The sequence below is a fragment of the Corylus avellana genome, chromosome 9, assembly GCF_965113065.1.
Source record: "Corylus avellana chromosome 9, dhCorAvel1.hap1.2, whole genome shotgun sequence".
Classification (NCBI taxonomy): domain Eukaryota; kingdom Viridiplantae; phylum Streptophyta; class Magnoliopsida; order Fagales; family Betulaceae; genus Corylus; species Corylus avellana.
The window spans coordinates 20,419,551-20,681,818 of record NC_142498.1 but is presented as its reverse complement, the minus strand read 5'-3'; the positions used below and the strand labels follow the sequence as shown (position 1 = coordinate 20,681,818).

The following is a 262,268-nucleotide window of genomic DNA, read 5'->3' as shown; positions in this document are numbered from 1 at the left end:
ACATGAAAATTACACCTATAGAAACTCTCTCTCATAACATGCCTTAGTATTTAATTGCACGTTGCCACCCCTCACCGGCCATACTGACTGAATATATTATTAATCACACACTTGCTGTAATGAACTCTTGTGAGCAGCAACAACAACCCAATTCACCCTCTTGCAGATTGGCAGAAAATAAATAAAAAATATAAAAATAATTCACCCTCTTGCAACTTAGTATCATTTGCACGACCTTTACGTACAAAATTAAGCCATTTTAAACTATTGACTTCCCACTAAACTCGATCAAGAGACTAGGATTAAGAAAAAGACACCATTCTCTTAATTGCATGCCTTTTCATTAATGGCTGCCCTCACGCTTTCATCATCTCCTCATTTCATTATTATTCTTTTTCCTAAAACTTTTTCTATCGTGCAACCAAAATCCATACATAGAAAGGCATCGTGACGAAAAATTTCATCATTCTCTGCCTGCTTTCCCTTTTTAGGTATTACATCCACTAGAAAATATATATATATATATATATATATATATATATATATATGATCTACCTAAATTCACCCACTTCATTGCCTTCTTTTCTTAGGGTTTGGATATTGGTTGGTGATTATTTTTAATTTCCATGCCCTTCCTGCATTGATCGAGTTTAATGGTTTCTTTTTATTTTTTCTTTTTTCTTTTTTCTTTTTTACTTAAGTACATTTATGGATTATATATATATATATATATATATATATATATATAGAAGATATGATATGTTATTGCATGAGTACAAATATGATAAGATAGTATTAATATTGTTAAACCATTAATTAAAAGATTAAGTTTATTATTTTTTATTAACTTAAGTTTTTTAGAAAATTGATAATTTAACATATTATTATAAAAAATGTCATGAGTTTGAATCTTAACTCTATAATTCAATCTCAATTTCAGTTAAATTCTGTGTGTTTTTTTGCCCTACACATGAAGGGGGTAGTTAAAAATATAATTAAATGATCAAATTTACTATTTTTTATTAGCTTAAACTTTTGGCACAATTAATAATTTAATAAATAGTATGTTTACATAAAAAAGAAATTAATGAAGATCATATAGAATGGGTTATTTCTTAGTAATTCATTCTTATCCCTCCAACCCCACCAAAATTTGTTTTAAAAAAAGTTAGGGATTTTTTATTTTAGGGGTAACTTCACTAAAGACCCTTGAACTTCCACCCGATTTGACAAACCCCCCCAAACTTCAAAATTTCTCAATTTGGTCCTCTAAACTTTCAATTGCAATCAATTTAGACCCCTCCGTCTGATTTTAGTTAGACAATGACATTTATACCCTTGATTTTTTTATAAAATTTCAAATTTACCCTTAATTTCAAATTAAAAATTTTAAAATATATATTATATAAAACATAAATAAAAAATACAAGGTGACCAACAGTTGGGCTAGCTTTTGACCCTTTTTTTTCAATTTTTTTTTTTTTTCATTTATTTCAATCTTTTCTTTTTTAATAAAAAGAAAATTGAAGGGTAATTTTGTCTTTTTTTTTTTTAAGTTTTTAACGATTCAAATTAACGGAGGGGTCCAAATTGATTGCAATTGAAAGTTCAGGGGACTAAATTGAGAAATTTTGAAGTTTGGGAAGGTTTGTCAAATTATATGAAAATTCAAGGGTCTTTAGTAAAGTTATCCCTTCATTTTATTTTATTAATTACGATCTCCCACAAAAATTATTATAATTCGGTATATTTTAAATTAAATTCTTAATTCTCTCCCTGTTGTAGCTAAAAAAATTCAAGCCCATGTCTTTCTAGATAACATAAATAAATAAATAAAATTGTGCAAATAAACTCATAAATGGAGCATGCTCCACCAGCCGGCCCATTCTCTTGGAGTAAGCAAGTACATAATTATTAATTCATATTAAAATATGAATTATGTAGAAACTCATATGATTAAGTACCAAATCAAAGTAAATAATGCATAATAAGTACGGATTGGTTGATCGTGCAAGACTTTTGTTTTCAAGCAACGAACCAAAAGCTTCCCTTTTTCGACTACTTTTGGTACATAAAGTTAATTAATTAGTGTGGGAATTATCTTTTACCTCTTTTACTAGTAATTTATAGTTATTTTAATTACCTTTATTTTTAATTTAGAGTATATAATCTGAACAAATATTACTTAAGCTTATCCTAATTGCGTGAACATGAGCCGCCAATACTTAAAAATAAGAAAAATACTTTGACTACTACAACTTTTACAACTCTTTGCATACTAACATAGGTGTTCGTGTAATACTGTCATGTCAACTACAAATCAAGTTTAATTGTTTAGTTGTCAACGTCACAGGATCCAACTGGTGTAAGTGTGGACAGATTGTGAATGATATTCGAATTGTCTTACAAGGATTTTAGACGTGGTCTGTGGAACATGTTAAAAGGGGAGCGAATGCCGCGGCCCATGGGTTGACAAAGACTGCTGTAAATGATATAATAGGTAAAATTTAGATGGAGGAGATCCCTAGTTATATTTTTTATATTGTACTATCAGAGCTTTTTGCTCTTTCTGTTTAGAGCTTATGCTCTAAATTATTTATCTGAAATGGAAAAAATTATTTCTCTAAAAATAAAAATAAAAAGTTTAATTGTCTAGTAGTTGACATGTTAAGTATCTTGAAAGCATACAAAATACCACTAGATTGACACAACATTGTAAAGGATTTGTAATAAAAGGTATAATACTCCTAGTAGCACTCTAAAAAAAAATAGTTTAAGTGTTTGTTTCTTTCTTTTCCGAAACTACATTTACTCACCTCAATTTACCGATGTGTCCTAATCTTTAAATTTGGTTAATATACCCATTAATTAATCAAATTAAAATATTAGGAAACATTGGCATAAGGGTTGCAGATTGTGAGAATAATTTTAGTATTTTTTTTAATCGATGGCAGTTGTCATTAACATGTGCCAATGAACTACTCTAGGGACTAGGGAAGAGCTGGGTTTCGATTGTTTCATATATGCACAAACCAGAGACATTGTCTATATATATATATATATTAACAATTTGAATATAACCCACAAAAAAAAAAGAAAAAAAGAAGAACATACCATTCGATGGTGCAATATTGGTCTATATTATTGGTGCATTAATTAGAGCACTGAGAACTTGGCACAACAACCAAACAATGGGAGTGCGGATGGGATTAATTATCTATATTTTCTCTACTGAAATGTGTCTTTCTTCGATGATACTATTATTTAACTTATCATGATCTCATCCGTATCTTTACTTAGCTGCACTCAATTTGATGGATGGGCTTAATTGTTAGCCATTGGAACCCATAAATGTGAGATAATTCTATCGGATTTACCTTCTCATTAGGTTAGCAAACTTTCTAATTTTTTTTTTTTTTTTTTTTTTATGTGTCCGCACAAGGTGAGTATAAGGAAGATAGAGATTTAAATTAGTGAGCTCGGCTTTATAAGGCGTGATTCCAGTCGAGTAAACCACCCCTGAGGAGTACTTATTTTTTTCCATTTGGACAAGGCTCTTCTATAATTTCTTATTATTAGATTATATAAATTTAGAGCGTTTTTTGCATAGAATAATGTGAAAAGTGATACATATTAAAAATGTGATATTTTATCAACAAAAAAAAAAATTGAGTATATTTTTATTATATTTTTGCACTTTATATTGCAAAAAAACTTTGAACCAAAAATTATTATTTAGTTTTTAACTCCAAATAATAATACAATAAAGGTTATTATACCAAAAGGAAGTTTCTCACTTTACGTGTATATATTTTTCATAATCATTGATCCGGGTTTGTCTTTTTTTTTTCTTTTTTTTTTCCCTATTTTGGGTAGACTTCAAATTAGATGGTAAGTGGTGTATTGGCATTAATTATCCTTTAAAAAAGCTGTTAACAATCAATTTGATAATTATTAGGTTGAAGCTTTGACGTCCAAATTTCTTTCACCATAATCCAATAAGAAAAGAAAGCTGATCCACCCGAAATTAATTGCCCTCAGACGTAAAGAAAAAAAGAAAGGACAACTAAAATTAGTTCTCAACCGGTGAAGCAATAGCTCCTGATATATAGATATACAGGCCATTTGTCTCTTGTACCCTTCACTGAAAGCCAACCCCAACCATTTATAACTATAACCACGACAACATTTTCTAGAAGATTTTAACAAAATTTAGGCCAAATATCCTCCATGTTTGCTTACTTTGACCATACATACTGTGAGGCATGCATGATGCATAGATGCTATATAAAAAGATCTTAGTTGAGAGCCAAAGTATAAAGCTTACGAACTTAGGATACCTCTTGGCTCCTATCCTCTTACATGTATCAAGGACACCTGTTTTTCAAGTTGAAAGATTTTTCTAAGCAAATTCAAGGGAAAAATACAATTGGTCTTTCTCAAATTACCACCCTTTTTTGCACTTAAACACATCGGTATAAGTTTCACCTTCCGTTAGTATTTGGCATAAAAATGAATAGAAAAATACCACACACATGACAAGCACTTGAATTTATTTTATTTAAATTATCCAAATGATTTAAAAGCTCTCAAAATGGTTATAGAGTGGCCAAACCACCACAAAATCAACCCCACAACCATCAAGGAGGTGGACAGACCACCCCTATAGGTTGTGGGGGTGGTTTGACCCTCCCCCAATTGATCAAGGGTGAACAACTCTCTTCGTATCCACCCTTTAATGTAATTCTTTTCAGTTGTTTCTATTTCTTAATAATTAATAAAGGTAACTTGGATAATTAAAGTACAACCATTTATGAGCCGATGGTTAGAGTCAAATGTTACTTTTTAAAGTTTAGTAAATTAAGGATTTATTTGGCTTTGCGGTTTTCAGAACGTGGGATTTAAAAAATAGGATTTTCAAAACATGTTATTTGAAAACACAATTTAAAATGCAATTAAGAGTTTGGTAAAATCTTCTCTTTCTATTCTAATCTTAAATCTTAAATATTGGCTCATATAAAATCTAACACGAGAAATGTGAGATTCTATAAACAACAAAACAGAGAAAATAAGAAGTAAAGACCAAGGCATAGTGAGTGCATCTTAGTAACTCTTAAGAAGCAGTAAAACACTTGATGACAATTGACAATAATGTTAATATATGGACAAACATATATGAACAAGGATGATCTAAATCACTATGCCAAGCAAATTACTATATAAAGAAAGGGCAAAAAAATTTTTGAAAAAAAAACATATAATAAATTTGGTGTAAAGAAGAAGAAGAAGAAAATTGCTGCCCAAGTGATGAAGATTAATAGAAATATTAATATAACCAGAGTGACATCATTCATTAAAAGCCCTTTACACCATAGCAATAATGACCCATTTTACAAACCAAGAACCTCATTCATTGGGTCCCTTCCGTTTGAGGACCATCACCATTCTCTCGCAATCACTACTTCCTCCTAGGTGCTAGCATAAAGCAAGATATTTGCTTTTTGTTTTTGTTTTTGTTTTGTTTTTTTTTTTTTACTTTTTATAGCAACAAAAAAACACCCTCTGCACTCATTGAGACCATGAACAAACACCACTGAAGAATATTACAAGACAACCATAAATTGACCATTTCAAGCTTTTTGAGTCGCTTGGTGATGATGATGATGGTGATTAATACCGAAACATATCTGCAGAAGCCATGATGGGTTGGTTAAGATAGAGCAAGTTCAAGGGGTTCATCATGCAGCTGTCAGCACTTGTCAGAAGAGTCTGCTGCTCGGTCTCGTAAACCCCACTGCTTGTGTTGATGTAATTGAGGATCTCATTGAGAGAGTCTAGCCTTTGGCTCAGTTCCATCGCTTGAGCCCTCAGGATGGAATTCTCGGCCTCAACATTTATGTAGTGCTGGGTGGTGAGGTTTATGCTTGTCATGATTTGGTTGTTGTTCTTCCTGAGATCTGCCACTAGGGCCATCAGATCGTCCAACTGCTTCTGTTTTCGCATTCGGGATCTCCTCGCCGATTCCCGATTCGATTGCATTCTTTTCCTTTTTCTCTGATCCATCAACAGCTGCAACTCCTCCTCCGACCCAGAGTTCTGAGTTGGTGTGGAGCCTGAGGAATTTCCACTAGAGGAAGCCATAATTTTTTTTTTTCCGTTCTTTTCGGGCGAAAGAGATTGGTTACCCAGAAAAAAGAAAAAAGAAAAACAAGATATTAAGATTCAAGAAACCTTAGGGAATTAAAAACCCTGGACCCAAATAACAGTAGTATTATTATTATGCTAATTCAGATACTTATATATATGTAATAACTATTTTATTATATATAACTCAAGCAGGGGTGAAAGATTATTTATGAAAACACATAGAACCAGTAGAGGAACACAACGGAGAAAGATTGAACTAAGTGGGTCCTGCGTCTGAGTGAGGAATTGATCATAAACCCGGAACGGAGGATTTCACTGAGAACAGGAGACATCAATCTCAAACATCATATATTCGGCATCGAGATTAGATTCAAAAAGGAGGACAGAGAGGTTTCTATGACAGATCTCAGCCAAAAAAAGAACCTTTTGCTGTCAAAATGGGAGATGTCAAGAGATTGATTATATGGGTTTTTGGTGTTGAACCCAAAACCCAAGATTTGGCAGCACAAGCCCAGAAATCAAAACCTTAAAAAGAGCGAAACCCACAAAATGGTGTCAAGAAAAACAGAGGAAAACAGAGAAAAAGGGACAGAATTTCCTTGACCCAACCAAACAGAACCTCAGATCTTACTAGAGAAAACTAGAAAGCCTGTAAACTAAAGGGAGGGAGAGAAGAGAGGAGGAAGAGGTTGTTAAGGACATTGAAGGGCCATTTTATAGAATAAAAAAAGAAGAAAATGGATCCGAAAAATAATTAAAAAGAAAGGGGGGAAAAAGAAAGGGGAAAAAAATGAGTGCATTGGAATCTCCTCCAGGGGTTTGTTGGGGAGAGGTGATTGGGCATGTGGGGCGGAGACGAAAATTTCCACAACCGTCCAATTCCAGCTGGTGAGCAGGACACCAGAAATTACTAGTGACAATTTTTATATATAAATAAAACGCTTTTTTGCCAATTATGTCCTTTTTTTTAACCTCTCTTTCACCGCCAGTACCAGATTTAACCGTTACTCCTCTGACAAATGGCACCTGAATATTAAAAACAAATCTAGGGATGGAGGTGGTATAAGGAACTACAGAAAGGGCTATATGGTCATTTAGAAAAAGTCCTTTCTTTGATTTTAAAGGGCAACCTCTTTTCTTTTCTTTTTTAATTTTTTTTTGTAAAAGATAGTTTCACTGGGCAAACACTTTTATCTTTGGATCTGGATCTCTTGAAATTCTTAGGGAATTCTAGATTCTGAAATTAGGGGATCTTGATCATCTATTTTAATTCAAAGGCCAAGATCCCGCCATGTGTCTCATTAAATTAAAAAACCTTTAAAATAATAAAATAATATTTAAAATTTAAAAAGTAATTATAAAATAAAATAATAAAATTTAAAAACAAAAAATAATAAAAAAACTTGGGGTGGTCGACCACCCCAATTTTGCCATATGGGGTGGCCGGCCACCCCATTTTTGGCATTGGCCACCCCATTTTTGGCATTGGCCACCCCCAACCGGCGGTTGGGGGTGGCCGAAGCCACCACCATGGCCCTTTGGGGGTGGCCCTTGGGGGTAGATCGGCCACCCCCCAAGGACCATGGGGGTGGTATCTGCCACCCCTAACCGCCAATTGGGGGTGGCCGAAGCCACCCCGAAGGGCCATGGGGGTGGCATCTGCTACCCCTAACCGCCATTTGGGGGTGGCCGAAGCCACCCCCATGGGCCTTGAGGGTGGATTGGCCAAACCCAAATTTTTTTCCGCCCCCAAGGGCCATGGTGGTGGCTTCGGCCACCTTCAACCGGCAGTTGGGGGTGGTCGAAGCCACCCCAATGCCAAAATTGGGGTGGCCGGCCACCCCAAGTTTTTTATTATTTTTTGTTTTTAAATTTTAAATATTATTTTATTATTTTAAAGGTTTTTTAATTTAATGGGACACGTGGCGGGATCCTGGCCTTTGAATTAAAATGGACGGTCAGGATCCCCTAATTCCAAAATTTGGAATCCCCTGAGGATTTCCGGGGATCCGGATCCTTTATCTTTGTTACTATAGTTGACGTGGATTAATATGATATAAAGTTTTGAATTTTTCGTATTGAAAAGTAAAAGGGTTTTGTTTTAGAGTGGTTTTTTTATTTAAATAGTAACAAAAAAAAAAAAGATTATATGATATAAAAAGTGGAAAAGAAAAAAAAAAAATTGAAAGAGTTTGCCAAACATAGCCAAAAGTGGTTTAAGATGTGGCTTGTAGTGCAGGTTATTTAGGATTAGGATAAATTTTCAAATTACGGAATTTATGCATATTTTTGTATTTAATGGCTTGAAAAAAGCCATCTGTTAAAATATAACATGTTATCCATAAGAATTGAATATATTTTTATCAAATTCTTGTTTTTTTTATGTTATATAAAAATTTTGAGCTAAAAGTGGTCTTTTGATTTTTTGAATAAAATTAAAAGGTTATTCAAGTTGTGGTGGTTGCTTCATTTAGTTTATTGTTTGCTCCTAGCAGCCCAAATATAAAGAGCACTAATACCAGATTAGCTAAAAGTTTAGATAAATTTCATATAAAAAAATCTAGGCTATGTTTGGCAATGAAATAAACTTAGGAAGTGGACCGGTACTATAGCAGATTTGATTAATATGAGAGAAAAAAATAAGAATGTTTTGTATAAAAAAAATGAAAAAATTTATTTTGTAGCGATTTTTTTATTTGAATAATAATAAAAAATGATTGATTTGATGTAAAAAGTAAGAATGTCGTGATTAATTTTGAGAGGACAAGTGTAAAAAAAAAAATTTCGGTTTTGGGTCATGTGTCCTCTTTCCGGTCCGGCCTCTTGCCAAACATAGTTTTTTTCTATTTTAGTTATTTATTTTTCAAAAATATATTACATCCGACTCTCCAAATCTTTTTCTATTATATTAAAATAATTTTATATTCACTTTTTATTTTAACTAAGCTTTTTGTCTCCCTTCGTGATTTCTCTCCCATCATTGTCCCTCTTTGAAGTTCCGCCATTGTGTTTCCGCCGCTATTCTCATGTTGCGAAGGAGAGAGACGAAAAAAAGATAGAGCTTAAAGAGTAAATACAAAATTGGGCAAAATTATTTAACTTTGCTATAGTTGTTAGCTACATTTATCTAGCAACTCCAAAAAAAAAAAAAAAAAAAACACCAGTATTAAGTCAAATTTGGGATGAATTTTATGAGTTTTGACCAAAAATTGACTAAAAAAGTATTTGGCTAATCAAATGCTAATGTTTTAAATTATATCTGTTAATATGTTTTGAAGAGTTTTTTTTTTTTTTTTTTGGAAAAAAAGATTTTGATGTGACAATATAAAAATGAAAACAGTTTTAAATATTTTGTGTTTTTTATTATTTGTTAATATTTTTATTTAAAAAACATAAAAATAAAAAGTGAAAGGAATGAAACTTTGGCAACAAAGGCAAACTATAATTTACCAATATGCCTACAAGTAATATGAGTCATAAGCAAGCCAAACTATAATTTACCAAAGAAAAAATAGTAGAGTTTTATTCTGAACTGGGTTAGAGGAACTTCCTTAAATTCAGTCTATAAAAATAATATATGTCATTTGAACATATGAGATGTACATTTTTTTTAATAGCAGAGACAAAGTTAGAATAACTAATATTAAAAATTCATGTGCATCTCGCATATTATTAAAAAAATAAATACATTATTTTTATAGATTAAATTGAAGAAAGTTTTTTTTTACCTAGTTTAAAAAAAAAACTCTGCCGACAAATACTAACCGGTCTTTTGATTTTGTTTTTTTATATATATATATATATATATTTTCTGAGCCAGCAAATTCTAGCCGTTGAAAATTGAAACCTTGAACTTCGTAACCGTGTCCCAATCACAAGCAATGAACCCCCGGCAAAAGTTCAAATATTATGACAAATTTGCAAGCCAACTTGCATCAAATAGGTGCTATCTGGGCTCTAGGCCCGGGGCCCAGCCATAATTGCAAGTCAGCCGTGCTCGTAGCAGGCGCAGGGGTACGAAATTACTCATGTGTCCTCTTCCTTATAATACACGTACTTCCCACTTTTTTACACATTTTTATTTAACTTTTAAACTTATTGATAGATTAAAATCAAATAAAAATTATTTTAAATTTAATAATAATTTAAAAAAATATATAAAAGTATGATAATGGACGTAAAGAACTGATCGAAAATGTGTGTAGCATTACCCATAATACAAACAACATATTACCGGAGGGAGGCAGAAGTCTTGTCACTTCTAAATTACTAATTATTTAAAAATTTAACTTAGTTTCCGTTTGTTACGGCGTAAAATAATTTTAAAAAAATATTTTTTTGTATTTTTAGATATTTGGTGCGACGAAAAATAATAATCAACGAAAAATATTTTCGATTTGAACAAAAAAAATTCTTTAATTTTCGTAAAATGGTTTCAACTTTTGAAAAAAGTAAACCATTTTTTAGGTTTAACCATCTCATTCTCAAATCTACGAACCCAACCAGAATGCCGTCGGGCCACTCTTAAAAACTAGCTTATCAAAAGAGGGTACTCAAGAACTTATATACACATAATAAAAATTATTCTTAAACCATGTGAGACACTTATCATCGTAATACTATCTCCCTATAACTTTATTTATTTATTTATTTTTTTCCTTTTCCTTTTTAATAAGTTGGATCATCGTCAAAACAAATCAAGCATTGGTGAACTTCATGTGCATGAGCTTTAACTTTCTGAAAATACTTTGAAAGTATTCAGATGAGCCACAGCATTGGCAGCATGTAAAGTCATGACAGTGAGGCTTGATGGTGTAGCAAATGAAAAAAAGAACAAATAATTGTGCACTAGAGAGTAGAGAGAGTGAGATCAAATCAGGAAAATGGAAAAATAATAGTTTGGAGTACAATGAATTGCAACCTCACGGATTCTCAAAAGAAAGCTAAAATATTTTGGCTCTTAGAGGGAAAGAGAGGACAAAATAATCTTACTGGCTTATGTTAACATCTTATATGGTTTTTGATATGGAGGGAGGACCTAACATTTTAACTTATTGCAAATTTCATTGTTCACTTTCAGCTCAAGTAAAGTGGGAGGTAATAGATACCCCTCCATCATCATAAAGTGAAAGAAAAGGGAGAAAAGACACAAATGATGGCAATCTCTTGTGAATCTTACAATGATTCTTCTTTCTTAATTACATTGGGCACTAAACTACTTTTAACCCAACACAACTTGCATTAATGGTCACCTTAATCTAGGTTAAAAATAGAGAATCTATTTTACGGTCAAGATTTTGTTTTGTTGCACCTAACGATGTACATGATATCACGTTATTTTAAATTGATTAGATTTGTAAAATCTAATCTAAGACCACTTGAGCGGTCTGAATTTATAAAAAAAAATTCGAGAAATTCATAACTGTCAAGTAGACCGTATTAATTAATTGAAGACGAAAAAAAGAAAAGTGAGATGAGATTATTGAAAACATTGAAATTGTAAACAAGAAAACAATTTATCAGAAATTTTCCTAACTTGGGTTTCATGTACCAGACCCAATTCTTCCGCTACCTACAGTCAGTCACTGTGTTGCTACCAGACGACGGCACGCCATACATGCGCCGGCGAGCGTCTCTTACTCGTCGGCTCATGCATCCCACGCGCCCAGCAGTGTTTCATCTCGCTTCAACCAGTACTACTATAGTTTGGGTTTTTTGTTGCTTTCTTGTTGTTTCTGCAGTTTGGTTGTTTGTCTTTCCTTTGTATTTGCGTAGTTATGTTTGTATTTTGTTGCTTTTGTGTGGCTTGCTATCTCACAGTTTAGACTACTATAATCAATTTAGTGTTGGTTCCTCTCTTTTTCACAGTCCCTTATTTGGATTCTAACAATGCTTTTATCGCTTCAGCCTCTCTTAGGTAATTGTTGTCCTCAAGTGAGGGTTCAGATAGGTTTGCCTTAATCTGTTCTCCTTTTGCTTTTGTTACCGCTATATGCGGCCCTATTGAGAGGACCGGAACACTTGTTTGTCCCATTTTCTATCGTTTGTTTGTATCTTCGCACTGTTGTTTTCGTTTTAGGTATATTTTTGGGGAGTCCACTCTTTTTTCTGTTTTTTGTTGTTTAGGATCTCCCGTTCTCTTTTCCTTTCGGATCAAGAGTGGTAAAGATCATCTCTTGTAGCCCTTTTCCCAATTTTATTTTATTTTATTTTTTAAAAAAAATGCCGTATCTTGTCAACCACAAATATAAGGTTACCAAAAACACAAAAACTTCGCCTCAATTATGGTTGGTGGATCATAAAGTTTTGTTATTGTTTACGAAGTTTTGTTCTTTTTGGGGATTTGAAATGACTAATGCTGTCTCTTAAAGATAGGAACCTTACAAAAGAAGTGCATGCAAGAATTACGCCTTAAAAGTCCCCATTGTAAGCAATTTGATAAAAAGTTGGTTTAGCGGTATAGGTCCCCTTATATTTCACATGTCTAAGTGATATAGTAATATCACGGTAACTCCAAGTAGAAAGTATTAGGATTGAGATCGGTGCACCATCTTTTACCAAACATCAAAGACCCAAATCGGAATAATAATAATAATAAAAAGGACGGGTGGCTATTTGATGATCACCTAACCATCCAAAATAGGTTCTTTGGCTATCGAGTAATTGTTTGAAGGTAGCCGAATTACACCATAGTCGTCGAGTAGTTCAGTCAACCTCTAACCGGCTAGAAAGGATAACCGGAACTACCTCAAGGCTATGAGAATAATTTGGCAACTTTCAAATCACTGTCTTTAAGTTGTCAAATTACTCAATTTGAACGGGATAATATTGAGCCGATCGCAATTGGAAGCGTCAACTTCCAACTGTGAAAAAAGAGAAAAGAAAAAAGAAAAAAGAAAAGCTGGGGTAGAGTGAAAAAGAGCACACATGGATTGAGCTTCATTGATAGGTTAGTTTACATTAAAGGCAATAAAAGTCGCCATCACAAGTGACCACGCTAAGACAGAGTACCACTTGCTTTGTGCTTTCCCGTGTAGGGACCAAGCGTAGTGGGTACACCTCATTTTGCCTATATTTTTCAACAACCCCCCTACTCTTTTGTTTTTGCATTTTAGGGAACAATCTTTGTCCACAACGCATAAAAGCAAATAGGACTTCATTTTTATATTATAATAATTAAGCCCCCCCAAAAAAAAAAATTGTAATTCACTTGCCTTAGTAAAATAACCGAGTGGAAACTGAAGTAAATTACTTCGTCGAATTCAAATTATTAAGAGCAATTCACAGGCTCAGCATTTTACCAATAATTTTAGGAAAATGCCAAAAAAAAAAAAAAAAAAATTGTAATAAATATAAAGATATACTACACTATAGCAGAACTCATAAATTTAGGGAGGTGTTGCCTGAAAGCTATTTAAATATTAGCTTTTCACATCCACTTTAATAAGCCAAAGAGAACTCTTCCATCCAGGGGCATAAAAGTCGCGTCGTATTTGGATTATCTGGCCGATGATGACTGCTTTAATCTTTTTATGTAGCCAACTTGTGAATTAAATCCTCTTGTAGATTCAATTTCCATGAATTTAAACAACTTTTAAGATATTCACACGCAAAGGGGAAGATATATATATATATATATTCATGATCCTTTTTGCCGACGGGCACTTCTTCTTCTTCTCCCAAATTGGCCATTGGAAATTTTATTTTATAAAGTGTTTTCAGTGGTATTTACTATTTAGCTATTTGGCTCCTAGCTACTTAAAATTTTGGCCCTGCAGCACTGTCAAATAGCAAATAAAAAAGAGAAATTAAAGTTGAAAGAAATTATTCTAATTGCCACGTCTTTTCTTTCCTTAATTTTCTTGACTTTGCTCTTTCAATTTAATAATTAATAGTGTGAAACAAACAAACAACAATTAAAGTGAGACGTTTCTCTTGTGTTGCATGCCTAGGAGAGAGGCTAGGACCGTAGGACTTCATTGTTGTGTACGTGATCATACACAACACAATTATGAATATTGTGAAAATTAGTCTTCTCGGCAAAATTGTATATGAGTTTTTAACTTATTCTTTGATGTTGTATAATGAAAGGGAAATTCATTTTCTTTCATAGATGATTTTCAAGATCTAAAAGAATGATGAGTTTCATTTTGATAGGTGTTTGAGCTGAAATTTGAAATATATTATGAAACAATTATTTTGTGCTTTTTCTTTTTCTTTTTCCTTTTTTTTTTTGTTAACACGGAATTGATGTTTTTTTTTTTTTTTTTTTTTTTTTTTTCATTCATGGACCTTGTCATAGGGTAAGTAATGTGAGCCCCCATTCATCCTGCAATTGGCTCTGATGCTATGAAAGAAATTCGTAGGCCTAACTCATTTCATAAAACCGGTTCAATAAGTGAAGGTTGTCAATTTCTTATAAATATGCCTAAGATCTTGTCCACATGCAATGTGAGACTATTTTTCAACAGCTCCTACCCATAAGACTTTTTGGCTCCGTTCGTAAACTTGCTTAATGTTTTTCTTTTGTATTAGCATGGTACCACATCTAGTTAATTGGCCTTGCATAGAGGGTTCTTAAACGAATTGTATGCACATTAGAGTTAATTGGTACACAAATTCCATTTTCTTTTTCTTCAAAATAGGGGTAGAAAAATTAATCTTAAAAAAACAAGGGGTAAAAGTATAATATTGATGATATGCCGGATGGGTAGTTGATAAATTGAGCAAACACACTAACAATTTTCATGTTCATCAAGCTACTCCTTGTCGCTCCTTCCTATCGGATAATTAATTAAGCACCTTTAGGATTAGAAAAAAAAATTAAGCACCTTTAGACTTGGAAGGAAACGAAAAACAAAAAAAAAAAACATGTTTCCAAAACAAGAGAAGTGTTTGGCTATGAACCCCTGGCCCCTCGACAACAACAATGAGTGAGACCTCAAGGCATGTGGCTAGGGATCTTGTGGTGCGTTAAGAATATTCTCGATCCCGATCCTTCAAGTTTCTGCATGGTGACATTCGACGTCACCATAATCTTAATTAAACTATTATATTTAATTAACTTAATAAATTTTTTATACAGGACCGGAATCTGATCAGCCCCCACCAATATTGGCTGATGATGATTCAATTCTAGTTTTGTTCCTTACTAGCTTCCTTTCCTTCATTTTCTTTATGTTTTATTCTTCCAGCAAGAAATCTTGTTCTTTGCTTTCATACACTCCTTTTGATCAATATTAATTTCTAGAGTATTTTAATTTTCAAAATAGCACAATCAAAAGGTAAAGGTTGTTTCCACGCCTGTTTCGGTTGCTCAGAAAACCTTTAAGAAAATTAAAAAAAAAATAAATATGCTCAAATTCAATGATTCCCCTGAAATGCTTCATACAAAGAAAACTAGTCGGAATATTGCATAGACTGTGTACCTACCCAAATCTATAGCCTATATATAATTATTGTAAAGAAAGAAAGAAAGAATTGTAAAGCTAAGGGGCTTGCTTTTGTTAAATCTAAAGCTACCATTGCTATAACTGCCATGATTTTTTTTTTTTCTCTCTTTTTCTGCATGTGTGTCACACAGAAGCGGGAAAAAGGTGGCACGTACGTACGATTGTAATCTCAGAAGATCCACTCGGAATACGACTGCTCTGCTATGCATTAGTCTTCTATCTTTATTACTACTGTAAATTCTACCACCTTCTCGATCAATCATGTGAGAGAGAGAGAGAGAGAGAGAGAGAGAGCGATAGGCCGTGGAAGATGAAGATGGTCGGTTTGTGGGGTCGGTCGGTCGACAGGGGTCCATTTCAGCTTTTTTTGAGATTGGGGTCCAAAAACATGTCAAATTTTGCCTCTCAAAGCAATGACTTTCAGATGATCGATGTCCCTGTATTTACCTTTGGTGGCTAATTGTGTGTGGGTGTGCGTGTGTGCATGGTGTTCAGAAAATTTCTTTTGTTATTTATTCTCATTTGGCAGAATTAGAGAACCTCTCTAGAAGGCATATATTGTCTTAAAGCATTAACAATTGGTTTCTAAAATAAAAGTTCAATTTGAGAAAAGAATTTCACTCTTTCAAGTTTAAAGAGCCATTTAAAATAAACCAAATAATAATTTTTTTTATATTTTTCTCTACTTTAATTAAATATTATTTTGTATTAGTCTTAGAATATATTATAGCAAGATATAGAGTTAGAAGAAAGAAGTGTGTTGCATTAAAGTGGAGAGAGATAGAGAGGAAATAACATTTAAAAAAAGAAAAAGAGTAAGGAGTGGGTTTTGGCGCTTCAAATGTAGAGAGGTTTATGACAAAACTAAATATAGGGAGGGGAGTAGGGAGTTTGTTGTACCATGTTTTTCTTGTAAATTAGTCAAAATTGAACTGAAAGTGATATTTAGAGAGTCCATTGTGAATCCGTTTGATGGGAAAAATAATGAATGCCCGACTTGTTTAATTAACCATAAACAATATATAACGAGATCTATAAGATATAGTACTAGTAATCAAATCCAAGTCGTATTTGGGTTGTTAAATCATTATTTATTTAAAAAATTTATGTTAATAGAAAATAAAAACAATAAATTTAATCATTAAATTAATATTATAGCTTAACATTCTCTCTCATTTGTTCTTTAACATATAAAGTTATTTAATCAAAATAGAAAGTGACTTACATAAACATGGTTCCAACTTATAACTAATATTGCTCTAATACTGTGTTAAATTTTATCAATTAACTCAAAAAATTAAAATGATAAAAAAAAAAATTAATCATTCAATTAATATTTATGAGTATAATAATATGAATACATGTACGCCCATTAAACAAGGGGAGATGAATCGATCGGATTTGTTTGTTAACGTGGTTAATTAGGAGATGTTAATTTCTTGTCTTTTGCTTGAAAACAAAGTATTCTAATGCGACATAAAAATTAAAATAGTTTATGTGTTTGAGTTATTTTTATTTTGAAAAAAAAAATTTAACAAACTTTTCTTCTGATGAACACAATTTCTCTTGACCAGACTTAGAGGCTGCTATGGAAATTGAGGATTAGTAGCTTTCGCAAGACTTAAGATATAAACCACGTGCTGCTTTATTTTAAGAAAGCAAAATAAAGTACCCACCAAGTCTGACCTTTATCATCTTTACGGCTCCAGTCTCTCCTTGAATACGACTGTGCAAGCCATGGAAGACTGAGGTCTTTAAAGTGGTCTAACACATTGACGGTAACAAAACAATCGCAAAAGAAAAGTTAAATTAATATTTAGTGCTGTCGTTTCTTGCCCCAATATTCACGCCTACCTTGAAAGTTTATGCCTTAGTTCCGAAGGGAGCCATCGTTTGATTTGATCCTTGAAAGTAACTCTATGCACTATACTTCTCACGTGCGTAAATTCATGTATGTCCTTATACATGAAACAATGCATGTGTATCACTTCTGTATCGTCGGTCACTCGGAATTGATTTACAATTAAGTCCATATGATATCAAAATGAACTCAAAGGTTTATGAGGTATGCCAAAAAAATAATTTAGTCCTTATAGTTAAATTTCGTCAACTAATTTAACAAATTCTTAGTGTGACATTGACTTAAATAGAACAAGTATCACAATTTTATCGGCTCTAACGTTTTATGCTATCAAAATTTGTTAAGTTAGTGAACGAAATTTGACTGTAGGGACTAAATTTTTTTTTTTGACATACATCAGTGACCTTTGAGTTCATTTTGATACTATATAGAGTTAATTGCAAATTAGGTAAACCACAAAGACTGAATTTGCATTTTTTCCATAAAATAATGAAAAAATCAAAAGAAGCTAACGGGTAGTTAGACCGCTCATTAATTAGCTAATGGACATTTTATAAAATTGCAGTTTGATTTTTAAGACTACATTTAAAAAAAAAAAAAAAAAAAAAATGTACCCTTCATGTATGCGATTTAAAAACGTTAATTTTTTCACATTTTTAAAACCGTCATTTTTTAAATGCACTCTAGAACATGATACTATCTTACCTACAAAATAGTGAGGCCAAATGCATTATAAATCAATAAACCATGATCGATTATTCTAGATTTTTGGTTGTCTGTCTCGTCCCATCAAACAGCAATGTTGAAATTAATTAGGTTATAAGTTAATCAAGTGATGTTGATGTGTCCATAGGAATGTGTAATTTCAGGACAAAAGAACCTCTAAAGCAACTAAAAGAATCATATCCCATTCCCAGGTATCATGCATGACCTGTTGAATTACCTGACCAACAAATGGTTTTATGAAGAAACTGCTCCAACCTGCAGGAACTGGTCATGGTGTGGAAGGAACCAGAATGAATACAATTTTTTTTTTTCTTTGAAAAGATGCCAACCTTTCAAGTTTTGTCTCTTTGGAGAGTACCAAGATTTGCTTGTGGATATATATTATATATATAGATAGATAGATAAATGAGAACATAATTTATGCTAAACTAAATGTTCTGCAGGTTCGCCACTAAGGAAGTACAGCAAGGATCTTATCGTTCCTTTCTTCTGCATTATATTAAAAAAAAAAAAAAAAAAAAGCATTTTCTACATTGCTTATTACATGCAAATTGTTAATAAAAGTAGTCGAAGACCCTGAAAAGCTGAATCAAAGTAGTCCAACCTTGGGTTTGCTCAAAAGAAAAAGCAGTCCAAATTTGGCTGCTGTGTTTTTTTCTTTGGGATTAGCTCAAACATATTCAAATCATGTGAAAATATAGGCATGCGGGATAATAAATGAAAGGAGAAAAAGAGAGAGGGATGCTTCAGAATCTATAGAAGAATCCAACTTACTTTCCCTCTACGCGATAGGACAAAATTCTTAACTGTTGTGCATCTAATATTCATCCACAAGTGACAAGAAGCTTCCATTGGGTTATATATATATATATATCTTGAGACATTAGCACCTAACCTATTGATCATCAAAATATCTACCACCTGCGAGGCAAAATCCTGATTGCCCGATCGAGTTCTTTTATCATGCATATATAACGAACACACCAAAAAGGAAAGCCATATGGAGATGAAACCAATATATGGCTATTGATGGCCAATAAGAAATTATAAAATTTAATTATTTAATTATGTTATACCACTTACTTGCCCATATGTGCCGTCACCACTTACTTACCTATATAATTCACTCTACAATTGTTGTATTATCATTTGTCTTCACTTATTCTAAAAATTCTAGTTACTGAAAAATAATGAGTTTAATTATTTAATTATATAACACTTCATCTCAATAAAAGTTTAATATTTAAAGATTTAATTGAATTTGAATTTGTTTCAAAAAGGTAACTTAGGTTGATGATAAGAATGAATGTAATTATTTAAGTAATATTTTAAGAATGACCATGCCTTTCACTTACTTCAATCGACCATTCACCACTAACATCTCTTGACAATGGCTTACACATGCTTCGGCCATCATTGGTGTATAGGATACTCGGTGGAAGGTAGGATCTCTCCTTTCCCTTAAACCCTCCCCCAGTATTTAGAATAAACGAAACTGAACCCATATTCCTTGGTAAATCAGTGGCGGAGATTCACAGGGAGCAAGTTTAAAAGACTTTTTTATGTTCTTTTTAAGTTTTTTCTAAAATTGCTGTTCGTTTTGGATGTATAATTTAATTATCATCTTGTTTTTGTTATTTATTTGATAATTTTGAGCCATTTAACACCCACCGTATTGTTTTTTTTTTTTTTTAATCCCACCGTATTGTTTGAAGGACTATGGACTGCGTATCTTGTAGTACTCCTGATTAGGTAGAAGCCCATTGCCCATTACCCACAAACTTTTTGGTTACCCAAACATGCCCCAAGACATTCAATATATCTCACCTGAGATGTATTAGCTAGAAGCCTGATTGCACTAAGCACCGTTTGGGCTTGTAATTTCAGAGCATCTATCGACCAAGTGCAGCAGCCCACTAGCCCAGGTTAATCAGACTCGGGCTGTTGTCCGCCCCAGCAGTGCAGCACCAGCCTTAAGATTTTCACCCTCTCCCCCATTTTACTTGGAAATGGTTTATTTCACAGTTTTTTAACCTCCCTAATACAATCCCAGACAGGTTCTAAGTCTGAAAATGGGGGCACCGTTTCGGAAAGCATAACAGGACGGCCTGTGGAGCGAGAATAGATGATGAAAATTTTGCAGAACACACCTACCCAACAAAAAATAGCACACCAGATTTTGCATGAATGGGTACAAATCACATGCAATTGAACGTTTTTAACATTACAAAGGGTAAAAGTTTCTTCATACAAGCTTTTGTGATCATAATGGTACAACAACAGCACGCCTATATACAACTAAAGAGAGGACCTCCCATCCCGAGCTCAAGCTCATTAACAAGCTCAAGAAGGAAGGTCATATCATGCATTAACAGGACGAACTTGAGCATGATTCTCAATATTATTATTTAATTAAACAAAACAAAACAAGGACTACAAAAAAACTGATCTTTACCCAAGAAAAGCTTTCATCATGCAAAGCAAGACAAACCTTCCCCGGCCACTCTGCAATACCAAGCAAGAAAAGGCTAGGAAGAGACCTCCAAACTAGCTATAGCAGCTTCCGGATGGTGATGGAGTATTTCCTTCCACATCAACTCCCTTATCATATCTTCCCCTAAATCTTCATCCATGTCCAGATCAATGGGGACCTGGGCGGGAGGGTTGGAGCTGGGATCATACAGTGGGGACATGTAGGGATGTTGGAGTGCTTCTGTGACACTAATCCTCTTTGACGGATCAAATACAAGCATTTTCTGCAGCAGATCGATTGCCAAGGGGTGGGTGTTGGGATAAAGACGGGAAAACGGCGTCCCGAGGGAGAATGGAAGTGACTTAATGTATTTCTTTGCTTTGGGATTGTCTATAAATTCGAGATCCTCATCTCTCTGGCTGCCAAGGATGTTAATGATCAGTTTAAGTTGGTTGAGACACTCTGTACCAGGAAAGATTGGTTTCCGGCCAAGAAGCTCAGCAAAAATGCAACCAACAGACCACACATCAATGGATGTCCCATAGTTGTCACAGCAGAGGAGGAGCTCTGGGGCCCGGTACCAGCGAGTTACGACGTATTCAGTCATGAACTGGCCCTTAACATTGCTAGTACGTGCTAGCCCAAAATCACATATTTTTAGGTCACAGTTTGCGTTGATGAGAAGATTCCCTGGCTTCAAGTCACGATGAAGGATGTTTGCTGAGTGGAGATACTTCAGGCCACGAAGCAACTGAACCCAGAAATATAGGATTAATACAAGCAATAAAGGCTTAAGCATCTTGAAGGTTTAATACATCTGTCCAGATTTATCTAACACAAAATGTGCCAGCATTGAATAGTAATGCCCAGACAACAAACAACAACCGGTTCCACTCCACTTCTGATTGACAAGTTTGACAAATGAGCAGCAGCATATTTTGCTTGCTTCTGATTGTCAAGTTTGGTGAACTACCATTTATCTTTTTAAATGTCTTTTTCTTAGAAGGCCTCCGGTCATGGTGTAGCATGGGAGTTACATCCTGTATGAAACTTTTTTTTCTTTTTCTTTTTGATAAGTCCAGTATGAAACCTAATAATTTCCACAGATTCACGAGAATCTTAAAAACTAATGTCAAATTTTACATTTTTTTTTTACACTAATCTATTATAAACATGAAAATATGTTTTCAATACAAGAAAACCACAACAGAAAGTAAAATGACCAAGAAAACTTGTAGTCGACAAATAGACACCATTACTATTTACAACCCAGTTGTACATTACCACTATCACAATGATCTTACCTAAGAATATGAATGACATGCAACAAGTTCACAACAAGGAAGTGGTAATCAATATAATTAGAAAGCACAAATCAAGTTACCAAACTAGGAACCAATTCTAATATATCTAAGCAAGCCTTACCAAAAATGGTTAAGTTGACTACTAAAGAGAACCATTCATCATTAATTTTAGAATACTGAATAAATCTACTTAATTTGGAGACGGTCTCAAATCACGAAATCTACTATTTTTAGATAAAATGTCAAAATTAATAAATTACCACCTATTCCAAAAACTTAATCAGATAGAAAATTGTGAAATTTAATCAATATTTTAACTAAATATATAACATAATAAATAACTAGTTGTCTCAAAAACTTAGACGATTTTAATCATATTACAACACTCATTCAATAAGTTTAATGTTTATACGGGGAGACAGAGTTCAAACTTATGAATTAGAATCATCTACTCTGACACTACCATAAATTTCTGGTTTTCCAGAAGCATAAGCCGATAAAAAGTGAAAATTTAATGAATATTCTAACATAAACTACACAAAACAAGTCTAAGTCTCCTACTGGACCAACAAATGGGTGTACCTGAAAGAGGAAATACTGGCAGTGGTCGTTAGTGAGAGTCTGAGAAGACTTAATAATTTGATGCAGATCCGTATCCATGAGCTCGTAAACCAAATACACGTCCTTGAAGCTTCTCCTATGGATCGGCATCATCACATCCTTCAACGCAATAACATTCTCGTGCCGTAGATGCCGAAGAAGCTTCAGCTCCCGCAAGGTTCTCAGCGCATCGACGCGGTTCTCGAACGCGTTGTGTATCTTCTTTATCGCGACCTTCTCGTTGGTCTCTCTGTTCACGGACGAGCAAACGACGCCGTATGCCCCGCGACCGATGGGCTTGATGGGCACGTACTTGGTGTCGATCTCGAACAAGCTCTGCCACATGGAGTAGTAGTGCTTCCCTTCCGATCTAATCCCATTCGGAGGCTCAACCGGCGTTGCCATTCCCTAATAATAGATCTGTCTTTCACCGAATAAACCCTTGAGCTCACTCCTAATTCATTCCCAAACTTTCCAAAAACAAAAGTAATCCAATTCCCAAGTTAACCCTCGAGATTTCAATAATCGCCACTCGTTCACTCGAATTCCTCGAAGAAATCGACGAATTCTTCAACAAAGCCCACATTTTCACTCGCTCAGACTCCTACACGAACCCTACCTAGTCCACCGCCATCATTTCGCGCGGGAATTGCCCCGCGTGGAGCTTTCTCGAACCGATTTTCGCATTCGATGTTAAACGTCGGCGAGGAACTCGTGGCTTTCTCGTCGCGATTGAACCAGAAAATCAATGACAAAGATGTCGCGCCAGGGTTTCACTCATACTTTTGCAACGATGGGCACGGATATTTTTCCCATTTGGGCACGGGGATCTATGGTATTGGTATAGATTTTGAGTCAACAAACGACGACGTTTATTTATATTTTTGGGATAGGCACAGAATATTCTCGGCTTCCCTACTGTACTATCCACTTTGCACCGGAATTAGGTGGTCCTCACCAATCATGTCAATGCCTGTCTGGCCAATGACATCACTTGTGAGTCAAATTTGGAAACAAAAACAATAAGCCCAAACACAAGTATAGGCCTGAAAATAAATACAACTTTTTTTTGTTTAAAGAGTCAAATGTTTTATTTCTTTTTTTTACTTTTCATATATTGTAATACATATTCACCACGTTGTCGAGAAAAACCTTTAAAACATTGGAACCAGAAATTGCTTTTCATTTTATTTATGTGAGAAAATTGATAAAGTTGTCCGGCCTTATTATAATAGATATGTATGCCTTCAAGTTTGTCAATGTCCCAACATCTCTTGTAAATTATATGGGCCACAAAAAAAATAAAAATAGTCTTATTCTCTGTATTTTAGGCTAAAGGTAAGAATTAAAAAATAAATAAAAAGGAAAAATATAATTTAGCTCTTCAAAAAAAAAATGATCAATTTGAAAAATGTCCCCCAAAACGACATCGTTTTGAGGAAGAAAAAAAAGGGTGGTTTAGGGGTGGCTCGCGGGCCAACCCTAAACCACCTTTTTTTTTTTCTTCAAAACGACGTCTTTTTTGGGGGGCATTTTTTAAATTGATTTTTTTTTTCTTTTCAAAATGGCATTTTAGTAACTTAATCTCAAAAAACGACGTCGTTTTGCATTTTTCGTCCTATTTGACGGTGTTGACTAATGGAGTGGCTAAATTGCAACTTTTTAGTAATTTTGAGGGTTACTTTATCACTTGTTGAACATTATGGGGCTAAAATAAAAATGACTGGTAGTTTAGGGGGTTAAATTATATTTTTCCCAAAAAAAAAATGATTAATTACATGCCAATGGCGGTGGGACAGGGAGGATGGTTGATTTTTATTATAATTTTCTCACAAATTTACATAATAATCTACATTTTATGATAATAAGTATCACCATGACTACCATGTGTCGGTCCATATTTTAGTAGTTAATATAATAAATATCACGTAAATTGTCAAAATATTTATAGTAAATCAATACTCATCTAATGATAAATATATTCTTCTATTCTTTTATTCTTTTCATATTTTATATAATTAAAAACAAGAGAAAAATGCATTTTACCCCTTGAAATTTTTATTTATTTTTTTTTTTTTTTTCAATTTGAAACACAATGTTTAAAAATTTGCAATGTACTCTCTTAAAGTTTCAAAAACTTTCAATTCGAACCATCCGTTAGTCATTACCGTCTAAGAAGACGGAAAGTCCACACGTGATATTTTTAGTCCTATTCTCCCCAAATTGCCTCTAAAATAATAAAAAAATATATATTTCAAAATAAAATAATTAATAATTAATTAATTAAAAAAAAAAACTAGGGGTGGCTGCAAAGGAACCAAAGGGGGTGGTTAAAACCAGCTCCAAAGGTTTGGGGTGGTGGGGGTGGCTCGCCACCCCTGATCCGGCCAAATGGGGGGTGGCCTGGCCACCCCCATGGCTAAAGGGGGTGGCTACGGCCACCATAGCCACCCCTAGTTTTTTTTTTTTTTTTTTTTTGGAAAAATATAAAAAAGCCCACCAAACTAATAGTCGTTTACGATAGAGTCCCACAATATTCAAAAGGTACTAAAGTAGCTCATCAAAATACCAAAGTGTGGAAAAAATGCCACATTTTTTTTATATTCCTATAATACCCCTATTTTTTAAAAAATTAAATAAAAAAATAAACTACATTATTTTTTAAAAAAATAAAAAATAAAAACCCCAAGTGATGAATAAATACAAATTTTTTTTAATAAATAAAATATTAGTCACTGTGGTTGTCTTAAATTATAAATCGTTCATATAAAAAAAAAATATATAGATAAATGCAAAATCAAACCATATGGTTGGCTCAACTGGCAACCACCCATTTCCTTTTTCCTTTTTCCTTTTATATATATATGCATTTAAAAAAATTAATTTTGTAGTTTTTATTTTATTACTTTATTAATTTTTTATTTTAGTTTTTAAAAGAATAAGGATATTATAGGTATATAAAAAAAGATGTTGCCTTTTTGACACACTTTGGTAGTTTAATGGGTTACTTTAGCACATTTTGAACATCATGAGGCTCTTTTAAAAACGACTATTAGTTTGAGGAGTTTTTATATATATATATAAAAAAAAAAAAAAATTAGGGGCAATTTGGGGAGAATAGGAGTAAAAAATATCACGTGAGATGCATGTGTTGGACTTTCTGTCTTCTTCGATGGCAATAACTAACAGATGGTTCGAATTGAAAAATTTTGAAACTTAAAAGGGTATTGCAAATTTTTAAACATTTGGAGTTACAATTGAAAACGATGTAAAACTTCAGGAGGTAAAGTGCATTTTTTCTTAAAAACAACAAGAAAAAGTGCATAATAAATGTTGGTTGGTTGTGACTAATGATTTTAATGTGGACATTTTGTATAGGTCGTTATATAATTGAGATAATATGACATTGAAAATCAACAATAACTTATAAAAAGACAAAAATTAATTATTAATTTTTACTGTTAAGTCATTTCAATCATACGAGTATGCTAAATAACATTTATTTTTTTGTATGATTTTGAAAACTCATATTACCTAATTTAATATTAATTGCGCGAGTTTCTTTTTTGGTTAATTAATATAGTTGTTTCGAAATATCCACTATATATTTTGACTATGAACCGAGTTTCGTCAAAACGACGACCATTCATAGTAATAAAACAAAAACAATAAATAAATATCACGCGGTTGCTCAAGAACCACGTGCTTGTCTCGTGACACTCTAACGTGGCGCAGACTGCAGAGCTTTGCATTTTGTTTGGTTGGTGCTGGGAGGAAGGTCTAATCGTCCTCCACACGGAACAGAGACCCTGACTCGAGCGATTGAACCGAAAGAAGCGAAGAAGAAAGAAGAAACGAAAGCAATCGGAGTGATCAAACACTGATCGCAGAGAAACAGAGGAAGAAGGTCTCCGGCCATGATCTCGCAGTTCTTCGTGCTGTCGCAGAGAGGCGACAACATCGTCTTCCGTGACTGTGAGCGTCTCTCTCTTCCTCTATTTGCCTTAAATCTCCTCCTTCCACTTTTCTCAAATTACATATTATTATTGTTGGCTAAAATTTCATTGTTTATATTGCGCATTGTGTTTTTTTTTTCATTCAACGACGTGTTTGTTTATTGTCTGAGATTTTTACATGTAATTTAGACGGTGATTTTTCTGAACTCATTTTTTTGGAGAAGGGGTTGATTTGGGAATAGCCGAGAAATTAAATCACGTTTCTATACGTAACCAAAATTGGAGTATATATGACGTGTAAACTAAAGAAAGTTTGTGGTTAGTAAGTTTTGTTTAATGTATTACAAAATTTACCGATGATTTTCTTTGGAGTTTCTGAGCTTGATAATTTCTACATGGATATTGTTTGTGAGAATGAAATGGCAGCTATTTGATGCTAACGCTGTTTGTTTCAACATAAAATGTTTGCGGTTGAAAACATTTTCCGGGGAAGACGATTGATTTTCCGGAGTTTGACGGTCACCTAAAAATGTTTTCAACAAACTGAGCTAAATTGAAATTTTGGCCCTGAATTGGTTTTTTTTTTTTTGGGGGGGGGTGGGGGGTGGGGTTGGGGGTTGTGGTTTTATATTCCTTAAGGGATGAAGTGCAAACATGTATAACATTTGCGAATGATTGTTGTTTCTGAATCTATTATAGGTAACTGAGTTTTATGATACAAATCCAACATTTGCTAAATAAAATGCAGATCGTGGAGAAGTGCAAAAGGGAACTGCCGAGATATTTTTCCGCAAAGTGATGTTTTGGAAGGAGGATGGAGAGGGGGATGCGCCACCTGTATTTGTAGGTATTCTCTTGAAGAAATCTCACAGGCAGTGTACTTTCATTTTTCTGCTGCATAGGGGCCAAACACTCATTGCAGTTTCTGACATATATGATTTTGCTTGTTTAAAGTACAGTTGACCCTCAGCTTGGTTTTATATCTGTTATTCCTGAATTTTATTGTTAGTAATTCCTCTTCTCTTATACTCATACTTAGGACATTTATATAAATGGTCTGCTTCCCCTGCCACAAACATGTTTAAAGCAAAAGTCTATCATATTCTATTATATGGTAGACTATTTTGTTCATGTATTCTAGGGTGTGTTGTCTAGTACTATATGTGGATAAATGTAATTAATTTGTGTGATTGTTTCATATTCTACCATGTATTCTCTAATGTATCTTGATATTTTTCTTGTTTATCTGTCTTGTCGACAGAATGTGGACGGCGTTAACTACTTTCATGTCAAGGTTGCGGGATTGTTATTTGTTGCTACAACTAGAGTTAATGTGTCACCCTCTCTTGTTTTGGAACTTTTACAAAGGATTGCACGTGTCATCAAAGATTACCTTGGAGTACTCAATGAAGATTCTTTGCGGAAAAATTTTGTGCTTGTGTATGAGTTGCTGGATGAAGTCATTGTAAGTATGCTCTCATATCTCATTAGTTATCAAAAAAAAAAAAAAAAAAAAAGTATGCTCTCATATCCTTCATTTGTTGGAATGACTTTAAAAAAATCCTTCAGATGCGGTCGGGCCTTATTATTTTCACAGAATAGTGTTGCTAGTTAATTTAAAAGCATATTGGACGTATGGAAAGAAATCATGTTGATGCCAACTTTATGTTTTGTCACATTGGACGTTTTGGTAATTTAGCTCTCTCTCCCTCTCCCTCTCCCTCTCCCTCTCCCTCTCTCTCTCTCTCTCTCTCTCTCTCTCTCTCTCTCTCTCTAACTCAATAAGGCCTTAATGCCCATTTTTGTTGAAGATTTTTCTCAAATTTTTTTGCCATTTATCATAGTTTGTAGATATCATTATTTATCAAATGAGCCACAGATATCATCCTTGCTGGATTTAAAAACAGCTATTATTTATATTAGTGTCTTTACCGATCTCTCTTTATGGCAGGATTTTGGTTATGTGCAAACAACGTCCACTGAGCTTTTGAAGTCATATGTTTTTAACGAGCCAATTATGGTTGATGCAGCACGTTTGCCGTCTCTTGGGCCTGGTGGCATATTTATGGTATGAATTTACATGATCAAGCATATTGTAGTGGCATGTATAGTCCTTGTTCCAACTTAAATATATGGTTTTATTCACATGTCTGCAGCAAAGGAGCAAAAGAATGCCAGGGACAGCTGTTACGAAGTCTGTTGTAGCAAATGAGCCTGGCGGTAGAAAGAGGGAGGAAATTTTTGTCGACATAATTGAGAAAATAAGTGTGACATTCAGCTCCAGTGTGAGTATTGCCGTTTCATTGCTTTGTGCTTCTGTTACTATAAGTTATGGGATTAACCAAAAAACCTAGCGGACTGCATTAACTTATTTTTCGGGGATAGATTGTTTGCTTATTCAATCTAGAGATGGACTTTTTTTGCTTGTCTTCGGTTCAACTTGTTTATGATTCCTTTTTTTTTCTTGATGAATTCAATTTGTTTATGATTCTACATTGTATTGGCTTTGTCTTTTATCTTTCTGTACTTGCATGTGTTGGAACTTCAAGCATTTTTACTCATTTAATGTGGGTTATACAGGGATATATACTAACTTCTGAGATTGATGGCACCATTCAAATGAAGAGTTATCTTACAGGGAATCCTGAAATTCGACTTGCTCTTAATGATGACCTGAGCATAGGAAGCGGTGGAAGGTCAATCTATGGTATTGCTCAACACAATAGAGATCTTTTTCAAATACCTTTGGCCTTTGTTCATGTGATTCTTTCAGATTATTCCTGACTTGTGGATTATATGATGGATTTATATGATAGTTTTAAGCTGCAAAGGGTTTGCATCTATCTAGTTTGAAGGTTTTGATATATTGATATCTAATTTTTTTTTTTTTGCATTTACATATGTAAGTTTGCACATATGTGTGTGTGTATGTATATATATTGTGTGTTGTGAATGCAAGCATAATGTCTTTTAATTTGCTTAAAGGGCTAAAATTTTCTGTCACTGATGGAGAGCTCTTCAAGAGGTGTTACATGTTATGTAATGAATAATGGTTAACTGTCTTTGACTATATATTGGCTGAACCTATCGGTCAGAAGCAGTTACATGCTCTGTGTGTGTGTTTAAAATAATATGGTTTTTGAGTTGATCTGCAGGGTTGGTCCTGGCTGTTTCTCAAGAAGAATGATATTACTGAATTTTGCCCATGTATTTAGACTTCCTTGCATGATATTATTGTGCTGCCTTGTGTGACAGATTATGGTAGTTCATCTGGTTCAGGGGCTGTGATTCTGGATGATTGTAATTTCCATGAATCTGTGCACCTTGACAATTTCGACATTGACAGAACTCTGAGCTTGGTGAGTGTGACTGAGATAATGATGTATTTTCAGAGACTTATTTTTCAGTTTGTGCTTAAGAATAATATATCACACTACTATAAAATAGGTACCACCAGATGGTGAATTTCCTGTCATGAATTACCGCATGACTCAGGAATTCAGGCCTCCTTTTCGTATTAATGCACTGATTGAAGAAGCAGGACCCCTTAAGGTGAGTAAAACTTGCCTCTGATGAAAAAATTTGATACATACTCCATATTAAAAGCTCATAATGTTTTTCCCTTAGGCTGAAGTAATTTTGAAAGTGCGGGCTGAGTTCCCCTCAAGCACCACTGCAAACGCAATTATAGTTCAAATGCCGCTGCCAACATATACAACAAGGTATTTCTGTTTTCACTTTGTTACACCAATTGTAAAAGAGAAAGATTTGGGGCATGCTTTAACGCCCTTACTACAAAGTTAGGTTTCATCTATACGGTTTGAATGTGCTCTTTACTTTTAATTATTTGCACTTGGGTGAATAGGTAACAATTTATCTGTAGTCTTCCTGTTTTGGTTTTCTAAACTATCCTATAACCATGGTTCTAAAAACCAGACCATTGAGACAACCAGGGTTTAAACTATCCTATAAACTTCCATCTTTACGTCATTTAAAAGCATGAGGGTTAAGGTTCAAAGATGTCAGGATCTGCCATGACGTCATAAATTTATTTAACTGCTAATTAATTAAGGTTACTATCCTATAAACTTCCATCTTACGTTATTTAAAAGCATGAGGGTTAAGGTTCAAAGATGTCAGGATCTGCCATGACGTCATAAATTTATTTAACTGCTAATTAATTAAGGTTACTATCATATAAAATAGATTTGTAAAAATTATCTGATTTTCTAAAAAAATCCAAAAAGAAGATTAAATGATTCTCGAATAATTTTTCACAACTTTATATAAATAAACGACATGATAATGGTGCATCAAATTATAGATATAATCCCAAAGTAAGCATCAAATTATATTCTGAACATACATAATAAAGTCAAACTACTTTATTATACTTCTTCATAAACAAGTATTTTCTAATTTCCCTTTTTGGACAATCATTTCCTTGTCTGAGGTACAGGTTTTTGTTTGATTATTTTCCCTCAGAACTGCTTCATACCTATAGTCAATTATTGCCATAAGCATGGGCTTGAAAGACTGTTGACGTGTCAAAATCGTAGGCTGCATGCAGGATATCTAACTACCCCAATAAGAACCCAACACATTGACACCAAAATTCCCTTGATTAGCATAATGTCAGCCACTTAAAAAAAAACCAAACTCAAAAACTATTACTCTAGATAGTGTAAAACAACCTGAAAATCCATCCCATCATCCACATCCAATCCCAAGTGTCCGTTACCTATATTGAAGGGCACACACCTCCTTATATCCCTAACCATTTCCATAAAAAATATGCATTAAAATCCATTTTCCTTATAGCCACCGACAAGCAACACCATAGAAAATCGTCCATAGATAAGTGATGCAATTTGCAATCTGAGACCAATCTGAAGCCACCTCAACAACCTGCGTCTATTTGCCAAAGAATATAACGGGTCCATTTTGGGTTTTCCAAGAATGTCGTGACCAAAATGCAGAATGGTATATATGTGGGTTTTGAGGGATTTATTTTATAGTCATATGGTTTCTCCGTTTTCAGATCTTTGGCCTTGATCTGATCTGTAACTAACTTCAACTGAAAGCCACATACCACTGCAATCGACAAGGGGAGGGTGGGTTTACTGGCTGCTGGATGTGGTGTTTAAGCCTAAAAGATAGACAAACCATTGTAGAGATTTTGGGTAGCCTGCGGAAAGGCTTAAATGGCTGTATTTAAGCAAATTTTGAAATCTACCAAGACCGATCAAACCACCCATGGTTCCACAGATTCAAAGGTCAAACCAGTTTTCCCCAGTTTTTTACTATTACAGTTTTGGGGAGTTAATCAGAACATTTTATTTTCTGGTTCACAGCTTTTTTTAGCAAGGCAATTCTTTGCCATGCCGCAATTCCAGCTTATTTTTTTATTTTCCAATGGATTTACCTCTTTCATTAATGGAAATTTTTTGTTGTAGTGAGTAATAGCTCTGGTTGTTTGCTGTTCAAGCTAATGATCTCCTAGCACAAAAGCCATTGGTCGATTATTATACAAGGCGAACAGAGATCCCTTTGTGGCTGGACATTGGAGCTCTAAAACATTGCCTATAACCACATGCCTATGTAGTTTTGATATCATTAGACACTCAAATCCCTGCATGTATTTGATCCACCTCATAATCAAATGTTTGGGCATTGAAATCATAAAACATCATAAAACCTTAGAGATCTCATTTTGTACATATTGTAAAATTACTAGAAATCAGGGCTTCTCTTAAACTATGCAATAAAAAAGGGTCAGCAGCAAGAAACAATTCCAAATGGCCTGCAAGGGACTTTAATTGTTTTCTGTAAACTGGTAGCCACTTCTTGTGCTTTATTTCATACTCCCAAAAAGCTTTTCCAAGATTCATCTAAGAGCTCAAACTCAGGCGTACATAACTTTTTAAAGATTGTGAAGTAGTTTTGTATTAAGGCAAGGGACACTGCCTTCGCAGCATTGCATATATATCTCAATAATTCTTGTGATAGCACATGATTTTCATGATAGGGACTTGTATGGCCTGAATGAAAAAGGTGAAGAAATAATTAAAGACAGGAGACGCACACAAAGATAAATCCTTTTTCATCTACAGGTTCAACATTACTAATTATAGTTTCTCCATTGGAAAATATTGCAGAGCTAGTTTTGAGTTGGAGCCAGGAGCAGTTGGAAACACAACCGATTTTAAGGAAGCAAATAAAAGACTTGAATGGGGTTTGAAGAAGGCAAGAATGCTTCTCTCGCTCTATCTCTCTCTCACGTGCGCATGCACACACACACACACGCATATACATTATCCCTTACTCTATTAAACTGTCTAATTCGTAGCAATTTTTCTGCCCAGTTGCATTTTAACATATATTATGAGTTTTTCTGTTGGTAGAAATGAATAATTAGTGCATTAAATTGTAGGTTGTTGGTGGATCTGAACATACTCTACGTGCAAAGCTGACATTTTCACAGGAATCACACGGTAAAGGGCTGTGCTTTATCATTGTACTTCGTTATATGAATATGCTTTCAACATCATAAAAGGTTTATCGTTCTGTGTTTATTTATAATGCAGGAAACATTATGAAGGAATCTGGACCTGTTAGCATGACCTTCACAATACCTATGTACAATTGTTCAAGGCTTCAGGTAAAAAGCTAGCTTGATTGGTTAGGGTCCTGAGTGTTCACTGTTATGACAACAAACTCATCAGAGCTTCAGTACACTGTTTCTTTTGTTGAATCCTTGTGCAAGATCTCGTGGGTAACATAGTGGATTAAAAGTATTGCCATGTGATGCTAGTGTAGAATTTCAACGGTGACTCTACCTTGCCTTCTTATGGGTCCCTTAGCCTTGGCCCTTGAGGCTTTCTCACCACTGTAGTGGTGTGCTCTCGCATGGCAGCAATTAGGTGTGAGTTTGTATCTCTTTTGTTACCTCTTGTGATGGAAAGAGAATCCAAACTGTATACTACAGGTTTCAGACCTCGGGTATGTTGACCTTGGCTTGGTAATCAAACAAATTTACAGTGTGAACAAATTCCAACTGTATTATTATACACATGTAAAGTATAAAAATACCGATGAACGTTACTATGGTTACTGGCATACTGCTAGTAACATGTTTACTCTTCAATATTCAAAACCTTTTTTTTTTTTTTTTTCATGTATTCATTTTTATCTTCTTTTTAATGGTTTAAGGTATCCATTTCTCCATTTTTTTTTTTTCTGGTGCAGGTCAAGTACTTGCAGATAGCAAAGAAATCAAAGACTGACAATCCGTATCGATGGGTGAGATATGTCACACAGTCGAATTCGTATGTTGCCCGGTTATGATCATAATCTATTCTGCCCCGCATTTTTCTTGTTCCTGTTTTCCTTTTCCATTCTCCTGTTATTAGATCACTTAATAAAATTGCAGTTAAACACAAGAGTTTGTTGGCTCATGCTCAATGTGATGCTTTTTTGCTATTGTAATTAGGCGTTCCCATCAATAAAAAGTAGCACTTTTACTGCAGTTTGGTGAAGAGTCCATTTGACTCTGCAATTTTGCGGAAAATGTCTGTTTGGGAGTGTCTAAAGAAACAAAAAAATGACAGTTTGAAAATTTGAAAAAGATTCACGTTTTTTAATTGCAGGTTAGAACGATTTTAAAAGTCGAATCATAATTTTACCAAACGTTTAACGACGTTTTTAAAAATCGTGTTTTTGTTTAGAAATCACTATTTTTTTGACGTCACATTTTAAAACTGTTAAACAAATGGAAGATCTAATAGATTTAACAGCTTTAGTTTGCATCTATGCTTCCCCTTTGCGTGTTTTTTTATTTTAAAAACAGGTCTACATCTACAGTTGAAGTTGAGCTTATGGGAGGGAGCATCTCTCCTGGAGGGAAGTGGGGTTTGGTAAATGGCTTGTTGCTTTTTTGTGTGGTAATATCCAATAGTTTCCTTATAGGTGACGATGAGTTTTTGATCGAAGGGGAAATGGGGTGGGAATCTCACATAAACTAAGCATGCTGAGACTACATTATAGATGATGTAGATACACATTACACAGACCCATTTCAGAACCATGATACTACATAATAATAAAAAGAAATACTAACTGAAATATCTTTGATACGCCTATCCACTGGGATTAGGGCATATATTCCTCTAAATCTGAGATAGATTTGACAGGATTTAGATTCCTTTTTATAATGGTGGACTAATTTTTTGGTTATCCTTGGAATAGTAGAAAACAAAAATCACTCTGTAATGAAAGTAGATTCCAAAAGGCTAAGAAAATTTAGCCAGATGTATATATAGGAATATTCATCACTCTTTTATGTAAAAGGTAATCATGAAAAAGCTCCCTACTTTCATGCCCCAGATTTTCTTTGACATGAAAATTTTGCTACTAATTCTAATTTGGGAATATGTCCTATTTCGTTTTTGTTTTTCTCTTCTAGAAAAAGCCTTTTTCCTTCCCGAAAATTTTCGGGGTATTACAATTGTAGCTAGCAGTCCACACTCTTTTTCCTTTTCTCTAGCAATGAATATATTCATTCATGGATCTTTTACATTGACTAATTATAGTGGCGACAGCAGGAATTTTTTCAATCTCATAACTATAAAACCGTCTAGATGCATGTGATGAATCAACTACAATCTAGACAAAGTTAATGGAGCAATCTGGTGAACACACTTAAAAGGTGCTCAAGTCGTTTCATGTACTGCATATAGGAATCAATTACTGTGTTATATATCCTCTTTGTGAGGTGGCTAAAGCTCTAACTGTTCGCTCACGTTGGGAATCATGGGGGTGTCAAGTAGTTGGAATTTTATTACCAAAACCCAAAAGAAAAGGTGATTAAAAATATCATTACCCATGTATCTCCTATGTGGTAAAATATCTTTTTAAGAACACTGGCTTAGAATTTGACATTCGGCAATTATCCGATCCCGATCCCGTGTAATAGAGTTTCTATTATATTGCTTGTTTGGACATGTATATGGGTAGTCTGGACTTGGGTTGCCTAAACACATATCCGAACAAGTGAGACTCAAATAAGCTCTCATATGAGATTGTCTTATTGCAATGCAATAAGGCTATTCTATTATATAAAGTCTCTATCTAGTTGGCCAACTAATTTGTTAGGACAATTTCTATTGGAGGTTTGTTCATATAGTTGTTCAAGCTATCCAAGCACATGTTCAAACAAATGAGACTCAAGCAAACTCTCACATGAGACTTGTCTTATTGCTATTATACAAAATCTCCACCATCAACCAATTTGTTAGAAAACTTCTATTGGGAGTTTATTTATATAATTGTTGGCCATGTCTTGTTAACCTACCTCTTTGGTTTCTTGCCTGTAAAGATCCAAAAAGCTGAAATAAAAAAAATAAAAAATAAACAAAATAAATAAATAAACAAAATTAAAAATAGAAATTCCTCTTCTGCTCTGTTAACCTCTCTCTCTCTCTCTCTCTCTCTCATATGGGAAAGACTTGTAGATTCTCTGCTTGAGCTGTCAATTATCTTTATAATAATTAAAAATTTTAGAGAAAATAGAGTACTCTGAATTTTAAAGAAGATGCTCAAACCGTTGCATATATGGTTGACTTTCTTGAATCCATTCGGTTTAATTCGTTTTCCTATTGTTTGCTTAGCAATAGAAGCTGTGCTAAAATAAAACATCTACCAGATTTGTTTCCTTGGTAGTAATGTCCTCCAATCACATACTCCATTATTACATGTCCTTGAGTCTTGTCAATACACTTCTGACCTTTCCCAGCCTTATCAATCATCACACGGATGATGGATGGATAAGGAATCGCATACCCTCTATCCTAAAGAGTCCTAAAGTGTTGTGTCGCATCAAATTATTAGTAATTTGAACATATTATTTTAAATTTATTTGAGTTTTATATAAAGTCTTTCATAAAAATTATAAATTTTTATCCACCAGTAAAAAAGAAAAAAAAAAAAAAAAAAAGGAGGTATTGGGAGAACTCTGTAGATGACACGTGTCCAGAGGTCATTGGCGTCACCTCATTTTCTGGGAAATATTTTGAATAATAGTGCGACAGAGCAATTGGAAAGGGGTACCTAAAGTTGTCAGAGCAGATACGAGTAAATATTTTGTATGGCTTGTTCAATCCTGAGGATTGGCGTTTGCTATAAAGATTTGTGATGGAAAGGACATATGAGCACTACCCAAAGGTGTTGGTAGGTACATGTCTACATGAAGCCTCATATTCCCCTGCCAGCCTGCCCCCTTGTCAGAGGGGCTTATGCTGCACCCTGCACCTAATAAACAACGGATTCACATTCATGCAATATGTTTTATTTGGGTCAAAATCATTTTATAATTTATTTTTCATACACTTTTTGTACATCTGTCGTTCATTTTTGTGCAATTTGTTTTGTAAATGAATTATTGGAGTTTTGGAATTACAAATAGACCAAGTATGTATAAGAGATGTACATGTAACAAGTTTTTCTACTTTAAATAAATGGTTCACATTGAAATTGAAAAGAAAAGAAAAAAAAAAAGTTTGTAGTTGTTAGGAAGGCCGAATCACCTTGATCACTTTTAATGGTTGATTCGGGATTGATTGAGCTACTCTTTTTATCAAGAGGGTGGTTTAGGTTTAGTTATCGCTATCAGCCAATTGGAAAGCGACCAAACCAAACTCTATGGCCAAGCCATCCTACCCCTTGGCACTCAGAGCCAATTTTCTTCTTGTCATAATCTATAAACAATTCAAATGAAATGCATTGCATCCGGCTAGGTAATGTGCACGGAACATAGCACGTACAACTAGACACAAATAATTTAAAAAGAACAAAAAGAAAAAGAAACAATTTAGCATGTACCTAGGAAAAAAAAACAACTTAGCATGTTACCAACTTGACGTGACACCAAAATGGGGAAATTTTTGGTTGATTTGGTAGAAAAAGAAGAACGAGGAAAAGAAAAATAGAAACCGATTGCAAAAGCAACATATAGAAAAGACTTTCAAACATTGAAGCTCATGACGGATTAAAAAAAAACTTTTTAGTGATTGAGCCTATATATCTTCAACTGGAGTTTAAGTTGTTTGTGTGTTTATTTTATTTTATTTTTTAAAACGTCGTTTATATACGACTTTTTTTTTAAAAAAAAAAAAAAAAAACGACCCCCATAAGGTCGTTTTCATGGGTGGAATTATAAATTTTCATGGGATTTGAATTTTTTATGTAAATAAATAAATAAATAAGTAATATATATGTATATATAGTTACTTTATATGTATGTATGTGCATTTATGTAAAATAAAACTAGATAAGAATTGAACTTAATTTCATATTAAGTCAAAAGTCGTATATGCATGTAAAAGTTACGTCTATAAAATAATCTCTAACAAAATGTCCAATATAAAAAATTTTCTAGTTTGCTATAGTTATAGACATGTACCCATAAAAATCCAAAAAAAAAAAAAAAATTGGCATTTTCTTCTAATTATGCTCAACAACCGTCTTTCATGCAATAAAATCCATCTATATCTTCTCTATAATGAAATTTTTAGTAATTTATTTCTCAATCTTTAGCAATTTCTCATTAAATGATGCTCCGCATGCATAAAGGCGAAACGTGACCTTTAAAAACAAAGGAGGTGAAAAGTCGTTGAGTGATAAGGGAGGAGCTTCTCTTGAAGTGGTGACTCTTCAAGAGAAAGTATATGTCGAAGGTTTTATTTTGTTATTTTTAATCAATGCGGGAGAAGGGGAAAAAGAGAAATGTCGAAGTTTTAAATTTTCATACAGTAAATTTTATTGCCCCTGTAATGCTATTTGAAATATTTTACTCTGATCAATCAATGATCATGAACGCCTGAGTTTTTCCGTTCTTTTAATTTAATCATACTAAAGTAATAGCGCAAATATATATATATATATTTTTCTTTCTGAAGGAGTGTAACATGAAAAGAATGCCACCCCAATGCATAATTATTTCTTATGTCAAAAGAAAACGATCAAACATAATAACACGTGGATGTGAGATGGACACGGCCTACAAAAGAAGGGACAAAAGGTAAGAAGATGGATGTAAAATGTAGGAAATTTGGTCCATAATTTGGTGATAGTATTATCAATCAGATGGGTACATGTAACATGTGATCTTCTGCTAGGTTCATCATGTGAAGAGTGGATTGGCTAGGTGGTTTCTCACGGCAATCATGCAACTTGATGGGGACACCCTGTCCCTCAAATCTAAACGATATAACCAGATGCAATCCTTGGGTCCAATCACCTAATGCTGGCAACTCTGTGTGCGTTGAGGGTCTAGTTTTCTGTCCATAAAATAACCTATAAATATTTTCTAGTCAAACTAGGTTTTATGAATTTTTTTTCAATGTGTTTATTTATTTATTAGCATGTGAAAAACACACACACACACACACACACATATATATATATATATATATATATCATTTCATTCAAATCTATTAGTGCTATTTAAAAAAAACTTATGCTCCTTATAATTAACATACAAAAAACAAATGACAATTTTAAAGAATGAGATAGAAGATCAGATAAAACGCCAATCACTTTATAAATATAAAATTGAAATATATTATGTTATTTAATGACAATTTCAACGGATCCTCCTCCGGTCAATAACTATTTGGATGAATTACTTTTGTAGGTCTCGCTTATGGCCTATTATTTCTTATTAAGCTCTATAAAAGTGACATGTGTCTTTTGAACATGTAAGATGCATATATTTTTTTAATAATAGGGATAAAGTTAAAATAAATTTTATTAAAAACTTATATGCATTTTATATATTATTAAAAAAAGAACACATATTTATAAATTATATTGAAAAAAAAAAATTTCAACTTTGTCGTTTCTATCTATGGGATAGAGTAGTAAGTGTCATGTGGCATGTAAATTGTTAAGGGACAATCTCTATTTCATGGCTGACATAATAATTATCACCAAAGTAAAGTCCCACTCCAATTTACAAGGAATTGGTAATTAATAAAAATTTGTAATTACCGTAGCAACAAAAATAAGTGTTAAAAGAGAGGGAGGGAACATTTTAAGCATAGTGCTGCCGCCCTCTTCTTAGCCTCACTCTATAAAGGAATCTGACCGTACTATCACCATGTCCAACCGTAGATCTCCGATTGTCCCATTGCTCTCTTCTCTACAAAGCTCCCCCATCTCCCACCTTGTCTTTCTATCACTCTCTCTCGGCTTCAAAAAAAAAGAAAAAAAAAAAAAACATCATCGGCAAAGAGCAAAAAATATAGCAAATATGTTAAAATCTCCAGAACTCCCAGATTGTTGCTATCCAAACCAACCCATATTAATCTGCCCGAGTTGTCCGACCCCCAAGCATTCCCTCTATCTCTCCAATCTCGATGACCAAAAGTTCCTTAGGTTCTCCATTAAATATCTCTACCTTTTCAAGAAATCAGTGAGCTTAGATTGCTTGAAATATTCTCTTTCCAAAGTTTTAGTGGACTATTACCCATTAGCTGGGAGGTTGAGGCCTAGTGCCGAGGATGATCAGAAGCTCAAGGTTGATTGTAATGGAGACGGTGCCGTTTTCGCTGAGGCTTTCATGGACATCACTGCCGAAGAATTTCTCGACCTTTCCAAGAAGCCAAACAGGTCTTGGAGAAAGCTCTTGTATAGGGTGGAAGCTCTCAGTTTCTTGGATGTTCCTCCTCTCGTAGTTCAGGTCTGATTATTTTCCATTTTTCCATTTTTCTTCTTTTCTTCCCTTTATTTTTATTTAATATTGCGCCATTGTTTCTCTTTTATTCCTTGCTTTTTCTTGCAGCGTGTTTGTTCCTTTTTTTTTTTTTTTTTTTTTTTTTTTGGGTGCGTGGGGCTTTTCAGTTCTCACTCATCCCCCCTGTGGATCTCTTATTATAAAAGAATATTCATTTTGAAATTATTTTTTTAACCCCGATCGATGGAGCTCCTGTTTCTTCTTCTGCAACAATTTTAGTTATACTGATGTGTTGATTGACTAAAATTCCCTTCAAACTATGAATTAGTTCCTTCGTTAATCTATGCAATCCAAGAAAATTTAGCAGATACCCACTAATTTGCTTAGTGCTCTAATCATAATCCCAGTTCTTCCACTTGAGCATCCTCTTCCAATCATAAATCCCGGGAATTGAAATGATGCTGCCAAGTGCCAACCCTACAGCACCACGCTAGTGCATAGAACCACGTCGCTCTGCTTGCCTTGCACCATGTCTAGCCGAGACAGACAGGGCTAGTTCTGTCTACTTTCTTTAACATTGATTCACTTTTTTTAGGAGATTTAGTCGTAGTCGTTGATAGGGTAGATCGTAGACCACTATGATGTGATCCTTCGGTTGAAATTACTCTAGCCTTGCCTAGTCTAGTTACCTTGGCTTGAAGAACACGTACACACACGCATACAGAAGGGAAAAAAAAAAAAAAGAAAAAAAGAAAAAACACATACACACACAGAGGCATCAAAAAAAGGGAAAAAGTCGACAATGGCTAAAAATACCAATAATGGTAAATTAGTAAAAGGGTTCGGTTTGAGTGAAATAAGCCAATATTTGCACCACATACGTTCCTTTCAGTTCCATGACCAAAAAGTAAGCGACCCTACTCAACGGAAATCGCTCCTTCAGTTTCTGTTCCTTTTCGGAGCTCGGTTGGAGAGCTTCGGATTTCGCTCTGTATTTTTCTTTTGTTCCAATTTTAAATACTACCCCTTATTCTTATAAATTAATGAAATAATTTTCAAGCCAATCATTTGTCATGTATTAATTCACATAATATTTAACACGTTTATAAATTAATGTGGTAGTCTATATTGTATTTGTTACATCGATATCCATGTTGCATTTGTCATATCAACGTCCGCTATCAATCAAATGCGGCAATAGTACACATAGTACTTTTTTTATTTTTTTTGTAAACTCTTATTTCTATAAAATGTGGTCCTAGTTTGTAAAGAATTTTAGCATTACCAAAACTATTTTGTTTTGATCATTTTGGTGAGATAACTTAGTAAAAGCGGTTAAAAACTCTTATTTTTCAACCTCACCATTTTATTGAGAAAGAAATGGTAATTAAGCGACATTTATTTATTAAATAAAAAAGTAATTTCTTTCTCTCTCTTTCTATTTTTTGTTTTCCTCTTATCTTTTAATAGTTAGAGAAAAAATAAACAAATATTAGATAAATAATATTTAAATATAATAATAAAAATTAATAGTTAAAATAATGATGTTGCATAGGTGGTCTAAGAACATAAGTAATTAAAATATAAAAAAAAGTATTTTTAATTATTTTGGCCAATAAAATTTGGTGAAACCCTTTTAGTAGTAAATTACTTTTATTTTAGGAAAAAAAATAATAATTAATTGTTGAACTTTTGCAGGTAACGAATCTCCGTTGTGGAGGAATGATTTTGTGCACCGCAATCAACCACTGTCTATGCGACGGCATTGGGACATCGCAGTTTCTACATGCGTGGGCCCAGAAAACCAGTAGGCCAAATCTTGATCTAGCAATCTCTCCCTTCCACAACCGCCACGTGTTAAAACCCCGGAATCCCCCTCAGACAAACTTCAGCCATCCCGGATATACCAGAACAAACCCCAAGGATAACACTCACATGGACGTCGTAAAGTTGCTGCAATCTCAGCCGCTGGTGCCCACATCCCTGATCTTCACCGCCTCTCACATTCTTCACCTAAAGAGGCAGTGCGTACCATCGCTCAAGTGCACCACCTTCGAAGCCCTGGCATCGCACACGTGGCGCTCCTGGGTTAGGTCACTCGACCTGTCCCCGTCACTCAATGTCAAGCTCCTTTTCTCCGTTAATATCCGGAAAAAGTTGAACCCGGAGATACCACTAGGGTTTTATGGGAATGGGTTCGTGCTAGGATGCGCCCAGACCAATGCAAAGGACCTGGTCAATGCTAACCTGCACCATGCCGTGAGGCTGGTGCAGCAAGCGAAATCTGCTCTCAACGATGACTACATACGGTCAATGGTCGATTTGCTGGAGGACAAAACGGTAAAAACGGATCTCTCGACGAGTCTGGTAATATCGCAGTGGTCTAAGCTGGGATTAGAGGATTTGGATTTCGGAGAAGGGCAGCCGCTGCACATGGGGCCTGTGACAAGTGATATTTACTGCTTGTTTTTACCGGTTGTTGGTGACTCCGATGCCGTCAGAGTGCTCGTGTCCATGCCGGAGGGCGTTGTGGAGAAATTCGAGTATTACATGAAAGAGTTTTTGGATGAAGAAGATAACGCAGAAGCTAATGGGTATCATGAAGAAGATAACGGATTGATCTAAAGGAGCTCGTGCGTGCTTTTTTCTTTCTTTCTTTCTTTTTTTTTTTCGCCAGCTCCCACATAATAAGCATGCTATTGGAAGCAACTCACTGTAATTTGATCAGTATCGAAAAGTATAATTAATTGATAGACTAGTTTTAGAATGTTTGCTAATATTGCATGCATTATTAATTTCCGAATCTCTTATCAAGTTGATCAAAGTAATTTAATTAATATTTTAATACTTTATTTTATATGTGAGACTAAACTTAATTCTCATTTCATTCCTATTTTATTATGCTGATATGACAGTGCTTATTATTACATTGGATTTACTTAAATTAAAAAATGAAAAATAAAAATAAAAATGCAGAGGTTGCCACAAGTTTGAACTCGAGATTTCGATTTTAAAATGATTTAATATGGTAGGCTTTGAATTCAAATCCTAACTCCACAATTTATCTCAAATTTTTAAATATTTTGTTTTATTGTGTGAAATTTTGAGTCCACAAATAAGAAATAGTACTAAAATATTAATTAATAATTAAATCTACCCCTTTTTATCTATTAAAGTTTTTCGCATTAGTGTATATATATTATTGAGATAAAAAATAATAATAAGTGCATATTAATTTAACAGATTATGAGATATTAATATTTTTTTTAAGATCAAGCTTGAAAGTAATAACAAGATAGCAAATTAATTAAACACATGTATAGAAACCTATTTAGCTTTGAGAGAGCACGTACAATTACTTGCACTTTCAATGACTTTGATTGTCTTTTTCAGTTTTGTTTTATGTTTTCAAAATAAAAACATCAATATTTAATTTCTTTGTTTTCAAACAAAGAAACTAAAAAACATTAACAAATAAAGCCAAAATACACCCAAAAAAAAAAAAAAAAAAAAAAAAACAATTACATTTTTTTACCATAATTTATGTGGGATGGGAAGGTTGTGAACATACACAATACGAACTTTGCAGTTTCACTGTATAATTCGATCGCCTTCCAGATTCATCTGAAACGCCTTTTGTGGCGTGGCATGTCTGATGTCTGGGCCTAAAAGTCACAAACCCCAATCTGAAACCAAAGGTCCTTTTCTAGCATTTGCCTGAGGGGGAACCTACGAGATTATATATATATATATATATATATATATGGTGAAAGTGTAAAAGTAAGGGACAACATACGAATAATTTTGAAAAAGATCCATGTTGTCACTATCAGCTAGAAAATTCAAAGATATAGGGGGAAGGAAAAAAAAGAAAAAGAAAAGAAGATCCTCCGATGGCCGCCCTAACCATATTTTAGCTCTAGCTAGCTAGGGTTTCATTGTGGTCGGAAAAGTGTACGTAAAATCTTATCAGAATAATAATAAATCGATCCTTATTCAAAAGCATGTTCTTGGGACAAGAATATAATAATATTATATCTGCTGAGGATGCTGAAATATGACCATCATTATCTTTTATTGGGTTGAATGAGTATCCGAATCATCCTTTATTCATTGACAAAATCCTACCTTATAAATTAAATTATATATATATATATATATATATATATATATATATATATGTGTGTGTGTGTGTGTGTCCAAGAGATTTCCCCTATTTCTCACAGGTTCATTCGTATGTGGTCCATGACAATAAGCCCTTCACCATCAAGCTGGGTTTTCAGTGCCAAAAACCATATTATCGAGCCCGATATTGTGGAGGCGGTGGCCGAATGTATTAAGGGCTGTTTAATTTTTTTGTGAGTTAGGCTTTTATAGGATGATGTTGGACGGCAACGCTCTCCTAGTGGTGCCATCATTGCAAAATGAAGGTAGAAGCTGGAGTCGCTATAGACATATTATTGAGGAGGTTCATGGGGTTTCAAAGAGTTTGCAAAAATTGAAGATCAATCATATCAAATGACATTTAAATGGTGTAGCACATGATCTAGAGAAGGAAGCTTTATCCTTAAGCTTGGAGAATAGCCTTATTGATGAAATTCCTCTCTGTATCTCTTATATCATCCCTATAGAGCGTTATGCTTAAGTTGTTCTTTTTATAAGATTCGCTCGATTTCTTTCCAAAAAAAAAAAAAAAACCAAGGGTTTTCAATTTATTGGTTTCGTAATTAGCCTTCTTTTCTTTTTGCATGCATATAGCCATTTAAATGCAACAAAATGAAATTTGAACAATAAATAAATCCTTTTTATTTCACTTGGATAGGTTAATAAATCCTTAAATAAAAATAAAAATAATTAACCAAGAAAGGTACATGCTTCTTATCTCTTACTAACATTGATGTGAATTAATTTCTTTAAAAAAAAAACAAAAAACAAAAACAATATGTGACACAATGCTGATAGTTACAATATGTTGTCGACTTTTTTTGGGGGATAAGGAAGGAAGTAAGGTGTCCTTACATAATATTAATTGGTCAGGGAAATGATTGTAGTGCGGTCGTGATCTTTCTTTCTGGGGATTGAGGAATGCCAGCTCTACCCATGTGTGATTATGCAGAGATTGGTGTCACATACACATGGCCTTGTATGGCCTTTTCCCAACTTAAACCCATGTATATATAGTTAATTATTTGCACGTTTGCAAAAGCACTTTATTTTTTATTTTTAAAATTATTTCATGTTTGAAGTTGGTTAGGTTGTAGTTGGATGGTGAAATTTAGGTTAATGATGATTTGCAATGAATTTGTATGGACTTAATTTGTTCGCCCAACATTATTATATTTGATTATATATTTATGTTGACATCTATAATTTGAATTTCAGATTTATTATTTTAAACCATTATATAAACTGAAAAAATAAAATAAAAAATCATGTATTAGAAATATCCAACCTTTTGTGTTGGGTAAGCCAAAATCTGGAGATCCCTTATTTGGGAGAGTAATGCTATAAATCATATTTTTATTTCACAATTATCTTATAATATTGATGCAGCAGTCTCAAATAACCCTTAAGTCAATTCATTCTAAAAATCAAATCAATTTAAACGATTGATTAGGACCTTTAGCAAAGGACATGCCTTATTGAAAGAGAGAAAGAGAGGAGGGGGGAATTACAAAGGATCACAATTCATATATGTTAGGTTTTATACTTTGACTAATTAGTGTCAAAATAAGTTGAGTTGTAATGTTTAAGTCTAAGTTTGTCGGTAAATTTGAAAATTCGATGTTGGCATTAAGAGATTGAATATCTTGTTTGGAAAAAATGATTCTAGTTTGAACGAGAAGGCCTCAATTGTAGCCTATCTGGTTCGAATGCAATTATAAAAGGCACTTCCAAAATGCCTAGATTATAGTAGTCTTATTTGAATGGCTTTCGAACAAGAGAGTCTCAAAATGTTGTGATTGAAGTATCGTTTGAACCTTGTTCGATCATCGCTCAAAAAAGTTGTGAACCCTTAGATCTCCATCGGAAAAGATTCTGATAAATTGTTTTAAACCTCAGCCGACTTAACCTAACATCTTCTTTTTTTTTTTTTTTGTTTTTATCCCCAAAAAAATCTATTAAGTCACGACTTTGGTAACCTTTGCCGTCCCCATTAATACTAATGGATATATTCTATTTGTAATAAACATAAAAAGTCCACTAGACTCCCAACCAATAATAACAACAATAATAATAATAAAAAGGAGCCAACCAACAATAATAATAAAAAATAATAATGAGACCGAGAAGAAGAGGGCACTAGGCCACTATCAGCCTACTTTATAGATCCACATGAAAGATTTTGTCATCTGAAGAAATCTTAGGATCCGAACGTGACACTTGCTGGTCGACACTTGCAAGCATATCTTCTAATAATTGTCATTTAATTTATACCATGCGTTCTCCTTTTTGTATCTTCAAATAATTAATATTAAAAGCCTTATCTAGCTATTAAAGTAATTGAATTTAAAAAAATAAAAAACTCTGAAATATATTCATCATCATTGACTTCTGATCAAATATATTCTTAAGTGGAGTCAAACAGGAATATTTGGAGACCCACATGTAAAAACCTTTTATTTGGTCTAAATACAGAAGTGGCCTCCTTAAGGTCCACATGTCAGTTGGCCAGGGTGACTTCAAGGCCAAACAAATAGTAAAGTAATTCAAGTGACAGGCTGACAGACCAAGGTGGAATATATATTTTTAATATATATAATTGTTCTTTAATTTATTCATATATAATTGTTTGTCTGGGCATGTCACTCTCAAAACCTGATAAGATTTTTTTACAAATTGATTTGTAAATTTTTTATTTTTCAAAGAATAACATGTATTATTTAGAAATGTGAGAATCATATATGCTTCTTATTAATGATTTACTGCTATTAAAAAAACATGTGACTTTTCGGACCAAATAAATAGTAAAGTAATTCAAAAAATGGGTCAAATAGTTAAACTTTCGGGTGACCTCCACTTTCACTTTTTATGGAGGTGCTAGTGGTCTGTCTGGAATTGGTTAAACTATCTAAGCTTGTTTTAGCTTTATGTTTGTCCTGTAATTTCTTTTTTATTTAATGAATGCCAGTTTGTTAAAAAAAAAAATAATAAATAAAGTAAAGTAATTCAAGAAATTTGAAGTCCAAGGCCAAGAGTCCCATATATTTTCCTTCTTTATTCATAATTGTTTGTTTGGGCATGCCACTCTCAAAATCTAACAGAAATTTCTTGTAGAATATATATTTTTAATTATATTAAAAAAGCATGTAAGAAGCACATGCTTCTTCTTTCTTTTCTTTTTTTGTGTGTATTTGAGATGCTTGAAAGTTAACTTGCTATCTTAAAACTATCTGAAAATGCTAACATGGCAACCCAATTAACCTTTGAATCAGACAGATCAGTTATTGTTAAAATAAAATAAAATCAATAGTTAATTAAGACAATCAAGTTGTGTGATAAAAAAAATCCTATATAAAAAGAAAAATTCCCCGAAACAACTATAACAACCACATCTTAACCTAAATTATATAATATAATCATAGAGTGATGTTGAAATAATGACCGAAATTATATGTATTTTGATATTAAGTAGATTTTGGGCATATTTGAGGGACAATAATGTGGAGGAGACGAAACCAGAGAGACAGGAAGAAAGAAAGAAGACAAGAAAGAGAGATGGTAGTGTGCAAACAATGTGAATTGGAGGAGTGTGGGGGTGAAATTGTTAATTTGTTAATACTTGAACATCATCGTCAATTTCAATCAATGAGTAGTCATCGACTCATCGCATCGGCAGAATCGAACCTTTTGACAATCCCAGAGACAAATTTGACGACTCTCGCCGGTTGACCTCGACATGTCCCCGCAATTCGTGATTTAAAGTGATTTTTCCTCCTATTTTTCCTAATCCATTGCGTCACTTGCCTTTGTCTCCCGACAATTTTGCAACTATTATGCCCAAGCAACCTTTTCTCAACATTTTACTAACTATCCTCGGCTAATCACTCCATCATTACACCAACTCCCTAAATTCTCAGTGTGAAGTGTCTCAAATACACGTTAATTTAATAGGGTGAATTTTAAAAAAATTATTTAATTTAAATATAAAAAAACTTTGATCATTTTTTAAAACAATGAGGGGGAAGGTGTGCAGTTTTTAATATTTAGGCATGTTTTCCTCCATCAATTAAAAATGTTTTTGCTATGGTCAAAATTTGTGGGAAAAATATTTGTCCAAAAAAAAAAAAAATTACACCGACTAAGAGACTGTTTGGAATTACGTTTGAGAAATAGAGCTTTTATGTCAAAAATAGCTTTTGGGCAAAGCTTCATTTTTAAGCTTTTGCCAAAAGTACTTTTTGACAATTTTTAGGTTTTTAGGACTTTTAAAAGCGCTTTTAATTTTTTTATCAAACGAGTATTTTTTTCTTCAAACGAACTTTTTGATTATAAAAGACCTTTTAAAACCTCTGAAACGCATTCTCAAACGGGCCTTAAGGAGGTCTGGTGGGATACGCTTATTTGGTTGCTCAATCTTTAACAACAAATTGCATATGTTTTCTAATCCTCTGCCCATTCCTTTTGAAAGTATGATGGGCCTCCATTTTGGCTGGCCCATCTTATATCTTTTATATTTTGGCCATCAAGTTCATGTCCGTGACCCATAGAACAAAGAAAGGGAAAAGCTCTATTTCATCCATTTTCTTGGCGGTATAATAAAATTAAAGCAGTTACATTAGGCGTAGGACCAGAACTATCTCAGAGCCTAGACTTTGGGCTGGCTGGTGATTCATGTTGAATGTGGGGTCTTTTTTGCTACAGGATGAGAGGATCCTCCCTCGGGCAAGGCACCGACCCGAAAGGACCGATTAGAAATCTAAATGGGCTAGCCAAGGAACCGCCCCGAATCAAGTGGACGGAGTGCGCGGCCCACGAGGCCACACGCTCGTGGCGAATTACAACACATCCCAGCACCACGCACCCAAAAAGCCCCCACGCGTCTAGCGCCCACGTCATCACCCGAATTGGCCTGTACCGTGGGTGGCGACACACCCGAAAGTCCACGTAATCCCTCGTGCCCAATTTTGAAAACAAACCTCCCTCTGCCTACAACAACTACCCTGCTTCGTGATTCCCATTTCCTACTATAAATAAATAGAGAGAGAAAAGTCGGCAAAACCACACCGACGCAAGGAAGTAAAGGAACGCTAGATAATCGTACAACCGAATAGTCGTTCCTAGGGTTTCTAAAGGTTCGTTAGCTCCTTCTTCTGCTCCTCCAAGATCTGATCTACATGGTGAGTTGTATTTCTCCTCTTCTGATTTGTTTTTATCCTACTTTCAGATTGAAACGCATTTCTCTGATCGTATTTTTACTTTTTTTTTTAGATTTAGAAAATTCCTCTTTTTTCCTTTACGCGCTGTTTGGTTGCCTAGGAACCTAAACAAGAAAGTGAAGAGAAAATGAAATTTCTTGGGTTGTGTTCTTTGTAGAAAGAAATTAAATCATTTCTCATCTAATTTAATATGGTCGCATTAGAATCGATTTTTTTACCAATTGTTCTTCTTAATATTTATATATGCTTGCTCTGTTTCAGATTTTCTATTGTATGTGTTCATGATTATGGTATATATGAGATTATAAAACTGCTAGTTTTCCGGGTTTAATTTCCGGACTTATGAGTACTTTTGTCTCAAAACTCGTTGGCAATTATACTTCTTTCACGGTTGATGGTCAATGGAATCCACGTATTGGAATTGCATGTAATCTCTTTGGTTGATTTTGAAATGAGGTGCAATAATTTTTAAGAAGCTCTTTTTATAATTAATATCTGAGTCCATGTTGAACTTGGTCATGAACTTTTGTTTTAGCAAAGGATTCTTATCCTTTAAATTTTTGCCAAAACAATTAGCTTTATTTATTTTTTATTTTTTGTTTGGAATCTATAGTAGGTTGGCTATTTAAAGCTTGAGGTGGGGGTGTTAAGTAGGTTGAAATGAATCTCTGTTGAAATGAATTGTGTCAAATTTGTATATCCATGGCTTTTAATTGTGTTTTATTTCCATTTTGCTCCGAGACTTCTAGGTTTAAAGAAACACATTCAAACATAAGAAATGTTTATGTGAGGCAACAAATACTCTTCACAAGGAACCTTTTGTGTGCTTTGGGTTGTATGGTGTTCACATTTTGATGAGTTGGATTGTAGTATGAGCCTACATTGTTATTTCTGTGCTAAATTACTTTTATATGAACTATGTAACCAGATCTATGTGATAGGGATTATGCTTGGTTTTTTGTTTTTGTATTGATCATGAGTTCTGTAGGCTTCTGGTTTTCTTTTCTTCTTATTTGTTTTATTATTCTTCTTTTTCTTGTCTTAATCATTAGTATTGGGTCCAAAAAGTGTGAGGCATTCAGGCTGTTCTCTCAAACTGTTATGGATGAAGTGTATACAGTCTCGTTTGACTTGTTAAGAAATATTGAAATTTCATCGGGCAGCTGTTCACATCTTTATATTTGATATGGTCTTTTGTAGGATAACACCAAGATGCAGGGTAGTGTGCTGGCATTTTCAGATGATATAGTTCTGCCAGTTAGTGCTATTTCTACTGCAGTTAGTGAACTTGGTATTAGAGGGGTTGAACAATGTGATCCTCAAATTGTCACTCAAGCATCTTCTTTGAGTATGTTTCTCTCTCCTTTCCTGAATTTGTGACATTCATGTTTTCTATGCATGTAAATTTTGGGTATTTGACTCCATGGGTTGTGTGTATATTTCTCCAAATTGAGGTTGCTACTGGGTGCAGCTTACTTCTTATTAACTTGGTAGCAGGCAACAAAGATGTAATTATGTCCTTGAAAAGCTAAACACACTTGTCTCTCTGCATGTGTCTGTTCTTAAAATTTCTTTTTTCTTCTCCCTTTGACTGTTTATACCTTTTTACAATGTTCAATCCCTTCCTTTTGTACGCTCTCTCTCTCATAGAATTGGTGGGTTGCTTCCTCATATATTTCTGTGAAATTACAAGTAGGATTGTATTATGTTGTGTGAAAGAAACGGACAAAACATTTTTTTTACTTATCAATTTTTATTTTGTCAATTTCTTTGCCCCTCTATTTATCCAACGAAATTGCCCTTTTGCTTATTAATTTAATGTATGTCACTGTTGGTGAAGGTTGACATTGATAGTATGATTGATTTTTTTTTTAATAGTTTCTATGTAGTTGTGAATTCTTTTTGTATATGCTTAAAAGCTGTGTCAGGCATTATCTCTCAGTAATATAGGACTGGGAAGCATAGGGAATTGTTTTTCCTATAATTTTTTTGAAATTCTAGGGCATGCTTGGATTTAACTTAAACACTTTTGTTTTCACAAGCTTTACCGTTAATTAATTAATTTGACTTTTCTCTTTTAATTCAAATATAAAAATTGTTGGATACTAGTGATTATTTATAGCCCTTTTTTTATGCTTCTTGTTACAGGAAAATCTTAGTGCTCGTGTTGAATAATTTCAGTTCATATTTGGTTTGACTAGCTCTTATGTGAAGCAGATTCATGTTTTTATAACTTTATTATCTTTTTCACATGGAAATCCATTTTTTTAATCATTACATTATATGGTATCTGACATTCTAATATTACATATATGTTTTTTGAATTACAATCTTATTTTTATTTTAGGTTTCTATTGTGGCTGTAATTCAAAATATTCTGTACTCATCAGTCTTCTGATTTTGGTCTTGACTTATAATAGATCAGCTTCCTGCGGAGTCTTCCTCTATAGACATTGTTGTTGGTATCTGTCAATCAGCCGAGTTTCCCAGTGGTCGGTTGTTTGAGGAAATCTCAAGAGTGTTAAAGCCTGGTGGGACAATCTTAATTCACAGGACTTCTCAGTCTGTTACGGAAGAAACAGATAAGGTAATATCTTTGCAGTTTTGTGAGTGTATGAAATTAGTTTGCAGCGAGAGATCTCAATGGGGGTTTTTTTTACAGACAATCTCTGCTCTTGAGCGCAAGTTACTGTTGGCAGGGTTTTTAGAAGCGGAAGTTCTTGGACTCAAATCAATGGTATTTTCTCATACCATCACCTTGATTGTAGTTGTTATTATTATTAATAATTTTTTGAGTTTGGAAGAGTGACCTTCATTGGAAGGTTTATATTTGTTGTGTCTACCTTGCCAGTTAGTTGAATTTCAGCGTCTTCTTCTTCCTTCACAGGTTAAGGCTAAGAAGCCTGTGTGGAAGATTGGTTCTTCATTTACTATCAAGAAGGTCACAAAAAGTGCACCTAAAGTCCAGATCAATGACGACTCTGATTTGATTGATGAAGATAGCCTACTAAGCGAAGAGGACTTAAAGAAACCACAATTACCAATTGGTAAGATATAAACAGGATTCTAAAACAATTGTCTTGTTAACTCTTCTCAATTTGGTAACTTTTGGGAGTTCTGCTGCCTCCCATCCCCTCCCTCTCCCCTGCTTTGCATTTCCATATATGAAACAATATGCTTGTGCAGTTGATGATTGTGAAGTCGGAAGCACGAGGAAAGCTTGCAAAAACTGCACATGTGGGAGGGCTGAAGAAGAGCTGAAAGTAGAGCAGAAAGTAGAGATAGGACTTAATGCGGAGCAGATCGATAATCCTCAATCAGCATGTGGCAGTGTATGTCTTGTATTGGTTGATGTGGATATTTATTTCTGCGTAGACTGACATTTTTTGCTGCATATGTTGATTACCATTATCTTTAAGAGGGAGTGAAGTGGCTCTGTTAATAGTGGTTTTTTACTTGTCAACAAAAAAAATAAAAAAAAAAAGAAAAAGAAATAGGCTATAGCGGTTTGTTTTCAGACGTGTTATCCTGTAAAAGCATGGGATGATCAAAGGCCAAATTTTACCCCGGTAGTTCGCAGGAGTTCGACAAAATGTTAAAGCTGCCTTTTATTAATGTCATGCATACAGTTGCTCGTTGCTAAACTGTGCTAAACATATCTCAATCAACTTTTTTAGTAAACGTTACAATGCTCTGAAAGTTCTTATATAATCTACAGTGTGGACTAGGGGATGCTTTTCGGTGCAGTACTTGCCCTTACAAGGGTCTTCCACCATTCAAACTGGGTGAGAAGGTACTCGTAAATTGAGAATCCCTCCCCTCCAACTTCTCCCTCTCTTTCTATCTATTTTAATTTTAGAGATGTATTTAATTAAGAAACAAGTAAATATTCAGCTCATGTCTTTTGCAGGTCTCTCTCTCCGGGAACTTCCTTGCAGCAGACATATAGAGATAGCGAGGTCGCTAGAGGTTTTGTTGTTATGCCAGATGAAGTTTCAGATACATTCAAAAGGGCTTAGCTGGCACTTGCTTCTGCATTTTAAGTTGCTGATTGTAGTTCAATCATTCTTTTACTGCCCCAACTGTAGTCTAGTTTTGAATTGTGGGATGGCTCATGTTCAGAGCAGACAATTACATGCAATGGTGTGGTTTATGAATGTGAACAATGTCCTATTGAGGAAATTTTCTGGTGTTTCCTTTGCTTCACAGACATATCTATTTTACTGAGTCTCTTTTTAGACTCTGCCCAGATTGTTATACAAGGAATTTCGCTATTTTAGAACCATTATAGTTATGATCGCTGTTCACTGGTGCTTCGCTCGCTAGCTCTCCCATCATAAGGTCAAGCTTTTGAGGTTTGTTTTTCTGATTTGTCCCAACTAATCTGACTGAAAATGGTTGGTTTCTGGCATTAACTGCGTTGGTGAGATTAAATTTTCAAGATGACTCAGGTTGTGTAATGAGTTTTGGAAAACCGACTTTTGTTTGTTCATATTCACTTGGGCTCGTAAAAATATTAAATTTTCTTTGATATTTTCGCTTCCTTTGCAAGTGTCGGCTCACTTTCAAAAATGTTATCTTAGTCTCTCGGTCTATTTTCCTCGTTCTTTCTTCTACCGTTATCTCTCTCACCGGTCTATTCTCAGTCAATCAACATCCCTCTTTATGCCTACATTGTACTCCCCATCTCTGGTTCCAAGCGACTTGAGAGGTTTTCTAATCAGATCGGCAAGAATGGGAAAAATGCTCAAATTAGATTTGATATTTGCACAACAAAGAAGAAAAGCTTCGAACTGCCCTCGAGCATTTGGAGAACAAAGATGGAATTGGGAAAACTTAGATCAAGTTGAGAAGGTTTTCTTTTTTCTTGAATCTTTATTCTTTCATTGATTTTTGCTTAGTTTGTTTGGTTTATCGTTTGATCTTTGTTGGTTTCTGATATGATAATGTAACTGCAAAATTATAATACGACCGGTATTGACGATAAATATGATATAAATGAATAATGAGATTTTTAAAGAAAAGTAAACGTTAAGCTTCATCCAAATTACACAAAATCAAAGGCTTCACTCATTGAATAAGTTAAATGTCTTCCTACCTTTAATTATTAGAAAATAAATAAAAAACAATATAATAATAAAATAAAAAAGTCATATTTGACGAAAGATTTTTGGAGTTAACAGTGGTTTATGTACGTTAGGTTATTAAAAAAAATGTGAGAAGCACATGTTTGAGGACACATGTCAATTTTAAAGATTAGGTTAGAAAAAATTCCTCAAACCTAATTTGGAGGAAAACTTTGTCCTTAATTTTAGACCTTTGTTTTGGTAATGAGCAATTATATTTTCTCTCGTCTATTATTTATTTATTATTATTATTATTATTCTAAAAAGAGACGCGTTGTAAAGGGACTCAAGTGAGAGGAAAAAACCAAAACGCGTCAAAAAGCACGCGCTAAAGAGTAGTTTGCAAGGAAGAGACTTCACATACAAGTCCGCAAGTCAATACATTATACACACAGAAAACCTTGAAAAGCTCAGGGTTTTCGGCTCAGGAGCATACTCAAACTTTCGCAAGCCGCAGGTACTACTTTTTCCTCTACAGCTTTCTTATTCTTTTGATTCTTTCTCTTTGATCGTATTTGGTTTCTGAGAAACTCTCGTCACTTAGTACTTGCTGTAATTCAATTGGTATTACCGGGTTCTAGGGTTTTTTTCCCCTTAAATTAACTTTTCCTATGATTTATCGGCTACAAGAACAATGAATATATCCAATGGCTGTTGTATGCTTCGATTTGGTAAACCTTTTGTTTGAATGTGGCATAACCCCAAGAAATTCTGGAGTTCTAGCAACTAGGTAGTCTTTGTATCGAAAAATCGAAACTATTTTTTTCGTTTTTTGGGATTAACACTTTTGAAACTTATGGACAAAAGGATTCATAATTGTTATATCGTGATCATATTTGCTGCATTTATGCATAATTTTTAAGAATATGGTGACAATGGGAAGGTACTTCGAAAAACCTCCTCCGCTGGTCTTCCTAAAAGGAAAATCAGCTTTTCCTGCTAATATTCTTTTTTTTTTTTTTTGGTTTCTCCAGATAGAATCAGACTATCAGTCACAAGTCGTGTCGGTGTTGACAATATTTGGTATCCTGTGATTAATATGAACATCTTTTGTCATTTGATACCATGTGAAATAGCCATCTGGGCTTGTGAATCTCCAAAAGTGAACTGTAAAATTCTGGGATTTTACTTAAATTTTTTAGAGGTAAAAAATCATGAAATATTTATTATTTTTCCTTTGGATATTGTGCATGTAGGTGGCAGAGTATGTTTGATCTTTTATATTAGTAAAAACAGGATTTTTTTTCAGAAGTTCCTCAAAAACTTATTCCCTAGCTGATTGCTCTTTGTTAAATTGTTTACTCATTTTTCCTTGGGTCTTTTCTCTGCAGGTGATTAATTTCTTGGGAAAGCTGCTATACAAGCACCACAAATTTAGTTCTCTGATTGAGTTTTTTTTGGATCTTCTTTCGTTGAGATTACTATCAGTGTGAGATTTCTAGAGGTGCAATAACCATGTGCATGCCAGAAGAGCCTCCTTGCTATACACGTAGGTGGTATTTCAGTGGAAAAGAAATTGAAGACCATTCCCCATCCAGGAAGGATGGAATTGATTTCGAGTATGAGTCACATTTGCGGATGTCATATTGCAAATTTATTCAAGAGCTTGGCGAGAAGCTTAAACTGTAAGCTTAAGTTTTGATTTATAATAGCAATAACTTTGAGATCTAGTAGTGCCTGAAATGTGAGCTTAAATGGTGTTTGATGAATGGTGATATGTTGACTACCTTTCAGGCCTCAGGTGAAAATAGCAAGTGGAATGATGTTATGCCACCGGTTTTATATGCATCAATCTCATGCTAGGAATGATTGGCAGGTAGACATTTTATAATGCTCTCCTATTTCTTATCACTTAAATATGTCCAGGAAGTTGTAATTGATGTTTTTGATATGAGAACTGTTAGACTATGGCATGAATTTTCACAATATGAATAGTTTATAACCAGGAGACAAGCTATAAACCATGGTGAGAGAAAAAAGACCCAAAGACCCACAGGGCGCCCCGCCCAAAGTTTATATAAGAGCCTTAGGATCAATCTGAGCGTTTTGTGGGGCAGCACAAAGCAAGTTCTAATGATGCATCTGTGCTGTTCTGTTATCTTTTGAATGGTATCATATATGTGTACCCTTAAAAGAATCAAAGACTATCAAATGATCTTGTAAATAGATATGGTTCCAATATTCAAGAACTTTTTTTTTTTTTTTTTTTCCTTAGTGAAGTCCTGCTTTTCTCAACATGCCAAAGGTGGAAGCTTGAAAGGATATGCTTAATTTTTAGTTATGTGTATTTATTTGGTTATGCTTCTCTACATTGTAACATGGTGGTGCCATTTTATAGACAATTGCCACTGCAAGCTTGTTTCTTGCTTGCAAAATAGAGGATACACCACGCAACCTGAAGGATGTTGTTCTTCTGGCCTACGAGTTGATGTATGCATGGGATCCTTTAGCCTCGCAAAGAATAAGAAAAGAACGTGTAAGCAGAGATGCCCATGCTTGCTTATGACTTTCTCTATTTTTCAAGATCTTGGTTTCTTATTTACCACTTTATGCTTGTAGAAAGTTTATGATAAGCAGAAGCAGTTAATCTTGGTTGGGGAGAGACTTCTGATGTCAACAATTGCTTTTGATTTCGATATTCAACTTCCATACAAGCCTCTTGCTGCAGCTCTGAAGAAATTGGAGCTTTCTGACCTTGCAAAAGTAGCATGGAATTTTGTGAATGATTCGTAAGATTCTTAGTTCTCATCATAGTTTTTTGTATATGGCATTCGTAAGATTCGTAACTTTGGATTTTTTATATCTTTTGGATAATTAAAGTATCCTGTGAATGGGACATGTAGGCTTCGGACAACGTTGTGCTTGCAGTACAAACCTGATTATATTGCAGCTAGTTCCATCTTCCTTGCTGCCACTGCTTTAGAAAAGATGGAACTGCTTGCAAAGAAGAAGAAGTTTTGGTGGCTGGAGTTTGAAGTTTCCCCAAAACAGTTAAAAGGTTTGTTGTGATTTACCCCCACACAATGTTCTTTGTCCTTCTGTTATTATGAATTATGGCCTTTGAGGATTGAAGTCAGCTTCATGTTAGTCTTTCTACTATGTAATCTGGACATAGAAGATAGCTTTAATAAAAACCTGAAGATTGTACATAAGAAGCTTGGTTGTTGTGTGTGTGCCTACCTGTGTTTTTCCACTTTTATTTCTGTTTTGTTTGTTTATTTCTTTCTTCATGCTGTTTTTATGAAGCCTTTTTTTTTGGTGGGGGTGGTCTTTTTTAACTTTATGATTTCTTTCAGAGGTCGTACAGCAGATGACATTCAAGTTGGTAAAGCAAGATAGAAAACAAGCGCCACCAACTGCAAATGGGAGGATCACTCAATCTAAAGCTGTAGTTGAGAAGGCTGTGGATAATAGCCCTCAAACATGCGTGTCCAGTGGATCGATGGCTGATTACACCTCTAGCCATAAGATCCTGGTGGACGCTGGAAGCTTGAAGTCTAATAGCAATGCCAATCAGGATCTGGAAAGAGGTCACAACTGTCTTACTGTGAAAGGTGGTTTACCATGTCAGATGGGTGATTGTGGCAGTGCTAATAGTGTTGTTGTAGATGGTGATGGTCAGATTGGGCCAAAATCAGTGGAACCTGATCGGAAGTCGAGCTACAAGAGTAAGATTGACGCTAACCGGATCAGACAGGCATTGAAAAGGAGGAGATCCGACGCAGCTGGAAATATGAAGTTATCGGAAGCCATAAATGCTGAGATAGATTGCGAGGCTTGGATAGAGAGAGAGCTGGAAAATGGAATAGAGATGGGATATTCCCCTTTAGTGAAGAAACAAAGGGAAGATGTGAGTTTTGAACTTAGAATTGGGGTTTCGTGATGCTACTTACATCTTGCTCAGTGTATTTTGCATGAGTGACTGTCCTGTTAAGAAAGGGATGTCACCACGATTTGTAAATCATATCAAATAAAGTTTATATTGTTCTTGCTAATTCTTTATGTTGATAGTATTGTTTAGTTATACTTGTGTATTAAAAACACTGATATTCAAAGTTTACCATTGCTAAATAAATCACAGGTCAGTCATTTATAAAGGATGGTAACTGTACTAGAAGGGGCTTTTTTTTTTTGCTTTTTGCTTTTTTTTTTTTTTTTTTTTTTGCCTTGAGCAAACGAGGAAAGGGATACATGGGATAAAAAAAATGGAAAAATGGATGAGTTCTCCAACAATAAACCAAAATCTAAAAAACATTGCAGAAAATATAACAAAGTAATGGAAAATGGGCTATAAAAAATGACTTGGTTTTCTGTATTTTGGTTGAAAACTAAAATTAGGGCCGCACAAAGTGGTAATAAAATAAGTAACATTGCTGAAAATACAACAAAGTAATGGGAAATGGGCTAAAAAATGACTCGGTCTTTTGTATCTTGGTTGAAAACCAAAATTTGGGCTACACAAAGTGTAACAAAATAAGCACGGAGGGGCATGAACCTCGAAATCTCTTTATTTCTAGTGATTGATTTGATTTGGTAAAATATGCAATGGTTTCGTTCATGATCCTAGAAGAACCATAAACAAGTCCAGCTTTTTTAAAGACCGCACAAGGCGGTGACAAATGGCAAAAGAACTCGGTGAAGAGCCCCATGTGGTAAATGCAACAACAACCGTTAAGTGTTAGTTGCAGAGAAGGTATTGCATATAACTGAGTTGGAGTTGTTGAAGGAAGACCACTGGCAACAAAAATCTCTTCCACAATATCAAATCACTTCATGGTACGGAGATAATAACCCACATAAAATAAGAAATACGGTAAAATACAACGAAAAATACATAGAAGCTCAAAGAAACTACAACAAAATAAAAAAAACAACACAAAACACCACTCGCTAGGGCGTGGATGGCGGAACAGGAAGCGGTTGGCGGCGTCGAGAAGCTAGGGTACTAGAAAAGACAATAAGCGGGCATGTAAGATGCTAGGAGTGATAGAAAAAATATATCTAACTTTAAAAAAACCAGATCCGAGAACCAAGCCCATCCCAACGAGCGATGCGGTGGAGGCGTTGAATAGCGATGTGGAGAAGGCGGCTGGCCACGAGAATGAAGGAGTTGGAGATGCCGTGTGTGGGGGAAAACGAAAAAGAAGGAGAAAGGCCACAAAAGATTAGAATAAAATGGAAAAACAAGAGAGAAAGAGGAGGGAACCTTTCCTCCTTCCTTGGAAAAACCGCACAAGGCGGTGGCTAGACCTCACTGAGGAGGTGGAAAAACAACATTTGGTTGAGAGCTTCTCTCTCTTATTTTGAGAGAGAGAAGTGGCTTTAACAATTCATGTTTATGTGTTGGATTTGGGCCATTTGATTTACCACAAGTACCTTTAAGACATTCATCCCCAAAAATTATTTTCAAGCTCTTTTTTTTTTCTTTTTTTTTTTAAAAATCAAATCAATCATTCCATCTAATTTTGTATAGAGTTCGTCAATTATTCTGATGGAGATTTTACAAAGTTATCATTCTACACTTTAATAAAAAAAAATTATAAAAAATAAATGGAATAAATAAATAACAAAATTAGAAAATGAAAAAAAAAAAAAAAAAAGAAGAAGAAGAAGGTGGTTGGTAACCTTCGTAGGGTGGTAGTGGTTGCCACTTATATCTAGAGGGGTGACCCCTTCTCATTTACAAGGAGCGACCGTCCTTAAAATCAGTGAGGAGTTTCTATCATCTCTTTACTGCTAGAAGTAGTTGTCTTAGATCAAGGTGTGGGATGATTACATACCATTTTTTTTGTTTTTTTAACAACATTTTTAATGCTTTTTTTTTTTTTAGGGTGTAATGGTAATTTTGTAAGAGTGTCATCAGAAAAATGCGCAAATTTTTCACGGCATTAGACAATAGACAGAATGATAGATTTGATGCAAGAGAATATTTATAAGGAGCTTTAAAGTAATTTTTGTACCACATGGATTGTCTATAGAAGAGAAGTTGGGTGGGTGGTTGGTCTATAATACGGTCATTTTTCTCCTCAAAATGGCCTAAGTTTTCTTCTTTAAATAGATAGATATAACCCATTTTCGTATTAAAAAAAAAAAAAAAAAAAAAACAATTTTTGTGGTGGTATGTCAGATTAATCTAGCGGCTACGAATAGACCCAGGCACAGCTCCATCTCGAAGCATATCCTATCCTAGGCTTCACCCGCGACTTCGCATTGCAGGAAAAAAAAGTAAAAACACGCTTTAAACTCCGAACTGATCTTACTTTATTTTTTGAATTGCTTTACACATTTTTATTCTCAAAACTTTCAAGTGCATTTAAAAAAATAAAAATAAAAAAAATAACTATTTGACTCCAAATTTAATAGTGATTTATCTAAAATTCAATAATGATTTTAACTGATACATCAAAGAGTGTGCATTTAAGAGTACGTAAATAAAAGTGTATGTAGCATTTCAATAATGTTTTTTACTCGTTTTGTACTTCTAAGATGTTTAGTGGTTGATGTAACAGCTCACATAACTTGGACTGGAACGCAACCCCTCTTAGTGTTATCTTTGATGTCCAACTCTCTTTGTTCTCCATCCTTGTTAATTAGGAAAGCTTTGAAGATTTCTAGATGTGCTAACTCTGATGCACACTTTGTTGTTAAATGGGCCGCTTCCCCCCTTGTGTTTGGAAGCATTCCTACTTCATCTTTCTTTTTGTCTTCTATTAGATTAAGGAGTGGCAAAAACCCTCATTTGTAATTTTCACTTTTCCCTTTCGCCCTTATTTGAATGAAAAGAAAAGAAAAGAAAAGAAAAAAAAAAAAAACAGCTCACATAAATGCCACGTGGAATGTCACGTCAATTTGTAAGAAACTTGTTATAAAAGTTATAGTACTACTAGCATTACTCTTAAAGTAACTGTAGAACAATAAGTACTGCATGTATTAAGTAGATGATTGAATTTACCCTTTTTTGTCTGTTTAAGCTTTTGAGATAATTTGTGAATTAACATAGTATACTGGAGCTGGGGTTTTGGGTTCGAATCCTTACTCCACAATTTTAGTTAAATATTTCATGATTGAATTCCATGTTTCCAATTAACTTAAGCTTATAGGATAATCGGTTATTTAACATAATATTAAATTAGAAACCTAGAGTTCAAAGCTTGATATCAAGGGTTCTAATTATTGAGAGAAAGCGTTAAAGTATTAATTAAATAATTAAATTCACAAATTTTTTATCATCGTCATCATCAACCTTAAGTCGCCTATCATGGGGTATCTTTTTTCCCTCAACAATGGCCCTAAACCTTCTCTAAAGACCATGTTTGATGTTTCCCTCATTTATAAAACACACAAGATCCCTCAGCTTGGTCCTTTGTTGAAGGGATTTCAGAAAACACCGGCATAACTTTGAAGCAATCAATCTCATATATATTCTGTTTTAGAGAAGCTTGTGAATGAGATGGATTGATCTGGTGTGTTCCGAGAAGGCAATGGAAATGCATGGGGTGCAAAAAACATGTTTCCACCATATTCATAAACTAAGATAGTGGGATTGGGAAAAGCTGATGATGTATGTGCATGATAGATTCATGGGGGGGTGTATATACATAATACATGCATGAACATACATAGACAGCAAAAGCTACGTTGGAGGATATCTTGCATTGCTGCCACAGCTATGCAGAGCCAATAGATTATAGGAAGATGAGGGAATCGCAAAGAATAAGGAAATATTTATGGTTTAGTGGGAATGGAAAGCAGAGAGAGAGGGAGGTAGCATGGCCCCCTAGCTTTGGATTTCATGCCCCTAAGCTTGAGAAAGCATATATTCTCCTGTTCCAATGTTTTGTCTTCTTCTTAAGACACCTTTAAATCCTGCTGCTTTAGACCTCCTTTTGAGGGCTTTGCCAAATATTTGACTCTAAAGGTAAATTATATATTCATGTTAAAAGGCATTACGAAATAATGAGATTAATAATTGGAAAGAAGAAAGGAAACTTTGTGTGTTGTGAGTAATAAATTGTCAAAAAAAAAAAAAAAACACAAAAAACACAAAAAAAAAAAGAAAAAAGAAAAAAGAAAAAAGAAAAGAAAAGAAAAGCAAACACTTTATTAAGATTAAGATTGTTTTTTTTTTTTTTTAAATAAATCTTTTAGTCCTTTTAAATAAGGGGAGAGAATAGTGTGACATTTAAAACTATCATCATGTACGTGGATTTTTTTGTAATTATAATCTTTTGTCCTTCCAAAGGATTCTCTCTATTTTTCAGTTGAAAGAAAAATGATTTATTTTGTTTTGTTATCTCTAATGGTGTATATGATACCAATTTTATGAATTGGTGACAAATACATTATTAAACATGCAAAATCTAATATAGACTATAAAATATGGTATACCATAGAATAAGCCTCCTAGAAGCGGGCATATCCCATCCCATTTGGTTAGTCCAAACAAGCCTACTTTTAGTAAGCTTTATAGGTTGACTGAACCTAACGAGGCCAAGAGGGACGAGTGCACGAATGATAAAGAGATGTCGTATCTGGCTATAGTACTAACTACGCCCCTTTATTTTTTAGAGTTATAAAATGTGTGCATGACCAAGTGAGAGTCACATAATCAAATCAGTTAACTTATAGACATGCACCTCCTCTAACCGAGAAAGTACAAGAAAACGTTTCATAAAAGGAGAAGGAAATCATTAAGAAGGTAGGTATGTATAATTCTAGCCAAACACGTTTCTACTTCAATTTTTCTTCAACTTATTTCAATGAATATTAATTAGAGTGTCCTTTTGCTAGATCCCAACAGGACACTTTGTACATGACATTCATTTTCTTTGCGGATTCTCTCTATTCTCCTAATCAGATCTCAAAGAAAAATTAGATGGGAAGGTAGACCAAAACTAAATTTTGCAAGATAGTGTATGGTTGCTTGGAATTGAAAATGGTACTATATAGCATATTAATGGAATAGAAATGAAGGGTTCTGATTTTGGTACTGACCTATTGGGTATAGTCATTAAACCCTATACTTTTCCCTTGGAATCTCTGCAAGATAGACCACAAATTATTGGGGAAAAAAGGAAAAAGCTTTTGGCAATAATAGTGTTTCCTTTGGGCTTTTTTGAGGATACAGCGAAGTTACGTTTCAAATGTAAATTGTGATTTGATTCGGTATGGGTTGAGAACCTTCTACATCACTCCATAAACAAGACAAAACCTAATTTACATTAAAAATAAATAAATGTATTGGGTTATTTTATTATCTACTTGCTAATTTAAAGTAAATTATTTTGATGTTATTTTAGAGAATGGGTATAACTTTATGATAAAGCTGATTTAAAAGGAAGTGACACAAATATCGCGGGCGTTTGACCCAACGTTGACAGGCTAGGACTTTAAAAAGGGATGTGCTTTCTATTTAATGATATTGATAGACCCCTTAAAGTCATCAATCATAGCAAATTGCTTTTAGGGGGTCTCTAACGAAAATTAGAATTGGTCATTCAAGCTAAGGATTCATTCAAACACACGGTTGAAAGTGCATGTTGGGGTCCTCGATCTGAATTTGAAAGATAATCCTATTAATTTGGGTTTAAAATGTTCCTAATTACGCGACCAAACTAATTAATCACCTGTTTAGTTTATCGGTTTTTAAAATGTATAGTTAATTTGTTTTTTTTTTTTTTATATTTATATATTATTATTTTTATGTTTTTGAGCTTCACTTCACTTCTTTATTTGCTGTACGAAAAATAATGTGAATTTTTTAAATGCGCTCTTAAATTAAGACATTTTGGCGGTTTTAGCTCATTTTTCTACTACTGGACAATGCAAATAAGAAGCTGTTCTAGACAAAGTTCAAAAACCCTATTGACATGTGAATGAATGGACAAAATTAAAGCGAATAAATCCAGCAATTCTTTGTTCATGCTCATCAAATATCACGCCATTTACCCATGCAATTTGTTCATTTATCACTATCATATCATTGTTTGCTCCAAACTAAATTTGACAATTTATTATTATTATTTTTTTTAAAAAAATTCAATCTATTAAACTGTTATCTGTTTAAAATATATGCGATTTAGAATCACAATTTAAAAATACATATGAAAATTAAAATGGTATGTGCATGAGAATCATAAGCAATTTAGATAAATGCCGACATCAATTTAATAGACTACGTTTGACTGGTACAATCGTAGCGGCTACTTACTCTTTAGACTTGCTTCCCCCCACCCCCGCCCCCCCCTCCCCTCAAAATTTAGAAAAATGCCAACATCAATTTAATAAACTACGTTTGACTGGTACAATCGTAGCGGCTGCGGCTACTTACTGTTTAGATTTGCTTATTGTTCACCATGTGACTCTGCTAAAATTGGTTCTACGTACGTGTGCCTTAAACTGCCTTGGCAATAAATGAAACCCTTTTATTACGGCTAAATTAAATTGCTTGTACGTGTGGCTTAAAATTGGCTTGGCAATAAATAAAAGAAACCCTTGGGCCTTAGATATATGTTGTTATTAATAATTTTAATTAGGTGGAAAATGGGGTTACGATTCATGAAAGTGAGAGTAATAATTGAAAAATGTAATGTTGTAAACTGATGGAGATCGAAGCTGCAGGCTGCAGCTTTAGTGAAATGCATCTTGGAAGATAGCGAGACTGGGAAATATGGAAAAGGTGAGAAAGCAAGGGGAAAGGGAGAAAAAGGGTTTGGATAAAGAAGACCAACTTTGAAAACTTTGAAGTTTGAAGAAGAAGAGAAAAAAATAGTTGAATAGAATAAAATGGGTGTAGGATGAGTGGGCGCGCTCTCTCTCTCTCTCTGTCTCAAGGGGTAAAAGGAGAAACATGATCTAAAAGCAAATGTTTTAGGCTAGCTTGCCCATGCTCTCATCGATCTCACATTCTCCCATCAACTTTTCTTCTGATGGGAATTTTGGTGGGCCTTATCATATTATAATTAATACACATTCTTTCGTGGAGAAACACACCTTAATCACACACTTAATCTCTCTCTCTCTCTCTGTGGCTCTGACAAACAAACAAAAATATAAGAGAATCAAGATTTGTTCCTGAGCATTGTTATGGTCAGCTAGGGTTTTCTAAATTTAAACAGGGACTCACTGACTCTTCTAAAATAGTTTTTTATAATTATATACTTCTTCCTATATTCCGTACAAACACCATATAGCAACACATCCAGGCATTTGATTTATATGCATTATAAATAGATGCATATATATATATATATATATATATATATGTGTGTGTAGGTATATATAATATCGGGTTGCATATTTTAAGCAAGTGTTATTAAGAGTATTACAACTTTTATTTTAAGTTCATTTCAAATTGACTTGTGAAATGTTAGATTACTGTGTAAATTTGTAAGAGATATTGTAGTAAAAGCTGGTTCAGATAAATGAAAAAGAGAGAGCTGCGACAAAAGAAAAAAAAAATGATTTGAAAATATTGAAGGAAAGATGTATATATTGGTGAATGTCACAATGTAATTTGGTGCAAAGATGAGTACTAGTTCTAGGTTTAGATTCTTATCTTTAAAACTAGAGGATATCATTGAAAAAAAAATTATCTTTCAAGAACCATAATGAGTGTTTTGAAACAAGAACTAAAAAATATCACAGAAATCTTTTCCACCTTTGTATAAAGGCAAGCAGCAAGCCCCTCAGGCCCCCCCACCCCCTCTTTTTTCCCCTTCAAAGAAGAACCAAAAAAGAGTAAAAATATAAAAGAGAAAATTAATTCTAATTGGTATCTATGCTCAAATATAGGGAATATGGTAGTCTTTTATTTTGATCAGTAACCTATATACCAGGAATGCAGAGATTTATTGTACTTTTTGTTTTTTGTTTTTTTTTGGAGCACTAATGCTCATCCTATCTACCGCTTATTTGTTAATACTTTTGGGCCTCCATCACCGCACAAAAAATAAAAAATAAAAAGATCTTCTAGTTATGATGTGATATAAAAGTAAAATTAAGGAGTAACTTTATTGGAGATTTTTGAACTTCTACCCGATAAATTCTCATAAACTTCAAAATCTCTCAATTTAGTTTCCTGAACTTTCAATTGCTTTTAATTTGGATCCTTAAACGTTACATGACGTTTATACCCCTGACTTTTGTATAAAATTTTATCTTTCAAAACGTTTTTTTTTTATTAAAAAAAAAAAAAGAAAATCAAGGATATTTTGGTCTTTTTTTTTTGTATTTTTAATGGCTAAAATTGACAGAGGGGTCCACATTTAGAGCGATTGAAAGTTCAGGAGACTAAATTGAGAGATTTTAAAGTTTAGGAGGAGTTTGTCAAATCGAGTAAAAATTCAAGGCTCTTCAGTGAAGTTATCCATAAAATTAATTTGTAAATCGTTTATATTTTGAGTTGTTTGATAATTTTTTTTTAATTTTTTTCCTAAAAAAAAAAAAATTTACCAAACCGCACTTGGTTTTTGTCAATTCTATTTTTTTTTTTAAAAAAAAGAAGTCAATGGCACCCATTCTTTTTTCGTACTTCACATGTTGGCTTGTGTCTTCCCGGTGGTCCTGTTTTTGTTTTTTTTTTAATCAATAGTACTTGCAGCATATATAAGTGGCCACGTCTAATTAACTTTTACCATATATTGTCATTAAATTAAGGGAAAAAGTTGATTAAAAGTATGTGAATCATATTGAATAGTAGAATGCTGATGCAAGTGGATTGTCCATACTGACCTGCTTCTATTAGCTTGTTTATTGTTTAGTGTTCTTGACTCTTGACAATTAAAACAACTCACTCCGTTTGTTAATAAATTTTAAAGGGCATCTTTGGTTTTTTATTTGAGAAAAAAAAAAAAAGTGTTTTGATATGATATAAATGTGAATACAATTTTGTTTTTGATTATTTGTTAATACTTTTATTTTGAAAACAAAAATAAAAGAGGGAAAAAGTTTCTCACTTATGGTACCTAGTACCTACTAAAAATCGGTTGCACAAAACATTTTAGAATAGCATGATTTATTGCAATGACCATATCTGACCCTAAATGATATGATATTTATCTGTTTTGAGTTAAGTCCAAACGGTTTTACTATTGGGTTTACCTTAAAATGCCTCATACCACTTAAAAAGAGCATACTCTATATAAAAACATGACATTTCTCACACTCAGACAATGTAGCATGCTACAAATGTCATCTCTATGCAAATAGTGGTTGGCTTCAAATGGTTGTAACTTATATATATATATATATATATGGATGAAAAAATATTTTCTATGTGGTACCATCTTTTAAAGGTTAAAGGTTTAATCAAATTAGTTTTCAATGGTTTAAGGACTTTGGATTTATGGTTAGGCTCTTAATAGTCTAAGAACTTTCAATAGTCTAAGAGCAAAGACATCATGCCATGAGAAAAAGAAAAGAATGGTTACTATCGGGTCTGTGTCGGTAGAATGGGCAGCCATGGACGTCGAATTCATATGCGTTGTTGAATGTTATAATCTTAAGGGTTAAGTGTTCAATCAAATTAGTATCCAACAGTCCTATGCCTTTAGAATAAATGATTGGGTCTTAAGACTTTGATATCCAAGGGTTCATAAAACCTAGACTATACTTGATTTGAACTTGTGCGACGTACACTTAAAAAAAATAAAAAAAAAAGGTGCTTTAATGTCGTTTTGAACAGTAAAACAATGCCACTTTATAAGTGGTGTCGTTTAAACATATAAACGACATCACCTATTGTTTAATGTTCAAACAACAGTAAATGATGCCACATGGGCGACGTGGTTTCAGTTTAAATGATGCATCCTTACTGTGTGACATTGTTTACATGACGTCATTTGGGACCCCCAAACGACGTCATTTTTCTCTTCCTCAGTCTCTCTCTCCGGCCTCCTCCCCCAACAGTGCTGCTGCCGCCACACTGGTGCTGCTCACTGCAGCCCTTCTCCACGGCCAGGTCTCTCTCTCTGTTCTATATATATATCCTTTAATGCCGATTGCTTCGGGCTTTCAACTCTCTTTTAATGCAGCAGCTTCAAATAATTAGGTAAATAATGTTGCTTTCCTTTTTCATCACGGAATAGGATCCTCTCCAGTCCATAATGGAGAATATTTAGTTCATGGTTTTGATTTATTCTCAGAAATTCTATGACTATAAATGAGACACATATTTTACTAATAAAAATAATAATAAAATATTATTTTAAATTAAAAAACAAATTAATAAAAAATAAAAAAGAAAAAAAGGAAGGCCAGGGTGTCCAGCCACCCCCATTTTGGGTAGGGTGGCTTGAGCCACCCCCAATGGCCAGCCAAGGGTGGCCGAACCACCCCTATAGACCCCTTTTTTTATTAATTTGTTTTTTAATTTTTTTAATTTAAAATAATATTTTATTATTATTTTTATTAGTGGGATATGTCACATTTATAGTCATAAGATTTCTGAAAAAAAATCTTAACCATAATGAACTGAAGAAGATACTGTTCCCTTGACCACTGCCTCGTGTTGCACGACTCTTTGAGGTGTTAATTAGCAATTCCTATGTTACGTGTTGCAGTGGATGAGTACTAGAACGTGAACAGTTGCAGCTTTATTCAATGGGGCACAAATGTACTATGTATATTGTGATTAATATGGGTGACCACATAAATTAAGTGAAGCAAATAATTTTAATTCCTATATATATATGTCTCTATTTATGTTATATATTTATTATTGTTCAGCCTGTGTTTGTTAATTTTTTTATGGCGGGATTAAAATTTTAGGTGGGAGAAAACTAAAAAAAAAAAGACATTGAAAAGAGTAGGAAATTAATTTTTAATGGTTTCTCTCATAACAACATATAATTTAAGAAAAATTTTAAAGTTTTAGGAAGCTACTACGTACCCCAACCTTTTGTTTAGCTAGTTCCGCCCTGGCTCTTATTATATGGACTTAATCATTTGTTTTTGTCATAAATAAGCGGTTAGAATTTTCTTTAACGATATCTCTTTATTGATATAACAACCAAATGTGACAAATTGCCTCCTCAATACAATGCCAAATATATAATTTGGAATCTCCACAACTCAAACGCTATCTATGACATACACAATAGCATATCAGGCTATTACAAGACAAAATATCATCGTCTCAATTAGTTTCAGATTTGTAGCAAATTTCGGCAAATCACGTCTCTACCCGTTGGCCGGTCATTGATTTATGGGCTTTTTTATCTCCACTACAAGTGCATTTCTAAACACAATCCCTTTTACTGTCTTTACCATAGTAAGAATTTTTCAATATGCCTGAAAAACTCCTTTGCATCGGTCAATGATTAACTTTCAGAAAAGAACCCGAAGAAAACAAAAGATAGACCGAAAACCCAATATTGTTACTCTTAAGGATTCGTATAAACAAAATATTAGAAAATGATTAAACTTTCACCCTACAGATTGATATTGAAATCAAATCTAGAGACAAACAAACGAAAAAATGAAACACAAAGAAACAGAAAAATACATGAGAAAATAAAACATAAACGAAACCGACATAACATATTGGTGTTGACTGTGGTGAAGGGTTTGATCTATAAGATAGGGCTTCAAAAGAGGTGAATAACACTTCCGATTAAGCAAAGTAGGGTTTCAAAAGAGGCGGATAAAAAGACCTCAAAAGAGGCAAGAAGGGGAGGGGGAGAGAGGTCGAAGGGAGTAGAAGGGAGGAAAGCTCCCTCCCCCAGGGCGTCTCAAATCTCATGCCCCTCTCTTTGCATATGGCTAGGGTTTTTCTTAATAATAAGCGGCTAGAGTTGGCAGCAGAGATAGGCCTAGAGTGGGACTAATGGGAGCCTCCACCCATTTTTTTTAGCAATAATTTTGTTAAAAACAAACATTTTAGGTCTCTTGTTCTTACTTTGGCCTAAGAAAAAATTATAATACAGTCTAGTCCCTTTAAAGATAAATTTCTAGTTTCGTTACTAGTTGGCAGCCAAGAGTGACGGTTGAATGTTACTAGTTCCGTTTCATTTGAGAGAGTCAAACAAGAGTAAATTAAATTAATATATATATTAGGACACTACTTCTGGCCCAAAAGCCTAAGTTAATGGGCTTATGTTCACTTAAGTATATTAACCACTTTTTTCTTTATATTTTCTCAATGTGTAACACAAACCTTACAAGTATATACAAAACAAAGAAATATATAAAATAGTGGTCACTAGTGAGATTATCAAATTAATTAAAGGAAATTTTGTAAAAAATTTTAATTAATTAATTAATTAAAAACATGTATAATGATCTCTTGGGGGAATTCTTTAAGTGCCTCACGCACCTCTTCCAATACTGGGATGACAAAGTAGGATTTAATTAGTTGTCTTGTTCTATACTAATGTTCTAGTGGGTAACATAAAAATTGGCATATTCAATCTATAATGCCCCGAATCAATGAAAAATAATGTACTTGTAAAGTTTGACAGGGCTCGCTTGTGGCTTGCAAGCTGCAACGACTGCGTTTAATGGACGCTTATCTTGGAAATGGGCATCCTGGCCTATATGTTTCCATGTGTTCAAAATGCACGTGTCAATTATGCATTTTTTTTTTATATATATATATATATATCAATTTTCTCTATTCTAATTTTGAAAGAAAACTTTACCTGAGAATGGGTCATGGCCTCAAACAAAAAGAAAAAGGTGCTAGCTAGCTACTTGCAGTACAATTAAAATATCTATATTTGTGAAATCATTGTAGCATTTATTAAAATTGGAGATGAATGATACAAACAATATTTGAAATTATAATTATTACTTCTTTTTATTTTACATGTCGGTACAAGATGAGGGAAGAAAATTCAAACTAGTAACCTTCAGTTCATTAGATGTGATCTCAGTCAATTGAATTACCTCTTGAAAACTACAATCATTCCTTTGATATCATATTCAAATTTAGTGCAATTCTCAGATTACCTTTGTTACAATTTTTTTAAATGCTTTTTAGCGATTAAATTTGAAATTTGATGATTTAAATTATTATAAGTAAAAGTCCATAGTAGATTTAATTTATTTGTACAAATTTTTTGTACACATGGTATCTGCACATGATAGTGTCACATATACCCATCGTGTTATTCATAGGACAGGCTTATTAAAAAAAAAAAAAAAAAAAAAGCATTCACTTCAGTGGACAGAATTGGAGATAGTGCACTACAGAGAATTGTTGGTTGCTGATTCATTTTAATTGGATACCGACCAAATGCAATATATATAAGAGGCTTGGACAGGTGGGGATGAAAGAAGGAAGAGTATGGTTGCTATCATTTCTCTTCTCAGACCTTTGTCGAAAGCCTTGGGATCGAAGGGAGGGATATTAATCATGGCGTAGGCGAAGCATAATCATCTTCCAGTAATTGCAGAGTGCAAAAAAATAAACACATAGCTCAGAGAGAAAGAGAAGAAGAAGAAAAAAAAAATGATTAAAGTCAGAGAGAGAGATAGAGAGAGAGAGGGGGGGTATGGAGATGAATAACTCACGCTCTCTCTTTCTTTCTTTTCAAGGCTACTTTAATATATAAGCTGTAAACTCGAAAGAGTAAAGAGGAAACTGAGAAAAGTTGCTAAAAGCAAGCAGGTATGTGGGTGTCACCTGAACTGTCTTTCTTTGAATAGAGTGTGAGAGAGATTCCTATAGCAAAGCTACCCAGTTAATTCAATTTACTAATCATCTTGGGATTTTCAAGCCTTTTATAATACGATTACCATCATCATCATGGAGTCTGCAAATCTCCATCACCAACATCATCAGCTCCAAGACCAGCTTCTTGGCTCCTCTTCTTTGCCCACCACCACTACTTGCTATGGAGTTGGAGGCCACCATGCTTGGTAAGCTTTTCTCCAACTTTCTCTCTCTCTCTCTCTCTGCATTCTTTTTTGGCTATTCAAAGTACTATCATAAATGAACTTTCGAGTTTGGCATCTTTTTTCCTTTTTCTTTTTTGATTTGATGTATTATTCATCAAGCAGAAAGTGGGCAGAAGTTGAAATTTCTTCTTAGGTTGTTCAATTATCAGATATTTCTCGAAAGGTTCAGGAATTTTTTCTCTCTTCGATTGCTTTGATCAGAAATAAAAAGAACCCCCTGCCACGAGCTCTTATATACTATGAGATATATATATTATATATTTACTCGCACAACTGCAAAGCTTCAACTTTATTCTTCAATAGGACTTGTTAATCGATCTCCTTTGAATTAGAAAATTAACAAAATTTTCAACTGGGTATATATATATATGCAGGAATAGTAGTGGTAATTTTAATCCAAACCCAGATGGAGTTTTCTCAAACCAAGGGGATTCAAGGCAAAATAGTGAAATTCTAGTCCCTTCTCTCAACACTTGCATGCTCCAAGATCACTCGAGCTTTCAGTGGAGTAGCAATGCAGGCAGCTTCATCAAGGAAGAGCTCTCAGAATCTTTCCTCCCCAAATTCTCTGAAATGTTAAACAGTAGTTCCTCAAGTATTGAAGATTTCCATTTTCCTGCTCCAACCCACATAAAGAATGAGCAAAAGAATATAAATATTGATCTTAGTGAGAAGCTGTTGCTCAAGACCATCTCCGCCTCCAAAGGGTTTTACTCCAACGCCCACAACTGTGCTAGTTTTGGAAGCGAGGCAGTGGGAATTAGTAGAGGGAACTTCAGCCAGATTTATCCAAGCATAAATATTTCAAACTTGAATCAACCGCCATCGGCATTTTTAAGCTCCTTGGACATGAACTTTCAGGCCTTGGATCTATTAACCTCCGAAAGATCATACAGTACTGATAGTTTTGGCGTTTTTAAAGAGGGCCCTTCTTTCGGCCTTGATCATATGCAGCAATTGCACAGGCCCTCATGTAGCCCTAGTAATGTGAGTAATCTTCTCTTCTATCTTCTTCTGCCCTTCTTTGTCAGCAGTTACCATTGAAAAAATTGTTTTTTTTTTTTTTAAGGTTTTGTTACCTAATGATCATTCAGAACATCATAAATCTATTAATCTAAGCTCATGCATGTTACATGACAATAACTTCAAAATTGTCAAACAATTCAAACCTTCACTATTACACTACATCAGAATATATTTCAAGCAAAAAACACCCCCAAAACACATTAACAAACATATCGGTTATTTCTGGGGAATTATAGGTGACATGCATATATATATATATATATATATATATATATATATATATATATATATATGCAACTAATTAATATGTAAATACAATTCGAATGATATATTTGCAGTAAACCTTAAGATGATTATTGATAAACATGCATGATTATGTTAATGGACATTGTGACCTTTAACTGGGAAAAAGAAATTAGAAAAGCGAAAACCCTTTATTATATAATTTTTTTTCAGAAAAAAAAAAAAAAAAAACTTATGTCAAAAGAATAGCCTTCTCTTTTTGCTAAAATAGGCGCACCTTCAGCTTTATACATTGTGTGCGTCTTTTTATATTTTCTAGAATTTATTTTATTTCTCTTAATGGATCTTTACTCTTTGCATTTTAAAGATATCACAGTTCGCAAACAGAGTAACAGAAGCAAAGAGACCCAGCTTGATGGAGGCAAAGGCATCTCAAGCTGCACCCAAGAAATCGCGATTGGAGCCACGCGCTTCCTGTCCACCATTTAAGGTGCATGCCAAAGAATAAATTTGACATAATCAAATATTTTGTTTAATTAATTGCAGTCTTAATTATGTGGCTTGGTACTGAACCAGGTTAGGAAAGAAAAACTAGGAGATAGAATTGCAGCTCTTCAGCAGTTGGTGGCTCCCTTTGGCAAGGTAGTGTTTCCATCCCTCATCACCTTCATTATAACACTCATTGCTGTCCTGAGTGGCTCGGGAGATGAACTATTTTACAAATCTATTAGAATATAGGGAAATGTTAAAGGTATTTTTCTAGTGTTTTTTTTGTGTCCTCTTGGTCCTAAGTGAGAGAAATATATAAGAACAACTTTTTTTTTTTTTTTTTTTATAAAATAATATCTACATAGGCCTAAGAAAACACAAGCAACTTTCTATATATTTGTTAATTAACACATAATGAATTCGTTGTCACTTTGTTATGTATACCATTATATGCAATAAAACAAAATCAAGATCGTGAAATGATTTATCATCCTAGGGCAAGATATAAGTTCTTAATACTCTCTAATCACAGTTTGACACGTGTAAAATATTATAAAAAAGTTGGATATCTAGTATTTTTAATGTTACTGTATGATGAATATATTATTACGTCATTTAAAATTTTTAAATCATATAGGTGTTATAAGGTCCATGAATAAATTTAAATACAATAAAATAAAATAATAATTTGTTGACTTGAAACGGAGAGGATATTATTCTTTCTATTAAATAAAAGCCTAGACCCAAATGGGCTGCTTACGTCTATGAGAAAGAAGCATATATATATATATATATTACAAATATTGTTAGAGTTGAATTAATATATTGTTTAATAATTAAGAAAGAATTTAAAGAGTAGATTAATGTGTTCTTTTTGCTAATGCGAAATGACGTCAATTTTGCATGTGGGGGTGGAGAATCTGGCAGACAGATACAGCATCGGTACTAATGGAGGCTATCGGGTACATCAAATTCCTTCAAAGCCAGGTCGAGGTATTTTCACTTCCCGACATTCACCTTGAATCTCGATTTTCTGATGTTACCCTCCATCTGACGGCTCTGAACCACATCCTTAAAAAAAATAAAAAAAAAGAATTATATCAAACTTGTCAAATTTTCAAACATCAGATCAGACCACCCCTCAAATTAGGGTAAGCTACCAAAACATGCTTCTAGAAAGAAAAGCATGAGAAATACGTTATTTTAATTAAACAAGTGCTAGGGTTCTTAATTATGCCTCTTTTCATTTCTAAATAATTTAATATAAAAATTTGAACCGCCCATTATTTGGATCGAGATGCACATAAGTTTCACATGGAACATATAGGAGATTAATTTACATACACTTTTATATGGTAAACCATAGCAGAGAATGATCTCTTCTTTTTATCGCCTCGCCTCTATTAATGTTGTTGCATATGATATATATATATATTCAACAAAATAATTGGGCAAGTTCAATTTATTCCCTCGATTTTAAATCCAACTTTTAACTCTTTAAGATTTCTGTGTTTTTCACCCTACTCCTTCCATCAACAACTGTCAAAAACTGCTTACGTATTAATAGTTTTGCTCTGTCACACCCAATAGTGGAAGAGTGTGCGAGTCACCCCCAATAAAGGAGTTGCTCGTGCAACCATCACCAACAAAGAGGGTGGCTTACATGACCATGTTTGTGGATTTATACCCAGCAAATGGAGGTGGTTGTCTGAGTCACCCCCTCTATTTGGGTTGGACACCCCCACCCTGTTGGAGATCTGCCACCCCTCCCAATTTGTCTTTTTTCTATTTTATTTTTATTTTTTTAATAAAGTAAACAAACAATTTTTTAATTGATGATGAGGCAAAATTGCTTTCCTAACATTAACAAAGTTAAAAAACAAAAAGAAAATATTCAAGGAGTTAAAGTCATATTTAAAGACTGAAAGAGTAAATTAAAATTGAGCAATTACTTAGGGAGTAAATTTACATTTTTCCTTATTATTTATTATTTTTGTTATTATTGTATTTGTTTTTATTACTACTATTATTGTTATTGATTTTGTAAATATTATTAGTTGTGGAATTTACAACATATGACATATATATATGTACCTCCTCCCAAAGTACTCCTGTGAAAGAAAGATTAATATTCCAATAATTCTAGGTAAATTTAGAAAACGCGAACAGAAAATCTTCAAGTTTTAAAAGAATTGTGTTGATATAATTATGTATTGTCAACTTGTTATGAATTAGAAAACGGAAGAATTTTTAATCTTTCCAACTTAATTATATTGCTACTCCTTTTACTAATTAAAATTAGATAATTAACCCCTCAACCTATGTTTAAGTTTAGAAGAATAATACACTTATTAGAGTGCTGCTAAGGATATTATTACCTTTGTTATAAACTCTTTACAAAGTTATTGGTGAGGTGATCAAGCATATTCAATCTCCACATCTGTTTTTAATCATTTCACAATTATCAACTGTTATCTTAAGTTTGTAAGAAATTTGTAGTAACTCAAACCATATCCCATTTTGTTAACCCTAATAATCTATTGGAAACTTGATGTCTTTTTATGGCGGTTCTAGTGAAAATACAAGAGACGACACCAGGACAAGGGAACTAGACAAAATTATCGAATAACACCCTGCTCCTGGCCGGCTCCTATCAAACTTACCAATTATGCTGCTTTGAAAACAAATTCACCATAGCAACCCACCTAGGAGGTGAAGGCTAAGCTCTTGAGTGCATTCCTAGCTAATCAATAGGTATAGTAGAGCAATCTATCAAAAACGAAAAAAAAAAAAAAAAAAAAAAAAGGAAGAACTTGCATCAGATTTTTCTAGGCCGGCCAAAAATCAGAAAAAAGTAGTTAATAGGTTTGTCAATTGTCACTTTCTACTTCCAAGCTATAATATTTATAGCAACTCTCATGCAGATTCTACCCGGGCCCTCCCTCCAAAAAGAAAGAAACACAAATAGAAGAAAAAAATAGATTCTTCCTAGCTACTAGCTAGGTCACTAGAGCTGGGTCAATGAAAATGATTATTCATCAACAAATGAAGTACTAAAGTTAATGAAATGTGATATTTTCAAAAAAAAAAAAAAAAAAAAAAAATTATCTTTGTGAAAACAAGTTTTATCTAAATTAATAACCATATAAATTTCTCAATAGAAAGAATAGAAAAATAATGCTTTTGAGAACAGCTGTTGGGGATGGTTGCCTTTTGAAGTTAATTTATTGAAGAAAAAAAATAGAGTCAGAGAGAAAGATGTTCATGAAGAAGGTGCTTCTGAATTTCCACAAGTTATACAATAGGAAATTATATAACAAGTATATTAATTTTTATTGCATATACTAAGTTTTCAGTTCTTTTTCTGCAGACACTGAGCGTCCCATACATGAAGTCATCGCGAAACAAGACTTGCAGAACAATGCAAGGGGTAAGAAATACAACCCTAAAACAAAATTCATAATATTGAGTGATCATACGTAGTTGGAGGAGCAAATTAAAAAAGACTGTTTTTTCGCTTGAAGAATATTATCTCTGTGTTCTCATTTTGCTACAAATTAAACACCGTTGTAATATCTCAGGGTTCAGTGGATGATGGAAATGAAGAAGCAAGGCGGGACCTCAGAAGCCGAGGGCTGTGTCTCGTGCCATTGTCGTGCATGTCTTATGTCACCGGTGATGGCAGTGGCGGAGGGGTTTGGCCACCAACTAGCTACAGTGGAGGAACTTAATAAATTAGCATGTTTCTTATTATATAGACGTGGGCAAGACCAAAAAAAAACAAATACTGCTTATTTTGATCAAAGCCCATATTATTTAGGTTTCTCTGTAGCATCATTTTAGTGGAGCAAATTTGGTCATCCTGTAAAAAATGGATCCCAGGATGGACCAAGTTTGATCCATTAAAAAATCATGTATCATTTATATGTATTTTGAAGACCTGCTAGCTCCTTTTCACAATATTGTTTATCATGTGTACGCCAATTAATTTTTCTCTACTTAATTCTTCTTCACGTGCAAAGTGAACCCTCCGGCCAAGCTGCTTTTTCATTACCCCTTTTTCCCTTTTTCTTTTTATTTTTAATTTTTAATTTGATGATGATGAAAAACATGAAAGAGTTGTCTTTTTTCCTTTGATATCGTTTTAAGTATTCCTTCCCCGACTATATATTCTCATACGATAAAGCTTTTTTCTAAATTATATGAAAACAAATTTCTTCAATCCAGTATGTTGGGAATTGAGTCGACAGGGTAGCTCAGCCTACCAAAACCTTAGGCTGTGTTTGGGAAAGGGCCGGACCAGACCAAACCGGACCCAAAAATTCAAAAAATTCTTTTCAAAATCAACCCTAACATTCTTATTTTTTACATTACATCAACAACTTTTTATTATTATTCAAATAAAAAAATCGCTACAAAACAAATTTTTTCACTTTTTTATACAAAACATTCTTATTTTTTTTTCTCATATCAATCAAATCTGTTACACTACCGTTCAACACCCTTTTTCCATTCCATTGCCAAACACAGCCATAAGATTGGCTCACAAACTCAAAGTCCATCACTAGGACAGGCTCGATTTCTTTAAGTTTGTGCATAGCAGGAATCCACTCCATTAACAATGGAATCTAGTCCAATCTCACGATATCATACACGTTCCTGATTCAGAGGAAATAAGATCTCGATATTTAGGCTATCATGGGAACAATCCCACGATACGATTGGCCCAAGATATAAGCTGAAAACAGTTATATGAGACATACTATAAAAGGAAGCTCTGAGTAAGTAAAATAGAACTTTTAATTTGGCCCTTAGCTCAAACTCGTTGCTTATTGTTTGTTTTCAACTTTCATTTTTAGACAAAAATATTCACCCAATTAAGCATCGTAAGTATTCCCTACTGGCACCCACCGATAGGTATACATTTCCTTTTTCTTGCATGTGCAATTTGATTTGCACGTGCAATTTGTTTTGGTAATTTGATTTGTAATAAGAATAGAAGTGAGGAAATAAGCTTAACACCAGGTGTATCGGCCGGACGTACAACTATAATTAATTAATGCTTAATTCATATGATATTTTTGTCGAATAATACATATATAGCATAATACAGTTAATACTTAAAAAAGGCAGAAATGGCAATCAAGAGAGCATACCCGCGGTAGTTTGTTTCTTCATTTTTATATTAATTGTCATGGATCCCTTCTTTGGTTGGGCATGCTCTTACCTGCGTCATATAGTGCGGTCTCTCAATGCATGTTGCCTGGTAATGGGATATGCTCATGGCTGGTACAACATAAATTCCCCCTTTAGAATTACAGCGGTAGTTACCTTTGTCCTTTAGTGGACGGTAATGATGAGGTGGCGAGAGTATAAATTTTAGACTAGTGCTACACGTGTGACACCAGTGCTAGTAAACAGTACTTATATCGGTAGTGTGTCGCCAAGGATTTTTTTTTTTTAATAAACATCAGAACTTTCATTAATCCAACCATCAACATGGCAGAAAATTCTGCTAAAACAATGTCTAATACATGGAGGGATATCCTCCTGGCCTGGCTAACCCATGGATTTCAAAAGAAAAAAAAAAAATTAAAAACAATAATTTTTTTTAAACCCTAAGTTTCACGCCATCCGGTATATATACTGACTGTACTGTTCACTCACACAAGTGTGGTGTTACTACTCGAAATTTTATGTAGCGCATGCTTCATTAACCACCAAATGTTCAATAGGTTAGGACATGACGTCTCTTGGGTTATTGTGCCTTGCTTTTATGGTCCAATGGGTGTTTTCTAACTCGGAGGCCCATGGGCCTTCGGTAATTTGAGTACACCATATAATATATATATTTTCATCTATATTACATAATAAATTAACAATTGTAAATTAAAGAGAGGACCAAGACCATTGTAATAATTAAAATTCGGTGCCCATATGTAAAAAATGACATAAAAAAGCATTTTCAATATAAATATCCAATCTCCAGCTCCCAGCCAACACTACCGTAATTTCACTTTCATAACCATGTCATTGCCATGCTGTCACCAGTTAGCGGCAGGGCCGGTTCAAATAAGTAGGCGAATGACGTAATTAATCGCCTAATGCTCCAATTTTATATGACTTAATACACACCACCCTTTGATTTTTATTTTTATCTTATTTTTTAAAGAAATATTTTTTAAAAATGCTAAATATTACAAGAAGAATATTACGTGTTCTCTGAGTCTTAGGTGAATATTATTTTATAAAAAAAAAAACAAAAAACAAAGTGACCCTATTTTTCTCACTTGATTTTTATAAAATAATCTTCATTTATGCCTAGAATGATACTAAGAGAACACCATGAGAGCATCTATTGTAGTATACGTACATAGCATTAGTCATTTTATAAAGACATATTGAAATAAATAGTAAGCTATATAAATAAATTTGATTATTTTCCAAATACTTGTATTGTTTATAAAATATTATTGACGATACCGGTAACAATTGCTTTTACATTAATAAGAAGTTTTTCAAAACTAAAGTTAATAAAATCCTATTTACAATTAATTGTGTCATATATAATAGATATAAAATAAATTAGCCATATTATCTATTTAACAAAATTTGATTCAAGAATAACTTTTAAATTATTGTTTTAATATTTCATATTTAATATAAAATTTTATTTATAAAAAAAAAAATGGTCAAACCACCCTTTTGACCAAATGAAATGTGGCTCCCTCCATATATATCTCATCTAATTGTAATTCACCTCCTTTCCACCCATGAAGAAAAAACCTGAAGGCAAATATCAACTCTCTCTCTCTCTCTCTCTCTCTAATTCGTTTCACTCAAAAAGCATGCATGTTTCGTCTTCGTTTCAATGACATCTTCACCCATTTAATTTTCTACTTCTTCCCGAAACGTGCAATATTGAACATCGCAATAAACTATGTCAATTGTCATGCTAAAAGCCCACGATTTTGTTTGTGATTGTAACTTCCATGAATTAAAACTATTAATATATTCTAAAAACTGTGTTTTTTTTTTTTTTTTTTTCCTGAGTTAAAGACTGTTGTGTTGTGTGTCTTTGATCAGTTGATGTTGCTTTTATTAAAAAAAAAAAAAAAAAAAATGTCGCCAAATACAAAAAAGTGTGAGCTTGATCCGTATATATGCACGCATCAAGTAGTGTGAACAGTAAAGTATCTTTATCTTTATCTGGCAGTTCTCGCATAATTCAAAGGCTAATAAACAACGAACCAGCTGTTATCCTTGACTAGTTGTGAAATTTCATGATGAACTCTACTCTGGTTTTTAGCTATATATATATATATATATATCTTTGGATAGAAATGAGGATATAATTAGGACCATCATTGCGTGTTGAGACAATATATAAGACTATGTAAGTTAATTATAATTTGTCTCATTAATTAAATTAGTAAGATTTTTTTAACTTTAACTCGTTAAATTTGTGTTGGATTCACGAGTCATATAAAAAATTGTCAATTCTAAATATTGTTTTTCAAGTTTGGGTTAAACTGACTAATTTAATTACACACGTCAGACTCTTCAAGTATAATATATATTATATTAATTTTGTATTAAATATATGAATAAGATTAAAAATTGCCAGCATAAACATAAACATGAGGGTTTGTATGGACAGTGCATTTTTTATTTTTAACAAAAAGGACAAATTATAATTCATGGTGGCATGGGGAAACTTACAACTGGGGGATTTTATGAAAGGAAGAGTCTGTTTGGTATTGTGTTTGAAGGTCTTAAAAGTGCTTTTAACACTCAAAAAGCTTGTTTGAAAAAAAAGTACTCGTTTGGTATTAAAACGCTTTTAAAGATCTAAAAAGTCTAAAAATAATCAAATTGCACTCTTGACAAAAGCTTTAAAATGAAGCTTTTGTTAAAAAAAACTCTTTTTAACTTAAAAAATTTATTTCTTAAACGCAATTCTAAACAAAGGTGGAGATTTGACGGATTTGCTAGCTTTCATGCTTATTTCACCTTATACTGATATTTTAAGGAAAAAAAACAAACAGAAATTTTGATATTTTTAGACGAAGAGCCTTATCCAGATCCTCCCAGTGAGCAACTGCACACGTGGCGCTCGTAAGAGAATCTTGATATCGTCGGCGGCCGGCGATGAATTATGTGGGATTGAGATGGATAGCGGCTGGTGATGTCATCATAAGCGTGGGAGGTTTTGGGGGTGAGACTTGTGTTATCCATTTAAATCAAAAAGTCATAAGTACCCTTATAGCTAGAACCATATTACGGAAAGGTTGTCCTCGTGGCTAGTGTCATAGCATTACCATCACATGATTCACATTCCGTCGTAATAATCATGTTCCAGTTATCACAGTTAAAATTGATGGTTTTGAGTTTTGAGGGGCGAAAAAGAAAAAAAGAGAAAAATATGTGATCTATTTCTTTGTTGCTGGGCCACAAACAAGAAATAAACCAAAACTCCAACATTTTCGAACTCTTCAAGTTTTTTTTTTTTTTTTTTTTTTTTTTTTTTTTTTTTTTCACTATTCTACCTCCTACGTACATTAAACAAACACCTTAAAATACACCTACAGTTTTACACTTTTTTTTATAAAACTTTTCACATGTTCCTATAATACATTTACAGTTTTACACTTCTTTTCCTTATATGGTCATTTAAAAAAAAATAAAAATAAAAATTCTGAAGCAATAACATCTTATATGGTCCTTTTTTTTTTTTTTTTTTTTTTTTAAATTTTAAATAGTCTTTTTTCTTCATTATAATGACCGTTCTTTTTTTCTTTTTTCTTTTTCTTTTTTTTTTTTTTAAAAAAAAGACCATTTTATGAATAAAAATACCATTTTTTTTTTAAATACCAAATAATTTTTTTTATTTTGTAAAAAAAAAAAAAAAAGGAGAAAAGTTGGGCAAAGTTGTAACTTTATCATGCCTCTAATTTTTTATGCAATCAGGCAACTATCTATTGATTACGGCAAATGCTTTTTTGCATTCTCTCACCCATCTCCTCACTCTTGTATTTATTTATTTTTTTGAAAAAATCAAAATGTTGAAAGAAGAAAAATAGTAAGAAGATGAGTGGAAGAATGCATTGTAGCAAATCTCATTGATTACAGTGATTAATTTTGGTCTGCTGTCTTTATATATATATATATATATATATATATATATATGTTCATGTACACCATTGTATCTCTCATTTTCTTTTATCAATTTGATTTTTTAACGATAACTACTTTACCCTCTTGTATTAAATTATCATTTCGATTAATTCAATGAATTATTATGTTGGGTCATACAATCGTAAAAAAAGATGTTAATAAATAAGCATGTAATGGGAATAGGATATAACAAAGTAATCGCTTACTTAATGAATAACCAATCATTTTAACAGTAATTAATGTGTAAAATATCAGAATAAAAACGTGTCATAATTTATCTGTAAGTGTTAATTTTTTTTTTCTTTTATTTTTATGTAACTAATAATATATTGATTCCTCAATTTGAAAGGAATAACTATTCCTCAATTTAAGGAATAATAATTCTCTCATGTGCTATACCAATAGCCATTCAAAGACTATTCTATTTGAGGTTCTCCCATCCTCAGTAAAAGGCTAAAAGCTTCTTTTCTTTTCTTTTTTAGCATTACTCTTTTTTTTTTTAAAAAAAAAAAAGAGAGAGAAAATCAATGACTATTATTAGACCCTATTACGTCAACCTAATGAAATAAAAGTATGATATATATGGATTGTGATTCCCTCCAAAATTTTTAAATATAATATTTTCATATTGTAAAAGTTCAGTCATCCATTACATGATCCTATTTGATCTGAACAATATTTAGTTAGTTATACTTAAATGGTATTTTTGGCTTTTTATTTTTCGAGGATACAAAAATATCACTTTATTATAAATAACCGGATATTCTCCAATTCATTTGAACTAGAGAGGATCCTAATTCCATTACATCTAACTGTTCAAATAAATGCAAAAAGCTTGTGAGTTACGGAGGTAAGTAATTTTAGTTTTCAACATCTTAAACCCACTTGCCTTGGTAACACACAAACCTTGACATTTGTTTGGACCGTTAAATGTAATGAGAGCTCAAATTTTAAAATATGAAAATCTCATATTTTAAAAAATTTAAGAGGATCCAATTCCGTGGTATATAATATTAAAAAGAAAAAAAAAGAGTAATGTTATATATTACACTTTTATTTCACTTTGCTATGTGCTACTATTAATCTGTCATTAATTTTTTTTTTTTTTTTTTTTTTTTTAAATCAATGAATAATTAGAAGTACCATTTAGCAAATTGAAATAAAAATGAAAAACTCTTTTTTCTATGAGTTATTTTTCATCTCATCTCTCAACCCTTTTGCAAAATTACTATATGATTTATGGGACTCACATGGTGAATTCACCCTTTCACTACACAATAAAAATTAGCAGGAATTTCGCCAAATATGCAATTTTAAATTTTATCTTCTTATATTTAATATATCTATTATAAAAAATAAGTTACAAAAATATGTATTTTCTTTGAACCTCATTTTTAAGTATTTTGTGTTTTTCTAATTATAATAAATAGTTGTAAATCTATGTAATAATTGAGACAAAATCTATTATCTTATCTAGGTAGGTGAAAAATGGCGGATTGATTTTTATAATTTCTCATTTTATATTCCCACATGGGCTTAAACTATCATTGATTTTTAGAAGTCTATGTACCATAAAATGAAGCAATAGGGCCATAACCGTAATTGGACAGAAACATCATTGAAAATAAATGGGATATGTTGCCTCTTCAGTGTCTAAACAAGAATCTCTTATCTTCTCTCCCCGTCTATCATTCCTTTATCCAGTTCTCGTCGTCGGTCACTTCCAACCCCTTCGGTTGCTTCATCCACAAGCTATCTCTTCTTCGGCTTAAAATTCCACAATATTCCGTCTGATTTTTTCCGATTCCAATCGGATCTTTAAGACTTGTGTATAATTTAATATACCGATCGTCCTGCGATTTTATCCGCTCGGAATTGAATTCTGGAATTCGTGAATCCTGGCAATTCCGTGGGAGAGGTCGAGGAACTGAAGGGAATTTTCATGCCTGTGGCCGTGATCGGTGATTAAGAGCTATTGATCGCTGATCTTTGGTTAAGGTCTAGAGCTTTTGGAGGCTTTCAGGTGTGGTTATAGACTTATAGCTTTAGGTTTTGATTAATTTATTCTGCGTGGTTGATTCTTTTAACACTTGTAACTGACTGATACTGATCGAGAACTCAGAAAATTCCACTGACATAGACAGATAGAGAGAAGTACGTTGTCTCTCCGAAAGTCTTATTTGTGTTTGGTTTCCGAGAAAGATGAAAAGAGAAAAATAACGAGAAAATTTGGAAATTTATGTTATTAGCGGTTATATAATATTTCTAAATAAGGAAAACCTGACACGCGAAGGGACAGATCGTTTATTTTTGGCGGGTTCCGCTTGAGTAAAGTTCTTTTTTTTTTTGTTTGCCCAGAATCTTAAGAAATAAAAAATTCATGAAAGATCTTTTCTTTTTCGCGCACTTTCGTTGTAGCCAAATTGAGTGCTAATTCTAATGAATTCATAATTAAAAAACAAAAGAAAAAAAATCACGTCGCATATCTCTTGTGATCATCAAAATCGTTTTTTTTAAATTTCTTTTAGGCTTCAGATCTGATCTGTGCAGTAAAAATATGCTGGGCCTTTTTTTCTTGTTGACAAAACCATCATCATCATCATCACCATCACCAGCTGTTTTTTTTTTGGTTTTTTTGGTTTTTTTTTTTTTTTTCTCAGTTGGTATTGAAGGAGGTAATATGGGGTCTCTGCAAGGACCAGTTATGTGCCCCACAGTTCGAGCAAAGCAAGTGGGATTTTACAGTCTGCCAAATATTGGTCCTTTCATGAAGACCAGGCTGCTAAGAAGTGAATTCTTGGGATTCAAAGGGACCAGTTGTAGGAAGACTCAAGTGGGGATTGTTTCGCACCAATTACACACTCAAAGGTGCAAAACGGTGCATTGTAGTTACAGTCCATCCTCCAATGGGAATGGAAGCCCTGCGGAGAACTTCAATGAAAATGATGAGGATTATGTTAACTCTAGCGTGATTGAAGCAGGTAAGCTAAGGTAGTGGGCCAGTCGCTAGCTCATGTCTTTGGGTTTTTATATTCCACAGAATTCTCATAATTTGCTTGTAAATTTTCATGCTTTTGTTGATCATAGATTGTTCTGAACCCATTTTGTTTCCTACTGCTGATATATGGTGGCTAGTTTTTTAGAAGATATAAATTTGATTGTTGAAAAGACACAATATGGGTCTCTGGCCTGTTAGTAATAACAGTACTACTGATTTTCCAACTTATCATGTGATGGTCAATGTTCCATTAATTGATATATGTATCCTTCCCTGTTCGGTATAGTTGAGGTGAAGAGTGGAGCAGATGGCTTCATGATCAAAATGAGGGATGGTAGGCATCTAAGATGTATCCACAACAACCCTCAGGGAGGGCATCTGCCAGATTATGCTCCACATCCTGCAATTGTATTGAAAATGGAAGATGGGACGGGTCTCCTTCTTCCCATAATTGTTTGTATGTTCATCTTGCTTCTGATTCTTTCAGAATAACTTTTTTTTCCTATAATTATATCAGATACTGCTAATTTCTCGATCATTTTGAAAGTTGTGATTTTCCTTTAATCACAGTGGAGATGCCGAGTGTGTTACTAATGGCAGCAGTGCGCAATGTTCCAATTGTATGTGTGTCAATACAGGCTCTCTCTCTCTCTCTCTCTCTCTCTCTCTTCCTTGTGTACATTTTTATTCACTCTCTCTTCCTTCTGTGGTACTTTATTCTCATATGTACTTGAGCAAAAATCTGGTTTTGTGTCTATAGCTCTGCTGAATATTTATAATGTGGTTATTTTGTCAGGCTAGACCCACTCTTTATCAAGTGGTTAAGGAGATGATCGATAAAATGGGCTATGAAGTATGTGTGTGTTTGTTTATTCTGCTCTTAGAATCAGATTATACCACCTTGAACATGCTTTCTTCATTAGTTAGAATATGATGCTGGTTTTCTATTTCTGCAGGTCAGACTTGTTAGAGTAACTAAGAGAGTGCATGAAGCATATTTTGCTCAGTTGTACCTTACCAAGGCATATATTGACTACGCCCTTCTACTTCAGTTTTTCTTTTTCTTTTTTTCTTCCCTTTTTTTGTTAGGGGGAAGATGTGCTAAATTATACAACCAATAGATTTTTAAGAAGATAAGTGTTTGGTTACACTGTTTGATGTTGTAACAGGTGGGTAATGGGACAGAGTGTGTCAGTTTTGACCTTCGACCTTCAGATGCCATCAACATTGCAGTAAGATGCAAGGTACTCTTTTTTCTCCATATAATTTTGTTAGTATTGGAACTTACCATTATTTTGAAAGTGATTTACAATTGTGTGAAAGTGGTTATTGAAACACTATAGTGGATATATCAATAAAAAGTAGAATATGAATAAATTAAGGTTTGCTATGCCAGGGAAAGTTCAAGTTACCTCCATGACAGATTTGACATTTTCCCAAATTGAAAGAGGGATGATAAGCCTGATCAGTTTAATTAGTCCTAGAAAGATAAGAATGTTGAGTTCCAACCAAGCATGTCCGTGATTGTCTTTGCTTTTGCATTCATTTCTAGTTAATTTGATAGAATGATTGTGTGCGTGGCTTTTTGAACCCAATAGTTTGTGGAGGTCTTTGGGCTTGGAATCTTTTTGAAATTCACGTAGTCCGAAATCCTTATACTTGACAAGATTTAATGGTTCCTTAGATTGGATATTTATGTATTGACCTATGTATGTGGCACCTTGTGCTTAGCATCGTAACTCATTTTGATGCCACAATGGTCAATAAATAAATACTATCGAAGCATAGACTGAATTGTGATAGTAGGCCTATTGCTGATGCAAGTTATTGTAACATGTTGGTTCTCTGAGGTTGACCCTGCATTTAAATGCTATGGATTGATGATTGACTGTGTATTTGTTTTTCATGTGCAGGTTCCAATTCAAGTAAACAAGTACTTGGCATATAGTGATGGAATGAGAGTCATTGAATCTGGCAGGCTGTCAATGCAAACCCCAGCTTCAGATGGCTTATTATTTACTGAAATGGATCGGTAATTCTTATAGTTACTAGGGCCTTTTTTTTTTTTCTTGACTCACTCTGTTCTTGATAAATTCTGAAAGTTGATTAATAAGAAATTGGAAAGCTAGGTTGAAAATTATGGCTGTTGCCTTTGGTTACTATGACAAGTAGCTGCTATGGTTAGTGTTCGTCTAATAAATAGGATGGTGTTCATCTAATAAATAGGGTGATTAGAAAATATCTGTCTATATTGTGCCTTTGAATTTGGTGAAGGAGGTGTTTAATTGAATACAATATGGTTTCAGGCCAAGTGGTCAACCATGCGTTGAAACAAAGGAGTTTAATCTTGTGCGCAACATGCTGATTGCTGTCGTTGAAGAACGCTATAGAGATGCTGGTATATCTTTTTTGTTGTCTGCTTCGGATTAGGTCCTTTTTAGAGGCTGATCCATTTCTCATGGCCCCATCACTCTCACAACCCCCCCCCCCCCCCCCAAAAAAAAAAAAAAAAAATGGTTGATTTTACTTGTTAATGTTAGAGGTTTGGAATTCTCACTATTCTGGTGCTCTAATTACAGCTCAGTGGAGAGACAAACTCAGTCAACTTCGGGCTAGAAGGAACATAAATAACAGGTATGGAGCTTATAATTCAATAATTTTCTGTGGTTGCGGGGCCATTACTGTCTATCTCTTTTATGACCTCCCCTTTCTTTCTTCCTAACAAATAAAAGGGGGGAAAACTTGTTTTAATCACATGTAATTTCTTTTTCTTCTTTTTTTATCTTCATGTCTTATGCAGCTAAATTATTAGGGTGACCAGTTCATTTTTGTTTCAGCTCTTGGACGGTATAAACTGTACATAAAAACATTCTTCAGAGTTGAGGAGGCAGCAACATAACAGTGATTTCTCTCCTCCCTTCTACCCATATCTATGTAGCAAGCTTGTGAATATATGTAAATACGAACTTTTTAATGTAAATGTACTTTTTGAGCTCTGCATATTATTCTGCTGCTGCTCCCAATGCAAATGGGCTGTTACCAAGAATGCCTGGTTCTTATCATAGGCGTATTGCTAGGGTGTGCTTCACTGTTTGGCAAGCAGCTGTTAGTTGCAAATTGTGTGTTGATTTGATAATATCGTTTACAGTAGTTCCTTTTTATCCTCTGTATTGTTTCGGCTGGGTTCTTGTACAATTTGTAACTTGCTGTCCTCTTTCCTAGCAGAAACTAGATCTTGTGGAATCATATTGAATATTTGAAGATACATACATCTATCTGGTGAATGTTACTGACTAGTTGACTGCCGTCAAAATTTAAAGGTTTAAGCCCGTCAACTTCTCTTGCTTGCATTATCTGTGACTTTGCCGTACTTGTTCTTGCTACAAATCTTGACCATGAAATGGATCATTTTCATTTCATTTCACTTGAAATTAAGGATATCCTATGCCCGGTTAACTGTGATCAATGATGTTTCAAAAGATATAATTACCCCTAAAAATGCATTAAAATAATAAACAGTGTGATAGTTGTAATGGTTGGTATATTACATGACCGTTGGGCCATATCTTTCAAATAACCATGTCAATTTGAGACGCGCTCGGGATAGGCAAGTTTTGCAGCCTTGAGCCATTGACTGATTCTGGTAGAATGTAGCATGTCAGTGTGGGGCTCATCGGATGTTGATATTTGACTGCATCGCAGAAGGCAAGCCATACTGGTCCCCGTTGCCCCTACGAGCTGGTTGAGATTCCTTTTTCCATTGTGTTGAATTGATTGGTAATTGTCTGTTAACGGAACTTCCCTTTGGCTGTGACGGTTACGGAACTTCCCTTTCCTCCTTTCCTCCGCACGAAGTCTTTTGTTTATTTCTCTCTTAAGGGTTCATTTGGAAGTGCAATTTCAATAAGTGCGATTTTAAAAATTGTGTTTTTAAAAATTGCGTTTTTAAAATCTCACAGGCGTTTGGTAAAACATGTTAAAAAATATTTTTGTTATTAATTGAGTGTTTGGATAACATTAGCATATAATTATGGTTTTATGGCCAAATTACCAATAAGGATCTGTTACAGTTCATAGCGCAGTGCACAATAATCGAAAATCAACTTTGAAAAAAAAAAATAAAAGGCAATTTTTGTTCATAAAACGCATCATAAAATGCATCAAACGATTCAAACTACAAAAGCGCATATACAACAAATAAAGAAAATACAAAACCACAAAAAAATATACAACAGGCAATGAAAACACAAAACCATAAAAATAAAAATAAAAAACATCCTCATAAATATCAAACGGTGGAGAGGTTTACAAAAGCAAAAGAGTTCTATAGGATGAGATGCTTACTTGATGGAGGGGCAGAGAACAGCTACACAAGAAACAACAAAGGGGCAGAAAGAGGATGAAGGGGCAGAGAGAGAATGAAGAAAAAGAAGATAAACGAATGATTCTAATATATTTTAGGTGGGTATTCTTGTAATTTTTTTCATTCCCGCTCAAAAATTGGTAAATATTGCGCCAAATTTTTGTTTAAGCGAAATCATGATTTTTGTTTAAATTCGCACTTTTTCAAATAAGCATCATCTAGTTAGCTTATCCAAATTGCGGATTTTTTAATGTTTTAAAATTTGCGTTTTTAAAATCGCAATCCTAAACACTTAAACATTGTGATTTAGTTTAAAAATGCATATTATTTCTCTGAAATGGCACTCCTAAACGGACTGTAAATCGTGTAGAATTTCTCTTATTTTATTGAATTTGACTAGCACTCATCTTTCAATTCCGTGATTATCATTTATGCGTAATCTTGTTGATAGACTGTGTGTTACGTAATAGATTATTTGCAATTTGTGTAGATAAATTTGAAAAAAGAATGGTAAAAGCTTAACTAATTATCTCAAACAAAGTTTTCTTGTAATTATCTATAATCAATTTGTCAACTTTGATCAAATGAATGGATATATGTAATTCTATAAATTACACTTTTATTATGCAAATATTCTATCCTATTGAATCAGTCCTTTAAAAAAGTTAAACATTTGATTGGATTGCCAAGTCAACAAATTGGGATATGGTTGGATAAAAATGTGGAATTTTGAAATTTCTCTTGTTTAATAGTTATATTCCTAGTTTGATTTCTAACAATACAGTGATATTATTTTTCACTCACTTTACACTCGTGGCATGCTTTTACGTAATTTTTTCATGTCGGCATTTTTAAAAGGCCATTTAAAATATGGTACATCAACTTATGTGAAATAAGTGTGATAAATAAATGAATGTGAAGACTGGTAAATAAAAAAAAGTGGTCACACCAGTAACTCTATTATTTAAAAATCTCACTTAAATTTTATCCCATTAACTGAAATATCATAAAAAATCTCACTTAGATTTCATCCCATTAACTGAAATATCAAGAACGTCCAACATGCTCAAGTTGATAACAAATAAAACAAAACAAAACAAATTATTGTCCTGCAGTGTTTTATCAAAATGGATTTGGGAGACAAGAGGACAATTTTAATAGCTGTCAGCATCGCAAAAAAAAAAAAAAAAAAAAACCAATAATGCAACTGGGCAAGACGCAATTATACAAGTCAAGAGAGCATCTAAAGTCTTCCAAATAATTAAAAAAAAAAAAAAATTAGAAAGTGTCCACTCTCACAATCCTTGAGGGAGTTGAAATAGCAAGACGAATATATCAAAGCACTTCGTATTGTGTTAGATAAAGAGTTCGAAATCTCATCTATGTAATGATGAAGAAGATAAAGTTTTCAATTGAGAATTCCAACTCAATATATTAAATTGACTTATATCTTTTAATGACGTAATTTTTATATGCATTTTTAAAATATATGCTCTATTAAATTTATTAAAAATGCATATAAAAATTATATGTTCTAACTTTTAAAGACTAATAAACTGAATTGAATGAAGTTATTCCAAATCCATTTTAGAGGAAAATCTTGTTGGAAGAGTAATTGGCACAAAGTGCATATTTGGAAAATGGTTTTAAAACGCGTAGTTTAAAAAAATAACAATTCTAAAATGCATAATAAAAAACACGGTTTTTAAAAATATAATTAAACATTTTATAAAATTACAGTTTAATAGTGCTACTGAAAAGAAAAATAACCGCCGCAGCGGACAAATTCCCGCCAAGCTTACTCCAGCAATTGAGCGGCACACAATGCTGCCACGTGGGCAACCTTCCCAACAAATCTTAAGGGCCCCAAATGAGAACCAGCTAGAGGAAGCCGCACATCTCTCTGTAGTAGTAGTATATACTACTCCAACGTCTGTTGGCGTCTCAGTTTCTTCTCTATTAGCTATCATTTGCTTCGGCGAATTTGTTACTTTTTTATTTGTGCCCTTCTCTTCTCTCCCTCTTTCGTCTTCGTTTCCTTTTGCTGATAATTTCGTGTAGATTGAAGACCTAAATTTTTTACTACGACATCCTCAGAGATCGGCATCGTATTTGATATTTTTCTCTCTGCACAACGACGATTCGGTTTGCTCTTGTGCCATAGAATTCTTGTTATTCATGCTCTGTTTTTAGCTTCGACTTCGATTCCTTGACCCGATAAGATCAACATGTCGGGCCCACTCGATCGCTTCGCAAGGCCTTGTGAGTACATTTTTCCTTTCATTAATTCATGTTTTGATTTCAGCTAAATCTATTTGAATTGTTCATGTGCTTCTTCAAATCTTGTAGAGTTTTGTGTATATTTGTTCTGAATTTATTGTTATTTTTAGTCAGCTAGTTTTTTTGTGGCTCAGAAATTCAGAATAGTCAATGTTTGTGTATTGAGTTGGAAAGCCCTAACAATTAGGGTTTTACTTTCGAAATTGGACTTTATTGTCTGCCATAAATGAATTTACATAAGAGATTCAAAGACTAATATAAGAGGACCTGGTTAGAGAGTTAAGAGCCTTTCTTTTGATTTCCTTTAGGCTTTGAGGGGTTCTCTGCCCATGACGAGAGAAAAGAACGAAAATCGGATTTCGAAAACTCGGAGGATGACAAGCGGACGAGAATTGCGAGTCTAAAGAAGAAAGCAATCAATGCGTCTAGCAAATTCAGGCATTCTCTTAAGAAGAAGAGCCGGAAGAAGAGTTCCAGCCGGACTAACTCTGTCTCAATTGAAGATGTTCGGAATGTCGAGGAGCTGCAGGCCGTGGATGAATTTCGACAGTCACTTATCTTGGACAACTTGCTTCCTACGAGACATGATGATTACCACATGTTGTTGAGGTGATCTCCCTTTTTTTTTCCGTATGAATTCTGCAATTTATCATTTAGATAGATGTAGGCTTTCATAGTATTTGTATTAGCTTCAAATTTTTGTAAGAACTGCACTATTTGAAAATCTTACTTGATCCTGTGGAAATGTAAGTGGCATCGTGTGTGGGATTTCTTGGGGTCAATAATAGACTATGCCCTTGTTTAAGCTTGTCAGATAGGTGATCTATGAAGTCTTGCCACTTGATTTGTTACCAAAACGTAATAATAATAAGATCTTTATTTGTAACATTTCTCAGTTAGGCTGTATTCCCTGGGTGTGACATTATCTAGCTGTGGCTTTCATCACTTCTGCTTCTCGTTGAAGCTCCTTAGTGCAAACTTCAACTACTATAAATTGGTGTTTAATCATGTCATGTCTCTCTCTCTGTGAATGACCACATATATTTATGTTAAAGACTCAATGGATGAGTCTTTTTTTGAAAGATGCTATGATGTTCATGTCGTAAACAATTACGTGTAACTGCATACGTGACTTCAACTAGTATGTATTGGTGTTATCTATCCAAAAAAAGAAAATAAAAAAGACTGCTATGCATTAGTTTTTTAATCAGTGACTGTCTTTTTCCTTTTGAATTCCATATGTTTTTATATATCAGATCAAGTTCAGTATTTTTCTTGATGATGTTCATGTGCTACACTGATATTAGTTTATATATTTTTTCGTCACATGAAAGATAAGATATAGCAGGTTCAGATTATACTCTACATGTGTACAGTATTGATTGTCGAGCTTTGTTGTTTCAGATTCTTGAAAGCAAGGAAGTTTGACGTTGAGAAAGCAAAACATATGTGGGCCAACATGATTCAATGGAGGAAAGAATTTGGTACAGACACAATTTTGGAGGTAAATGCTTTTCATGCATTTCGAGGCAATTATCCTGTTCCTCTCTGTGGGTTTTGTGGTAAATACTGAAATATTGCTGCTTTTATAATCTGACATGACATGATGCTTTCTTTCTTTATTTTCAGGATTTTGAGTTTACTGAGTTGAATGAAGTTCTACAATACTACCCTCAGGGTTATCATGGTGTAGATAAAGAGGGAAGACCTGTATACATTGAGAGACTGGGAAAAATTGATCCGAACAAACTTATGCAAGTGACTACTTTGGAGCGATATGTTCGATATCACGTTAAGGGGTTTGAACAGTGTTTTGCAATTAAGTTTCCAGCTTGCTCTATTGCTGCAAAGAGACACATAGATTCAAGTACAACAATTTTAGATGTTCAAGGCGTGGTATGTTTGTTACTTTATTTTGATATCTAAAGTTTCCCTGGCACCATTTTTAGTTTTGCATTGTATGATTATATTGACCGTCCTGTGTTTCTTGTTTGAACTTAATTTCACTTCAGGGTTTTAAAAATCTAACCAAGAATGCACGAGAACTCATCACGCGGCTACAGAAGATTGATAATGATAACTACCCTGAAGTATGTGGTTTCCTTTTTAATACCCTTAAATTAGTTTCCGATATTTATGGGATCTGAATTATATTACATTCACACCTTTTCTTCGAACATGTAAACCACATCTCTGCAGACACTTTGTCGAATGTTTATAATTAATGCTGGCCCTGGATTTAAGATGCTCTGGAACACGGTGAAAACTTTTCTTGATCCCAGAACAACTTCAAAGATTCATGTACGTTCAAGGATTAATAAAGTTGTGAATTTTTATATCCGTTAAAGCATTTACTTTTACAGTTAAGCAGAAATTATCTACAGGATTACCTGAGATTGGAATTTTGTCTCAGGTTCTTGGGAACAAGTATCACAGCAAATTACTTGAAATAATTGATGCAAGGTAATTTTGGCTTTCTGGTACTGGATATCCTGGTCTTTTTTTTTTTTTTTTTTTTTTTTTTTTTTTTTTCAGGACAATTTTATTGACCATAATAAATGTTTTTATCTTGGGGAAATGTATAGTGAGTTGGCAGAATTTCTGGGCGGTAGCTGTACATGTGCTGATCAGGGAGGTTGCATGAGGTCAGATAAAGGACCGTGGAAAGATCTAAACATATTAAAGGTTTTGTCCTCACCTTCTTATTGTTGGACTGTTCTCTTATGAGCTTTTGTTTCATCATTTTTGCTAATTATCTCCTCGGCCAACTGTATTTCATATATGGCTGTTCTGTTATTAGCTTTTGTTTCACTAATTTTTCTAAGGAGAACTTCACAAAACTCTCATGATCTTCCACGAGTTTTGAAATTACTCTCATAAAGTTCAAAAACTCTCAATTTAGGGTATCAAACTTTCAATTTTTTGCTATGTCTCGTATCCGTTAGGATTTTACGTTAAATATTGTCAAAATTCCTAAAATACTTTTATTTTTTATTTTTTATATAAAAAAAAAAATGCAAAGACCTAGGCGTAAGTATTTTTTCAAATTCCGTTCAATCCTCACCAATGCCTAAATCTTTGCAATTTTTTATTTTATTTTTTATAATAAAAAAAATAGAGGTATTTTGGCAATTTTGATAGGATTTAACGGAAATTTTTGACATAGCAAAAAAAAAATAGAAGTTTGATACACTAAATTGAGAGTTTTTGAACTTTGGGGGGTAATTGCAAAAGTGATGGAAGTTTAAGGGGGTTAAGTAAAGTATCTATTTATCTAATTATTTTCTTGGCAACTGTACTTCATATATAGTTATAAAAAGTTCAGGGAGGTTAAGTGGAGTTTCTCCTTATCTAATAATCTCCTTGGCAACTGTACTTCATATATGGCTAAAAAAAATGAAATTGTGTAGATGGTTCTTAGTGGTGAAGCACAATGTTCTAGACAAATAGTAACAGTTTCAAACAATGAGGGGAGCGTAATTGCATGTGAGAAGCCGCAATATCCAATGGTATGGTCTGTGCCATGGAAGCTGAGTTTTGTATTTACAATAAGATCCATCTCACTGTCTTTCTAATGCTTTTTTTTTTTTTTTTAATTGTGTCAGATAAAAAGTAGTGACACATCTGCTGCTGAGTCAGGATCTGAAGTGGAAGAAATAACTTCTCCAAAAGCAAATAGGATCTATTCACAACCTAGCTTGACTCCCGTCCATGAAGAAGTAAGCTTTTGTTTGATAATCCTGTGTTATTTGGGAATGATTGGTAGGATACACATCCTGATCGATTTGGTATGGGATAAAAGCCTGACTTCTTTTTTTTGTTTTTTGTTTTTCTAGATGAATTAGTTTGATTGATTTATAACCGAGTCATCTATCAAACTTATCTTGCTTTACTTGCCACTGCATTTATGCCCTGTCTATTCAACTTTTCTCAATTATGTTAGATGGCGCTCAAATTAATAAAAAAAAAAAAATTAAAAAATTAAAAAATTAAAAAAAATTAAAAATTAAAAAAAGCTTCTAGCAATTATGGCTCAGATGGTGAACTTGGTTATCTTTTGCTTTAGGTGAGAAGAGCCTAATCATCAATATAACAAGGAATTCCTATTTTCAGATATTATCATGGTCATAGTTAGAGCACTACAAAGATTTTTAGAGGTATTCGTATTTTGCCATGCTGTGGATGATTTTTGGACGACTGGATCTAAAAATTTCTTCTGACTTTATCTGGAGATCTTTGCCTCTTTAGGCAATCCTGTTGTAAAATCATATGTATCATCAAAGTCAGATACTTAGGTAGTAAGTTACTCATTTTTTATTGGGTCCTGATCTTTGATTGTATCTGCTTAAAATAATAGTGTTTTCAATATATTCTTTAAATTAGAGTTACGTATGTACATATGGTTATATATTTGTGGATAACATTAAGGAATCTCTCAAAATAAATTGGAGAAATGTGCATAGTCAAAGTCATTCAATGTATGACTGCTGATTTTTTTTGTTCTTTCAATTTACCTGCTTTATGGTGTGTCCATGATAGCTAACACTTAAGACTCGATGATTATAAGATTGATGTGCATAAGTCTGTAAAGATATCATTGAATTGAATTAAGAGGCTGATACATCTCAGATTTTCAGAAACTGATGACAGGATGGCATGCAAGTATAGTTATGGGTGCTTTAGTTTTTTCAATCGAAAACTTCATTGCTAAAGTAAAATTACAAAATCCACACTTTAATGTCACATGACATCTTTTATGAGGGAAATTCCTTTAATTGTTAGTCTTAGGTCATCAAACTTCAGCTCATAGTTGATATGCTTTGATGTTTATTTAGGCTAGGGTCGCTGGCAAAGGGAGCAGTGCTGGTGGCGTCTTGGAGTATGATGAATACGTCCCCATGATTGACAAGGCTGTGGATGTGGGATGGAAGCAACCAGTATTGCCTCAAAAGCCACATGCTTCCAGAGGTTCGATAGTTTAATCGCTCGCTTATTGAACTTTTTATTGTATAGCATGGTCTTCACATGCTATCATTGCTAATTCCACATCTGTTGCAACAGTACTCTTTTGCATTAATCATGCTACTATAAAATCTTATAGACAGACAAGGAACTCTTTTCTTTGCCTATTGATGCCTCCAAATGCGAAGGATGTCAGATGTCTAGATGATTTAGATACGTAGTTTCATACATGCTTAAGGGTTTGATTTCCTTGGTTTTTATTTTCTTATACATAAAGAACATTATTGATTCAAGCAGGTGTGGACGTTGCATACATTGCAGTGAAAAATGTTTGTAATCAAGTTCAAAAAAGAGAAGTTTCTGATACCTATTGAAACCAATTTCAGGGACACCGCCTCTACCAAGCATGGAAAAAACTCCAGAAGGAATTTTTACTCAAATCTGGGCTGCGCTGATGGCCTTCTTCATTACCCTCATTACTCTAGTACGTTCAGTGGCGTTCCAGGTGACTAAGAAACTTCGTGACACCCTGCCTGATTCTAACTGCAACATTTCCAACCTGACTGTTGAATCACCTGAGGAGGAATTCCGTCCTCCTTCTCCTGCTCCGAGGTTTACAGATGCAGACCTCCTCTCATCTGCTTTGAAAAGGCTGGGTGAGCTTGAGGAGAAAGTAGACACGCTACTGGCAAAGCCATTTGAGATGCCTTACGAGAAAGAGGAGTTGCTGAATGCTGCTGTTTGTCGTGTGGATGCATTGGAAGCAGAGCTAATTGCGACAAAAAAGGTAACTATATCATCTCTTGTTTGGTACTCTCAAGGCAACCTAGCGAGGTCTATGATTTGGCGTTTTCATGTCTTTACCGTAAAAAACAACTAGCAATGTACCAAAATCTTCATAAGTTGACTTGATGTGGAGCTACAACTTGCATCACTTAAGAGTAATTAAGTTGGCTAGTATATGGATGACTAGTGTAATATGCTTGTTACATCATTTACTTTGAAAATGCTGCACTGTGATCTCATGCAGGTGCTCCATAAGTTAAAGTACGATATCAGTTGCCATTACCCCGAGTTTGTATATCAGTCCCCACTGATCCCCAGGCCTATGTATCTCTGAATATGGGTCTGAGTAAATTAGTTTGGATTGAAATTTTCTTTTCCTGTAACGATTGCTTATGCCGATATGTACTTTCACATGGCAGACTGCCAGTTGGGTTATCCAGTTAGAACCTTTTTTAGAGCTTTCTATGTATTGACAGTTGCACAACATTCTTGGATCTTCCAGCCAATTTTTAGCACGTTCTTGCAAATGGCTTATAAAGTTGAAAATATTTTGCATTAGCCTACGTTATCAGCGAGTACATTTCAATCTTTTGATCTGTCTATGTTGGTGACTAGCTGGCAAAATACTCCTCGCATGCATGATTCATTTTTGCTCTCATTACGTGCATTTTTCAGTTGCTGATTTTTTATTTTTTTGTTTGTTTGTGATCTTGTATGGTTCTTCCTGAGCAGGCTTTGCATGAGGCTTTAATGAGGCAGGAAGAACTTTTGGCGTACATAGACAGACAGGAAGAAGCCAAGTTAAGGGTAAGTTGAAGATTTTGTTTCTCCATCTACTATACAAAATTTTGTCCCGCACCTCTTCTACTAACTGAAGATTGTGTTTATATGTGTGTCCCTCAGAGAAGGTTTTGCTGGTGAAAAAGAGACTCCTGTACAGGAGGAATTGTGTGGTGGTATGTTTGCACTACAGTCATATATGCTTGTATATTTTTGCGAGAGTTGGTCTTGCTGATATATTTTTACGTGAATAAACATATAATGTAATTAAAACAAGCTATTCTGTATTCTTTTTGAGTTTTATTATGCTTATGATCAAGTTACGTTCTCCTCTCTCTCATTCGCTCTGTGCGTGCGTGTATGTGTTAAGCAGTCATTTTTTACGTGAGGTGCACCCACCTTATGTTGGATGGGGACAATTGTCCCCTTTGGGGGGGGGGGGGGGGGGGGGTGGGGGGGAGGGGGACGAGAGTGGGTTTTGGCTTTAAATTGAAGTGATTACGTGGTAACAGAGCGCACATAGAAGTGGTTTGAATGAAGCCGTTACAATTACCTTTCATTCAGTGAAATCTTCCATCTATAATGACGCATGAAGATTCAAGATTCAAATGAACCCTTGAGCAGAGGAATGATATGCATAAGCCCAGAACCACCAAAAGTGAGTGCGAGCAAAATTTTACGCATAGTCTAAACTCTAAAGGGTTGGTTTAATTTTTCCTGAGATGCAACTCTGTAAGGTTGTGCGTGCATAAGAATTGGCTGCAATTCCAACTTTTACAAAGACGGGAAGTGCGAGCCCATTTGCCTTAACAACTTAAAGTATAGGGCTTTAGGGCAAATGAACTCTGCACCTATCTTCTTTTTGGGAGCTGTTCAAATTGAATTCGATTAGTATGTTGAGGATAATGCCCAAGATTTTTCACGTGTTTAAATAGCACTAAAAACCTGGTTAATATATATTTTTTTAACAAAAAACAGTGAATTCGGTCAGCAAGTCGTAGCTAATTCTCATCCGTAATAAGGCTTTCCTGAAGATAATGCCCAAGGGAATTCTTTTTTTTTTTTTTTTTTTTTTTTTGGAAGTACGCGAAGGCTAGTACCTGTATACCTGATCTTAAAACATTTCGACCTACGTGAAAACGGGTCGGGCGCAGAAAGCATCATGGGCTTATTTCATTCGACCTGTCCTTTTTTTATTTGGGCTGGGCTGGCCCGAAAGGCGGCCCGTCAGGCTTCTCATGGGGCATGGGCACATGGATATTCACGTAAAAAAAAAAAAAAAAAAAAATTCCGTGCGCGCTGCACATTAGTCATTACCCTCGGCTCCCTCTGCATTTTGAAAATAACCGAAGCAAGTTCCCTCTCCACATTATCGTGATATTGAAATCAATCAATCATCGCACACCAGGTAAGAAAATTTCCCATCTTTCGTCAATTTTCGCTTTTGTGTTTGAGGTCTGTAGCTTAACCTGCCTTTATCTTAATCTAGGCATTGCTTGACCTTCTGATGAGAAGCAATAAGCATGCCAATATGGTTATTATAGATGTTTAATTTTTACAAATCTAAGCAAAAGTGGCCGAACGAGTCTTTTCTTTTTCTGTATTATGGATATTCTGTCGTAAACAAGCTACAATGGCGCTATATCTGTTAGAATTTCTGCTCATTGTATTTCTTGGCCAATTTTGCTTCGAATATGGTGATGAGCTCATAGCTGTACACGATATTAGGTTTTCATATTATGTTTAAGTTCTGGTGGTTGTTTCTTTCCGAATGCTGTTGGAATATAGAGTTACAGGAATAGGCTTTTCTCTTTCCAGGCACAGATGAGTTAATCCGGTTAACTTCGGCAGATGTCTAGATGCTGATGCAATATTATGCTGTGAGGAACATATCTTTTTCCAAGGTGCCGTTCTGTGCACTTATGTTTTCTGGGACTATCTAAGACGAGAGCTGTTATTTCAATTTGCAACAAAGGATAAACCGTGGATTTCAATTTTTATTGGAAATAACATTTCTTAATTTAACTTTCTCCCTAGCTTGCCGGTTGCCCCAAAATTCTTTTTCCCTTGTTCCATACCTAATACTAAGTTACTAACAGGCTCTTGTTCTTTTATCTCCCTTTCTGATTTCAGCTTGTGATGTATTTGAGCTTCATTATAAACTTACGATTGTTTTATTTAAGTTATGTGGTTACCATTTTTATACTCATTGCTAACAGGTTCTACTGAGTTCCTTAAATAGTTGCTCCCTTAATCTCGCTTCTGTGTCTGCATCCTCACTCTTATCTGGAGTCTTGAGTGTGACTGAGAAGTACAGATATTACCCAAGATTTTCTGTCATGGCTAGTGGGATTCCAACGAGTTTTTCTAACAGTGATGTGGATGTGGATGCTGGTCCTCGGAGGACTTTCCAAGTTGTGGTGGCTGCTACTCATGAAATGGGTATTGGGAAGGATGGAAAGTTACCATGGAAGTTGCCTTCTGACCTCAAATTTTTCAAGGAGCTCACGATGACTACTTCAGATCCTGGGAAAAAGAATGCAGTAGTAATGGGTAGGAAGACATGGGAAAGTATCCCCCTTGAGTATCGTCCTTTACCCGTTCGCCTGAATGTTGTGCTGACTCGTTCTGGGAGTTTTGATATTGCAACTGCTGAAAATGTTGTAATATGTGGAAGCATTCCTTCAGCTTTAAAATTATTGGCAGAATCTCCTTATTCTTCGTCAATAGAGAAAGTATTTGTTATTGGAGGTGGCCAGATACTTAGGTAACTTGTTGCTCTATGTATAAATCACAAAACTGTAACTTACTGATAAGATAGATATTGATGGTTTTTGGTGCAGGGAAGCACTCAACGCTCCACAGTGTGCTGCCATCCACATTACTGAAATTGAGACAAGCATTGAATGCGACACTTTCATTCCCACAATCAATTTCTCCGTCTTTCAGCCATGGTACTCATCCCCACCTTTTGTGGAAAATAATATTCGATATTCTTTTGTGAGTTATGTTCGTGTAAGAAGTTCCACAGTTGAAGCCCATGCTTCAAGAAATGAATGTTCAAATAAGTTTGAGGTGGAAAGATTTACCTTCCTGCCAAAGATGATCTTTGAGAGACATGATGAGTATATGTATCTTAAACTGGTTCAAGAAATTATCTCAAGTGGCACTCAGAAAGATGACAGGACAGGGACCGGAACTTTATCAAAATTTGGTTGCCAGGTAGTATGAAACTTAGATTACCTACATATCTTTGTGTTTTCATTCTGATTGTACTCATTTTATTCATACTTCAACATTGGCTTACGAATAAGCATTTCCACTATCTAATACGTGTACCCTTCACAGATGCGGTTCAATCTCCGCAGATCTTTTCCACTTCTTACAACTAAGGTACGAATTCTCTTCTGAATTGCTTCTCAATTTTAGATGTGTTCTATTTTTGTTTGGTAATGAGTTGTCTTTTCTGCAACTTCTGATCATGTTTTGGCATTTTGGAGAAGCATACCTGTCATCAAATCCCTTTAGGTCGTTAAAAATTTCTAGCCCTTTCTAAAAAATTTGTCATCTATGTTTTTTAGTGCTGGTACTTATGGTTTTTTGTTTTCTGAGTTGCTAGAGAGTATTTTGGCGAGGTGTTGTTGAAGAACTGTTGTGGTTTATCAGTGGTTCAACAAATGCAAAGGTAATTGTTCAATCATAGTAGAAACTTTGGTCTGCTTCTTCTTCCTGTTTTTTTTTCGATCACACACCTGAAACAATGCAAATGAGCTAACATCTGCTTCGTGTAAAAGGAAAATGGAAAAGGCTAATATTTTTTACTGTTGGAATATTCTTACAACTGCTTATCTTTTCTAGTACTATTTGTTTAATGTTGATTCTAAATCTATATCTAGATTTTCTCAGATCTAGTTATTTGTAGCATCTGATTTATGGTATTCTTCAATCTTTCAGAACATGCATTTTTTTTCTAAAGGAATTTTTTTTTTTGGTCAAAATGGTTAAATAATGTAATTCTATTGTCTTTCAAACCTTTTATATCTATCTGACGTGTAATCTTAGGTATTGGGTTTATACATTGATTTGTGTCTGTCTCAATAAAGACATATGCTTAAAGTAGTAATGGCAGTCCTTTTGTGGAAGTTTATATACATTCAAAAGTTCCCTATGTAACTGAGTTTGGGTCATGATGCTGGTTTTATGCATTATGTGGATGTTGGTCTACTGACAGTGCATATTTCATTCTCTTTTTAATTTGTTGTACTATTTTTGTTTGTAGAAAGACTTAAGTGCTGAAGATGCTAAATCTTTTGTGAATTTATAATATATTGAAGGTCGAAATGGGTTTTAAGAAAGATGTTATTGCCAATAGGTTCTACAGGAGAAAGACATACATATATGGGATGGAAATGCATCCAGAGACTACCTTGACAGGCAATTACTGGCTATAAGAATCTGGTTTTCCATAGAATTACTCTGCATATGCAAATCTAACTAGTATATATCTATTTCTTTAGTATTGGTTTGTCAGATAGGAAAGAGGGTGATTTGGGACCCATATATGGCTTCCAGTGGAGACACTTTGGCGCTAGGTCAGTGGCTAGCATTTACCTAAAGAAATTGTAACTTTTGTTTCAACCTTTAGTCATCCTTTCATAATGTACCATTTTGCAGATATACCAACATGCATGCTGACTACACGGGCCAAGGATTTGATCAGTTGTCTGATGTTATTAACAAGATTAAGAATAGACCAGATGACAGGCGGATTATCCTCTCAGCATGGAATCCATCAGATCTTAAGTTGATGGCACTTCCCCCTTGTCACATGTTCGCCCAGGTGACCTGTTATTTTTCTTTAATTTTCATTTTTTTGTTGTTTTATTATGATAATCTTCAATTTTAATGTTTGTCTTTCTTGCAGTTTTACGTAGCCAATGGGGAGCTATCCTGCCAAATGTATCAGCGGTCTGCTGATATGGGTCTTGGGGTTCCATTTAACATTGCATCTTATGCTTTATTGACATGTATGATCGCTCATGTTTGTGGTAGGCATTCATTTCAGTATCAGAAATGTGAAAGTTTTGATAGAACTAACAATTTTATTGTCATAATTTTCTTAGTTGTATGTCTCATTTTCTCATTGCCATTGATCACCTTATTTGTGGAACCTTGTTTAGATTTTTTTTCTTTACAATGTTAATTTGCCATTACAGGCCTCACTCCTGGTGATTTCATCCACGTAATTGGGGATGCTCATGTTTATAACACTCATATCAAGCCTCTGCAGGAGCAGCTTCAAAAACTTCCCAAACCTTTTCCTGTGAGTAGAACAACATATAGAAAATTGCCGGTTGCATATGATGGATGTTTATGATGTTAGATTACCTAAGTACTCTTTTGGCATAAATATAGAATTATACTCTGTAATGTAGACAACCTTTAACAGAGCTTATCCAGTCCTTGGCTTGCCCTTTTTGTGATGCTCTCTTTTTCTGGTTATAAGCTCTTTTTGAATGCCATAGAAAGGAATACCTATCTTATCTTATTTTGTACATATGAAAAGATAGTTTAAACTTTTTTCTGGTTATAAAGTGGCCTTTCCTTTGTTGATCTCTCGAACTCTTTAAGGCTGGTCTGTGAGGTAGTGTTTTGCAGAAGGAGGGAGATTGTGCTAAGAACTCCCCGAATGTCTAGTGCCACATACTTTGAGGATTCTTTTCCCCTCCTTTTTGGCAAAGTATGCAAAATTTGAATGACATTTGGTGTGCGTCTAGACCAAAAACATGTGACACATGAAAAATATGCCACTGCGGGAGGATTTTTATCAATCTTCTCTTCTATACCTTTTTATCAACTTTTCTTGTTGCCTGTCTTTGACAAATGTGTTCTCTTACCCATGCTATGCAGATTTTGAAGATCAATCCAGACAAGAAGGATATAGATTCATTTGTGGCAGCTGACTTTAAACTTATAGGTTATGATCCACACCAGAAGATAGAAATGAAAATGGCAGTATAGAGCTTTCAAATGGAAGCACAATGGCATTTGGCTAGTTTTTTTTTCCCCTCTACGCCTATGCTAACTTGAGAGGTTCCTAGTTCCTACTATTGTATCAGTTAAATTGGCTGAATTAAATCCGTAACATGTGTCCATTTCATAACCTTCCTTTTTTTTTTTTTTTTTTTTGGAAAACAAGTTTTATGCCTTTTTGGTGACAATTTGGTATAGTTTTGAGCTGGATATCTCGTAGACAAGGCATTGTCAATAGCAGTTACTTGTTTGCTTTTATAGGTATGCTCTCTATAACGAGAGTTGTTCATTTACAAACCGACATGTTGCAAGTAACAATTAAATTTAATTATAGTTGACGTAGATTGTCACATCAATTTATACCACTATAATATGAATATGACGCAAGCAAATGTAGCATGTGTATATAATGTCAAAACTTAGATAATAGAAATTCTTGATAATATGAATTCAACTCAAGTCATTAGTCCACGACGCCACCAGATTTTCTTCCTTGCTTTGTAGGAACTTGATAAGCCCCTGTAGAGCAACTTCCACATTGTCGCTCTTCATCAACTCTCGTGCAATTTCAGCAGGCGTTGCCTCGGCCTTCTCCAAGGATTCTTCAATGTCTTCAAACGATGGGTGCTGCTGAATTTGCAAGTAATTAGATGCTAATGTCTTGAAGCCGCTGAACGAGCAATATGACATGTGGAGGTGCACGTCCATACGCCCAGGCCTCAGTAGAGCTGGATCGAGACGATCTTTGTGGTTCGTCGTAAACACAATGATTCGCTCATCTCCACAGCTCGACCACAACCCATCAATGAAATTCAACAGACCTGAGAGCGTAACCTTGTCATCCTCTACAGATTTGGCTTCATTAGCCAATTCCCGATTCTGCAACTCGGCCGAACAATCAATGTCCTCTATTACCAATATTGATCGACTCCCCGTGCCGATCAATAGCCGCCGTAGATCGGAATTGCACTGAATCTCCCTCAAATCCATGTCGTAGATGTCAAACTTGAGATAATTAGCCATGGCTGCAACTAAGCTTGACTTTCCGGTACCGGGCGGTCCATACAACAAATACCCACGTTTCCATGCTTTCCCTACTCTCCTATAGTACTCCTTTCTTCCTGTAAACCTGTCAAGATCCTCGATCAGGGCCTTCTTTATTTCTGGGTCCATAGCCATTGTACCAAAAGTTGCCGGATGGTCAAGGTTGATGGCGCTCCAATAGTCGGTTCCATTGTAGTCAATGGTATGAAGCTTCACTGTCTTTCTTTCTTCTCTTATCGCTTTTGCTTGCTGTAGAATGTAGGGTAAGTAAGAGCTGAGCACTCTGTTTCTATGCTTCTTGTGAAAACTTAGCTCAAACCGTCTTGCCTCAGATCTTGAAAATGCGTCTGATCGGTTGCTCTTTCTATCTGAAACCGGCTTGTCAATGGGTGAAGACACCAAAACCCACCTGAGTTTCATACCCTTATAGACATCCTCCATTTCTTGGCCCCTTAATATAAATTAAATAATCAAATTAACCATTTTCCATTGGGACAAGTAATAATTTAAGCAGTGATTAATTAATACCTGTCAATTGTTACAGCTAGCTCCTTCTCTTTCTCTGGCTTATGGACCTTGATTCTTTGCGTCAATGGCGAAAGCTTTGCACCCAAATAAAGGTTGGCGGCCTCGAACATCTGGTTTGGGGTGAGCCCATCGGATTCGTCAATGACGACAGTGAGCTGGGAAGACAAACAGGTGGTGAGTTTGTGAAGGCGCGAGTGGAAGTAGCCTTGGAGAGTTTCGGGGACGAGATCGTATGCGATGTTTCGGAAGAGAACGGCTGAGGCGGTGAGCGTGGCGGCTACTGAGAGAATGGTTTTGGAGGAGGCTATGGTCTCCGGCGAGCACAACATTGAGATTTGGAAAGCCTTGAAGTTGTGGAGGATTTGATCGACCGGCGCCGGTTTGGAGGAGGCCATGGTCTCTAGTGAGCACAAACATTGGCTCCCTTGCCCTTGGCTAGTTGCGAGCGCTGTGACGGTTTTAGAGGGTTTTGGCTTTGCTTTGCTTGGGCAGAACGAAACTGAGGGAATTCGAGGATGAGACTGACGAACATTATAGAAGTCTCTTTCTCGGTAAATTCTAAGTACTCTCTCAAATTAATATTTTCAAAACTATCAAAATATTGTCAATATTTTTCTTAAGACTAACAAAAATATAAAAATACCTCTATATATTTTTCAATAAGACATAAATACTCGTATAAATTCAAAAAATAATAATAATTTTTTTATTTTTTCAGAAACAAATTTTTTTTTTTTTTAAAAAAAAAAACGAATTTTTTTTAAAAGAATTTTTGTTAAAAAAAAAAAGGGAAATTTTTATTTAAAAAGACAAAAAAAAAGCATTTTTTTAGTTTTATTTTAGAAAACGAAAATTGTTAATTTTTTTAAAACGGAAAATTTTATTTAAAAAAATTTATATAACAAAACAAAATTTTTTTAATTTTAATAACCAAAAAATCAAAATTTTTATTTTATTTTTTTCTTATAAAAAGGATTTTTTTTTTTAAAAAAAAAAATATTAAATTTACTACCCTTTGGATTTATTTATTTATTTTAGTTTTAGGTTTTTTTCTAAAAGTTTTAGTATTTTTTGTTTTTATTTTACTAAGGGTAATTTTGTCATTGGGGAGAGCATTGATAATTTTTGATAGTTTGGGAGGGGACATGGTCTCGATTGAAAGTTTAGATAAACATTGTCAATTGAGTGATAGTTTGAAAGGAGTATGTGAACCATTTTTTTTTCTTTTTTTTAGAAGTTCAAAGAATTAGGAACTAGAATCCTTCTCTCTTCAGAAGCCCAAAATGCCCACCCATAACCCGGGCCAGGTGTCTCACTCTTTACTAAAATGGGCTTTCCTTTCCATTCAGAAGCCTATTTACTTCTTTACTAATATGTGGCAATCCAATAGCTGTTTTTACCTTTTGGGCCAAACCTTTAGAAAATTGAGTCAGATCTGTGATAGTTAATACTGAAAACTAATATTGTCCATAAAATAAATATTATTTATTTTAACATGTCCGCACAAAGGAAGAAAAATAAAGATTTGAATTAGTAACCTTCGGCTTCATGAGACATAGTTCCTAGCTGATTAAGCTACCCCTCAAAAGGAAATAAAAAAAATCTTGATCCATGATAACTTAACCCTTTTTATTGAATTTTCAAACATGCTTGATACTTTCTTTAATAATACTTAAAATTAATTTTACCTTTTTAAATAAAAAAAATAAAACAAAATTATCCTTCATAAAGTTGCGGAATTGTCAAGGATTTTACAAAAAATGAAAAGTGAATCATTAAATTCGTTGACGTGATCAAACGAAAAGCAGGTATGTATAGATGTATAGCTGTTTAAAAGCGATGATGATAATCGAATGCGTGACCATCATTTTTGAGTCTCTTTGATTCACTGATAAGACGGACAACTCAAGTATTATATTATCCTTTTTATTAATATCTCAAATAAACAAATAGTGATTGGTCGGCGATCCGGAAATCTGTACACAACATAACCTCTAAGTTTTATTTTATTTCCAACCAAAAGAGAGACGAAAAGATCATGCACCACCCCACAACAGTTGTTGTTGGTTAAGATTGAGATAATGTCCCGTTTGTATTTGTGTATTATGGCATGTCATGTCCATGCAAACCCTAATGATAGGATGATGTCAAATAGGAGTGGAATAAAAAACTTTCATTCAGGAGGGGTCAAAGTATGAATGAAATGTCAAGTCTAATTTTAATAGAGGTCAAACCTAATTTTTAAGCCTATATATATAACTTTTAAAAAAAAAATTAAGAGAAAATTTAAAAACCTAGGGAGACTATGGCCTTAAGGGTGGCAATTCGTATTCGGGTTATATCGAGGCATCATGCTTGGGTATAAGATCATATAGGTCAACCTTAATCTGACCCATTTAATTAAACGGGTAAAACTTATTTACCTTAACCCACTACTTTCGTGTTAGATTTGCGAATCATATCAAAAATTGTCAGTTCTTCATGGCCCCAACCTTTATGTAGTTCCTTCCCTGATGTTAGATGTCTCAACTATTTAATTATAATAGTTGTTATGATTATTGCTATATTTTTTATTATTAGTGTGTTATTCATCAAGGATTTTTACGACGAGTATTAATTGGGGTATTATAATTTTTCACACATTGACTTAATATTTTTTGTAACATTTATTATGTCAATCACTAAATAATTAAATTTGTACGTCAAATTTTGTTGCTTAATTGTTTTTACCCATGTTATACCACTTGGAATTCATCTAAATTGTTGTGTGAGTTTGTACTAATCCACAATTTTCTCTTCAATTATCTTAATTGTACTTATTACTTTCTTATCATCGTTTAATTCCAGGAGAATAGTAGCCGTGAAGGATTTGGATTAACAAAACACTTAAAATTTTTCTCGTGTGATTTGTTTTTTTTTTTTTTTTTTTTTCCTTCCCCTTCCCCTGATTAGAATGGGCAGTTGTTGGGGACATCACATCGGTCAGAAAAATTTCAGACGGGCTTGCAACGTAAGAAACTACACTTACTCCTTCCAACTGGGAGTAAACCCCTGGTCACCAAACTCAACCCCTCCAGTGAAGGCCAAAAGAAAAAGATAACCACCGTACCATAACAGTTGGCTTTCAAAATAAATTTAATTAAAAAAAGACACACATTTTCCTTAAGTTCCATCATATATTAATTTGTGGCCGCGAAGTTTTTTTTTTTTTTTTTTTTTTTTTATTTCCCCCGTTTCTACGACACTTAAAAGTCATGGCACCTCATCAATGACTCCCTTTCTTTTTCAATATATATATATATATATATATATATATATATATATGAAGGGCCGGCTCAATATATTTGGGGTCTTAAGCGAAATTTTGAAGTTGGGCCTTATTTTTTTTAATATTTAAATATTAATTAAATAATATTTATTTTAATAATATTATTATTATTTTCATTCTTTTTTAAGTTTAACTTTTAATTAGTTGCTCAAAAAAATTGATGTGGCATATTTATTTTTTTGAGTTAATTAGTCTTATTTTATAATGGGCTTATTATATTGGGGCCTTATTTTTAAATTTTTATAAGAAAAAATTTTGAGCCTGATTTAAAAAAAAAAATTAGGCCTTAAGTTAAAATAAAATTAAAAAATTTTTTGGGTCTTACTAACTGGAGGCCTAGGCGACTGCCTCAATGGCCTAGCCATTGAGCCGGCCCTGTATATATATATATTTTTTATTTTTCTGTTGCAATGTGCCTGTAAAGAGTGGCATTGGCGATAGAGCAGATAATTCACAGCTTCAGATCAATACGTTATACCTTTTAAATGATCCAAACAGTGCAGATAATTTTTTATTTAAAAAAACATTAATAGTAAGTAGTTCGTCCCCAACTGCCAATTTAAGCTAAAGAAGTGATTCGGCGGCTCCGTTAACCCTTCATTTTTTTAAATAGTTTTTTGGTAAATAAAATGTATTGTATCCGGTCCGAATCTCAATCCATAATTCACACCAAATCATGCCTGCCTACTCACAACATTATTTAGAATTAGCAGCTTCTAGACAAGGTGAAACTTAACATTTGTACAGAAACATTACAGTGAAAGCGACCTTCCACTAATCATGTAGGACAAAAATGTTGAAAAGTCTGTTGTTTCATTTAAAATCTTAGGAGACATCATTAAATTCTCCTCATGCTTCTGGACCCCGTAGCAACAACAAAGAGTCTGCTAAACTACTAGCAGGAGGCAGGAGGCGTAATGCGGCCAAGTACACAGAAAATTTACATAAAAAATACCCAACTAAACGGAGAAGAAGAAAAAATGATGTCTTAGCAAACATACCATCGTTTAATTCTTTTAAAGTTAAGTGTGAAATTCTTATATGACATTACTCTTTGAAGAGTGAGGGTGAGAATGAGAATATAAGTTCAAGCTAAGAGAAGGGTTTTTCATTATCAATGAAAGGAGACATTATTTTTGCCAAATTATAATACGTATGAAAATACATAAAACAGGACGTACAATCAATACTAAGTTACATAATGGAACAATAACTGTAATAATCTTCAGCAATCACATACCATACATCGCATCTTTGACATGCCTTTGGAACATACATCATATCCTTGACATCTTTCTTCTCATCCTTCTTCTCTTCTTTGGGAGGACCGACACTGACCACTGATGCAGATTTTCTGAATTTTCTGACCTTCTTGATGATTGTCACAGGATCAGCTTCCCCAATTACTGTCACCGTATTTTTTGAAGGGTCAAGGACAATGGAAGTTATCCCTTCTATTGTTGCAATTAACTTCATCACCTTCTGCCTGCACTTTGAACAGAGGAGTTCCACTGACACTACAGTTTTCTGCAACACACAAGAGTCAGACTGGTTAGTACGTACTTCAGAGCTCAGAGTCAGAGATGATAAATTCTATGCCGAGCCAAATGTGCTGAAAAAGGTACGGCAGTGTCAGTGAAAAGATAGAAGCCTCAGAAGAATGAGGTCAGGAAGTAATCACGCAGGCCAAAAGAACATCACATGCAGAAAATATATATAGATGGAACCTTTGACATAATTGGAAGACTAAGAGTAAAGGAGGACTGAAACAACCGACTGCAGAGAATATAGATGGATCAGAAGTTGCTATATAAATTACTCTCCTCTCTGTCTCATTTGACTATATGTTAATGGAGAGTGCTGGGTATACTTGTGTTCTTGGATATATGTGAGGTTAAACATTAAGTGTGGCAAAATTAGTTGGTGAATAGAAGTAAATGCCAGTCAGAAGTACTGTCGATTGGATCACCTACGCCATCCCATATGCATTTAATGAAAAAAGTCCTTTCAATTATAGAACACCAAATATACCCATAGCTCAACTCCTAGCTCAACTATATTATACTAGAAGCATAAAAATCACTAACAATTTCAGTTTGTGTATTAATTTCACACCCCTATAAGGCTATAAGTAAAAGCTATCTTTGGGCTGCTGAAGGAAAGAAATCCACTTATAACACAAAGAGTTCATAGATTATGTAGACAATAATCTGAGTTTATGTAGATAATATTATGGTTCTCTAGCCTAGGATGTTTTGCAAAAAAGTAATAATGTTGAAATGACACATAGTTTCAAACAATGGGGCACAAGAGGCATTTAATGCCCTTTAGTTTCTCTATTCAGCTGAATGGGCACAACCTGGCCCACTTCTAAGACCTATTTATGACATTTTTTGCTCGGATTCAGAGCTTAACTCTATGTATTAAATATATCATGTTGTGTGTGTGTGTAAGAGAGAGAGAGAGAGAGAAAGACCTTTACACAGCTCAGAAAGTCGTTATTAAGAAAATGGATCAGCCATGCGCAGGCAACAAATTGAATCGGAAGATAATTCCTCTAAAACTGATTAAAATTCCAAAATGCTCAACCACAGCGTACTAATTCCTCATTATAATGTGTACTCTGTGAAAGGGGGCAGTTGAAAATGCAGTTGGAAACATGAGCTTTCCAAATCATACGAGACTTAGGATATTCTCTTGGTGATCTTACCGCTCGCATTATTTAACTCAAGCCGAACTGTTTATAAACACTGAAAATCCTTAAAGCTTAGTTTTTTTAAGAAACAATACCTCATCTTGCCTATAAAATTATTAGTAAGCCCAAGCCAGATTACATTCTTATGGGCAAGTGGGCAAGTGAGATTACATTCAAAAGCAACAAAATATATATAGTGGCAAGAACCTTCTAAAATTGAACCAACTTTAATAAATTTGAAACAAGTGACTAAACAAGCTGTTACAGGCTCATTAATATGTTATTATTATTAGAGATCTTCCACAGAAATCAAAGAAATGCCCTTAATATAAACAAATGTAACGAGATCATTTGACAGATATCAAAAACCACAAATAGCACACTTGCATAGTTGCATCAAAATACTTGACTTCAAGGGCATCTAAAACTTATAACCTAAAGCATCAACTAGTTTCGACAATTACAGCAACCTGCCGCTACACTGCCACCATAAGTGGCCAAAAGATCCAATAGAACTTGCATGTATGCCATCTCAGGCACATTCAGTGCTGAAACTAGGCCGAAAAAGGAGGTTGAGCACTTATACCAAGGGGATAGATTTCCAAATATATTACACTTGCATGGGCTATGGCAGATGAGACCAGACCATGATTACCGTCCACAAAATTAAGGTTTAATTAAAACCAAGAAGACAAGAAAGCGTGTGTACGTGGTGCTTAGTAAAATACTAGCAGTTGTAGGATCTGAGAACTTTTATATCAATATTATTATATTAAGATACCATTTGAATAAGCTAGCAGTTGCTCCTCCAAACCCATCTTAAACCTATCCATTTAGAAGGTAATCAATTTCGGTGTTTGCAGAGTTGTTCTTTATTGTTAAAATATTTCACTTCAAAAGGGAGGTCTACTTAAAACAAACAGTAAGTCAATCCCTCTAAGTTTCTACACACCATGGTTTATTCGAAATCCAGCTGTTTGCATTTATAGGACATGTGGGCATGGACGAAATGGCATTGAAGTAGTTGATATATCGCTTTCACCACCAAGTAGAACAACCAGTACTGCTCTGTCACTTTCTCCTCTTCTCTCATTGAACTCTAATCAAATATGACGAGAACGAAATTTAAAAAGTCCGATGAATAGGTCTCCATGTGAAACCATATAGCACAAGTATGTAAAAATTACAAAATGTAGGCATGCATGTATATACAATATGCAGAATCAATCTTTTGACTGCATTTGTCTCCTGATTAATAATCAGTGGCAGGCTTTGTTCTCAGATCCACAGCATGCATGAATTCCAGAACTCAATGCCTTTGATTGTAGGGGATGGTTCTACTTCATTGGTATGATAAGCCCCTTTAATGGCTATACAAAACCTTTTATAATTATTATTATTATTATTATTGAATTGGATAAATTCACATTCTTAACCAAATAAACTCATTCCTGAACCAAAGCCCAAGATGCAAAAGGGAAGGGGGAAGAGAAAGGACAAAAATTGCCACACGTAATCAGCTTAAATTACCAAGAAAACAATACAAACATAAAATATTTTATTTTATTAAGGCAATTCTAATTGCCTCAACAACAGCATGAAACCTTGATTTTTTTTTTTTTTAGCGTTAAATTCTGTTTTGCCCTTTAAGATTTTAACAGTTTATTTTTTTTCTTTTATTCATTTTTATCACACAAAGTACACGTAGTTTTCATCTTAATGATGACAAAATCACCTCTAAAGAGCCAAGTGGTGGCGAAACCGCCCCCAGTGAGAGTGGACTACTGGAGTCAGATTATAACTCAGAAGCCTGGCTCTGTACTACTGGTCAGATATGATGTTAAACCACTTATTATTCAAATAGCTTAACATGGATTTCATTGAATAGAAGAGAGAGAGAGTCAAGAGTCTACCCCCAGCAGCGGGGTCATGACGCGCTGCGCATAGAGTTGGGCGGCAGCAATCTCTTTGTTATGGGACGAAGCGATGTCGTCTATGTCTATCCGGATCAGGATCCCCTCCACTATCCTGTCTATCCATAGAAGCCGTTCGTGCGTGCTCAATGCCGTCGGGCTCATCAAGAAGGTCAGAAAATTCAGAAAATCTGCAACACTTACCCCAGATGCAGATTTTCTGAATTTTTCTGACCTTCTTGATGATGATTGTCACAGGATCAGCTTCCCCCAATTACTGTCACCGTACTTTTTGAAGGGTCCTCTGCCTGCACTTTGAACAGATCAGTACTTCCACTCCACTGACACTACAAGAGTCAGACTAGTTAGTACGTACTTGAGAGCTCAAAGTCAGAGATGATAAATTCTATGCCGCGCCAAATGTGCTGAAAAAGGTACGACAGTGTCAGTGAAAAGATAGAAGCCTCAAAAGAATGAGGTCAGAAAGTAATTACGCAGGCAAAAAGAACATCACATGCAGAAAAAATATATATATAAATGGAACCTTTGACATAATTGGAAGGAGGGCTGACTGAAACAACCGACTGCAGAGAATATATAGATGGATCAGAAGTTGCTATATCAATTACTCTCCTCTCTGTCTCATTTGATTATACGTGAGATTAAATATTGAGTCAGTTTGGCAAAATTAGTTGGTGAATGGAAGTAAAAGCCAGCCAGAAGTGTCGATTGGATCACCTACGCCATCCCATATGCATTTAATGCAAAAAGTCCTTTCAATTATACAACACCAAATATACCCATACCCAACTAATAAATTATACTTGAAGCATAAAAATCACTAATAACAATTTCAGTTTGTGTTTTAATTTCACACCCCCTATAAGAGCATTTACAATGGAATAGTCAAATGGTATTTTTATCTAAAACGGCGAATCAGATTTGTAAAAAACTCTCCACATTAAATTAGCCCCAAAAAAATGCAAAATGGATATTTGATTGGATTAGCAAAAAAAAGAAAAAAAAGAATGCTACATGTAAAAACACTTTTTAAGGGAACCATTTTATTTTTTATTGTTTCTCTCACCCGTTTTCTCATTTTTCTAAAACTTTTCCCACTTTTCAAAGGTTCATTATGAGAATATTTTTTCACAATTTTTAATAAAAAGATATTTCATAAATATGATTGACATTACTACGAGAATATGGTTTTCATACTTAACGTTGGCCAATACGACATTTGAAAAATATAATTATAATAAAATACAACCGTTTCAAAAATATTATAGTTACAAAAATGATTATTTGAAAAATAATAATCGTTGAAAAATTATTTTGCTAAACAAATTACTATTAAAAAAATAAAGAGTGAAATAATAATTTTAGAAAAGAAATAAAGATAGAATCAATAAAGAATAAAAAAATAATATTTAAATGATATAGAAAAAAAAAATATAGCTAATTGGATGTAGGAGACTTTTAAAAATTCATTAGCTAAAGTGAGTTTTGATGAGCCACTTTGCATAAAAATTTAGCTCCTCTATTGTGAATGCTATAATGCTATATGTAAAAGCTATCTTTGGGATGCTGAAGGAAAGAAATCCACTTATAACACAAAAAGTTCATAGGTAGGGTTGCTACATATGAGTTTATGTGACAGAATTATGGTTCTTTAGCCTAGGATGTTTTCAAACAGGAACATGAATGAACTGAAGAATATCCAACTAGTTATAGTGCAGATGTATTTTTGTCTTTTTACTTTTTGAGGGGACAAAAAAATACTTACACTAAAACTATCTAGATATTCTCTAGTTTATTAATCCTAATTCTTTCAAACAATTAGAGCAACCTGTGGCAACACGGCCACCATAAGTAGCCAAATTAAAGATTCAATAGAACTTGCATGTATGCCATCTCAGGCACTGAAATTTGGTGCTGAAAGTAGGCCGAAAAAGGAGGTTGAGCACTTATACCAAGGGGATAGATTTCCAAATATATTACACTTGCATGGGCTATGGCAGATGAGACCAGACCATGATTACCTTCCACAAAAGGTTTAATTAAAACCAAGAAGAAGACAAGAAAGCCTTTGATTGTAGGGGATGGATCTACTTCATAATCAAAGGCATTGAGTTCTTGAATTCATGTATGCTGTGGATCTGAGAACAAAGCTCGCCACTGATTATTAATCAGGAGACAAATGCAGTCAAAAGATTGATTATGCATATTGCATCTACATGCATGCCTACATTTTGTAATTTTTACATACTTGTGCTATGTGGTTTCACATGGAGACCTATTCATCGGACTTTTTAAATTTGGTTCTCGTCATATTTGATTAGAGTTCAATGAGAGAAGAGGAGAAAGTGACAGAGCAGTACTGGTTGTTCTACTTGGTGGTGAAAGCGATATATCAACTACTTCAATGCCATTTCGTCCATGCCCACATGTCCTATAAATGCAAACAGCTGGATTTCGAATAAACCATGGTGTGTAGAAACTTAGAGGAGATTGACTTACTGTTTGTTTTATGTGGACCTCCCTTTTGAAGTGAAATAATTTAACAAGAGAGAACAACTCTGCAAACACCGAAATTGATTACCTTCTAAATGGATAGGTTTAGGATGGGTTTGGAGGAGCAACTGCTAGCTTATTCAAATGGTATCTTAATATAATAATATTGATATAAAAGTTCTCAGATCCTAGAACTGCTAGTATTTTACTAAGCACCACGTACACAGGCTTTCTTGTCTTCTTGGTTTTAATTAAACCTTAATTTTGTGGAAGGTAATCTTGGTCTGGTCTCATCTGCCATAGCCCATGCAAGTGTAATATATTCGGAAATCTATCCCCTTGGTATAAGTGCTCAACCTCCTTTTTCGGCCTACTTTCAGCACTGAATTTCAGTGCCTGAGATGGCATACACGCAAGTTCTATTGAATCTTTAATTTGGCTACTTATGGTGGCCGTGTAGCCGCAGGTTGCCGTAAATATATATGTATTTTTAGGCATAAAATTAAAATTAGACTTGACTTTTCTTTCATACTTCAAACCTATTGAGTGAAATTTTTTGATTCCGCTCATGTTTTGACATCATTCTATCATTAGGGTTTGCATGGACATGACATGCCATTATACACAAATACAAACTAAATGTTATCTCAATCTTAATCAACAACAACTGTAGTGGACCAGCGGTGTATGATATTTTTGATTTCTCTTCTAGTTGGAAGTAAAATAAAACTTGAGATATTAATAAAAAATATAATATAATACTCGAGTTGTCCGTCTTTTCGGTGAATCAATTTAGCATCAACATGAAAACTCTTTCTTATAACCTTTTTTCAAGGAAAAAGACTTCAAAGGGATTCCGAGGAAGAGAGACTCAAAAACGATGCTCACGCATTCGATTATCATCACCGCTTTAATTAGACAGCAATACATACATGCTTTTTCATTCATCACTTCAATGAATTTAATGATTTAATTTACATTTTTTGTAAAATCCTTAACAATCCAGCATCTTTATGAAGGAGAAATATTGTGTTTTGTTTTCTTATTTAAGAAATTATCAAACATGTTCGAAAATTCAATAAAAAGGGTTCAGTTATTATGGACAAAGATTTTCTTTATTTCTTTTCCGAAGAGTAACTCAATCGGTTAAAAATTATGTTTTATAAAACAGAAGTTACTAATTTGAAACCTCATTTTCTTCTCCTTGTGGGGTGCGCAAACCCCTTGGGATTACACTTGCATATTTCAAAATGATATCATGATTTTACAAATTGTGTTTTTCATCCTGGTATTGATAAGATCATTTTTATATTTGCTAAATTTATCTCAACACAACATCATTTAGAATTTGACTAGAGCTCAATGAAATCATTGTTGTTCTCCATAATTTGAGCTAACTACAATTATATATTTCATATAATTAAAATATGTGACAAAAACAATATATATTTATAAACAATAAATTTAATTGAGCAATCTAAATATAAGAGGTTACATAGACTTTCATTATTTAAAAATAAATCACTGTACAATTTGATTACATATCTCAAACTTTTGGAAAAAGAGATCTTTTTATTTTTTATTTTTTATTTTTAAAAAGTATAAAATATTATTTAAAAATAAATTAGTGTACAATTTGATTACATATCTCAAACTTTTCGAAAAGAGACCTTTTTAATTTTAATTTTTTTTTTAAAAAAAGAGTATACAATATTTTAATAAAAATAATGTTTTATATCACACTTTTATCTTACAACTATCTCGTAACACTGACGAAGAGTTAATATAAAAAAGAGTAGCTTCTAGCATTTCTTTAATTTAAAATTATTAAAGTATTATTTATGTCTAAATCGTTTAATATTCATGTTTTTTTCTTTTCTTTTGTAAGTGTCCAAATAAGAAACAAATTTTTTATATTAGTTCTTAGTTATTTCTTATTAAAATTTGATTCCATTTTAAATCGGTTTAGTTGATTTCCCTCTTCTTCTTTTTTTTCTTAAAAGGTTGGTCGAGTAAGTTGAGCATTTGGAATTTTGGTGGGACTTGTAGTTCTCTTTATGAGAACTAGTGAACTACCAGTGTTTTTTGTCTTTTATTGAGGCATGAATTAAAACGCAACGTTTCTACTTAAGTGAGATGCAGCGTTTTGGTAGGAGACTTGAGGTGTCTTCTACTTTCGTCCTTTAGCCCTAAACCTCTGAAAATCTGAAATACAAGCACAATTACACAAACAATGATGAATCGAGAAAGTAAAATTTTGAAATATCACGTACTGAATCCCAGTGCTGTGAAAATTTTGTCCCCCGTTAAGTGATTGAGGGTGGGAAACAAGGGGCGGAGGGAAACTTCTATAGGGGGTAAAGAAAATTTTGGGGACTGAGGGGAGCATTTGACCCCCACAACCCCCCTCCCTCCACTCCTATATATATATTCTTTTCCTTGTGAACTTGTGTTCAACGAATGCACTTTCTGTGAAGAGCTATTATCCTTGTTCTTGTTCCTCTCTTTCTTCCTCTGTTTCATTTCTCCAAAAACCCACCTCAGATTTCTTCACTTTCGACCTCATTTCCTTGGTACTTTCATCCCCATCATTTAAGCACACAACCAAGAAATAAAGATTCTGCTGATGTGATAACGTTGGAACCTCCCAAAGAGACACCGATGTTCTAATCCGGTGCTGTTGGGCTCGAGTTGAATCAAACTCCAGCAAATAATAAGCAAATATAATTCCCAGTAATGTTGTTTCATCAAGTCTTGGAGAATTCCTATGCTTTGGGTAAGCTTCTGGAGAGAGGTTAGGATGCTTTGTTAAAAACATGTTTGCCCCACATCGAGAAAAGCAACGAAGACTCCTCCTTCAAACACCTATAAATTGAATGCCCCTTTGTTTATGGGAAAGACGTGGGCCAACCAACGAGCAGTGAATGAGAATCACAAAAATGCCCTTGATTCTCAGTAATTGACATAGCTAAGCCAAGCAGCTGAAAAAAAAAATAATAATAATAATAAAAACTAAAAACAAAACAAAACAAAAAATTGAGTCGAGCAAGCCTGTAGCTCGATAACGCACTCGGCTCGATTTTTAGCCGAGTTCGAGCTCGAGCCCAGTTGTTAATACCCGTCTTGGGCTCGGCTAGAGCTTGAGAAAAAATTAAGCAAGCCGAGCTTGAGCAGGGGTGGCTCGCTCAAGCTCAGCTCGTTTATAGCACTACTTGCACCCCTATAAACATTACAACAGTTCTGCAAAAGAATGCATTATCATAGTACTTGCACTTACCAATACAACCTTCAGAAAGAGAATAATCCTCCAGGGCATTATATTGAATCTTTGATAGTAGTATAAGCCTCCATGCTTGTGGCTTCATCTACTTCTTGGTCTGTTTCCAGCATCTGAGTGTAGCAGTTCACTATCTTCTTGTCCAACTCATAATATTTTTCCATCTTCTTCAAAGGTTTCAAATCCAGGTCAATGAAGGATACCTAAGAAATTGCAACTCAAGTAAGATACCAATGTAATAAGAAATGATATATTGTAGTACAGAAATATTCAGCTTGAAAATGTACTCATTGAATAAAATAGGAACAAATTAACTTTATTTATGATTTTTAAGAATTGAAGTCATTCCAAACTTTTCACATTGATGCCAATTTTGTAAGCCATTCCTCTTTTCATGCGAAATAAATAAGTGCTTTCAAAATGTTGCGATAATAAGGCATGCTACTTTTGGTATACCAAACCCCCATATGCAGTGAATCGATATTAATCATGCATACTTGAATTCAGATAAAAGATGTAAACAGTACCTTGTATTCAAAATTTTGGTTGGTTGACTCTAGGTATACTTTATTATATGAAGATCCTGAACCCTTGTCTTCCCTTGGTCTAAAACTAACCATCAGACTACAGTCCTTTGCAGTTGCAGCTGTCAAGAAGTCCTTTACAATCTTCAGTCTTTCATCCAAAGAAATGGAGTGCAAAGAGGTATATATGTGTGACACTTCGTCTCCACCCAGTTCCCTACATACTGGGCAAGACTCAGAAATAATGTCATAATATGCATGAACTGCTCCTTCTATGTCAAGATTATCAAGCTTCTGGACCTCAAGAAGCCGATCCAGTACTCCAGATTTATAAACTGTCTCTGAAACAAGCTGTAGAAAATTCCTTGTGCGCAGGCCATTGTCTGCCCTAATGACAGACTTGAGTGCATCTTCAAATGCTTCACTAATCACAAAATTAGTACTGTCCGCACCACCACCCAAGCCCCCAAATATGAGAGAACCATTCAAGAATACCCGGAAATTATTCTGAGGAGTGGTAAAGAGATCACTGATAGCTTTATGTATTCTGTCCTTGGACTTAGAGAATAGGTCGAGGGGATTGTATTTACTCAATTTTGATACCTGTAAAACAGATTGGAATGAGTAAGAGTCAGAAACAAACGTCAAAAATTTATGGGAGGACTTATAAGAAAAGAAAGGTGCTCAAAATTCATAAAGCTTGACCACACAATATTCCTATGTAAAGTGGCATCTAATCCATTGGATCAAACCAAACATGAACATAGATGTAGTGAGAAAATTCTTACAAACTACCTTGGCCTGAAGAACAACATTATGAAGGGAAGGGAAAAAATTAAAAGAAAGAAAGTACCTCTCCTTGACGCAACTTCAGGGTTTGGTGCATTCTGAATCTACTTATGCTCCGTTTAATGGCATTTCCTTCAGATATGAATTTTGAAAAAGGAAGAAATCCACATTTTGGCTACTTTTTGGGAAAATGGAAGTGTAACAAAAAAAATTAGAAAAAGCTACTTAGTGTTTAATTTGGAAGTATCACTCAGAGACCTAATTAAACCACAAAGAAAGGAAATAAAACACGAGGGCATGGTAAGGGAGTGGCACCTTTATCTCAACAGATATGCAGGGTTCACCTTTGAGACCACCTGGCATTGGAAAAGGCGGAATTAACTACCATCTTTTTCTTTAATGGTATACTAAATCACATCCACACCGCAAATCATCATGGAGATTTACGTGCTCGATTTGAAGATCAAACCAACTGTTCATAATTTACGGCAAGTTTCTATCTTGCAAGGTTCAATACCAATTTTCTTTAGATAAGTAATGTAAGTGTGAATGCTAACATCTGTACAGTTTTCGAGAGAATATCCATCCCTTCTTCCACAGTCATCCTTTGCAATACATGAATACCTTGACCTAATGGGTGTGCATATCTTTTATCATATTACTTATAATTGAAAATAAAGTGGGATTGGGAAACTTTAAGTAAAAGCAACTAAAACAACAATGCAAAAACAAAAAACTGGTAAATGTTTAAGTGTGAGATAGAGAAATTGAAGCCAACAGTAGGATAACCACTCAAAGGCTTCATAAGAAATACAAATCATTACCAAAGAGCGAATGATCCGTTATGAGAAGTGTGGAATCACACTGCATATCGACCTTCGCAGCATCAACTCGCCAAGCAGGGCGCTGATAAATAACATTCTTCTCAGCCGACTCAAGAAATTCCCTGGACACATGGACACGCATCTGCCCACATCCGATCAAAATCCAAGATCAGAGAACTTCAACTCCACCCTTATTCCCAAAATGAAATCCAGCAGAAAGCAAAATGTCAACTATTTCCCCCCAGCAAATCCGCGCATTTAACAAATTGGTGGACCAAAATTAGGGTTTTCACAATGCTAACACGGAACCACGTGCTAATTTCCAGGTGGACAAAGTTAAGCAAATTAATAAGTAAGCTATAGCATAATTAAATCATTATTCAAATTAAGCATATTGTAATAGAAATGGTGAGTTTCAGTCACTGGATCGTTAAACACCAGTTACCTCAAAAATTTAACCCTTAAGTGTGAATATTTAACTAAAATGGGAGGCAAATTATGGAGTCAGATTATAACTCAGAAGCTTGGCTCCGGCCTACCGCTCAGATATCATGATAAACCACTGATTATTCCAAAAGCTTAACATGGATTTCATTGAATAGGAGAGAGAGAGAGAGAGAGAGAGAGAGAGAGAATCAATAGTCTACCCCAGCATCAACATGTTTGGGACCCAGGAGCGGGCTCATGACGCGCTGCACATAGAGTTGGGCAGCAATCTCTTTGTTATGGGACGAAACGATGTCGTCTATGTCTCTCCATAGAAGCCGTTCATGCGTGCTCAATGCCGTCGGACTCCTCACGCGCGCCGTCTTGTTTCTCGCCGCTTTCCGTATCCGCATTACTTTCCCTACCTATACAGACAACGCCAATATATATATACAAATCATTCAAATTAATAGAAAATGTTTCTAAGAATGGAAAAGAATCTGAAAAATTCGAATCAAGAAAGAGCATACAAAGGAGGGAGAGGATCCGGTGTAAGCGAGAACAAGATTAGCAGCTCCTTCGCCTCTGTACACCCAATCAGCAGCGTCCTTATGCTCTAAAAATACCTCCTCCTCCATCCAACGGACTCCTGTGCTCTCTGAGAGATTCAACTAGGTTTCAGAAACTCGAACGCATTAGTCGGAAAATCAAGAACTGAAAAATAAAGACAATTAATACCGAATCGAGCTTGATTTGTCGTCTCAAAATGTAAACCCTCCATTTACCTGAGAATTGTGAGAAGCAATCGAACGGTTGCCGTCTTTTAAAACCCTAGCCCAGCAAATCTACAAATGGGGCCAAAGAGAGATGCTCTTAAAGAAAGCAGCCGACAGAGTGAGAGTTGGTGGGGAATCTCTTTCCGTTTGGACTGAGGCTCTCAGAGGAAGAGTAAAGCTAAACGTTTCTTTTTCTCTACTTCGATCAGTGGCTGGCTAGTGGCTATATATATATATATATACTTGTTGAGTAAAAGAGGAAGAGTCATTTTGGGAAAACACACTTCGATGGTTGTACGTTGGGGACATGAGCGTCTTTTCGGTAAAAGTTCAAGAAAATTTGGCACGGATGTACAACAAACAGAAAGCATGGCGCAGATGATACCCTGTGGCAGCGTCCGGCTTATCGTGCCGTAAACCCAAAACCCATTATAGAGACTAGAGAGAGGCAAAATATAGTGAAGATGAGGGCCCACTCGCTTTCTAAACGATACTGGGTTTTAGGCCCAGAATAAACTAAATCCGAATCCAACGTGGATTGAATCCAATAATCTTTTGGACTTGCACTTTCAAGCATATACCCGAAAAGCAATTTATTGACTAACATTGACACTAGTGATGAATATGATTGCACCGGTTTTTTTTTTCACTTTGTAATTTGTGATTGCACTAGTTTATTTGAAGAGAGTTGCTACGCATATGACAAGAAGTTCCTTGTAAATATATAGTTGCTACGAACCAGTTTATATGACACTTATTATTTTTAGTTGAGCGGGGGTTAAATGCTCAACAACATTATTATGTAATTGCATCTTTTTATGTAAATGTATGCATCTATTTTATGCTCGGTTAAACTGTTATTTATTATTATCATTTGATATCAACTAAATTTAATTGTTATTAGGTATTTTTGAGACATTTTTAACTCAATTAGGCAAAAAATCAATTATTCTAATCGGAAGATTTAACAATAAGACACCAATTAAAAATAAAATAGATGGATTTAATTGAAAAATTGATTTCAATAACATGTTAAGTGAGATTAAGCATTCACTATGAATTTAAATCATAACAAATCAAACAAAAAGTAAGCATTTGATATAAATCAAATATATATATATATATATATATATATATATATATATATATATATATATATATATATGGTTAAAAAAAAAAAAAAAAAAAAACTTGTTCTCAAATTAAAATCACCGGGCCTTTTAAAGGGAAAACTCACTCCGATCCTTTCTTTGGGTTTCGCCAGCTAGCCTTGCTTTCACTTTTGTTCTGCATTTTAGAAGAGATGAGAAGGGAGAAGCTGCAGAATTCGCACGACACGGATCCCTTCACATTTTGAGTGCTCACGTGATCTGCTGTACGTACGTCCATCTGATTTTCTGCACAAAAGGATTGAATGGTCTTTTCCTTCTTTGTTTGTTTCTTCAGCTCCTCTCTGACCGAAGAAGCACCCTCTCACGTCTACAGAAGCTATGTGCGATAAGTCATAAAGTTGGTGCATGTTGTCTTGTCTTTCTCTTCCGGCCAAGAGAAAGTTCACCCTTTCTTTACAAAGCTGACAAAAGCTTTTAGAAGATCCATTTTAAAGAGCAAAAGAAACCTTCACGTGGCAATGCAAATCTTTTGTTTTCTTTCTTATCTTTTGGTGTATGGTACTGTTCAAGCTTAATTAAATAAAATGCACATAATTAAGCCATTATCATAGCGCTATTTGGAATATGCGATTATTTTGCTTATCAACTTACTACTTAAGTTGGGGCACCGGTAGCGGTGACATCCAAAAATTCTTTCGTCTTCTCGTTCAGTTGGAAAGGCCCTTCACCTCCGTCACTTGCTTTACTATCTTGCTTTGGGTGCGTCGACATCTCTTGGAATAAAGCAGTTGTTAGCTTCGTCCTAAGGAAAACTCATCCCCTTCTTATGCTGACCATAACCTATTTGTTTTGATACCACACTGTAATGCTACATCATGAAAATACTTTATTAGGCATTAACTATGAGATGCTATAATATTACGTTATAATATTACAGCGACATAAATAATAATTCACCGTAGCACTAAGTTATCGGAAAAAGAAATTTATTATAAAAAAATATAGTACAAAGAATAATAAAAAAAAATTGATGAAAATTTCAAGTCCTAATTAATAAAAGAAAAAGAAATTATTTTTCTTTTCTTAGTTTTCTCTTTTGTTTGGTAAGATTGAGATCCGGTCAACAAAAGAGAAAACTAAGAAAAGAAAAAGAATTTCTTCTATTCTCTCCCACTAAAGTCTCTTTCTCTCCTTTCACATTGTCCTTTCATTTTGACTATTGTGTGGCTTCAATTTTATAGGGCCTTGGTCGGCAAATGAGAGTAGAAACCAAAACAAAATAGGAGAAACAACATGTGAGCAGTGTGCTAAGCCTAAGAGATCAAACTTCAAGATTAAGAGTGTGAACTCGGTCTGATTTTTTCCCTTTTTGTCAAAAATGGGGACTAGAATCGGGGTACCCCGGTTCTTAGTTTTGGGCAACCCAAATCGGGAACCAGGTCTTTTCCGGTTTGTACTCGGTCCGATAATCAATTTTTTTAAAAAAGTGTTTTTTTTTAGCTTATTTTAGGTATGAGGCCTAAAATAAGCCCCTTTTTTTCATACAATTGGCCCATTTTTTTTAAAAAAAAATCTATTAGCCTTTTTTTGTCCAAATTAATTGGGCTTTGTTGTGATTGTGTTCTAAATAAAAATAATAATAATAATAAAAATAAAATAAAATAAAAACTTAAAAAATCAAAGTTTTTGCCTATATGGGCCTTAGAAATAAAAATTCCATTTTTTAAAATGTCCTAAAAATCATTTTAAATTAGTTACCCAAAGAAAACATTAAAATAATAAAAACAAGTATTTAAACAAACCAACATGCACAAGAAATACCCCCTTACTACAACAATTCAAAACCCAAAAATAAAAAATAAAACAAGTATTTAAATAATCTACCAACCAAAAGAAATATCCCTTATAATAAAAATAGTTCATAAATATAAATATATAAATAGTTCCTAAAATTTTGTAATATATATATATAAAAGAGGTACCCCGGTTCCCGGTAACCCAATAATAATCGGGTACTGGAACTGGAGTACCCGGTTTTTGGTTTTTTCCAACTAGAATCGGATCCCCAATTTCCTGGTTTTCCGGTAATTTTTGACACCCTTATTCAAAACCAATTATATTCGGCCCTACGTATGTTGACATGAGGAATTCAAATCATTGATCACCACAATATAAATATTATCCGGGTGGGTATATCGGTGTCAGTAGGAGCATTTTCGCTTACCGAACCTTGAAAGTTAGTAAAGTTGACTTCATACCAACAAGAAATATAATTTTTAACTTTTTTCGATTAATATCGATTAACTGTCGGTTTCAAAATTTTAAATTAAAATTTATCAACTTCCAGCTTTTGTCAACGAGCATCCTCATACATTGTATGATCAATAATAAGCGCATCATTTTCTTTTTTTAATTAAAAAATAAAAATCAACTTTTTATACATCTATTAAAGAATAAACTCCAAATTCATCGTGCAATATTTTATTATAAGCGTATGTAACGGGTGATCAGGTGAGCCTTCATAAATATATTATTATTATTATTATTATTATTATATGATCAAAATTTGTTGTATATATATACATGTTCCATAAACAATACGTACCGACAGGCCGCAAGCTATTCAATAGTAGGAGGCTTGAAAACTCCTTAATTGACCTGCCAATGTGAAAACAAAATTAATGAGATTATAATTGTAATTATTTAAAACATCTATGACTTGAGCAAAACGCAATGCCTATCGATGGAGGATATCTTTCATAAAATAGTTTCACATCACGAGAAGAATAACACGTGTTAAATGAATGAAATGGAGCCAATAATATATAAAACAGCATATGCTATATATAGTAGATATTTTCCATACACGTGGTTCGATTCCCACCATGAAGAGCTTGACATTCTCTGGATGCTGTTGAAAACGTTGATGATAAGTATATGATCCCATACTTTATCTGTGTACCGATGGATTTGGCTAATTAACGTTCTCCACACACATAATATATAATTACACCTTTGTTGGCAGATATTATGATAATTATCACAAAGATTATCCTTAATTATGGGAATTATGCCGATCACAAGTGGACTTGCTTTTTTTAATTATATACCTTTAAGTGGTATATATAAAAGGGCAATATATTCATTTCGAAAATAGTCGATATAGAGACAGCCAATTTAAAAAAAGTGATGTCTGGAATATTTTTTTTTGTGTCTGTTTTATGGGTTGATTAGTTATGAAATTAAAATGTAAGGTATAAATGATAATTAAGGATAATTAATTAGGTTCGCTATAATCAATTAGGCCATCATGAATCCACGTATCTAGTATTCCCCTTGCCTGGCATGCATGCAAGTATACATGCAACTGCACATGCCAAAATAATGAAGGGCAGTTGCGTTGGTGAGTGTGCATGATTATAATCCCATTTCGTTGATACTGAATTTAGAGTTGATTAAATTATGGTAATTAAATTATATATAATTTTTTTATTATATATATATATATATATATATATATATATATATATATATATATATATTATTTTATTTTAAGTGATTCATAGTAATTTAGCGGCGGGTAGGTTGGGATCCCTAGCTTCGCAAGCATCCTGCAACACGTGATAAGTCGACTTTTTAGCAACGACGTGTTTAGGGTCCCAGCAGTGACTTTTGAAAAAAGATAAAAAAAAGTTGTTCTTTTAGCACCTACATGCTTGAAGGCTGGAGCTATATATATTTATACATTAATAAACTCGTCACTAAGGTTTTTCGTAAGTCGACAACCTTAAAGAGTTTAGGCTTCCACCTGTCTTAGGTTTGAGTGATTGTCATACAGCGAGCCTAGCTAGCTCTACTATTTGCAAAACCACATTTGTTTCTGAATTGAAGGAGAGACAGAGAGAGAGAGATATGGAAGTTGCGCAAGTGTTTCACATGAACAAGGGAGCTGGTGAAACTAGCTACGCTAAGAACTCCAGCGTGCAGGTTCGGCTTCCTGCTTGAATCCTTATGTATTCTGCATGAATCAAATCTACATGTTTTTGTGATTTCTTCGAAAACATGAAGAAGAAAAAAAAACACATTTTTATTGAATTAAATGGTGCATGCTGGAAATATCAAGCGCACTGCGCACAACATGTTTCACTTCGGATTTGTTCGTTTCTGTCTTTTTGTTTTTCTCTACAAAAATATGAAAGCCTTCATATTTCAGCATATTTCTTCATATATATATATATATGGAAACATAGATTTTGATTGGTAATGTGGTGTTGATTATTATGTACACTTAATTTTGTAGAGCAAGATAATATCCATCGCAGCGCCAGTTACCGAGGAAGCCATAATTCAAGTGTTGATCACAAATTGGCCGGAGAGCATGGGCATTGCCGACTTGGGTTGCTCGTCCGGACCCAACGCCTTATCAGTGATCTCAGAGATAATAGATGTCATATATTCCAAATGCTGCCACCTGGGTCGCCCTCCGCCGGAGCTCAGAATCTCCTTGAATGATCTTTATAGCAATGATTTCAATGACATCTTTGTCTCCTTGCCAGCTTTCTACAACAAAAAGAAGGAAAATATGGGTACCGGCGGTCTTGGGGCCTGTTTCATTTCCGGTGTGCCGGGTTCTTTCTACGGTAGATTGTTTCCGAGCAAGAGCCTGCACTTTGTGCACTCTTCCTCCAGCCTTCATTGGCTCTCCCAGGTTATACATATAGCATGTAATTAATTCCATTAATTATCTATGCATGCCATGCATGATGCATCCTCCACCATAAAGCAAATTAAAGAAAGGGCAGTTAATTAACGTCAACGGTTGTTATAATCTAATTTAAAGGCGTTGACCTGAAACAATTACCCCTGCGTAATTTGCAAGCGGATTTTGCGCCATAAATTAAGGCTTTTTACCAGTTGAGACGTTATAATCAAGCTTTCTGTTTAGGTTATGATTTTTGACTGTGTCACCGTATTTTTTTATTCTCACATACATTTTAAACACACGGTAAATTAATAGACAAAGTTAGATAAAAACTTTGCCTATTTGTTATATATGTACTCTTGAATAATATTACATATAATATTGATGGTTAATTACGTACGTACAGGTACCTCCTGGGCTGGACAGCAAGGCTAGCGTGGCTATAAACAAGGGGAAGGTTTACATCTCTAAGAGCAGCCCACAAAGCGTCTTAGACTCATACTCTCAGCAATTCCACAAGGATTTTTCTGTGTTTCTGAAATCACGTTCGGAAGAAGTAGTTCTGGGAGGACGTATTGTGTTGTCGTTGATGGGAAGGAGTTCTATGGATCCTACAACTGAAGAAAGTTGCCATCACTGGGAACTTCTTGCACATGCACTCATGAGCATGGTCTCAGAGGTATATATATATACACTACAAAAAATTCAATATTTAATAACTACTCCTTAGTGACATTTTTAGGACAAAAACATCATTAATAGGTTGGTGACATGGGAGCAACGTCGTTTTTGAAATGGCAAAAAATTATGAGACTGCAAATGGGGTTAATGATGATGTGTGAACAGTAGCACGGTACCTTCGGATATGTTTGGATTTGCTATTTTAATAGACAATTTTCAAAAACTAAGTTAAATGTTTGATAAAATCATAATTTTATGACCTTTAAAATCGTGTGTTTGGAAAATTGCCCCCTCTTAATTACCTGTTATTTGAAATTTTTTCAAATTGCAAAATTTTAATACCGTAATAGTACTCTCAAACAATGCAATTTTAGACTCGGTGCTTCATGATCCACCCAGACTCAATAACTTAATTAATTACTAGGCCTATCAATCCGATCCGGTTTCCTGGTTTTTGGCCAAAACTAAAGACCGGAACCGGAGTACCCCAATTTCGGGTTTTAGGCAACTAGAACCGGGAACCGGGTCCCGGTTATCGGCCCATTCCGGTTTTACCCGGTTCGGTAACCAGTTTTTTAAGAACAATGTTTGTCGTGACCCACGGTCATCTTCTCTGGCAACTTTCTTGTCGGACCTAGCCACAAAAACTTCTCTCCCTCAGCAAAACCCAGCAAAACCTTGAAAACCCACAACCTAAAACTCCTTTCCCTCAGCAAAACTCAGCAAAACCCAAAAAACCTACAACCCAAAGCTCCTCTCCCTCAATAAAACCCAGCAAAACCCAAAAAACCCACAACCCAAAACTCCTCTCACTCCAAATCGTCCATGTCCTTTCGATCTTGCGCTGATATCTCCTCGTCCAGCTTCTCTTCAACCGCCTTAGCCACTGTCAACACCTGCTTCGCCAGAATCTGCCCACCAAAAATTCAATGCCAATACATATATGTATTATGTATGGGCAAAAAGACACAAAAAGAGAGAGATTGTGTGTATGTGTGTGTGTTAGAGAGCGGCAGCTGGGTAAGGAAGAAGAGAGGCGTGAACTGTGAAGTGAACCCCTAAGTGGCTAAAAACAAATATATATATATATATATATATATATATATATATATATATATGCACCCGGTTCCGGTTTCCCGGTTTTTAACGGGTGCCAAAAACTAGGACCGGAACCGGGGTCTCGGTTTTTTTTTTTGCAACCAGAACCGGAACCGGTTTTCCGATAATTTTTGACAGCCCTATTAATTACCACTTGGGGGAACCGGTTGGGGTTAACAAAAGTATAAAATTAGTTGAAGGGTTTCTAATAAATAAACTAATTAACTTATTCGCTTAATTGCAGGGTCTAATCCCAGAGGAAAAGGTTGATACTTTCAACGCCCCCTACTACGCTCCATGTGCTGAAGAAGTAATGTTAGAGATACAGAAAGAGGGATCATTCATCATGGACCGCCAGGAAGCATTTGAGATTGATTGGGACGGAGGCGTAGACGTGTGCAACTCAATTGAAACAATATCAAGTGGGCAGCGCGTGGCGAAGACGATACGAGCGGTGGTTGAGTCAATGCTGGAATCTCATTTTGGAAGAGAAATAATGGACGATTTGTTTCGAAGGTATGCAAAGATGGTTGACAATCACCTGTCGAAGACAAGAACCAAGTACATAAACTTGGTCGTTTCGTTTATTAGGGTTGATAAAATAGAGGGATAGATAAAGATCTTATCGTGTACGTACATTTTCATTATGGCCCGCCCTAGGGCTATATATATATATATATATATATATATATATATATATGGTGGTGGTGCTTGTGATTAATAAAGTAAAAGTAAAATGATGCTTCTTTTGCTTCACGAATATCCCTGCATGCCTTTGTTCTTACGCAGTACCTATTCTCGATCGGTGGCTTGTGATTTTTATGTACGTACAGTGTGTTTTTTTTTTTAATTAGTAATTAAGTACGGTACGTTTACGTACACCACATGTTGTCCGATATGCAGAAAAGTATCACACCCATTTAGGTTGGTGTATACTTTCATTTATATGAATTTATATGATTACGTACAGTTGTTTACATAGAGTAAATTAAACACAATCTACAAACATTGTCGGGGACAAAATATCTCCGGTGCACTGCCCCACTCATTTTTCACTTATTTACAATTAGTATCACCAACTCATTTGTTGACACGTCACGTCTCGACCTCTCTCTCCGGAGACCCTCACGTCTCCCTTTCCATCCCTTGGAGATTCATAAGCCTCTCTCACGTCTCTCTCTCTCTCCTACACGTCTCTCTCTCTCCCACAGATTCTTCCTAGAAAAATTTCTTATCTCTCTCTCTCTCCCGCTCATGTCTCCCGTATCTCCCCCCCACATACATTGGTTTATTACAACGATTAATTCTAGAAGTCTCTCTTGTGTCACTAAAAAAATGAGATGACTTTTAAAATTATCATTTGATCAAAATCTTGGAGGAACACAATAATGACTTGTAGCATTACTCCATTAGAACCTAGAGGCGAATTTTTCAATATTTTTCTTGTGTCACTCAAAAAATGAGATGGCTTTTAAAGTTATCATTTGATCAAAATCTTGGAATAACACAATAATAACTTCTAGCATTACTCCATTAGAACCTAGAGGCGAATTTTTCAATGTTTTTCTTAATTCAAAAACAAATATGCTAACTGAAGTATCGAAAAGTTTTCCGTAGGCCTGTGCCCATCTCTTTGTTTTGCAATAACTCCATTGTCGTACGGCTCCCCTCGCAAGTTTTCCATGATGAAGAAAATAGTTGAGGAAATAAATCTTTGGGCCTACAAACGCTCCAACAAACATCATCTGCACTTTTGAATATAACCTTGTATTATGGAATTTGTATTAATGCTGTCAGAGACTCAGAGTGTTGATCATCTTATTCGTCTCTATGCGAAGATTAATTTAGTAATTAGCTGATTTTTGAATTTGAACTTTGAACCGGTAGCCTTTGTTTTGGATGAAAGGTGCTATGTTTTGAATAACGGTCGTTTCTGATGTGGTGTTTGGTTAACAATAGGTGCACCGTGCATGCATGTGACCTAAAGGTGTACGTTATGACTTTAAGCATGCATATTCCCATGTTAATCAAAATGACAACTTATGTTCTCTAATATGTCCCCTCAAAAAAAAGTTTAAAATCAACAAAGAGGATTATACAAAACAACTTTGGGATAAATATGTGGTTAGAAACATGGAGATAGAAGGAAGATATAGTAGAATTTTATTGTCATCTTTCTCTTGTAAAGCTATAGATATGTTTAATTTGGATCAATTAATAATCAGAAGTCAGCTACATTATATATTCTTTGTTTCATTTTATTTTTTGTCTTAGTTTGGAATAATTCGAAAAGAGGAGTAATTCCGCATTCGTAAAGAATTATATATGCTTTAAAGTTTATATATATATATATATATATATGTGTGTGTGTGTGTGTGTGGATTTTTAATTATATTTGTCAATAAATCTACGTTACCATCTTTTTATTCTATTTTTATCTTCCTAATTAATGTTGATGTGCCTTTAAAATCACCATTAAATTTTAGATGAATCATACTTGATTCGTTAAATTTTAGGTAATTTTAAAACATTACCTAATCTCTAGCTACTTTTTTTTTTTAATCACCTAATCACTAGCTACTTATTATGTCAAAATATAGTATGGTCCATACGTATGTGTGTGGTTTTAGGCATGCATATACATAAATTCTAAATAAATGTTTAGATCAAAATATGATAATAGTTTTATAAAACTTTAAAGAATTTCAAAATAAGTTTTTGGGTTAAATACAAAAATGGTGAATGTGGTTTTCATGTTTAACAAAACATTTTTTGGGTTTTAGAAAGTGATAAAATTGATCATTAAACTTTTTGAGTTTATAATATTATTAGTGTTTCCCTCCACCCGTCACAAAAAAAAAAAAAAAAAAAAAGGTGTGCCGATGAAAAACAAATTTAGGTGAGAGACAGAAAATGTCAAAGTCAAATGTATGCATCATGACAAACTCGACACCTCATTGATGAGTAATTTTAGGTGGCTTACTTGTGTCCTACTAAGAATAATGTGTCTATTAAAATCATCATTTAATCAAAATTCAATAATGATCAATCAAAAACTCAATGGTAATTTTAATAGCCGCATTATTCTTAATAAGACACAAATAGGCCACCTAAAATTACTCTTCATTCACCGCCAATGGTAGTAATCAAGAAAAGGACCACCAACATTGAATTGCTCGATTTCAAGGAGCCTCTAGTTTTTAATAAAATTCAATGTTGGTGGTCCTCATCATCGGGCCAAAGTCACTTTGTCCTCATCGGCCTATGATCGTGGTCCATTGATCCTCATAGGCCTAGTCTAGTTGATTTGTACACTTTTAGAAGATAACCCCGCTATCACGTAGGGATTTTTCCCACTACCATCCTTCCTTCTCTTCTATCGGTATATCCCTTAAAAAAACAAAATATTATTCTTAATAAGACACAAATAGGCCACCTAAAATTACTCCTCATTCACCGCCAATGGTAGTAATCAAGAAAAGGACCACCAACATTGAATTGCTCGATTTCAAGGAGCCTCTAGTTTTTAATAAAATTCAATGTTGGTGGTCCTCATCATCGGGCCAAAGTCACTTTGTCCTCATCGGCCTATGATCGTGGTCCATTGATCCTCATAGGCCTAGTTCAGTTGATTTGTACACTTTTAGAGGATAACCCCGCTACCACGTAGGGATTTTTCCCACTACCATCCTTCCTTCTCTTCTCTCTAGTTTTGTTTTTTGTTTTTTGTTTTTGTTTTTTTAAGGGATATACCGATAGAAATAATAGACTTCATTCTTGTTTTGTTTTTCCATCTTTTAACAATTTTCATAATGAACGGATGAATCCACCGTTGAATTTGTGTAGAATTTACATAAATTCTCAAATCTAATAAGTGATCTATTAAATTTGTAAAAAAAAAAAAAAATGGTTGCATAACATACCTCATACTAGTACGACAAAGATATACACGTGACAACATTTTATTGGTCTTCTAGGGATTTTTTATATTTTTCTATTTTTGTTGCACAGGTGGATAGAAGTCATAATGTTATAAATTCAGAAAGCCCAATGACTAATTTTATTACTTCCTAAAATTCAAGAAGTGTGTTTTTTAATTTATTTTTTATTTTATGACTGTAAGGGTAGGAATAGAGGAAAATGAAATATTTGAACTAGCGACTTTCGCTTCATAAAACTTAGGCCTCGTTTGGTTCGCGGAATGTCTAGTCCATTGGAAAAGGATTAGCTACTACTGGGAATAGAAGAGTGTGGAATAGATTAGCTATTCATATTCCTTTGTTTTGTTGTAACGCTGGAATAGACTAACTAATCATATTCCTTCGTTTGGTATAATGCAATATGTTGGTGAATGGAATCATATTGTGATCAAATTTCCTAAAATATCCTTATAATACAAATACAATTTATATTATTAAGGACTTTCATTCTTTTTTTAAAAAAAAAAAAACATAAACAACTTTACTATAATTTCTTTTTCTTTTTTGTTTTTAATTATATCAGGTATGTGGCCTTTTTTTTTTTTTTTTTTTTTTGCAATTACGTTATAGAATTATTTATATATATATAAAAAAAATAGTTGGAGAAAATACAATCAAACTCAATCTTGAAATCAAAAAAATATAGTTGGAGAATGTACAGAAAATCAAAAAAATAAAAAAAAATAAAAAATAAAAAATTGAGAAACGGTACAGAGAAGGGAGATGGCATAGAGAAAAAAAAAATTTTATTTGCACTTGCAGAAAAACTGTACCAGAAGAATCAGAGAGAAAATAGAAAGAGAGATAAAAAAAGAGATAACGAAATATAGAGATAGAGAAAAGAGAAACAAAGATATATATATATATAGAGAGAGAGAGAGAGAGAGAGAGAGAGAGAAATATAGAAGAATCAGAGAGAGAACGAAATTTTATCTCACAAGTGGGGTTATTTTTGGCAATTTATACAATTAATTTAATCTCACAGGAAAGAATTAGCTAAGCTACTCATTTTTTAGTGGCTTAGCTAACCCTGTGTGTATGAGATTAGTAGTCCCATGGGAATAAACTATTCCCAGGAATAGAGTGTTATCAAACAAATGACTAGCTATACATAGTGTTAGCTAGTCCAATCCAAGGGTCTATTCAGCAAACCAAACGGAGTCTTAGTATTTAGCTGGTTGTACTACCTCTTGGAGGCATGTTACGCTTCATTCTTTCGATTAATCATCCTTTTTTTTGTAAACTTAATGGATCAACAATTAAATCTGTGTACTCACGTAGGTCATACACAAATTTAATACTGAATCCATTCATTCACTGCATGGAGATAGTTTTTCGTATTATGCAATAATATATGTTTCTCTCTCTATGTCTTCGTGTAGACAACGTCGATTTTTATGGTACCACTCAACCGGGTTGTTAATTGGAGTGATTCTTGATCGTTGGTTGCGAGATGCAATTAGTGTAATGGAGCTTGTGTTTGTCGAGGATGACGGAGATATATACAGGAGTGTTAGGCGTGGAGAAGATGACTGAAAAATACGTTTCTTTTTTTTCACCTTTTAGAATCTGGTGAAGAATAAAAGGGGGGCCACCAAAACCACGTGGATATTAGGTGACGTGTCCGCTAGATCTCCAAGCATGCAAATATCTTTTTATGTCCTTAGAAATCCAATTGTGTCAAATTGTCAATAAATCCATTAATAATATTATGTACCATATTTTTATTCTAATTTTATCTTCTTAATGTTGATTTCGCTTTTAAAATCACAATTAAATTTTAGATGAATCATTATTGATTTATTAAATTTTAGGTAATTTTAAAACATTACCTAATCTCTAGCTACTTTTTTTTTTTTTAATCACATAATCTCTAGCTACTTATTATGTCAAAATATATATAGTATGGTCCATACGTGTGTGTGTGTGTGGTTTTAGACATGCATATACATAAATTCTAAATAAATGTTTAGATCAAAATATGATAATAGTTTTATAAAACTTTAAAGAAGATCAAATTAAGTTTTTGGGTTAAATACAAAAATGGTGAATGTGGTTTTCATGTTTATCAAAACATTTTTTGGGTTTTAGAAAGTGATAAAATTGATCATTAAACTTTTTGAGTTTATAATATTATTAGTGTTTCCCTCCACCCGTCAAAAGAAAAAACAAAGGTGTGCCGATGAAAAACAAATTTAGGTGAGAGACACAAAATGTCAAAGTCAAATGTATCCATCATGACAAACTCGACACCTCATTGATGAGTAATTCTAGGTGGCTTACTTGTATCCTACTTAAAATAATATACTTATTAAAATCACTATTTGATCAAAATTCAGTAATAATCAATTAAAAGCTCAATAGTAATTTTAATAGTCACATCATTCTTAATATGACACAAATAAGCCACTTAAAATTACTCCTCATTCACGGCCCATGGTGGACCACCAACATTGTATTGCTCGATTTCAAGGAGCCTCTAGTTTTTAATAAATTAAAATTCAATGTTGGTGGTCCTCATCATCGGGCCAAAGTCACTTTGTCCTCATCTGCCCATAGAGGATAACACAGCTACCACTTAGGGATTTTTCCCACCTTCCTTCTCTTCTCTCTAGTTTTGTTTTTTGTTTTTGTTTTGTTTTTGTTTTTTAAGGGATATACCGATAGAAATAATAGACTTCATATTCTTATTTTGTTTTTCCATCTTTTAACCATTTTTATAGTAAATGGATGAATCCACCATTAAATTTGTGTGGGATCTACATGAATTAACAAATTTAATAATTAATCTATTAAATTTGTAAAAAAAAAATGGTTGCGTAACATGCCTCATACTAATACGACAAAGATATACATTTGACAACATTTCTTCCAGGGATTTTTTTTTTGTTGCACAGGTGGATAGAAGTCATAATCTTATAAATTCAGAAAGAGCCCAATCACTAATTTTATTACTTCCTAAAATTCAAGAAGTGTGTTTTTTAATTTATTTTTTATTTTATGACCGTAAGGGTAGAAAGAGAGAAAAACGAAATATTTGAACTAGCGACTTTCGCTCATAAATCTTAATATTTAGCCAATTGTAATACTCTTTGGAGGTATGTTACGCTTCATTCTTTCGATTAATCATCCTTTTTTGTAAATTTAATAAATCAACGATTAAATCTGTGAACTCATGTGGATCATATATAAATTCAATATTGTATTCATTCATTCACTATACGGAGATAGTTTTTTGTATTATGCAATAATATATGTTTCTCTCTCTATGTCTTCGTGTAAACAATGCCGATTTTTATGGTACCACTCAACCTAGCTGATCATTTTTCATTAGTCTTCTTGTTTTGAGTAATGATGCAAAGCACGCGGCGTGCGTGGCACGCCCACGCACGCCAGTGCAAAAAATTTTTTTTTTTTTTTTATACACTACACATTACCGTTTTATTATTCCTGAAATGTGGCAAATTGTTTAGATTTATTAAATGATGAATCCTTTTTGGCGGCATCTTTCGATTTGAGTCATAGTGCAAAGATCCAAAATTAGCATCAAATGTCCGATATAAATTAAAAGATAATTTAATAAATACTCTAATCGTAGTGTCTGTTTTTAGTAATGGGCTCGTTTGGGTGTGGGATTTTTTTTCTTTCTATTTTACTCAGCTGAACTCAAAATTGTAAATATTAATTAAAAAAAAAATGTTGAGATTATGTTTGGCATGGATTGTTTAAAGAATATAAAATATGGTAATAATAATAAATCAAATTAAAAATTAAAAATATATATAATTAAAAATTAAAAATAAAATTGGGGTGGTTGAAGTGGCTGGGGTGCCCACCCCTGAGACTCTGAGGGATGGTTCAGCCGCCACCCTTAAATATATATTTTTTAATTTTTAATTTTTAAATAAATTGATAGAAGTTGAGATTGGGAAGGAAATCCTTCCCAAACAAGCCCAGGAAGGTTTGGCCCAAAAAAAAAAAAAAAAAAAGCTGCACAGGGGCTACTCATCCAGGGAGAGCTTACGTCCGTCCATTGACACTCCACTTTGGTTTCGAAGTGGAAGCCGAAATTTCAAAAACAACATAAGTGGCGGCTGTCGGCCAAAATTTGAACAACATTGTCTCCACCGCACGCGTGGCCCTTCCCTGCTTGTGGATTTACTGTGTATATGTGCCTATATATATATATATGCAGCAAAATAATGCACCCATGGTAGCAGGTGAAGGAAAATGCTTCCCCTATTGCCCCGTGATCAACCTTTCATTTGCTGCTACACTCTCCTCGCTTTAGGTGCCGTGTTGTTTTTAACATGTCAAATAGTGAAGACGATGAAGTACCAAAGAAGAGAATCAACCGCTGGTATTCCTCCGGGGAGTCTAGGATTGCCGTTGATTGGAGAGACCCTGCAGTTCATGGCTTCAATCAACAGTGGCAGAGGCTTCTATGACTTCGTCCGAGTCCGCCGTCTCCGGTAAACCGTAAACCCAGGCCTTCCGTTTAATTTGTATTTTCTGATCACCCGATCTCTTCAGCTCAGCACCCTAATTATTAAGGCCAGCCTAGTAATTGTTTCAGGTACGGGAGCTGCTTCAGGACGAATCTGTTCGGGGAGACGCATGTTTTTGTGTCGAGCACGGAATCTGCCAAGGCGATCTTAAACAATGACGGGGGGAAATTCACGAAGAGATACATAAAGTCAATCGCGGAGCTGGTGGGAGATCAAAGCCTTCTGTGCGCGGCTCACCAACATCACAAGCTCATCCGTAGCCGGCTCGCCAATTTGTTCTCAACAACCTCTGTTTCAGTCATCATCAAACACTTTGATGAGCTGGTTGTCGAAACTCTTAGCCGCTGGGAACATCGAAGCACTGTCGTCGTACTCGATGAAGCACTTGAGGTAAAATAACTAATCCCTCTAAATTTCTGTGGGATTTAATGAAAAATTATAATTAAAAAAATAACTAATCCCCTTAAATGGGGCCCGTGCTTTTCTTAGTCTGTGGCCCACTTAGTGGTATTATAACCAGAGTCACAAACACTGGATATTCGGCATATCTCAGTTCAGGCCCAATAAAAGTCTTACAAAAAAACTAGAGCTGACCCAATGGGCCGAGAACCTGAGCAGTCTACGAATGGTTGAGAGTTCATCTAGTATTTGATTTGGGGATTATTATTTGGTGCAGATAACTTGCAAAGCAATGTGCAAAATGCTGTTAAGTCTAGAGAGCGGGCATGAAGTGGAGATTTTGCAAAAGGAGGTCGCTGAAGTTTGTGAAGCAATGCTTGCATTCCCGTTGAGGTTACCTGGGACAAGATTCTATAAAGGCCTCCAGGTAAACCTACGCATAAAAGCCCATAAATCTGAAAACTTGGGCTTCCTAGTCAATTGGCTACATGACAATTATGTTGCGATTAAATGAATATGTTGTTCCGTCATTTAAAAATATTTTAAATCTTGGCCGTAAAATTGAGACTAGTAAATGACAATTCAGGCCAGAAAAAGAATAATTAACCTACTGGAAAAGGCAATTAGTGGAAGAAGAAGAAGTGGCACAGAAGCTTATCATGAAGATTTTCTACAACACATGTTGATGGAGGATGATACAGCATCTAGTGATGAAGCTCCAAGGCTAACAGATGCAGAGATTAAAGATAACATCATAACCATGATTATTGCAGGTTAGTAAAGATGCCAATAGCTTTTCAATATCTTTATAATTAAATCCCAGGGGATGATTCTTGAATTTCTTGCCAAGAGCATAATTTTCCTGAATGCAGCCCATCTTACATAACATGCAGGTCAGGATACAACAGCAAGTGCAATCACATGGATGGTCAAATTCCTGGATGAGAACCAAGAGGTCCTTGAGACACTTAGAGTAAGTGAATGCAAGTTTATGCGCAATACCGTTAGTACTTAAAGATTCGAACTCAAAACCTTTGTTTTGATATTATTTTAAATTATTATTTATTTCAAAAACTTAAATTAATAATTAACGTTACTGTGTTTTTTTCCAACTCTTCTTGAATGCTGATTTGCTGATTGGAGCAGAATGAACAATTGCACGTGGCAAAAAAGACTTCACATAAGTCATATCTTTCACTAGAAGATCTTAGTGAGATGCCTTATGCTTCTAAGGTACTCACTAATTCAATTTCACTCTATAGAACATATGGAAAATATATTGAAATATTTTCTATTTAGTTAATTGTAATCAAATATAGAATATACGAAAAATATTATATATTTTACATATATTCTGGCTTCGAGTAACAGATATGGGCATGATTCACGAGTTGTAAAACTAAGAGTCTCCAATGAACGAATTTTTTTTGTGTAAAAATAAATGATGGAAGAATTGCTCCAATGATGATTAGTGGAATATTCCAGTGTTATTACTAGAGGCTATCTTCATCGTTTTCTTTTTTAGATGAGAATTTTTCGGTAATTTTTTTTCACATATCCAATCAGGTCTTAGGCAATTCGTCTATCTATTAATTTGGGCAAGTGTGGCTCAAAAGAACTCTCTCATATTTACTGTCAGTAGCAAAATTACTAAAAATCCATATCCGTGTGCATGCATTTGAAAAGTTAAATACATGAAATTAGAAAAAAAAAATTAAATAAATGATGGTCACTCATGTTGTACAGGTTGTGAAAGAATCCTTAAGAATGGCATCCGTAGTACCATGGTTCCCAAGACAAGCCCTCCAAGACTGTGAGATTGAAGGTTTGTGTTTATATCATGGTGTGGGAAGGATATTATACTCTACTTCAGGCTTATTTAACCTAATTTAATTTAATATGATTTTGACACTGTAGGATTTAAGATCAAGAGAGGATGGAACGTTAATATTGATGCTAGATCGATACACGTGGATCCTGTGGTGTACAATGATCCAAACAAGTTCAATCCTCCAAGATTCGACGTAGGAATTAATCTCAATTAAAAAAAAAAATGGCAAAATTAATTTCGCTAGAGAGAGTAGCAAAGTTTTGATGAGGTTTTCTTGGTCTCCCATGGACAGGATGAGTCAAAGCCATACAGCTTCTTAGCTTTCGGGATGGGAGGGAGAACTTGCCTTGGGATCAACATGGCCAAAGCCATGATGCTTGTCTTTCTCCACCGTCTCATCATCACATTCAGGTGAATATTTTCCTTTTCTTCTCATAAAATCCGGCATACCCAAATACTGGCCGGACTGGGATCTCTTAGAAATTAAGTTTTTGAATTGCAAGCAATTGAGGATGCCGTTTACTTGTTCCGAACAAATACACTACTACATTAACTAGGTCCTGAATTCGAATTTGTTAAGGTGGAAGGTGATCGACCCCGACAAAAGAATAGAGAAATGGGCGCTTTTTTCAAGACTAAAAAGCGGCTGTCCAGTGCATGTGACAAAAATCAGCGAGAATATTACATCTGATTCAATTCACAGAGGATGAGAAGATTCTTTGATGTGTGAGATTTAAATGTATGCATATAAATGACTGGGGGGTCGTTTTTTATTTAAATAGTAATAACGAATAATTGATATGATGTAAAAACTAAGAGAATGTTAAAAAAATGAAAGAGTGGGATGAATAGTATTGTGCTGAAATCATGTCAAAACCGTTTATCAAACGGATGCGGACTCTAGTTTGTAGCATTATTCCGGTGTAATATTAAATGCAAGCATGAAGAACTCAAGAAGCATAAGGACTCTCAGCAGTGAGGCATCTAGACAACAAATGTGGAGACAAATATTTGTTTTGATTAAGCTTTGTTGCAATATCAGGTTCCAACATATGGATTATACTTCTCATTTTGAAGGCTCATGCTATTGTTTATGATGTTGACTTGGGGAAACAAATGCCTAATTTGCACTTGTTTATATACTTGTCTTTAGTTGTCGCATGCACGCGCTATATATAATTAATCAAGTGTTAGCTGTTAACATATGGTTTGCTTGTTGGTAGAAAAGTACAGGCTGGCCTGGTTGGGAGGAAGGGGGAGGAGGAGGATAAGGATTTCAAAGCTAAGGCTGTTAGTCTGTTAGATAAGGATTTCAAAGCTAGAAGAGTTTTTGTCTTTCGTAAGTACCAACTTTTTTTATGTCGTGGAACCGGAACAATTAAAATTTGAAAACGAATCTCAAAATAGAGAGTGTTAGGTTATATGTCCTACGTTGTATTAATTCTATTCACTGCATTGTGGTCCTACATTGCTTCATTGTATATATACTCCTACATTGGCCATATATATATATACACGAACATTGCTTTTAGTGTGATTTAATATACAATCTTATTTTTTATAGGATATCAAAGTTACTTTTTGTGGACTTTTTTTCCTTCGGTTATCAATTTTCTCTACTCCATTGTTGTCGGTGCTTTATTTAGCCTTCGTTAGACTTACTTCTCGAAAACTAAAATTAAAACCCGGTTCACAAGGTGTAAACATGTTGATTTGCATCTTTTGAATTTGGCTACGATACCATATAAAAATTTGTGTAATATATAAAATAGGAAAAGAAAAGTGGAAGCAAATAGAGAAAGTTTATAGACTTAAGCTTAGTTACTGCGATAAAAATCCTCTCAATTTCAATTAAAATATACTCAACTTAAATGACATATAGGTTATTTTTATATGTACTTTTTTATCAATAGTAATTTTAGGCACTATTGTTTGTAAAGTAGGCTTAGCATGATGACATGTCATTTAAATTTTTTAAATAATAAAAAAAATTATCTTTCCGTTTCTCCCTTTTTCACTCCTAGTCATGTGACCATATCAGATAATTTGGTTATCACGATTCACGGGATTGTTTGGATGTACTAATCGGTTGAAATTAGTATGAACCATGACTGTCGATTATAATTTTATAGATGAGACAAAGACAATGGAAATAAATCTATTTTTTTTTAGAAAGGAATAGCAACGCCAAACAAGCCGGATGGACCAAGTTTTGGGCCTTTTTTTGTACGGAAGGAAAGTGGTTTCCAAACAGAATTATTGGGATGATTGTGTGGTACAACTGTTTGTGGCCTGGCACATGCGCCCCCCCGGAAAAACACACAAAAGTACAAAAGCAGGAAAAAATTATTAAACAACAAAACCTCTTTGATCCCGCTTGTTGCATAATTCATAAATCCAATCGATAAGAGCAAGCTGCCTCCTTATAAACAAGCCCCCATTATTACCTTATATGGGCCCCTAATTCACCCAAAAAAAAATAAAAATCATAAAGAAAATAAAGCCCAAAATCATGGAAATTTAAAAAATAGGGTTAAATTCACTTTATCTCTTTAAGTTTTAGGAGTTTTTCAATTCGAATTTCAATGTTTAAAAATTGGCAATGTACTCCCCTAATATGTCAAAAAATTTCAATTCAAACCCTCCATGACTAATTTTCGTCTAATTGGATATAAATCATTTCACGCGCGTCTCACGTGGGATTTTGATGCTCTCTATTCTAATTTTACCCTCATTAAAACCTATAAAATTACGTATTACCCTCAATTTCATAGATTTTAATGAAGGTAATCACGTAATTTCATAGGTTTTAATGAGGGTAAAATTGAAATAGAGGTCATCAAAATCTCACGTGAGATACATATGGGATGATCTCCGTCCAATTAGACGAAAATTAGTACAGGATGGTCTGAATTGAAAATTTTTGAAACATTAGAGTTCAAATTGAAAAACTCAAGAAATTTCATATGGGTAAAGTAAATTTAACCCTAAAAAATGATAATAAAAAAAAAGAATGTTGTTAGGACTCTAATTTTACCACAAAAATCTCTATAAATTGGCATAATAGTTCATAATTGATAAAAACAAATAAAATCAAGAAAATTATAATACTACATACATTTAAAAAAGTGGAGGGGACAAAAAAAGAAAAGAAAAGAAAAGAAAAGATGAGAAAGAATTAGAAGACTTTGTGATGATGATAACTTTAACACAACAAATTAAAAAGGTCATCAATCTTCCACTTCCACAGATCTTCGCGGCTTAGTGCAGGTAATTATGACAACCCAACTAAAGGAGATTAGCTGATTAGGCAGTCTACTACTCTAGCAGGCCTAAGGTGGCTTTCCATGAAGAAGATTACAAACTTTTTAACGAAAATTAGGCACACTAGACTCTTTCTGTATTATTTTATATCATTGCAATGATGAAATTTGAAAAACCAAACATTTCACCTTGCGAGGAGACCGTCAATTATATGTTCATCATTGATCTTTTTAGTATAATTCTGATTTAATATGGTTTTATAGTAAATATAATGAGTTTAAGAATTTACGTGTTCGTCGTGCGAAGATAATGTTAGAATTTTAATTAAATAATCGAACAAATTATTTCTTATTTGTTTAAATTTTTGGAATATGTGGTGTTTTAATATAATTGTGTAAATTATGTGACATCAGTAAGGATATTCGCTGATTTTGGGCCCATTAATCTTCTTCAACTACCTCAATTGCTTTCATTTGTTCACGTGAAAATAGCTTAAAAATATTAATTAAATAATTAAATAAATTATTTTTTATATGTTTAAACTCTTGATTAATTATTAATCATCATCTGCTTTCTCAACTGCTTTTCATATTGATGTAATTAACATGGAAAAGGGGGGTCAGTTTAGTGGGGTAATCAATGTAAAAGACAGAATCATATGAATTGCTGAAAAGAGAAACTCGTGGAATCCCTGCGCTCGAGGCAAAGAGAAGGCACAAGCCGAGGGCAAATGAATTGATCTTGACAAGTCAAAATAGGAAATTTGTCCCAAATGAAGCCAATACGACCAACGACATTCATTCAACGATGCTTCAAACAATTGGTGGAAAAGAAACCCTTCATTTAGGTTGTACTAAATGACCCAACCGGCATCTGCACAACCTTATCATCCAACAGGGACTTTCGTGAAGACTCGAAAATATAAGGGTCATAAAATCAATCAATAGTGTCTATGGGTCTACTCAGCTCCCTGAGTTTTGATGGGATGTAAATTGTAAAGTCCCTTTCAGTGTCACAATCTGAAGTGAGAAAGCAGACAGGTAGTTACTCACATAATCCCCAATTTCACCCCCACCGCCCCCCTTAATAATGGGTCCATGCTCCAAAGTCCAATTAAATTGAAACAAGTTCATAAATCAAAATTTTCAAAAAAAAAAAGCTTCTACTTTAGTTTGATTCCTGCATAATTAAGTGAGTTTATGGGGAGGAAACAAATAAAAAAATAATAATAATAATTAGGAAAAGAAGAGTTCCCTATGAATTATATATATATATATATATGGATTCAACAGGCCAACAAACCTGTAAACTTGAACAGAGCCCAAACAGATCAAACAAAGTAAATATGCAAATATATCTCAGAATCTGATCGACATAAACACATATTAAACATCATCAAAAATTCGGAAATTCCATGAAAAGATTGTCACATCGTAATACCCTCAGAACTGGGAGTAAATATATCATTACTGTACATCCCAATTCTTAATTTAGGATAATAAAAACTAGTTAGAAAACAAACCCAGATAGGTTTTCATTCGTAATACTAAATAATATCCATTAATATTTACTCCTTCTTTTTGTTCTGTTTTATTGACAGAGTTCATGCTCCAGGTATCAGAGTGAGGGCCAAACTTGACTCGGATTCGTGTTTTGTTGACTCTTCCCTCAGAATTTTCTTGTTTTCTGCAATGAACTCCTCAATTCTGCGATTGAAATCATCGTTGTTCAGTTTCTCCATGGAGTACGAGAACGATCTCCTCGCCGGTTCCTCGCCGGGCCTCACTATTTCGCGGCGTATCTCCGTCTCCCATCGCCGCAACTGTCTTCGAGATGTCTCCCCAATTCGCAGCTCGAACTTCTCCGATTTAGTCCTCCGGTAATGTTTTTCCGGCATAGCCTTAGCGGAAACTGCACGAACCGAATCTGGCTGGACTTGAGGGACCGTACGCTGGGTGATAGTGGAAACCGTGAGATAATTATCGTGAACGGGAGAGACCGCATTCTCCGAGCACACGATGTGTTTGTCATGGAACGGCGCCTCCTCCGCCGGCGGTTCTCCGGTACCGAACCTCCTGCCGGACTCCTGGTTTTGAAGGAACTCGTCGTAGACATTGACCTTGGCCTCGTTTTGGCCGGACGAGGCGTAGAGGACTAAAACGAGCACGACGACGAGCATGAAGACGTAGAAAGTGGAATCGAACAGGGAGAGGAATCGCCGGGAAAACCCGCTGGAGATTTCTTTGACGACCGGAAGCCAAGTAGTGGATTGCACAAGCACAACGAAAGCAGCACAGATTTGTACGACCCACTTGACCTTTCGCTGCCGATTATACCTTCTCATAGCATTGGCTTTCTCAGCCTTGACGCTGTCGATTTCGTAGGATGCCATATATTTTCGTTTCCCAAACCCAAATAAAAAATAAAATAAAATAAAAACTGATCGTGTTGGGAATTAAATGTTCAAACAACAAACGGCTTTGGTAGAACAAGTGTCAAAGGCTCGTGGGTTTTGCTTGTAAAAAGAAAGGGCTAAAAAGTTGTTCGTCTGGAAAGATTTCCCGGGAAACAGAGTGCGAGAAAGGGAAAGAAAGTGAGGGAAAATTAGGCAAAAACAGAGGGATAGATTGGTTTAGTAGCTTGGGATTTTTAGCTTCATATTATTGGGCTTTCGTTGAATGCAGAATGGAAAAGACTCTAGGCGTTGGTAGATACCTGTACTTGCCCCTCCTTTTATTGAGCCATGACCATCAATAATTCCGATTTTCTTTTTGTATTAATTAATTAATTAAATAATTAAAAATAAATAGTAATTAAATATGATACAAAAGTAAAGTTTTGAATGTAAATAATGACGTTATAGTTATCCCATTTTTAATTAAATATTATTCATAAAAATAAAAAATAAAAATAAAAAAAGTGTTACTCTATTTATTTTTATCAGACAATTTACATGAAAATGAATAAAAAAAAAACATTCCTGTGCATATGTATGTATTCATTTACTTATTTATTTATGTGGTGAAAGGACTGAGACGTTTCCACTCGTGGGGAGTAGTAGGGTCCGTTTGTCCGCTGACTGCATAGACTTAAAGGACGGACACAAACGCCTGCCAACGGGGCATTTTCTCTGTCCCCTTCCCAAACAATTTAGAATTGAGTAATGCTATTAGCCTTTGACCGTCTTTTTATTTTCTTAAAATTGATGAAACTTTTTAAATTATTATTAAATTAAAATTTAAGTATAATTCATCTAAAATTTAATGGTGATTTTAAAAGCCACATCAACTTTATGAGGATAAAAATATGAGATATGATAGAATCTAATAAAAACTCCATATTTTATCTATAAAAATGTCACATTTTCTTTTTGTTTTGTCTTTTTTTTCTCGAGACATGCTATAATCTAATAAAAACTCAACATTTTACCCATAAAAGTCCATGTGATAAGATGCCACATCATATTTTTAGTGGAGGGAAAAAGACAAAAAAAAAAAAAGGATTATGTGGCATCTTGCCACATAAACTTTTATGGGTAAAATATAAAAATTTTATTAGATTCTAGTGTATCCCATTATGATGACATGTGGATACTAATAAGATTTAAAATTGCTTGGCAGATAACATATGCCACAACTAGCGTTAGTCATAGTATAGTATATTAGAGTGATGTTTTCTTCTATACACTAATTAATTACATTTAATTTAGATATTTTTTTCAAGAGACTAACATAAGAATTATTTAAAATACATTATGTTAACTAGTGTGAATAATTGCAATCAAGCTCACAATAAAAAGAGATCTTTGATAATGTTCACGCTTTAGGCAATGTTTGGCTATGTTATTGTTCACGCTTTATTTTTTAAAACATAATATTAAAATACTATCACTTTTTTTTTTTTTTTTATTTCATCATTCTTCTTTTATATTACATTATTTACTTCTTTTTATTATTTAAATAAATCTAATAAAAACCTCTCACAATTACAATAGAATAGACTTCAATTGAAGCAAACAAACAAAAATTAGAACCAATTCGAATCCAAAGTGGGATATAGGATAGTATTCTAAAGCATCAATATCCATTCAACCAAAAAAGAAAAAGACAAACCAAAAAGCAGTATTCACAAAATGGATTTGCATGGGAAGCTCATGAAATTCAGAAAAGTGAAAAACAATAAAAGAAAAGAAAAGAAAAAACTCATGGGGTGGTTTGGTCGTGGGAGCTGATGAAACCCATGAATGATTGATTGATTCAATTGAAGAGAGAGAGGGAAAAAAAAAAACAAATGGTGTTAGGAACTGACACGTACGGCCAAAAGAAACCAACTTGACAGAGTGTCAATAAGAATTGGCACAAAAAGAAAGAAAAAGTAAAAATCTTCCGTCAAACACGCGAGACAGACTGTCCAAGTGTCCTTCATTTACTAATCCACCATAAAAAACCCGATATAACCCTCACGGTTTTGGTAACTTTTCCACGTACCCTTTTTGCCTTTTTCTTAATTTGGGATAAATGGATTTCTTCTGCCCTCTCCTTTTTTCTTGCCCAAGTGTAAGGATGAGCGTTAATTCCTTCACGGGGATATAAAGTTGTGAATTGTAAACTTTGCGTTTTGCGTTTACGTGAGTTAAATGAATGATATTAAGAGTTTGTTTGGAATTGTGTTTGAGGAGTTTAAAAATGCTTTTAATACTCAAAAAGTCAATTTGAAAAAAAACGTATTCGTTTGGTAAAAAAATTAAAAGCGCTTTTAAGGGACCAAAAAGCCTAAAAATAAAAGTTTTGTCCAAAAGCTTTTTTTTTTACTTAAAAGCTCTATTTCTCAAACGCAATCTCAAACCGGCTCTAAGAGTATGTTTTGGATTATATTTGAGAAAAATAGCTTTTAAGTTCAAAAATGATTTTTGACAAAAGTTACGTTTTATTTATTTTTAGAGCTTGTTTGAGATTGCTTTAATAGTCATTTTCATGAAGTGAAATATTTAATTGAAATATGCGATAAATTGACAGAATCAAAGTTCAAACTCAAGACATTTAGCTCTGATATCATATTAAATTATCACTTGTTTTAAAAGTTTAAACTGATATGAAACGTTTAATAATTACTTTAACACAAATTTCTAATTATTTTACTATCAATTATTGGTAGGGTGTTGCAGTCCGTCCCTTACATGGATGAGTCCTTGCAAATCTTGAACAGTAAGGGTGCTACAGTAAAACAAAACAAAAATGCTTTTGCTTTACTCATCAAAGAAAAAAAAAAAGGCTTTTGCTTTTGAAAGGGTGGGCATTTTTTGGTTTTTTTAATAACTAATTGTAATTATTGTATTGGTATGAGAAATAGCCTTTTCGGGAAATTCTTGGACTATAGATATTTTTTTTATCACTGTATAATTTTGTTAGAAAAATATATATGTGTCAATTCTATAGAACTAAAAAAAAAAAAAAAGCTTGTTTAGCGTCCTTTAACATATTATATTATATACGCTTTGTAGGAAGCACTTTTGAAATCATTGAGTTGTGAATATAATGTCTCATTTTTACAACTGTGACATAAAGATTTTCATTATTATATGTATATTCATACCGTACATTATTTCATATGCACCAACAAAAATAGTATTCAAATACCCCCTTATTACTATTTTCCCCAAAAAATGGGCTCGGCCGGTGGTAGTAATAACAAGGAGTCATAAGAGGAATCGACTATTGTTTGAGCAAGAATCCACACTCTCGCCCAATACAACATTTGACATATTTTATAGTAAAAGTAACCATTTGACTTTTTTTTTTTTGTGTTTTTTGGGCATTTGAATACTTTGTAAAACATTTTAATGAATCAGCAATGGAGTTGGCCTACAAATTTTCAACCAAGTTTTTGCAGCCATGCAGTGAGAAGGGTACAATGGTAAAATTAGGCAGACAGCCAAAGAATTGTACGTTCGCCGTGTGAACACCGGTCTCTGCCAGTCCAAGACCGGAATTCACTGGGGAACCTTACTCTTTCACACTTATTTTTGACTTCTTGTGTTTTGAATAGATTCTTTTCTTCTTCTTTTTATATATATATATATATATATATAAATAATTGACATAAAAAATCAGTTAAAATATATCACGTTAATCAACATTAAATGATTGAGAAAAATAGCATTACTATTAAAAAATTAAGACAAAGAATAAGAGAGGAATATAGGCTTGGTTCATTAATTTTTTTTAGAGAGTATATTCTTTTGTTTGAATTTATTTATTTATTTTTAAATAATAATGATTTCATTCCTCAAAATAAAAGTATCTGATAACATAAAGCTCTAAACAGCCAGAATAAATTGCTCTAATAACACAATATTATAAATACATCTGAGTATATCCTTCACCCATGTTTGCTCAATAGGACCTAAGAGAGCTAAAAGTACAAATAACTTTTAAGTGTTGTATGAGTATTTTGCACTTTTAATTGTTTATTAATGTTTTGTTTTAATAATAAAAAAGAAAGTTTTACCAAACAAAGCCATGATTTCCGACTGTAATGATCTCTTAAAATTTCTTTGAAATTATAAAATTATAAAATTATGGAAATTCAGGCTTTTTTTGCACCAAACCGCTTAAAATGTCATATACTATAAGGTGGATTATTATCGATGAAAATTTAGTATATTTTTATCACATTTTTGCTTTTTTGTTGTAAAAATCTTTATTCCATACCAATATATATATATATATATATGGGGCCCGAATTTAGGAATCTGAATCCAACTGTATGGTGTCGTAGCCTCCTAGGCAACAAATTAGGAAAGGTAATTATGCATCTCTAGGGTTTATTTACATGATTGACACTCTTTTACAAGACAAGATTTTCTGAGGATTTTGTCATGTTTCATTGTAATCATATTGCCTGCCACTTCCACTCTTCCAACTGTTCTGCTAATCATCCACCCATGAGTGGGAGGGAATAGGGCACTCGAATATGTGCACCTATTTACAAAGGTCCAAAATTATTAACAATTCGAATTATAAAATATCTTAAAAATTTCAATCTCTAAATTGAATTACTTTGCTGCAAAATCCACAGAAGAAAATGACACCTCGAGACCAACCTAACTTATTATTATAAAATTAATAACAACAACAATTAGAGATTAGAACATAGATACCGTAGCTCGTGTGCCAAATCCTAGGAGTGCTGATTGCCAACTAATCCCACCAACTTGCCAAATTATAGCTGAAATTAACCAATCTCAGTATATTAATTATAATTTACATGAAGTCATGAATACTTCAAAGTCAAATTAGTCCTTCCAATATATACATATGTAGAATTTGACTATATATATATATAGACAATTAATCCTCTCTTGTATGTGGATTCATGGCCGAAGTTGGTAACATAAGGATAAGATAATCAATATATAAAAAGGAAAACCAGCCATTGACGATCTGCCTTCTACCACTTCAATAAAAGAAAACAAACCAAAGGGGAAAAAGAAGTATTAATTAGGTCCCGTGTAAGATTTGAATTATACTTGTGGGGTTTAACTATGTAAATATGTATACACTTTCTTCTTCTTTTTTTTTTATTGATCATACATCACTATTTTGACTAACTATGTTTTCCTTTCTATGATATTGTATTAGTTATTTGTGACTTTTTTTTTATATAATAATAAAGGGTGTGGTCCAATATTGAGGTTAAATTCAAACAAAGGATATTGCTTACCAAAATAAAAAAAAATAAAAAATAATTAAAAAATAATTAAAAAAATAATTAAAAAAATAAAATAAAAATAAAAAGTGGCTTTTTAATGGATAAACTCATGACAGATTTAATACAAACTTTTTGACACTTACAGCAAGTGACTGAGCAATCCTTGGGTCTTGGAATGTTCAAAGAATCTTATTGCAGCCAAAAAAAATAAAATAATAAAATAAAATAAAAATCTTACCAAAAGGAAAAAAACAAAAGTTTATGTTAATGTGAAACTCAACCACCCTGCTATCTTGCAATATTTTCCATGGGATATTCTGCTTCTAAGAAAAGTATGAATAATTATCTATGGAAATATCATTGACAATAGTATTGTTTTTGGACAACTTGACTTGATAAGTATATAAGAAGGTAATTGTATTCCATTAATTTGTTTGGCATCACGATTTTGTATCTCATTCGTAAAAGATATTTTGTTTAAAATTGCATTTGAAAAAAAAAAGAAAAAAAAAAAGGTTTGATAAACTTGAAAAAATTCATGTTTTCGCACACCAAACACTAGGGGTGTGTGTTTTTCAAAAACACCATCTAATATGCTGAGTTGCGATTTTATCAGATCCTTAACTGCATTTTGTTATTTTTATTTTTTTAAATTGCACATTTTGAAACCACTAAACTAAGCAGATGTTAAGTTGAGAATCGAACTCAAGTTGTAAATTTTTAAAAGGTCTATTACCGAATGTTAGAAAACCCCAAAACTCACCGCCTTCATTATATTATCGTTGTATAAATCAACTGAATGCCATGATCTATATTTAATGAGTAATGTTTTATACAATATTTTTATTTTATAAAGTTGGCGTGACGGTTTTATTTATTTATTTATTTTCAAACAATGACCTATTCAAAAGTAGATAAAGACAAATAAGTAAAAAGTAAAATAATTATTAGAAAAAAAAAAAAGGTTTCTATCCTTGCATATATATGATGCATTTTCTCCCATAAATTTGCTAAATTGTATTTATTATTATTATTATTATTATAATTTTTTTTTTTTTTTTTGTAATTTACCTTTTGTATTGTATTGATAATAGGTTAGTGTGTACTAATTACTTAGATTCATAGGATAGGATCATATCAGTATTACCTTTCCATGTAAGCAGCAGGCTGGATGGGGTTTAACTTAAGGAGAGAGATCTGCGAGCTGCAGATACTACAGGCAATTTTTTGTAATTTACCTTTTGTATTGTATTGATAATAGTTTAGTGTGTACTAATTACTTAGATTCATTGGATAGGATCATATCAATATTACCTTTCCATGTAAGCAGGCAGGATGGCTGGATGGGGTTTAACTCAAGGAGAGAGATCTGCGCGCTGCAGATACCACAGGCACTGCCGGCCGTAGGGACTATATATATATATATATACTGTTAAGAATATAAATCATTTTGATTAATGAGGATTTAATTTGTAATTATTGATGATTTGATTTGTTATTAATTATCCTTAATTAAAGGGATTTGTTTTGTATTTGAAATTATGTTAAAGCTTATTTTCTTAAAAAAAAAAAAAAAAATTATGTTAAAGCTTTATAAATATAAATAGAGCTATGTAATCAAATCATTCACCAAGGAAAGATGTAGCCTATAACGGTTTTAGAGCCAGTTTGAAATTGCGTTTAAGGATCCTAAAAGTGTTTTTAACACTCAGAAAGACCGAAGAAAAAAATATTTTTGGTAAAAGCTTAAAAATGAAACTTTTGTTGAAAAGCTATTTTTAACTTAAAAGTTTTATTTTTCAAACGCAATCTCAAACAGGTTCTTAATGTATGGATGTAGACTATATGCCGAATCACCTTAATCTCTGAGTTTATTTTATTTCCTTCATTATTATTATTCTGCTTTTATATTTATCTTATTACATGATCTTATATATTCCTAGTCGACTCTTCTATCTTGTTGGTAGCATAGATTGATGCAAACTCCACAAAAAAGGATAGATAAGCCTTGCATTTGTCTCTCATCGAGAGCTGTCCGAATAAGCTGTAATTTGTCAGCGAATTGTAAATTTTGATTATAAATTTTTTACAAATTAAAACAATCTACGTCACACCTAATTCTATTAGTTATTAAATAATTAAATTTTATTATTATTTTTTTTTTAATTTATGTTAAATTACGAGACATTCATTTGAACTGCCACCTAAACGTATAAAAGTATATATAAATTGTATTACCTAAGCATTTTTCTTTTCTTTTTGAAAAAGAAAAGTAATGCCAACGGAAAAAGGACAGGCTAATGCTACGGCCTACGAGTTACAGCATGCCTAGACATCTATTTGTGATTTCTTTAATTTTTGTTGTTAGAACTTAGAGTCAAGTCATCAGATAAGAGAAGCATAGCCAAACGCAACCTCAGCCCATTTGCTAGATTTCATCGTCTTCTACAGTTAAATATTCAGCTTAGCTAAAATTTGGAATCACTATAAAAATGTCGCTTTTACTCAGGATTCTCTGTCTTTCTTGGGAGACCATAATATCATTGAAGATTCAGCTTGATTATGCTTTCATTTTTGAGATACGGATACGTTACGGTTTTCTTCGTTTTTCGTTTTAAAACAAAATTATTAACAAATAACTAAAAATACAAAACGCTTAAAACTACACTTTATTAAACAAAACAAAAAAACCATTTAAAAAAATGAGGCATATCCTTAGCCTACTAAAATGGGCTTTCTAGGCTTACTATGATTAACACCAAAAGAATCAAAGCTTAACCTTAGCTGGAGGCTCATGTGGGCAGAGTGTAGGATGGTAGAATAACAATAGCAATCTGCATCCAAAGTGAGGCATATCCTTCACACAAACCAGGCTTCCAATTAAACAAATGAGATGTTGATACAAACACCATGGAAGCCCTAGTCCAACATCATCAAAAATCTCACCTTGTCAAAAAAGGTGTCGAGAAATAATTTCACATTGACTGTAAACAAGATTTTGGGCATGTTTATAAGGATTGAACAACCCTCTCTTATTGAACCAGTTTTATGAGATGAATTAGGCCCAAAAAATTTTACAAAATGTTTCATCTCCTGTTAACCTAATAAATAGACCAATAGCAAAACAGTAACTGTAATAAAATGTTATTGCCACAAACCATGTGACGTTCCATGAGAAATAAAGAAGATTTTATATCACACTTATAAAATTTGAAGTGAGTGATCCATCTGTTCGTGATGAGAGTGAAAAATGTATTTGCCAGGAGGATGTGAATAGCCTATGGCTATACAACAAAAAAGATAAATTGCTTGGGGTACAATAGTTTTTATTGTAGTCCCTTCACAAATACGACTAACGATCCACATTTTTTGAAAATAAAGTTTATATTTTGGTAATTAGTGTATTCACTACAAAAAATCATTTTTTTCTTGATCAAAGTTTTCTGACGTGTCATAGTGTCTGACATGTCAAAAAACTTTTTTGACGTAGCATTTCTGACGTGTGTTGAAGGTAAAAAACATAGGAGTCAGTAATTTTTTTTTACTAACATATTACTGTTTGACACGTCAAAATTTATTGACGTGTTACTATTTGGCACGTTAATAAATTTTATTGACGTGTTAAATTTTGCCATGTCAATAATTTATTGACGTGTTAAAATATAACACGCCAATAAATTTACTGACGTGTCAAAATTGACACGTCAGTTTATTTTAAAAAATTATTAAAAAAAAAACTAATTTTTCTTTTTTAAAATTTTTTCTGGATTTTTTTTTTCAATTAAAAAATTTATTAATTTAAATTATTTTTCAATTAAAATAATTTTTTCACCAATTTTGTTTCTCCTGCACGTACGCCATTCTCTCTCTCCCTCTCTTCTTCTCTCCATTTTCTCACTCTCTCTATCTTCTTTTCTTCATTTTCAAAAACCCAAACCCAAAAAATCTTCAAAAAATAAAAAAACCAAATAAAAAAATCAACTTGAAAAATCCAAAACCCAAACGTCAAACCCAAAAATCTTCAAAAACCCAAAAAATCTACTTATCTTCTCCCCTTTTTTTTTTTTTTTTTTTTTCTCTTCTCCTTTTCTTTTACTTGTTCCCTCTAGAGGGAGCTGGCCGTGCATAGAGAAGAGGGAGATTGAGAGAGGAGAGAGAGAGAGAGTGGGGAAATAAAAGAAGAGGGAAAGAATTGAATATCTCACTCATTTTTTTAGTGGTGTGCTAACATTTAACATATCAAAAATTACTGAAGTGTGAAACTACCATGTCAGAAATTTCTGACGTGGTAATTTTACACGTCAATAATTACTGACTTGCCAAATTTTGCCACGTCAGAAAAATATATACTGACGTGGCAAAAATTCGTATATTGTAGCCACGTCAGAAATTGATAAATATTTTGTAGTGATTAAGTGTCACATAAATTGTAAAATCGATTTGTAAATATTATATGATAATCTATACTTTAGTAGCAATGTAGTAAACGGGTGAATTTGTAAAGAATTATAATAAAAGTTGCCCTCAATGAAACATGACATGTATACTGGGAAAAAGAACAGGCTAATGCTACGACCTACGGGTTACAGCATGCCTAGACATCTATTTGTGATTTCTTTAATTTTTGTTGTTAGAACTTAGAGTCAAGTCATCAGATAAGAGAAGCATAGCCGAACGCAACCTCAGCCCATTTGCTAGATTTCATCGTCTTCTACAGTTAAATATTCAGCTTAGTCTAAAATTTGGAATCACTATAAAAATGTCGCTTTTACTCAAGATTCTGTCTTTCTTGGGACACCATAATATAATTGAAGATTCAGCTTGATTATGCTTTCATTTTTGAGATACGGATACGTTCTCTTTGTTTTTCGTTTCAAAGCAAAAATATTAACAAACAACTAAAAATACAAAACGCTTAAAACTAAACTTTATTAAACAAAACAAAAAAACCATTTAAAAATAAGGCATATCCTTAGCCTACTAAAATGGCCTTTCTAGGCCTACTATGATTAACACCAAAAGAATCAAAGCTTAACCTCAGCTGGAGGCTCATGTGGGCAGAGTGTAGGATGGTAGAATAACAATAGCAATCTGCATCCAAAGTGAGGCATATCCTTCACACAAACCAGGCTTCCAATTAAACAAATCAGATGTTGATACAACCACCATGGAAGCCCTAGTCCAACATCATCAAAAACCCCACCTTGTCAAAAAAATTGTCGAGAAATAATCTCGCATTGACTGTGGATAAGATCTTGGGCATGTTTATAAGGATTGGACAACTATATCTTATTGAACCGGTTTTATGAGATGAATTGGGCCCACGAATTTTTTCAAAATGTTTCATCTCCTGTTAACCTAATAAACAGATCATTGGCAAAACAGTAACTGTAATCAAATGTTATTGCCACAAATCATGTGACGCTCCATGAGAAATAAAGAAGATTTTAGATCATGCTTATAAAATTTGAAGTGAGTGATCCATCTGTTCATGATGAGTGAAAAATGTATCTGCCAGGACTCAGGAGGATGTGAATAGACTATGGCTATACAATAAAAAAGATAAATTGCTCGGGGTATAACAGTTTTTATTGTAATCCCTTCACAAATACGACTAACGATTCACATTTTTTGAAAATAATGTTTATATTTTGGTAATTAGTGTATTAAGTGTCACATGAACTATATCGATTTGTAGATATTATATGATAATCTATACTTTAGTAGCTATGTAGTAAACGGGTGAATTTGTAAAGAATTATAATAAAAGTTGCTCTCAATGAAACATGGCATGTATACTGGGAATCAGAGATATGAATGGTGAAAAGAAAAATCTCCTACAGGCACAGAAAAATGTGGTCAGGATTTTGTGGAATCTCTGGCAATTGTAACTGCCACTGCAGGAAATGAAAGAGGTGCCATGCATAGGTATTGTGAGCTTCTGTTAATTTATGTTTGGATCAACTATGAACAACATATCGAATTTCATGCTTCATATTCATAACAGACATTTCCACAAACAGATAATATGTATTTCGTTATAGGACAATACATACCAACAATCCCAATTTTCCCAATGTCAGGAAACGCTTAAAAATAGTCCGAAACCCCCAAATTCCACACCAATTTTTCCTCCGTCTACTTCTTCTTGCCCCCTTTGACCGAAATGGCTTTGCGCTTTGAAGGAAGCACAATCTCCCCCTTGAGCACGGGGATGTCCATGATCTGCGCGATGTCTCCATACCTCTTGCGGAACTTCTCGACCTGGTCGGCGTCGATTAGGAGCGCCGAGCGGTTGCCGAGGTAGAAGGGATGGTTGCCGGACCACACGTCCACCGAGTAGTCCTTCTGGGTCCCGCCCGTGGTCATCACCAGCTCTCCATTGCAGTACACCTTTGCGTCCTCGTGGAACTGCGGGTGTATATCCTTCTTCCTGCACGTCACCACAGGCCGGTAGTTCTCAACCGCTCTCACCTGAAAAAAATAAATTAAATAAATTAATATTGTTATTAGTATAAGTTTTAGAGGGGCGTGGATGGGTGATTGGAGAATTTGCCTTGTTGGTGATGGGAAGGAGTGGACAAGGCTTTCCTTGGAGGAACGTGTTCGTCAGGCTTATCGCCATTTGTGTGTTTTGAGTGAAACGGGTGAAGATGAGGTTGTAGGTGACTCAGCCTTTGCTTGTAGTAAGAGAGGTGGGCTCGGGTTCTGGGTAATGGTTCTGGGCTAGAAAGGTTCTAGCCCATGGGCCATCTACAACGTCACTTTGGGTCTTAAGTTTAGACTTGTGATTTTGGTTTGTAACCCGAGCTATTGAAGATGCACGACCCAAAATGAATTTTGACCAAAAAAAAATAAAAAAAATTATAGCGGATGACTTGATTTTAATCTCTGACATTTTTTTTTGTGGGGGTAGAAGAGCCGTATCAGTTATAATAAGAAATAAGAACAAGGCCGCATGTGTAATTTGTCTTCTAATCGTTTTGGTGTTCATCGAAGTTACATATAATTTTTCTTCCCTTGGTTTTATTCTACTTCTGGAAACTTGAGACGTGTTCTGTTTGATGTCTCTTTTTCAGTGGTTCTAATTACACTGAACCCCATGCTTGCCCTTTTTTTTTTTACCAAACATTCCCGTCCATATATATCGTCCATGTGTTTGTGAGACAACCCTTCACCAGCTGCCACTCATCACAAACAACAAATATCTTTAATAATTCAACTCCTTACCCATACACACTCACTCATCCTCGTGTCCACACCCCCTTTTGCTAACATTATGGGCTCTGAGAATTGAAAATATTATGATAAATAAGTAACATTATTATAAAATAAAAGATTTTGTGTTTGGAATGGTTTTTTATGTTTTTGTTTTGTGAAAACTTTTTGTTTTATTTTTAAAACTATTTACTAAATTATTAATGTTGCAAATATAAATAGGTTTATTTATAAATCTGTTTTTATATCAAATAACTATATAGTTTAGGATATATACAGTATATTAAAAAAAAATGCTATTATTGCACATAAATAAATTAAGATTTTATAGTGTGACTGTGTGAGGTTCAATTGCCGCGTGTCGATATGACTCTTGGAGTTGGTGGGGGTTGGTTCTAAAGTGATAGGGATCGAACTCCCGAAGATGGGCGGGGGTCAGATATTTTCGACGGAAGGACAATGACATTATCCCACGTGGCTGTCACCTTCAAGGACTCTGTCCTTGTCAGTGATTTAACGTGGTAATCGGAGTAAATATCGTGAGTGATAAGTTAATAGAGCGTTAATTAAATAATTGACAATTTAACAAGCACCTTACCTTCTTTGAGATTTTTCTTTAATTGCTGATTAAGCTTGAACAATATAATTGAGGCAAGGGAGCTCTTTACTTTTTTATTCAATTAAGGTAAAACGGGATTACAAAGGAATCAAACAACCAAATAGGGGTGGATATCCAAACAATAAATTTCAAATAAAAAATGCAGCATAAAGACATAATTATAACTGAACGGGAAGTAATGGTTTCATTCATGACTTTCAAATTGAAAAAAATTCGTAAACTTAACTTATCTTATAAAATCAGTTCAATAAGAGAGGATTGTATATTCTTTATAAATATGCTCGAGATCTTATTCATAGGCAATGTAAAACTATTTCTCAGCACCTTCCCTTACGTGCATGTTGGTATTTTCTGATCCTTATCAAGGAGTAAGTAATATGAGTTCCTATTTGTCCTATTGTAGGCTCTAATACTACGAAGAAAATTCATGAGTCTAACTCACATTATAAACTAGTTCATTAAGAGAAGTTGTAAATTCTTCATAAACATGTTCAAAATTTTATCCATATGCAATGTGAAATTATTTTTCAATAGAAATAACCATAAATAAGTCCGATCGGTTGAGGACCGCACAAAACGATGATAAATGAAAATAAAAAAATAAAATAATAATGATGTTCAAGCTTAATCAGCAATTAAAGATAAGATGACGTAAAAATAGTAGGAAAATAAAACCATTACTAAAAAAAAACGAAAGCCCCACCAGCTCTTTTCTGAGTTTTTCCCCTTAATTTTGTCGAGTTGACTCGCACGAAGATTTGGTGCATAAAACAAGTAAAACCGAGTTGGAGATACAGATGGCAACAAGGCAACAACTCATGACTCATGACTCTCGAGTCATGATCGTGATGGGACACGCAATTCTGGCCATACATGTGGCAACCCATTCAAGGCTGGCCATTTGTGTGAGAGTGACGTTGGAAATGCCTGTAATTTAAATGAAGTTTACGTAAATAACATTTTTTCAGATACTTATTTTAAAAGGACGTGACGTTAAGCAGCAAACAAAAATAACAAGAAAAAAAAAAAAAAAAGCAAACAAAACGACTAGTTCCCTTCCATCTTTTTAGGTCATCTTATCTCTTATTCTTCTTCGGTTAGTATTTGTTGGAGTGTTTTTCTCGACCAAGAATTTGCTACTCAATGGTTTTATTGGTGGCTAAGTAGTGAAGAATCTCTTGTACAGCAATAACGTTTATTCAAAACAAAAACAAAATTAGAGAATTTTCAGTTGAAGCTTAAAACTGTCCAATACTTAAGTTAACATTTTCATTTGTGAATAAAAAACATAATAAAAATTTGCCTCTAATACACATGAATAAGTGGGTGTTAATGGATGTATACAATAAGTGAAAAGGAGAGAGGGTCATCAAAGCAAGAGAGAGGTGTAGGAGAGAGAGAGAGAGCTCTCGGTCTTTTTCATAGAGATCTTTCGTGGAGGAACGAGAAGAACTCCCGTCTCCTTCTCTCCTATCTCTTTTTATCTTTTGGTGCAGAAGTAGTGTGTACATGTATCGCATAATGATTGACGAGAGATTAATATTGTAAATAAGCATAAAAAATGAGTGAGGCTTACGATGAGATATTTTATCTCCAACAGTATTCAAAGCTTATTCCTATAAGAAATAATAATAAATTTGTCGCAAGTAATTTTATTCTTGTTTAATAATTATTGCACGTAATAGGTGACACTTTAAACAATTCGGAACAGTTAGTTTGTGCCACGTACCAAATAAAATCTTATAATTTATTAACGTATTCAATACATCCAGGAAACTTTAGACATTTACAAACAATCAGATTCGTACGGATGACACATAATCTGATTATGTGTTAGATCCACTTAATATCATAATATATTACTTTAGAACTTCTTGCTAATATTTGAAGTTTAATACCTGCGACCATGGTTAATTTTATAATCTAAATTTTGTTTTATTATATTTAACTCTGTACATGATATCACATTTTTTAATATACATATATATATATATATATATATATATAACCAGTCTTGAGAATGGGCAGGGGCCATGGCTGAAAAAAATTAATGGGCATATATATATATTTTGACGTGGGCATATATTTAATCATAAAAAAATTGTTTTTACCTTAAAAAAATATATATATTTGTCATTTGGGGGTATATATATATATTTTGACGTGGTTAAAAATTATTATAGCCATTAATTACTTGCACACATTGAACTCTTTGAGGGCATTCGTCATGATTTAAGCCTAATTAGATTAAAAAATTACAACCGTCCCCCACCGACTCGCTTAAAATGCAAAGCCTAGAAAGAGGATATCCTTAACCGAACTTTTGAAGCATTAATTCCGGATACCCTTGGGAATTCCAGCCATTGATTAAGCGGTGGAAGCTCGATTTTCTAAACCAAATCTCGTTTCATATTGCACGTGGCCAGAAATTCGCCTGAGAAATGCGTTTACTTGAAGTGAGAGAGCTGGTAACCACTAATCTCCGTGTTGATCTTTTCAAAGGAAAAACATAAAACAACTTTATATAATTAAAAGAGAGCGCAGCTGAAATTGATTTAACTTTAACGCCATTTCATAATTAATCAAGTGATTAAGTGAAATATTTATTTATCAATCATGAACTTTGGCATTAAAATTATAATAAAAAGCTGTAACTCAACCAGTTTTTGTTAAATTAACCTCTTAATTAACAACTTTTGCGGAAGTAAATACATGCCCTGATTTCCCATGAAGTCAGAAAGCGGTGAAAATAACATAAGTATTATTATTATTATTTTTTATATAATAACAAATAATAGAAAGGAGTTTCGCTTTTGTAATGACTCTCTATCAGATGCCACAGAAGTCCAGAGCAACCGTAGTCTGTGGAATCAGCGTGTCAGAGAGAGAGAGTGAGAGCCACACAGACTGCGGAATGAAATAGTAAAATCGGGGATAGTTTGCGGGGTTTTCTCGTGACTTCTCACAAAGCCAATAAAGCTGATCTCACTGCCTTCATCGTCGTCGTCGTCGTTCAGTCACTCAAGCAACACTCTCTGATCACATTTTCTCGCTAGCCCATTTTTGTGATCCGAGCGACCTTAGGCTTAGACCAGGTCTATCTCAAAGTTCCGATCCTTTTGGCTTCTGGGTGCTTCTGATTCTTCGTGTTTCCGACTTTTTGTGATCCGAACATTGCTGATAGAATTTGTTACTTTCTGAAAGTGGCCTTGTTTTTCCCCTTATACAGTATAGTGCCGCCTTTGGCACATAAATCATTTCCTCATTCCTCTTTTTTTCTTTTCTAGGCAGTTGTCCTGAATAAAAATCTCTGAAAAAAAGTCAATCTTTTAGTTCGATTTCTTGGTGGGATCATGGATTCTTGCTGTGCGACCCTGAAGGGCAATGCTCATCCGTTCAAACTTGGCAGAGGAGGAGTTAGGAATATGGGTGGGGGGTTTTGGGGTGAAAGTTTGAGGGGATGCCTAAAGAGCAGGGATTTGAGTACCCAATTCTCGAAGCATTCGAAGAGTGAAAGCAGCCGGGTTACGAAGTTTAAGCCCGGTGTTGCCTACTCTGTGCTCACAGATATCAACAAAGAGGCTATGGTAAGTGAATTCAATGTAATTTTACTCAAATCAGATTTTGAGCAATGGGATGTTGTTATAGGCTCTCTAACTGTTTGTGTTTAAAATATGATCTCAGACATTTCAGGCACCGGTTTTTGAGACTCCAAAAGCAGACCCCAAAAATGTAGCCTCCATCATATTGGGTGGAGGTGCTGGAACTCGCTTATTTCCTCTTACCAGCAGAAGAGCGAAGCCTGCGGTATGCTATCACTGATTCACTTCTAGGCGCTTTGAGCTTTTTGATCTTAAAGTTACCAATTTGCATTGGAAATTATGTTGCTATGAATAGATTATGCGGTTTTGGTAATAAAGAGCAGAATGAAAGAGGCACCAATGCTAGGCATATGAGCTAATAATTTGGTTTCTGAGTGCTGGTTTTGAAGTTGATTGAAATTTATGATAAGTTGGTATGATCTGCAGGTTCCAATTGGAGGGTGTTACAGGCTGATCGATATCCCAATGAGTAATTGCATCAACAGTGGTATAAAGAAGATATTCATATTGACGCAGTTTAACTCATTTTCCCTCAACCGTCACCTTGCTCGCACATATAATCTTGGGAATGGTGTTAATTTTGGAGATGGGTTTGTGGAGGTAAGCTGATAAAGGCAAATAGAGACCTTCAGAGCTTTCATGTTCTTGGGAAATTTATGAACTATAATAATTCTCTTGAAGTTTCTTGATGAATTAAGGCTAATAAAATGGCAAACAGGTTTTAGCTGCCACCCAAACACCGGGCGAAGCAGGGAAGAAATGGTTCCAGGGAACAGCAGATGCCGTGAGGCAGTTTATATGGGTCTTTGAGGTGGGTGATTGTGATTTTGCATTTATGCTGAATCTTATAACCTTATAATTAATATTATGAGCTTTTGTTTGATTCATGCAGGATGCCAAGAACAAGAGTATTGAGCATATATTGATACTGTCAGGTGATCATCTCTACAGAATGGACTATATGGATTTTGTGCAGGTAAAAACTACTTTCTTGTGGAATGTATCATCTAGTACTGGATTACATTTTTGGAAAATCCTGCTTATTGATGTAAATGTTTTTGCAGAAGCATATTGACACAAATGCCGATATTACAGTTTCGTGCGTGCCCATGGATGAGAGGTATGTCTGGTGTACCATCTGTCACAATTTCAGCTACACATACACAGGACATTATTTCTTAAGCCAATGATAGATTTACAAGAATAAAAACAGCTAATGGTCTTGTAATTTTCAATATGTAATTCTCTGAGCGTGATATGGATCCCAGCCTAAAAGAAGAAAATCGCATATAAGTCATGCAGAACTACTACAAGTATGCTTATGCATGTGTGTGTATATTTATATACATTGGCCGGAAGATCTTAATAATTCAATTCCTGGTTTCTTGATATGCATCCTTTAATATATGTATTGTACTGCAGCCGTGCTTCAGATTATGGATTGATGAAAATTGACAACACAGGACGTATTATTCAGTTCTCCGAGAAACCAAAGGGCCCTGACCTGAAAGCAATGGTTGGCAAATTTACCTCATTTTGTTGTTTGACTTTATTTCAGTTTTCTTTCTACATCGTTTCTTTCCTTGGAATCAGTTTATCGAACTGTATTTATGCCAATTGTTGTTCCGGCTGATACACCACAGCTTCTCTCTGATATTGGTTATTGTCTCTCACATATGCACTGCAGCAAGTTGACACCACTGTTCTAGGGCTTTCTGAGCAAGATGCTAGGAAAAATCCTTACATTGCATCAATGGGTGTTTATGTGTTTAGAACTGATGTCCTACTAAAGCTATTGAGATGGAGCTACCCTTCATGCAATGACTTCGGTTCTGAAATTATTCCTTCCGCTGTGAGGGAGCACAATGTCCAAGTAAGATAGAACTACCTATATGAACTTCTGTATTTCTTTTTTTTATTATTGTTTTGAGTCTTCTATGCTAAGTTTTATGAATCATGTAAGCAAGATTTTTGTATGGTAGTTGAATTCCTGAGTTTCTTAGTGCATTTTTGTTGTCAGGCATACTTATTCAACGATTACTGGGAGGACATTGGAACTATAAAGTCCTTTTTTGATTCCAACTTGGCCCTGACAGAACAGGTAACATCTATTAATTGACTAGTGTTCATAACCACCCTGAAGCAACTGATATCGTAAATAATTACCGTCTGGCAACTTTGAGCAATCTGGAGAGTATCCTGTAAAAACTACAGCCAGAGGTGCTATAATGGTGGTCAAGAACTTTGGTGATGATTCATTAAAATTTTAAGAAGAAATATGAGTAGGGGAAAAACATCATTAGAAAATGAGAAAACTATCCATATTAAACTTCAGTCAGAAATTGTTTCTTTCTTCCTTGCCAATGAGAAAAAATGACTCTCTAAACTGATCATACGGTTCCTTTCTTGCAGCCTCCGAAGTTTGACTTCAATGATCCAAAGACACCTTTCTACACTTCACCGAGATTCTTGCCGCCTACTAAAGTTGAAAAATGCAGGGTATGGTCATAAGTTTTCTATCAGTGTGAGATTGGTTCTACTTCTTGTGTCTCATTGCTCAACTGGTTCTTGCAGATTTTGGATGCAATTGTTTCTCATGGCTGCTTCTTGCGGGAATGTAGTGTTGAACACTCTATAGTGGGTGTCCGCTCACGTTTAGAGTGTGGTGTAGAACTTAAGGTGAGCTAACATATTTGTTAGACTGCTTAAAAATATTTTTCCTCAAAAGTTTTTGCTTTCTACCCAAAAAAAAAAAAACATTAACAAACAACTCAAAACGGTTTTTCAAACAAAAAATAAAAAGCACCATCCAAAAAGTTATGCAAAACAAGCTCACTTGAACACCCCTTAATTGCGACAGAGACCTCAAGCTTTGAGAGAGAACTAGTAGTTACCCGTTCCACTGGTTGAGTTTTATGAATTCTCCAGATTTGCTTCAATATCAGTGAATAAGTTTTTGCTTTCTTCATTTTCAGAGTTAAATACTGATTATATCTGGTTATGGAATTTGCTTTCCAGGATACTATGATGATGGGTGCTGACTACTACCAAACAGAATCTGAAATTGCATCCCTGCTAGCAGAGGGAAAGGTTCCTATTGGTGTTGGACAAAATACCAAAATCAGGTGAGATTTAATTGCTCTCTCTCGGGAAAAGCCTGAGAAATGACTAATTTTGGTTATCCTAAAACTCATGCTGATTGATATCTCCAATGTCAACTTTCTTGAAGGAATTGCATCATTGATAAGAATGCCAAGATAGGAAGAAATGTGGTCATTGCCAATGGTGATGTAAGTATAGCTTTCTGTGCTCTTCAAGTTCTAGATTGCTCTTAAAACTCCAAGCTATCCAAATTATTGGAGAATGGTGTTTAACTGATCATTTGATGACACACCACTGAAGGATTTTTTTTTTTTTTTGGGACTTCTTAGGACATTCAAGAAGGGGAAAGGCCAGAGGAAGGGTTCTTCACTAGGTCAGGGATCACTGTCATACTGAAGAATGCAACCATTAAAGATGGAATGGTCATTTAAATCTTTGACACTTGCAAGGGCTTCTTCTCAGAAATTAGCTGGTGTAATGAACACTAGTAGTAATGGTCCCCCCCATACATGTAGGTTACAAGCTTCTTAGTACGTACGAAGGCCTCCCAGTTCCTTAATAAAATCACTGCCGTTGGCTTATTTATTTCTTCTGGCTGTTCAAGCTATACGTATTAGACACTGGGCTTAATAATATATACGGCGATGAATCTCAAAACTATGTGCAATCCTACTCTCTTGGATGAACAAAAACCCTTCTTTTGAATCTGACATCCAACACGTTAATATTCAATTACTTTATTTTATGCTCATATATACTAAGATGTTATAATCTAGTATATAGGAGAAGCGTTACACATCTTAAATTTTCTTTTCAAAAGTTTGTTCTCAAATGATGTATCACCATCTCATGAGATTTATTATTTTGGGAAATATGTCACAAACTCATGGGATTGTAATACATCATTTGTGAACAAACTTTTGGAACAAAAATTTGAAATGTTTAACATTTCTCAGTATATAGGCTACTTTCTTTGTGTCGCAAACTCATGATGTTGATTGTGATGCCTGTTCTAATACTAATGTTAGCGGGGCGGAACCACCCTATAGCTTGGGGGGGGGGGGGACTCACGCCATAAGTTTTAGTATATAAGGTGGTCCCAAAAAGAAATAGACCTTTAAAATTTTAAATTTGCCTCTCCAATAATTTTTTTTTTTTTTTTCTTTAAATTTGTCCCTCCAAACTAAAAGTTTTAGTTCCACCCACGAATGTTAGGTACTTAATTGTAAGGGTGGCAACGGGTGGTAATTTTAATTTATGTTTTTGTGTTAAGTTCAGATCATATCAGAACATAGATATAAAATTATATAAATTAATCGTAATCTAACTTATTTAATTAAACATGCCAAATCCCTCACTATAACTCGTTAATTTTGTATTGGGTTCATATCAAATTTAAGAATCGTGTAAAAAATTGTCAAACCAACTAAACTAATACGTCAAAAGTTCCAAAACTTATAAAGCGCGGAAATTTAAAACAACTTAAACCCATCTCATAGTAAGGTGGCTCAATCTAGTGCTCATATCCTACCTTGGCCCTCACCATAATCACAACAAAATCATTTGTAAGAAGTAATCCATGTATTTTTATCTTTCAAACCATAATATTAGGTGTCCTTATTCCATATAATTTTATAAATTGTTACAAATCTCTCACTTTAGAGTGGGTCGAATTATAGACCTCTTCTTTGAAAGGGAGAAGTAAAATTAGACTGCATAGTAATGGTAAGATAATATGCAGGTTAAAAAATTATATATATATATATATAATATATTGCAGAACACATGAATTTATAATCTTCAACTACTGTAATATTGTTGGGGCTCTTTTTCTCATTTTTTCCATTAATTTCTGTGCTTGCCTTTTCTCATATCTCTGGCCTTCTTCCACTTCTCAATGTTTTTCAGCCTGGTGTACATCTTTCGAATCCGAACAAGCTTTTGAGACTCTTGAGCAATCAAACTAGCCGTTGAGGAGTCCTCACCGAGGATCACTTCATACCCATCTCGGAAATTGTCCATTCCTTCCGCTAGAAGTTGCCAGAACAAGCCACCCACGGCGGCGCCTCCGCCACTAGCAGATGAATAGATTTTTGAGTAAACTATGTTGTAAAGCCGGTCTCTTTCATCAACACCAGAAGTCTTCGTCGATTTTCCAAACTCAGCAAACATAACTGGCATGCGAAGAACATTCTGCGCATCTTCTATATGATCCTTGACCCAACTGTTCAGAAATGAGAGCTGGGTTTCTTCGGTTGAGCCGGATATCCTGTTCATCAAAGAACATGAACATATTAAGGAAATGGGTTCTCGTTAGTTGTCAGATTTATGCAGAAAAGCTTCTTCTTTTAGCCCTACCATTGATCAGGATATGAGTGAACTGTGGCAAAATCGATGCCAGGGATCTGATTATTTGTAATGAAATCTGATCCTAATAGATACCCATTAGGATTCGATGACTTCTTTGATTCTCCATAAAACCCTTCCAGGCCAACTTCTAGCAAGTGATTTTTATCAATGGATTTCACGTAAGATGCCATCTCTGTAATCCAGTCCTGTCAGAGAAAAGCGTTATAATCAAACTTTTATTTCACATATTCTTTATTATTATTATTATTATTATTTTTTTCTGAATTTTGCATAATCAAACCTAATCCTAAACCTAGGGATTGGGTTAGATTATATTTTTTTCTGAATTTTGCATAATCAAACCTAATCCTAAACCTAGGGATTAGGTTAGATTATTCCCCCACCTCTTCAAACAGCTACATAGCTAGAGAAGCAGTAGTTAGATATCTTGGTTTTGAAAAAATGAACATATAATTAGTTTTTTTTTTTTTTTTCAAATAAATAATGATTGTAAAAATGTAATTATGTAAATATGGCTTGTAAAATATAATAGCACTTTAAATTATGTGCATATATTGAAAAGAAAATTGTTGCTGACCTGAAGGGTCTTTCCTGATGTATCCGCATTGCATCTTGGCTCGTTCATAAGCTCCCAGGCCATTATGGTTGGGTCATCTTTGTAAGTAATTCCAGTCAAGCTGTTGCGTCTTGTGAGAACCGTCTGTTACACAAGACGAGAGAATATTTTAAATTAATTAATTAATTTTTATTACAATCATTATATAATATGTGTTACTGTGAATTAGTTTTTATATTTATTTTTTTTAAAAGAAAAAAAGAAAGAAAAAGAAGTAAAATAAAACAAAAACCATGAATTTAATTAAAAGGAAGCAATTTTGGTATGTGGGCAGGGGAAGGGATGAATCTCAAAGCGACCATTTTTCATTTGGACTGCACTGGAGCTGTTAAAGCGCGTCTGCCATTTGCCAAACTAATAACAAATTAATGCATTAAAGTTGGATGGTTCATCTACCGTTAATTAATTCAACTAATTCATTTTGCCAAGAACAATGAAAATTACCAACAAAAAAATAATAATAATAAAGAAGAAGAAGAAGAAGAATATAAAATATATAGTGGAAGTGGAAATGGACCTTGATATGATTCTTGTAGAAGCCCTTGACCAAAGAATTGGTGAAGAAATCATCCTCAGATGATAAACTCTGTCCCTGATTTCTTGCCCACTCCACGTACTGTTTCTTCCCTCCATAGCCCTCATAGTTATTCACCAAACTCAAAATTAGCTTAATCCCATGTTTTCCAGCTTCAGATATTGCAAAATCCAGCCCCTACAAATTACCAAACACAAGAAACAAATAAATAAAAAAGAAAACCTGCCCATAAAGCAAAAAGCCATGAAAAAGAAAAAAAAAAAACCTGGAAGGTTTGCTCATTGTAGGAGCCAGGAGAGGACTGAAGAGGCCTATATCCTCCATCGCTGAAAGCCCAGGTTCTCCCTATTGTGAGGCCGCGCTTTGTGGCTTCTTCAAAGGCAGAGGTGATTTTGTTTCTCTGAGATGTGTCGGAGGCGATGTACATTAGCCAGTACGCATTGAACCCATTTGCATACAAGGGGCTCCCGTTCAAAATCAGATGCACCCCTCTGGTTTTCACAAACCCATCGTCTGCTTCAACATGGAGAAAATTCCCATGGTTTTTTATCAAAATTAGAACAAACAAAGCTATTCCCAAATATTGCTTCATCATCTTCTCCAACCCTTTTCCCCCCTCTCCCTCTCAATAAATAAACTCAATAAAGATTTCGTGGTTCTGTAAATGGCACCCTATATATAGATAATATTTGGATTTACTAAAAAAGAAAAAACTGCACGTACTTTATTGGTTTTTCTTTATTATTTATTTCTTCCATTAATTTTGTTACGTGGGTTAATTGATTAGCTAGCCAAAAATATCCTTGCCGTGTGTAAATCGTATAGACAATGAATAGGGCTACTATTGTCAGTATATATTTTAACTGGGTAAGTAATAACTTTTGAACTTTCATCTCAAAAAGAAATAAGAAGAACACTAGCCTAAAACGAAGTCGTTTATGTAGTTATGGATGACTGACAGCACCAACTTCTTCAGGATATGTTGCTTTCGGTTTGTCGGATCATGAGGAAGACACGCTTTCCAGTACCATAACATGAGCTTACACGTGTCATTTAGTTACCCTTTTTATCTGGTGAAAGGGACTCCCTAATTAAACCGATGGCCATAATTCATTATTATTATTATTATTTATAATTCATTATTTATTGCCAAAATCAATCTCTTAATGTGAAAGCATATAATATAAGATTAGAACGTTAATTTGAGCTTTAAAAAAAGAGCCTATAAACTTGAGCGCACATCACGGAGACAATTTGGGCTATGAATTCAACTAACACTTGACCTTCTCTACGGCAATTTGTAAACAAAAATAGGATTGAGATTTTTTTTTTTTGTTATTAAGCTGTTCAAACTTAAATTTAGTTAGTTTAAGATAAGGGTTTGCAAGTTTATTTGCCTCGAATAGCTTAGGATGTTGGATCCACCTGCTTCAAATAGGCTCAAATAACATAGGATGCTGGATCCACCTACTCGAAATAGGTGAATTTAGTAGCTTTCTTCTCTTAAGCTACCTAAATTTCACTTAATCCAAATTAGAATATTAAATAAATGATTAAATTAATCGTTTTCCCATTTTAACGGAATATTTCATGTGTTGTGTTGGGTTACTTATTAGATGAAAATTTGAATTTACATGTGAGAGAAAATATTAAAACATTAATTTAAGTAACTAAATTTTAAAAACTCATGTGCATCGCATTTTACATGTTATTAAAAAAAAAAAAATACATGTCATTTTTATAGACTAGGTTGAAGGAAATTCCTCCAACCTAGTTTGGAGAAAACTCTATCCTTTTCTATCGGTTCAAATTTTAGGTTTGGGCCTTAAAGATATATAATTTAATGGACCGGAAAAAATATATGCCGTAAATTAGAGGGAATTGCGGCTAGCTCAACTGTAGATAGGCTATGATCTAGGAAATGGAATTTTTCTTTTGGCTTTAGTGAGCTAAGTATATCACCTTGATGATCCTAATGATGATGGAGGAAGTTTTCCATGGGATCACTATCTCTTGTTCGGCATGTAAGTGGAGACAATACCCAAATATTCAAATGCACAGTTGAGAAACTTTTTTTTTTTCTCATAGCTCAACTGTAGATAGGCTATGATCTAGGAAATGGGATTTTTCTTTTGGCTTTAGTGAGCTAAGTATATCACCTTGATGATCCTAATGATGATGGAGGAAGTTTTCCATGGGATGATCACTATCTCTTGTTTGGCATGTAATTAAGTGGAGACAAAACCCAAATATTCAAATGCACAGTTGAGAAACTTGATTGAGTGAAGAAAGCAAGGAATAAAGGAGAAGATTGAAGAGAGTGGACGGAGGTCACGGAGCAAATTTTGAAATTTGTCTTGCTATTGGCTATTGGGTCATTTCGTGGTGCTGGACACTTGGTGGGTCTGTGTCACTTTTTCATTTGCACTCTCATAATATTTGTTTTTGCTTTTCCATGATAATTGCTTTCCAATTAAAAATAAATAAATAAATGAAATATTGAAAAGCTCACGTCAACGTTGTTCAACAGCCCCAACGTTATCCTTTGCTCAAAAGTTAATTGCGGAAAGCACTGATATCGCGACTGTTTTGGGAGTACCAACGTTAGAATATGTTTCCTTCAATTTCGCCAACAGTGGGGGAATTGAGACTTGAGACGTGTTTTTATTTTATTTTAAAAAGCGTTATATAAAAGTAAAAATAGTTTTTAGTATTTTTTAAAGAAGTGTTATGGGTTAACAAGCTTTTTTTTAGTATTTTTTAAAGTAAAAAATTTTGAAATATTTAATTTTGACCGTTGCTTAAACTAATAGCATGTAAGTCCGATTAAAAAAAAAAAAAAAAATCTTAATATAATATCCGGCACACAATGTATGGAAGTGCTTCAATGTTTTGCAAACACCATACTTTGTCGCGTGTGATTGTATTTCGCGTAGGATGACATTGCCATGTGGATCTGCAAACAATGCCACCACAATGTTTTCCACTCAAGGTGTGATTGATTTGCAATGCCTCTATTCAAAGAACGCGGCAAACTGCGATTAAAAAATAAAAGAAAAAGTGTTTTGGCAATTTTAATGACATTTGGTTATTTTCGTCTATATTAGTAAAACTTCATAACGATTTAAAATATTCAATAGGTTCAAGTTTCTTATAAAAAAAAGATAATGGAGCAACAAATAGTAATTTAAATATTTTTCTATAAAATATTTATGTTATTTTTCGTTAATAACTGTACTTCTGTTTATATTCAGATTCAAGTATATATATATATTATCAATTTAAACCAGTTTTTGATAAAGATGGACAAGACCCATCATTACTTCTTTTACATCATTCGACATTATTCATCTATCAATAAAAGGAAGATATTATTAACACTAAATCATAATCTCCAAATTATTTGCAATAATAAATTCATGATTTGATTTTAGCAAAATGTATATTAAAAAAACAATTAAGCTAACCCAAATGGAGTTTAGGAATAAAATCCCATCCCCCGTTGTAGGTATCCATGATGTCAGAAGGTGATGTTCACTCTCATTTTTGCCATAAATTTTGTTAGCTGTGCATGTGAAGGTGAAGCTGAGTGTACCAAAGTGACATGAATCCAATTCAGCTTTTATAACTTCTCCTTTCGGCTTTCACAATATAAATAATATTCCGAAACAATAACATTTTACTCTTTTTAAAACGATTGCATCAAATAGGGAGGGGCGCAGCGGAGTGCACCCCATTCTTCCCGCCAACCGTTGGGGCCTCGTGGGCCTCTGACTCGGCCTACCACCCGGTATGAACTATGAACCAATCGCCTCATTTCTATATAAAACATATAAATTATTATTATTTTTTTTATATTTAACATTTGTGACTCGGCAAAGAAAGAGCTGGAAAAATCTTTCTAAGATGTGTTTGCCGATATTTTTTTTTTTTTGACACGACCACTCAGATGGAGGCCCGGCCCCATGTCTTTTGGATCTGCTTACTGGAATACTCAGATGACGTCATGTTCCCTACCTAGCAACCTATAGTAGCTTCCCAAAACCGAACAAGATTTTTGATTCAGATCCATGGGCTTGCTTTGAGGTTTCAACTTCGCCTACTTTGCAATTAGCATCATTTTCATTTTCATTTTCATCCAACAACTCTTCCAAGTCCTATCAGGAAAAACTTATCCAAATTGGAGATAACATATTCATTGAATTGTCTCGTACCCAATAGCCAATATGTCACACCCTTTCTTCTTGTCGGCACTCGGCACCAAGTTCCGTCTATATCAAGTGTATCTACTACACTATTTATCACAGTAACAGTTTACATTTTATGAAAATATAAACACAAAGGACGCTCATGGTTTTTCGTATGTGGTAACTTCAGACAACCGAATATTTCTGATATTGACGTATGACCGTATTCTATAGATATAATCTATGAATTTTGTTTTGTTTTTTTTTTTTTTTGGGGGGGTGTGGGGTGTGAATTTTTGGAAGGATATAGAAAAGAATACAAATCTGAAGGGAACACACGTGCTGGCCAACACTCGTAGGCCCAAAAAATGCAGAGCACAGAAGCTGTTTGAAATTGAAGACCCAGATTGGTAATAAAAGTGGGTATTGTCTGATGGGCTCGACTCTATAGTTTGAACTCGGCCCATATTTTCAGCGATATTTGAAGTCACGTCGGACATACGTGGGCCTCCAAGTGGGTTTTGACAACAGTACATATATATTCACAGGTGATATTAAGCTGATGGAAACAGTTACTCTCTGCCGAAAATCTAATAATCAAACTTTTCTTTTCCTATTTTATTTACACATGTATATATGCTTTGTTTTCTCTTGTAAGATCCTTTATTTGAAGGATTTTTTTTTTTTATTATTATTATTATTTACACACGTATATTTACCGGTCATAACATTTTCCCATGTTTGATTCACTGCGTGCAGTGATGCTCGGCCCAATCAGAAGGCGATGTTGAATTATTTCATGAAAATTCGAAAATTTCAACTTCCTTTTATTTGTGCCAACATTGAAAATTTAGAATTTCTTTTTTATGTTTTAAAATGGATTGTCTTTTACTAATTAAGATTAAATTGGCTTTTGAATAGACACGTGCCACAAGTTTATTATTTTTGTATGTATTTTGGACACCTACAAGCAGAGATAGAGGGAAGGGGGGACTGGAGTAGGCCATGGTCTCCCTAAAATAAGGAAGAAAAAAAAATATAAGTAAAAAAAATAAATAAATAAAGTAAAGTTTTAAGTTTAGTCATTTGAGCAGTTGGGCTCCCTCCAAAAACAAATTTGACCATATTTTTAGATTTTTTGGCCATATCCAATAAAATTTTTTTGGCCCTATTCTTAATTTTTTTAGGCTATACCCATTAAGTTTTTTATTTTTAGTCTTTACTTTCAAATGTCTATTTTTTGGGCCCTTACTTTTAAATGCTCACTTTTTTTTGCCTTTACGGTAATCCTTATTTCATAAAAAACAACCAAAATAATTTTTTCTAATAAAAAAATTTTAAAGAACTGAAAAAAAAAATTTGACCGGCTTCTTCTCATAAAATTTTTTGGTTCCATTCCTGCGTACAAGTACAACTAGTATAGCGACAATCAACTTTTGTGCGTACAAGTACAACTAGTATAGCGACCAGAGACGGAGGAAGGGGGGACCGGGGTGGGCCATGGTCCCCCCCCAAAATAAGGGAAAAAAAATATTATAAGTAAAAAAAAATAAAAAAATGGTAAAGTTAAAATTTTAATTTTAGTCATTTGACCTCCTTCTAAAAAAAAATTGGCCCTATTTTTAAATTTTTTGGCCATATCCAATAAAAACTTTTAGCCCAATTTTTAATTTTGTTGGCCCATACCCACTAAGTTTTTTTTATTTTTGGCCTTTACTTTCAAATGTCCACTTTCTTTGGCCCTTTCTTTAGTTCATAAAAAACAACAAAAATAATTTTTTTTAATAAAAAAATTTTAAAGAACCAAAAAAAAAATTTAGCTGGCCCCTCCCATAAAATTTTCTGGGTTCGTCCCTGATAGCGGCAGTCAACTTTTGTTCGAATTTTACATAAACAACATTTTTTTTCTAATAATAAACTGCTGTTTCAACAATTATATTTTAATAATTAAACTTATCTTATAGAGTTATAGCTCAATAAAAATTATTACCCCCACAGATTTCTACAATAATTTCTTTAATTTCGAAATTCCCATGTTTTTATTTTCTAACAGCGACTGTACGATGTTTTTGTCAGTGTCTGTTGGAAAAGGCATTGTACGAGAAAGGGACATGGTAGCTAGTGCCTAGGAAGTGTTGGGTGACCACCTACCACCCACGTGCCAGAAGGGTCGGGTAATCACGTGTGGGTAGTTTGAGTTATAAATATTTTTTAAAAAATGTGTTAGATAGGATCAATAACGACTATATTTATAGACAAACATTCCCAACAGGCAGTAATTTAAAATTTATATTGATAAAAGAGAAGAATACATGGGGATCGAGTCTGAAACAGTTTGTGTGACCGGCGCGGCTGGGTTCATCGGATCATGGCTCGTCATGAGACTCCTAGAGCGCGGCTACACGGTTCGAGCCACCGTGAGAGACCCAGGTCCGATTCTTTTCTTTCTCCTTATTGACTTTGAATTTTCTTTTTTTCTTAAAAAAAAATCAAAAACAAAAACAAAAATTATTTTGTGTGTGCGTGGCAGAGAATATGAAGAAGGTGAAGCATTTGCTAGAGCTGCCAAAGGCGAAGACGCACTTGACACTGTGGAAGGCTGACCTGGCTGAGGAGGGAAGCTTTGATGAAGCAATCAAAGGGTGTACCGGAGTCTTCCACGTGGCCACTCCCATGGATTTCGAGTCCAAGGACCCCGAGGTGTGCTTTTCACCTCAAAAAATTATTATAGTAGATGCACCAGAAAAAAAGACATAGGGACTAATTAATGGAAAATATTAAAGACTTTGGCATATTAAATTTCCTAATTAAGTAGCGGTTCCGGAGTAAAAGCAATACTCCCACTCCGGCCGGAGATGGAGAAGTCAACTTCATTGTTCATCCTGTCATTTTCATTTTACGATAAAATATAGCCCAATTATTGTTGACATGATATAATTGGGTTGTGGGACCCCTATATTTTTATCATGGGTGACTTCGGCCACCCTCAAAAGCCAGTTGGGTGTGGCCGAATCATCTCATGGCCCTTGGGATGGATTGGCCACCCCAAGAGTTAAAACTAAAATTTTGTTTATTTTGAGTTTGGTCCTTGGGGTGGCCGATTCACCCTATGGGAAAAATGAGGTGATTGGCCATATGGAGTGACTCCCACCCCAAAGTATTTTTATTTTTTTATTTTTTGTATTTTTTTAAAAAATTTAAATATTATTTTATTATAAGTCGGACACGTGGCAGGACAGTAGCCATTGAATTAAAATGTACTGCCTGTATCTCTAATTCCAGAATTTGAAATTTTCTGAAATTTTCCTAAGAATTCTAAGGGATCAAAATCCAATATTTTGTAAAGAATGCCTTGCAAACCGTTTGGCATGGCAGTTCACTTAGCATTATTATAAGGACAACCACAATAAAAAGTTAAAAGGTATTACTATTTCAGTTTGTAAAAAATGTGTAACTAGCTTTTGATACCTCATAGTATAGAATTGCACTAACCAATAGGAACCATCTTTTGAGTATGTCAAGAGTAATTTTATTTAGTAAACTCTTGTACAGCCAATTGAATGACGTGATGATTGTATAAGTGATAAATTTTACTGATATATCATTAAGTTGCATTGCAGTTATACAAAATTCGTATATCAATTATGTGGTACCTTGTTTTAGACTAAACCAAGGGGGTTGCAAGAATACGTATTAAGTCGTCTCATATTGTCATATTGATATATGTTAGATCGATATATAGATTTTTTTAGATATGATGTAGATTTAGTTGTTTATTCATTTATCTTGTATAGCAACCTTAGTATAAAAAAATAATAATAATTAAATAGAAAGGAACAAAAAAAAATTAGAAAAGTGGAGAATATAGCTAAAGTATGGGATGGAATTTTGTCGACCCTTGTCACACAATGCTTTTTTTCTTCTGAAAAAAAAAAAATCTTTCTTATTTATTGTTGGTAGAGTGTTTATAATTAGTTAAATCGTCCAATAACATTGCAAACTCTGTTTAAATACAAAAACATATATAATTGCATGAGGATAGTTAAGTATATGATCATATTATCATTTTAATGTGTAGAAATAAGCATGAAATAAAAAATTAGTTTGGTTTTTGCAGAATGAAGTGATAAAGCCAACAGTAAACGGGGTTTTAAGCATCATGAAAGCATGTGTCGAAGCAAAAACTGTTCGGAGGCTTGTATTCACATCCTCCGCAGGAACCCTCGATGTTTCAGGCCACCAAAAGCCTGTTTATGATGAAAGCTGCTGGAGTGATGTTGAGTTTTGCCGAACAATAAAGATGACTGGATGGGTCAGTATTTCTTTTCTTTTTTTCTTTTTTTTTTAATATAATTTTTGAGGTTCAAAAAAATTTTAATTTGAAATTTAAGATAGGCATCCTAATTGTTGGGGAGATTTACTTATAAGGGTGTTTTTTTTTTTTTTTAATGAGGTCATAATATAACATAATTAGGGTACCACTCAATCTAAATGTTTAAATATTGAACAATCTCCAGATGTATTTCGTGTCCAAGACACTGGCTGAGCAAGCCGCATGGAACTTTGCCAAAGAGAACAATTTGGACTTCATCAGCATTATACCTCCTCTTGTGGTTGGACCATTTCTTATGCTATCAATGCCACCTAGTCTCATCACCGCGCTTTCTCCTATCACCGGTACTTATTCTCACACCTCCTGAAAAAGATCGGGAGGTAAACGCTATCTTTAATTAGGTCCAAGGTGTACGTTATTATTTAGTTGAATTTCACTTAAACATGTTTAATTACAGGGAATGAAGCTCATTATTCGATTATAAAGCAAGGCCAATTTGTTCACTTGGATGACCTCTGCATGGCTCATATATTTTTATTTGAGCATCCCAAGGCAGAGGGAAGGTACATATGCTCTGCGTGCGATGCTACCATTCTTGACGTTGCAAAATTGCTCAGAGAAAAATACCCCGAGTATAATGTCCCTACAAAGTAAGTCCTGGTTGAAATTTTGAATCTGTTTATTTCAATAACAGTTCCCGTGGTACTTATCACATCAGTCACTAAAATGTGAACCGATAGTTTACATGACATTTATCACGTTAACTACTAAAATTTAAGCTCATTTTTCATAAAATATGGACTGACACGTAAGTTTGTAAGCGTTTTTCATATCAAATTATAAGTTGGAGAGTTGGGCTAATTAGGAATTGATGGTCAGGTTCAAGGATGTGGACGAGAACTTGGAGGCTGTCTCTTTCTCTTCCAAAAAGGTTAAAGACTTGGGGTTTCAGTTCAAGTACAGCTTGGAGGACATGTTTGTAGAAGCTGTTGAAACATGCCGAGCAAAGGGTTTGATTCCTCTGGCTGCAGAAACCGTGCCAGTGGCACAAGCTAAGATTGAAAAATCTCAGCCTCTAATTATGTGATGTGGCTTTTATCTTTGTAATCAAAACAATGATTTCTTTCTATAGCTGCTGCTATTGTGTTTGCGTAATTGTTGTTTAGGCAATTTGCTTTCTTTCTGTAAGCTGTTTTGAATTGCATTACAATTCGAATAACAAAATTATAAATAATCTCGATCTTCAAATTAATGTATTAGAATAAGCAATTTTTCTCAATTGTGTCTATCTATATGTTTGATGCATCTCTCCTACATTAAATCTTAGATTAATTGTCTAGTCCTACTTAGCTTAATTATCCTCAAACGGGTACCTAATGTATAGTTAGGGTGAACCTTTTTATTTTTATTCGGTTATTTGTTAAGCATCTTCATCATCATTACTAGTGATATTATTTACTAGAGGCCCTCTCAAGCTCCCTGAGGTCCACTCAAGCCCAACAAAGCTTGTTAGCCTTGGGCCTAAGAAGGTCCATTTGCACTTAGGTTGGGTTGTGCCCGACGAGTTAGCCGTCCCTCGAGAGAGTCGTTGACCAATTGTTATCTATATAATGGACAAGAGGAGCATATAAAAAAAAAAAACAAAAAACAAAAAAGGATATCCCATTATTTATAGTTTTGCCTATTTAAACTCGATTCAGTAAAGACTCATCTTTGAAAGGAAAGCAAAATTTATTAGTATATGGTACTTTTTGTGTTGGTCCCTTATCTTCGCTCTTGCCATATCAAATCCACTCACTGTATTGACTATCTCCACCCACCACCTTACTTTGTGTATCTACTCCACGTCTCCACCTACCATATTTTCTTTATAAAGATAGATAATTTGGCCGGTGCCGGTGTGGCCTTGTCTTTTGGCACAACTACGCATATTCTTTCGGCTTAAGTGCCCTTTGGTGATTGGTCCATTCCTTTTATTTCCAAACTCAATGAGTTTGACTGTTTGATGTTAGAGTATGAGATTCTCTATATCAGGTTGATATTTTTCCTTATTAAAATATTTACAATTATGTGTGATTGTAATTAAATCTTAGAATTTGGTTACTTTATTTGTATTTGCTCCACCTGCCATTTTTTTTTTTTTTTTTTTGAAAATAAAATCGTGGGATTTTTATTGATCATCAGACAGCCAAGCCTAATTGCTCTTGAGCAATTAGATTCTGAATACAAAAAGGTGGGCCTGAAAACCACACCTTATTCATCAACTATTTTGTTCCCATTTTCGCTAGCTCATGGGCTGGAAGATTGGACTCCCTATTAATATAAGACAATCTCCATTGTGAAAACTCCCGTAACTGCAGTCGAAGATCATTTATTAAATGGCCTGTTCTGCTCCACCTGCCATATTAACTTATTTGTATTCACTCCATTTATTACCTTCCCTATTTGTATTCATTCCACCTACCAAATAACCTTATTTGTATCCACTCTACCTACTACATTTTTCTTATAAAAATGGGTAATTTATATTGTAAATATATCAAGTTAAATAAGAGTAAAATGTAACTGTTAAAACAATTTTTACCGGTTGACATAAGTGTCTAATGTCGAATCACTCCAGAATTCTACTGTCATTTTTCTCTTGCTTCAGCTCATTTTCTCACAATTTACATTTCATCACAAATTTCTACACAGTATCAAAGCCACTCTTCCGTTGACTCAAACATTTTCGAGACTTGTTACTTAATTGGCACACATGGCCTTAGCTTTTGGCCCAAGTGACCATGTATCTTGGTCCAAGTAGGGCTAGTCTTTTGGATCAAGTGGTCTTGTCTTTAGCTGATAGTTAGCGCAATTTGGCTCATTGTCAGCCCATATTTGACTCAATATTTTTCCATGTAGCCAACCATGTTTTTTGGGCTTCGTCCGACCATCACCTCCAACCCTGCCCAATAGTTGTCTCCGGTCGTAGCCTCTCGATCTCAGGCTCAGTTTTGGCTACACATCATATATGCGGGTTGTATCGTGTTACCTACTTATTTAAATGGGTTATGTTAGTGTCAAGTGATCAAACTCGTTTAATTAGATGAGTTGTGTTCGAGTTGACCCATATACATTTATACCCATGACTTGACACATAAACACAAATTAACACCCATTTGTCTCTCACTATAAATTACCCTCATGTCTACCTGTTGGTCATGTTAGAAGCAATCTCTTTACAATAAAAATTACCCATTTTATATTAAAAATGTGGTAGATGCAATGGTTAGAAATAAGGTAATCTGATAGGTGAAGTGAATACCAATAAGGTAACCAAATGAATCTTGTGTAGCAAGGGCTAAATTTTGTCGAGCTCGAAAATCATGTCAAAATTTGTCAATCTTATACGAGCATAAGCTTCTAACACCAAATATATATATGTATATATATATATAGGATCAATAATATTAATGTTGTCTTTTGCCGGAGTGATCAGTTCAAATCTGATTATTCCATAACAACGTCAAAGGCCACAAGACAAAATTAGAACTCGTTGAACCAAATTATATATATATATATATATATATTTCTAATTTTGTCTTGTGGCCTTTGACGTTGTTATGGAAAAATCAGATTTGAACTGATCACTCCGGCCAAAGACAACATTAAATATTATTAATCCCACCAAGCCACCCTCCCAATTTCCTTCCTATTGACGTCACATAAAATTACTAAAATAACTTAAAAAAAGCAAGCCACATAAAATATACCTTCCAGAGAACTTATTAAATATATAAGAGCAACTGTTGGCTACATCGGAAAGTAATGAAGTGAGATGTACGGTACTTAAAAGTAAGGCCACTTCAGAGAAACCCTAAGCCTTGTGAAACCCTAAGCCCCACTCCAGAGCGCTGTCGCCTTAGGGGAGGAGGGATGCCCGTTGCCTGCATCCCTCCTCCCTTCCTTGCTTCCCGATTTTTGTTTTAGGTTTATTTCTGTCTTTGGTGTTTTTTGTTCTGTTGTGCTTGTGTTCTCTCTTGGTGGGTACTGCTTTTGAGGGTTTTCACTTAAACTCTCCCCCTCCCTGTTTGTTTGTGTGTGTCGCCGATCTCCTCCACGCTCGCTTCGCTGCTCACCGCTCGCTGTCGGGTCTTTTCACCCGCCCCCCCGTGCCAAGCTTTTTGTGCCACCTTCCGCGGCGGTTTTCGGCCATCTCGCGATCGGCCTCCTCCGGCTGCCGTGACCCGCTTTGAGTGTTTTTCGCATTTATTTTCCTGTTTTGTATTTCCTTTGAGTTCCCTTGTATTTGGTTTTATTTGCTGTAATTTCTTTTCCTGCATTAGTTTTATTGTTCCCTTTATTTTCCTATATGGTTTTATTTATGCTTGTAATAAGGCTTTCTCCTCCTGCTTTGTTGCGCCTGGTTGCTATCCGATCTTACTGGTCCAAACCTTTGGGTTGTGGATGTGAAATTTATCCTGGCTTTCGAGTCGAGGAGGATGAGTATCGGCTTGTGGGTTTTGCTTTTAAGGCCGAGGAATAAGTATCGGCTTGGAGGTTTTGATCTCAGGGCCGAGGAATAAGCGCTACCTATGCATTAGATGGTGTCTGTTTGATGCAGATCTAAGTTTTCAACCTGATATTTAGTCATAGGTTAGCGGATACTGTGTTTTGGTTGATTTGGTTTGTTGTTGATGACTGTATCTTTAGCTTCGGCTATGATTTACTTCAGAGCTTTTTGCTCTGTTTGTAAAAGCTTTAAGCTCGCAACTTTTATCAATGAATGAGTATGATATGTTTCAAAAAAAAAAAAAAAAAAAAGAGAGTAAGGCCAACGACGCGTTCAAGTAACCCTTTTTTAAATCTACCATAAATTTACACTGGCCGGTTTACCTAATATAACCCATTAAAATTTACTTTATCTAATTTAGATAATAGGTTATAAAAATACTATATATTTAATTATTTATTATTTTATTTATATAATTTAAATATTATTATTTTTTTTATAAGGATAATACTTTTCTTAAATATCCAATTTTGCAACTTTTCAAAAAAGAAAATACGAGGTGCACTTCTAATGTTATTCTAGTATTCTTCTTGTCTTAAGTTAATATTATTTTTTTATAAAAGTAAAAAGGAAACTGACCCTTATTTCTCTCACATAGTTTTTATAAAATAATATTCACATAATAGAACACAAAAAAAGCACATAACATTTTCTTTTGGGAAAAGAGAGATGTGAAGAGAGAAATAATATATTAATCAAATGAGAATAACTTTTATAGGGTCTTGACACAAACTAAGGCCTTTGTGCCCTCCAATAAAAATGCGACACATCAGCGTGGAACACTATAACAAAATATGGTGTTTTGCTTAGCTATTTTTTTTATAAAAAGTAAGAAATTACTAAGCCAATGTAAATACTCTTGACGCGTGTTAATAAAAATTATCATTAAATCTAAAATCAATTAATAATTTTCACTACTACGTAAAAAATTAACACTTAAAATATGTGTATCGCACAATTTTTTATTTTTAATTTTATTTTAATTTAACACGTATACATTATCGATAGTCAACCATTGTGAGTCACTGCTATTTATTTATTTATTATTATTTTTTTCTGTAAGTAAAAAGATAAGAAAAGGAACGTATGAAAGTGGATCAAGCTGGACAGCTAGTAATCAGCATATGCAGACAAACGTAAGGGGGAAGGAACAGGGAATATATTGAACAGATACATATCATAACTTAGGTGGTGACTTAAGGACGAAAATGTAATTCCCCGTACAATTATATTAGACACCCAATGTGGAGCCCCGGATGCGACAATTGACTTTCTTTTTCTTTTTCTTTTCTTTATTTTTTTTTCCTTTTCTATTCAACTCGGGGAAAGGAAAAAATATATTTTCCTCCTTTCCTCTTCTCCTTTTAATTGTCTTGGGTAATTTTACTTTAAATTCTTAAATTATTATGTGATTTAAGAAGTCTCTAAACTTTAAAATCTATCAATTTGAACCTTTAAATTTTTAATTGCAGTCAATTTGAAATCCTCCGTCAGATTTAACAACTTTCCTGATTTACTCTCTTAAAAGACCAAAATATTCTTAATTTCTTTTTTTAAAAAAATATTTTATTCTTAAAATTTGAAATTAAGGGTAAATTTAAAATTTTATAAAAAAATTAAGGTCTAAATTAAGAAGTTTTTTCTCAAAATCACTTGGTAATGATTCAAGTGAAGTTACCCCCATTGTCTTTTCTATCTTCTCTTCTTCCCAACCCCCAAAACACACAGCTAGCTACCAATCTTCTACCACGTGCGATATCCGCAGGTGATCACGTGCGCCAGTTTCAGCCTACCTACCATCAACGGCAAAGAGACGAGAATTTTAAGGTGTGAACATTATTTTAATATTTGATATTCGTAGGACCATAGTTGAGTATTATAAAGTCTATATATACCGGAACTTGCCATCATTCACACATCATATTTTATTTCCCACTTTCAACGTTCAAATTTAACGTAAGCATGGGCTCCGAGAGTGAATCCGTTTGCGTCACCGGCGCCTCCGGTTTTATCGGATCATGGCTGATCATGAGGCTCCTGGAGCGCGGTTACACCGTCCGAGCCACCGTCCGAGACCCAGGTCCGATTCTTTTCTTTTTAACTCAGAATTTCGTTTTATGGACAACTTTTTTTCTATTTTTTCTAAATTTTTATTATTTTTATTATTATTTTTTTGTGTGGTGGGTGGCAGAGAATAAGAAGAAGGTAAATCATTTGCTAGAGCTGCCAAAGGCGAAGACCCACTTGACGCTGTGGAAGGCTGACCTCGCCGAGGAAGGAAGCTTCGACGAAGCAATCAATGGCTGCAGCGGCGTTTTCCATGTCGCCACACCCATGGATTTCGAATCCAAGGACCCTGAGGTAATAATATATGATGTTATCGATCTTTGCATCTTAAAAAAGGGAACTCTCTCGTCTCTCCCATAAACTTGTCGGATGAATATTTTGTGGCTCTTACTGTCTTACATAACGGTCAAAGTGATGCCCTTTTTTTTAATTTATTTTTCTTAAAAATACCAGTTTAGTAACTTTTTCGGCAATTATTGGTCTTCAATAATAAGTTCATCACTCCCCACGCGTTAAAAACTCCAATAAAATATTATATGATAATTAATAATTATATATACGTTTTGGGCAATTGACTACTTTATCGAGTTTGGACAATTTTAAACACATACCAAAGTAACAAAACTCCAGAAGTGAAGTAAATCTTGTCGGAGTGTCCAACTTTTTGCCCAACTTCTGTTCATCCATCCAATTAATTAGTTAATTAATTATAATTTAGTTAACAAAAAAATATTTGGTTAATTTGCAGAATGAAGTGATAAAGCCAACGATAAACGGATTGTTAGGCATCATGAAAGCATGTGTCAAAGCAAAAACTGTTCGAAGACTTGTGTTCACATCATCTGCAGGAACCGTCAACGTTGAAGAGCACCAAAAGCCAGTCTACGATGAAAGCTGCTGGAGTGACGTTGAATTTTGCCGGACCAAAAAGATGACGGGATGGGTCCGTCAGCATTTATTTCATCTTTTATTATTATTTTTTTTCTTGATGAAGAATATCTGATGATCAATTCTTCTGGGTGTCCAGATGTATTTCGTCTCCAAGACTCTGGCTGAGCAAGCGGCGTGGAAGTTTGCCAAAGAGAACGGTTTGGATTTTATCACCGTTATTCCACCTCTTGTGGTTGGTCCATTCCTCATGCCATCAATGCCACCTAGTCTCATTACAGCACTTTCCCTTATCAACGGTAATTGTTGCCATTTCCCTTGTTATATATCATTGCATTAATCATCAAATTTCAATACAAAAAATGCCTATCATTGCCCCCATGGCACTATCACGTCAATCCAACAACATTTCTCCTCGGGGTGAGTGTAATCACCTCCGATAAGTCATCAATGTTTGACCTAATGTCGCAACTACTAGATCTTGCTCTCAACCCCGTGGTTGGCGGGTAGGAGAGTGTCATGTGAATGAACAGAAAATTTCTGTAAATTAGTCTAAAAAAAATAATTTTAAACTTATTTAAAATAGTGTCAAGTGTCAATAAACATTTAAAATGTTAGTATAAGTTAGTAAACTGTAATTAATGACCTTAAGAATATAATGTGTGTTTTAAATGTTTATAGATATGCACTTGACATTATTTTAAACGGGTTGGAGGATATTTCCTCCGGACTGGTTTGAATATCTCTCCTTATTTTTCCCTTAATTAGTTTTGCATTAACTTGGTGATCAACTACAGGAAATGAAGCTCATTACTCGATAATTAAGCAAGGGCAATTCGTGCACTTGGATGACCTCTGCAATGCTCACATATTTTTGTTTGAGCATCCCAAATCGGAGGGGAGGTATATATGCTCCGCCGACGATGCAACAATTCACGATATTGCAAAGTTGCTCAGGGAAAAGTACCCAGAGTATAATATTCCAACAAAGTAAGCCCTTTTTTGCAGCTGTATTTCTCTTCTTTATATGTATGTATGTATCATAATACTATGATGTCGGCCATTTGAGATGGATAATCAAGTATTGATGGATGCACATGCAGGTTGAAAGGTATCGACGAGAAGTTGGAGATTGTCTCTTTCTCATCCAAAAAGGTTAAGGAGTTGGGGTTTCAGTTCAAATACAGCTTGGAGGACATGTTTGTTGGAGCCGTTGAAGCATGCCGAGCCAAGGGATTGCTTCCTCCGGCAGCCGGTGAAAACGGTGTCAACGGCAAGAACCATGGTTGAAAATGTGTCGGCGTGTTGCGTGACAAGGTTTTATTTTGGTTAAGTAAAAAATAAAGAGTGTCATCTTTCAGCCTATGAGATGAGCTATTGTATCTACTAATTAATGTGGTTGTCTCATTTTATTAAAAAAAAAAAAGTTGTTACGTGGATTAATCCGTTGGAAATTATTAAAAATATATCTATGAGAGAATTATTGAGGTGTCTTTTCATGATGATTTGATCATTAATTTCTTCTCGAATTAAAAATTATTCCCAACATCCATAAAGAGCACAGAAACTTGATGCAACCCTTGCCTGTGAAGGAGTCGTTTTAGTAGAGCCCATAACACATCAAAGTGGATAGCCCAATAACCCATTTGGCCAACTCATGGACCCTATCATATAATACACCCATCTGAGAGGCTTATTGTGTTACTTTGTTGATGCCGGCCCATTAGGCCCACCTTGTTTTCGAATTCACCATCGTAGGGTCAAAATATAGGACCTAGGAGAAAGAGAATAACCTCTCAAGGACAAGGATTTCTTGGAATTTTTTATTCAAATAAGAAAATTTAATCCGAAAATAGGAGAGGAGATCCTGGAGCAGGTGATGCGGGTCTTCGGAGGCAGATCCTGCTGCCGAAGTATCCTGAAAACATGTTTGGACACCTTGAAGCCTCACTTCCTCTCTCGTATTTTTTAAATTTACAAAGTTATATGATAATTTATATTTTATGAAAATAAGTTTAACTTTGATTGACGACAGTTTACATTGACTGACATGATAACTGTCATGTGTATAATCCTCACCTTTACGCTTCAATTTTTGTCTCGAATGGTAACCTCTGTTATGCAGCGTTAAAGTCCTCTATTAAACTTATTATATCAATGACTAGGTTTCAAAATAATTTTTTAAACATGTATCATACTTTTCATTGAATTGAAAAGATATTCTATAATATTATTATTTTTTCTCAGTTTTCAAGAAAACCACCTATTGAAGAACAACAGTTATCCAAACGAAGTTTCAAATGTGGCCCACATGACAACACATTTTTTTTTAAAACAAACAACCAACTATTTTTCAAAAAACTTTTCAAATCTCTTTAGGAATAGAAAGGTTTTAGAAACACATGCTTTTCTTTAAGTGTATAAATAAACAAGCCTTATTACTCATAAATAATTAATAATTTAAAAAATTAGGAGGCTAGCCTCCACCTCTCCTTCTTTAGAGGTTGGAGTCAACGTTATTACAATTGTGAAAGACTCTCAATGAGATTCACTTTTTCAAGCATGTGCTTAGATAACTAAAAAATTGTTTAAGCACATAAAACCTCTCAGAAGTATCTCGCAATTGCTTGCACAATTGTACTACAACATGGACAGACAATTGCAAGAGATCCTGATTCAAGCTTAGAGACCTACTTCCTTTATGCCTCTTGCAAAAACATTGAAAGTTGAATGCAATCAGGCAAACAAGTGTATGAAAACTTAGTTTAAGGGTGGAGACCAACCCCCTCTACGCCTCTTGCGGAGGCGTGGAAGGTGGGTCTCCACTCCTATCACCCCAATATGTCTAGATCCTTTTGAAGGAGTGGCACCTATGGAGGTCTGTCTCTAGCTTTTTGAAAACTTCTAAATGTTTACTAAGAGCCTATTTGAGATTGCGTTTGAGTGGCCTAAAAATGCTTTTAACACTCAAAAAGCTCGTTTGAAGAAAAATGTACTCGTTTGGTAAAAAAATTAAAAGTGCTTTTAAGGGTCTAAGAAGCTTAAAAATTGTCAAAAAACACTTTTGGCAAAAGCTTAAAAATGAAGCTTTTGCCAAAAAGCTCTTTTTTATTTAAAAGCTTTATTTCTCAAACGCAATCCTAAACAAGCTCTAAGCGAATTATCTTTATTGAACTCTATAGACAACCTTTTTTTTCATACGTAACACTTTTCAAGTTTCATATTTTTAAAAAACTCATATATTTTCAAAAAATTTACCAAAAATAATTATTTTTTAAAATTAAATAATTAAAATTTTACTTAGGGCTTGTTTGAGATTACATTTGAGGGGCTTAAAAGTGCTTTTAACATTTAAAAAGTTCGTTTGAAGAAAAAAATATTTGTTTGGTAAAAAAAATTAAAAGCGCTTTTAAGGGTTCAAAAAGCCTGAAAATTGTCAAAAATGCTCTTTTGGCAAAAATTTCATTTAAAAGCTTTTACTCAAAAGTACTTTTTGACTTAAAAGCTCTATTTCTCAAACACAATTTCAATAAGGCATTTAGTGTTTAAAATATAGGCTAAAGAGATAAATATCAGGAGTTGAGAGCAACTTATCACATTTTTTTTACAATAAAATCCTAAATAATTGATTTAAAAATAATAGTCTACACATCATCCTCTGTAAGCCATTTGACGGAAATAACTATGTTGATCATCTAAATTCATGCCCTAAAAACAACAACTCTCTAAAAATCTCTCTTCAGTTGTAGCGTATCTCACACAGCAACAATGGCGGCAATCTCCGGTTACTCTTCTCCGATAGCGTCAGACAAGGCCTCTCTCTCATCCTCACGTTCGATTTCCTCCGGTCTCCATCTCCGGCAATCAACGCGGTTCCCCCGAAAATTTTCAGGAATTTCCGTGTCTTCTCCGGGGAGCTTTCCGGCTCTCCGGAGACGGTTCTCGTGTCAGGCCTCCTCCGCTACTTCGCCACCTTCGCCGTCCGTCAATGGCCAAGGTCAGTGCTTATCTTCAAATTTCTTTTTTTTTTTTTTTTTTTCTTTTTTTTTTTTTTTATGGCGTTGAATGCGAAATGTGGCAATAGGCGCGTGATTGGTTAATATGCCAATTTTTATACTATTACTAGATAAAATTATTTATTTAACTTCGGAATCCCAAACGATTCGATTTGGGTCGTTTTTTGTGATCATATGTTGAAATCTCTCTGTTTGGTTCCAATTCAATTGAGAATAGGATTTGGGGATTTGTTATTAATTGTATAATTTGGAAGTTGTAAAGATTCTGTGTTTTTAATATTTGCAATAGATAAAACTCGAATTATGGTTTAAGCATAGAGAGAGAAAAATCTTGGTGTTTTTGACAATGTAGGTCTACGTGTATCTCTGATTAGGGTTTTTCTGATTTTGAATTGACCACAAATGGTGCGAGTCGTGGAACAGTTTTGTGATCAGAATGTCTTATAGTGATTAATGAGATAGAAATTCTTTTGGCTTTTGTTATGTGAGTTGAGACTTGAGGCTTTCTTTTTTTGGTAAATTACAGTTTGCTCCCAAACTACCGTACTATTCTCAAGTTTGTCCTCTAAACTACAACTCGCTGCAACTTAGTCCTTTAAATGATTCAAGTTGCTCCTGGGTCAAAATTGACCGCTATTTGGGATGGAAAATGTTAACATATGCCTTGCAGGCTCGTCCTAGTTACTAAATTGCCCTCACTTGAGAAAAAAAGAAAAAGAAAAAAGACGGGTGGCTGCTTGGCCACCCCTCACCTGTATAGAGGGGGTGATCGCTTGACCATCCTCACCTATTTAGATGGAGTGGTCGCGCAACCACCCCATCTATTTAGTGGGGAGGCCGTGCAGCCACCCCCACCTTTACATTAGGGGTTGGGTGTGTGGCCACCCCTCACCTGTTCATAGGGGTGGTTCGACGGCTACCCCCATTTGTTCGAAGGGGTAGCTGCATAGCCACCCCTTGTTTAGGGCCACCCCCTTTGTTGTGGCAAGAGTGGCCGCACGACCACCCTTTGTTGCTTTTGTGTCAGTTCTTTTTAGGGCAATTTGGTAACACATACTTACGTGAAAGGCACGTGCTAACGTTTCCTATCCCGGCTATCCCCTCATTGTCTACTATCCTCTACTGAAAACTCATTTTCTTGCAAATCAAGTAACTGATCAACAATACTATATCTTAATTTTCTTCTGACCCTTTCTTTTGGGTTCCTCATGTTATTGCAAAAGCAGATCTGAAGGATTTTCTGCACATTAGTGATTTTGACAAAGCCACTATTTTGAAGATCTTAGGCCGGGCTTTAGAAGTCAAGGCCTTGCTCAAATCAGGAGAGAGGACATTTCTCCCATTCAAGGGGAAGACAATGGCAATGATCTTTGCAAAGCCATCCATGAGAACACGGGTTTCTTTTGAGACTGGGTTTTTCTTGCTTGGAGGCCATGCAATATATTTGGGGCCTGATGATATTCAGATGGGTAAGCGGGAGGAAACTCGTGATGTCGCTCGTGTTTTGTCTGGCTATAATGACATTATCATGGCACGTGTCTTTGCTCATCAGGTATGCTGGTGAGTTTTTGTTTTTGTTTTTTCCTTAAATGTTGGTAATTCCATCTAATAATTTGTTGGGTGTATCAGTTTCAACTTGTTTGTTTTAATGTTTTGGTTCCTTTTTTTTTTTTTTTTTTAACAATTGGTCTTGCATATTTATTTGCAAATGCAATTACTTGTTCTGTTGGCAGGACATTCTTGACCTAGCTAAACATGCAACTGTCCCTGTCGTTAACGGCCTGACGGACTACAACCATCCTTGCCAGATAATGGCAGATGCCCTCACTATTATTGAACATATCGGCCAGTTGGAAGGAACCAAGGTGAGCCCATGATGCTGCCACTTTAATCCTTAAATATGCTATTACTTGTCTTGCGGCATTCTGAATATAATTTCTGGGTGTGTATTTCTAGTCTAACCTGATTTGAGAACAATGAAACATTCAGGTCGTCTATGTAGGAGATGGAAATAACATTGTGCACTCTTGGTTATTAATGGCGGCAGTTATCCCCTTCCATTTTGTTTGTGCATGTCCTAAAGGTTTTGAACCAGATGAGAAAACAGTTGAGAATGCACGAAAGGCTGGAATCAGTAAGATCGAAATAACTAATGATCCAAAGGAAGCTGTTAGAGGAGCCGATGTTGTCTACTCAGATGTGTGGGCCAGCATGGGGCAAAAAGAGGAAGCTGCCCATCGACGTCAAGTGTTTCAAGGCTTTCAGGTACATGCTGTAATATAAGCTATTTGATATTGAACTCTGTGACATATGAAATCTGTGACATGTTGAAAAATATTTTCAGATATATGCAATTTGAATCGAATTAGGGTAGTTCTTCATAAAGAAAAAAATAATATGTTTTTAAATTTAGAAGACAGGATACTGATTGAAGTAGCTTAAGGTAAATGAATAGATAACAGACATGTTTTCTTGTAGTTTGCTATAATTAATAATACAAGTTGATATTAGATCGACTTTCGTCTTCTAACAAGACCTGAAGTGCACCACGGCTCATTGGCTTGAGTCAAATTTATTAAGGGGCAGAGACACTTGGTTTTTTCTATCATTGTTTCTTATTAGTCACTTCAGTAGTGATAGTTTATATTCTATATGTGCTGTGAAGTTTGTCAGAAATCTGATCAATACAAAATATCAGCTTATTGGCTGGGGGACTGGCCAAGCAGTAGGATTAGCGGTTCTACCATGTTGAAAATTTTTCATTACTTCCATATATTTTCTTCATGAAAAATGCAAGGAAGCCAGGCAGTGATAAATTTAGTTCTCTCCCCTTTATATATATGCTTTTCAGCCCTAAATTTGAAGCTGAAATCACCTATGCTTTTCTGACCACAAAAACAGGAAAGAAACGAAGGTTTTTCAATTTCCATAGCATTGAACTTTACTGCTGTGAACAAATTTTCTGTCAATGTAGGTGTATTTCAGCTGAAGAACTTTATATGCAACTTATGACAATGGATGATTTTCACCATCATACCTCTTTTATCTTTCTTTGTTTGAATGTTAAACACAATGTATTGTATTTCAATTAAAGGATGACAGTATAGTTCCAGTTGTGTTCCATTAAATTGTTGTGCTGTAAATCCTCACATCAAACAATAATTAGATGTCTTTGCGTGCTCTTTTATTGCAGGTGGACGAAAATCTTATGAAGTTGGCAGGCCCAAAGGCTTTCTTCATGCATTGTTTACCAGCAGAAAGAGGAGTGGAGGTGACTGATGGAGTTGTTGAAGCTCCAAATTCCATTGTTTTCCCACAAGCTGAGAATCGGATGCATGCACAGAATGCTATAATGCTTCATCTGCTTGGCTTATAATTGCAATTTGCAAATTAGCCCCATTTGTTGAAGCGGCTAAACTATAAATTCGCAATCGTGTTTTCAGGTTGAATTTTGGGGGTTAAAACGTATTTCCAAAATGGTCTTTTGCTTTCTTCCAAAGCATTGTTCGAACGTTGGAACTTAAAAATAATATTGTGGTTTGCAGTTTGCACTGCACTTCAACTGGTGCTTATTTCGAAGGAACTTTTTTTTTTTTTTTGGTCTCTCTCTAAGCAATACAAAGGGAGGAAGCTAGGAGAGGGCTTAAAGGAAGTTTTAGTTTATTTGCATATTTTGAGATAAACAAATGGCCAAAGAGGTGGCACGGCCCCTTGAATTTTTTTATAAAAAATAAAAAAATTAAAAATTATGGGCAATATGAGAATTTTGAAATAATATTGGTCGAATTAAAAAAAAAAAAAAAATTGAAACTTTATAGGGGTAAATTACAAAAATTGAAACTTTGGTGTTCGAATTGAACAATGCTATCAACTTTATGAAGGTAAATTGTAATTTTTCCTTATTTTATATTTGAACTTCCAAAAATGTTCCGGACTGCAAGGAAGGTCTGACCTTCCTCAAATTTTTTTATTTTTTTTATATTTTTGACATGTCCTCAAATCTTCTTACATGTAGTAGTAGGAAGGCCGTGCAAGTGAATTGAATGGAGAAGCCAATGTTGTCTAGTAGTGTGCGTTCCTTACATTTTTTTTTTTTTTTTTTTTTTTTTTTTCAATTGCCTGTTTTCTTTCAGTTCTTTTTTTTTAATGGTTTTTAAGGGAATTTTGAGAAGTTAAAGTAAATAAAAAAAAATAAGAAAAAAGGGAGAGAGCCTTGTATGGCACAACGTGTCGGTTTTTTTTTTTTTTTTTGGGTCTATTTTAACGTCAACTGCTAACGGAGGGTATTATTTATGAGAGAGTGGTAATTGGAGGAGAATAAGTGTCACATTTTCAAATTTGATAGTTTTTGGTGCCAGAAGGATGATACTTTGGGAGCCATAGATTGGGGCTGAACTGACTCCTTCAATTTGGGGTGACTACGTTCCTGAGGCCTCCATCCTCGGGAAAAAGAAGAAGAAACGAATGATACTAGTTTTTCCTCAAAAGGACTTCTCAATTGATGCCATTTCATGGAGTTACATCTTTGTGGCCAGAATTTGTTCAAATGAGAAAAACTGCCTACAATTGGTTTTTTAATTGTATTGCTTGGTTATGAGACAAATAAGAAAAAAAAATTATTTACCGTTCTTCAGCATTGAACCTGTTCCAAGCCTCCTGGATATAGAAAAATCAAAAAAGAATATAGGTTAGCGAGATTTGAAAATGAAGATCAGGTTGAATAAGAAGACATATTTATTATTATTATTTTTAATAATTTTAAAAAACAATAAATAGAAGCCAATATCGTTTCTGTAATGTGAATATCATTGGGTCTTATAATCTGGCCAAACATTTATAAACGAGAAGAGAAAAGGCAGATCTTTGGACATTTGAGTCTTCTTACAGTTCACAGCACAGGGTCGTTTAAGTTCATAGTAACATGAGAAGTGATTTGCTATAACAGTAGAATAACGATTGCTGCACCATATTTAGTGGGGGGTGAAAGAAATCAAGGCATTAAATGGAATCCAGTTTGGGGTATCACTTCAGTTTTGACTTACTGTAGAGTATTAGTGAATAAATATACAAATGATAAGCTGCACATACTGCGCATTATGCTTGCAGTTTCTTCTCTACTTGAGTTTAATTTTTATGCTAACCCTAATCAAGTTCTTCCACTTAATTATAGTGCAAGAACAGTATCAGAAACGCACCTTTAGAAGATCAAAAACCTTTTCACACGTGTACTTTTGCTGAATGCTTGCACCCCGCTGTTGCAACTTGTCAGGATGAACAAAAAGAGTAGCTTTGCGGTAAGCTTTCTTTACAGCACTGGTCGTAATAATATCTGTTAGAGGAACTGGCTGCCAACCACTATCAGGCCCAAGGATCTGCCAGTACAAACATCCAGTTAAATCATACTGATTGAAGTGCTAGAGTTACTGCCAACAGAAGGCAGCTTGGAATTTAATTTACTCGTTATCAATGCAATTAAAGAAATTAGAACATAAAGAGTCAAGTGTTCACTATGAGAAATCAAACATATTGTTTTAAGCAAAATAGCACTCAGCTCTGTTAATGCATGATATACGATTTGTATAACCACAGAAGCATTTCCCTTTTGTTTTTGTTTTTTTCTTTATTTGGTGCTTAGGTAATCATTTCCAATCAAATACCAGGGATACTATGTATGGGAGTGTTAAATTTGCCATCCTACAGCATTGCTCAACATAAAAAATTGTCACAGCATTAAGAGAATACACAACAAAAATATAGGAGTACTTAGACAGGGAAAGGGTTTTACATATCAGGTAGACTTCGATATATTAAAGGCAGACAGTCAATTAGTCCACACCAAATATTACGATATCCTGCAAGGTGCAAGGTTTTTTCTTTTTCTTTTTGGTGTAAGATGTTACCAACATAGAAGTACAAAAGCATAGAGACAAATTTATAATAAAGCACAAGAAGAAAGGCTTGCACATACATATTGTAGCGTCGAAAGCAGTGCCCTCAAGTTCCCTTCCTTCCCACTTGACCACCTTTTAACATCAGCATCAAGTGCTTCTGCCAATCTCTGCCACAAATGAGATTCAGACAGTAAGACAAGCCTGCAAGTCATGGTTGTAATTGCAAGAATTTCTTTAACTCAATAGAACAGATCATTACATTTCTATCTGCTTGCTCCTTCTGTGCAAGAAAATCACGCATATTCTTCTCTGCAAGAGCTTTAGCCTGAAGGAACCATAGAAAGTATGAAGCAAACCTGTTTCATGCTAGATCTGTATATTTAAATCTAAACAAAAGCATGAAGCATACCGCACGCTCTACTATTCTTTGATGCCTCTCAGACCCAGCTTTACTCCTCTCAGCCGATTCGCCATTAGCTCCATCAAATTTCTCAGTAGAGTGGGGAGCTTCATCAAGCAAATATAATTTGTTCAGAAGTTGGGGAGCAGGAAGTACAGGTAAATCTTTATATCAAGTAACAAGTGAGACATATATCAGATGCTATTTCAGGGTGGTAGCAGGTGAGGAGGCACTCACCACATGACATACCACCGGAACTTGAAGAATTGGGGTAAGTTGAATTGCTGGGAGGACATGAGCCTTTTTGCTGTGGATCCTGCATGAATTTCTATCTATTAATTTACCATGTCATTGGACAAGCTTCATGAGAAATAACAAGCGATACAGGATTTAACAGAGAAAACATACATGGGTTGAAAAGCTCTGCCTCCTTCCATCATCTCTGGAAGCACCAGAAAATTTCTCGGAAATTGCCCTTTCAAGGGCACGCTCTCGAGCCTCCGCTGTTGCTCTCTCTACAGCGGCACGTTCAGCTTTAAGTTTGGCTTCCATAGCAGACTTCTCAGCTGGCGACTTTTCATTAGCCTCTGCAGAAGTGTTCCCCAACTTTTCTCGAGCCTCTGCCATTACCCTTCGACGAGCTTCAACAGAGGCTCTCTCAGCAGCAGCCCTTTCTGCTCTTTCTCGGGCTTCAGCAAATGCTCTTTCACGAGCTTCACGGATGGCTCTTTCAACAACCATCTTCTCTCTTTCTCTTTCCCTTTCCCTCTTTTTCACTTCATCTATTTTTTTATACTGTTGCTTTTCCAACTCCACTTCCTTTTGCAGAGTATCATTGCTTTCCTTCTCTTCCATTGTCATGTTTGATTGATGATTCTGCTCATGGTTTTCTGCAGTCCGGGTTATTTTGATCTCCTCGGCTGTTTCCACACTTTCACCTTCCCCTTCAAACATGCTAGGAAGCTGAGCTGCTTTCACCTTGTTTCCACCATCAACCCATCTCTCCTCGTGAAAGGACATGGAGTCCTTCTGGTCTTCTTCCTGATCTGCAGCAACTTCAACTTCCTTGATGTTCTCATAGATTTTACCCAGTTCAGAATCCAATTCTTCAATGTTCCTTCCTAGATTGCACACTTCTTTGTGTTCTTCTGCATGTTGTTCATTTTGCTTTTGCCCAAAGCTCATTTCACTTTCAACAGAATCTACCCCATCCAAGTCAAAAGCAGTAGTCTCTATTGTATCTGCCATTTGACACTTCATCTCAGTGAGTCTAAAGGTATCTTGAGGAAAACCAACTGTTTCAAGTATTTCCTTATCTTCCATGTCGTTTGCCTTTTTAACTGCTTCTGATTCGTGCCCATTCTCTTTGTGTTCAAAGGAAGCTGTATTTACTTTCATTGTACTCCTGTTCTCTTCATGGGAAGATACCTCTAGAGTTGCTTCTGCATATTTATCGTTTTCTACATGTCTACTGGATTCCTGACTTTCACTTAGGTTCTCACTTTCATCCTGCTTACATCCATCATCAATGGTCTCAATATTGTTTTCATTATAAAGAGCTTCTTCGACCACTTTCACCGTCTTTTCATCTTTAACTGTTTCCAACTCTATTATTCCATTCTCCTCCTGTTCAATAGGAGCTTTATTTAGCTCAATTGTACTCCCATTCTTTACTTCAATTATGCTCCCATTCTCTTCATGGGCAGCTACCTCAAAAATAAATTCCACATATTCATCATTTTCTATATGTATACAGGCTTCCTGATTTTCACTTAGGTTCTCCCTTATGTCCTGCTTACATATGTCATCAGCAGCATTAAGATTGTTCTCATGATAAAGAGCTTCTTCAGCCACTTTCACCGTCTTTTCATCTTTAACTGGTTGCAACTCTTTTCCACTCTCCTCCTGTTTAATGGAATCCTGATTTACTTCAATTGTACTGCCATTCTTTTCATGTGCAGCTACCTCTAAAATTAATTCCACATCTTCATCATTTTCTATATGTCTACTGGCTTCTTGATTTTTGTTTGGGTTCTCACTTTCGTCCTGCTTACATTGATCATCAGCTATCTCAAGATTGTTCTTGTAATTAAGAGCTTCTTGGACCACTTCAAATTTCTTCTCATCTTCTGCACTCTGATCAATCTCTATTTGTGTTCTCTCAGTTTCTATCGATTCGCAAGTCTCCTTTTGTCTCTTATCTTTTTCTTCACTCTGATAAGCAGACCCTTTAAGTAACGTCTCATTTTCTCCAGCCTCTTGAGGCTTCTCATTTCCCTCCAACTCACCATTCTCTTTAAGACTCTTCCCATTTTCTTCCTCATCATGGAAGTCATTAAATCTCATCTCAATTCTTGGATGCTCATGAACTTTGTCTAACCTCTTTTCGGTTTCTTCCCCATAGTGCGCATCCTCTTGTTCTTCCTCCTCACAAGTCTCTTTTACTTTCTTCTCATTTTCTACCCATTCCTGAGCCTCCATCTGCCCCTTCATGTCTTCATTTTCCTCAAACCCTTGGGTCTCAATGTTTCCCTCATAATTTATTGGTTCCTGAAAATCTGTTAGTTTCTCTTCATATATTTCCTGTTCATGGATTGCTTTAACTTTCTTCTCAGAGTCTTCCTGCTCTCGAGCAACTCTTAATCTCTTCTCATTTTCTTCCTGATCATGAACCTGTTGAGCTGATTTTAATTCGCCTTCATGTTCTTCACTTTCAACTGCCCCTTTAACTGCATTTATTTTCCTCTTGATGTCATCCTGCTTATGAGCCTCTTTAATTGTATTTGTTCTCTCCCTAAATTCTTCTGTATTCTCAAAGCCTTCTTTCTTTATATTGTCTGCCTGCTCAAACTCTGACATTCTTACTTTTTGTATACCTCTCTTGACAAGTCCAAAGATTTGTTCCACTACATCCCGTACTTTTCCTGCTTCCTGCTTATGATCTGCTTGAGTTGATCTCAATACACTCTCACAAGTTTCTCCTAAAGCAGCTTTAGTGCCAAAAGGTTTCTCCCTGACTCCAAAGTCTGGAGTTAGGTGGCCTGCTGTCATCCCATTCTGCTCTCTCGTACCAGCGGAAACTTGCATAGGATCATCCTCTCTTTCACATATCTCTAAATCCTTCTTCTCTTTGGATCTGTTTGCCTTGTCCACTGCATCCCTCACTTTTGCCGCTTCCTGCATATGATCTGCTTGAGTTGATCTCAATACCCTCTCACAAGTTTCTCCTAAAGCTGCTTGAGTGCCAAAAGATTTCTCCCTGACTTCAAAGTCTGGAGTTAGGTGGCCTGCTCTCATCCCACTCTGCTCTCTCGTACCAGCAGAAACTTGCACTGGATCATCCTCACTTTCACATATCTCTAAATCCTTCTTCCCTTTGGATCTGTTTGCTTTGTTCCCTGCATCCCACACTTTTGCTGCTTCCTGCCTATGATCTGCTTGAGTTGATTTCAATTCCCTCTCACAAGCTTCTCGTAAAGCAGCTTTATTGCCAAAAGTTTTCTCCCCGACTCTGAAGTCTGGAGTTGGGTGGCCTGCTCTCATCCCATTCTGCTCTCTTGTACCAGCAGAAACTTGCAGTGGAGCATCCTCTTTTTCATGTATCTCCGAATTATTTTTCGCTTTGGATCTGTTTACCTTGTCTGTTACTTTACCCTCCTTTCTCTGTTTATCTTTCAGGCCATGATTAGAGCTCAACTTCCCACAATTTTGAAGGCCTTCCTTCTTTCTGGCCATTGATTCTTTTACAATTTTCATACTTGCTTGAGCCTCCTCTATTGCCTTTTTCAAAGCAGCCACAGAGGCAGCAGCAAATGAATTTGCATCTACTTCCTCATCAAAGTATGGTGGTGAAGAAGCACATCCAGCACCTTCATTATCAATTCCAGAAACACCAAACTTAGAGGCCATTGAACTCTCAGAATCACCCTTGGTATTACATGAGTTGGGCAGTGGGCTTGAAGATGGCGAGACTTTCTTAGAATGTCCATGGCCATATTCATATGCACCAAATAACATATCAATTGAATCGGACCCACAGTAATCAGATTTATTTTGAAGTGCAACACCACCTTTAGACTTCTTTTTGCTAGCACCACCAGCAGAAAGATCTTTCACAGCTTTTGTGGAGCGCACGCCTTCAGTTACCCCTTCACTGGACTTTTTGGTAAGATAAGCATCATTTACTGCAGAAGATACTGGTTTATTGCTGCCGGTCATGTGCGATGGAGTGATTTCATCAATTAAACGCGTATAACCAGGAACAGTATGAAGCTGAGCTATGTGGGTTGTCCCATTGGTTCCATTTTTACCTCCTTGATTGATTTTATTGTATGACATGCTGAACTCCTTCGCACCATCAAATGACTCATAAGTTGCTTCATTTGAACACATCTGATTCTTTTCTTGACAATCAGAAGGATCTGCTCCTTCCAAAGGGGTTGCTCTTTCGCCTGGACTCCTACTTAATACCAAATAGATAAAACAACAACATAAGGTCGGTGCTCTACCTCTACATGTTAACTCATTTGTTAAGAGAACTATTTCATTCCTCTCAGTGCCATTGTGGACGAGAAGAAGAAGAAGAAAAAACCAAAGAATAAGAGGGGAAAAGGAGGTAGGCAGATTAGACTACTGAACCGTATATGTGCAAAAATTTACGACAACATCTAACAAAACAATCTATTATATGCATCCAATCATTGTCAATCTCTTCAAGGGAAGAAATAAAAGGACCATATCAAACAAAATTCCTGCATTATGAATATTAAAAAAATCCACCACCAAATAAAATATGTAACTAAATAATCAGAAAGTATCAAAACAGGGCACTCCCACTCTACCAGTTTCTTGTACACCAATACAGCATCCATGCTATATCAACCAACCAATTTAGTTCATTGTTTCTTCTGGAGGTGGGATTTTCCATCACACCTGAAACTCCATTGATAAACAATAACAACTCTTATAAAGTCCCTCTTTTTTTCTTTTTTTCTTTTTTCCTCTTTTGTTTTGGTTTCCTCACTCATTCACATTACTCTGATCTTCCAGCGAACTGTATAAAAATTAGCTGAAACTCAAGTATTACTTAACTGCCAAAAATTACCTACTCCCCCATAACTCAAAACCCATTTACATGCTTCACTTAGTTAAGGAGATAACAGAGAAGAAATCAACGATAAAATTTTGAACTCTTAGAACTAATATTACCAAAACACTCATGTTAGAATAATATGTTTTTTACTTCTGCGTTCCAAATTTGCAAAACTATCATTTCAGACATTACTCAGCAACCAAACAGAGCTTTAGACAAAAAAAAAAGCCGTCTATAATAAGGCAAAGAGTGAGTTTGTTACCGCGCTTTCTCCGAAAAACCTTTCCTTTTCTTTGGCTCAGAGACGAGTTCCTCGTAAGATACCGCAAAATCTAATCCTCCAAAGCCACCGAAAACCGTTGAGTAATCGAGCTTGGAGCTCCGAACGTCGACCGAAATGCTTCGTCCATTCAACGCCGGAACGTCGAGAAAAGGAATCGTAGAGGCTCGCGAAGCTTCGGGGCCACCGAATATCTCGCCGTAGTCTTGAACCCGAGACGAAAAGCTCGGAGCCCTCAACTTCGACGACGGAGCAGATAAAACGCCGTCGTACACTGATTTTGACCTCAAGCTATGGCCGTTGGAGAGTTTCTTGGAGAGAGTAGCAGAGGAAACTTGGTACTCCATTATCCGCTTCTACCTAAAGCTCTACGCAGTTTGTTCCTCTTCTTCTTCTTCTTCTTCTCTTTGTTCTTCTTGCTCTGCAGAGCCGGACACAGAGAAGAAGAAAGAAGAGCGAGAAAATAAGTGTGAGAAAGAGAGAATTTTCCGAGAAAGTGAGGTAGAATGCGGTCTAACTGTCAAGCGCGTACGGTACTCCTCGCTGAATCGGCGATTTATCGTGGACCTTTGGAAGGAGGAAAAGCAAAAAATCGGCCGATGACCAACACGGGTGACCGGCTGAGCTGGTGAATGCGAGAGAGGTGAGCCTTCACCGCTCGCTTATTTCCAAATCAATTGGCTTCTCCGTTGTCGTGGAGTCCCTTCCGCGTCCGACCTATCAACCAATGAGCGACATCGACGCCGCGTCATGTAAGGGTATTTTCGTCATTAACTAAAAGATTGCGAGACTCAGCCGAGGCTTCATCTGTGATGTGGCGCGCTGAGAGGCATTTGTTCCTACTCGCAACTGGCCTATTATTTTTGACAATTGACAAAATAGTCATAAACTTTGTTGTTTGTAATTCTTCTTTAGGTTTTAAGCCTTGAAAAGGTGATTATAATTTTTATTACGTGATAATTCACCTAATATTTACTATATTAATTATTAAATAATTAAATTGTACTAGTTCATTTATTTTATTTTATTTATATTTTTATGAAACGGCAACAATATTACGGTACGAAGTACGAGACACTAGTCTTAATTTATAGTCGTTTGTATAAACATGGAGATTCTTTTGTCGTTTGGTGAAGAAAGCAGAAAGCGGAAAGCAATTATTTGAGATTGAAACGTTCGAGATTTTGAAACCCCGGGACGTTGAGAACTTAAGATGGGGAAGGGAAAGAGACGCTGCATATAAGACATACTCGACCGGGTAATTAGGTAGGGACCCCCACCCGGCCGAATGGGTAAGAGGGTACAACCCATGTGGTCCTAAAACTGTTTTCTTTTCACTTGGCAGGGTTGCATGCCATTTTGGGGGTCACACACGATACAGGCACATCTTCTTATATTTCATGCGCTACTATACTACTGATATGTTTCACACTTTTCGTGATCATGGGATCCATTGGTAAAAAAAAAAAAATCTGATTTGTTTCGGGGTAATTTTTTAAACGCGTCTTTTTTATAAAATAAAATGGGTTTAAAAACATTTTCATATAATCTAAGGAACAACTAGAAAGAAAGATACAGCGAAAATGAGTCACAAAGGAATATAATGTGTAATAATGAAAGGTCGAGTGTGGAATTAAGATCGAATGCAATTATCTGTCCCATGTTACTTTTAATTTAAGCAGATAATTATGAGAGGGCCTTGTGAGGCTCATCTGACCAAACATGTGTTAGATAGCCCGAGACTTGTTCCAGTAAGTGGGGGCCCGGGCCCTCTTATAATTACTTGCCTAAAACTAAAAATGTGGAAAAACAGTGATAAATGATTAATAGATAAGAAAGTATATCAATATTTAAAATTACTTTTATATTTATCTCACATCAAAATACTTATTTAAATATTAAAAAATACCGTCTAAAAAATTACTAACAAACGTTCATTAATTATATAGATTGGGAAATTGGGGACTGTGCCGTGGCTTTAATCATAATAGAACAAATGTGATTGAATTATTAGTGGCTTTTTCCCTGTAATCATTATTTTGTGATCTAATTTCAGTTTCCAAAAAGACGGTAATATCAATCTTTAGGTATTAGACGACTCGGCGTTTTAAGCTTTAGATAGGACCCGCATAAATAATGCTGTCTCTTCCTTTTATAGCCACCCAAAATTATAAACAAAATTGTTAATTTGTTTTGAGAGTTTTTTTCTTTTCTTTTTCTTTTCCATTAAGTAAAGAAAAGGAAAACGAAAGAGACCCTTTTTCTTTTAGATATGAAATCTAAAAATATGGCAAAGAATTATTAAAATCTACACAAACATGATAAAGTTGGCAGCCTTGTTGGCCATGTTATCTGTATCTCGTAAAAGAACTCATTCTTGAAGTTTTCTCTTATCCTACTAAATAATTTATATATACATGTAAATATATAATGTTATTCTAGCTATGAAGTGATTGTTCATAGAGGACCTACCATATTTTTTTCTGTTAAAGAAAGGGCAAGCTCGTAAATATGTGGTGGTTACTGCTAGCCTCACCAACATGGAATGTCTGTTGAAGCAGGTGTGCAAAACCAACTAGTCAAAACTTTTATTCTTCCTTCCTTTTTCTTTTTGAGAGATTGGGGGAGGTAGTCAGGTCGGGACATCGTATCATGGGCTTGCTGAGATAAGTTGACAGTGATGCTTGTTAGGGCTTTAAGTCGAGTTGGACCATAAATGAATGAGCTCGTTTATTAAATGAGTTGGATTTTTTTTTTTAGTATATAATAGATATAATTTAAATTATTGTTATCATGAGTATATATATATATATATATATATATATATATATATATATATTTGTGTCTATATTTGAGTGGGTTGAGAAATACTACATGCTCCACAAATATTATCTTTCCATCATTTAAAGTTGTCATGATGTGATCCCTTCAATAAAAGGACTCATTTTCATTCACCAAATATTATAAGAGAATTACATCACATCAGCTTTAAGAATATATTTATACATACTAGGGGTAAAAATGCGAATGCAGATAATAACAATATTCATATTCGCATCTGCGTGGTTAATGCGGATATTATATACTATCCACATTTGAGGTAATGAGCATTTTCATTCACTAATTATTGCTTCTAGTAAAAAATAAAAATAAAAAATAAAATTTATTTATACTTGAACACTATTATTAATATAACACTTGATAATCATTTCGTCAATAAATTTTCATCACACACACACACATATATATATATATATATATATATATATATGGGGATGCAGACATTAGTTCTTGCTACCCACATTTGCATATGCGAATAGCGGATTGCGGACAGCGAATATGGACAATTATTATTCACCCACATTTTCACCACTAATACATACTATAAAATAAATATCTACACTCGAGATTATATTATTTAATATATTTTACATATCGCTTAAAAATTAATTTTTAAATAAATTTTTTGATAAAGATAATTTCTCGCTTAAGAAAAGCAAAATTGTCCCGAGCACTCGATCCTCGTAAGAAATGTAAGAGAGTAGAAATGGATTGAGGTGACGGAAAGGGAATCTTAGAAGACCTACATCAATTATAAACATGAAGAATTTAAGATCCAAAGCATAAAAGTAGAAGCCTATTTTCTGATTCTGCTTTTTGTCTTCGCTTTCCACTAGCCTATTGCTTTCCTTTGGTGACTACCAACTCGGCCAATTCATCCTCGATAGCTTTTCTTTTCTTTTATTTATTTATTTATTTTATTCAAAGAGGGAAAAATGATTATAAAGGGAGATTCTTTCCGCTTCTAAATCTTAAAGATGAAAGAATGGGAGAGTGAGTGTGAATGCTTCCAAACACTAGGTTCGAAGCAGCCCATTTGGCGATATAATGTGCACAAAAATTGACATATCTTGAAACTTTCAAAGCTGTTCATTCCGAAAAGGAAAGGAGTTGAAGGTTGATGTGTGAAGACATGGGCAGAGGCCTATTCAGTGCTAAGGTGAGGAGAGTTGATGGCTAGAATTGTTGTCAAAAAGTCTCTTTCAATGATGAGATGGGAGATACCGTGGCTAGAAGAGTAATATTGGCTTCACCTTAGTTGGCCTCTATGAGGGGAAGACACTTGGAGTGTAACACATTTAGAGTGCTTAGTAAAAAAATATAATCAATAGCCTTGTTGAAATAATGAAGATGTAGAAATATGAGCGGAAGCAAGAGAGAGAAATAATACAAAGAACTTTATAGGTGGTTTGATGTTAGACACTTAGGTCCACCACTCAGAATACCCTTAAGGGTTACATTGCACTTGTTAACTTTATTATTTATTATTATTATATATATATATTTTTTCCTTCTACAATACAAAAATCCATATTTATGGGGTAATGTCTAAATACAAGTATAATAATCAAATTCCCATAATTTGATTACAATCCCAATATTTGATTACAATTAGCCCATAAATAGAGAATATTTGATATCAACATAATTATGGAATATATGAAAAATATAATATATTTTTCATATATTCTAACAAGCCTTTATTTGAAAAAATTCCCTCTCTACCTCTCTCGTATTATTGAAAACCTTAGACATTGGTGCTATTTTTTTGAAACTTCGGTTAAAACTTTTTCTAAACATATGACCAAGACATTTCCCGCCAACATATGACTAAGACATTACCCTAACAACACACCTAACAATCCTCCGTGCCAACTCTTGTCACTCTTCTCTTCTTTGTTATATATGTATACTAAAACATATTATTAGTTAATTATATAATTATTGTGATTACAAAGGAAAACATTTACTAGAGAATATCATTGCAGTAGACGTGCTCTGATGATACTGGTGATTGAATACTGATTTTTGGAGAGGTTGGGCCCAAAAAAACCCTGTTGATTTGTTCCATGCATTTGGGCTTTGAAATCCTAGCTTAACACACCGTCTCAATCTTCCAAAACTTTTAACTTATTTCTTCGAGTTTTTTTTTTTATCATTATTGTTTATCAAATTTTTATTAATTCAGTATTTATTATTTTTATTATATTTTAAAAATAATTATTCATAACAAATAAAAGAAATAAGGAAAAATTATAATAAAGCCTTTCTATGAGAAAAAGCCGATAAAACAAATAAAAAAAATATATAGTAATTACTATACTCTATTTCACAAGTAGCTTTTGAATTTTTAAATTTATAAAACAAGATTTGATTAATGATCATGTGATCCCAGTAAAGTATTGTAGGATAGGAGTGTAGTATTTATTAACATTGCTAGCAAAATAATTGAATATAATTACAAATATGAATATTTCGTCATTATTGTATGGGGATGTTTTCACAGGAAAGTAAATATTTCTACCAAAATCCACAAAAAGAAAAAAAAAAATCTACCAAAAAATAGATCAAAATGTCTGGGTTCATCTCGTTACATGGATTTTGCGTTTTGAATATTTTGTTGGTGGATTCGCATATTTGGGCTTTTATCCGAAGATCTTGGTGGGTTTGTTCTGGCAAGAATTAAATAGAAAAAGAACATATTAATAAATTAAAATATAATTAAACCTCTCTCCCTCTTTCTTCTCTCCAAAGCGCATTGCTAGTAGTCGCTGCTCCGAAATTTCGTTCGCGATCCGCCATTACAATTTCTCTCTCTCTTTCTCTCTCTCTCTCTCTGTCTCTCTCGCTCACCTGTAACTCGCACGCAGCCAAACAGCACCAAAATTAGGGTTTTCTTTTTTCTTTTTCTTCTAGTAGTGAAATTGCAACATATGACGCTGATTTGATTGATGTGGTTCACCGGTTTTTCTCACGCCCAAACCTCACAGTCCTCCTCTCAGCCTACGTTGGTGCGGTTCGTGCAATTCGGAGGGCTGCGGTGAGGACGTCAATGGCAGCTCCTCGAAATCTGATAGGCGAGAGTGGGAGGTTGCTGAGGGACGAAGAGAGCGCGGTGGCGAAGGAGGACGACGATTCGCCCACCGGAAAGAGGCCCAAATTGGAGAGGTTCCCCTTCACTCGATGGGAGTTAGCCGGCGCTTTCGGTGTCTTCTTCGTCTTCTCTGCCGGCCTCTTCTGCATCTACTCCACCATGCCCGCCGCCGACTTCCGCAAGCTCAAGCTGCCTCGCACGCTTTCCGATCTCCGTTTACTCAAGTGCGTTCGCTTTCCGATTTGTTCCTTTCGTTTCTCGTTTGCTTTTCTTTTCGGCAATATTAGCTTTTTGTTTGGGTATTTGTGCTTTTTCTTCAACTTCTTGTTGGGTTCCACGTACTTCGCTTTGTTTACGAAATTGTTGTGAATTGTCATTGGATACAGTGAGGGAACATTGATTTAGTTATGCTTTAGTGAGCACATCATGAATCTGACCCTCGTGTGCGAAGAATGGGTTCTTAAACTTGATAAGTGGTATACGGTTCGTGCATATGGTGGTTAAAAAGTGGCCGATTTTTGTATGGGAACCCTATGGGGAATGCAAGGATATCACGGTGAAATGATTATCTCCATTTGTTTATTAAATTAGGTTACAGTGTCTTCTAATTACGTGGTGACTTTGGTGGTCGGAGTTTAATCGGGTTCTGGAGATATATCGTGTACATTTCTAAAAGGAGGTTCCTATGTGTAGATTTGTGTTGATCTTTACTTGGTGGCCATGATAAAGAGTTTGTGTTGGCATGAGAAATCATCCTTCCGTATGTCATGCAAATTTCATTTGTTTAGTTTCATTATTAATAGACACACGCCTGTATTTGTCTGTACGTGTTCAATGATTGATAGTGTTGGTTTGCTATATCATTCGAGTTTCTTTCTTTGCCTGAATGTTTTAACTGCGTCATGCTTTTCCTGAACGATAATTTTTTAATTTTTATTTTATTTTGCTTCAGAGATCATCTGGCATCATATGCTAAAGATTACCCAGCTCAATTCATTCTGGGTTACTGCTCCACTTACATCTTCATGCAGACATTTATGATTCCTGGAACAATTTTCATGTCTTTGCTAGCTGGAGCTCTTTTTGGTGTTATCAGAGGCCTTCTCTTAGTTGTTTTTAATGCTACAGCTGGAGCATCATCCTGCTTCTTTTTGTCTAAGTTAATTGGCAGGCCTTTAGTCAGTTGGTTGTGGCCTGAAAAGTTGAGATTTTTCCAAGCAGAGGTATATCTTGTTTTCTTTTGTTTGTTTTCTGTTAATTTGCCATATTTTAAAATTATTATTTATTTAACTCTTTTCCTGTACCATGCTACTGCATTAACCTGAATTTTCGTGGAATCAGATTGCTAAGCGCAGAGATAAGCTGCTGAATTACATGCTTTTTCTGAGGATAACTCCATCATTACCCAACCTATTCATTAATTTGGCATCTCCTATTGTTGATATACCGTTCCACATTTTCTTTTTTGCTACTTTGATTGGTCTTATTCCAGCATCCTATATCACAGTCAGAGTAAGTCCCCTGCGCCACCCTCTAATTTGGCAGTTATTATCTGAGCTGACTCGTATTATAATTTCTCTTCATTATTTAATTTATGGAACTTCTTAAGTTGCTATTGTATTTTGCTTCCCCCACCCCCCCCCCCCCCCCCCCCCCCCCCTTCTAATTTGGCAGTTATTATCTGAGCTGACTCATATTATAATTTCTCTTCATTATTTAATTTATGGAACTTCTTAAGTTGCTATTGTATTTTGCTTTCCCCCCCGTGTTGTTTGTTCCTTTCCAGTTGGCCTCATAGTCATAGCACTATTACAGTAATGTTTGACATATCAGTTAGATTAAAAAGAATACCTTTACAAATGGTTACTGCTTATGAATGTTATAAGAAAACTTTTGCTGCATCTCCTGGTTAGGTCACGTTTTTATAGATTTATAGATATAGACATGATCTGGTCGTGGCATGAGAAATTATCTGTTTTTGTTTTGTATGTGTCGTCTAAAGTTGAGTGGGTGCTTTTATACACATGGTGGTCCAGACTTCTCTATTGTCTAAGGTGTCTTTCTGAATTTAGACTCTAGTTTTGATTAAGATGTCTTTTAGTGGATGATTTGTCGTCTCAAAAATAGGATTTACCTAACAAGTGCTGAATTTGCAAAGCTGGACTATAGGGGAGTTAATAATATTCCTTGTCATTGTCTAAAGTTGAGTGGGTACTTTTATGCACATGGTTGTCTAGACTTCTCTATTGGAGACGAGTTCAAGATCCATTTAGTTAGTTGGTAGAAGATTTGTTTTCCAATGTCTTATGGTGGTTTGGGGGTGAGAAACCTGGTTCAGTTTAACCGTGCTCTTTTGGAAAATTGTTGTGGCGGTATATTACAAAGAGGGATGCTTTTTTGAGGTTGGTGGTGTATGATAGCATGGGGGGAGGTTGGTGTTTTAAGGAGGTAGTAAGATTCCTTCGAGTGGGAGTGTGGAGATATATTAGGAGAGGGTGGGGAGCCTTTTCTCGATTTGTTAGATATGAGGTGAGAGATGGGTTAATGATCTGTCATGATTTGTGGTGTGGAGATTAGCTCCTGTCATGATTTGTCGTGTGGAGATCAGCTCCTTAAGGATACTTTTTCGGAATTATTTAGTATTGCTAGATGCATGTAAATACCCATTTAATATTAAAGCTCTCCAAGGTAAATGGTAGTGGAAATCTGGAAAGTACTGGTATTATGTATGTTTTGTGACTTGTGTCTAATTGGCTGAACATTTCGATATCACATTGGGTTGCAAGGAAACCCAAAACTATCTTAGTTGGACTTTATCCAAGAATAATATTTTTAGTACACTAACTCCCTCCAACTATTACCTCAATTGCAATGTGCATCCCAAACTAAAAAAGTTGTAGTTGATCCCTCAAACTATTAGCCCCTTTCACTTAACCCCTTGCCGTTAGGATTTTTGGTTAACTTGGACATCAAATGCATGAATGTCTATTATACCCTTGGTGAGGTGTAAAAATACCAAATTAGCTCTAGAATGTATGAAAATACCAAAATGTCTTTAAAACAAAAGGGTTGTCGGTCCTCTCCATACAGACCGACAGCTGGGTCTCCTTGATGGAGACCCACATTTTACAAGGGTATTATGGTTGGGGTTTTTTTTGGTGAGATTTAATGAAAAATCTTAAGTGAGGGGGTTGAGTGAAGGGGGCAAATAGTTTTGGGGGGACATTGTAACTTTTTTAAAGTTGGGGGACACATTGCAATTAAGGTGATAGTTGGGGGGTGGGGTGGGGGCGGGGTTGTTAAATATAGTTTCCCCTAACATTTAGGAATGGTGTTAGCCATTAGGGGAGTAGTTTGTGGTTTTGTGTGAATATTCTTCCTGCCTGTAATTTTATTGTTAGGTTTGCCTCCTTGTTTTCCAAATAGCTTTCAAAAAACTGCCCTCAAGTATGATATATTTGTCTATCTTGATTAAATGTGGCATTGACCACTTCTTTCTGGAAGAGTGTGCTTGCTAGATTGGTTGACCAATTTGAGCTTTGCCTTTCTCTTTCAATAAATTATTGGGGATTACTCCATTGCTGCTAGGTTTTCTCAGCTGATCAAGATAGCAAAAGAGTGCTTTTGCTTCTCATATTACCCTCTTTTGACCCGCACTCATTAAAATCATGAATGGGATAGAGGACATTACATTCAATTGAAACTTTGCTTTTGCTTTTGTGTGGTCTCATAGCAAGGAAGTAATGGTTTATGCAATTTGAAGGTTTTTTTTTTTTTTTTGGCCTCCCAATGCACATTGTCCCTTTCTTTTTTATGGATCATTGGATAACCAATGAAGTTACTATGAGAATTTCGTAAAGGATCTTCATGGAATTTGTCTTTGTTAGCTTTGTATGGTGCACGGACTCAGTAGATTCTGTACATATTGTCCAAATTCTTTTTCTAGATTAAAGCATTTACATATAATAAGTTCCTTTTCTGTGGTTTTGTCATTTTACTACCTCACTGTTGCTGTTGATTTTGTTTTATATAGGCTGGCCTTGCTCTTGGGGATCTCAAGTCAGTCAAGGATCTATATGATTTCAAAACTTTGTCTGTTCTTTTTCTAATTGGTTTTGTCTCCATTTGCCCTACCCTTCTGAAGAAGAAGAAAATCTATGAATGAAGGTTCCATTAACCAGGCCCTTTGCATTGTCTGATCGAGGTTTGAAGAGGAAGCAAACCTGAGAATATTGGTGGAGCCCCTCCCATCTTCCCGTTGAAGGCAGCTTACTCAGTGTCTAGATTAAATTGTGAACACTCTAGCAATGAATTATGATTCAATAACTTATTAATTGAATGTTAAATGAAACTGGAATATGGCATAGGCTCCCCAGTCCTTTTTTTTCCCACTGGATTAGTCATTGTGGAGTCATTTGAGGTATGGAAAGATGTGCAAAATGGTGTTATAATGCTTGTGCACATATAATTTCCACCAAAGATAGGAATTGACATGGCCTTGTAGCATTGGTCTACTTTTCTATAACAAATACTAAAGCTTACAGTTAGTCAATCAAACAGTTGAATGTGAAGTGGAATTGCCACTTAAAATTTCTGGAATGGATCTTCGGTTTACTTTTTATTTAATTATTGGGGAACTATATTTACTCTTTAACTAACATCATTTTTGTCATGTCGGTCTTCCGAGTTACATTTGGGATTGTAATATCTCCCTTTCTTGACCCAAAAGGACAAGAATATCATTTATTAAGATAAGAAGTTTTAAAAAGTAAGTAATTTTTTTAATCTTGTGTAGGGTATTTTTGTTATTTTGAAGTCATGGATTTAAGTGTGATATTTCATCCACGATTTTATAAGGCTTATGCTCATAAAAGTAGGCATATTAACATCCATTCTAATTCGGCTGTGGATGAGATTGGAATCTATTGCAGGAGTTGCATGGAAACTGTGGGTCATTTCTGTTTTGCACGTCCTTTGACAAAGGGCTCAATTGGGGCATGAAGGTGGCGTTCGGCAACCGGTTTGTTGCCCGCCTAGACACTGTTCAACATCTGGTTTTGTGCCTTCCAACACGTAACCCCCAAACCCAGTTTGTAAAATTACATTTTTATCCATTTATTTTCTTTTCCAGCCTACAAACTCTTCTCCTACACGCTTTCCCTCCGTCACTCACCCTCTCTGTCAGAAAACCTTTCCCTCTCCCGCTCTCCCTCCCTTGCGCACCCTCTATGAGAAAGGGGAGAACTCCCTTTCCTTCGTTATAAAGGAGCAGAACTTCTCTTCTGTAAATTAGAGTCCCAGCCAACGTACAGGAAGGAAGAAGAAGAAGAAGAAGAAGAAGATTTGGGTATTCTTATTTCCTTCTCTCTCATCCCTCCTTCAATTCATTTTTCTAAATCTCTTTCACTTTCACTCACACCCCTTGGTTCCCCTTCAACGCCCGAGTCCCTCTCGCCCTCAACAAGACAAAATTTCTCCCCTCTTCTTTAGTAATCACCGAAGGCAGGAGGAAACCAACAGGATTCAGTTCAGCAAGAGGGGGAGGGGGGACGCTTGGTTTGGTGGGCAAGAGAATTTTCAAGGAAAAAAATAAAAAAAGTGAAGGATGGCAAAGCAGGGGCAATACTCGCGCAGGGGGAGACGCTCGTTTCAGTGGGCAAGGAAATTTTCAAGGAAAAAAATTTCAAGTTAAAGTGAAGGATACATAAGCAGGGGGCAATACTCGCGCGGGGAGGGGGGGGGGGAGGGGGGGGGGGGGGGGGGGGGGGGGGGGGCACTTGGTTCAGTGGGCAAGGGGATTTTCAAGAAAAAAAACAAAAAAAAAAGGTGTAGGATGGAGAAGCATGGGGCAATATGGTCAAAAGCGGGTGAAATTTTGAGGTTGAAAGTTCAAACTTGATGGTCAACAGGTCAAATTGTGCACAGTATCTAGGACAACCCGGTTGCCAAACTGACCCGAAAAGAAGAGCAGAGCAATGTTACACAGCTCCTATTCTCGCTCCTACTTTCACGCTTCTCAATATGACTTTTAAAATTACCATTAGATTTGAGATGAATCATTATTGAATTTTGATAAAATGACTGATTTTGTGTGTAGTATTACTCTAAAAAGAAAATGATGAATCATAAGTGATCTTGTAAATAATATAAAATGAATACATCAAACAAGACTTTCAAAATGCATTCTAATTGAATGATTAATTTAGCACAAGTAATTTTCATAATTAATCACCGGAGTTCATAATTCAATCTCAAAAGCACCCTAGAAAGGAAATTACATACAAAATGAGGGAAGAAAACCTCCTTCACAAAACATTCAGATCAATCTTCAGTATACACTCAACCTCGCCAAGAAATCCTATGAATCAAGCGTAACTGCAGGATAGTCCTGATAGCCTGTGATCCCTGTTATCCTTATCCTTGTATTTGGCTGCATAATTCAGTAGCAATTGAATCGTCATAAACACAATTAACAAACGGAAAAATGAGTTTAAATTGAAATACTAATATTTAATGGAAGTAAATAGCTAAATTATATATAGATGAGTCATATGAGTTAGATTATTGCTCTGTGTCTGTGGATTGTAGCTAGGATGGAAATACCAAAATGGATAACCACCTAGGAGCAGAAGTTGTAGGTTCAATTCTGTCATTAAACCCATAAAAAGAAAAAGAAAAAGAAGAAAACCAGTTAAGCTTTAGAAGTCATAAATGCGGTAGCAACAGCACTGAGCAGCTGCATATTACCGCGCGAGAGATGTTGTAAATCACCCTCATTGCTTAGCCAAAGAAGCAAATCCAGATAGACTGGACAATTTCTTTGGCAAGACAGCTCTGACTTTAGAAAGAAACAATAGAGCATGTTTATTTTTTGGTCAAACGCTTGCGCGAGATAAAAGGATAATAGATTGGGAGAGAGCGAAGTCTCTAATGGCAAGTGCGTAATGCATACGTGATGCAGTAACTTTTCTTTTGTCCTTGTTTTAGTACCAAAAACTTAAAAAGCAAGACTAGTTACTTTATGCATTCACCAGAATTACATCAATTCATGCAATAAACCCTTTATAGTCTAGTTTACCATCAATGATACAAATAAACTTTGTAACATACTTGTCGATGACCAATCTTCCTCCTATAGTTTTTCTTCTTCTTATACTTGAAGACAATTACTTTGCTATCTTTACCCTGCATTAAACATGGAGAAGTGACAGATAGAGGGAAGTGGATGAAATTAATCAGAAGGCCAACTGTTGGAGAAAAAGTATTCCATCGTAAGGGAGGTATAAGAAAGAAGATATATCAGGAGGCAATGAACTACCTGCTCTTCAACTACAGCATGTACGGCAGCATCAGTCACCACTGGTTTTCCGATGTAGGTACTTGTTCTGGTTCCAACGAGCAACACCTTGTTCAGGATGATCTGCAAAAGAATCAAAGTCAAACAACTTAGGCAAAAAGCAAGAATCATAAGAGTACCATATTAACACTCCTGAAATTAACATAGATAAAAATGTGTGACACATGAAGTAAACTGATATATGTTTAAGATTCAGCAGCAGGAGTCGCCACATTGAAATGCTGACCATAACTATCATAATCCCCAAGCAACTTATAACCACTTCATATAGGTGCTGCAGAAGTCATACAATGAGCATCCATGCATTCATAAAAATAAAAGCATTTCTAAATAATAAGAATCTATAATTCTCAAAAGAATTTGATGTCAATAACGGGAGAAAGTTCTTGAGTATCTCATAAAAAGAGAATGTTTTTTTATTAATTTTCGTAGTCACAAGTAGAAACCGTAAATTCATCCAATTTTAGATTCACATACTGTTGATTAGGGATGTAAACCATATGATTGTTTGATGTTAGAGCATCTACATCATTGAGATGGTGTTGGCAATGTAATAAATCAACGGTGGATTGCAACAATAACTGAGATTTACCCTATTCTGGATAAGAAAGGAGTTTTTGATATTTCAAGGAAAGACCAGCTAACAAGAATCACCAAATGCTTCTAAAAGAAGTAAAATGAGAGATTTCAAACGGAGCAACCAAAAGACGAGACGAGGATAATAATTTATATTGAGAAGTGCAACAAACATGATAAGATTTCAAGCAATCAACAATACGATCAAGAATAAACAGGAATAAAACATACCTTATCGTTGACATCAGCACCTTTAAGCCTCTGAGTATAAATAAACCGACCAGGAAAAACGATGTATTGGCGTGATCCTACCTAAACAAGGCCACATTACATCAACCACAATCAAAGCATAATCATAACATTTAACAACGTTAAATCACTCTAAAGACATGAATAATAATCAATATATCATCGGTAATCCCAAATTTACATTAAAAAAAAAGAAAAAAACTATGAAAAAACAATGGGATTAAAATTTACTTTGAGATCACATATAAGCTCTAAAAATTATCATCGGAAGAACATAATATAACACTTAAAAAAATGTAATTCAGTAAAAAAAAAAAAATCATATGGGTAACTGGGTAAGCACAAAATCAACACCAAAAAAACCAAAAATAAAAAATAAAAATAAAATCAAAACTATCATATGGGTCACCTCAAAATCACTCGAAAAAAGCATAGAGCTTTTGCGGTTTGGTTTATCCATTACTCACCATGACGACAGCGAACACTTCCTCACGCTTGGAGACTTCTTCTGCGGAGGTTTCAACGATTTCCACAGCTTCAGGCTCCGGCGGGTCGGCCACGGAATCGAGCACAGCTGCTCCTGATTCAGAGGACTTGGGGAGAAGACGATATGTGGGAGAAGAAGAAGAGAAAGAGAGTTTGGGGGAAGAGAGGGAGAGAAAGCTGAGATTGGTATTGTTAGAGAAAGAGAGTGTTGGCGATGAGCATTGCTTTGGACAGATTCTGCAATGGGCTGCGAGAGATGAGCAAAAGGAAAGGGTCATTGAGGCCATTGTTCGAACACTTCTCTCTCTCACAGAGCTCACAGCTCTGCCCTTTTGGTCTCTCCCTCTTACAAACTAGGCCTATCCTATCCGTTTCCTTTTCAATGACTAATATGCCCTTCATTTTTTACTTTTTTCGACTCTACCACAACACTCAACAGTAGAGACTGTAGAGTTGATTACTCACAAAAAAATAAAAAAATAAAAATCCAACTCGCACTCAACCGCCCTAACTATCATTTCTTAACAAAAATCTCCTTCTGTTAGGCCAACTTGTGAAATCAAACTAAATCTCAATCACATGTATAACACGTGTTTTAAAAACATAAAATGATAAAAATATCCTCAAATAAAAAATATATAAAATTAAATACTTTCAAACAAATTTAGCTTTTTTTTTCTTTTTTTTTTTTAAAAAAAAAAGAAAAGAAAAAAAGAAAGAATAGGGGTGGTCGTTGAACTATTGCCACCCCAGGCATGTTTTTACACTAAATTAAATTGGATGCCTATACTCTAAGAGGTGACCAGGTTTTTGAATAAAGTAGTTTGTATTTTATTATTACAAGCTCGCACATCTTTTGCTTTTTTATAAAAGGGTATACCAAATTTTTCGCATTCCTTATCGTTTTACGAGAAGCTTGGTAGACCATTTTGTAAAAAATAAGGATCAGCCGGTCCAAGCCAAAAGGATTTGATAGTACCATTGTTGATTAGAGGATGACATTAAAAGAAAGTTGAGATTTGATCAAGACCATTGTTGACAATCAAAAGACAAACTAATGTTTTAATAATGGCTCTTAGTTTTCACAGCCTTGAAGTTTCATACAACGCAACAGCAGCCCCCAATGGCTTCAAAATCCATGTTGGCACATACACTGAACATCTATTTCAATGAAGCTGCTGCGTGGACAAATGATCAGCAAACTGGAGACCTACCAGATCCCGGGTGCTTGCCGTGAAGAGAACCACCGTCCACCGTACAGACCTTTCAGCCGAGTAAGGCAAAGCCTAATATGTTTGTTTGTTGTCCATGTTACTTCTAGTTATGGGGTAGATCATCTTGCAACAGAAGCTTGCAGTACCCCCTGCTGTTCTGTGTACTCTTAGCCTCTTGGCTCTTTACTAAAACTCCTTTTCACCAAAACAGGTAAAAAAAAGAAGAAAAAAAAAAGAAGTTGCTGGGACTGTTGGTGAAAAGTGAACTTTTAAGACCATAATTACCTAAGAGAAAAATAAGCAACATCCCAGCACAAACAAAAATTAAGAATCATTAAAATCTTAAAATGTAACCATTCCTCCTATAATTGGTCAACTATACAGAAGATTGCATCTAGTTAGTATCTCTGTTTGTGTCTTTAACTCCAAAGGCATCAGCTAAATTGAAGTTCAAATTGCTTCTCATTGTTCTGCTCCTCCCAACTCCTCCATCGCCCTTCCTCATCATTGCTGCAAACTCCCCGTAATCGATACGTCCATCCTGAAAAGTGAGAAGATCAGTATTTTCTATTCTGATTTATTTGTTACCAATTAGGAATTATGAAAAAAAAATGGGACCCAAAACTTTATGATTCTGAAAGTATGCAAGCAGAGAGACTTACATTGTCTAGATCAATTTCTTTAATTATCTCGTCCAGTTGGACATCACCTAGACCAAACTCTTTGCAAGCCTGTTGAAGCTCATCAATGGTGATATAACCACTACTGTCTTTGTCAAAATAGGTGAAGGCTGCAATCAGATTCTCCTCTCTCTCCATCTTATTTACGTGCAAAGTAGCAGCTAGAAATTCACCATAGTCTATTGATCCACTGTTGTCTATATCAGCCTGCCGAACCAAATCATCTATGTTATAACAGAAAAAAATATACTCAATCAATTGGAAAATCCAAGTTTATGACAATTTACTTACCGCATCCATAAGGGACTTGATCTCAGATTCCATTAGTTCAGAGCCCACTCTTTTCAAACCCTCTTTAAGTTCCTCGAATGTTATTGTCCCACTATTGTCTGTGTCAATCATATTGAACAACTCTTTCAGACCACCGATTTCTTCCTCTGAAAGTCTTTCTGCTATGACCTGAAAACAAAATTTCCCAATGCACAAGAAATAAATGCTAAATTTCCTCATAAGCATAATGCCGTAACAACTTCCCTAAAAGCTCACAGTTGAAGAAGAGCATATTTTGAAATATCTAGTTCCGCTATACTTCATTTAGTTTGAAATAGTCTCAAATTATGATGTGGATCGAGAAGAACATGATTGTTAAATAGATAAATGGGGATATGGCCTTCGACAGAGACAAGTGGTGTAAAGAATCCATGTGGTTGACCCCAATTAATTGGGACTAAAGGCTTAGTTGAGCTGAGCTCAAGATGATCCTGAATTATAAACTTTGATATTTGTTTATTATGCCTTTTTTCCTTCAGGCTTTTTCTTGAAAGCAAATATTCTTCACTTTTCTAAAGTCAAGCCATTATCTCAGAGCATTAGAAATCCTAATGCAGGAAGATGCAATTTAATAATTCAATTTTGAGATACCTGGATTGATAAGTTCAATACCAGATCACTATGACAATATATTTATACACAGATATCTACTTGAAAATGAAAACAAGGAAATATGGTGAAGGGAAAAGAAATATACACGCAGAGCCATCTTTTTAAGTTTATTCATTGCTGAGAACTGTTTCAGCCGTGACAAAACAGCAGAATCCAGAGGCTTGTCTGGAGCAACTCTGTCATCCACAATCCAAGGGTGACCTGACAGACAAACAAACTTTGTTGTTATTGGTTACACATAAATAATAGCTTTAACAAAGCTAGGACATTGGTATACCCAACTTCTACAGTAGCACATGAAGCATAACAGGTATGAAACAACTCACATAGGACTTCATGGGCAGAAATTCTTTTTATTGGGTCCCTCTCAAGCATCTTTCTTATCAAATCTTTTGCACTTTCTGAAATATTAGGCCATGGTTCAGACTCAAAATCTAGTTTGCCTTGTAAAATCTGCCTAAAGATTCCTGGTTCAGTTTCTGTAAAGAATTGGCAAAAATAAGTACAGCTCAGGTACAAAATAGAATATAAATTTGATCAATACAGCTACAACTCCAAAGAAAACGAGATCTTAGCTCATGAAGATGACTACCAGCCCAAAAAGGAGGAACTCCACTTAATAAGATGTAAAGGATAACACCAGCACTCCATACATCTGCTTCATGTCCATAATGCTTTTTCAATACCTCAGGTGCAACATAATAGGGACTTCCAACTACATCACAGAAAGATTCTCCTGGAAGAAAAGTGAAATTAAGGAAAGCAACCAACAGTTGGCATCAACAAAGATTTAAAGACCGATGGAAAAGACTGGTAGCTGAGAAGGTTGAATGGCCCACCATCTGAAAAATCTCAAGAAACTTACAGGCATGAAAATTTAAAGCGGTGCATAGAAGGCTTAGAAGCACATAAAATTGAGGACTTGGGGCAGTGATATAACTTCTTGGTTTCGGCATCATAACGCTATTTGCCAGAACATTTCATGTCTGCCACATGCATGCAAGTCAATTGGAATTATCTCAACAGTCTACAAATGAAGAAGCAGTTTCTTGAGACAAGGGCTACATGGCATGGAAAGAGAGTCTCCTGGGCTGTTCTAACGAAGTGGAAGTCTGTCATAGAGTTAGTCCTCCTAGTCCAGTTGGTTTTTTATATTCTTTTAGGTTGCTTAGCTATCATTGGGTCTGTTAGTGTAGGTGGTTATTATGTTCCTATTTTATTGGCTCGTGTATGTAAGTTGTTCCTATTTTGTTACTTCTGAGCAATGTAGAAATTTATGTTGCTATGAAAACTTATCTCTTCCAAGTTTTTTCTCTCAAAGTTCCATTCTTGTAACAGCAAGATAGGGAAGAATACTGCAAACCCCTTTGAATATACCAATTTCAAGACTATAAAAGAAGGAAATGGAGAAAACCATAAAAAAAGAAAAAAAAAAAGAAAAAAAGGGAACTCCAAATCATGTGAAAATGGAATAGGGAATTATTGAAAGTGAAACCAAGAAACGAGAAGAATGGAATTTCTAAATGATGAATTTAACGGAATGGGAGAAAGCCCCATCAGCCAACCATGCTCGTGACAGAAAAAGAGACAAAAGAAAAATACTGAAATTTATTCCACAATCTCAAAACACCAATTTCCACTACAAGAGAAAAATGAAAACAAGGAATCCTATGGAACATGGTAACCAAACCTATTCCTGTAATCAACGAGACGACTGAATAATCTCCAATCAGCAGATTAATCCAACAGTTACCTTAAGGAAATTATCAATAGATATCAGAGAACAAGAACCAAATCCAAATTGAACAGCCTCCACTTTGAGAGAGAGAGAGAGAGAGAGAGAGAGAGAGAGATTAAATCCAAGGAAAAATCAACAAATTGGAAAGAAACCAGGGAGACCAAAATGACAACAGCAAAACTTCAAAAACCGGAAAAACACCAACCGATCAACCTGGTTCCCAATGGACAAAAGACAAAAAACTAAATCCAAGATTTCAGTTCATGAAACAGTTGATAAATATGTGAAAAATCAATAACTTGCAAAGTCAAAAGAATAAATCCAAGGAAATAGAATAATACGCATTAACCAGCCAAACTTCTAATCAGTCACAAATCCTAACTAATAAAAACCGACTTGTCAACGTCAAAAATCAATCACAACCAGGATCGATTTAATTTAAAAAGGCAACATTCATAAACAATGAAGAAAGAAAGAAGGCAAACTGAACAACGCACATTATCGTTAGACTTGCAATCAAGAATTGAACCCAAACAACCATTTACAATGAAAACTAAGAAAATGGAAGAAAACCCAGAAACCAACCTGGCTTGTAGAAGACAGACAAGCCGAAATCGATGGTCTTGAGCTTGGCATCGTCACCAGGACTATCAAACAAGAAATTCTCAGGCTTGAGATCCCTGTGCATGACCCCAAGAGAGTGACAAGCCTCCACCACCCCAACAATGGTCTTTATGAGCTTCGCGGCCTCTCTCTCACTGTAATGCCCTTTCTGCACAATCCTATCGAACAGCTCGCCCCCAGCGCACAACTCCATGACCAAGTGCACGAACACCGAGTCCTCATAGGTCCCTTCGATCCGCACCACATGTGGGTGCTCGGACAGGTGGTGCATGATCTGAATCTCCCTCCAAACGTCGTCGTAGTCCTCCTTGCACAGCAGCTTCCGCTTGGGTATTGACTTGCAGGCGTACTGGGCCCCCGTGGACTTATGGGTGCAGAGGTAAGTCGTCCCAAATTGGCCTTGCCCCAGCTTCTTCCCAATAAGATAATGGTCTCTCAGCCTTTGGGTCTGATACGGCAACACTGTTGTCGCCGGCTTTGTCGCCGCCGTTGATTGCGACGCCGCGCTCTGCTTCTTCATTGCCAAGAATACTCTTCCGATTTGGATCTCTTTCTTTCCCCTTTGTGAAACTGTTCCTCTATCTCTCTCTTTCCTTTTTCAATTCTGAAGCAGAAATCAAAGAAAAACTCCTCTTGTTTGTACCTTTTCTCCCGCTGCCTTGCCGCTCTCCCAATCAACGTACTACTTTTCTTTTTCTTATCTGAGTCCCGCTGAATTCTTATTGTTATTGTTATTTATTTTTTACTTTTGGTCAAATTTGTTGTTGATGGGAGTGGGCGTTTCATTTGGGGCGAGCTGCATTTATTGGCTGGAATTTTGGAATGAAAGGTCACGCAGGGGCACTGAGGACGTGTCCCGTAAGATATTGCATGTTTTGAGAGAACGATAGAGTGGGCCCCCACTGCCACTATCTTCTTTCCTTTTTTTTTTTTTTTGTTAATATTTATTTATTTTCTCGGTGATAAACATAAAATATTTTCCTAAACAGTTGTGAATATTATTATTATGTACAATTTTTCTTCAATTGGTACATAGATCATTCAATAGAGTTGTTGGAATAACAGTTTGAAAAGTCAGTGCTCACTTACTCTGCTTGCAATAAGTTTTTTGTGACATAAAATATTTTGAGAATTTTTTATTGTTGTATGCAAAATAACAAACAACTCCTTATACAGAAAATTCTTATTTATTATCTTTACATACCATATAAAATTCTTAAAATAATTTTATATTATATTAAGTTTTTTTGCAAATGGGTGTAATCCGTAGAGTGGGTAACTAGAATTAAGATCTATAAAAAATATTCAATTAGTTATAATAAAAGGATATTTTTATCATTTTGAGAGAAGATTCCTCTTCATTTCATTTTAAATCTATTTAATTATTTTAAGAGAACATTTTTATAAAAAAAAAATTGATAAAATTGCTCACTTAAAAACAACAAAACTATCGGATTGAAACAGAGAGCATCGGGGTCCATATTTTTGTGAGTAGTACAAATAGTGCATGAATGAGTTCGGTGATGTGACGTGGATTGACGTTTTCAAAGAATTAAAGGTGCGTTTACCTACTATATGGTTTCCCAACGGTCTCCTAAATAATACAAATCCTTCTCTGCTTCGTCAGAAAACTAGGGAAAGCAACACTAATAAGTAAGATAGATCTTTGTTAGTCGATCACATTTCTTAAAAAATAAAAAGATAAACAATATAATTGCTCAGTTATAAAATGAGTTAAGGTTTTGAATTTTGTGTTACTTTTTTTTGACATGTCGACATAAGAGGGGAAGAGGGATTCGAACTAGTGACCTTCACTTCATTAAGCGTAGTCCTAACTGATTGAGCTACCTCTTAGAGACAATTTTGTGTTACTTTAATATCATGTAAAAACTTTTTACAACCCACAAGGCTATAATATATTAAGACAAATACGTAAATTGCATAGTGTTTATTATTATTATTTTTTTCTTCATAGATAAATGAAACCCACTTCAGCATGGGATAATCCCCTGAACTCAGTACTCCTCACCTAACATTGTATTTATATAAGTAAAGGAGATTCTTCTGGTTTTGAAAACCACGGGCGTGATCGTGGTATTATTCCTTTACCGTACATAAACTGGTCCATCTGAATTGGTACCTTTTGATGTTTGTGTTGTCTCGTTTAACTCCTCAATCTCTATGAAATCTAGGAGGCAAAGCCTGCAAATGTTACTGCTCCAAAGGGGATGGTAAATCAATCACACATGCAGATGCAGAAAAAATGTCATTATTTTAAGGGAGCAGGTTGAAAACCAGCAACACAAAAAACCAGAGTTATATCAAAACCATCTAAACACCATCATGTGTTGCTGGTTTTCAACTCTGGTCTTTGTGTTCATAAGTGCCCTAGAAGCTGTCACCGATTCTATGCTGTTACTTCGAATATTTTATAGACAGCAATCTCCAACTTGAACTTTTCTTTCTTACATAAGCATCAGCAGCCTCTTTATACTTGTCAAAATTAGAGATGGACAATTTGAAATTGAGTTGATGCATACAAATAAAACTATATAAGTTAATTTTAATATAATCTATTTAATTAAACGAATCAAACTCCTCACTCTAACCAACTAATCTCATGTTAGGTTTACAGATTGTGTCAAATTATCAATAAATATTGTGTTGAATTTAGATCATGTTGAAATATGAGTATAAGATTATATATGTGAACTTTAACTTAACTAATTTAATTAATGGATCAAACTTTTCAACCCTAATCCACTAACTTTATGTAAGCTTGTCATGGTTTTGAAGGCTATAAGACAACCAATTGCTTTAGGGTTGATTCAGATAATGAAACAACTTTATGCAGTCATTTCCGATCCAGCATTTAAAAGGTCATCCAATATATAGTATCCTCAAATTTAAATTATATACTAAATTTTTAAGATTTTCAGAAGGAAGACATTCCAACAGACTGTAGCTCCAGTATCTATGAAAACGCTAAAACAATATGGTTTATATCTAAGACAACTATATATTAAGGAAAGAATTTCTCAAGTAATTCCGAGTTAATTAACTGTACCATAAAGCATTTTTGGAGATGTTATCAAGGGGGTGTTTGGCAAATGGGATGGCCCCCCATCCCCATTACCAAACAAAGCCCAAAGCATAAATCAAAACGATGCATTTAGCATTCCAGGCGGTGGAAAAGAAATGAGTATTTACAATGATGGTAGCAACTGAAGCGAGAATCAAATATCTAACACAAAATCCTCCAGGTGATTTCAACCTAGTCAGAAATCTAATATATGATTATAGTTTGTTGCAAAATACCTAGGACAATAAACTGTTGCGAATGCCAGCAGTTTTGAAGCCAACTATACAGAATATTTCACCTAGTCCCCTGTTATAGGGGCACATGAAAACAATTACCTTAAGTGGGCAGTACTTCGAGTTACTCTTCTCAGATCAGAAACAGGCCTGGCAGCTTGAGAGGAACCAGATTGAACTACATTAGCATCACCGGTTTTGTTGGTTTCAAGTCTCTTTCTTTTAGGTCCCACAGGTGGCTGGCTCTGAGTGGGTACATCTGCCTCTTCCTCTTCCTCTTCCTCTATAAGTTCTGCTTTGGGTACTGCATAATGCCATTGAGTCCCACAACCTGGACAATTTCTTCCACCCTAAAAGCCAATCAAGTCAGCAAATTTATGAAGCAAAGGAAACGCTGTTGACCCTAAATATGAAAAGAGTCAAGCTTATACCTTTTTTTGGGAAAATAATTTCTTTAGGCAGTATTTATGAATCCGGACTGTACAAGAATCATTCTGGCACACCTCTGCCTGTCAAAAATATACCCAACAAAGTACGAGATTTAATAGCAGCAGCAGCAGCAAAAAAAACAAAAACAAAAAATGCTCCACTAGTTTTGCTCGAACTGGAAAATTTTCCATCTCGGTTACCCAAGGTTATGGTTGAATAATATATTAGAGTTTACTTTGAAACCACACAAGTAATAAAACAAGAAAAAAAAAAAGGCATGAACAAGCAAAGCTGATTCTTATTAATTTATGAATTGATGCATCCTACATGGATTAATTAAACGTTAAAACAAATAAAAGAGCTACTTGCGGAGATATAACAAACATCAAACATTAGCCAGTATCTACTGATATGGCAAAGCAAATATCAATTACAACCTTCACTCCAGCTTCGTTGCACACTTGACATGAAGGAATATCATTATTACGGAAATAACTGCGCAGGTCAAGAAAGGATCTGACACCAAGTCCAATGTTACCATCAGGGGTGTGGGTAAGCCACTGATCCAGCACAAGTTCATCAAGAGCTTTTTGCTTCTGAGATATTGAGAAATTCTTGAGTGCCGGGGGGACATGAGTTGGGCCGTCTTGTGATTGTGATCCTACGTCAGTTAAAACCTGAAGACAGACCATATCAAGTGTTGAGCGCAACAGAGAGCTTTTACAGAATAATAATACACTCATTTGCCTAAGAGAAAGTGGTGCATAAGTCAAGGGAGTTCCTAAAGGAAATTCTAGTTCGTTCGTCAGTCCTAATCGAACTTTTCTTGAATAAAGCAGAAACATTCAGTTATTATTTCTGGAAACATCCATTCTTAGGAAATCTTAATCAATAAGCATGTTTCTGACATAGATCAGATACAATTAAGCCCCAACTGGATGTGTCAGTTTACCCACAGAAAATGTCCCTTGTAACAAGTAATAAGATGCATGTTCAAAATAAAAAGGTGCATTCAGAAGAGTGCTAAACTATATTATGCTAAGGTCAGATAGAATTAAGCCCCAGGAATATGTGTCAACTAATTAGCTGCAGCCAATCTAATCTGGACAAAGTAATAAGATGAATGTTCAAAAAGAAAAATGCATTAAGAGTAGTAGTACAAAATATACTGCTATAAAAGACGACTAAAACCAAGTTTCAGTAAAATAACCGGAAATGATGTAGTTTTCATTTTTTTTTTCTTCTTTGTTAGCTGGAGCTTCAACATGGTGTAAAGCTCATTCTATTTTATTGATTCATTTTGATTACTTTGTGTTGAATCTCATTATTGTTAGGCCTATTTATTTCTATTTGTACTTCAACTTTCTGAGTAGGGTACTATCCACGTTACTCCAGTGTTAATCACTGTTTCTATGAACAATAATATTTTCTCAACAGGGCAGTATTGAGTATATAAGTTAGGGTAAATTACCATGACGTAGCCTAAGGTTTTGCAAAATGACATACTTTGAAAATCATACACAGCTTCTTGTCACCGTGATCTACTAAGCTGTGTTAGATATGAATTTAGTTTCATACTTTTGATCGATCTAATACAACACGTGGAGACCACGTCTCTCTAGTATTTTATTTCTTAGTAAATCAAAAACTTATTTCGAAGGTGAAAATACCCTCTTCTTCCTCATCATCTCCATTGGCCCCATAACACAACCACCGCCTCTGCCACCACCAAACCTAATCACCTTTCCAACTCTCAACGCTCTTTCTCTCTCTATCTCTCACCCTATATTCCTCTCTCTATTAAAAGCAGTTCTTTAAGGTTGTAACTAATTCACATATTGACTTCTATTTCAGCAAGAAATATTTTTCTCTCTTTCCTGGCTGTCTAGTCTGGAAGGCCAGCTATTTGGCTATGAATTTGATCTCTATCACTCTCTTCTTGTGTTTATAACATTGAGCATAACTCTTCTGTGGCCTTCTCCAAGGCTAATTTGTTTCACATAAAAAATGTCACTCGGAGAAGACAAGTCACATGGATTTGGATTTGGATTTGGATTTGTATCACCCAAATTGCTAACCTGTATTCATATTATAAAACTTTTTTTTTTATTAATATATTTATACATAAAACATTAGTGCTACACAAAGTCACTTGTTTCCTCATTAAAAAACAAATACTCTTAAGCAAAATTTGAACCTGATTCTCCAATCGCAGATTAAGAGCATCAATGTCAGAAATGCTACCTTGGGCTGTGGCATCTTGCATAATTGCTTCTATCTGATATTTGACATCAAAAGAACACATCATCAAATGAGACGGATGAAGTTACCTTAATTTCATACTATTAGACATCAAACATCTATTGGCATAGACATAATTTCTTTTATATATGCTTCTTTCTCCTTATTCACCTAATAATAAACTAAGGATAATGCACTGTCAAGGGAATGTTATGGAATTCTCCTTGATTAATATTTCCCAACTATTCCACTAGCAGCAAAGCACATCACAATGATAATAAAAATTTATATTTTCTGACGAGTAATGCTCATAATAAACACAAAAGAAGAATATAGGAAACAGGATGCCCAAAATTGTAAGAATCAATAAAACTAGTGCGAAAGGCAAAGAGACAACAGAAAAATATACCAAAATGTGTTTTGGCCATTAATTTGCCGCTTCGCCTGCTTCGTTAAGATATGACAAAATCAAAGCCAATCTCCACCAATTGGTCGGCAAACTCTTTTAAATTGTAAAATTATTTATGTTAAATAATCCCAGTGTTGCTTCTTGTGAAAATAAATAACTATAAATCACCAGATTTACAAATTGCTAGTATAAGTATTACAACAGTTACATGTGGACATCATAGTTGCCATTATAAGGAATTACATCTGAAAACAATAAAACTGTAGTAATTTATATCATAAAAATTCTTACAGATACCTTTAAGGGGTTATCCTTATGCCTGTACAGAGTCCTCTATGCTTGTTTCTATGTTGAGACATGAAGTATAGGCATTTTAGATAGGACAACTATATCTTGTTTTAGAAAGAAGGATGATGAAAAAGTAAGTAGCCACCTGCTTCGCAATCATATACACAGCCTCCTATAAGATGAAAACTCTAACAAAAAAGATGTGTAAATTAATAAATTACTTTGATTGTTTTACTGTGTTTGCCCTAAAATGTCTAAACACTATGTGGATGGGTGTGCAGAGCCAAGAATGGCTCAATTGGTTCACTCCAAGTCCCCAATGATCTATGTTGGTGGATCAATCAGACAATGAACAGGAGAACCAACTTCAACAAGAAGTTGTTGCATGGCTCGAAATTTCAAGGACAATTGTTGAAAATTGAAAAATAATGAAATGTACATTACCAAAATAAAAATTTTAGTAAAATAAAAATGTAAAAATTATAGACATATTGTAATCCAACAGAAGCCTGAAACACTGAACTCAAAATTACAAACCAAGTAGCTTAAGTATTCAAAATGAAACTGCTTCTTATTGATAATTTGTGATAGGATCATGCCGCTAGACAACCAAAATAGAGATGGCTGAGATATATGACCTAAAAATTGTTCAATTCAGCTGTCAATATTCAGATCACCCTCCTGTCACGTCTAGCCTTGTAAATTTGTGACTGTAGTAACCCGAAATGCCATCCAAATATATCAGGTAATAGAAGATTAATCATATTGAAACTTCTTAGTTGCTACATGTCTAAGTTAATTCAGACAATTGTTGAATAAATTTCAAATGCAGTATAATTTCGAAACCCAATTTCTTCCTCGCATCACCCCAAATTCCAACCCACTTCTTATGAATGTCATAAGCCAAGCTATGGTTACCATCTGAACCATAATTGTCATATTAGGTTAAAGTTCTACCATACCCATAAAAAATTCTAGCAGAATTTTGCTACATTAAGAAATATTTTCAAGCATGATCGAAAACAACCAGCTTTCAATCAACCAAGCACATTGATCAGTGACAAGGGCATTTCAAGATATAGAATTTTTTCAGACAACATAAATTTTAACCAGACTTACAATTGCCTTGTAGAAAGCAATCTGCGGAACCGAATATCTCGTTCCTAGCTTGGACTGTTCATCAGAAACATTATTAATGACCCCATAGTAAACTCGGCCATCATATTGGTTCCTGAAGCCTCGTAACTCACACTGAACATAAGAAAGTGCCTTGTTTATCTTAAGGAGATATTCATCGAATAGCTTTTTATGAGTACCTGTACCAAATAAAATGCCTAAAATCAAGTATCAACCAGTTGCCGCTAATGGCTATAAATAAAAGTACTCTTTTATACATAAATAACAAGCATTAACACTAGCTAGTATAATCCAATAGTTTTCATGCTAATGGGTATACAAAAAAATGTACTCGCTTTAGTTGCGTTATTATGTTCAATTGGAATATTCCTTTTTTTCTTTTTTTCTTTTTTTTCTTTTTTTCATAAAGGAAGAGAGAAATATAATAAATCAAAATCGTTGATTTTCGTTGTTCAATTCTGACAGGTTCTCGGAAAACCAAAAAAGAATTGAAATTGAAAAAAAAAAAAAAAAAAAGCGAAACCTGGGTTTTTCCCGGTGAGGCCGGCGAAGGTGGAGTGGAACTCGTCGTCCCTGAGAGGGCCGCGTGATAACAGAGCTTGAATTAGGGTATGGTGCGTCCAGGTGAGCTGCTCCGGCATCTTCAGTGGCTATTCAGAAAACCCTAGCGTTTAGTTGAGTCGCCTACAATTGACCCTTTGATGGCGGGAAATATTATTGGTGATATCCTTTGGTATGGCGGGAGATATTGAAGAGCGCATTTTTTTTTCTTTTTGTAATCAATATCATCCATCATCTATGTTTATTTTTATTTTCATTATTATGTGATTACGCTATAAGATTGGATAAAGTTTTACTTAACCATCCTAAGGCCCAATAGTGGCCCTAGGGGATGGTTTGGCCTTGGGGGTGGCCGAACCACCTCCAAGAGCCATAGAGGTGGCTTCGGCAACTCCAAATTGGCCGGTCTGGGGTGGCCGAAACCACCCTCAAGTCAAACAGTGGCCCTTGGGGGTGGCTCGGCCACCCCAAAGGCTATATATATATATATTATTTTTTTTAGAAAACTTTAAATAATATTATTTTTTATTAGTGTGACACGTAACATCATTGTAATCGTTGAATCTCTTTAAAGAGATCCTGACTATGAACTTGATACTCTCCAATCCATTTTAGACAAAAAAGGATCTCATTCCAGAAAGGTAGAGAAATCGAGAATAAAAGCATTAAATGTGGAATTGTGGCATATAGATAAGCATAGGAATAGAGATAGAGTGGGAATAATTGTTTATAAAAAAAATGTTCCTAAAGAATAAGCCATTGAAAGAATTTTGCGAATAAAACTTGCTTTGAGAGAAGAGAACGAAGATTTTTATTGGAGGAAGATAATGAGGATTATTTTCAAAAAAGATTTTGGTTTCCACAATGAATGATTTTCCAAAAATAAGTAAAACTGCAAAACATGGTCTTGAATTAGGTTCTGAGATGGCCCCTTGGTACACTTAGGATTAAGGAACACAACCATATATTATGTACCATGAAGTAAGTAGTACATTAGACGAAATTTAAATGTAGCTTTGATCCACATGCTAAACCTTATTTAGGTAAAAGGTCCTACGCCACATAGCACATAGGACATGGGACAAACTGGTTTATACATGAGAAAGCTGTTTGAAAGATAATATAGTATAGGTGCAGGAGCTTCACGTCCTTCACTGCAGCCCCCCAGGTCCTGAATGCAGCTGCAATGTACGGCTTGGGACAACCTGAAGAACACCTGGTTGTTCTGTCAAGGAAAAAAAAAAAAGTTATTAAATAATTATGGAGAGCATAAACATTTCTTCGTATAGCTGTGTTTGATGAGCACCACGATAAAATGTAATATATAACCCATAAGATTCAGAAAAGACCTGAAATAACACGAGCCAGAGAGATGCACTTATGTAAGAGTATAACAGAATGCCAGACTAAAAAGAACACAATTACTTCATAAAATATACCTTAAAAGATTATCAACATGGGATTGCTGGTTGGTGTCCAGAACAAAACTAAATTCTATAATCAACGCACTGTCGAAAATTTCAAAAATACAAAATAATTATTTTGATCAGAATAGGATTTGAGAGCACAACTTTGTTGGGTATAAAAGTAGGGTACTATGGTCACTAAAATAGAGTACATAACGAAATTTTTAGAAATGAAAATTTCAATTACTTTTATATATAATGCAGTTCCACAGATACAGAGTACCATGAAAACACAGTGATTTCATTTGTGAGTAAATGAAACTACAGGTGCAGAGCAACAAACTGGCAACTACCCAAGCCAAGTAAACTATGATACTACCTGAGATGCTTTAACACCGTCAATGACAAGTAAACTATTTAACCATCAGGCATGTATGGTTTCATCAGATGAAAAATGTGAAGTACCAAATTCTAAAAGAATGTTGCATTACGACCAACTAATAAACCCGGGCATGTATCTCACCACACTTAACTTTTAGACCAAAATTCTGGCATTTTTTCCCCTCTTTTTGGTCCACTAAGAATATTTATTCTTTCAAAAAAAAGAAGAAAAAAAGAGCATATGAGTCATTAATGCTTTGGACACACAATAAGAAAAGGGAGATGAGGGAGCAAAAATAATGATGGACATCCATACCATAGACAAAAGATAATACCACTACAAAGGCATCCCACCCCCCACAGGGCATGGTGCCCAGGTTTGCAAATAACACCAAAACTATAACCAATAAACAAAGACAAGCCTCACTAGCAAGCCCAACCAATCGACCAATCGACCTAAAACAATTGATACTTCTACTATGTCAGATCCTAATAAAGTATCATTAAATGATGAGCAACCAAATATAAGACAATGTATTAGCTGTGGAGCTCAAGTCCTACAATAACGACGTGAGACAGCAACAACAAAGCATGGGAGATAGAGACCACGGATGGCAGGCCAAAACTAAAAGGGCTCAAGTACTGTAAACCCCAAATCAGTTACTATCATTTGCCCCATAAGAAATGATAAAGATCTAATCAGATTCCATTCCAGATGGACACTGCAAGATATTTAAACCATCTAGGCGAAACACAAGTACACGACACAAGGATGAGAGACCAATAAAAGCAAGCCATTGTGTGGACTAATTCACTCTAGCTACTTACAACACCTTTCCACACAGGCTAATATTTTTGAACACAATCAGCCTTCAGCAGCAAAAAGTCTCAAATACAACCCCGCAAAACCATTTTAAATAGCAGAACCCCAATCTTTTGCATTCTTATGCTCGATAAACAACCGAAAGCACGTAAAAATAGAACCATCAGCAACAATGACAAGTCATTGTGCACAACCCTGCTATAGCACAATACCGAACGCGAAGTTTACCATTTGGTTGCAAGGGAAATTAAATAGTAGTATTCGTTCATTTTCATTTTGATGACCGAAATGGACCACAATCAAATAGAGCCCTAGGAAAGCATGAAAAAAGTTACCCAAATGCAACCATAGAAATTAATTACTAACAAATACGAAAAGGGGCATACTTGAAATCTCGGAAACCTGGGCAGGGGTGAGCCTAGCGGAGAACCCACTAGCGGCGGTCTTGTAGCTATACACCAGAGCCTCCCTCGCAGCCTCGTCACTATCCATACCAAAATACAACAAAAATCAACATGCATGGCAATAGAATTGGATATCATTTCCATTTCTAGTAGTTTCCACAGAGAGAGAGAGAGAGAGGAGGAGAGTAGGACCTGCCGAGGACGGCGGAAAGGGTGCGGATGTGGTAGGCCTCGGGTTCCTCGTTCTGGGGCCTCTCGGTGTACACGATCTGTACCGTCGCCGATTGCGACGAAGACGAATCCAGGGGCTTGGCAGTCGGAGCAGAGTCGGCCATTGCGAGCGATATCAACAGCAGAAATGAAAAGATTATTGTCGTCTGCAGAGCCATGTGTATGTATATTTACGATGATTAAGGATTAAGTTTGCAGGGGCACTGGCCCTTGAGGTCTCCGCTTTTTGATTCGCAATGCCTGCACCGCCTTAACGTTTTGGAAAATCCTTTTCCAAGAAAAAGTGGCCCTTCCCTAACTTAGCTCTAATCTTTTTTAATTTTTAATTTTTATTTTTAGAGACTTAATTTAATTTATTTTTCTAAATAAAAATAAGTGGCTATAAGGATTAGGGTTAAATCTATAATTCGCTATGTTGTTGCTACCTTTTTTTTTTTTTTTTAACATGTCCGCAGAAAAGAAGGGAATTCGAACTAGTATTGCTCGCTTTTACGTTTGTCAAAATGCTTGAATTTTAAGAAGTGATAATAGCAGTTTGTTTCTTTTTTTTTTCAATAAATTTTTTTTGGTCATTCCATTCATCTATCTTCAGGCTCGTATGTCACATTTATGTGTACATCTTTGACATATTAATATATCTCTAAAAACAAAACAAGAAAAGAATAAAAATAAAAATAAAAATAAAAAGAGGTGGCGGGAGAGAAAATCCCTTCCACAGGTGGTGGTAGGGTTCTCTGGTGGCCACCTCCACCACCAGCGGAGGGATTTTTCTTACAACCACCCCTTCCAAGCAAATTCAAACTGGAAAAGTTGACTGTCTTGAGAATGAACCAACAATTGCTAATTCATCTCAAAAGGAAATTGGAAAGGTGGAAATTCATACGCCTGGTTTGCAGTTGCTGAGAACAAATGGCTTCCCTGAATAATCCTCAAGTCTGAGAATCAAATGGATACTGGAAAGTATCATTCATGTCATTTTTAGAATCTTCTCTCTGCTATATACACAATCCAAAAAGAGTATCCTACGCTATATTTAATACAACTAATATTTGACTGTACATAACCATGTGCACTTTCTACCTAAGATGCAAAATATTTACAAAAAGGAACTGCAGAGGCATGTTTTTGATTATGATGTCCAAAGCATGTGCATAGCATGCAATTCACTCATGTCAGTGGACTTCAGAGACATTTTGTAAAGCTCCCTCAGCTTTACAGCATCTCCAGCCTTGTTGGATACTTGATTTGGTTGAGAGACGGGAGAAGACTTGTTTGCACTTGCTGAACTTGTCGCGGCCAACATTTTCTTCAAAAGCATCTGCAACTGTCTCCAAAATTTTGCATGTATATCAGGATGGTTGGTTCTGAAAGAGTCTAAATCTTTTTCTGATATTTGACGTCCTTCAAGCATGCGAGATAGAGCTGATTCCAGCATCTAAAAAACAAATGAAAAATTTTAATCTCTCAACAACCGGAGAGAATGCAAACAGTGCTACACAGACCATGAGATCATAATTCATTTACGTGGCAAGCCAATGAGTTGCTGATACATCACAAAAAGTTTGAAACTGAGACAACAGCCCACTACAATGTTTCGAAACAACAAGAATTGAATCCTTGGTTACATGAAGTTTATTGAATCTCATCCAACAATAATACTAGTGATACTAATTTTTTTGATGTTGATGATGATGATGAGGTAATTAAAAAGCCAAGTACAAAAAACTATGCATTCACATCGGCTTACGATGGAACAGCAAAAGATTTGTGTATAAAATGCTGAGCACTATATCTCTAAGTATTTGTAACTTTAATAGTGCAAGGCAAACTAAGTTTTTCCTTTAGTAAGATTTAAACTTAAGACTGCAATCCTACCCCTTTACTACCCAAAACTGAGCAGAGGCTGAACGGCTCTGTCATTTTGTTTTTTGGTAGAGGGGGATGACCTAGCATAGCCCAATCAAATAATTCTGATTGTGACAAGGAATAGATTTTGGCGTCTTGCTACATTTTTTACAAGCCATAAGAATAACATGCATAACTATTATGTAAAAAGTTGAGTGCATTTCAGAAAGGGAAAGATAGGAATACTAGGCTCTCCTTTAACCAGAAACAAAGAAGTCTATTAAGTTTTCCATTAACCAGAAACAAAGAAGTCCAAGAACATACCGCATTTGAGTGTAGAAGGCCTGAAAGGCTTAATGAAAGAGCTGATCTCTCCATGAGAATAGTCAGGTACATGGTGGGATGAGTTTGTGGCCCATAAAAGTCAATGGCTCTTTGCCAGTTTCTCTCGGCCAAGGAAGCATACTGCTTGACCCGTTGGAGAAGGTTGTTTTCACCTTTAGACAAGTTGCTTTTCTTATGATCTGACTCCAAAAACTTCAAACAACAATCCCTTTGGTAGCAAGCCAGTTGGAAATAAGCATATGCAGCCTCCTGTTTACGCAATTCACCGAGGGATTCATACACAGACAATGCCTCCCGTATGGCATCATTGGCTGAAATCTCATGCTTTCTTGATTCTTTCCTTGCTCTTCTGTCACTATGACTGGTATAATTTACACATTTATCTTCCAAGGCTCCATTTTCATAAACTTCCGCAGTTACATCTTCTTTAGCCAAGAGCATGCCAAGCCTCAGATATGTATGGGCATATTGTGTACATACCTCATTCCTCAAGCTGCTTGTCACAGAGTCGGCCCCTTCAGCAACAAAATTCAGTTCTGACTTTGCTGCTCCATAATATCTCAGTGATTCACTATATTCTAGTTTTGCAGTCTCCAATGCATGGTTGTATGCATTACGGAAGAGTGCATGTATTTTCAGATCTTCAATCTTTGATACCATCTCTTCAGCCAATGCTCGTCTGCCATGGCCCAAATTACAGTTAATTAATATAATGTTTGTGTGATCAGAAATTTCTCTGAATGCATTTATAGCATCTGCAAAAGCAACTTCAGCTCTGGTCAATTCTCTTCTTTCAAGCCGGTTACGACCCAGTTCGTTGCAAACCCACCCTTTCTTCTTGACTACAGATTGTAGTTCTGCTGAACCAGATGGAAGTCCCCCCAATGCCTTCCTAGCTTCTTCAAAACAGCTTAGGGCAGCTAAAAGACTATGCTCTGCATCTCTAACTGCAGGACCCCCAAGGTACTTAAATATCCCACCATTTTTCACTTTGGGTGTTTCTCTAGAAGCTAGTTCAGTTTGAGAAGCCACTGTGGAGCCTATGTCATGCCTCTCCAGAAAACTCTCCACTCTCTCCAAAGATTTTACCCCAAGATTATCAGTATAAGAAGCTTTTAGGCTTTCATCACCTCTCTTGTGCTGTACATGGTCATCACCTCTCTTGTGCTGTAGATGCCCAATGTCAAAACTTTTTCTACTGTCCACTTGGTTATGTACATGGTCATCTTCAAGGTCTCCCACAAGTGAGTAGGCCGTGCTCTTAGAATACGATTTCTTTGTGTGTTTTCTGCTGTAAGCTACCGCACGAATATCTGCATTGCTACTGCTTGCGCTGCTACCACTGCTTGCCCTGTCACTCTCACAGCTGCAATTTACCAAGGAACATGAACTGCAATTCTGGCTATACTGGCCCAGCTGCTTCTTAAGTCTTTTAACTTCCTTCACCACCTCAGAAGAGATTCTCAACTCTCTAATAGTGGATTTCCTCTCTGCCTGTATTAAGATCTCTTTACCTTTTATCATATGGAACTCAACATAAACATCTCCAACTAATGTCCATGCCCTGGCCCAGAACAGGTAAGTGGAAGAGTATTGCTCAAAAGTAAGAGAACCATCTATGGAGCTGGATGTCTCATCTTTCACACCACCACTGTATAATCTTGTCTTTTCATTTCTTTCACTGAATTTCTTCTGCAATGATGAGCAGCTGATCATTGAAGAAATGAACCTCGTGTCTTCAAGATGCTGAGGCATTGATCCATAAATAGAACATGCCAATTCTACAACCTTCAATGCCTGATGCAACTGACCATCCTCCTTATAAGCTTGACCAAGTGCCAAATAAGATTCTCCAAGCAAAAGAACAAGTTTCCACAACTTATTGTCCAATTTTGATGTTGGAAGCCATTCCCGAATGTCACAAACTTCAATACAGTCAGCATCACCACATGCACAAACAGAAAACTGCGTATCATTAGTTTCAATGCCTTCATCCACCAGTTCTGGTTCAGTGCTCTGCAGTTGGCGCGTCCATCTGAGAGATTTGATAGCCTGAGAAACATGATGTACTGCAGCTAACTTAGAGGAAATGGGATCAGTGACAGTTTGAACTGGTGTTGGAGACACCTTGCACACTGCAAAGCTTTCATCACCGCTGGAACTTGGCGATGCTCCTCCTGGATCCATTAATTCTGTGTCATCTGGAGCTATCAATTTTCTGGAAGCCGATAAATTTGCCTCCAAAGTCATCTTGACAGAAACATCTGATACTAAATCCTGAAAACTTTGTCCATCTTCATATGGTTTGTCTCCTGCAACTAAAGAGACCTTTTCATCGATAGCTGATTCAGAAATACTACTTACAAAGTCTGAGGATTCTTCCTCGGCATCAGTAACTTGAACTTGGCATTCTACAGGAAGAGATTCAGATGTGAAATCCAGCTCTTTATCATAATTTAAAATGAGCCTCGCAAATTGTTCATGAGCAAACGCACGTACAACCTGTTTAGCATAATATTACTTGTAAATGAGATTATATAAATGTACTTTAACTAAATTTAATGGAAGTAATAACAAAGAAGATTGCAACTGTTTGGTTAAAAATAATTTCAGAAATATACCAGATGATCTGGCTCATCCAGAAACTCCAAACACTTTCTAAAGAACCTCACACATCTTGCCCTATTATTAGGAGCCTGCAGCAAAACTATCAATAATTAGTGAGAGCTACTTAGAGGCTACAAGAAAACGTATGAAAGAAAACAGTTATATCCCTTCCACACCATTGAAAGTGAAAGCCTGTGAGCGATTCGGTACAAGAGAGTTCCTAATGAATACAAGGAATCACTTCGTCCCCTATGCAATAGTGAAGGCAAAGAGCTTGAGGGATCATCACAATCATTGGAAGAATGGGTCTTGGGAATAACAGCGAGATCAAAAAGTTGAATTAAATCTTCGCCTGCACTTTTATAAAGCTGCAGAAATTGAAATCAGTCTATTTTGGGCATCATATCCATGGGTTAATGCATTGATTCTTAGAAAGTAGTTCACATTTAAAATAAAGTTAATATAAATCATGACAGTACCCAATAAGCACCAGGATCCTGCTTGCAGTTTTCTTGAAGGAACCTCAAAACAGAAAGGCCATTTTGCTGGACAACATAAGGATGAAAAGCAGGAGTGCCGTCCTCCGAGATTCCTTTCAATAGAAATATATCATCTGTTTTCAAAAGCTCATAACCTTGAACAACACCATTCTCATGATAACAGATGGCTAATTCAGGCACACTTGCCATGACATTGTCAAGCCAAGCTTCAAGCCAAGTTAATGGAGTGACCTGTCAAAACATGGATGAAAAATACAATCAAAATGCATAAAACACAAACATGGAAAAAAGATGTTTCAGAAGTTCACCCCACACCTGTCGTGTAACATCCCATAAATGCAAGCTCACAGCAACATATTTTTCGTTACTGAACATAAGTAAGTCACTGCCCAAAAGCATACGGAAGTTGTGAAACTGCCAAAAGAAAACCCTTAGAAACCCATCATTACTGACTCTCCTATGTTTTTCAGACTCTTGCATTGAGCACCTCTGCTTCTCACCAACTTGTGAAGCCTTTTTAACAGGATCACGCCCTTTACTTCTATTATTCTTCTTATTTCCCCAAAAGAAGCTATCCTGTTTAACTTGAGGGTACTCAGAACAACAATTGAATCCTTCATCTTGAACAAGACCATCACATTCCCCCACAAACTGTGTTCTATTTCCTCCAGGAAGAACAGAAGAGTTTGATTGCTCCTGTGATGGGACATGATGAGTTGGAGGACAATCACAAGCCTCCATTCTAACGGAGTGCATAGCAAAATTCAGAAATAACGAATCTACAGATTTTGATTGATTGTTATGTCTTCTAATCAACTTTTCTCCCTCTTCAACATCAGGCCTGCAATTCACAACATAGAATAGATGTCAAGAGAATTATCTGTTTCTCAGAAACTCAACACTCAACGGTTGTTGATTCTTGAGAATTTAATTCACAAGATCCATAAATCACAGATTTATTTTTTTTTTTTTTTTTATGTACTTCAAATTTGATTGACGGAATAGTTCAGATAAACTATAATTAATAAACATAAATTTCAATTGAAAAACTAGTCTTATATTTTATCATCATATGTTATTCAAAGACAAATATTTGATGTTTTGACCACCATTTTGAGTTTTTCATAATACATGATAAACGACATTTTCTTTTTGAAACTAAATGCTCTATTGACAATTCCATAGGAAGTTGTAATTCTCAGGAATCTCATCAAACAGGTAGCAAACTTTAATCATACACGTGCACTGACAATTCTCACATAGAATTCCCTTGCAACAAACAAGTCCTGATAAAATTTAATAGGATGACAAATAAAGCAGCACATACAAATACCCACCCAGTATTCAGAACAAGAGTTTGTCCTACACGATGTACTGCAATGGATAATCGTGCCTTGGAGTATGGCATTTTAAAAATCTGCTTTAGAATGTCAGCTGGAGCAATCACATCTATGTCATCCCCATACTCAACCAAACCAGATACTGCAAGGGACTCACATTTCCTAGAAAGATTTGACGTAACAGCACTACCTTCCCAAGGTAAATCTGCCAAGTATAATCATCAATGTAAATGATTCAGGAAAGAAGCAAATTAGAATATTAAAGCATTAATGCTATTTACATTAGCATGACAGTTCAAACATCAGATAATATCATTAACAACATTACAGAAACCTCCAAAAAGGGACTCAACCCCCCCCCCCCCCCCCCCAAAAAAAAAAAAAAAAAAAGAGAAAGAAAGAAAGAGAGAGAGAGAGAGAGAGAGAGAGAATGGATTTTTTTGTATGACGAGGAACTCGTCCAAGGCATGGCCACTTCGCACTTCATGTACCCATTCTTGTTGGGTAAACCACAGATCTGTGTAAAGCGCCCCCTTCACACGAATCGGGTAATACACAAGCTTCACCGACAGGCTGGCCACAAGGAATTGTTTGCACTCAAGGGAATTTGAACCTTAGACTTGATGGAAATGCCACATAGACCAATGCCCTTCTTACCACTTGAACCAACCCCTTGGGGGGAGCTTAAGAAGTATTAAGTAAACCCCTTGCTCAATTGACCACTCTATCAACTAGTTGCAACAAAGAATGGGTACAGATCCCTTCTCCTTTGCTGATCAAAGAGTATGAATGTAGCCGTCATTCAAGAATATTCAGTTCTAGCTTTGGGAATACAGCACATTCTCCAAGAAAAGTTTGCATGAAGATCACAAATTAGAGATTGCAGTCACACAAGGAAAAAATTAGCTCTTGCAAAGGTGGAGACCCCACTAATACAAAGGGAAAAAAGAAGAAGAAGAAGTTACAGAGCTAAAGGTTTCAGCAAAGAAGCTAGAGCTCATGTGGGACTCTCATCTTCATGCAGAACACAGAAGCTGTTGATGGTGTAGATTGTGCAGAAAGGACTATCAGAGTTCCAAGCTTAAGCAAACTAGGTCTTGGGTTTCGTCTATTGGCAGAATAGGCTCAGCTAAGGGAGTTTAAGCAAGAAATTAGGCTTTCTCAACAACTTCCAGTTTGAAAGTTGATATGATCTCACTAGCAAGTGACAGTAATCATTTCAAACCGTGATCATTTTCCAAATAAGTGCATCAGGCTCAAATGACTAGATGGCTAGTGTGACATGCATTGTGGAACCCCAATCATAGAAGGGGAGAAAAATCAACAGCTTTGGATGATAAAGAATTAATTATATTAGTGACACAAGTGAGACAACCCCTCCAAGCAAACGATGTATCTAAGTTAGGAAAACATTTGAAATTAAGTACACCAACAAGCAAAGAGAAAAAAAGCACAGGACATCTTGCAGCAAGAATTCCTATCGGCAAAGATATAAAAACTGAGACAGTTTCTGTGGGAAATAAAAATAACGATGATAAAAGTACGAAAGGAGTGTAACAAGGTCAGCAACTCAAAAAACACAAGTTGTTTAAACCCAAGAAATGATGGGTGGAGTCAGATAGGAAAATGGTCAGTTGATGCTGATAACTACACAAAAGGCAAAGACCAAATTGTCCTAGACCAAATGATATTAGGAGGCTAAAGATCAATTCTGCAAAACTTAGATGGCAGGCAGGATTTCTTGACATTTACTTGGCCTGCATAAGACTGCTCACAATGCAAAACTAATAGCAACACACAGATAACTAAAACACATGTAAAAAGTAAGAGATGAACACATGGCTGACATGAATGTGGACAGATTGTGAGCAAATTCTCATCGAATATATAATTTGGTGAACTCTTTAGTTATTCCTCTCATCCACATCAATAGAAAGAAACAAGAGGCCATTCGATTTTGGTCGCCAGCCAAATTTTTCAGCATACAACCCCTTTGACTTTTGACCCTACAGAGATGAGGGAGCATATAGTGCAAATTCTATAAGGGGTCGTATGCTGAACAATTTAGTTGGCAACTAAAATTGGATGACTTCTCATTTCTTTCCATTGATGCGGATGAGAGGAATTGGTTGGAAAGGGATTCTAAGGAGAACGACGTGCGGTAAGGGATTTGAATGCTGATAAGGCTTTGGGTCCTAACAGTTTTTCTATGGATTTTTTCCAGAAGTGCAGAGACGTTGTGAAAGATGACATCTTGGCAGTTTTTCTATGGCTTAATTTAATCATACTAGTATTTGATAAAAGCGGAATGCATGGAACTTTGAAGATAGAGAGACATCGGTGGCAAAACTGAAAAAGATTATATTTAACACTCTTTACACATGGATAACAGCTCATAATAGTTTTCTTTTTTTCTAGTTTTTCTAATTTTTTGAACCTTTGTTCATCTTTTTCTACTGATTAGAGGATTCTCTTGTATATTTCATGTATACTAAGGTTGCACCCCTATGCACTTTAGATTATATTACTATGTTGTGAGAGTACTTTTTAGGGCATTTAAAGACCAGGACATAGATGGTATCAGCAAAACTTATGAGGAATATAGTGAAAGTTCAATTTATATTCCTGGTACTGTCTTCAGTTTTCTGAATGTAGTCTATAATTTAGTTTCTTGATAATTGTGGCAATGAAAATCCTCCAAGATTCAAGGAAAATTAGAACCTATAGGAGAATTCTATTTTTCCAGTTTCTTTTCTTTTTCTTTTTGTTTTCCATTCACCTTTCCAGAGGTGAGATGCCACACGCACCCAAGAAGCAACATGTTCATCAATTGAGCGAGGCCAAATGACTACAAGCAGATATGCATCAAAGGATAGGCAACAAATGTAAAAATCCTGAGATCAAATGCATCCTAAATGACAATTTAGCACAAGAAGAGAGAAATTCATCTAATAAGATAATTTAACGATGTGAAATGGCAAGAAGATCAAGGCCAAAAAGAACACAAAACTCGAAAGAAATGCATAATATCTCACGGTATCACTAAAACCCAAAAGCAAAGAAACTCTCATAGTTGAAACCCATGGTACCACAATAAGTATCAAACTCGAAACTATTGTACGGATTTTTCAAGTAAGCGACTAGAAATGGCTACAAAACGCAAAAGAAGAATGAATGTACACACCTCCAGTGGCCTTGGACTGCACAGCGGCATTGTGAAGAACCTTGTCTGGCAAGTTCGAAAGAAGCGGCGGCGTATTGAGATCCGTCTCCGTCGGAAGCATCCGGTACCGTGGAGCGCTGACTCTTCTTTCAAGAACAAAAGAAACCAATGAATTCACACAAGAATCACAATTTCAACCGCCAAAAAAACGGAGAGAGGGAGAAAGAGAGTTACGTTTGGCGAGAGGGGACGAGAGCGGAGGAATTGAAAGCGTGGAAGGAATTGTCGGTGGGAACGGGGATAGAACCGCAGAGGAAGCCCACGGGTTTGGGCCGAACGACTTCGAGTCTTCCCACGCACTGGCACTGAAGGTCTCTCTCCGATTTCGCCATCGGAATTTTCGTTTTTGCTTTCTTCCAATTCCTAATCTGACGCAGAGGTACAAGGTCTCTTTCTCTTCTACGATGGAAATGAACCACGCCTGAAAGAAAGTACGTGCGTGTCGAGTACGCCGACGAGCGGTGATGATTGTCTACTACGTACTACTAGTCGTTTAAACGAGCGGAACCCATTGCTTTAATTGCTAGTAGATTTTGAAAGAGGAGAAATGCTAAACAAACTCCTCTTGAGAAATGTTTGGACACAAGGGCTTGCTTTTCTTGTATTGAGATTCATTCGGTCAAATACCTTGATTCGTTGGGAAGAGCAACCTATTCGGTTTCACATTCATCCAAACTTGTACTTGTTATAGGGGAGGGAAAAGGGGGATTGCAATCGGTAATTCGATGCAATACTCTTGCTTAGGATATTGAACTAGCAGCAATAACTCATATTTGGGCCTTTCATTTAAAATGCACGGTCTAAATCACATCATCACATCATAGATAAAAATAAATTGTGGTGTGCAAGCCAGCAGAGTGGTCATTGAAGGTGACCGAACCATCTAAGTAGCAAAAAAGGTAGCTCGACCACTCCAACGGCCACACTTATGATGTGCAATACAAGATCGACTATTTTCTCTCTTCTATGTGATGCAGCAATCTATGCCGTTCATTTTAAATGAATGGTCAAATAAGGGCTATTGCACCCGCAATATCTCAAGTAAGGGTGTTCCATTAACTCTCAATCTACTTTTCCTAGCTTATAACAAGTACATTTTGATGAATATCGTGTTAGAATATATGCACGAATAAGTTGATATTTGTAAGTAACCATATAATAGTAATACTATCTTAGCATTTATTTCACATCCACGGGCGTGACGTCTTTTTTCTTTTCTTTTCTTTTTTTTTGAAAAAGACGTGATATCTCTTAAGTGGCTACTAATGTATTAGGTCCCATAAGATTGTCTTAATCTCTATACCCAATCTAATGAGCCTATAAATAAGCTGTTTCCTCCAATATGCCGAAGAGAATGATGATTATACTCATGAAGTCTTTATTATTTTATCTTGCCAAGCCTTTGGTTACAGAACACCAAATATAAAGCATCGTTCGAGCATAACTTCAAGACAAGAAGATCCCTAAAAGTCGGAATAAATCATGGTTTAAATTCTATTGAGATATCGCAAGCTCGCAATGGCCTGCTTTTATCTTATTATCGATGATGAGAAATGATATCGTAACTTGAAATATTGCTCAGAAATATATAACAAGACTATACGAAAAGATTAATAAACTAATCAACCATACACCATGAAGAATATCCAGTCGATATCTGTTTCAGCCAAGAAACAAAATGCATGTAATAAAAATAAATTAATTAATTAAATTCATTTTAATTAACATAGCCTTGAAAAATGCCATATTTACTGCACAAACAACATACAAACGCTGTTGTATTGTCTGTCAAGAGTAATAAGGAAAATGAAAAAAGAAGCTCATAGGGATAGGGGAAATACAAATGGAAAGAATATGGATTTCGTTCAATTAAATGCATGCACTACAAAACAGCACTCACACATACACATGGGGAACATAAATAAACAAGAATTTGAGGTTACAAATTATTTAATCTACGCCTATGCCTGGAGAAACTTGGTGATCCAGTAGCTTGTGTGCCTCGGTAATTTTTGCTGGGAGAATCTATTGGACCCCTGAAAGAAGCATAAGCAGATTTTGCAGGCTCAGGCACCGAGTCTAATGGAATCGCCTCTGCAAAGCATGCCGTGTTGATACGAGTTCTCTCTAGTTCTGTTTGAAGTAACTCAGAGCTATACTGCTGTGCAAGAGCCTGAAGCATACCAAAAAAAAAAAAAAAAAAAAAAAGATAAAATATCTAACGAAAAAAATAAACAATGATGTAGTACAGAAGCATTATCACAGCTTCTGCCATTAAGCTATATCAAGAACCAATTGATAAGCTATAAGAAAGCAGATTGTTTGAATTCCAAAGATCCCCATAATAGCATTTTGCCTTGTTCATGTGTAGATGATAGTCAGAAAATAAAAGTATAAATTCATTAGGAGACAAGCTACAAGAAACCAGGTTGTTTAAAATCCAAAGATCCCTGTAATAGCATTCTGGCCTAGTTCATGTGTACAGGAATACTATCAATTTTTTGTATATCACATACTATTTAGCATAATACAAATTTATATAAATACTTTCTCTAACAAAATTAAACTATTCAACATATATGAGAATAGAAAATATTATAGAATCTATATTCTTTGTCTCACCGACATAACCTATTCCATGGTATGAAGAATAGCTACTCCCACCACTCCCGTTAGTAAATACCTATTCCCAAAATCACAGAAACAGCTATTCCCCACAACAAGAATAAGTGCAATCAAATGATTGAGCGCAGGTTCTATTTCACATACCAGACCTACCTTAAGATTACATAGCTACTTTAGATCTGACGCAGACCAAAAAACCATAACAAACAAGTCAACTCGTTTAGAGTGTCCTCGTACTACAACAAAAAAATACAGAAGAAGTTTCTTACAATCAGGTCATCAGGTGACACAGACATCCCTTGTCTATCGTCCGCAAGTGCATCTTCACTTCCACGAGTCGGCCGGCGGTGATGCCCTGGATTCTCCATAGTCTCAGTCATGCTCTCAGTAGCTTTCTCCAAAAGCACACCTTGCAAAGACTTCAGTGACTCCCTTGCATCAGGTGTAAAATATGGATTCAATACCGTCTCGAAATACTCAAGCTGCAGAAGATACACATGAAACAATTAATCTTTAAGCAATGACCCCTAGTTTAACCGGTACTTCCTCAACCCTTAAAGGTGGGTAAAGGATAAGATCATAGTATCAAAATTCACAGGGTGCCTAAATAGAAAAGGCTAATAGTTTAAAGGTACTGATAATTCGAATGGAACAGCTGCAGGCAGAACATGCAGAGGGAGGTGTGGGGCTAAGGTGTTGACTTTTTTTTTTTTTTTTTTTTAAAAAACTTTTATTGGGGATGAGGTGTTGACTTTTCTTTGAAATGCGTACAGCATCTAAATCTTGTCATATTCATGAAGTTTGAAACAATATTTATATAAGAACCTCAATCTTCTAGGCCCCCAGAAAACTGAAGTAACTGTTATTAGTTTTAGTGTATGATTACAGCAAATATGAAATCTCAGAAACATCAGCAGTGTGATTCAGGACTTCTCCAGTTAAGAAAGTTGAACAACTATATTTTACCTCAAGCATGAGCTGACAGAAACCATTTGCATCAAGTGATCTTAGATCTTTGGTTTTGTACTCGTGGAAAAGGCTAAGAAAAGTATCAATCAGTCCTTCCACAAGAATGCCGAGTATCTTGTCCAAGAGGCGCTTAGCACCAGCAAAAACCTGCAAATGAAGTAATATTTCATTGTAGAAGTACAAGTGAGTAACTGAACTGAACTGGTACTTAATCAGAGCTAATGTGTATAAAAATAAGAAAGGAGCACAAGTACCCAAGAAGGCATGTAGTATGTACCTCTGCATGAACAGCTACCATAGTATGCAGTAACTCCACAGCTGCGTCACGCGCACCCTGCAATCAACCAGCATTTTATTGTTCTCTTTAGGGGACAGTACTATTCGCCTAAGAAAGTGTTGAAGGAAAGAAGAAAAATCCAAACAGACACTACTATTATTACAAAATCCACTACTTTCTTACTTTGACTGCAGGTGCTGCTCCCCACTGAACACCAGAATCCAATAAATAGTTCATGGCAGCTGTTCTGATCAAATTTGCCTGATGGGAAGACATAAATAAAACTGTTCAGGTAATGAAGAAAAATTCAACAGAGCACCATGGAAAGTTATTTTTTAGATTCAATCTGCATCAGCTTGAACATTGAGCAAAAACAATTCCAGCAAGAAAAAGTTGGGCCTGTTTTCTACCCCAAAAATACATGTTGTATCCAAGATAAATCATATATTTGATCCAATTTTACTGGTCTCCAGTAGCAACCTTTTTCTACAAAAAGTGGCACTTGAACAGATCTACAGTATTTATTAAAAAATAAAAATAAAAAATTCCAGGCTATCTACATCTTCTCTCGAAAAGAAAAATGAAAAGGCAGGAAGAATCAATGATTTTAGACCATCTAATTAGCCATTTCTTAGTGCAATTAATAATATTCAGATATCAAAAAAGGGGGTTGAAATGGTTGCCAGTCAAAATTCAAATTGGAAATGTGAAAATCAATTCATCACACAGAATGTGTGCAAAACCAACTTTCAAGGTAAGGTTGTATTCCAGTAGACTTGGAACCATAAAATTAGCTAAAATGGATATTTATGCTGCTTGACAGTTCACGGTTTCAGAGGAGGCTCAGAATCAAAATTGTAAATATCAGCTCCCGAGTGCAACTGGTAAGCCCAATTTATGTCGTCATTGGCTTATAATAAAACTAATTTGCAATAAGAAACAACTTCTTTTCCCTCAATGCTTGGTAATTCTGAATTCATATTCAAGTTTAGTAAAAAAGAGAGGGATTTTTATCATCCTAAAGAGTAGCCGTTTTCCACCTTGTTGGTTGAACAGTGACACGGCGTCTTGGATGGATTCCCTTAGAGATTGTTTTCTTCTTTCCTTTTTTAGTTCAATTAGAAAAACAACCTATGCGGATGTACACATTTATCATAACTTCTGAACAATCAAAATAGAAAAGAGAGAAAATTGAATCTAAAAAATCAATTCCAGGGCACTGAAAATTTCTCTTTCAGTAGCTTAACAATTTTTACTGTACACTATTGGATGATTTATATTAACAATTCATACAGCCAACCATCTTGTTACCTTTTCAATATACACACCCAGCCCCACAGCTCCCAGAGCTTCAGATTTCCTTGACGTTCTCATTATTTATTAATTTATTTTATTTTCCCAGGGGCTTAATCTTTCATATTTATTTTTCTTTTTTCTTTTTACTTTTATTTTTACTTTTTTCTTTTCTCTTCTTTACTTTTTTTTGTGGTTTAAAAATGTCTTGTACAGAAAAACTGTGAATGTACTTATTCCACACAACTGGCGAAGTGTTTTCATAACTGAACTACATTTTTCACCTCACCAGGTCACAAGTGCAGTAAAATGCCTACAGCTACAAGATAACAAGACAACAATTGTCTCTGCTTGTGTGTATTGCATAGGGGGCAGTGGGAAACAACTTTTCCATATGAATTGAAGAAGCGTGTTCAGCCATACCTTTGCAAAAGTATACTGAGAAAGCACCTTCTCTTCAAGCCCAGAGAATGATATTACTAGATCTTGTAAGTCTCTGTCCCCTTCATCTTTGTCCCTGAAAAGGAGAGGCAAGAAAGCAGGTCATTGAGCATCACCAGGATAAACATAAAAGGATACACAATTTGTTTGTTTTGTTGATAAATAATCAAATTATCATTAAAAGCGTAAGGCAGCCCCAAGTACACATGAAGTATACACAAGAGAAGCCACCTAAAAATTAGGAACAAAAAGCTCAAGAAAGACATGAAAACTAAATACTAAACGAGAAACAAAAGCAAGTGTCCAAAGGTACAAAGTGTTAAAAGAACAGAGAAATCAACTCCTCTAAAATCCTATCGCAGTCCTCCAAACACCTATCATTTCTTTCCCTATACAGACACCACAAGAGGCATAAAGGCACCATATGCCAAACAACAGCACTCTGCATATTGCCTGCAGTCCACCAGCAAGCAAACAAATTGACTACCCATCTAGGCATAACCCAAGACATCCCAAATCCATTGTATGATAGGCACAAAAGGATACACAAATTTTCTAGAATAAATGATACAGCAAGAGCCAATCATAAATCACTTTGGGGAATGTATCTTTTTCTATTTCCAAAAGACGTATCCAGGGCTTTTTTAAGCACCAAATAATACCTAGGCATATCAGGTTCCCCTGTCCCACATGCACCAGGCAATTACTAAGATAAATCTCCATGGGTGGCCACCAAAGGGAAAGCAGTAGGATAGAACTTGGGCCAACCTTTCCTAAAGACATTTGGCACCCGAGCTGAACATTCAGCCAATCCCTTGGGGTTAACTAGTCTCTCTATTTGAGGATTGGTGAAATGCCACATTTCATATCACAAAGGAAAGATTTGAACTAATGGAGCTTCAATCCAAAGAACGATAACATGCAACCAAATCAAACAACATGATTACTTTTTTTTTTTCCTGATCAAATGGATACACTTACGACAGAACAAAGAAAAAACATCACAGAACAAAAACAGAAAAAAAGAAAGCCAACAAAACTAACTAAGGGGGGTTAATATTGCTAACGGGGACAACAACAACAAGAGGGGCAGGGAGTTAATGGGAATGCTTCCATTAATATCAATGAAAGCAGGCCCTCTAGCAAGGTTATGCATATTCTAATTTGTACTATGGTGAACTTTGCGAACAGACCAAGTGGGGGATACCACTCGGAAGAGATCAAGCTTCAGAGATAAATGACTCTAGGCACCACTCAAGAGGTAACTCCTGGTTGAGGAATGCAGACACCACCACAAGCGAGTCTCCCTAAAAAATGACTTTATTAAATCCTATCATCACCACTTGTTTGATGGCGAGTAGGGCTCTAGCCTCTCCCACAAGTGGAATTCCTAGGAGGAACTTTTTTGTCCAAGCATAAAGAAGATTTCCAGATGAATCCCGACAAGTAGCAGCTCCCATTGAAAAGGCCTCATGGATTCCCACATCAAAATTGATCTTTAGGTACTGTTTTGGAGGGGGCGACCACTTTTTGGTTTCTTCCCAAGGACGGATTTCCAAGCCATCAGATGTTTGCTATGAAGCTTTCTAGCATGATGCACCAGCTGGATCACATTAGGAGGGGGCGTTCCATGGACTACATTGTTTTTCTGCATCCATATGAGACCCCAAGTTGACTATGTTATTTTCCCCACCACGGAGAGATTTGACACCGTAAATGCTCCCTCAAGTCTCTGGAAGAAGCTGACTTTGGATTTCATCCCAGCCTAGAGCCTTTGTTTGGGATATCAGATTATCGAATCTCATTGCAGATATTTTCCATTGACATAAAACCAAGAGAGAGAAGAGAAAGGGGAAAGGAAAGGGAGAAAGAAGAATTTTTTAAAGAGGGGGAAGGGGCAGAGTGGAAACAGGGGGATACAGCAGGGGAAAGAAATGTGAGGGACAGAGAATCGATAGACGACTAAACCAGGAACGAGAGGGAAGGTTGGGAGCGGCAGGGGGGGGGAGGGGGGGGGGGGGGGGGGGAAGGATTATAGAGGATCGGATGTTGAGGATGGTCTCCAGGGAAAACTCTACGAAAGAGCAGAGGGAAGTCAGACAGCTCAGAAAGACTTAAACAACATTATAACTTGATCCTACAATACACACACAGAGACTCAACACACACCAACAGGCGGGGACCATCATGCTAACATTCTAATTCTGGTCATAATATTTAACCGTAAGTTTTACATAAGCAACAGGTAAACAAATAAATTAGGTTGAACCACTTAGGCCTGGAATGATCCTAGCCAAGATGATTATCTTCCGGGTAGGGCTGGGCTAGCAGCTTATATCTGAGTCATATACTGGGCTCGCATCTATTCCAGCTCAGGCTACAAAAAACCAATGCAAAGGACATCTCTCCATGACAAGTTAACATTTCTCCACTGAGGAAGCAGAAAATAGTTGAGTACCTACCTAGACTGCAGCCAGATATGTTTGTACTTGTTGTACAACTCAGAAGAAAGTTCATCTTTGCAGTATCCAATATTACTTAAGACCACCAACAACTGTTGATGGGGATCAAAAACACCCCCAGGGAGATCAGACGACAGTTTTTCTTCTAAATCGTGAGAATATCCATCTTGTAAATGTGAAATTTCTTTGCTTGATTTGTTCTGGACAACCTCACTTCCATTGTGCTCCAGATGACCTGATTAATGTGCACAAATGGAAGCAACATAATTGAGCATGCTTTTAATAGGTAATTTACAGACATAAATTTGAGCTAATCCATCATACCAGCAAAATCCAGGAAACAGTTCAAAAATGCAAGTCTAACAGATTCTTGAGTTTCTTGAAGTTGTGCAAACATATCTTCTGACTTTGCAGCCTCACTCCTCAAAGACTGAATCATTCTGAAATAAGAAATCATGAGACGGAGTCAAAAGACTGCAATAATAGAAAATCATCTTTACCATGGAATGTCTAACATAATCCAGAAGCAATAAGGTTTAATATAACAAAATAATTTCGCTTAGACCAAAAATTGAGAATACAGTTGATATATAAAGTAACATGGGCCTCGCCTCCAAATAACACTGATATTCTTCTGACATTTAACATTCTTCAAAAATGAAATGGCAGATTTCAGTCACCACTTCAAAAAAAAAAAAAAAAAAAACTTAATAACTTGATGTGTAATTTTGCACATCAGCGCCGTTGTCTCCCTATTTATTTATAATTGCTCTAACTATGATGTTCCATTTCACAGGACATTCAGAGGTTATAAACTACCAATGTCTCGCAAAGAGCTGGGTGCCATGTCAAGCAGCTATTTGTTCATCACTCATAGCATGGATAGGAGCAGGCAATGGTGCTAACACATTTGCATTTCTCTTCTTTTTTTTTTGATAAGTAACACATTTGCATTTCTCTTTTCTCTTTCAAATTTTATTTTCATGTTTTCTGAGCTGTAATTGGTGATCCTAGTCTGACCTACTGTACTTCAAGAAGCAATCGAGCTTTACAACATCCTTTTCTTTTCTTTTGCCAGGGGGGGGGGGGGGGGGGGTGTTAATTAATAAATAGAACCCGATATCCCATTTAAACAAAAATTTGCTTGAACTCCTCCAAGGTAACTTAGGAAGTTATGCAGACTAACAGGTCATTAGGAAGCACAGAATGCTTGAGTAACAAGTGATCCAGAGACTTACATGTTGATCTGATCCATCGCTGAGGCCATAATTAAACGGAATGCTAGAGGCAAGAAAGAGATTGTATACTGAGATTTATTCCTTTCAAGAATTGATACTGGGACCCATGTTTCATCTTTTGATACCTCTTCAGTTGATGCCCGCATCCATGAGCAAAGCCTTAGAATGTAAATCTTTGTAATCTCCGAATGAAGTGTTCGTAGTGCCATAACTATAAAATAAAGAAGACAAAAAATCAGAATAATTTTGAGAAGCCAACTATTGAAGATTAACAGGAATCCTAGATACCAGCTAGAGGAGGAGCCGACTCCTTGACTTCAAAACTTTGGCATGCTTTCGATATTTTGTCTATAACATCACTCATGAATGATCGCAGAATATTTGACTCTTCAAGATCACGAAATGTGTTAAGAACCTGCATCAACATTAAACTTGTTTTGAACCACCTGCCAAATGAATGAGCTGTATGGAAGATATTATAAACCACTACTACAATAATTTCAGAGTGGGCATAGACTATTGCTAAATAGAAATTTAAATCCAATTTTGGCTTCAGCTGAAATATACAAAGTTGGCACTCCTAAATAGCACCAGAGAATAAACAATCTTTTATTGGAACAATCAGAAACTTCATAAAATTATTCTCAAACTAGTACTTATGCTAACCCACAAACATTAAAGTAGCTCATTGAACTAACATCTCAATCCAATGTAGAAGGCCATAAATGGTCCAGCCTGCATACTCACTTTGACTTCAAACAAAGATATTGTACTTCGTATCATTCCAGCAACTTCATCAAGAGAATGACTTGAGTACTTCCCATCTCCAACTTTGTCCTCAGTTTTATTTGCTGAAGTGTTAGAATTTGATTCAGCGGAAACTTGAGAAGACTGAAAGAATAAGATCCAGATCAAAGTGAAGACTAAAATCATCATTTTAAAGAACAATTTTTACCTGAGACTACGACTAGGTTCCAATTTTATGTCAAAGCTTTAGAAGAAAGAAAACACTTAGAATACCTTTGCGAATTTCCCACTGAAAACAGAAAGTGCTACTTTCCAGAAGCCTGGTATGTGATGGATGAGTACTGCAGTTAATCTGCGGATGTACCTTCCTCTAAGGGCATCAACTTTTTCGCTGGTGAAGTCTACTGGCTGAGAATCTACCGGAAGATTGGTGTTCTCAAGCATAAGAGAATAGTCAACATCTGACTGAGTTTAATAAACCAAAACAAAGCTAACATCATTATTAAGTACTAATAAATTGGGTAGCTCCAATACCACTATAAGATGACTATTCTTATGCTTACACTTACAGGATGATTTAAGCCTTGTTGAATCTGCCTCCACTTTGCATCAGACAGAGCTCTTTCACGGATCTCATTATGCAATATTTCCATGTTTGCCTCATGATCTAAGGTGCACTTCTCAAGCAAACCTCGAATCCTGTGATTCTGGCAAAGAGACAACACCAAGTATTAAGCAAGTTGATCTTCCGACAGTCGTACTAGGGTAATTTTCACCAGCAAGTAGTTTACGGCTCATGTTGGCTATTTTTTTTTTCTCCATTATTAGTTGGAAAAAGGGTGAGGGGCAACCTATTAGTTGTTAGTGGTTAGTAAAGTTGCTTTGAACTGTTTCAGTTAAATATGGTGTTGTAAGAAGGAAAAAACTTCAACACGTGTAGATGGTATAACTAACTTGTTCACCTCAGCAAATAGCAGCAGAAAATCCTAAACATTACTGGCATACATTAATCATAATCTAGCAACACAGAGATTCGGTTGCAAAGAAATTTGAAAATAGTGGGACAGTTATGACTTCACTGACCTGTATAGTTAAATAATGCCACACAGGATCTGACTCGGGTTCCAGCTCCAACAACAGCCTCACAGTATTTTCAAGCTACAAGAAGCATCAAAAGTTCTTAGTAGCCAAAAAAAAAAAAATGCCACAAGTGATTGGCTTTGCATATGAAGATCATATATATGATACAAGAATAGGAAGCATATAAATAATACGGTATACAGATGCTGGCTTCAAGTTGTTGCTTACTTTAATGCATACAAATCATCAGTCATCAGTGGCGGAGGAGAATTGGGGGCTACGCCATGGCCTCCCCCAAAAGTTCTTGAAAAAAAAATAGTAGAGAGATTTTAAGCCCAAACCCCAAAGATATAGATAGGCCCCTCAAAAAATGTCCTTAAAAAGTATCTACGTTGCATGGCATCCCCTAAGAGTTTTTTTTTTTTTTTTTTTTTCTAAAATCCATATACACTTATTCTTCTTCTCAAAAGTTACTCCTATTATTCGATGAAAGTTCTTATAAAACTTGACTCTTTTGTCTTTCTTTGTATTTTTTTTCTTTCTAATTCTCAGAAATTGGATGTCATTTTAGTTTCACTTTATGAATAGGCTTATGACATACACAACACGAAATTCAGCTTATGACATTGGGATTGGGCTTACACCATTTTCATTTCTCAGAAGTTATTCCTTGTTTTTTTATCTCAAAAAATAACCACTACAAATTATTAAATTAAGAACCCAAGCACAAGTAAAATGCCTCAGGTCAATTCTAATTCTTATAATGTCCAGGTCAGCATGACCAGCATATAGTCAAAAAATACTAAAAGTACAAAACAAGCTTACATTTGTGAGGTCTATTTGTGGATCTTCCATAGACTTGTAAAGCATGCTTTTGAACTCATGCATCACTTTCTCAACCTCTTCAAGAACGCGTTTTAGTATTCCCACCTGAAAGTGACTTATAAATATAAGTATATTGACTTACGTAGGAAAAGAAAACTGTCGAGCAAGTGGTTTTATAGATTAGGGGAACCTATCAAAAAAAAAAAAAAAAAGATTAGGGGAATCCAAATATTTGGATAAACTTTGTTTTGCCCGAAATAATTGCTAAGAGAAAATCAGCTACTTCCAAAGTAGATATTGAGACAATAATACTAAATACATGAAATAGAACCATAACACAACCTATAAAGTATGATCTACGATGAGGTGCCTTACATAATAGCTAAAAATATAGGGAAAAAAAATCAACATTTTAGCACTTTATAATATAGATGTTACCATTCAGACATTCATGATTAAAATTAGAAACACAAAATATGATTAACAATCAAATAATCTTTAGAAATATGAGACATCTAAGTCATACAAGTGTATATATATATTGTGATAAGTAATAGAACAAGTAAAGAGATCTATTCGTTGGTAAAAAATAGGAAAAATAAGTATGGTTAGATTGATGATAATTCCTGACTTCAAACAATATTTCGATTGATGATATAGAAAGAGAATCTATTGGGTGGGCCTGGGGATGAGGAACCCCCTACACCCCAAAAAAACGAATGACCATACTAGAATGGACTCCTCTTATTGGTTACCTGGATCTGAAAATGGAAAACCAAACCATCATTTTAGCACATATCAAGGGATACAACATCTAACTTAAAAGTTGTATACAATTGTCAGAATCACAAAATCATGCTGTACAAAACCAGTCAAGTATCTTGTTCTCTCGTGAGAATATATTTTGAAAAACATTTGTACATTGATAAAGACTTCGAAAAAAGAAAAGGGATGACAAATGATAAAACAAAAAGTAGAATTTACAAACATATAATTGAATTTCAACCAACAGATTAACTAATGCTTAAAAATGAGTTCTGAAATTTTTGTGCCTTAACAAAAAAGTTGCTAGAAAAATATAAATTTTAGTATACATGAGATGGTAAAGCAATCGACTTCGCCTTCTTGTATTCCCTAACTGCCAAGTCATATTCACCCTTACTAATGCTCCCACGAATTGTACTTGGCAAGTTGAATAATGTTCGAAACCTCTGTAGCATTCCTTGGACAGACCTGATCTTCTCAGCTTGGGCCTACAGTAGAGCCATTCAAGAAAAAGATGCAAGATATGTGATCGTTGTTGCATCAGCAGGACTAACTTTCCAATCAAATCAAAATTTAAATGTTACAAACCTGTCTCTCAAATAGAGGCTGGAAGGCACGATTAGCCTGCAAACTTACTCCTTGGATGCAATTAAACAAATGAGAAGTCCCTGAACCTTCAGGGTCGTCTTCAATCCGTTTCAACTTTGACTCAATATCTAGTAAAGAATAAGACTTTTCCACATCAAAATCAAGAAACAATCCAACTTATCACTAAAATTAGGATTTTAATCAAAATTTCTTGCAGGTGTGCAAGTGCACACACACACGAGTCTAGGGAGTTTGCTTTCAACTTAAAAATTAACGCCTGAAAACCATGTGACGTGATGGATGCATACCATCAATTGTGGTTTTGCAAGAAACAAAACAATCAAAATTGTCTTTAACCAATTGTTTTCTCTGTTGAGTCCTTCCTTTAAGATCAGTCTTCAAAGCAAGAGCACCAGCCTCCATATCTGCTGCACTTGTGTCTTGGTGTATTCGGGATAGAAACAGCTTTGCGTCAAATTTTTCAGAGAAATAAATCAACTTCTCTGCGAAAATTTTCATGAAAGATGATGTCAACCACACTGAACATAGAGGGAAGGGTAAATTTATTAATCTAACTTATGTGATGCTCTATATAAAACTTCCCAAATCAATCCAAATCTAAAAAGGGAAAATAAAAACCACCATTTTCCTCTTAATAGAAGTGTAAATTACAATATACTATAACAACAGAATATTAATCATACCACGAAGGCTACTATCCAGAGGATCTTTGTCCAACTTGGATGGAGAGCTTTCTGACATGTCAGTGATAAGCCTTAATGATTTGTTGTCTATTATTCTGTATGGACAGCACAAACTCAAGTTAGTGGAAGTAATAATAGGAGATGAACAACTTTAGAACTACCGAATTCAGTCTGCTATAAGGAAAATATTGGGCCAGCAATTCCGTTAGATTCAAATTTGTTAATAGCTAACAGTATGAAGTAGGCTGTGCTGCCATGAAATGAAAAATCAACAATAAGCGATTTCAAAAATTAAGTAAGATGTTCAAATTCCTTTAAAGATCAATGCAAATCCAGCTAGCTGAACATAATTAAAGCAGCTAGCAGAGCCTTGAAGATATGTAAGGAAGAGAGCACTAGAAACAGAGATAACATGGCAAACAATGCCAAGTAAAAAAGTTAACAGATTAATCATGATGGCCAGAAGAAACAATGTGTGTAATCCAAGACAAGTATTACACAGAAGATTTTTACCCCAACCCTAGTGGATCAACACATTCCATGCCACGAGGGAATGACTGCAAAGTGCTAAGCCCCTTTATTCCGATTAATGAAGGTTTTCGCTCAAATTTTTGAGCCACAGGTGCTGTTCTTGTCTCCCGCATTTCACGAACCCTACGATTAAGCTGCCAGAGAAGCACAACGATATGATATCAAATTAATGGTTCATAGATACTTCCCCCCCACCCCCCCAAAAAAAAAAAATGTTAACATCCGAGTGCACACTATATTGTACTTTGGAAGGCATTCATAAAAGGATGCATAAAACTTCTGATTCTCAGGCCTTCAATTCAGGATCCATATATTCCACCAAGTGATTATTGGATATCGATTTTTTTTTTTTTTTTTTGGAGGGGGGGTTGTACTGAAGCAGAAATAAAAAGACCAAGGAACACTATCAATATGGTTCAAATTACCCATATATTTAATACAAAAGGAGAAATACCCAAACATTTGCTCCCTGATTTGGTCTCTTTTCCTAGACAGGTGATGCAGGCTCCAAGAAGCTCCCAGGAGAGCAAACTTAAAACCCAAATATTTGAAATTTTGATCTTTGTTTTCTGTGAAGCCTAGTTGGAATAATACGAAGTCTTAGTCTATGGTTTTAATCTTAGATTTATGTTTATTTGTGTCAGGAAGCTGTTAGCTCAGTCAAGTTTTCTTAAGTTTTATTAAATCATGGGTGATCTGGTAATTTTCAGAATTGCTGGAATTGGCTGTACCAAAGGCTCATGAGTCTTATTTTATGTTTTAAACTTATTTTCTATTTTGTTGTAGTTTCGTACTTGATTTTAGTTGTTGTTCAAATTACCTTTCTTTGTTATCCAGGAGTCCTAGTCTTTATACAAAAAGGATCGGGAATAGCCTATATAAAGGTTTTCATGTAGAAATTCTGAGATTGAGTTTAATAAAATTTCATCAGCTAAGGATGGTGCTATGGCATGGAGAAACCAGCTAAGGCGTCTTAGTCTTTAGAAACCTGCTTTTGTTTAACCGAGCGCTCTTGGGAAAATGATTATGATGCGATGCAACAGAGAGGGAAGCTTTGTGGAGGTGAAAGTTAAATATGGTAGCATGTGGATAAGATGGTGCTTCAACGAGATTTTTGGGTCCTACGGGGTTGGGATGTGGAAACACATTAGAAGGGGGTGTGGGATGTTCTCTAGATTTGTGAGATTTGAACTGGATTTGCATAGGACACTGTACAGGGTCTTTCTGCAAACTCAACAAATTCCAGCACCAGCTCATTCTTCTAGAAATGAGATGACAAGCTCCACCATTAAAAACATATGGGTACGCAACAAATAGATAAATAATATTGAAATCACCCAGTGCCTTGAAGGTTTTGCACCAATTCACACAGATGCTTCAATGTAGATGACAACTTGTAATCCAGTTCAACCTTAAATTTTAAATGCTTCAACTAAGCTGGTGATTATAACTCAATCTAAAATTATGTTCAAAATACCGCAATGGTAAAAACAAGTACCAAAAAGAGAGAGGAAAAAACGAAAGGAAAGAAACTCAGTGGAACAATGCATTCTCAAACTAGTTCAGCACAAAAATGATTTTCCGAGTCAATTTTCAGCTTCATGAACTAATCTAAGCCACAATAAGTCCATTTAAGTTCTCTGCTTCAAGTAAACAGTCGCAATAGCTAATACTACTAGAAGTAAAACTATAAATTAATCTCATTAGCGGTCATTTCTTCCAACTAAGTATGAAGGCCTCATTCTTAAACAACAAGACTATCAGAATCAATTAGGCGTAAATAAACGAAAATTCAAAGATCGGAATTGAAATCTCATTCTTGACCAACCTCAGCGTCGTCGACGTGTTTCCAGAGAGCAGGCTCGTCGCCGTCCCAGGCGGCCTCATCCTCTTTGGCTCGAGCCCTGGAGCCACCGGTTCGTTGACGCGAACGATCATCTCTGGTGGTGGAGTCTTCATCGCCGCTGGAAATGCTGAGCAACTCCACCTCCGAGTCATCGTCCTCCTCCACCACTCTCCTCCCCGCCGCCGCAGCCCTAGGATTCGAAGAATTGGGCGGCGGAGCGGACTTCTTCATAGGCGCAGGAGGCTGCACGTAGTTCGCCACCGGCTTCCTCGAACTGTTGTTGGACGCAGGAGGCCTCTTGTAATTGAGATCTCGCTCCGCTTGTTCCTTCAGAGCCATTTGGAGAAGCTCGTCCTCGTCCAGGTCCCCGCTGTCGCTTGACATTTTCTTTTCTCTGCTGAAATTTGATTTCCTTTTGTGTTGCGGGAGATTTTATGCCATGGGTTATAGATAGATCTAATAATTACTCCATTATACCATTCCACACAACACAACGTTTTAGTAAACACGCCGGAAGGGAAAAGTCCCACGGAAGTGGCGCGTTGGGTATGCTGTCACCGGTGTTACGGTGTAGGACGTTTTGAGGTTACACGTGTGGCAATTTACGATTGGCCCCAAACAAATTTGATATTGCTAGTGATTACTCGGGATCTTTTAAAAATTTTGAAGGTGTTTTCTAATGCATTCAAATTAGAGAAATGCTATAATGCAATAAATAAATTATTTTTGTTCCATAAAAGTCTTAGGTAGTAAAAGATCATAGACCCTATCTATAGTTGATATAGCCTCACCCAATGGAACCTGTGACTTCTTACCACCTAAAACTTTTATGGGCAAAAAAGTGACTTTTTATTGCACTATAGCATATCTTTTAAAATTATCATTTTTGTATGCCAATACTTGTGTGTATTGTATTTGTACTTGAAATGATCGTATTTCCCTCCTCATGGAAGCGTTTACGGTTTATTGATGGAGTATGGTCTTAGCTAGGTGTTGTGTTGAATTCTTAGCTAACTAGGGAGGGTTGAAATTGAGCCGCGCTGAGTCGAGCTTTAGGATTTTAAAACTGGTTCATTTATGAATATGTTTATTTGAGCTGAGTTAT

At 35.0% G+C, this 262,268-nt stretch overlaps 30 protein-coding genes across 39 annotated transcripts; 15 read left to right on the top strand and 15 right to left on the bottom strand.

Annotated features, from left to right (window-relative positions):
- Positions 1–5,308: 5,308 nt before the first annotated feature.
- On the bottom strand, positions 5,309–6,863 carry LOC132189566 (bZIP transcription factor 44). Its single transcript, XM_059604307.2, has one exon. The coding sequence runs from the start codon at positions 6,139–6,141 to the stop codon at positions 5,671–5,673; it is 471 nt and encodes a 156-aa protein (XP_059460290.1). The 5' UTR covers positions 6,142–6,863; the 3' UTR covers positions 5,309–5,670.
- Positions 6,864–20,374: 13,511 nt separating this feature from the next.
- On the bottom strand, positions 20,375–23,403 carry LOC132189485 (mitogen-activated protein kinase homolog NTF3). Its single transcript, XM_059604228.2, has 2 exons — positions 22,546–23,403; positions 20,375–21,410 (listed from the first exon to the last, which is right to left on the bottom strand). Exons 1-2 carry the CDS (start codon positions 22,966–22,968, stop codon positions 20,715–20,717), a joined length of 1,119 nt encoding a protein of 372 aa, XP_059460211.2. The 5' UTR covers positions 22,969–23,403; the 3' UTR covers positions 20,375–20,714.
- Positions 23,404–26,319: 2,916 nt separating this feature from the next.
- LOC132189225 (AP-4 complex subunit mu) lies at positions 26,320–34,047 on the top strand. 3 transcript variants are annotated; one of them, XM_059603847.2, is made up of 13 exons: positions 26,320–26,544; positions 27,268–27,362; positions 27,781–27,984; positions 28,471–28,587; positions 28,676–28,804; positions 29,100–29,226; positions 29,799–29,878; positions 29,967–30,071; positions 30,147–30,241; positions 32,678–32,765; positions 32,953–33,013; positions 33,107–33,180; positions 33,768–34,047. In XM_059603847.2, exons 1-13 carry the CDS (start codon positions 26,481–26,483, stop codon positions 33,864–33,866), a joined length of 1,338 nt encoding a protein of 445 aa, XP_059459830.1. In that variant the 5' UTR covers positions 26,320–26,480; the 3' UTR covers positions 33,867–34,047. The 3 variants fall into 3 exon arrangements, with proteins under 3 accessions (XP_059459830.1, XP_059459829.1, XP_059459828.1); XM_059603846.2 differs by having other exon boundaries at positions 26,321–26,538; positions 29,775–29,878; XM_059603845.2 differs by having other exon boundaries at positions 26,321–26,544; positions 29,775–29,878.
- A 5,701-nt stretch (positions 34,048–39,748) lies between these two features.
- On the top strand, positions 39,749–43,033 carry LOC132189223 (HXXXD-type acyl-transferase family protein). Its single transcript, XM_059603844.2, has 2 exons — positions 39,749–40,257; positions 41,950–43,033. Exons 1-2 carry the CDS (start codon positions 39,829–39,831, stop codon positions 42,874–42,876), a joined length of 1,356 nt encoding a protein of 451 aa, XP_059459827.2. The 5' UTR covers positions 39,749–39,828; the 3' UTR covers positions 42,877–43,033.
- Positions 43,034–49,407: 6,374 nt separating this feature from the next.
- LOC132189689 (Cytokine-induced anti-apoptosis inhibitor 1, Fe-S biogenesi) lies at positions 49,408–53,925 on the top strand. Its single transcript, XM_059604458.2, has 8 exons — positions 49,408–49,592; positions 50,832–50,979; positions 52,052–52,218; positions 52,294–52,368; positions 52,519–52,678; positions 52,818–52,963; positions 53,350–53,424; positions 53,542–53,925. The coding sequence occupies exons 1-8, from the start codon at positions 49,590–49,592 to the stop codon at positions 53,578–53,580; spliced, it is 813 nt and encodes a 270-aa protein (XP_059460441.1). The 5' UTR covers positions 49,408–49,589; the 3' UTR covers positions 53,581–53,925.
- Positions 53,926–55,109: 1,184 nt separating this feature from the next.
- On the top strand, positions 55,110–58,765 carry CYCT1;3 (cyclin T 1;3). 2 transcript variants are annotated; one of them, XM_059604236.2, is made up of 8 exons: positions 55,111–55,214; positions 55,732–55,901; positions 56,089–56,382; positions 56,492–56,573; positions 57,096–57,233; positions 57,317–57,486; positions 57,601–57,755; positions 58,054–58,765. In XM_059604236.2, the coding sequence occupies exons 3-8, from the start codon at positions 56,213–56,215 to the stop codon at positions 58,638–58,640; spliced, it is 1,302 nt and encodes a 433-aa protein (XP_059460219.2). In that variant the 5' UTR covers positions 55,111–55,214; positions 55,732–55,901; positions 56,089–56,212; the 3' UTR covers positions 58,641–58,765. The 2 variants fall into 2 exon arrangements, with proteins under 2 accessions (XP_059460218.2, XP_059460219.2); XM_059604235.2 differs by lacking the exon at positions 55,732–55,901 and having other exon boundaries at positions 55,110–55,214.
- Positions 58,766–72,050: 13,285 nt separating this feature from the next.
- On the top strand, positions 72,051–78,376 carry LOC132189720 (basic helix-loop-helix (bHLH) DNA-binding superfamily protein). Its single transcript, XM_059604498.2, has 7 exons — positions 72,051–72,619; positions 73,033–73,645; positions 74,295–74,417; positions 74,504–74,569; positions 75,344–75,409; positions 77,787–77,846; positions 77,998–78,376. Exons 1-7 carry the CDS (start codon positions 72,507–72,509, stop codon positions 78,145–78,147), a joined length of 1,191 nt encoding a protein of 396 aa, XP_059460481.2. The 5' UTR covers positions 72,051–72,506; the 3' UTR covers positions 78,148–78,376.
- Positions 78,377–85,236: 6,860 nt separating this feature from the next.
- Positions 85,237–89,854, top strand: LOC132189319 (bifunctional nuclease 2). Of its 3 annotated transcripts, none has more exons than XM_059604001.2 (11): positions 85,237–85,616; positions 86,254–86,574; positions 86,878–87,048; positions 87,162–87,211; positions 87,388–87,444; positions 87,548–87,613; positions 87,761–87,835; positions 88,505–88,623; positions 88,898–88,989; positions 89,171–89,225; positions 89,429–89,854. In XM_059604001.2, the coding sequence occupies exons 2-11, from the start codon at positions 86,274–86,276 to the stop codon at positions 89,442–89,444; spliced, it is 1,002 nt and encodes a 333-aa protein (XP_059459984.1). In that variant the 5' UTR covers positions 85,237–85,616; positions 86,254–86,273; the 3' UTR covers positions 89,445–89,854. The 3 variants fall into 3 exon arrangements, with proteins under 3 accessions (XP_059459984.1, XP_059459983.1, XP_059459985.1); XM_059604000.2 differs by having other exon boundaries at positions 89,413–89,854; XM_059604002.2 differs by having other exon boundaries at positions 89,392–89,854.
- Positions 89,855–92,838: 2,984 nt separating this feature from the next.
- LOC132189155 (phosphatidylinositol/phosphatidylcholine transfer protein SFH8) lies at positions 92,839–100,095 on the top strand. The gene is made up of 14 exons (XM_059603737.2): positions 92,839–93,216; positions 93,543–93,843; positions 94,639–94,738; positions 94,864–95,130; positions 95,247–95,324; positions 95,434–95,535; positions 95,648–95,697; positions 95,820–95,919; positions 96,645–96,743; positions 96,840–96,953; positions 98,070–98,202; positions 98,583–98,983; positions 99,715–99,789; positions 99,886–100,095. The coding sequence occupies exons 1-14, from the start codon at positions 93,183–93,185 to the stop codon at positions 99,901–99,903; spliced, it is 1,872 nt and encodes a 623-aa protein (XP_059459720.2). The 5' UTR covers positions 92,839–93,182; the 3' UTR covers positions 99,904–100,095.
- Positions 100,096–101,081: 986 nt separating this feature from the next.
- Positions 101,082–106,079, top strand: LOC132189920 (putative bifunctional dihydrofolate reductase-thymidylate synthase). Its single transcript, XM_059604761.2, has 12 exons — positions 101,082–101,170; positions 101,581–101,666; positions 101,982–102,529; positions 102,606–102,984; positions 103,111–103,155; positions 103,382–103,447; positions 104,135–104,196; positions 104,280–104,354; positions 104,437–104,602; positions 104,687–104,810; positions 104,979–105,085; positions 105,673–106,079. The coding sequence occupies exons 2-12, from the start codon at positions 101,622–101,624 to the stop codon at positions 105,781–105,783; spliced, it is 1,728 nt and encodes a 575-aa protein (XP_059460744.2). The 5' UTR covers positions 101,082–101,170; positions 101,581–101,621; the 3' UTR covers positions 105,784–106,079.
- An 84-nt stretch (positions 106,080–106,163) lies between these two features.
- Positions 106,164–107,911, bottom strand: LOC132189921 (AAA-ATPase At3g50940). The gene is made up of 2 exons (XM_059604762.2): positions 107,368–107,911; positions 106,164–107,290 (listed from the first exon to the last, which is right to left on the bottom strand). The coding sequence occupies exons 1-2, from the start codon at positions 107,760–107,762 to the stop codon at positions 106,246–106,248; spliced, it is 1,440 nt and encodes a 479-aa protein (XP_059460745.2). The 5' UTR covers positions 107,763–107,911; the 3' UTR covers positions 106,164–106,245.
- A 3,884-nt stretch (positions 107,912–111,795) lies between these two features.
- Positions 111,796–115,928, bottom strand: LOC132189471 (uncharacterized). Of its 2 annotated transcripts, XM_059604216.2 has the most exons (4): positions 115,848–115,928; positions 115,680–115,728; positions 115,304–115,611; positions 111,796–112,222 (listed from the first exon to the last, which is right to left on the bottom strand). In XM_059604216.2, the coding sequence occupies exons 3-4, from the start codon at positions 115,466–115,468 to the stop codon at positions 111,890–111,892; spliced, it is 498 nt and encodes a 165-aa protein (XP_059460199.1). In that variant the 5' UTR covers positions 115,469–115,611; positions 115,680–115,728; positions 115,848–115,928; the 3' UTR covers positions 111,796–111,889. The 2 variants fall into 2 exon arrangements, with proteins under 2 accessions (XP_059460199.1, XP_059460197.1); XM_059604214.2 differs by having other exon boundaries at positions 115,304–115,728.
- A 4,126-nt stretch (positions 115,929–120,054) lies between these two features.
- LOC132189470 (inositol-pentakisphosphate 2-kinase) lies at positions 120,055–124,661 on the bottom strand. Of its 2 annotated transcripts, XM_059604208.2 has the most exons (9): positions 124,396–124,661; positions 124,188–124,315; positions 123,879–124,082; positions 123,232–123,373; positions 122,723–122,763; positions 122,472–122,582; positions 121,622–122,221; positions 121,095–121,297; positions 120,055–120,798 (listed from the first exon to the last, which is right to left on the bottom strand). In XM_059604208.2, the coding sequence occupies exons 1-8, from the start codon at positions 124,436–124,438 to the stop codon at positions 121,133–121,135; spliced, it is 1,434 nt and encodes a 477-aa protein (XP_059460191.2). In that variant the 5' UTR covers positions 124,439–124,661; the 3' UTR covers positions 120,055–120,798; positions 121,095–121,132. The 2 variants fall into 2 exon arrangements, with proteins under 2 accessions (XP_059460191.2, XP_059460192.2); XM_059604209.2 differs by lacking the exons at positions 124,188–124,315; positions 124,396–124,661 and having other exon boundaries at positions 120,055–120,682; positions 123,879–124,079.
- A 4,796-nt stretch (positions 124,662–129,457) lies between these two features.
- JMT (jasmonic acid carboxyl methyltransferase) lies at positions 129,458–132,639 on the top strand. Its single transcript, XM_059606068.2, has 4 exons — positions 129,458–129,532; positions 129,846–130,253; positions 130,654–130,926; positions 132,271–132,639. The coding sequence occupies exons 1-4, from the start codon at positions 129,458–129,460 to the stop codon at positions 132,637–132,639; spliced, it is 1,125 nt and encodes a 374-aa protein (XP_059462051.2).
- A 7,597-nt stretch (positions 132,640–140,236) lies between these two features.
- Positions 140,237–143,848, top strand: CYP722A1 (cytochrome P450, family 722, subfamily A, polypeptide 1). Its single transcript, XM_059604987.2, has 10 exons — positions 140,237–140,478; positions 140,583–140,904; positions 141,191–141,340; positions 141,500–141,686; positions 141,807–141,886; positions 142,060–142,146; positions 142,660–142,738; positions 142,831–142,937; positions 143,037–143,155; positions 143,325–143,848. Exons 1-10 carry the CDS (start codon positions 140,237–140,239, stop codon positions 143,452–143,454), a joined length of 1,503 nt encoding a protein of 500 aa, XP_059460970.2. The 3' UTR covers positions 143,455–143,848.
- Positions 143,849–147,360: 3,512 nt separating this feature from the next.
- Positions 147,361–148,696, bottom strand: LOC132190350 (uncharacterized). The gene has a single exon (XM_059605320.2). It carries the CDS (start codon positions 148,398–148,400, stop codon positions 147,612–147,614), a length of 789 nt encoding a protein of 262 aa, XP_059461303.2. The 5' UTR covers positions 148,401–148,696; the 3' UTR covers positions 147,361–147,611.
- Positions 148,697–159,694: 10,998 nt separating this feature from the next.
- EMB2184 (Ribosomal protein L31) lies at positions 159,695–160,390 on the bottom strand. The gene is made up of 2 exons (XM_059605099.2): positions 160,275–160,390; positions 159,695–160,192 (listed from the first exon to the last, which is right to left on the bottom strand). The coding sequence occupies exons 1-2, from the start codon at positions 160,341–160,343 to the stop codon at positions 159,857–159,859; spliced, it is 405 nt and encodes a 134-aa protein (XP_059461082.2). The 5' UTR covers positions 160,344–160,390; the 3' UTR covers positions 159,695–159,856.
- A 3,993-nt stretch (positions 160,391–164,383) lies between these two features.
- On the top strand, positions 164,384–168,848 carry LOC132189130 (glucose-1-phosphate adenylyltransferase large subunit 1). Its single transcript, XM_059603667.2, has 14 exons — positions 164,384–165,142; positions 165,240–165,362; positions 165,584–165,757; positions 165,876–165,968; positions 166,050–166,133; positions 166,222–166,277; positions 166,580–166,673; positions 166,845–167,030; positions 167,178–167,258; positions 167,570–167,656; positions 167,732–167,836; positions 168,176–168,282; positions 168,387–168,447; positions 168,589–168,848. Exons 1-14 carry the CDS (start codon positions 164,909–164,911, stop codon positions 168,688–168,690), a joined length of 1,587 nt encoding a protein of 528 aa, XP_059459650.2. The 5' UTR covers positions 164,384–164,908; the 3' UTR covers positions 168,691–168,848.
- Positions 168,849–169,995: 1,147 nt separating this feature from the next.
- Positions 169,996–172,439, bottom strand: LOC132189131 (mannan endo-1,4-beta-mannosidase 7). Its single transcript, XM_059603668.2, has 5 exons — positions 172,046–172,439; positions 171,763–171,957; positions 171,207–171,329; positions 170,618–170,814; positions 169,996–170,528 (listed from the first exon to the last, which is right to left on the bottom strand). The coding sequence occupies exons 1-5, from the start codon at positions 172,373–172,375 to the stop codon at positions 170,105–170,107; spliced, it is 1,269 nt and encodes a 422-aa protein (XP_059459651.2). The 5' UTR covers positions 172,376–172,439; the 3' UTR covers positions 169,996–170,104.
- A 5,806-nt stretch (positions 172,440–178,245) lies between these two features.
- On the top strand, positions 178,246–181,579 carry LOC132190424 (dihydroflavonol 4-reductase). The gene is made up of 6 exons (XM_059605413.2): positions 178,246–178,397; positions 178,498–178,667; positions 180,085–180,279; positions 180,485–180,644; positions 180,758–180,950; positions 181,180–181,579. Exons 1-6 carry the CDS (start codon positions 178,280–178,282, stop codon positions 181,385–181,387), a joined length of 1,044 nt encoding a protein of 347 aa, XP_059461396.2. The 5' UTR covers positions 178,246–178,279; the 3' UTR covers positions 181,388–181,579.
- A 5,176-nt stretch (positions 181,580–186,755) lies between these two features.
- Positions 186,756–189,175, top strand: LOC132190022 (bifunctional dihydroflavonol 4-reductase/flavanone 4-reductase). The gene is made up of 6 exons (XM_059604899.2): positions 186,756–186,932; positions 187,044–187,213; positions 187,668–187,862; positions 187,947–188,106; positions 188,605–188,797; positions 188,911–189,175. Exons 1-6 carry the CDS (start codon positions 186,815–186,817, stop codon positions 189,095–189,097), a joined length of 1,023 nt encoding a protein of 340 aa, XP_059460882.1. The 5' UTR covers positions 186,756–186,814; the 3' UTR covers positions 189,098–189,175.
- A 2,298-nt stretch (positions 189,176–191,473) lies between these two features.
- OTC (ornithine carbamoyltransferase) lies at positions 191,474–195,385 on the top strand. Its single transcript, XM_059604393.2, has 5 exons — positions 191,474–191,804; positions 193,050–193,375; positions 193,557–193,688; positions 193,813–194,088; positions 195,017–195,385. The coding sequence occupies exons 1-5, from the start codon at positions 191,576–191,578 to the stop codon at positions 195,197–195,199; spliced, it is 1,146 nt and encodes a 381-aa protein (XP_059460376.2). The 5' UTR covers positions 191,474–191,575; the 3' UTR covers positions 195,200–195,385.
- A 713-nt stretch (positions 195,386–196,098) lies between these two features.
- AUL1 (auxin-like 1 protein) lies at positions 196,099–204,064 on the bottom strand. Of its 2 annotated transcripts, none has more exons than XM_059604070.2 (8): positions 203,469–204,064; positions 198,523–202,576; positions 198,352–198,430; positions 198,124–198,221; positions 197,974–198,039; positions 197,792–197,881; positions 197,019–197,195; positions 196,099–196,479 (listed from the first exon to the last, which is right to left on the bottom strand). In XM_059604070.2, exons 1-8 carry the CDS (start codon positions 203,831–203,833, stop codon positions 196,444–196,446), a joined length of 4,965 nt encoding a protein of 1,654 aa, XP_059460053.2. In that variant the 5' UTR covers positions 203,834–204,064; the 3' UTR covers positions 196,099–196,443. The 2 variants fall into 2 exon arrangements, with proteins under 2 accessions (XP_059460053.2, XP_059460054.2); XM_059604071.2 differs by having other exon boundaries at positions 196,100–196,479; positions 198,523–202,573.
- Positions 204,065–209,001: 4,937 nt separating this feature from the next.
- LOC132189651 (SNARE associated Golgi protein family) lies at positions 209,002–214,075 on the top strand. Its single transcript, XM_059604401.2, has 4 exons — positions 209,002–209,645; positions 210,374–210,644; positions 210,763–210,933; positions 213,455–214,075. The coding sequence occupies exons 1-4, from the start codon at positions 209,380–209,382 to the stop codon at positions 213,584–213,586; spliced, it is 840 nt and encodes a 279-aa protein (XP_059460384.1). The 5' UTR covers positions 209,002–209,379; the 3' UTR covers positions 213,587–214,075.
- A 1,514-nt stretch (positions 214,076–215,589) lies between these two features.
- On the bottom strand, positions 215,590–218,445 carry RPL21C (Ribosomal protein L21). Its single transcript, XM_059604700.2, has 5 exons — positions 218,071–218,445; positions 217,586–217,666; positions 216,740–216,841; positions 216,532–216,606; positions 215,590–215,851 (listed from the first exon to the last, which is right to left on the bottom strand). Exons 1-5 carry the CDS (start codon positions 218,374–218,376, stop codon positions 215,780–215,782), a joined length of 636 nt encoding a protein of 211 aa, XP_059460683.2. The 5' UTR covers positions 218,377–218,445; the 3' UTR covers positions 215,590–215,779.
- A 783-nt stretch (positions 218,446–219,228) lies between these two features.
- CDPK2 (calcium-dependent protein kinase 2) lies at positions 219,229–224,107 on the bottom strand. The gene is made up of 7 exons (XM_059604400.2): positions 223,249–224,107; positions 221,518–221,661; positions 221,252–221,404; positions 221,011–221,126; positions 220,275–220,442; positions 219,966–220,190; positions 219,229–219,844 (listed from the first exon to the last, which is right to left on the bottom strand). The coding sequence occupies exons 1-7, from the start codon at positions 223,805–223,807 to the stop codon at positions 219,698–219,700; spliced, it is 1,512 nt and encodes a 503-aa protein (XP_059460383.1). The 5' UTR covers positions 223,808–224,107; the 3' UTR covers positions 219,229–219,697.
- A 2,336-nt stretch (positions 224,108–226,443) lies between these two features.
- Positions 226,444–231,868, bottom strand: EMB1379 (embryo defective 1379). Its single transcript, XM_088510483.1, has 6 exons — positions 231,630–231,868; positions 231,089–231,285; positions 229,229–229,309; positions 227,469–227,708; positions 227,034–227,111; positions 226,444–226,952 (listed from the first exon to the last, which is right to left on the bottom strand). The coding sequence occupies exons 1-6, from the start codon at positions 231,745–231,747 to the stop codon at positions 226,701–226,703; spliced, it is 966 nt and encodes a 321-aa protein (XP_088366609.1). The 5' UTR covers positions 231,748–231,868; the 3' UTR covers positions 226,444–226,700.
- A 746-nt stretch (positions 231,869–232,614) lies between these two features.
- Positions 232,615–235,186, bottom strand: LOC132189922 (Proteinase inhibitor, propeptide). Its single transcript, XM_059604764.2, has 3 exons — positions 234,874–235,186; positions 234,664–234,761; positions 232,615–232,892 (listed from the first exon to the last, which is right to left on the bottom strand). Exons 1-3 carry the CDS (start codon positions 235,068–235,070, stop codon positions 232,819–232,821), a joined length of 369 nt encoding a protein of 122 aa, XP_059460747.1. The 5' UTR covers positions 235,071–235,186; the 3' UTR covers positions 232,615–232,818.
- Positions 235,187–235,801: 615 nt separating this feature from the next.
- Positions 235,802–245,375, bottom strand: LOC132189907 (erythroid differentiation factor-like protein). Of its 2 annotated transcripts, none has more exons than XM_059604742.2 (9): positions 244,947–245,375; positions 244,734–244,858; positions 241,547–241,754; positions 240,525–241,050; positions 240,189–240,440; positions 239,886–240,077; positions 239,724–239,798; positions 237,082–239,604; positions 235,802–236,347 (listed from the first exon to the last, which is right to left on the bottom strand). In XM_059604742.2, exons 1-9 carry the CDS (start codon positions 245,102–245,104, stop codon positions 236,042–236,044), a joined length of 4,365 nt encoding a protein of 1,454 aa, XP_059460725.2. In that variant the 5' UTR covers positions 245,105–245,375; the 3' UTR covers positions 235,802–236,041. The 2 variants fall into 2 exon arrangements, with proteins under 2 accessions (XP_059460725.2, XP_059460727.2); XM_059604744.2 differs by having other exon boundaries at positions 244,734–244,855.
- Positions 245,376–246,504: 1,129 nt separating this feature from the next.
- On the bottom strand, positions 246,505–261,710 carry LOC132189161 (exocyst complex component SEC5A). Its single transcript, XM_059603746.2, has 21 exons — positions 261,146–261,710; positions 259,300–259,451; positions 258,787–258,881; positions 258,391–258,585; positions 258,083–258,210; positions 257,824–257,982; positions 256,730–256,834; positions 255,908–255,982; positions 255,394–255,531; positions 255,098–255,289; positions 254,825–254,968; positions 254,366–254,492; positions 254,078–254,288; positions 253,164–253,279; positions 252,840–253,074; positions 250,360–250,453; positions 248,827–248,904; positions 248,644–248,700; positions 248,364–248,513; positions 247,667–247,879; positions 246,505–246,945 (listed from the first exon to the last, which is right to left on the bottom strand). Exons 1-21 carry the CDS (start codon positions 261,545–261,547, stop codon positions 246,712–246,714), a joined length of 3,300 nt encoding a protein of 1,099 aa, XP_059459729.2. The 5' UTR covers positions 261,548–261,710; the 3' UTR covers positions 246,505–246,711.
- Positions 261,711–262,268: the final 558 nt, after the last annotated feature.

Bases quoted from the DNA above. Each gene is read 5' to 3' on its own strand.
- JMT (XM_059606068.2), top strand. From the start codon at position 129,458: ATGGAAGTTGCGCAAGTGTTTCACATGAACAAGGGAGCTGGTGAAACT. The intron at 129,533-129,845 runs GTTCGGCTTCCT...TTAATTTTGTAG, and splicing joins CTAAGAACTCCAGCGTGCAG to AGCAAGATAATATCCATCGC. The intron at 130,254-130,653 runs GTTATACATATA...ACGTACGTACAG, and splicing joins GCCTTCATTGGCTCTCCCAG to GTACCTCCTGGGCTGGACAG.
- CDPK2 (XM_059604400.2), bottom strand. From the start codon at position 223,807: ATGAAGAAGCAGAGCGCGGCGTCGCAATCAACGGCGGCGACAAAGCCG. The intron at 221,405-221,517 runs GTAGTCATCTTC...AATTCTTTACAG, and splicing joins AGTTCCTCCTTTTTGGGCTG to AAACTGAACCAGGAATCTTT. The intron at 221,127-221,251 runs GTGAGTTGTTTC...TTTGTCTGTCAG, and splicing joins TTCTGCCCATGAAGTCCTAT to GTCACCCTTGGATTGTGGAT.
- LOC132189319 (XM_059604000.2), top strand. From the start codon at position 86,274: ATGGGGTCTCTGCAAGGACCAGTTATGTGCCCCACAGTTCGAGCAAAG. The intron at 87,212-87,387 runs GTATGTGTGTCA...TTATTTTGTCAG, and splicing joins CAGTGCGCAATGTTCCAATT to GCTAGACCCACTCTTTATCA. The intron at 88,624-88,897 runs GTAATTCTTATA...ATATGGTTTCAG, and splicing joins TTATTTACTGAAATGGATCG to GCCAAGTGGTCAACCATGCG.
- LOC132189907 (XM_059604742.2), bottom strand. From the start codon at position 245,104: ATGGCGAAATCGGAGAGAGACCTTCAGTGCCAGTGCGTGGGAAGACTC. The intron at 240,441-240,524 runs GTGTGGGGTGAA...ATGTTTTGACAG, and splicing joins TATGGGATGTTACACGACAG to GTCACTCCATTAACTTGGCT. The intron at 239,605-239,723 runs GTATATTTCTGA...TATGCTAAACAG, and splicing joins TGGATGAGCCAGATCATCTG to GTTGTACGTGCGTTTGCTCA.
- LOC132189161 (XM_059603746.2), bottom strand. From the start codon at position 261,547: ATGTCAAGCGACAGCGGGGACCTGGACGAGGACGAGCTTCTCCAAATG. The intron at 255,983-256,729 runs GTAAGCTTGTTT...TGCTTCTTGTAG, and splicing joins CACAAATAGACCTCACAAAT to CTTGAAAATACTGTGAGGCT. The intron at 248,701-248,826 runs GTAAGAAAGTAG...GGTTGATTGCAG, and splicing joins GAGCAGCACCTGCAGTCAAA to GGTGCGCGTGACGCAGCTGT.
- LOC132189130 (XM_059603667.2), top strand. From the start codon at position 164,909: ATGGATTCTTGCTGTGCGACCCTGAAGGGCAATGCTCATCCGTTCAAA. The intron at 165,363-165,583 runs GTATGCTATCAC...TATGATCTGCAG, and splicing joins GCAGAAGAGCGAAGCCTGCG to GTTCCAATTGGAGGGTGTTA. The intron at 165,969-166,049 runs GTGGGTGATTGT...TGATTCATGCAG, and splicing joins AGTTTATATGGGTCTTTGAG to GATGCCAAGAACAAGAGTAT.
- LOC132189471 (XM_059604214.2), bottom strand. From the start codon at position 115,468: ATGAGCCCGACGGCATTGAGCACGCACGAACGGCTTCTATGGATAGAC. The intron at 112,223-115,303 runs GTAGACTCTTGA...TGTGTGTTGCAG, and splicing joins TCATGACCCCGCTGCTGGGG to AAAACTGTAGTGTCAGTGGA.
- LOC132189920 (XM_059604761.2), top strand. From the start codon at position 101,622: ATGCTGATGCAATATTATGCTGTGAGGAACATATCTTTTTCCAAG. The intron at 101,667-101,981 runs GTGCCGTTCTGT...CATTGCTAACAG, and splicing joins GGAACATATCTTTTTCCAAG to GTTCTACTGAGTTCCTTAAA. The intron at 103,156-103,381 runs GTACGAATTCTC...CTGAGTTGCTAG, and splicing joins TTCCACTTCTTACAACTAAG to AGAGTATTTTGGCGAGGTGT.
- LOC132189223 (XM_059603844.2), top strand. From the start codon at position 39,829: ATGTTAAAATCTCCAGAACTCCCAGATTGTTGCTATCCAAACCAACCC. The intron at 40,258-41,949 runs GTCTGATTATTT...GAACTTTTGCAG, and splicing joins TTCCTCCTCTCGTAGTTCAG to GTAACGAATCTCCGTTGTGG.
- CYP722A1 (XM_059604987.2), top strand. From the start codon at position 140,237: ATGCTTCCCCTATTGCCCCGTGATCAACCTTTCATTTGCTGCTACACT. The intron at 141,341-141,499 runs GTAAACCTACGC...ATGACAATTCAG, and splicing joins GATTCTATAAAGGCCTCCAG to GCCAGAAAAAGAATAATTAA. The intron at 142,739-142,830 runs GTTTGTGTTTAT...TTGACACTGTAG, and splicing joins CCAAGACTGTGAGATTGAAG to GATTTAAGATCAAGAGAGGA.
- LOC132190350 (XM_059605320.2), bottom strand. From the start codon at position 148,400: ATGGCATCCTACGAAATCGACAGCGTCAAGGCTGAGAAAGCCAATGCT.
- LOC132189921 (XM_059604762.2), bottom strand. From the start codon at position 107,762: ATGGCCTCCTCCAAACCGGCGCCGGTCGATCAAATCCTCCACAACTTC. The intron at 107,291-107,367 runs GTATTAATTAAT...ATTTATATTAAG, and splicing joins CTAGCTGTAACAATTGACAG to GGGCCAAGAAATGGAGGATG.
- LOC132190424 (XM_059605413.2), top strand. From the start codon at position 178,280: ATGGGGATCGAGTCTGAAACAGTTTGTGTGACCGGCGCGGCTGGGTTC. The intron at 178,398-178,497 runs GTCCGATTCTTT...TGTGCGTGGCAG, and splicing joins AGCCACCGTGAGAGACCCAG to AGAATATGAAGAAGGTGAAG. The intron at 178,668-180,084 runs GTGTGCTTTTCA...TGGTTTTTGCAG, and splicing joins TCGAGTCCAAGGACCCCGAG to AATGAAGTGATAAAGCCAAC.
- LOC132189155 (XM_059603737.2), top strand. From the start codon at position 93,183: ATGTCGGGCCCACTCGATCGCTTCGCAAGGCCTT. The intron at 93,217-93,542 runs GTGAGTACATTT...GATTTCCTTTAG, and splicing joins CGATCGCTTCGCAAGGCCTT to GCTTTGAGGGGTTCTCTGCC. The intron at 98,203-98,582 runs GTTCGATAGTTT...AACCAATTTCAG, and splicing joins AAAGCCACATGCTTCCAGAG to GGACACCGCCTCTACCAAGC.
- OTC (XM_059604393.2), top strand. From the start codon at position 191,576: ATGGCGGCAATCTCCGGTTACTCTTCTCCGATAGCGTCAGACAAGGCC. The intron at 193,376-193,556 runs GTATGCTGGTGA...TTCTGTTGGCAG, and splicing joins CACGTGTCTTTGCTCATCAG to GACATTCTTGACCTAGCTAA. The intron at 194,089-195,016 runs GTACATGCTGTA...CTTTTATTGCAG, and splicing joins AAGTGTTTCAAGGCTTTCAG to GTGGACGAAAATCTTATGAA.
- LOC132189485 (XM_059604228.2), bottom strand. From the start codon at position 22,968: ATGGCAACGCCGGTTGAGCCTCCGAATGGGATTAGATCGGAAGGGAAG. The intron at 21,411-22,545 runs GTACACCCATTT...TTCTGGGTTCAG, and splicing joins GCCAGTATTTCCTCTTTCAG to TTGCTTCGTGGCCTGAAGTA.
- LOC132189651 (XM_059604401.2), top strand. From the start codon at position 209,380: ATGGCAGCTCCTCGAAATCTGATAGGCGAGAGTGGGAGGTTGCTGAGG. The intron at 209,646-210,373 runs GTGCGTTCGCTT...ATTTTGCTTCAG, and splicing joins TCCGATCTCCGTTTACTCAA to AGATCATCTGGCATCATATG. The intron at 210,645-210,762 runs GTATATCTTGTT...TCGTGGAATCAG, and splicing joins TGAGATTTTTCCAAGCAGAG to ATTGCTAAGCGCAGAGATAA.
- AUL1 (XM_059604070.2), bottom strand. From the start codon at position 203,833: ATGGAGTACCAAGTTTCCTCTGCTACTCTCTCCAAGAAACTCTCCAAC. The intron at 198,431-198,522 runs GTATGTTTTCTC...AAATTCATGCAG, and splicing joins GGCAGAGCTTTTCAACCCAT to GATCCACAGCAAAAAGGCTC. The intron at 197,882-197,973 runs GTAATGATCTGT...CATTTGTGGCAG, and splicing joins AGGAGCAAGCAGATAGAAAT to AGATTGGCAGAAGCACTTGA.
- LOC132189922 (XM_059604764.2), bottom strand. From the start codon at position 235,070: ATGGCTCTGCAGACGACAATAATCTTTTCATTTCTGCTGTTGATATCG. The intron at 234,762-234,873 runs GTCCTACTCTCC...TGGTATGGATAG, and splicing joins CTTTCCGCCGTCCTCGGCAG to TGACGAGGCTGCGAGGGAGG. The intron at 232,893-234,663 runs GTATGCCCCTTT...TTTCCTTGACAG, and splicing joins CCAGGTTTCCGAGATTTCAA to AACAACCAGGTGTTCTTCAG.
- LOC132189720 (XM_059604498.2), top strand. From the start codon at position 72,507: ATGGAGTCTGCAAATCTCCATCACCAACATCATCAGCTCCAAGACCAG. The intron at 74,570-75,343 runs GTAGTGTTTCCA...AGAATCTGGCAG, and splicing joins TGGTGGCTCCCTTTGGCAAG to ACAGATACAGCATCGGTACT. The intron at 77,847-77,997 runs GTAAGAAATACA...GTAATATCTCAG, and splicing joins CTTGCAGAACAATGCAAGGG to GGTTCAGTGGATGATGGAAA.
- LOC132189131 (XM_059603668.2), bottom strand. From the start codon at position 172,375: ATGATGAAGCAATATTTGGGAATAGCTTTGTTTGTTCTAATTTTGATA. The intron at 171,330-171,762 runs GTCCATTTCCAC...CTTGTGTAACAG, and splicing joins TCTACAAGAATCATATCAAG to ACGGTTCTCACAAGACGCAA. The intron at 170,815-171,206 runs GTCAGCAACAAT...TTTCTCTGACAG, and splicing joins CATCAGGAAAGACCCTTCAG to GACTGGATTACAGAGATGGC.
- RPL21C (XM_059604700.2), bottom strand. From the start codon at position 218,376: ATGGCCTCAATGACCCTTTCCTTTTGCTCATCTCTCGCAGCCCATTGC. The intron at 216,842-217,585 runs GTATGTTTTATT...ATTCTTTTGCAG, and splicing joins GTGCTGATGTCAACGATAAG to ATCATCCTGAACAAGGTGTT. The intron at 215,852-216,531 runs GTATGTTACAAA...TGAATTATGCAG, and splicing joins GGAAGATTGGTCATCGACAA to CCAAATACAAGGATAAGGAT.
- EMB2184 (XM_059605099.2), bottom strand. From the start codon at position 160,343: ATGGCGATAAGCCTGACGAACACGTTCCTCCAAGGAAAGCCTTGTCCA. The intron at 160,193-160,274 runs GCAAATTCTCCA...TATTTTTTTCAG, and splicing joins TCCTTCCCATCACCAACAAG to GTGAGAGCGGTTGAGAACTA.
- LOC132189689 (XM_059604458.2), top strand. The intron at 52,369-52,518 runs GTATTTTCTCAT...CTTCCTTCACAG, and splicing joins TTCTTGGACTCAAATCAATG to GTTAAGGCTAAGAAGCCTGT. The intron at 52,679-52,817 runs GTAAGATATAAA...ATGCTTGTGCAG, and splicing joins GAAACCACAATTACCAATTG to TTGATGATTGTGAAGTCGGA.
- LOC132189470 (XM_059604208.2), bottom strand. From the start codon at position 124,438: ATGGAGGGTTTACATTTTGAGACGACAAATCAAGCTCGATTCG. The intron at 123,374-123,878 runs GTAGACTATTGA...GGATGTGGGCAG, and splicing joins CCAAACATGTTGATGCTGGG to ATGCGTGTCCATGTGTCCAG. The intron at 122,583-122,722 runs GTGCCACTCCCT...CCCAAAAAGTAG, and splicing joins GCATATCTGTTGAGATAAAG to CCAAAATGTGGATTTCTTCC.
- EMB1379 (XM_088510483.1), bottom strand. From the start codon at position 231,747: ATGCCGGAGCAGCTCACCTGGACGCACCATACCCTAATTCAAGCTCTG. The intron at 229,310-231,088 runs GTAAGTCTGGTT...GTCAAATATCAG, and splicing joins TTGCTTTCTACAAGGCAATT to ATAGAAGCAATTATGCAAGA. The intron at 227,112-227,468 runs GTTGTAATTGAT...TATTTTTGACAG, and splicing joins GCAACGAAGCTGGAGTGAAG to GCAGAGGTGTGCCAGAATGA.
- LOC132190022 (XM_059604899.2), top strand. From the start codon at position 186,815: ATGGGCTCCGAGAGTGAATCCGTTTGCGTCACCGGCGCCTCCGGTTTT. The intron at 187,863-187,946 runs GTCCGTCAGCAT...CTGGGTGTCCAG, and splicing joins CCAAAAAGATGACGGGATGG to ATGTATTTCGTCTCCAAGAC. The intron at 188,107-188,604 runs GTAATTGTTGCC...GATCAACTACAG, and splicing joins AGCACTTTCCCTTATCAACG to GAAATGAAGCTCATTACTCG.
- LOC132189225 (XM_059603845.2), top strand. From the start codon at position 26,481: ATGATCTCGCAGTTCTTCGTGCTGTCGCAGAGAGGCGACAACATCGTC. The intron at 32,766-32,952 runs GCAAGAATGCTT...ATTAAATTGTAG, and splicing joins TTGAATGGGGTTTGAAGAAG to GTTGTTGGTGGATCTGAACA. The intron at 33,014-33,106 runs GTAAAGGGCTGT...TTTATAATGCAG, and splicing joins ATTTTCACAGGAATCACACG to GAAACATTATGAAGGAATCT.
- LOC132189566 (XM_059604307.2), bottom strand. From the start codon at position 6,141: ATGGCTTCCTCTAGTGGAAATTCCTCAGGCTCCACACCAACTCAGAAC.